Source organism: Cuculus canorus, chromosome 16 (genome assembly GCF_017976375.1).
Source record: "Cuculus canorus isolate bCucCan1 chromosome 16, bCucCan1.pri, whole genome shotgun sequence".
NCBI classification, from domain to species: Eukaryota; Metazoa; Chordata; class Aves; order Cuculiformes; family Cuculidae; genus Cuculus; species Cuculus canorus.
Genome location: NC_071416.1, coordinates 15,632,343 through 15,876,475, shown reverse-complemented (window position 1 = coordinate 15,876,475; position 244,133 = coordinate 15,632,343). Strand labels below are relative to the sequence as shown.

General features: G+C 41.0%; 6 protein-coding genes across 29 annotated transcripts; 2 read left to right on the top strand and 4 right to left on the bottom strand.

Annotated features, from left to right (window-relative positions):
- Positions 1–3,080: 3,080 nt before the first annotated feature.
- On the bottom strand, positions 3,081–56,335 carry RIPOR3 (RIPOR family member 3). Of its 12 annotated transcripts, XM_054081538.1 has the most exons (24): positions 50,829–50,912; positions 48,998–49,130; positions 46,082–46,139; positions 33,732–33,860; positions 29,660–29,806; positions 26,253–26,331; positions 25,532–25,555; positions 25,347–25,400; positions 24,459–24,608; positions 23,875–23,938; positions 23,445–23,488; positions 22,638–22,763; positions 20,547–20,692; positions 13,802–13,931; positions 12,392–12,973; positions 11,124–11,263; positions 10,282–10,414; positions 9,453–9,561; positions 8,122–8,283; positions 7,794–7,952; positions 6,507–6,709; positions 6,174–6,257; positions 5,127–5,217; positions 3,081–4,089 (listed from the first exon to the last, which is right to left on the bottom strand). In XM_054081538.1, the coding sequence occupies exons 4-24, from the start codon at positions 33,830–33,832 to the stop codon at positions 3,992–3,994; spliced, it is 2,826 nt and encodes a 941-aa protein (XP_053937513.1). In that variant the 5' UTR covers positions 33,833–33,860; positions 46,082–46,139; positions 48,998–49,130; positions 50,829–50,912; the 3' UTR covers positions 3,081–3,991. The 12 variants fall into 12 exon arrangements, with proteins under 12 accessions (XP_053937513.1, XP_053937509.1, XP_053937511.1 ...); XM_054081534.1 differs by lacking the exons at positions 46,082–46,139; positions 50,829–50,912 and adding an exon at positions 56,252–56,323; XM_054081536.1 differs by lacking the exons at positions 46,082–46,139; positions 50,829–50,912 and adding an exon at positions 55,595–55,619.
- An 8,210-nt stretch (positions 56,336–64,545) lies between these two features.
- Positions 64,546–128,177, top strand: PARD6B (par-6 family cell polarity regulator beta). 4 transcript variants are annotated; one of them, XR_008452598.1, is made up of 7 exons: positions 64,546–64,781; positions 69,904–70,126; positions 77,294–78,079; positions 86,659–86,744; positions 102,401–102,534; positions 102,716–102,817; positions 127,253–128,177. XR_008452598.1 is itself a non-coding variant. In XM_054081551.1 (5 exons), the coding sequence occupies exons 1-4, from the start codon at positions 64,716–64,718 to the stop codon at positions 86,727–86,729; spliced, it is 1,146 nt and encodes a 381-aa protein (XP_053937526.1). In that variant the 5' UTR covers positions 64,546–64,715; the 3' UTR covers positions 86,730–86,744; positions 91,678–94,356. The 4 variants fall into 4 exon arrangements, 2 of the variants coding, with proteins under 2 accessions (XP_053937526.1, XP_053937527.1); XR_008452597.1 differs by having other exon boundaries at positions 102,401–102,817; XM_054081551.1 differs by lacking the exons at positions 102,401–102,534; positions 102,716–102,817; positions 127,253–128,177 and adding an exon at positions 91,678–94,356.
- A 130-nt stretch (positions 128,178–128,307) lies between these two features.
- On the bottom strand, positions 128,308–162,430 carry ADNP (activity dependent neuroprotector homeobox). Of its 8 annotated transcripts, none has more exons than XM_054081526.1 (9): positions 159,978–160,931; positions 157,629–157,751; positions 155,686–156,048; positions 152,295–154,641; positions 150,976–151,021; positions 149,492–149,798; positions 139,468–139,580; positions 137,905–137,997; positions 128,308–135,919 (listed from the first exon to the last, which is right to left on the bottom strand). In XM_054081526.1, exons 5-9 carry the CDS (start codon positions 151,012–151,014, stop codon positions 132,782–132,784), a joined length of 3,690 nt encoding a protein of 1,229 aa, XP_053937501.1. In that variant the 5' UTR covers positions 151,015–151,021; positions 152,295–154,641; positions 155,686–156,048; positions 157,629–157,751; positions 159,978–160,931; the 3' UTR covers positions 128,308–132,781. The 8 variants fall into 8 exon arrangements, with proteins under 8 accessions (XP_053937501.1, XP_053937508.1, XP_053937507.1 ...); XM_054081533.1 differs by lacking the exon at positions 150,976–151,021 and adding an exon at positions 150,505–150,689 and having other exon boundaries at positions 159,978–160,844; XM_054081532.1 differs by lacking the exon at positions 150,976–151,021 and having other exon boundaries at positions 159,978–160,844.
- Positions 162,431–172,668: 10,238 nt separating this feature from the next.
- DPM1 (dolichyl-phosphate mannosyltransferase subunit 1, catalytic) lies at positions 172,669–182,866 on the bottom strand. 2 transcript variants are annotated; one of them, XM_054081553.1, is made up of 9 exons: positions 182,708–182,866; positions 181,339–181,438; positions 179,701–179,734; positions 178,744–178,820; positions 178,595–178,620; positions 177,549–177,644; positions 176,047–176,115; positions 175,636–175,750; positions 172,669–173,058 (listed from the first exon to the last, which is right to left on the bottom strand). In XM_054081553.1, the coding sequence occupies exons 1-9, from the start codon at positions 182,812–182,814 to the stop codon at positions 172,954–172,956; spliced, it is 729 nt and encodes a 242-aa protein (XP_053937528.1). In that variant the 5' UTR covers positions 182,815–182,866; the 3' UTR covers positions 172,669–172,953. The 2 variants fall into 2 exon arrangements, with proteins under 2 accessions (XP_053937528.1, XP_053937529.1); XM_054081554.1 differs by lacking the exon at positions 176,047–176,115.
- A 68-nt stretch (positions 182,867–182,934) lies between these two features.
- Positions 182,935–185,466, top strand: MOCS3 (molybdenum cofactor synthesis 3). Its single transcript, XM_009558736.2, has one exon. The coding sequence runs from the start codon at positions 182,946–182,948 to the stop codon at positions 184,347–184,349; it is 1,404 nt and encodes a 467-aa protein (XP_009557031.2). The 5' UTR covers positions 182,935–182,945; the 3' UTR covers positions 184,350–185,466.
- An 11,720-nt stretch (positions 185,467–197,186) lies between these two features.
- On the bottom strand, positions 197,187–206,016 carry KCNG1 (potassium voltage-gated channel modifier subfamily G member 1). Of its 2 annotated transcripts, none has more exons than XM_054081890.1 (3): positions 205,797–206,016; positions 199,694–200,497; positions 197,187–199,191 (listed from the first exon to the last, which is right to left on the bottom strand). In XM_054081890.1, exons 2-3 carry the CDS (start codon positions 200,450–200,452, stop codon positions 198,421–198,423), a joined length of 1,530 nt encoding a protein of 509 aa, XP_053937865.1. In that variant the 5' UTR covers positions 200,453–200,497; positions 205,797–206,016; the 3' UTR covers positions 197,187–198,420. The 2 variants fall into 2 exon arrangements, with proteins under 2 accessions (XP_053937865.1, XP_053937866.1); XM_054081891.1 differs by lacking the exon at positions 205,797–206,016 and adding an exon at positions 203,288–205,547.
- Between the last annotated feature and the right edge of the window lie 38,117 nt (positions 206,017–244,133).

Sequence of the window (244,133 nt, the reverse complement as noted above, 5' to 3'; positions counted from 1 at the left end):
GTTTGGCTTGGAGACGCGCTCCTCAGTATCTCCCGGGCGCAGCCGTGCAGCGCCTGCAGCGGGGTTGTTGCTGCCCTGGGCCGGTGAGGTGGGTTGTGGGTTTGTCCCGCGCTGCGCTGGGGCTGCGCCGGGTCGGCTCCGCAGCCCAGAGCCCAAACAACGCCGAGTGCCTGTAAACAAGGATTTGGGTGCACTGGTAGAACTGTGACTGGAAGTCGGCATTGCACGAAACAGTCTCAAATGATACGTCTTCTCTTGTCAGTACCAAATCATTAATAGTTTAAACAGCAATAGCAAAGGTTTCTTTGCTTGTGTCAAGGAGCAGCGGGCAGGAGTAAACACACTACCGAGATTGTAGTGATTGAAACCAAACCATGACAGCTGATTTGCAAGTCTAATCAGTTCTTTTTATTTTCAAAGGCTTTCTAGATTCATAGCACTTAACCACTGCTATGGAGTATCTCACGTAAGGCGGTCTCCACTCCGTATTTATTTTTGCAAAGCTCTCTGTCAGTGTAGCTCTTCCTTCAGTGAAAGAGTTGGTGAATGTGGCAGGGGGTGGGGGTATTATTTCTGTTTTGTGTTTTGTTAAGCTTGCATCAAGGGCTTTTCAAAAGTACAATAATAAATCCTCAGGTAGTACTGGGAATCAATACTTTACCTGTGAGACTGTTGGTTGGACCAGTACTTGAAAAGAGGAATGTTGTAATCAGTCAATATTTAGTTATATTATTGGAAACATGACAAATGAGTATAGACAAATGGTAATATATAATGGCTCATCTGTGTATTTAAGATACAGTATGTGATTGCTTTGTCCCCACTATTCTTTCCCATCAGCTGGTAGAATATTGTTCTAAGGCAACATTTGTACCCCATTTGTATAAAAAAATGCATGTAAAGTCTTCTAGTGTCCTGATAAAATACCATGTGCTTGAGAGGTGAAAGAACTTATATTTCTGCTTACTGATGTGCCCAAATTATATTTGCATGAACTGATCATTAAGTGGCTGTGGTTCCAGGGGTGTTGCTGAAAGAGTGGTCGTTCAGCAACAGACTGATGTGGTGTTTACCAGGTAACATGTACTCGCCTGATCCTTGGCATGACTTCCTATTGAATTTCTGCGTACTCCGTGTAACCCGGGTGTTAGCATGGTTCATTTCAGCTGAGTAAGTATAGTACAGACATTCCAGAGAGTTTATTAGTAAGCTGTATCCACACCTCACCGCTGGTTACTTGGGGCAGGCAGAAGCTCTGTGATTTTGGGGTATAACGTGCCGTGCTGCCTTCCAGCTGCACTGGAGGAGGGAGGGAGCGGAAAGCCTCTTCTGCAAGATCGCAGTAGCTTTGATCTGCAGAAGTGCAGCTCTTGAAGTGGTGACCCATTTAAAAACAAACAAACAAACGCCTCTATACTTTTCCCAAGAGGGAATATTTTAAATTTTAGGCTTGGCAGGAAAGCAAAGCATCCTCTCTTTTAACCCAGAATAGTTCACTTGCACAGCGCTTACTCCAAGAAGAAAGTTGCTGCCGATGATAAAAAAACTTCTGAACACCCCCTTTCTGCCCCTGCATTTTGCCATTTCTTTTATCTGTTCCAAATCCAACCCTTGCACTGTCCCGGGAGCGGTGGTGCAACGGCCCACGAGCGCGGTGAGGTGTGTATAAGGCTTAGAATACTGAACTGTAAACATTTTTGTTTCGGTGTCCTGTATGTGTATGTAGTAGTTTGGGTGTGTATATACAGTAGCGTTTCAAAGTGGGTGTATTGGTTAACCTATTCTTGGAAAATGGAAAAATATCCATGTTAAACTTGTTAGAAAGTTAGTGAGCTGCTCTGCTATATGCCTTAAGCAAATATTTACTCATCAGGTCTTTCTTTTTTACAGATTGCCATAGAATAAACTTTTTTTAAAAAAATACAAAAACAAAAAAGCTAAATGTTTTGGTATAATACATTTTCAGGTATCTTGTCTTTTGTGTAAGCCGCTGCGACGACCTCCCAGGTTATAGTAAAATTGTACAGTTTTTCAATTTCCCATACAAGTTTTCAGTTCTTATTTTAGTTGTAACAATAAAATTCTTTTTTTAAAGAACGGACATGAGAGTCTTATTGCTGCCCATCCTCTCTGGGCAAGAGCCACCGGCTCCTGCGCTGAACCCATTGCAGATCTGGGCTACCGTGATACGTGCTGAGGCTTCTTGTAGAGGCTTCTTTCGATGTTACTGCAAGAACTTGCTTGTAGGTTAGAGCTCTAGTAAAAAAGCGTAGGTAAAATAAGGATCTCTGCTGCCTCTGGTCTTCACTTCAAAATTTACCTGTTTAACCATTATGGCTCAGGAATCAGTGTAATATAAAAAAATGAAGTAACTCTCAAGCACAAATGTTTTCTGCAGGAGTTTCAGTTGTGCCTTAACATGAAACTGCAGTGGTTGGGAGACAGTCATTTATCAGTTCATGTTGCTGCAGCAAATTTCTATGTTGTTTGGATTTAAGTATTTTTCTTTATGTTTTCAAGGAAATCTCCAAATGGAGGTGAAGTGCTTGAAAAGGGAATTTCCAGCACTTCCACGAGGCAGTTTAGGACCAGCAGCAGGGGGTGTTATGCCGTCAGCTGACTGGGCCCCAGCTGTTGCCCGTTCCTCCTTCCCACGAAGGGGACAAGGAGAGGAGAGGGGCCTGGGGAAGTACAGAATCTACCAAAGCAGAACTTCTTCCCTCGCTTTTAAATAAATCCATAAATCATAATCAGAGTTCCAGCACAGAGAAGCAGGCTGTTAATTTTACTTCGCTGTGGAATAGGATGACCTAAAGCCCGTGGTCCTATTCAGGGCTCATCAGTGAAGAGTTCAGCTGTACAAACAAGCTGTGTGTTTCCAAACTAAATACCGACAGCGGAACAGTAGCTGCCTCTGTCTCAGCAGTGCACGCCTGAGCTTTCAACAGACAAAGCAGTGCAGTGCGTGCAGGACGTCCTGCAGATCCAGCCAAGGTGTGTGTGAATTTAGTATCTTAATTCCCTTTGGGGATTTATTGCCTTCTACCTACCCACGATGTTACCAGCACGTCAGCCTGAAATAACTTCCTGCAAGTGTTTCAAATGTTTTATTAGAATTTTAGAAAATAGTATGAAATCCAACAAATAAATATTGAATAGAAAAGCAATGTACATATAAAAAAATATATACACACATAAGCCACCCCCTTTCAAGTGTTTCACCTGAAGTCAGGCCCCTCTTTAGGGCGACCCTTCCACTACGTTACAAAAGTGTGGAGGGAAGAGCTTGGCACTGGGTGTGCAATTCTGAGCAGTGTGGATCTAGGACTAAAGGAACAAATTTAAAAGAAAAAACAGAACTACTCAGAGCCATCCCTACCTTCCTGCTGTAAACGGCCGAGGATACACTCTGCAGAGATCCCCGTCAGTCTTTGCCTGAACCTGTCCTAAGCTGTGATGATTATGAAGAAACTGGCTTTTGAAGCAACTTAATGGAACGAGAAAAGGAAACCACCAAGTAATGCTGCTCAGTTTTTCTACTGCGGATGGCAGTTGTTGATGTCAATGCCCTGCTGTCTGCGAGGTTTTAGGGGGACTTTGGGAAAGCGATCCCTTCTTTTTGAGAAGGCCAAATTATTAAAATGCTTTATGGGAAAACAGAACATATTGACTTTGAGAAGGGGCAGATAATTCCAGTGAGATGGGGATTTTAATTTAAGTGACAGCCTGGTTCCATGTTCTAAGAGTTCCTAATATTTATTTGTCCAGCACTTATTTCATGTGCAGACAAACAAGCAAATGTATTCCAGTCCACTTAGTGCAGACTGCAAACTCTTCCCCACTTTGGAAATAAGCCTGTACTCTGTCAGGATGCAGCAAGCCTAGAGCAGGGCATAAGTATACCAGACACTGATAAACAAAAGAAATAAACTCCTTGGGTACCCATATGTGGTTGTGAGGACAACAGGATTCAGCTCCTCTTATTCCACTATTAAAATACTGTGATTTCAATGTCAGCCTCTTGTATAGTTCCTCTTAACTCACAGCAAATCCTGTCCATTTTCTCAAAGGCTTGCCTTCCCTTTTCACCTATGGAGAAAGAAAATACATCTCAGTTAGAAACACCCTGAGAAAAGCAATACTTGAGAAACACTTCTGTTGTGACCTCGTTCAGAACTAATAAGAACTCTCAGAGATGTGCTTGTGGCTTCTAAAGGAAGAGTGTTCCGTGAACTGCTAGAAGCCACCATGGGAAATCAGGCCTTGCATAAACATTTCCACGTGAGCAATGATTTGGAGCATCACAGTTGGAAAACTTGTTTTGTAATACATGTGAATCTGAGTGTTTCTGTGAAGCAAGCCTGGAGTTCCCAAGAACTAAGCATGAATCTGAGTGGTTTTAGGAAGAACAAAACAGGGAAATTGCTATGTCATAGATAGACTGTAGATCCACTCTAGCAGCTGTGCATTTAGAATATTTAGCCCAGGCAATTCTCTTTGCCCTCAGCAGAAGCACAAATAAGGGACAGTAGCAAATTGGGAACACTGACATTCCATAAGCAGCTCAGCTCCACTGTAGATCTACTTAATTCAGTATAAACTCATGCTGTTTGTACTCTTCACCCCTCCAGTATTCAGAGTGGAACTATTTGAAGAAGAATAGAAGCATCAAAATTAGAAGTAACCAGTCAGTTTGTAGGCTAGAAGAGATTACCGGGTCTGAAGAGTCTGCTGTGGTTTTGGTATATAAAAGATCTCTAAATCAGTTTAGCTAGTGTGAGCCTGCAGGTTCAGGTGTCCTTTTTAAAAAAATTTAAGAAAACTGCTGATGCCAGTCCTACGGCTAAGAAGTGCTCCAGCAGCACTGTCAGCACTTGTCTGCCACCTTTTTAAAAAGTTTAATGGTTCTTAAAGCACTTTATCCTACAGGAATTTCCTTGGTCTGGTTCTACAACCTTTAATGGGAGCCTTCGGTTATTATATGTGGTACAAAGTTTACCTTAACGGTTCATGAAACATTCCCATTGTCCTAGGCATGTTCAGGCTGAATCTCAAACCTCTTCTGACTCTGTATTCTTTTCAATTACTTTTTCAGAATCTCTTTTAAAGCTGTACAAAAGACTTACCAAAGGATAGCGTCGTCTCCCTGGCCGCATTCCTAACTTCCTCTGTTTCCGACTGGCACAGGTGGGCAACCTGCTCAATACTCTCAATGCCCTGTTTAAGCAAAGAAAAATTTGCAACAGTAGCTTTTCAGCAAGCAGTTTGACCAATGTTTTTCACACGGCAAACACCTACACACTAACTCCCATCTCTTCTCACATCTGAATTCTACTGCGACCATTCTTTTCTCCCCCAACATATCAGCTTGCAGTCAGTTTTTCTGCACATGATTTCACCTCTGGGACCTTCCCTCCTGTTATAGTACATGAAAAAGTATAAAAGTTCCAGGGTACAGTTCCCTTCTGCAGTGCCGTTAAATTAGCACGAAGCAATTGGGACTTTGACTGGAAGAGTTAATGCAGGTTGCACAAGGGCAACAGTTGCTTCACAGATATGACTTTGAGAGTAAGACTGATTTGTGGAGTCTCTCCTGTGACGACCTGTCTGTAGAAACTGTACTCACAATAATCTCTTGCATGCAAACGGACCCATTACAGACCTGTGGCTATTAAAAGCTATAAATTTGTTCTCACAGTTTCTTATAATAGCAATGTAAATATTAATTTTATTTCCTGACTGTAGTCAGCTATTATTTAAAAAAAATATGAACTTCTTTAACTTTAAATTTCTATAGTTAAAGCCTTAGAACTGCCTCCATGCAGAGCTGACTGTTGCTCATTTTTCTCTCACGCTAGATATCCCCGCATCAGTCTCTGTTATCCTTCACCACTGACAATATTGTAGAAATTAGAAAACATCCTTTCTGCCATTGTACTGTGCCTGTCAGATCAAACTGGGACACTCTGAGAAGCCTGCAGCTCCCTCTGCCTGCTGCCTTTTGAACAATACCATTAATAGTTCAGAACTTTGGCAGCCAGAGAATTCATTAATTCCAAATAGGTGGAAGCTGAAAAAGTAACCCCACCAACTTAAAAATAAAAGCTAGATACACTTTTGCCTCTAGCAGTTTTGGCCAGACACAGAGCAAAAGTAGAGCTCTAATTACTTACTCTGAGGTTTTTAAGGGCCAAACATGCAGCTTGCTGAAGTCTTGCATCACAGTTAGCTAAAACATCAGTGTAAAAAAAGACAGCCTAAATGAAAGAAAAGAAAAAAATATAAGAAATGTAAGCATAACCATGCAGCTCAAACTCAGACTGACATTAGCACTGACTTAATTTGAATAAAGGATCTCAGCAAATCACTTGAGCACTGATGTAGTTCAGGTTCTAGTTAATAGATCAATGAAGTATGCAGAGGACAACAGTGTTATTCTAGGATAAACTGAGTTCCATGTATTTCAGCATCTATTTTGAAAAGCTAATAAGAACCGCAGTCCTTGCCTTTTCCCTGAAGTTCCTGTTTGCTGCTGCATGGGAGAGGCAGGATGTGGCTGCTTTGCTGACGCGGTGGTTGTCATCTAGCTGTAAAATCCCAAGTAGCCGTAAAGTCTGCGGTAGGGGTTGGAGTTTGTTCAGTCGCTTCCCTTTCAATTTCTTAAGAGTCTTCAGCCGCCCAGGGCACTGTAGCTCCTCAATCAGCATCACTGCAAGTGAAGAGACTCAGCTTTGCTTACTGACAAAGACATTATCAAGACAAGACAAACCTCTCTCTAATTCCATCTCCTTTAGCCACACACAGTTATTCACTAGGCCAATAAGTAGCCAAGTGTGGCAGGAAGCAAATCAGGATGACTGCCCCTTTGACCATCCTGTCTTCTTTCTCTGTCATTGTTTTATTTCCTCCTATGCCAAGACTGCCTGAAGAACGCAGCAAAGATTATTTCACAATATTAGTTCACAGGATGCAGCCAAGCCCTCATTCTTTTAGGACCCGGGTGCATCGAGTACAACATACGGAGCAACAAAACTCCTGCACCTTTGTCCTGAGGACAAGCACACTAATCTTAAAATATGGAAAATGCAATCAAGGAAATACTTTTAAAAGAAGAGAAAAGAGAAAAGCTTTTATCTTTCAAAAAATAAGAAACCAGGCACTGGATTGACAGATTCCATTTGAAGAGTATTCCAGGTCTCTTTCACTGGCTAGCAATGCACAAGTTTAGTCCCCCACCAGATGAGTCGGCTGCATCAAAATAAGACTGAAGATGGAGCCAATATCAGGAGTATTTTTAAAATCGTTCTTGTCTGATACAGACCAAGTTTTCGAGTGTTTTCATACGTTGGCTTCAGCAAGACACCAGCTACTTCGTGCTAAAAATGCACATTAGTAACTTCTGAAATTTTAATACTATTATGTGTGTCTGATTATAGCTGCTGTAGTCACACAAAGCTACAGGCATTTAGTCACTCCTTGAATCTAGCTGTAGAGTCCTGCCAACTTGGTTTCTGCTTTAACTTCTCAACACCACAGAACCCACTTTTTAGGGCACTGACCCATCCTTCACCCCCTTGTTTGGTTTCTACCTGGTTAAATAGAAGAGTCAAGCATGTCTTTTCTGTTCTAATTAAAACTGCATGGCCATAAGGGGAATTAAAATGGAAAGAAATTGTCAGTGCAATGGTTGGTCTGTTTCCTGCTCTGAACGCGTATCTTGAGCAGCAACCTTAGAGCAACAGTCAGGTGCTGGGCTTGTGAGCTCAAGCGAAGGAGTAAAGCACTGCCATTACCTTCTCTAGCAAGCTTTCCAAAGTGTTTCTCCAGGCTGGTAATGTGGTGTTTCTCCAGGTAGCTATAAAATTGGAATAAAGTAACTGGTTCTGTTTGGAGGTGCAGAGAGGGGAGCAACCCGTCACAGGTGATGATCTGCTCCAGCAGCCTCTGCAACACTGAAAGTAACAGAAAAGAACAAATAAGAAAATGAAAGGTTGGTTAGATGGAAACTGCTTAAAACAAGTAGCTAAGTTTTAGTTTATTTTTAAAATCTACAAGGACAATTTTTAGCCATGCAATAAAATGAAACCAGAGTGGCCTTGTGTTCAAGAAACAGACTAGTACCTGCTTCTAATTGACCGGGGTACTTTTCCTTCACTTTGAGCGTCAATGTGTATTTTAGTGCATGACGGAATCTTTCTGCTGAAGCAAACAAGATGCTGCCAGGCTCTGCAAGATCACTCCACATCTTCAGATAGTGCTTCTTCTTCTTAGTCTTCTGAACAACTGGGGAAAAATGTCATCATATTTTAGAAAGTCAGTGAGCTCTAGTGGATTTTGGATTCTACAAGAGAAATTAGGCACCAGATGGCATATCTAGAGATGTGTCAGCATAACTCGTATTTGCCTTATATAGATGGCTTTGTTCAAAGCTGCCAGTATTTTAACATCTGCAAGCATTGATTTCACCAAGCTTGGGCTGAGCTCCTAAACTGTCATTGTGAGACCTGAATGAGATGCCTCGCAGCTCTCCTGCCTCTCATTATTTGTTTTATGCCAGCATCTGAGTCAAGTTTCAGATGAATTTTCTGTGAGTTGAACTGTTTCCACTCCTGCCAACAAGAGATGTGCTGTTCCCAAGCATTTTAGAGATCCTGTCACACGTACTTTCACAAGTGGAGAACTCTGAATCTCAGTGCATGGGCTGAGGCAGGCTTTCTTTCGTTAAACACTTCAGAATAGCACTTTAAGCAATACCCTGTATTTTCTTGTTATCATTTAAACTCTGTCATTTCTCACTCTTACCTACAGCGATGTGCTCTGCATTTGAGACTCTTACATTTTCCTCATCATGTTATTCCAAAGGCCCTTTGGAGCCTTCCTCTAGAGAACAGTTTATTCTCACATCCTTCAGGATAAAATCTGTCAGCACATGCTTCCAACTAAAATTTGCATTCTTGCCGCTACATTTGCCAAGACAAGAACAAAAAGCCTACAAAGTCTCCCACTGTGCCTTTATCATTTTGTCATATCCAACAGTCAGTGGAATAATTCAGCAGCTGGAAGGCCTGAGATGGGAAAAACTGCACACCAAACTTTTCTTGCAAACGTGTACAGAAGTTGGGCTGTTTGCTTACTAAATGAGAGCACAGATATAAAGGAGGTCTTCATTAAGGCTACTCTGCTGCAAACTCCATCTATAAAATCCCTGTTTCTAAGACATACCAGTTAGACTACTATTCCTTTGAGCTAAATTTCTTCAAACCTTCTCCTTCATTGCAGGGGAAAAGAACCCAAACAACAAGCCCTGCTTTTTCTAAGACTCTAGATACAAAAGCTGTTTTAATTATGTGCATGTCTGTAAGGAATTTAGAATGAAACCCTGATGCTTCTGGGCAAGCTTGAGCAGAGTTACCTGTACCTCTCACATGCCTTGGAATAATCTAGGTACTCACTTTCTTCAACAGACATATCCAAGACATCACCCAGCACTCGCGTCTGCTCCGACACTTCTTCCAAAATGCTCTCCTGGACAACCTGGGCTACATTTGGTGACTTCAGTCTCTGAAATGCAACACGCTTATCTTAGTAGCTGAAACAAAGGCAGTATCGTGCTCAAGATGAGTGAGGATTTGTTTTAGAATCAAACTTCTAAAATGTGTGAGAAGACACACCAGCTGGTCTCAAAGGCCTCTTTTCCCATTGCATCATGGACGGGTCACTCCTGAGTGCAAAGCTGCTCAGCAGGACAGGATGAGTAAATTATATCACGCTGGAACAGGTTGTCCAGTATGTGACATATTTCTCTGTCCCTGTCCATTGACAGCTGTGTAGCAGATCAATACTAACTGTTGCACTGTCCCCTGCTGCCCATCCTCATCCAAGGTAATTCTTTGAGGATGATGTGCTTGAGCACTATAATTGAAATTTATTGAGGAGTAAGGTCTCAAGTGGAGAGAAGAGTTCTTTCTTGCCCGACATACTACCAGTTTCTTTCTAGTAGTAGCAGCCTTTTCATTCATTAAAAAATTGATGACCTGTTATCAATAGACAATTCAACCCAAAATCTGTTGTACTGCATCAGCAGCCTTCTTTGGGCACAAAGTTATTAGAGCTTCAACAAAACCCAGAGGTTTGTATGACACATTCTGTGCATACACATGTATACATTACATTTTCGGGACTCAATTTCTGTCTGAGTCTTTCTGCCTTTATAAAAGAACCAGCTATATACTCAGAATCCATTACAACCGGTGCCCTGGAAACCCATAGGTTGCTCCTTACCTGCAAAAGACCTTTGCACAGCTTTAGATGGGTTATCAAAAGTGTGTCTAAGTTGTCATCGCCAGTAGTTACATCTCTTGTTTCTGTTCTCATGTCACAGCTCAGGGACTGAAGTGCGTTGTCATTGTACGTGCTGTTAAAAAACAGGAAAAAGGAGTTAAAACATTACCTCATCACCAAATGAATATGAAGATGTGCAGTCTTAGTAGCATCCTTCATGCAAGTTGCAAAAGTACAAATCAGGTGGCATTTAACAGATAACACCATTTTTACTGCATTTAAAACACTCTCTAAAAACATAAGGACTTTATTTCTAAAACTCATTTCAGGACAGTAATACCAGATCACATGATCTCACAAAATCCCATTTTGGAGAATCAATACCAGGAACAGATGCTTCCAGGTAACAAACTGGCTGATTTGCAGCAGGTGAACCACAAAAGAAGAACCTCTAACAGACAAATTCCTTGATGTTACTCCCATTCAATGATACTGGGAGTGTAGTCTTTCAGGTTTGAGCTCATAGCTCTGTAATGCAAGTTTCAGTGCTACAAAACTTGCTAAATGCAAATTGAATTCAAAAGAAAGAATGGGTAGAACTCTGTAAATTACTCGTAGATCTCCCTCCCTAGTGCAGAACTGTTCAGCACCATCCTGATAAGCTTGTTTCCTGCAGTCTGTTTTCTAGCAGTCCTATACGTTCAGCTTTCCATCATGTCCTGGATGACCTACAGGAGCTCTGCACCGCTGTTACTTAGCCAAGTACAGTGTAATCAGCAAGCGTTCCCGGGATCAGCCCTCCTTACTGCTTTACCCTGCCACGAAGCACTGCAGACACCTACCTGGTACTGGCTGTTCTTATGCTTCCAAACAATGAGACCTCATCAGCACTACAATCAGCATTTAAAAAGTCAAAACTTTCCAGCACTGTCTCCACCATTAAACTTTCCATAGATGAATGTTTGTGGTGAACTGTCTTTAGCTGTTGGTGGAATGGAAGGAAAAATATCATTTGTAGTTATCAAGCCATTTTTCATAGGTTCTTTGTGGTTTTCAAGCCACTGTTAATAACAAATCAATTCGCTTTTCTGATTTTATTCATACGCACCAGGAAAGTTAGCTCTTGGCACAGCACTCCGATCCCAAAATAATGTTGGTAATTAAACTTTTTTAACAATATTAAACAATATGGTTTAATATTTTGAACACTCTATTCTTTGGATTTCTGTGACTGTTAAGTTTGGTATGAGAGCTGATTTTCTCTGCATCGTTGGCCATTACTGCCATTGTTTCAGATCTAGAAGTCTGTTGCATTCCAACATAGTATCCAAGAACTTCAATATTAACAGTGGATTTCCCAGGGCCACTAACTTTCTCCCCCTTGGAAAGGCTGGTTTGAGAGCACCTGGTCTGGTTTTTCTAATCTCTATTTTTAAAGTGGTTGCACTAGAATAGGAAGTCAGTGCAGTTTTGTTAATGTAATTTATTATCCCAGACACTAGATGAAGTCTTACAGCATCTTACTTTCCTAAGTTTGCACACTGGCTCCATGAACTACAATGCTAGCAAATTTGCCATCCAACCCACTGCTTGCAGATGGCTCTTCTCCAGGACCTTTCCGCTAGCAAAATAAATGTTTTCAAGCATCACAGGATTTGTCAGACAGACTGAACTGCCTGCAAAAGCTAGGTGATCCTGGAGAAACATTCGGTTTGATGAACTGATCCAGTCATCTCGAGGTATACTAAATCTGAAAAATATCAAAAAACATCTGAAACAAACCAAAAGGCAGAAGCTTTGACATAAAACTCAGATTCTGCTTAGCCAAGACTGGTTTCCCTTTTGACTGTATGCAGCTTCTTAATTTCTTTTTCCAGATGATGGATCTGCACACAGCATTTGAAGGCTGCTTCTGTGCCTCATAGTGCTCCTAGCGCTCAAGGCTGCCTTTTCTGAGTAGTGCCTGACCTCTGCTGGCCAAACTTACTTTTGGGGAACATGCCAAGGATACATAATTAAATCAAATCTACCACAGGGTCACAGGACCTCTACAGTTTTAGGCATAACAGTGAAAGCTTAACCATCTACCAAGAGTAAAACACTACCATACCTTTAATTTATCCCTCAGAGATGAAACCTGATATTCCAATTTCTCCAGCTGGGCTTGCCCCACATCATGTAATTTCAGCAAATTTAACACTTCTTGGAGAGTCTTATCAATTGACTTTGTATGCCCATCTAGTTTTAGGTCATTTGCAGAATTCAGGCTTTTCTTACTTTCTTCTTGCTCTGTCAGACGGCGATTTTTGGTCTGGTTGAAAGAATCTCTACTAGCTTTGTGACGATTCAGAAAACTAGATGGGTTACTTGGAAATCCATCCACACACGGAGTCTTCTTCAGGATATCTAGAGTTGTGTGATTTGGAAGAGGATGCTGTCGCTCTTCTGCACAAATCTCTTGAATAATCACCGATGGCAACATCCCATGGTCTAGAGCTGGAGTTGTATTTCTGGATTCTGTCCCTTTCTGATCCTCAGAGCTGAACGAGTCGGCCTCACTAGTCTCTGCAGGATTGTGAAGACTGCTCCTTCCATGCATGTCAAAATCACAGGCAGCCAAGTAGCTCAATATGCTGGGAGGCTGAGCTTCATCAATTACATCCCCTTGGCTTTGCCTTTGTTGCAAAACAGACTGCAGCAAACAGATTCATAGTGAGCACATTAAAAAGCGTGAGATACCACCTAAGATAGAGAGCTACATTTTCCTTTTCTTGGAAACGTATGAACCCAAACTGGTCAAAATCACAGCGCTCTTCTGCACAAGGGAGCCAGGCCAACTTAGGCTGGACAAGAGAAACTATTGAAACAAAGCATTAAGACCCTACTGGATGAACTAAGTGGAACAGCAGTAACTGTTCTTTAGATGTCTCAGATGAAAGTTACCAAGACAGCTAAAAAATTATTCTGGAAAAATAAAGTTGCCAAGCAGCTTTTGCGTTACATCATCTCAGGACAGGATGTGAAAACAGTGCTTAGAGGAAACGTTCATTTTTAGGAGTCCAACATAACTCTGGTCAAATAATAAACATTTCTGAAGACCGTATATTCTGCTGCCTTGGTGAAGCAATGCCAAACCTGACTTAGACTTAATGTCAGAGGTACACATACATATATGGTGTTGTCAGTATTTGAGACATGTGGCAGAATTAACAGGATTGTACAAAAAAGCAACCATTAAAACACAGCCATCTTTAATGAACGAGAAAGAGGACAGAGTTTTCTATTCTCCTGGGCTACGCTTGGCAAAAAAATGGGGCTGAGGAAGAGGTTTATTTCACATAGCATCTCTAAGGCATCGTCCTGCTCCACAGCTTTCCAGACACATTGGTTCCTAACTTGATTCCCACCACAGATTATCAGAGCAGATGCCCAGATCATTGCTATTTGTTTTACCTAACAAAGGGTTTTTTTTTTAATTTTATAATCTGAAATGGAATTCAAAATAACTCAATAAACTCACCAGGTAGTATTTTTCTCTGAAGCTGGGAGTATTTGGTGGGGTCCAGTTGTATAATGAGCTCTTCCTGCTACCCACAGAAAATTTGGCAGTGGTTCCAGGTGACAAAAACAAGTTCTCAGTATCAAAGGGGCTGTAGCAGAAGACACAAAGGCCTAAGTATCAGTAAGACCAGAAAGCACAGAAATGTTTAGCAGCAGGAACACCTGTTGGGATTTGAACTGTCCTATTTATTAAACAACACAGGGAGTAAGAGGAAAGAGAGACTGCCTCTCTGACCAATATCTATTATCGCACCAGCAGAGCAAGATGTAGGTGAAAAGGTAGTGACTTCACACAGAATTCTCGATGCACTTTAGACAGAGACCTGTGCCACAGTCTTTTAAAGAGAAGCCCAACCAGCCAAAAGTCTGAAGTGCTCTCCACCCTTTCACAGAGTCCTACCCACAGCCACCAGACAGCTAGTGAGACATACACCATGCTAGACAGGGAAGAAATAGAATACATGTAATAAGGGAAAAGTCATTAATTTCCATCCTGCAGAGCACATACCACATGGAAAAGTCACTAAAGAAGCGTCATTATGACTTCAAATATTGATAAATAACCCCTTTGGCCGGCAGAGGAAGCGTGCACAGTGGAATACAGCAGGTTATGTGGTTCATCCAGTCATGGATAAGTCCAGTTATACCCCAGAGGACACTGGCTATGCTCTACAAGAGTTTTACAAGCCCGGTTCTAAAGAATTCCTAATTACCTAGTACATCACAACCATTAATTTCCCAGCTCCTTTACAAAGCAGTCTAAGGAAACTTGGATGAACGGTCTCTCAAAATGCAACTCAGCTACCCAGAAGAGGAAAAATATTTGAAGTTAAATAAAGCAATTTTGTTTTTTCTGTATGTTACTTTTGTTCCCCACTGATATGCCTTGTGGAACCAGAAGAAAGTTTGTTTTCCCACTTAAGCACTGGCATTTTGTAAAAAAAAAGTGAATTGCTGACAACAAATAAGTAATCTCATAGATAGGAATGGAATGATCAAACAGTAGGATAAAGTCAGTGGCATTTAGCTGTACAATACAGAACCTCTAGAAGTCTGAAAAGATCCAAACAATTATTAGGACTAATCAGGTACTGGTAAATGAACTTCTGCTCTTTAGCAAAAGTTGAAAAGCAGAGGTTCCATTCTCTCTAGCACCTCATGTTGCACAGGGACAATTCCCAACAGCATCCTGCAGTGCAATACACCACTGTCTGTCTCAGTCGGGGGGTAATACTCTGTGAGCTTCCCTAATACAGGTTAATTGGCTAAATTAACCAGTGTCACCCAGCTGGGGTTCATCAAACAGGCCAGTTCCACGAAGTCACATTAACAACCATCTGCGTTGTCTCACTACAGGGAAAATAAATTTAGTTTCTGACAGCAAGAGCCTTTTAGCCCAAGCCTGCTATGTTTACTGATGGAAGCAAAATACTCCCATCCGCGGCATTTCTTAAGAAGAGTCACAGGAAACTGTTCCTCAGATTTTTCATTTTTAGCTTTTAATATAGCAATGCAGCGATGCAGTAATGCAAAGTGACACTTTGGAGAAAAGGGACAGGAATAACAAACTAAATCTGTTTTGCCTCTTTGACGATTATTAAAACCTTCCAGTAAAACACAGCTATTCAGCTGCTCTCCAGAGAAGCACACACTCCCTATTACTGCAAGATAACAAGTTAAGAGAGAGAAATGAAGGGTGAAGAAAAGAATGAAGCCTACTCTAAAGCATCTATTTTCTCTTGATTGTAAGCTGTTTGGCATGGCTCATCATCTCATTCTGCATTTGTACAGTAAACAAAATAACACACTGGGATAGATCAATGAATCCAACTCTCCCAGCACCTTGACATTGACAGAAGCCAGCAGGCGACATTCAGGAGAAAAACATAGGAAATAAGTCAGATATAGCAGGCTTTTCCTAGACACATACTCAAATTTGAGCCAATCCATAGATCTGTAACACAGCAGACTCTACACACTGCCTATAGCCTTTAACTGTCACACGCTTTTCCTTAGTTTGCCTTGTCACTTCTTGAAATCACTGACACAAAATCTCTGTGTAGGACAAAAGTATGCAGAAATCTCATCAGTTAACTTTACATTATGGAACAAGTACTTTGACGTGGGGAAGGTCTCTGCGGCTGCTCTGAGAGAGACAATGCCTAATATTTCCTTTCCAATACAATGCTATTCATCAACAACTCTTCAAGTCTGAAAGATTCTACAGAAACACAGAAGTGGCCTCACTTCTCTGATCATCTTTGTTGTCCCCATTTGATTTCCACATTGCCAAACACACTGGCCTTTGGTTGTGTGTCCTTGTTAAGGCAAACATAAATACAGCACATAACTCTCCACTAGCCTGCCTTAACACCGCTTTGGGACTTCAGGCCCAAAACACACCTGTCCAGCCTAATCCCAGAGCTCCTGTTTCCTAGACTGAATCTCCCATGAGATGTGAAGCTTTGCATCCACATATATTCAGAGGTGCCTCAGCTTTGACAGAACTGAGCACGGATTCCCAGGGAGATGTCATTTTTGTCATAACCAAACATATGGAGGGATGAAATACTCAAGAATTCTACCATTTCCCTCACCTTGCTCCATTTTTTCTGTTTGATGTGTGAGGAGGACACTTCCTGCTTTGTGTTGTACTCAGAGGAATACAAGTAATCAGGCAGGGCATATAAGTCTTCATGAGAGCTGAAGTCAACTCAGTCTTCGCCCAGACGACCTGCATTCCTATCTCCCACTGCCAAGACTATGCCCTAATTACTCACTTCTGTCCAGTCACTCCATGTATTAAATACCACCAGGCCAGAAGGGTTCTTGGAGGATAGCCCTATCTGAATCCCACTACCGAGCCTGTGAATCCAGACTTGCATTAACACAAAAACAATTCTGGTCAACGGGATTGGACTTGCTGTAACTCACAAGATTTCTTTTTTCCTGATAGAACACAGGTGAAAACATAGAGATGTATTGATGGACTATTTTCTAAAGATACCTGCATGAGTAACTACCTAGTCACGTAAGCTTTCAGCTGTAAGAGCAAGACTGTCAGGAGGTACGTACCAAAAAAACCCAGACTTTCCTTTTTTATTCTCCCTGAAGGTTTTTTCTCCTATTCCACAACTCCTTGTGAGCCAAGCCAACAAACACTCAAAGGGGGCAGAATTTACTAGAGTGGTTCTGGCTGGATGGTACGCTTAGATCCCACTACAGGGTGCTAGTGCTAACTGAAGTTCTGAAAATAGAGTACAGGCTTTCTCTTTGTCCTTCATGAGAGTCAGAATTCAGACTGCTGATTAGGTTGGCAAAAAACCTCAAAGTCCTCTGCCAAACCAGCCAACAAAGCTGTTCTGCAACAGGCCCAAGCTCATTCACGCTCCTCATGGCATAATCTATAAAGGAGTTGAAGGAAGTTTTGTTAAAGCCCAGAAGACTAGTAGCCTATTTAAAGAAGATATACATTTTGAAGTGGATGTGTGATCTACATTTGGATTTCTCACAAAGCTTGTCTAGATTGAAAGCTTGCCTCTCAAGGAAGTTTGGACAAATCAGCTCGACTTCTTTAGTTATACTTAAATTAAAGCAAAAAGCAGCTGCCATTTTGACTGGTCTATCTCTGAAAATAACAATACCCTGAGTTATCACCACACAACTTCTCCTTCCTGTAAACAACTTCACAAAACAGGCTGTCAAAGAGGAGGAGCCTGCCAGTTCTGTGCAGAAGTGCTCTGGAGAAACCACTTGGTAGGATACCAACACATTTCACAAAACTTAAACACAGCAGACATACAGCCAGAGTTTTCTCATACGCTGAGAAATTCCAAGTGGGGATTAACACCCGAAGAAAATGCGTCACCACTAACCCTGCTCTCAGCTCAGCTGTCGCCAACTCTAAAAGCTGGGTGATGGTTGTCCAAAATGCCACAGAAGCGCTCATCTCGCCAGTCAAAAGCTGCACTCTGAGCTGTGAGGTACTGCAACAATCAAGTGTCAACACAATTCGAGTCATTTTTCTAAAAAAATTAGTCACAAATAATTTCCTTTGGAGATTTAGGCTATTATTTGAGAAACTATGCCATATCCCAGAACAGGTTTGCCTCATACAGTCCTTTTGGAAGAACAGCTTACTTGAGTAATCATTTATGAAGGTCACTGACAGAGAGGAAAGGCAAGCAAGTAGATCCAGCAAAAGCAAATGTAGTGAATCTGTTAGATGCCATTTGTGTTGTTTAACAAGAAAAGAGCAGAAGCGATCTCTTCCAGACTCCACTATGAATGTGCCGTCTCTCAGTACGGTGCCTGCCAGATTTTATACCCAGTTCAATAAAGAAAGTATGTGCCCTTCACTGCACAAGCAAAGTTTCCGAAGAGGTTGGGCTTGAAGTTAGGGAAAGAGGGACTTCCCTCATAAGAAAAGAATCTCTGCAGGCAGAGGATTCTGCCTCCAGTCCTTTCTGCTCTGAAACTGCATATAGAGCTTTTGATTGTTTCTCATCCAGACGAAAGGCGATGCAAGTTTTGGTGGCGTATTTGTTGCAGGATGAGAGATGGCAAATAAAGGCATCAGACTTTGCAGAGGAGGTATAAGAGCTCATATACCCTTCTATGCCCCTCTTCTTCTTTCCCCCATACTAAGACAAGCAAATGTCAAAACCACACAGTATTTCAATTTGCTTCATTTAAAGGGTCTGTCATTTTAAGAGCTTTAAAAATTATATAATGCAACTTGAACTATCCCCCTCCTCACAGTTTTCAGTAACTCTACCATGAATGTCTCTGCTTTAAGATTCAAATGGGAATACATACGCAGCTATGCACAAGTAAGAGGAAGTTTCATAGGGCACATAACGCAAGATCACAGCATGCTTCTGGTATGAGGCTTTGTTACCCAACTAATTAGTGTCTCACCTTCTCAAATAAGAAACAGAGGCCTCAAGAGTCTCAGAGCAGCTGCAACAACCTCAAAAAAACCTATATTCTGATGCCCATTCTTAGATTTCAGGAAGAAAGTGTCACAAACAAAGGTGAGGGCAGAACTCTGCAGTGCAAGTTTATTTCTCATTGACTTAGAACAATGTGCGCATTTGAACAGAGTTGTCAGATGTTGCCAAGAGTCACGTTTCAGCCCAATTGCATGTACAAGTCAACAGCAAATTTCAAGAACCACAGCGTATACAAAAGACATTTGGAAAACAGCATGTTGATCAATAAAGCTTCCCTTTCTCCAAACCTTGAAATGTAACCTGAAACCAGTTTATCAAAACTTGAGCAGGAACTGCAACAGAAAACTCTTGTCGCATTTCTTCTGTTAGTAGTTTAAAAGACAATGACAAGATTTGAGTCAAATGATGCTTCCAAAGGTAATTAAAAGTAGAAACAGGTTATAAAGAACTGAAAAAATCAAGTCTGATTGTAAAATACATTTGGTTACTTTACCCTAAGGGCAGGGAAACTTTTACTGAAAATCTGTTTGACTCTTGGATGCGTTTGGCAGATCACACATTCAAACTTTATTATTTGGGGGTAATCTTTAATAAAACAAGAAATCAGCATGGCCAGAGAAGAAGAGTTATATAAGGCTGGGTCATAGGCCTGGCCTGCAAGGCACAGCTCCCTGCCCTTCCTAAAACTACACAATGTTCAATTTCTTCTTTTCCTGGAAAGAGCCTAGATCCACAAGTCATCACAAAGTGGCCTTTCAAGAAGGTCCTTATCATGGAGGCATGTTCAAATGCCTCCTCTCCGTGTTTGGTTAGGAAGAACCGAGGACTGCAGTAAGCCATATACAAAAGTACGAGTGTCTGGTGTTTAGTTGGGCACTTCACTAATAGGGCTGGATTTAACCCCTGCACAGTAGTAAATGTAAGCAGATTAAAAAGTTTTGATTTGCTGCAGGCAAGACTCTCAGTATGGACCGAGTCTCATAAAGAAGAAATAAACAGTACTACTCAAAATATACAGTGGCATGCCTAGAGTGAGGAAAAAGTTCCAGTGCAGCATGCACAAAAGTGAGAATTTGCTTTTAATAACATCAGTAATCCACTACAAAAAAATCAGTTTACAAATTTAAATTATAAAACAATTTAAGAAATCACAGGCATCACAAAAATATTCAGCTATTTCAAAAGTGCATCTGTAATCAAGCTTCCCTGTAGTGCACAAAGAGGCCTTATGTCAGTAACTGTAATCATAGTGCAAATATAAATGTGCTAAGTTTTTGGAAAAGCTTAATTTTTAGCAAATTGTTGCCTGGTAATACCGGCTGTCCTAAAATTTCAACTATTAATTTTTTCATTGTGTCTAGAGGCTGCTATTTTCAGTTTGATTTCATCATCTTTAAGATTATTGTTCATGTTTCATAGACGTACATACATTGCTTAGAGCTAGACTTAAATGTTCACTCTGAAGAGTAGTAAGCTAAGTAGAAGTCTACTAGTCAGTTCACATGGCTAGCCACGGCTCTGGTAACATCAACAAAGAACTGAGGCATCATAGAAACAGCTTGTGTCCCTGCTCCTGCCCACAGAGTCAGAGATCAGGCACAGGAGTTGGGATTGCTGTGAGGAAGCATATGGCTGCTATCTATCCTGCACCTGCTCTGCAAATAGGAAAGAGGACAATGTTGTATGCTACTAAGTGACACTATTTCCAATTTTTAGCCCCAGGTTTTTTCCATTCAAAGCTGTACTTACTTCCAGAGAACCTCCAGCTGTAACTTGATGGTGCCCAGCTCAGTTATGTCCACAACGATTGCCTGAGGCTTGGTTGTAAAGAAGTTTATGCTGTCGCATGTCACGACACCAACTAAAATAGTGGCCAGTCCTCGCAGCTCTGTCACCTGTAGGGACAAACATATCCATTTTCATCTTACCAGATGATCCCAAGTCACGTGCATAGAAAGAAGAACAGCCCAGGCTCAGATCTGCTCCAAGGACCACAACAAAGATTCAGTTCTGGGCTCCTAAACTGTCTTGAGCCAATATCCCCACAAAGACTATGCCATAAGTGGTGAGGAAAGGAGTTATGCGAGTTGGGGAGAGAGAGCTATAACAGCACTTCTGACAACAGAACTTGGTAGACTATGATTTTAAGAAAAAATAGTCTTAAATTTGGAAATTCTAGCTCTGGAACACATATAAGTAGTTATCATTTATAGTACAGAGTCTTACGTATTAGAATAAAACTGTCATATATATATTTATGACAGAGAAGTATACTGGCTTGCCTACACCAGGCTATTTCAGCTCTCAATTGCCTAAAGGATCTGGACGCACAACTGCCTGCATCCAGTGTGACCCTTCTAACTGTCCTGAGTTCAGCCATGGACCAAAATCAAAACCTGTGTCAGCTCTACAGGCAGCTCCGAGATTGCAACCAATGCAGTTACAGGCCTGGTTTTTGCCCAGTCTGGCACTTTGTTTCTTCACTTACTTCAAAAAAAAAAAAACAAAACCCAAAACAAACACAACATCATCTAGTCAAACATTTGCTATAAAAACACACTTCCAGCTGAAGACCAAATTGCGCTAGATGTACATAGAGCATCAGACTCAGGGCAGAAATTTAGCAGAAGTACCTAAAATCCATTTCAGGAATTAGTTGTATGTCTACATCTCCTTTAAGAGCTAGTGAGAGAGTTTTGTTGCCAGGCTTCTCCTGGAACGCTCTTTGGCACTGCTCAATTTTATTTTTTTTTTTTTTTTAAAACTTGCTATGTATTTGTACTGGGTGAAGAATATTAAATACAAAGCGGAAAGAGCAGGAGGGTGTGGAGAACAGTCAGTAGACTTTCATAAGCTGAGAAAAAGAGTAAAACTATCACTGTCATACAAAGCAATACAAGTTTTTACAGTTATTGTGGGGAAAGAAGGACATTAATTAGCCTCCCATCTGATCTTCATTGTGAAGTGGCAGCACAAAATCACATTATAAGCACAATTCCAAGGGCTGTGCTGGCAAGATGCACAGAGTCTCTCCTATGTAACCCAGTCCTTGTTGCCAGATAGGAGGGGAACATTGCAATAGCTGCTTTAACACAGCTGCCAGAACTTGAAACCCTGTGCTGGCACGGCATCTGAGTAGAATAGGATCCAGCACTGCTTTCAGTCTCAGCTCTTTTTAGGTTGACAAGAGTCATTCTGCAGAGTCCAGCCCATGAAAGACTCCTGGCTGCAGTGGAAATGCTGTTTAAAGATTAACTCCACCTTCTAGGTAAGTGCCAGAAGCAAAGCCACTACAAGCTTCCCCCAAGGGGCATCCATAAAGTGTCACCTATGCAGAGGCCACTAGCACTGGTCCCTCACTGTTAAAGATATAACCTCTTCGGAGGCTTTTAAGAAAAAAAAAAAAAGTGTCAGAACTCTAAACAAAGATATGAAGTAGAGAGAGCTTGTACCAGCATATAAATGCCATTGGTTCTTCACAAAGATGGAGCATCTCTGGAGTGAAAGATGACAGAAGAATCTGCAGCACACCCAGATAAAGGGACATTTGAACTATGCATTCTAAACATACATACGTACAACAAAATGTTTCTCTTTCTTACCCGACTCTGGAACATGGGAAAGCAGGTGCACTAATACAGTCACAAGTGTTAGAAGCAAAGATAAAGCAGAAGATGATGTCTGTTCAGTAAGCAGAATATTGATTAAAGGCCATTCTTACAAGGCTAGAAAAAGAAAATTACTTAGGCCACCAAGCATTTGTCAAAATTCTTAACAGGTAAGTAGTATGGCAGAAGACCTGCTAACCCACTGATTCAATCCAACCATTATACAACACACCTTAATTTCAAACTTCTCATGGAGAGTGGGTATAAAAATCTTTTCTTCCTCATCCCATGTTTGGCTGTCATCAGTCTCAATCTTGCCTTTCAACCTCCATTTCTGGCGCCCCAGTCGCACAAAAACCTAGAAACCACAAAGTAAAAAGGATGTTGGGTCACCATATCCCAGAACATTCTCTTCAGCCCCTAGGCCCCACACTGTTCCAGTACCAGAGAGGCAAAGCCATTCCTTTAATCACAAAACACTTCGGAACTTGGATAAAGCTAGAAGATTGGAGGCAGGAATTCAGGTTGCAGGTTTTAACACCTTAACTCAGTGCCAAATGAGATGTCGCCCCTATACTAGAAGAACTGCAAAACTACGTTGTACAGCAAGTGCAGTGGTACTGAAATACAAGCACATTAGAATTCACTTGGGATGGTTAGAAGTAGGAGAGCAACCCAGTAAGATACTAAGATGCATTCAAATTGTGCCAAGGGTGATCTTCCAAGAAACGGGCAGCAGTTGTTACTTGATTCCAGGGCAATATTGAAGACAAAGACCAGACCGGTTGGTTTTGATAGACAATCACTGCCATCTTTTGAACACTCCCATAACGCTTGAAACACATCTTTTCCTCTTCAGTCTCAGAGGGCAGATTACTAGCAAATGTACCAAAGCACTGCCTTCACCAGAACAGTACATGATTCTGTCATAGTCTGTTTCCTGCTCCCCTTCCACACGTTGCACCCTTCCTCTCCTGTTCCTCGACTGCAAACTCACAGCAGTAAAATAAAAGACAAAATGAATTGCTGTATACCGCACCTCGTACTGGTCCCCCGGACAGAGACGTGCAAAGCCCACCAACCCTGAAAAGAAAAGCAAAACTCCTAATACTTGTAGAGTGGCACAGTGTTCCCCAAAGCCTCAGCTTGCAATAAATAAAGTGACTATCTGGCTAACACCCCTCTGTGTAGAAGCTATGCCACTAGCCCAAAATAGGCTTAGAAGGATAAGTTTTAATTAAGATGAGGAAAGAAAGCTTGTCAGCTTTCGTACTCAAATATAAAATACCATGGCAGATCTGTTTTACAGGGCTGAAGTAAACAAAAGTTTGCCAAAATTCAGTTCAGGGTCTGATCTGGAAAGCCAGTGGAAGCAACTGATACTGGATAAATGGACTCTCCACAGCTCAGATTGCTACATAGAAAATCCAAAATCAATCAATGAGTCTTGAAGGAAACAAAGAAAGTACCTTTCATCTTCAAGTGAAACTCTCCCAGATGAACCTCCAAGGCTGCTTCTATAAAGCACATGTCCTAGAAGAAAGACTTAACAGTCACTAGGATTCAAAAGCAATGCAAAGTAGCTACATTTCCGTACATACCATTATTTTTATCTTATCTCTAAAGGACTTTGGCTTTTTTTTTTTTTTTGTCAGTCCACAGAAGAGTGGAACTGCTTGAGCAGTTCCTGTCAGTTATCTTCTGCAGCTTGCTTTGTAAATATAGCATAGCTTGTTCATTACTCAGTTTTCATCCCATTACTTCCAGTGGAAGTCAAAATGGACCCCAGTATTAAAGCAGAAATGGACTTTTCACACGTCTTCATGAATGCATGTAGCCAAGTTGAGTAGGGTCAAGAGAAAGGCAGAGAACTCAAGAGCTTTACCCATGAGGTATTTAGCTCACAAGCTTCAGTTCACATTCCATACCTGTGTTTCATTCACATGTTAAGTTTTTAACCCACACCATTAAAAAAGAGCCAGCAGCAAGTCCTGGTACATATTTTTGCTAAGGAACAGTCAGGTCTTGATTACACGTGTGCAGTATTTCCTACCTCTGTGCACTCTTGGAAGTTCTTGTAAAGCTCCACTAGGCTCTCTCTGGAGGCTTTGGTCGAAGGAGACAAGGAAAAGGCATGTTTCATATTAGTGGCCCCATCTCGTAGTCTGCACTGGATACAATAAGCTTCATAGAGTTCTTCTACCTTCAAGATTTGAGGGGTGAGGGAAGAATGAACAAGAATTAGCCTGCTATAGTTTTAATAATTTTTGGTAATGAATATCAGCAGTTTTTCCTGGCAAAAAACCCAACCAAATCCCATTATGATAGCATTGGGGAATGCCACAACTCCTGCATTTTGCAGACTGATTAGAGCACAACAGTCTGTAGATATTCCTGCAAAAAAACCCATGGGATATCGAGAAACAATTCGTTCTGCTGTTATCAAAACAGGAGACAAGGAGTAGAATGACACTTTAGTCAGGGAAAAATTACTTGGGGAGCAGGAAACTGATTCCCTCAATACAGATTAAAACACCTACACCATTGGCTATACCAAAGGAGATGTTTTATTCCTTTGGAAGCAGATGGCAATGGCAGACTGCAGACACGCATTCTACAGAGCTGCCCATCTGTCCTCTTGTAGGAAGTGGAAGAGAATGTTTAAGTCTTCCCTCAGCAGCACTTTCTGAATAAACTGGCAGAGTATTCAAACTGGTTTCACAGGCAAACTCAGGCTGGGCTGCACCCAACATTCAGCCTGAACAGAACCATTCAAGAAAATAAACAAAAATCCCCTCCAGTATAAAAAGTGGTTACAGCTTTCCAAAAGTACCCAGCATTATTCCTCTTCAGATGAATCATAATCAAATTATTTTCTATTCAGATAGTTTGCTTATATAGTAGTGTAAGCCTTACAAATACAAGATACAAAATGCCTTACCTTGCTTATGTGAAACTCCAGTTTTCTGATGTATCTCTCCACAGAGCGGATTTGCTTTGGAAGAGGGGAAAGAGATGGGGAGACTTGAGAAATTAGTTCCTAAAATATGCCTTTAAATAACACAGCAGATACATCATCAGTTTTGTTCCATTTGCAAAATTTCTTCTCATCCGTACAAGTCTTACCTTATCCAGATCATAGTAGAAAGCCTAAAAGAGAAATAACACAGGCTGAACAGGAGAGCATGTATATTCGTACATCTTAACAATACTTCCATATTTACTGCAACTTACACTAAATCAAGATGCATCGTTTCCTGCATTCCAACATTTTTAGAAGTAATTCCATTTTCTGTGCATGGTTGGTTGGTCTGCCTTTGCAGATGTTTGAAATGAGACAGTAAGAGTCTCATCACCAGCTCTAACAAAGACTTGGACATTGGTCATCATATTTCCAATTATTCTTTTTTAAACTAGCTATTATTTTCCAAATGAAGGGCAAAGTGGGATCCGCGAGTTGTCTTTTCTTTGGCACTGTTGCTGAAGGTACTTCTAGGAAGTAGTGAACACGGCAGGTTCTAGGTTACAAGGACATATTCACCATCCATGGAAAAAGAAGCCCAATCTTTATCACTATTTCTGTCCACACTGAGTCATGGATGAGTAGTGATCACTAAACAGACACCATGCCAGTAAAAGAACGCTATCTGAAGAACACTGCTGGATATTGAAAATGAGAAATCCCAATTTTAATTGTCACATCTAGAGCTAACTTGCTTGGTAAATTTCTGATTGTGATACCTTGGCTGTACTTCACCTCAGGGCTCTAACTGGAAAACCCCTGCGTGTTCCAGACGGGAGTTTATTTTTAAAGACATTTAAGTATTTAACATTAAAAGCATCTTACCAATCTGGAGTTCCTCTTTGTGTCTTTGTGGCGACCAGAGAGATAATCCAATTCAGCCTGATGTGCTTCCAGGTATTCACTGGAAAGGAAGAAAACCCAGTGTTACCTTCCTATGGTACATTCATTACACCACCTCCCTAAAGAATTATTCAGCAAAATGTTACAAAGCACCTTCCTTCTCTAGAAGATTTGTTTTACTCTAGAGATGTGAATAGCTATTGTAAGAGGATCACATGTCAACAGATGAGAAAGGGTAGTTTCCATAGACAAATACTTCTTCTAAATGCAAAGTCATTCCTAGAGCAGCATCCGTACATGAGTTACAGAAAATTCTAGTTACTGTTAACTAACACTTAAGATGCTGTACATTAGGAATCCTCCCGAATCTTTTTTGCTCCTCCAAGACAGGGAATGCTAGATTGCAATTCAAGAAGTCCAGCATTGCTGCATAACGCATGTACATGTACACAGAGTGCACTCAGACATTCAATATTTCTTGTTTCCCTTCATCTAAAATGTATAATTCAAGCAAAAGATAGGTTTTATTGTGGGAATGTGAGGTAAAACAAAACAAGACAGTCAAGCTGGAATTGCTACTAAAGACAAAAGCGAAGGAGGGATGTGGGAGGAGAATAGCAAATTCAAACACACACATCTCAGCCTATGGATCTCCTTTTCAGATTTCTCTAATTATTCCTCTTTGGCCTTCTGGAACCTTTTCTGTAAGGCAGAAGATCAATTCATTTGTTGACGAAGTCTATTCTTACAGTTACTGAGGAGTAAGAATTCATCAACTCCATCTTACAAAGTCAAAGAATTGCAGCTTAAACACTAGCGCTACAAAACTAAGCTCACAGAAGTACTCCACACTTGAGGTAGGGCACTTGTCATTCAGTGCTGTAGCAAATAGAGCTGAATATTGCTTTTTAGTATGTTAGGCAGTTTCTTAATGTAACCATTACTTTTTCCAGAATGGGAACTATTTTGCAAGGTGTGAAGCACTTGGGGCCAGTTGGCTTCTAGAGAGTTGCTTGCATGCAAGGGTTGTCCCTTAGGAGTTCCTATAGGGCCTTAAAAATATTTCTGCTGAGGCCATCTTCTTCCAACTTTGCTTTTAATACAGGGTAGACTTAGGTAACTTTTTCCTCTTATGCTTAAAAGAGAACAAGAATCACCTGGTAAATACTACATTATAAGAGACAGTCTCTGAGAAGTCAAATTAACTTTATTTTAGGCAGCTGCATTTCTTCACATTTGCTTTGATGCATTTCATTTTCTTACTGTTACAAAACCTATTCCCCCAAGACACCCAGTGGCTCCAGCATTGAGCTGTCTCCTCTTCCCGCTTGCCTATTAACAGCTCAGTGCAGAAGCAGCCAAGGCTGATGGCAGAAAAGGGTTCACTTTGCTTTTAGAAGAGCTTTGTTGCTTTTAGATTTAAGTATGTTCAAATTGCCAAATTGATAGAATGGTACCCAGATGGTTAACAGAATAGAGGTATTGGAATGGTACCCAAATAGTTAACAGAATAAAGCGTTCTTTGCTACAGCTATAAAGAAACAGGCACATAAAACATGTTCTGTGCTAAAAATTCAAGTCACTCCAGCACCAAGTGGACTTTGTCTGCATTTACTTAAAATTTGGACCTTGCATTGCTATTTGATACAGTTGTAGGTTACTTTAGTCAATTAGTTAGCTACTCGGTTTTGGCAGGAGTCTGATCATATGGCATTCCCTGCAGAACTGGGAACAAATTCTGACCCACTTTATGGTTTCTCCTCCCTAAGCTCTGATAAATTCTAAACTCTGCAAAAACATTTGGTTTCATTATATGTTTTAAATCTAAACCTGCTAATAAGACATTGACTGATATTTTTAGGGCTAAGACTTTATAGCCTTTTATTGGAATAAAAACGTGACACATCTGAGTTTACAATGTATTATTACAGTGTGTTTAATATTCTTCCCTTAAGAAAACAAACTATGATCAGAATTAACTCAGTAGCAAAATCCTGAGGACAGCAGCAACATACTTGAAGGAACTGTTAGCAAGTAGGATGCCAGCAGAAAGAGCTACAGGGTTTACAAATTCAAGGAAAGGTATTTTACCTTCCAATAGTAACTTCAGGGTGTAAGTTAAGTTCCTATGATATTAGACTAGACCCAACAACATCAACTGCAACCATTTAAGATACATCTTTATACAATAAGATTTGAGGACTCATTTAAAGGTTGATCAGTTTCAACCACTGACGCAGGCAAACAGCACTATGATACCCAGAGGGCAACCACATACATGTTTTATTTGCCATTTCAGGTAACTGACAGCTTCCTCAAAGCCAGAATTCCCCAAATTCAGACTTCCAGCTCATCCTTTAATCGCTATTACGTCTGTTGTATATACATTGTATGCCCAGGGAAGCTGTGGCTGTCCCATCCCTGGAGGGGTTCCAGGCCAGGCTGGATGGGGCTTTGGGCAGCCTGAGCCAGTGGGAGGTGTCCCTGTCCATGGCAACGGGTGGAACTGGACGATCTTTAAGGTCCTTTCCAACCCAAACTATTCTGATTCTATGAACATCTGCCAGATGGAGACATTGAGCAAAATGGGTCTTCAGCCTGTACTGATGCAACATTGAATGTAGAGTCAACCATAATTAAGACTCTGAAATAATGCTACCTTTAAAGCAAGATAATGTTATTTACATTGCCATGAGAAGATGGAGTTATATACTACAGCTCTCTTTCATCACCTCAAGTCATTTGAAGTTTTCAAGTGGATCTGCTTAGAGCTTTCCCTTACAACAAGCCACTTAAGAGATTAATTGAACTCCAGAGTTTAGCTCTAAGAAAAGAAACAAACCCAAACCCCACTAGAATATCTAACTAGAGAGAACGGAAACAGTTTATGAACCAGCCTCCCCACCGTGTCCTTGCAGGGCACACCCTTGCTTTCAGACTTGGTTTTAAGTCAGCTTTTTGAGTCAAAGCAAATGCCACACTTTAGAAACTTTCTCCCAGTCAGCCCCAAGGTCTGGCTGTCTCATTCGTATCCAAGTCTTGCCTTGATTCGTAGGCTTCCCGCCTGTCACCCTGCATGCTCTGAAAGCCTCCCTTCCTCAAGAAAGCTTGGTTGCTGCCCAAGAGATGAGGATCTCCCCACAGAGTTGTACCTGTCACTAACTTCTCAGAGAAGCGTAACAAATTAGGAACAAACAAAAACATCACAGCACTTAGTTTACAAGCAGACTATCAGAATGAATGAAACTTGTTTTACAAGGTCCTAAGCTAGTGTCTGAGAGAGTCATTACCCATGTTTAGAGACGCCAGATGAAGACAGAGAACAGCGATACACACACTTAAGCAGCATGACTAGGCAAGGTAAATTACAATACTTAAACAGTCCTTACTTAAGTCCTTTCTTCAAAGCTTCAAAAATTTTCTTCACCTGCAGTGGCTTTGGATCCCAGATGACTGCCCCCTTCTGCAGGGAATTGTAAGCCTTGGGGGATCTCAGTGACATTCTTGATCTCACTGAACTCCGGCTGAGAGACTTTCTGTAGAAAGATAAGAGAAATATTGGATTTTTGCAAACCCCATCACCTGGGAGAAGAGAGCTGCCTAACCCACATAGCTTCCAGGCTACAAGCTATATACGCTCAATCCCGTACACATTAACTCAAAAGAACAAAGCTCTTGAACGCACTGAGAATGCTTTCATAGACAACATTAGAAAGTTAAGGCCCAGCTGTAAACACCCAGTGCAGAGAAGCTGCAAGCTTTTTGTGACTTCAACAATAACTGCAATATCTCCTTCTCCAAGCTTAGCACAGACTCTGAGAACATTAGCAATTCTTTTTTGTCCTCTTTAAGTTAAGAAAAATTACACGGGTCCCTATTTCTTTGGGAAGGTGGGGAAGGCACTGAGCAAGAAAAAGAAAAGTTCACTTTTATAACAGGTTAATAAGAAGGTAATGTTCATCCTGCTGGCAATTGTCTTACAGACACACACAGCAGCTACCTAAGGCCCCATCCCTCTGTGCACATTCACACCAGTTGTTGGGTCAACTACAGACTTAGTGCAGTAAGCCATGCTGTAGGACAAGGACACACCCCTGCTGACTCTCACCTGCAATTCAGGAAAATGAGGCAGCAAACTTTTGATCTGCTCAAGGTCTAACTGATAAAGCTAACATCAAAAGCCTTTAGAAATAGCTATTTCTTTGCCTGTATTCACCATCCATTTAAATGATGGCTTAGAGCCATATCACATGTTTTAAAAAAGCAAGCTACCAAACCCAGATCATGTAGAAGATATAATTATCAAAGTGGTTTTCTCAGTGTCTAACAACTTACTCACTTTTAAAAGCAACTACAAAAATGACAGTAAGTGTTGCTTGCAGCAGAAGTCTGCCACACAGAATTTCTTGTGCTAACCTGAAGAGTTATAACACCCCTAGCCATTTGTTATATATATCTACAACATTTAAACCAGAAAATGAGTTCTCTGCAAATGGCTCTTTCACATTGCCAGATTCCTGCCTAGCTTGCCTCTGTCTAGGTGCTTCTCTAAGTCCTAGTTGGTTTTATGTTGTTTTGTTAATGCTCCCTGTAAGTCAAGCCTCTAAAATAACAGTACCTAAGGAAGTTTCCCATCCCACCAAGCCAAGAGAACTGGTTGCTCTCAGAGAAGCTTTCTGCTATCTCTACAATCTCTGTCCTACATTCAGCTCACCTGGAGAAACGATGAAGTTCAACAAGCTTAACGCTTAGCTACTGGCTGTTTTAAGTTCTAGGGATGTGCCTGAAGGCCTGAGGAGATTATTGAGCTTGGTGATTAAATCCTAGGCTCAGCACACCTGAGAGCTGTCCCCAGTCCTATCAGAGGAACCTTTGATTAATTACTTTAATCAACCTGGAGATAAATTTCCACTTAATTCCACATTTTTAACATATAATCTACAAAAACAAAAATCTGATAAAACTAGGCAAACATTAGGTGTTGCCAAACATCACTGGATATTTAATTTCTTCACTCCAATGAAGATGATGGCTTAGTGAAAAGTATTAATTATCCAAACCTTACCTCAGCTTACCGATAATGAGGAACATATCTGTTAAATTACAAACTTACATTAACATTGCATTTTTTCTTACTATAATGAATCTTTGAGTGTTCCATGCAAACTGAGAGGGTTTCAACAGGAATAACACTGGAAGGGACAGTCTAGCCAATAACAGCAGTTGAAAGAGTCTCCTAGAAGGATCATCACTTAAAATTCTTCCATGCAAAGAAGGAAACAGCACCCGGTGCCATGCTTTAGATAAGTACTCTAATTAGCAAGATACCATATAGAAGATATAAGGTAATTCTATCTTTTGAAATTAAAAAGCTCAACTTACTCCTGGGTTTTGTCTTATTTTTGGAGAGGAAAGGGCTTGGTATTTACCTTCAGAGTTTCAGGCTGCAAATCCTAAATTCAGGAAATCATTTCCATTCCATTAAAGTATAGCATCTAAGCACTGCATACAGACTGGGATTTAAAACTCACCATTTTCCTCAGTTATCTCCTACTGACTGATGTTAAGAATCCCATTTTACACATTCCATCACGGGCCTATAGGGACAGTAGCTAAAAGCTAGATGCTATGTTGCTGTTTTCCCTTGTGAACTTCATAGTTTAAGTATCAGATTTCACACTTTATAGATAACAGTAATAACGTTCACTTCCTGTGGAGACAATTGTGAGGAAAAATGAAATAGTGTGTCTGACTGAGAGACTCAGAAGGAAGTTGCAAAAGTATATGTTGCATCTGCTTAAGAATCTCCATGTGGACCTGATTTGTGTGTCATCCTTTGGACAGACCTTGTGTAGGGCCTCTGTGATCTCCTGCTGTGTTTTGCAACAGTGCCTGAGGGAGAAATAGGTTAGGAAAGGGTGACTAAAAAATTTCTTCACCATGCTGGGGAAGGCTCTCGGGTGTTCACCAGGCTGTGATTAAGTATCTAGTACACACATTTTCTTTATTGCAGTGATTCCTGAACAAGTCTGTCTAAATACTTAAATAATGAAAAATAACGAAAAATAACATCATAAAAAATGCATAAAGAGAAAGCATTTGGTTAGAAAACTTTTGCAGCTAAAAGTAGCAGATTAATCTTTAGGGCTCTATGAACTCTTCTGTTTGGAGCATTCTTACCCTGCTGGAGTGTGCCTTTGTTGGAGAAACAGCTGTTCAACACGCTTCCTGGTAGATCCTTTCCCTGCTAAAACTCCCACTGTGTACTTGAGCTCAAGTCTGTTTATGTAATTTATAGACAGTGGTTTTTGCAAGATTTTGGTGATTTCTGTGATTTTACATGTCTGATCTTTGCTTGATATAATGTTATTTTTCAGCTTCCCCAACAAATTAATTTATTAAAATGTGAAGAGTTCTTGATTACATCACAATCATGCTGGAATTTCATTTTTGCTCATGCTTTACCAAGCTGTGTTTAACTAAAAGGTTAATTCAGTCATTTTGTTCTTTGAAAATAAGTTTTATGACGAGTCAGGTATTTTACTGATACACAATAGAGTTTATTTAGTATGATACTTTTAGAGACATACTTTCCAATAGTTCCACATGATACTGCAAAATGATTCACTTAGTTATTCTAGCATGCACTGGCAGTCAGAGCTGATAATCATTTTCCACTTATATATCACATCTTCTAAAGGCACTCGACAGTGTATACAGGGATCACTAAATTCAGAAAAAGAACAACAGCACTTCTAGTGGAAAAGCTGCACAGTTATCTACATAGAGAAATGCTACACAACAATCTGTCATAAGCAAAAAGGGAAAAAGTGCAGGATGGTTTAGCAGTTATGGAGCTCAACTGAAGACAGGAAGATTGGACTGCAGCCTTGGCTATACGATAGACCTCTTAGGGATAGCAGCAAATTTGCAGTGGCCTGCTGAGCCTGTTTGTATTGTTCCTTTCCTCTCAATTGTGGCACTGCCACAAAGCAGCTCTTACTCTCATGTAATGCTGCTCTGTTTAAATAACTCCAAGAGAACTTGAATTGAGCTCAGCTACACATTTTGCCGGGATTCACCATTAACATCCCTACCATTTTAAAGGTCTTTGAGATTTTAAATTACCATAAGTATTCAGAAGGGTTAATACAGAAAATATCAGTTACTGCGAGGCTGTTAGAGGAAGGGCGGCAGCCATTCATTCTTCTAGAAGGAATGGACTATTAGCAGTCCCATACATAACCTCTGAAATCCAGCCACCTCTGAGGTACAGTGTGTACAGCAGTATGACAGCATGGGGTGAAGTATAGCTGCTTATCCACAACACTCAATTGTTTTAAGATAAAAATTAAGAAACAATTTCTACATATAGATGCCTTAGGTAAAAAAAAATACATTCACAGTACCTAACATTCACAGTCCCTAACAATCAGGTGCTTTTCTCGTTGTGTTACTTACGCTAATTTTCTGCTTTGCACAGTGCTGAATCCAGTGAAGGAACAACTCCTGCTGATACCACTCCCATCACCAGGAGAGACGAACGTCAGTTTGACTGACATGATCGCCAGTCAGTAAGTCTACCACCTTCTGAAATAAACAGAAAAACAGATGAGTCAAAACCTTCTTGGCAGTTCAGGCTTAGACCTGTGCTGCTGCAAGTGCTGAGCTGCATGAAAGTGGAAAGTCAGAAGAACAGACAGTAGATTAAATAGGAAAAAAAAAGACTTGTCTGCTAGACACATTTCCTCTATTGCCATCCATAATGCAATTAATAAGGGACTGAATAGTCTAAAATGAAATCTCTCATGCCCTCTTCAATTTCTGATTGATTTTACAAACTTACTATGTAAAAGCCAGAATAGCCCCAATTCACAGGCTCTCCACGTTTGTGATTTTTTAAAAACCCTGCAATTGTCCCACTGCTTAAGGGGTTCAGGCCAAACAGTGCATTTCCAAATCAGTATGGATTCCAGAGCTATACTTATGCTTCAGACTTAGGTCCAAAAAGCAGTTCCTTGCATCTGTGCAGAACCACACTGAAGTCAATGGTAGACCTGGCTGAGTGTGGTAGTTAAAGACCAAGGCAGAAGTCTGGTTTCAACAGTAAATTTCAGGTTCATGCTCCTCCTCTGGCAGGATATCTCTTGGATTACTCTCTTCTGTTTTCCATCAGTCAAACTCTCTTGCTTTCTGGAGAATTATGTTCTCTGCCATATGTCTATAGCTGTAAGTTACAATATAAGTAACAGACATATCCTTCAAAGCAGCTGTGGAAAATCACCCAGACAGTTAATACACAGAAAAATTCCCCTCCTTCCCCCCTCAAGCTGGTGCAATGTAAACAGCACAACTGAGTAAAACAAAAAGCTGAAATATCTAATTGTAGAGAGAAGTACAAACTCCAATAAAGAGCTACCACATGGAAATGCTCCATGCAAAAGTTTGCCCCGCATTAGAGAACGTGCTCTGAACAACAGTGAGCTCTTAATCTATCACAGTAGATATTGCAAAGAAACATCTGCAGTCAGCCCCTATGCCTGACCTTATCCCACCAGCATGGCTACAATTAGTCAGACTGGAAGCCCTGAAATGTCAGGATAAGACTCTTTTCTTGGCTCTGCCACTAACTTGGAGAGCAATCTAACTCAATGCTTTTCCAGACTGCATATAAAGACTGAAAGGTTGAACTATACTTCCCCAGAGAGGTGAGATTTGAGTGTTTTGCTACCTCTGAGCTAGTCTACAAGTACAGTGAATTACTGTAAGTGACTATGCTTCAGGCATCATTATCTACCAAAGCGGTAACACAAGTTGTTGTGGATTTCCACTAGCAGAGATCCTGCAGTGAGACTCGACTACTTCATTATAAGCTCAGTCAGTTCTCTGGGTTGAGGTCTGACTCCCAACTTCTTTGCCTGTTTTACACACTGTGCAAAGCTTACGAATACATCTGTGAAAAGCAGGTAAAAGATTTTGGAAAAAGATATGAAAATGATAAATTTGAGCCAAGCAGCTACCTACTCTGCAAGCTACCTAGTTTGTCAAAAGAGGTGTCAGGCATGGCTACACATTTTGTATCTCAGGACATCAAGGTCTATAGGACTCCAGAGCTTCAGTAATATCAACAGAAATCTGTTACATGGAAAAATTTAGTGCATCTTAATTATCTTACAATCAAACTGTCCAGCAGTTATGTTCCCCTGTTTTGAAGAGCTGCCTGCTTAACATTCTTAATCAGAGACTGTACTTGCATCACAACATAGCTGAAGTTTCAAAATATTTTCCATTCTTTCCTCTAAGTTTTCAGATGCCTATAAGTTTGTGAACAGTCACCCCATCAAAAGGATCACTAGACTGAAAAAAAACATGCAACTTACTGAAAAATGTGATTGCAAAACAGGAAGAAATAAAAGGAATAGCCTTGTGGTTATTGACCGCATCCCTCATCAACGCTAAGACAGATTCCCAGGATCTATTCTTCAGCCCAACCTGGGAAAGCTGGTTCATTAGTAAAAAGGAGGAATAAAGTGCAGGAAAAACTTGTCTATTTTTATAGGAGTCCTAAAGCCTGCATAACGCAAGGTGTAAAGCCTTTGAAGCACATGGAAATGAAACAAAACCAGGCAGCCTCTTGACAGGCAACAGAAAGTGGAAAATGATGAGAAGACTCCAGAATTACAAACCTCTGGTACTGAACTCGAGTGAAGAATTAAGTTCAAAATCTACAAGCCCCCAAAAGTTGTCTGGTGAGAGACATAAATTGCTTAAATTGCCTAAACTGGATTCTGTTGCCTCTTGTGTTTTTATAAATCAGATCTAATACTGGACTTCAAGAAAATACACTGTGGCAAATCAGTCCAAATGAGAGATGAACTGGACCTGACTCGCACAGAGCCATAAGAATTTAAAAATTCTCATGGGTTGTTTGTTTTCTTTAACTGCACAAAGCCCAGTCCTCAAGGTTACTGACCTTGTCATGGTCTGCTCTAACGCATAGCTACATTCAAAAGCAAATCACAAGCACATTTCACAGTCCCCTCTTATGAGAATAAAGAGAACCTAATTAATGTCAGAAAAGCACCACTAAAGGGGTTATCTTTCTTTCTGTGAAATAATGTCAACAAAGTCAAATACCTCCTGGTACACATCTGCATATATATTTTTCGTAGAAACCCAGAAATCTCACAGCTCATTTCACACTTCTGAGTAGGACACCATAAGCAGGATGTCAAGACAACATTTTATTTGTAAGAATGATTTATAAAGGCAGTTATTTAAACAGAAGGGTTTGCTAGCCAGAGTGTCTGAATAAAAGTGCTGAGCTACGTTATAGCTGCCCCTGAGAAAAAGCATCTGGACGCATCTCAAATTCAGCTCTCCCTTTAGGCTAGAAATAAATCAGACAAGAACCCCTGACAAAGCAGAGTTCAAATCTGTCTTCCAACCTGTAACCTCTGCTGTGTAGGTCAATGTTTCCCACTCCCATAAATACAGGGATTATACCCTGGGGAGCAGAGGCGCTTCCTCACTTTTATCTTCCCCCAAAACACAGAACACAAATACAGTAGCGAGCAAGGGGCTGGCACGTGAAGAACGCAAAAATATCAGGCCAAGCTGGAGGATTCTATTGCCAGGGGCAACAGAAACACCCAACTACTGGAAAACAGTCGGGGTCACGAAGAAATCTTACAATACCTGTTAGTGTTGAACCAACCTCCAAACTGCCACATACTAATCTACTCCAACATTTTAATACCTGCAACTTTGTAAGATTGAGATTTCAGGTCTCTAAAATGTATTTTTAATATAAATCAAAAGAGCTGTGGGTTCTTTTTTCAAACTAAAGGAATGTTCTTGGTTGTCCCTATTTCAGTGATGTGGCAATGATATACCATAACAGACTACTAGCACTCCGCTTTCAGTGTTACCGACTGTCCAGGCATTTAGGGCCAAACATTTGAGCTTTGGTGCAGCAGTGAGTACACTCAAACTGCATGTTCTGCTTCATGTCTGTTAGCATTAGGATATTCCTCAAGCCAAATGACCTTCATTCTCTACAAACAAAAAGCTGGTGTCTGTTTGTGTTTATGGCTAAACTTTTCCAGCCCTAGTCACATATTTAATCGTTTCTGGGCACAATGGTTTCAACAATTTTATGAGGAAAATATGACTCACTGACTTCTTGCAAAATATTTCTGCTTATGTTTTGTATTTTCAACTAGTAGCCATGTTTTTCTTCTAATATCTCAAAGTGGTTTGCTTGAACTTGGTGAACTATTGCTAGAGTAAGATATTCAAGTTTTCTTACTATTTATAGTGTCCCAATTGTGAATGACCAGTTGGTTAAAAGACACACACCTGATTCTAGCTGTGTGTCCGCAAAAACTGTACCTGACCTCTCTGGACACACACATGGAGTTGATAGTCTATAAAACAAGCGACTACGTATGGCACTCAGTATGTCAGTACCTGCCATTGACTGGCTTCAGTAAGTAGAAGCTGCCCAACAAAATCAAAGCCCGTTTGAAATCAAGTAGATTATTAGTCACTTCGTTTCTAGATACATTATGTGATCACGACCATTCATCTCACAACACTTGTAGCTAACTATCTCTTTACATTTTTTAGATAATTATTGTTATTTTTATACATAATTTTATTTTTAAATATTATATTAGCTTTACTTGGAAGGACAATAGAGCCATGCTACCTTCTAGCTGTAGAAACTAAACAGAGCAAATTTCATTTTGTATTATCGCAACATAATCTTTTTCTCAGCATTAGAAGTGTTCAACTTTTTATTGGAGTGACTGCAGCCTTGACCCTAAAATATGTGCTTTATATTTGAGCCTATCAGAGAATCCTTTTAGCAAGTGGATTTTATTGTAAGGTTGTCACTTAGAATCTGTATATTTATAGAGAACGGTTTTATAAAATTCACTTCAGCTCCTTGCCAGCCAAGCAAATTTGCCATTAATATGTATTCGTTCTATACCACCTCTACTGAAACACAGTTTTGACTGTACCTAACTAAAATTGGTATGGATTAAGCAGATGAGCATTTAGAGCCTTTAGAGACATTCTCTGTGATTCCAATGAATCATCTGTGGTTTAAAAAGAAAACTTCAGTCAAAGGTGCTAAGTTACTCATTTCACTTTCCTGAATTTATTAGAAGCACCAGTAGAATAACAGTTTTCCTGCTACATGCTACAACTGCATCTGTATTAGGGTTTTAGATGACAGAAATACATCTTGCAAACACTTAATAGGTAAAAAAATAAGTACATCAGAAAATTTCTAGCATAAGTCAAATTTAAGACAAATTTTGCAAACTGGGCTGCATTTGTTTACCATTACATTGATGTAATCACAATTACTTTTCTTCTTCTCAGTTATTTGAAAATCCAGGAACAATGGAATTAACCAACACTTCTGGATGTCTGTTATGGGTCGTACCCATTTCAAATCACTTGTGGCAGACAATGGCATTTGAGACTTCTATGATAAAGAAAAAAACATCAGATTGCCACAGTGTATCACAATAACGTCAAACTTTTTGAACAAAGTCTTAGGGCTGAACCACTGTAGCTTTTTGTGATTTCAGTGTACCCCAGAACAGGCTGGAAATGTCTAGACCTTGCAATTCACTTTGCAGCATTGGACTTCTAAGGAATCCAGACCATTAAAATTAATGAAACTCCTGAGATGTGATAACATCGTGACTTGGCCCTAATTACTATAAAGGTAGATGTAATAAAGGCTGGCTGAACAAATAATTAAGTGACCATCTCATGTGCAGTGCAGTGTTGAGTCCACTGGGAAAATACACACTATATTTAATCTTTGCTCCTTGGCATTCTTTAGAAAAACTATTGACCTCAGTAGCAATGTCTGCTCTGCTAGATAAACATTCCAAATTTATGATTAAAAACCCTTAACTTTTAAGCATTTTTGTTCTTTTCCTGCTCTCCCATCTCGCCTCTACTCATCTCTTTCTCCCCCCTGGTTCCTATATTGGGACTACAACAATGCAGACAGCTGAATTTGTTTAGCCTTCTTTGCAGAAAAATGCAGGAAACCATCTTCTACCAAAGAGGTACGTTTAATTACAGTGCTGTGAAGTCCCCTGGATAGCTGTATAGAGCCTTGAACAATCATTAGCCTGCTCATACTTATCAGATATTTCTGCTGTTTTAAGACTGAGCAATGTGAGCAATTATACAGCAGTTTTGCTGCAAGTGGAAGATTTTACTTCTCTACAAACCTGCATGCGTTCCACAGAAGTTCTTGGCCTAAACCTGTTTAATTTAGATTAGATAGACCCTTTACTTCGCGCCAAACTTACATTTGTCAGGTTGTATTTCCAAAGTCTCAAATTATTTGGGAATATAAATTCATTTTCAAAAGTAATTTACACTCCTAGGAGTCAGTTCAATTGATTTTTAATAAGAATTACATTCACAGCCCACATCATTTTGAAAGATGGGGATTCAGTCTGTAACCCACTTCAGTACTTTTAAAAATTTTATCTAGGCAGATTCAACCCTTAAATATATATTTAAATACTACATATGTGACATACTTTCCTCCTACTCAAGCCATAAAAAGAAAATCAGATAAGTGGATCTGATACAGGTTGTTGCTTTAGTCATTAGGCCCTTCTAGAGCTTTACGCCAGCTTTCGGAAATGAAGTTTGGAGCCTAGGTTTCCTACACAGCAATACATTAAAATATCATAAGCAGTCTCCTCAGACAGCTTCTCCTGTGCTGGAGGTAGTCTCGCAGATCTAACCATTCCTAGTGTAGTTCTCTGAGCACAGGACTCAACTTTCAGGTCCAAGATGACCTGTTTTTCAAGCCCGCGATTCAAAACGTTACTGTTTTTCTAATTAGTTTTCATCTAGGCATACAGATCCAAGCTCTATTCTGAGTGACACTGGTGCACATCCAGAGGAAATTAATCAGTCATTTATTCCAGATTTCTACTAGAATCCCAGCAGCAAATGTTGGCCCGTACTTAGTTAATGACCTGGAAACTATTTTTCAAGACATAATTTTGTGGTCAATTTTGTACGTCCCTCTAGTGGCAGCAGATATCAAACAAACGGAGCACAAAGGAGCCCTCGTCACCGCTCACACGCTTACCTATTGTGCCTTTTTCTTTAATGGAAATTTGTTACTTAGAATCGAGCTTGGCTGTAAATACCCGTGTAACTTTTTGGCAATGTTGTAGTAAGAAAAGAATCAGTGAATCATAGAAGTAGTAAGAAAAGAATCATGAAAAGAATCATATAAGTAGAGAGGGGCAGATTTAAGACTAGACATAAGGAGGAATTTCTTCCCCGTGAGGGTGGGGAGGCGCTGGCACAGGTTTCCCAGGGAAGCTGTGGCTGCCCCATCCCTGGAGGGGTTCAAGGCCAGGTTGGATGGGCCTTGGGCACCTGATCCAGTGGGAGAGGGTTGGAACTGGATGATCTTTAAGGTCCCTTCCAACCCAAACTATTCTATGAATCTATGATAACCAAAATCCCCGTTGGCTTCCTTTGCCAGCACGTAGCACGCTCCACAGCCACAGGTAGTTTCTCCACAGGTAGTTTTTCCACTCTTGCCTCCATCACAGCTCTTCCAGTCGCTGTCTGTACTTTTGCATTGAATTTTGCTTTCCTCTTCAGGGGAAGGCACAGAACAATTCACCCATTATCAGCTGATTTATGAGCCCAGGGCCTGCTGCTAGCTCCTCTGGTTTCAATTTCAAAGTTGATGACAAACTTGCAGGCCTGGATCAGAGCTTGAGGAATGTGGCAGGCTCCACACGCTACCCTGACTTGCAGCTTTTTCAGCTTTGGCAGAATTTGAGTCTGCAGTTTGCTGCGTTATAATGAATACTCAAAAACAAATTCCTAACAAGAGAAGAAGCAGATGGCGCTGAGGGAGAGCAATTTACAAGCGATAAACAGGCTATTCCATTCTGACAAAGGAAAATTTGCCCAGCAGCAGGCACTGAATCCTACCAGCTCTGTCCCTGAGAGGCTCCTCTTTCTTAATTAGGAACCCTAAGGAACATTCTGCTGTAATAATTATCTCATTCTCCCGGTCTTCCCCCATCTATGCCTGAATGTCTGTTACAGACAAACTTATCAGGTGTGATAAGTCATGTCTTCATCCCTCAGCTAATGCAGGAGCGTCCTAAAACCTTATTTCCAGGTCAATTACGAAATAAAGAAGGTCCTTTGTCACAGCCTTTGGGTTGTGGAAAGTCCCAAGGGTAAGCTTCAATAGAAACCACTGAGAAGGATATATTAACCAAAACAAATTACAAACTTCCAGTAATAGTGAAATTTGAAGTTCACAGTATGCGGGATGTGTTTCGATATCTTCAAAAACTAAAGTCTGTGAATCACAATATATCCGTATGTGTCCGGGCGTGCTTCTGAAGTGGGAGAAACTGCCTGTCATTTAGCTGTCTGATCAAGAAAATTGTTCCTTTATTAAGGATTAAACCATTAAGTCAACTTCCTACGGCAACCATGTTTTATTCCCAAAAATGTTACCAAGGCAATCCTGTGCCACAGATATAATAAAGTTCCTAAGTTAGGATCAGTATGCCAAAGAACACTGAAAAAAAAGAAGTATACAGAATGTCATATAAGAGGGAAATAGGATAAAGAAAAGGTTTATGCTTTAAAGCAAAGTATTTCCTTTAACGCTGAGCAGTCATAGGCTCGGTTTATGTCAAAGTCAGTATTTCCAATACTAATTAGTGAATCTCGGTACCTATCTCAAGACAATTTAAAAGGGTGTATTTTTTAGACAGAGATATCAAAATCAAGATAATTTAGAATGTCTCTCATCGGCCAGCTAGCAGCTGAAGTGTCAAAACATTATTTGGTGTGTTTGAATGTTTTATCTAGGCTGAATTTACTCAGCAACTTCTAACACGGATTTGTCTTCTCTAACAAAGCAGGGTAGCCATCATAGCAATTCTAATAGTCTATTCTGTACTGATGTTCCCTTTCAGTAGTCACTCCACAAGCATGGAAAAAAACAAGACTCTCTCAATGTGTGTGGATATAGCTGTGCTCTTTCCTTCATTTCTTACCATTTCTAATATATGTGCTCTGACATTCATGGTCCGCATTTTTTACACCGTTATTTTCTGCTTTTATTTGGTTTGGGTTTGTTTTTAATGAGGTGAAGTTCGCACAGCCCAAGTCTAGCTCCAATAAAATCTAGGTCTTAAATGGCCAGATTTAGTGATTTTTGTATGGAAAAAAAAAAAGGCCTACATAGTAACCACACAGCTGTACTTGGAAACAGATGTTTTACTCCCTTTAAACTGAACTAATGAGGATGGGAATATTGAACAGATAGGTCAGGCAAACTTCCATCTAGATTTTGAATTTAGAATTATGGAAAGAGTACAGAATAGACTGGTGCTACCACGTGAGGAGAGAAGGATGGTAATTCCACGGATGATGAAAATTTGCACTGTTATGCCAACTTCAAGGCACTTCCACTTCACAGCCCTATTCATCCCAACGTCGATACTATCCACGTAACTCACACAAGTATCCCATAGCGAGCAGGCCAGAGCCTCAGTTGGTATGAACTGCCCCAACTCTGTCCAAATCAATTTATCTACAGAAGTCCAAGATTGGGCTCTACATGTCTTTTGCATTTAGCAGGCGTGAAAGGACTCTAAATCATTTTTTCCAAGACTTCTGTAAAACATAAAGTAGACCAATTATTTAGGATCAGATGCTTTGAAAAACATAACTTCTAATAGAAATCCAACTGAACATGAAAATTTTTAAAACTAACTTCGCCCATCAGTGTGTTCTTAAAATATAAAGTGTCCTCTGCTGCTAGTTCAGAAACAAATGAGGTTTTTAGGACTATTGCTTCTCTGCCCAATCTTGCTCCCATCAAAGTCACTGGGAGTATTGCCATAACTTTAGAGAGAGGACGAACAAGACCTTTGTAGTCATGATTTGGCGCTCACACTGGAAAAATGCATTAGTGATGGCTTTTTATAGAAAAGATGCATCAGGTTTTCCCTCCAGTTCCCAGCTTTAAAAAGTTTTTGTTGATTTTTCTTTATAGGCTCTTCATCAGTACACTCACCTGCAGCACAGAGCAGGCCCCCTGTGCTAAGCCACAGCAGCAAAATAGAAATTTCTGCGGTACAAAGCTTTGTGAGACACAGCCATTACATGCAGAGGAAACTGGGCTTAGTGAGGCCCTAGTTCCCCTTGGGACTACCATAATATAAATTATTAATAATAAAAATAAACATTGGCTAGCTTGAACTTCACTTCTTTCCCTTAGAGCTTATTTCTGTGACAGAATTAGCTAAATAAAGCCCACTTGAAAGAATGTTTAAATGCAAACTATCCAAACAAACCAAAACAGAACTAATTGGTTCTTAAATAATCAGCATTCAAAAGGAGATCGGTTTTGGAAACAGCTGAAGGACTAACGTTACTAGGATACATATGGAGAAGTAAGCAGTTAAGAAAAATGCAGTCTAAACCAGACTACATATACTTTTAAAACAGATATTCAAGTTTTGTCAGTCTGGTTCTGCCTAGAAGACAGCTTTGGATTATTTCAGAGAATTACAGCTTGAAAATTATAGAATCAGAAGAGTCAAACTTGTGCACTGATTTCTGGACATACTTTGCCCAGGAAAGACTACAAAATCAACAACACTCATTATGCCACAAAGTGTCCCTTAAACCTATTTCACCTTAAAAAAGACAGCTTAGCTAAGATTACTGCTTCAAGTCTTTTTTCTAAATCAGCTATTTTCCTGGAAGTTGGATAGAGAGAGCTCCATACGCAGTTCTGACAACACATCTCTAAAGAGAGTTGTGATGCCTTCCATCATAATAACTGATTGCAGCTCTGCCTTGGCCTTTATGAACTTCCTTTCTTCAGCCCTGTGTTTTCGTTACTGCTATTTAATTCAAATATTTCACAGACAGCAAACAGAAAGAATTGGTTTAGGCATGTGAAAACGCCCTTAAAGTATTTGTTAAAGGTTAATACACTTGGACACTTCTTTCTTAAATCAGAAGTATTTCTAGGAAGATTAGAAAATTATATCTTTAGCCTGACTGAAATTTGCAAACAAGAAAAGAAAAATGTCTGCATTAGAAAGGAACAAGAAGTAGGTAAGTTATAACTAAAATCATACAGTAAAAATTACCTTTTAAATCAACTAGTGGTAGAAGCATTCTTCTTTGGAGAACCACTGTGTGCTGTAACAAGAAATCAGACTAGTGGAAAGCCACTGAAAATGCACTGCCTCATCAGCCACATGTTTACTTTCTCACTTATCAATAACTGACACTAACAAGACTTCTGCAAGAGATAAAAAATTCCTGGAATTGTTAGGCTCTTTTACATCACCCAGCCCAAGCACAAGAGAGCTACTCACCAGCAAGAAAAGGCAGACATAACTGGGAGTGCTAAGCAGAAGTTGCTCAGTAGTGGGATCAGTCAAGATCAAACCACTTCAACATTAAGGCTGGAAGCTAATCTAATTTTAAGGTCCCTTGAAATGTTATGGATAACATCAACAAACACGGCAAGAGTCACTCATGAAAACGCATTTCAGTCTTGTGCACAAAAAAAATCAATCAGCTCTCTGTCTCAAACTTCTTTAAAGACTTCGAACCCAGTTGTTTGCTCCCAGAGGACTCAAAGCTTTTACTGCAACTAGGGGTCACATCTGCTTAGTGTTTCATAATTTTCAGCATCACAAGTAGTTTTTCTTAGACCTTGGACTTCGTTAAACAGCATCTATGTGTAAGTACAAAAACAAAACTCCAAGAGAAGAGATAACTGAGGTCTTCTGCCAGTTTTTCTACCTTTCTCCCCAAAAGACACAGGCAATCCTGGCAAAAGAAGTATTCTTATAGGAGTATTTTGCCAGCATAACTAAATCTTCATGGGTTTCAGGTTTTAACATTCTTCCTAGCATGCACATCTATGCCAGAAACTTGTAACACAGATCTATACAGCTACACAAGAAAGCCTTCTTGTTTTAAAACACCTCATTCAGCTTTGAAAGGTATTAGCAGTGATCAGATAATGTAAGAAATTCCTTGCTTGTGAACACCCTCTGCATATCTATGCCACCAGCACCTCACTGCTACCAGAATATTGGTGCTTTTTACTACAAAAGTTCTCCTAGAATGGATGGAGCAGCTTGGCAAGCCTATACTTTCTATCAGCATAGTAAAAACTATCCCTTAGACCTAAACCAATTACTGCTAACACATGCACAAGTTGACTGTGCACTGTAACTGCTTCTACACTTGCATCTTTTGCTAATTCAGCCACATTAATAAAAGAAACCATTTTTCACAGTCCTTACCAAATTTAGCTGAGGGCAAGAATCTGTGATAGAGACAAGGACTTAACACCTGTAGAGGGGGGCTTACTGCTTGTGCTGCTGTACATAGTACAAGGACTTCGCTAGTATGGATGTACTGCTATAAACCATCAGGGAAAAGAATAAATTGTATTAGCATAACACTGCCATATCAATATAGCTGCAGATGCTTTTAATGTCACATGATTATATCATTTAAAAAAACTCAACTGAGACAAAATTATAGCAGTACTGCATTTAAGTGCAGAAAAAAAGCTTAGCATGGCTGTGTGGCAAGTGTAGGACAACTGTAATTCTCAGTTTATAAAAAAAATCTGTAGGTGAGTCCTTCATGCCTCATAAAACAAGAGTTATTTTTGTGATGTAAATTGACTCAGCCTATGGTACCCAGACTCTATTACTTACCTATGATTGAGACCACTCTTGCAGAATAGGATTGTGGCACTTGACAAAACTGGCCACCCTGTAAGAAAGTTGTCTTAGTTCTGTCAACATGGATGGAGTGAATTGTAACGCTAATACACACATTGCCTCAAGAGTGTGAAGAGCTCTCATCCAAGACTAATGAGCAAAAGACTCTAAGTATCAATCAGTCCACTGTACATACTAATCCTTCATTCATCAGCTCCTGTTGTCCTAATAGAACAGGACAAACAACAGTCACCTTCAGAATGTTGTGTGTAGGGAAATTACAGTCAGGTTTGCATGAAGTTGCAGTTATTAGAGCTACAGAAAGATCTAAGACTAAAATAAATGATCAAATGTATAACCCATATGCACACAGCAGTCACTTGATTGATAATTTAGGGAGTCCTCGTGATGAATGAGATCACCGACACTTTAAATTTCATGACAACATGTAGGCAAAACAGTTAACTATGACAGCATTGTGATACCAAAGGCACTGCACTATGTGTGTACTGATCTGCTTTTTTTGGCATCAGACAGGCACGATTTCTGAAAGATATGATCTTTATGCATCTTGCCAGATGAGCCTGAGATGATGGTAGCAGCACCCAGAATGCTGAAAGGTGCTATGAGCACAACAGAGACACGCCTTCCCATTGAAGAGGAACCATGCCTGGCTGGAGAGGCAGTAGATAGAACAGTATGTCCCTGTGATGTTCTACATCCCCTGGCAGTTCTCCCACTCTTGCAATATGACCCTTCAACCATAAGTGCATGGATCGTTGATCTTACGAACTCACATTCGTGATCCTCTACAGAATCATCAAGAGTATAACAGCCCAGAGAACTTCCTGGCAGAAAATCACTCTTGGGTGATCTTCAAAATTCAGAAATGGCCAGTCAGATACAGAATATACATGCTGACAAGTGAGTCCAACAATATACTAATCCAGAGTCAGAATTAAATCCAGATCCTGACACAGTTACAGCAGCAATGGCATACTGCATTTGACGTTATAATAGAAAAATGGTGTTTTGCTCCATATGATTTGGCTTACTTGAGAGATATTTTACAATAAACTACGGTTATACTTTATTGTGAAAGCAATCTGACAATTACAGGTCAAAGGATACTTGCATATTGCTTTAAATGAAATGAAATGCAGTAAATTCATACACATGTGGAGGAAAGATTAATCATGTATTACTACAGCTCTGGAGAAAACAAGCTAGGCTGGGCAGATATAGAAATTGTGCCTGGACTGGAGATCTTACCAGAAGATACAGTATATATGCTTATGCAAAGCCTTCTCCTGAAGAGCACATGCTTCTTAGGATTGTGTTTTTGTTCTTGAAGCATCCAAGCACAAGCAATTTTGAGTTACTTTGAACTGCTGCTTACTTGTTTTGCACTTCTGATGTTTGTTTGCTGGCAGCTCGGATGCCTGCACTGATTTTGTAAAGTTATTTAAATTTTTCCTTATTTGTTAACAAATTATGTTGTTGCACAACACATTGGCATGTGAACACTTCAGAAAAAGGGAGGGACACAACCCAGCCTCAGTGGAATTAGAAGCAAGATTCAATGACCTCAGTAGAGTTACACAAAGGACAGCTCTATTGTCTCCATGGGAGTTGAGGTTAATTAAAGCAATATTTCCCATCAGCTTTCTACATGCAGGACTCTCTTCAAAAGTGCCATTATCTTCAAGATCACTGTGGGGGGGCTTCCATTTGAGACAATGAGTAACAAAAGTCTACTGACAGATTTTCATAAAGTCTGTACTACAAGCATGAAAAAAGGCACACAGTAAAGAGCATTTATATCATCCATACAACAAACATACAGTGATGCTACTGACTGAACTAAAATAATGCATTTTTAGACCCAATCCATCCATTTCAACTGCACTATCTTCCATTGTAAACACCAGGTAACTAACTTGCTATGAATCAGTTATTTTCAGGACCTTAGAGAAGCCTGTGAACTTTCTGTACAGATCAAGTAGTAGCCAAATTAACACACACAGAATCACACAACTGTTTAGGTTGGAAAAGACCTTTAAGATCATTGAGTCCAACTGTAAACCAGCACTGCCAAGTCCACCTCTAAACCATGTCCCAGCATGTACATGCTATTGCAATAATTGCTCAAACAGCTGTGTACGCATTTGGAATATCTCTGTGCGTCAAATCTTCTTGAAAACCCTGGTCCTACTATTTTACCTCTACAGATCTCAAGAAACAAAATCCTTCCTTACACTCCAGAGAAACCCTCTAGGCTCTTTTTGTAATGTTTCAGTTGCATAATGTAAAAAATGCAGAAATTCGGTGCATAGATAAACTGAAGGTTACCTACATTGTATCTTGTCTGTAGAAACATAAACCTACTTATGCTAATACTAAAGCAGCAAACATTAAGATTTTAGAGAACACTGAGGTCTTTGAATTGCCTTCCTGTTTGTTTATCTGTTGAGTCCCAGTACTGCAGAATGATTTTTCCCTCCTCAAGTCTGTGGCAATTTAAATAATAAAGCAGAGGTTATGCAAGCGCAGAGAATTATGGAAAAAATGTAAGTGGAAAGTACATATTTTTTAAATGCACTTGAATAACTCAAATGCAGCTGAACTGACATTATTCAGACTTTCCAGTCTTATTCAATACTGGATTGAAACCAAGCACAAGAAACATGCCCAAAGGACATTTTTAAGTAAATTATAAGTACCTATATTTCTAGTTCACAATGTCTGTCTGGGAAAGCTGTACCACTTAAAGAAAGAATAACCTATCTACTTATGGGGGTCTAACAGAAGGGATGTGAACTAATTAAGGAGACGTTTGGATCGGCTTGCAAATGCAAGAACTGATTCGGCCCCAAAGAGCACCCAAACCAGAAACCTGGATTCAAATACCTGTGGGCTTCCAGTGAAACACAGATACAGATTCAGATCCAAACTTCACACTGCGAGTTCATGTCTAACCTGTGCAGACACAAGCGCGAGGCCGAGCTCTGCATTCCTTCCACACCCAGAACTGGAGTTCTGCCTGCATGAGGAATGCAAGAGAGAAATGAATTTCTTATCTTTACGGTAGATCTTGTTCGGTGATGCACATGCCTGTGACCCTGCCAAAACTTAAATGTGCGACATGGCATGCAGTCCAATTCCAAACCTGACACACTTGAAAAGATTTCTCTTGTAGGACAATTAAAATAAGGTCAAGCTCTTTTCATAAGCCTACACAACTGTTACCAACTCTAATATACCTGGATACGTTCTGATACTTCTGTTACAAATAATTTTCATCAATTGAAAAGCGAAGATTCCAGCTTTGAACAAAAAAATATTAACAAAGGGAATAAACTATATCTTTCCAAACTGAGGGACATTTAAACATATGGCTATATGAAAAAAAGATTTTAGAAAAATAAATTTGGCAGAATTAAAATAATAAAAGAAACCAAACAAATAAAATAAGGCTTCTCGGCATAACATTGTACATCCATTATCCTCCAAAATCACAGGGTGGCATTATTCACGCAGATGCATATGGGAAAATCTTTTCATCACTCCAGAAAGACAGAAACTTCACCCTGGCTTTTGATAAGGTAAATGCAACTGTGTTTCTTTCAGCTACTCAGTCAGCAGTATTTCAAAAATTGCAGAGAGAAAGACCTTCCAAACGCATGAACAACAAAGAACTGTGGAAACAATGCCCTTTATGTGTGGATCTTGGCCTTTTCTAAATTTTCCCAGTTTTTTTTAGTCAAGTTCATACAATAAATGCTCACTAATTTTAGTTATAGGTGCTGTATTTTACGATACGTCTATGATAAAATTGAAATACTAGGGCAAACACAATTCCATCAGCATTTATTTTTCTTTAGTTTAAATTAATATGGTCAAAAATCAGCAATAAATTCTACGAGAAAAATGTCTTTTTGCAAATACTAGCTGTATACACACCCGGAGAGTTTCTGACACAATAATTACATGCACCGACCTATTCTGCTGTAGCTGTGGCCTTTCTGGGTGTTTTTCTCATTACTTGGGGTGTTTTCCTCGCTACCCTACCCCAAACAGTATGCAAAAGCATAGGATAAAGATGCTCTTCTGTGGTCAAAATAGCGGAAAGGGAATATTAAGCTAATTCCTGTTGCATTCATGTTCAGACAAATATTTTCATAACAGTTGAGAAAAGGATATGTTGAACACAGTAACCACCATCGCTATTCTGGGAAGAAGAAATGCTAGCCAAAATAAAGGGCCTCGGTTGTTTAATGCTTCCTAGGCAAGATTAAATCAAAATATTTCCTCTATATATTCCACTTTTCATCAGTATGTCAGCTGTAGTAGAATGAGCTATTAATTCTCAGTGTCAAAGTCTGAGTTAATTTAATACCGTCAAATGTTTCCTTACTTTCAAGAAAACAACTATTACTGGAAATATCTTTCAAAGCATTTTTCGAGTGGGGTTAAGTAAATCAGCTAGCACACTGTACAGGTTTCAAGAAAAAGTTTCTAAGAATGAGTCAGGATTTAATAAAAAATGTCTCTGAGGTATGTAAGTAATGACCATAATAGAGAAATTTTCAATATTCAACACAGTATAAAGAATTTTTAAACACTAACAGATGAATTAAACAAAAACAAAAAGCAAAATTTCCCCTTATTCTCTGCTGTGCCTACATATAATACACATAGAAACCAATGAAGGGCTTTAAAATATGAATGCATCTTTTACATTTTCTCTAGAAAGACAATTTGCTTGCAGTTCCTTCTTGCTTTAAATTGTTTCTGTGGCAACACATCTGGTGCTGTAATCCTGGGCCAGAACATTAACTGTCCTGAAAGAAGAAAGTTATGTTTTTGTTCTGGTCTGCAAGAATGTGAAGCAGAGAGAGATCTGCAAACACATGTAATCAGATAACCCTCTTCGCCTTCACGGGCACGCAGAATATCAGCTACCAATATTTATGCATTGCTTAAAATTAGAAGTTTAAAAATGTTTCTGCGATGAAAAATCATGTGCTGAACACACATTCTATGAGCCAGCCTCCTTAAACAAAATGACGAGTGCTTTGTCACCACTCTCCCTACCACAGAATCATAGAATCATTTGGTTGGAAAAGACCTTTGAGATCAAGTCCAACCAAACTTGTCCACTACTAAACCATCATTGGGCACCTCATCTACCTGTCTTTTAAATCCCTCCAGGGATGGTGACTGCATCACCTCCCTGGGCAGCCTCTGCCAGGGCCCGAGAACCTTTTCCGTGAAGAAATTTTTCCTGATATCCAACCTGAACCTTCCCTGGCACAACCTGAGGCCATTTACTCTTTTCCTACCATATCAAATAAGCGAGAAAAGTATTCAGCTAAGAGGAACAAGGTTCATTCCCTAATCATAAATACAACCCTCCCTACCTAACGAAAAAAGATTGATATTGATTTCTTATCATCTCTCTCGTACCATGTAAACATGACTGTATTATCACCACTCTAGAGGTGAAATATGTCAGCAGCACATAAGGCCAAAACATCTGAAGAGTCTGTTATATTCAGATGCCCCTGTTACCAATCACCCGTACTGAAACCTACAGCCTTCGGTGCTCTGGGCTCTTGAGGACCAATAGATTTTATTGGCCTTACTTAAAAATATAACAGCCTACTGAGGCTTAATATAAGTCTTGGACATCCCAGCTTGAGTATGACAGCATTCTCTGAATTTGTAGTCGGAACAATTTAATTGTAGGGAAAGGAAGGAAAGACAAGAATAAAAGCTTACAGCACCAAATCAGTTGGCAAAGTCAACAACTGAACAGTTTTGTTAATCACTAATGATCCTGACAAGTCAGTCTGAAATCTTGATGTCATACTACATGACTATATAGTTATTACAGGTATTTTACAATGCAACTGAGATTGACACCTCAAGATAGAAACTGTACCATGGATCTTAATTCATAATATAAGGGCCAGATCAATTTGCAAGGGCCAGAACAACACTGCATTCATTTAACTCAGTCTGGAGTAGCAAGAGTTAAAAAAAAGAGAAATTGAAAGGGGAATTTTGCCTCTCCATCAAGCAGATGAAGGATGAATTTATGGAAAGAACATATCTGATGAGTAACAAAATATCACTGACACAGTTACTTTTCCAATAATAATTTCATTTTAAGTTTCCCATGAAACACATTTTATTGTTTAATTTGAAACAGCTAAATTCAAATCTAGATCAGTTACACATAAATTGGTTTGCTAACTACACTTATAGTGTCTTCTATATTAGTGACAAAGAAGACAAGATTGTCTTGGTGCTCTGATCCTCTAAATTGTTAACAATTAAATGCATCGATTGGCTGGAAACCAAGTTGAATTGAATAAAAACTATGGTTTTCAGGCATTCTGTCTTTGAAGATACACTGGTTTAAAGCAGTCTGTGCTCAGGGAGAATAAACTGGCAACAGAAATGGAAAAGTTGGAAAAAGTGGATAAAACCTGGTGTTTCACAAATATGTGCATCCCTTTTGTGCTTCTGTAGGCACCACCTTATGATTAGAATTAAACCCAGGACACTGAGCACCTCTGGTCATTAAAGGCCGGGTGATGCCCTTCGCAAGACTGGCTGTCTGCATAGTTTTGGATTGTCAATTACCTTCCAAAATCCAGTTCTGGCCAATAATAATCTGAATAATTCAACTCTGTTCCCTTTTTCTCAGCCTCTTGGCTAAGATCAAGTCTGAATATCTAACTAATATTAACTTACTTTAAATAAAATATATCCTTCACTTCCAACCTAGCTCTATTTATTTCATCCAAATGGCATAATCAACAAACCTTCTGAGACAGGTCTCATTCCTTTGCTTTATCTTGTATAACTTTCTGTAAACAGAACCTCTGCTTTGTCCTGGTGTGCTGTAACTCCACATTATCACTCCTCAAACCACTGAGAAAGAGACACAGTAAAATCATAACTTTCCCCTCCCCGTAGACTCAGTCTGGTTTCCTTTTCTAGCCATAATGGCTTGATTCCAATTCTCAGGTTCTTTATGAGGATACTGCAATGGAATATTTGTGAAGGAATTAGCTGTGGAAGGCAGTAAAGTTAGACTGGTGGATCTGCTGTTACAGGGTCCCAGCTCCCTGCCTGGATGGCTCCTAAAGAACCCATGGCTAGAGTGAACATCATAGAGCAACTGTACGGCTGGTCTTTGTCCTGACAGCAGGAAATAATCTCATTTTTATACTGTCCCTTAGGGAATACCATTACATAACTCACTGTTTGGCCTATATCTCCATTCTTGGCTCCATGCTGCTAACAAGAAATATCACTGCTTCACTGCAGTAACCAACTGACTCGAGAACCCAGCGCTAGATAGGGACACAGGACCTGTCATGTCAGGGAAGCCGTGTAATTCCTCTAAGGAGTATCCAGACTCTAATCAGAGGACAATTTTACCAAGCTAGTTTTTCACTACCATATCACATCTGTTGTACTTCATACAAGTTGCTCTCTGGAACTGAAGCATAAAGTGGGTTTGGACTGTCGTTCAACAACAGCTCTGTCCCATTTTGGCAGGTTTTGTGCAGCTTTTCCTGCATTGCTACATGCGGTGCTTATGTCATCCACCCTGCAGAACTCAGAGCAGCAGCATGTAAGTGATCAGCTGCATGAGAAATGAACGCAACAAAGTTGTTTCTAATATGCATGTGCCTTCAGACTCCACATCTTTCTCAGATTTCTCTCTCCATTCAACACGAAATGTTCCTTCAGGCACATTTTGCATTGTTTACTGCCCTTACAAATTTTCTTCCTCTGCTTTTAGCTTTTGTTTGGTTTCTTTCTTTTTTTAATTAAGGTCTTTCCAAAACGAATATGCAATGCCCCTCATTAATAGGTGCAGCTCCCATTTTACAGCTGTGAAAACACAAGTAGAGACGGATTAAGCCTTGATCCCAACAAAGGAAATGACTGAATCGGGAGTTCTGAGTACTGGTGCTGTACTCTGACTCTGGTTCAATACTCAAGAAATGGCTCAAGAAGGACGTAACCTTATTTTTCAAATTCTTTCAAGTTTCTTTGCTTGATGAACAACTCCATTTCCATATGGCCCAACTTATTTAAAACACTTTTTAAAAGGGGAAATTAAACTCAGTCTGAAGCAAAATATAACTGGGCTGTGACCCAAAACCTCAATTCGTATTTATGAGCAAATAAAATGTAGTCTCTGCACAGACAAAAAGAGTTAACCAAAACATTACCAGCCTATACAACGATACCTCCAAAACACAAATTCTACAAGACGGCATGAACATTGTCCTGCTTCTCTTACTTTTCCACCTGCTCCAGCCAGGTGTTCACCTCCCAGGGAGTTCCTGGGTGTTTTCTGGCATGACTGTGATAAAAACCTACTGCACCTCCTTGCGCTGGAGCAGCCACTGTAGGAATATCAGCACCCTTCGAAGCTTGTCTATTTACAGATGCCCACAGACTCCTAAGGAGCCTACCCCCCATACGTGACGTGCCCCCCCAGGTGACATATTCACTCCCACAGACCACACACTGCCCCCTCATAGTGACAGGCACTTCCCTATAAATGGCGTGTCCCACTCCATAGGTGACAAGCCTCTCCCATAGGTGCCCTGTTCCTTTCAGAGGTGACATGCACCCCCCTACAGGCGATATGTTACCCCTTCAGGTGCCATGCCCCCTTTCATAGGTGCCAAGCCCTTCACATAGGTGCCCTGTTCCCGTCACAGGTGACATGCACCCCCCATAAACAACATGCACGCCCCACAGGCAACATGGACCCTCCCTAGGTTACATGCACGCCCCATCGATGATATGCACCCCACATACGTGTTCCGTCCACCCTCCCTAGGTGGCATGCCCCTCCATGGGTACCCTGCCCCCCCCATAGGTGACATGCACTGCCCCATAGGTGCTCTGTCCCCTCAATAAGTGACAAGCTCCCCCTAGATGCCCTGTTCCCCCAATAGCTGCCCTTTCCCCCCCAGACGCCCTGTGTCCCCCATAGGTGACATGCCCTTATATGCACCCTGTCCCCCCATAGATGCCCTTTCTCCCCCACAGGTGACAAGCCACCCCCCATATGCCCTGTCCTCCCCCATAGGTGACAAGCCACCCCCCATATGCCCTGTCCCCCCCCAGATGCCCTGTCCCCCCCCAGATGCCCTGTCCCCCATAGATGCCCTGTCTCCCCCCATAGGTGACAAGCGACCCCCCATATGCCCTGTCCCCCCCCATAGGTGACAAACCACCCCCCAGGTGCCCTGTCCCCCATAGATGCCCTGTGTCCCCCCCAGATGCCCTGTCCCCCATAGATGCCCTGTCCCCCCCCCAGACGCCCTGTCCCCCATAGATGCCCTGTCCTCTCCCCTCGGGTGACAAGCCCCCCCGGATGCCCTGTCTCCCCCCAACGGTGACATGCCCCCCCGCCCCCCGGTGCCCCATCTCCCCGCGGCGCCCCGTGTCCCCGCAGCTCACCGGCGCGGCTCCCCCGGGCGCGGGACAGGGCCGGGCGCCGCCGGTGCCTCCTCCCCGCGCAGCTCCGAGCGCGGCTGCCGGGGCGGGAGAGCCGCGATAGCCGCGCTTATCGCCGCTGCCCGTGCGCTCCCTTTCCAAGAAGCGGCGGAGCTGCTCGCTGCCGAGCGCCCCGTCCCCCTCCGGCCCCCCTCATGCCGCCGGGGGCGCCGGGACAGTGGCGGCTGCCGAGCCCGCGGTCACGGCCCGACCCCGCTGCCGCTCGGCCCCCTCGCCGGTCCCGTGCGGGGCGGTGACAGCGGCTCCGGCCGCGGGGACGCGGCCCCTTACACCGGTTTGTCCCTCCGTTCCCCCGACTCTCACCCCTTCACTTCTTCTCGGGCACCTTCTCCGTGCCCGCATTCCCTCCTTTCCCGTCTTCCCCATCCATTGCTCGCTCCTCCTCTCCTCTTAGCCCACTCTCTCTTCACTGTTCCTTCCAAGACTCTCGCCTCTCACAACCCTTAGTCTTTCCCTGATGGTCATTTCTCTTTCTCTTATTGTCTCCTCCCTTTTCCAGTCCTGCCCTCCCGTAGGTTTTCTGCAGCCGTGTAATTGCTGCCTTTGATCCTTCCTCAACCGAAGCCGCCGCGAGCCCTTTCTGCTGCACCCGCTACTGACCTCCGTGCTGCCTCTGCAGGCAGAGCCTGTTCCTGGAAAACCGAGCTCCCTTCTGCCAGCTTCCCGGCCACCTTCCGGACAATCCTGGCCAAAAAAAAAAAAAGAGATGTGAAACAGTTATGTAGAAAGCAGGCTGAAATCCCCCGGTGCCTTAGCGCAGGAACCCAGGCGCTCACACCTCCTTTCTGCCAACAATGCCTCACCAGGCCCTTTGTAAACACCAACACCCCAATGTGTTCCTGCCTTGGGCACAGCACCTCGGATCACGGGGTGTCTCACCTCTCTTCCATTTTCCCCTGTGATGTTTAGCGCTGTTTCCCCATCGGATTAGCACACCGACTGACCCACAGCCCAGGAAGCCAGACACTCCCCAGGAGGAAAATGAGCTGACTGCACGGAATTTGGACACGCTCTTACGATAACTGTTACTAATAGTGTTTGCTTCCCTTTCAACCACATTCAGCAACATCTAGGACGCATAACCAGGTTGTCCCACCCTGTTTCAGGAGGATAAAGCACAAACCAAAGTTCTGAAGGCACTGGGTGACCAGGCATCCCACAGAAGGAGCTGTGAGGGTAGAACTGCTGTTTGCTTTTGCAGTACTTCATGAAGTTGATTAGAATTTGTATTTTTCTGTGCACACAATTAAAGGAAACTCTCGAAAGAGGCAAGGGAAGATCTCTTGCACAGCTGAACTTGTTTTTAAGATGACGCATGAGGGAACTGACACACATGAAAGTGAGAGCAATCAGAGACAAAACCAGATGGGCAAAAAAGGTGGCTGAGCAAACAAGCACTTTAGGCTTTACGTACACGGGAAAGAATGGTGCTCAGATGCAAGCAAAAGAGGGTTTCATGCTGGATCTTGAAACCCAGTGGGGCTTGGAGGGTGGAAAAAAGCAATAGGCCAGTATCAGAGCTGGTGCACCCAGCGAGACAAAGCAAGGAGGTACAAACACATGGACTTGTACAGCTAAAGCACATGGCATACTCTGATAACCATAAGTCTGCTAACTGTTCTCTTGATTTTTCTAGTATTTGGGGGGGGTTATGATCAACCACACTGGCTGCTTGTGGAATCACCCTCTGGCAAGCATAGCGGCAGCAGTTCAAGATGCAGACAGCTCCATGTCCTGCTGCTCTGCTCAGGTTTTCCAGTCTTACAGGACAGTCAGCAAAACTGGATGTGTGCTCCAGCCTCAGACCCACCAGTGTGAACGGTGTCAAGCCAAATCATGAACGCAGGACTACCTGCAAACACAGACTGTGAAACTGCAGCAGTTTAAGTACAGACTCATCTTCGCGTGCCAGACCCACGGCAGGGTGGAGCGCACAGCGGCTATTTTAAATTAACTTAACTGGATTTGCAGGAGGACATCTGTCAGAACACCAAATCTCTGCAAGAGCCCTACGCAACCAGTTGACCAAAAAACCTTTACTGTTACTGTCATTTCCTCTGAACATGAGACTTATAATAAATTTCACAGACCAGACCCTCAGGTAATGTAAATCACCAAGGTTCTATCCCTCCCAGTGCAGATTTCCCTATTTACTTCAGCTGAGGACTGGCCTTACGTGTTCTCATTCCAGTTTGGGGTTTGCAATCTTTGTTTGCTGTGTCTTCATCTGGTGTGTTTATGTGGCTGGTGCTTGGTTTTCATTATTTTTAACTGCACTTCAGATCATTTGCTCTATGGTTTTGTTCATATTTTCCTTTTCCAAGAAATTCTAATAAAACACTTGGCTACAGATTTTCCAAATTGAATACTGATGTTTAGTGCAGCTAATTATGCAGCAGGGTTCAAAGCGAGTTCTATAATGTAACAATTTACATATTCTTGAAAACAATGGACACAAACCTACAAATTATTGTTACAAACTAGTTTCACATTCTTCTGGAATTTCCTTTAAAAATACATATGTTTAGTATTCTCACGCATATGAAAAGCGGTAAACAGTCCACTGCTGGCACCATTATAATATTTACAATGAAAAAATAAAATATATTGTGATGTCCATCAGTCCTAAAGGGACATTAAAAACCGCTAGTACATTTCCTCCAAGGATCTCAAAGCACTTCACAAATGCACCTCACAAATCTATGCCAGTGATATGCAACGATCATTTCTCGATGATATCTATCAGGATGGTTGCAACAGCACATTTAGTGTTTCAGCCTCACCAGTGTTCTGGCATCATCAGATTGACTGTAATTTCATTGTTTACGTACTGAATTAAGTAATTTTTGTTTGTTTTCTAAGCCAACTGAACTACAGACAGCAAAATCAGTGAGCAGATTGGCCTTCTCAGGTAGATTCAGTCTCAAATGACTTTTCGAAAGGCTGCTATAGACCATAACTGTTTGTAACAGCAGTAGCTAATAACTCACAGTTACGCCTATTAATATGATCCTTTATACCAGGCTGAATTGGAAGAAACAATCATTTTTCTTGCTGTTCTTAATGCAAGCAATATGTATGCAAACATTTTTCTGTGTATCCACCATTTTTTATTTCATATTCTTGTAATTTGAGAATGCAACTTAAATATTAATAAATACAAAGTAATCTGCACAGGACTAGATTATCCATCAATCTACCAATATACTGACCAGGTACTTTCATTACTGCAAGATGACAAACTTTAGATGTTGTAACAAACCCATCCCTCCAAAAAGAACATTACTCAGAGTTTCTTGGGATGCATTATAACAAGATTAAACTGTAATTACGCACATTTAGAATTCTAAGCACATGAATAATTCTGCTCCTTTCTGCATCTACCTTCAGTGGAGTTTATAGTTCACAGTATTATAATTCAGGAGGGAAATGAAGAGATGAGCCAACAGAAGCACAGGGTACCTTCTAAAAGTGGGACACAACCAGGACAGTGGCTGAACTCGGATGCAGTATTTGCAAATATGACATACATGGAAAAGCTGCATTGTTTTTCTACTCCCCTTGGCTTGTACTTTCCTATTTTTACTTATTAACACTGCATGATTACTATTTGGTTAATAAACAGAGGTAGTGCCATTACAGAACTGTAGAACAGTTTGGGTGGGAAGGGACTTTAAAGATCACCTAGTTCCAACCCCTCTGCCGTGTTAGCTTAGTGTACAAATGTCTGCCTGCTTAAATCCTGCAGTTTCACAATGGGGTTGACTTGTCCATGTATGCATGTATAAAAATAGTGAATAGAAAAAAAACTCAATTAACTTGAATTGTCTAACTACAATAATTGCTTTATATTTTCTTAAAAAAATATTCCTAATAATTGCTTAACCTTTTCCTAAACTGTTGCTGACTTCAATCGAGAGGTTCAACCATTAAGCAATGAATTATTAAACCATTATTGGATTAATTTTGTATAGAAGTTACAACCAGCGGTGAGGTTATGAGAGCAGCTGTTATACAGAGACATTCGGCACAGACGCGGCCAATATCACCACCAGCAGCGCCCTCTGCCGGGGGAGCCTCCCCCGCCGTCAAAGCCTCGTAGAACAGTTTGGGTTGGAAGGGACCTTAAAGCCCATCCAGTTCCACCCGCTGCCATGGACAGGGATACCTCCCACTGGCTCAGGCTGCCCAAAGCCCCATCCAACCTGGCCTGGAACACCTCCAGGGATGGGGCAGCCACAGCTTCCCTGGGAAACTCCAGTGCCTCACCACTCTCATAGTGAAGAAATTCTTCCTTATACCAAGCCTAAATCTGCCCCTCTCCAGTTTATACCCATTCTCCCTCCTCCTATCACCACAAGCCTTTATGAACAGTCCCTCTCCAGCTTTCTTGTAGCCCCTTTCAGTCGGGCAAGCCACAGAAGCACAGCAGCTCCTGCGAGCGCTTCCCTTCCCCGCAGCACTCCCGTGGCCCATCCCGAGCCGCGAGGCCCGCCTGCAGGACAGGGCTGTCCCCGAAGGAAGGCAGCGATAGAAAAGCACGCAAGCTCAGCAAAACGGGTTAAATGCACGATTTCTGAAGGAGCCTCTGCGACAGCCAGGGCCAGGAGGGACTCGATACAACCAGGCTGCTAAGGGAGGACAAAATAACGGAGAGCAGAGCCATGAGCGTTTGAACATCGCACCCTGCAGGACGAGGGAGCGCAGAGACAGCGCGGTGCCCACCCGGGAAGCGGGGGCTGATGCTGCAGCCCATGGCAGCCGGCTCGCTTCACAGCTCGAACGTTGAGAGCTGGGGGTGTTTAGCCTGGAGAAGAGGAGGCTGAGGGGAGACCTTATTGCTCTCTACAACTACCTAAAAGGAGGTTGTGGAGAGGAGGGAGCTGGGCTCTTCTCCCAAGTGACAGGGGACAGGACAAGGGGGAATGGCCTCAAGCTCCGTCAGGGGAGGTTCAGATTGGATATCAGAAAAAAATTCTTCACGGAGAGAGTCATTGGGCACTGGAACAGCTGCCCAGGGAGGGGGTTGAGTCGCCTTCCCTGGAGGTGTTTAAGGAACGGGTGGATGAAGTGCTGAGGGACATGGTTTAAGGAGTGTTAGGAATGGTTGGACTCGATGATCCAGGGGGTCCTTTCCAACCTGGTGATTCTGTGATGCTGTAATGCTAAGACGGTTTTATCCTTTTTTGACAGGAAATTACTTTTAGCAACTGCCAAAGCCTAATAGTTTGCTTTATACACACACCGTGTGCTGTCACTAATAATTGTGAGATTACCCGCTGCCGTTCTGCACAAAAACGTTCCTTTGTAGTCAAAGGCACAAATGCTCATTACTCAGCAGGTGGCACCTGAAGTATTACTTATTCGAGGTTACATCCGCTAACAGAGGTCATTGCTTTGCTCACCAACAGCAGTTAGGTGCTTTCCAGACAAGCTTAAAAGCCAAGTTTTTATTCCAAAAGGTTCATTAGGTGGAGCTTTTAATCTAATTCTCTAAGAATAAGACAAAGCTAAAATTCTAACCTGTACCAAGTGAAGTTTAAAAGATATTTTGGAGCAATTATGCTTTTCATCTGTCATAATTTCTTGTTTATAAGAAAATAACAGAAAATAAAACCCAAACAAAATCCTCCAATCCCAAATTTAAATCCACCAAATTCTGCAACTGTCACAATTTCAGGATAAGAAATCCATTTTTATTATAAGGGGCTTATTTAAATATTACTATTATTCATAAATTGGCCAAATTGCCATGCAATGAGGTTTACTTGCTGAGCTTCGCTCTTGTGTTTGTGCAGTGCTGTTGGTATGGATTGTATTTCATGGAGATAAAACATAACAAGTAACCCTTCTCAAATTCTTCCTCCCTAGTGCAACATTTGTAAATTCACAGCCCACTCCAGGATCAGGAGCGTTCGCAGAACATTAGGAAACATATTTCCATGTCTTCGTGTGCACCTAAAATAGCGCTCTACAATATTATTTGCATTTGTGAACATCAGATGTCTTTATGACAAAAATGTTTTGTCTGTACCACTCGTTATGGGGAAGGTAAAAGCAGTTTGAGGTCACACTTGCCACTCATATTCTGAAAATGCAGTCATTCAAACATATGCACAGTTCTTGAGAACTCCCTTCTTTGTAGGGAAATATAACTGGTGTGCCAGATTAACGTATCTTAATTGCAAAAAGTATCAAAATGAAAGCCTGCAGGTAGATTTTTTTAAAAGAAAGCAGAAGAATCTGCAGTATGTTCTTATTATAGTTTTTTTAAATAAATCTCTCTTTTCCACTTTCATTTTTCTCTTTCCCTCAAAAAAAAACTATTATCAACTCCAATACAAGACCAGATTGTAACCTGATGAACCCAACAATCACATTACCGAGCTAGCACTGACAGCATAAAAAAAGAACATAATTATAAACTATAACTATAACTAATATAAATATAAACCCAGCATAAGCTCTGAACTATACACCAGTAGCAGTCAGCATACACTGGCAGACGTTTTCTATGCTTTATCTTGGAAATATTCTTTCAACTCCCAGGAGGGCTGTATGGAATACCATTCCATGTGAGAAGTGAGAAGTCTCGAGAGGTGAAAGAAGTGTTACAGTTGAATCTCGCTGCATTCCATGGTGGACTAAGTGATCAAATTTCTACACCAAAACAAACAAAGAAAAAAACAGACCTCCCAAAAAACTTCCCCAACTGACCATAGATTAGGAAACTAAACCTGTCTTTCAACTTTACAGAAGCTGAAACTGAACTGAATGTGCCATGAATAGCTTGATCAAGCCTGATTCACAGGTTTTAGGCTTGTGTCTAAAATAACTCTATAAACTTGTGTTACAACTAGTACAAAAAGCCTGCCTCTCTCTACCTTTATCTGAAATCAAACTGTTTATCACATTCCTTCTTCATACATCAGCTCCTTGTGACGAAAGGAAGCCAGTGATTAATACTTTTTATTAGGTTGGTTCCAGTGGCTTGAAATTTGCCCTGACTCCTTAAGCACGCCACCACACCCACAGCATGGCACTCCAACCACGCCAGGAATGCACAACAGAAAAGAAATTATCTTAGACGATACTTCATAAATCTATAGCAATAAAATGAGCTGCATGACAGCTTAAAGCACAAACTGTCTACAGGATGTTCTTCCTTTCTCAAAAAGAAAAGAGGTGAACCAATAGCTTTAAAAATGTGGGGAAGGCACTGTTTGCTTCTGTCACTTGCACTTGTGCTTTCCTATAGCTCACTAAGCAAAGCCCACTGTAGAAGACAGAAAGCAGTCCACACTCTTTTCAATTTTGTAATTACAAAGTGACAAAATAAGAGGCTTTACCCAAGCTTTGCTCACACAGCTGTAATCTGTCTTCTGTTGCACCAGGATGGCAAATTCGATCTAGGTCTACGGTCTGAATTCCCTATGTATCATTTTGCAGCATAAAACCAAACCACACTAGATAAAGGACGGGCAGACTTGAATTAACCTAGACAGTCTGACAGGAAACTACAAGTAACAATTAACGACATCCTCTGTACTAATTACACCTTGTCTTGGCTTGAGTGGTAGCTGTAATTTCTTTGCCTTTGGCATGACGGGAGTAAGATCTACTGAACAAAAACCAGCACCGACTTCAAAGTGATTCAGCACCAGATCTTCTTTTTTAATTACCGATTATCAACTGGGACCTGAAGATTAGACACGTACCTTCCCTCAGCTGCAAGGAGTTGTTTGAACTTCCTTCAAGCCATCTGCATAACATCAACAAAAGGATGTCTTGCACTGAGTTCTCTTCTATTGGGTTTATAGATTAAGGAGAAAACTAATCTATAGGTCTCTAAGATATACACCTTATAATCTATTACCACAGAGCTAATCTATAGGTCTATCAAAGGTATGTTTACATAACCACATAGATCTGTATGCATCCATCTTGCCAATATATGTAAGATTATCTAAGTGAAAAGTAATTTTTCTTCAGCGTGGAAAGTGTTTACGGTCTCTCCACGAAGGAGTTCTGTCAGCAGCCCCCTCAGGGCAGGCAAGCACTCCTCGATATGAAAACAATCGATCTATCTCATAATTGAACCAATAAACAAGGTTACCTAAGCCTGAGTGGTTATTCCGACACAGTAACAGATCCTGCAGTCTTATTTGTGGTTGAAATGAAAACAAATCCCACAAACAACTTTATGCCCATGACAGGTGGACAGACAAATCTTGAGAGTAAGAGAGCTCAAACCTTCCACCTCAGCCCGATCTGGACTTATTTTATGACTCCTGTCCATACAAAACCAACGCTGTTGGGTCTCACAGGATCCCAGCGCATCCGAGGTGTCGGACACGCACACTCCACACGTGCTACCTGGCAGCGAGGGAAGAAAGGAAGCCAGAACCAGTCCCTTATCACGCAACAGCTCCTCCTCCTCCTCCTCCTCCTCCTCCTCCTCCTCCTCGCCGCCTTGGAGCGCACCGAGCCCGGCGCACGTGCACACCCCCCCCCCCCCCCAGCCCGCGGCCACTGCGCGCCCCAGCCCCACGAGCCGGCCACTGCGCATGCGCGGCCCCGCAGGTGCGCGGCCCCGCCCTTTTCTAGCCGGCACCTCTCCGCCCGCCGGCGATTGCGCATGCGCAACAGCGGCAGGTTCGCCGCCCCGCCAGCCGCCAGCCGCAGGTGCGGCCCTCCCGAGTCAGCCGGCGGCTAACCACGCGCAACCGCGGCAGGTGCGCGGCGCCGCGCCCCGCCAGCCGGACACTGCGCATGCGCGGCAGCGGCAGGTGCGCGGGTCCGCCCCTCTGCGCATGCGTGGTGTCGGCGCAGTCCCCCGCCCGCGGCCGGCGGGGCGCGCGGCAGGTGCCAGGAGCGGCCGTGGCCCCGCCCCTCCCCGGCCGAGGGCGGAGGCGGTGGAGCGGCCGTGGTTGCCGGGGGCGGTTTGGCTTCGAGCCGCGCCGCTTGCTGCTCCCCTTCTGCCTCTCTCTCTCCCCGCAGCGCGCTTGGGGGCACCCGGGAGACAGAGAGAGCAGAGCGGGCGGGACGCCGACCCTGCGGCGGCATGAACCGGCCGCACCGCGGGGCCGTGGGCAGCCGGGGCCTGGGCACCATGGAGGTGAAGAGCAAGGTGCGTGTCGGCCGGGGGCCGGGCCTGCCCCGCAGAGAGGGGCCCCAGCGCTGCTGACTCACCTGCCCAGGGCGGCCCCGGGGGTCCGGGGAGGCTTGGGGGGGGGCGGCTGTGGGGCCGCGGGCTCTGGGGGGCGGGGGGGCCTGCGCTCTGCAATGGTGGGGGGTGCTGGGGCGGCCCTGGGGGTCCCGGAATGCGGGTGGAGAGACCCAGAGTCTGCTGGGCTCTGAGAGGCGGCGGGTCCCGGTGTGGCCGTGGCGGCCCCGGAGGTCCCGAGCTCTGGAATGTTGGGGGGTCCCGGGCTGCGATCGGAGTGGCCGAGGGATTCTGAGAGGTGGGGGGTCCCGGGCTCCGGCTGGGGCTGCCCTGAGGCCGCGGGAGTCCTGCTGCGACTTGGGGGGCGGCTGTGGGGCCGCCGGTTGTGGGAGGTGAGGGGTTCCGGGCACTGGAATGTTGGGGGGGGTCCCGGGGTCTGGGAGGTGGGTGTTCCGGCGTGGCTGGAGCGACCCCAAGGGTCCCGCGCCCCGAGCTCTGGAATGTTGGGGGCTGCTGGGGCCACCCTGGGGGGCCCGGAATGCGGGTGGAGAGACCCTGAGTCCGCTGGGCCCTGGGAGGCGGGGGCTCCCGACCTCCGGCTGCGGCGGCCCCGAGAGTCTCTGTGCGGCTGGGGTGGCCCTGAGGGTGTCGGGCTGCGGGAGGCGGGGGGTCCCGCTGCGGCCGGGGCCGGCTCCCCGCCTCGCCTGACCGCCCCGGCTCCAACCGGCGCCCGCGGGCTCCTCGGGCTACCCGGTTGTTACAGGGCTGGGGCGGCGGAGCTGGGGGCGGTGGCACCGGGAGGTGAAACAACAGCGGTTTCTGAAGTGTTTTAATAAACAGGAGAGCCAGGTGGCCTCTGAGTTACTGCATAGACTAAAAACATGCCGAGAAGTAGGTGTTTGGGGAAAGTTTGGGATATCTGAGGCAAAAGAGGTGTTCAGAGTCATAATTCACAAACTCCATAAACCTATTCTTTGTCCGAATTAGAAAAAAAAAGTACGTTTGCATAACTTAGTAACTGGTTTTGTACTTTTTCTTTTAACTTGCTGATTGTATGTATTTTTATACTTTCTGGTTTTCTGTGGGGTGGAGCATATCCCTACAGTTTGCATTACTTGGTAGAGGTAAACCCTGACAAACTTGCCTTAAAGTAGAGGTTGCCCTCTCTTAGAGGCTGCCAGAGGATTTCACAGTGGCAATTTTTATGAGCGTGTATCTGTATGTTAAGGCTTATAACAACGCTTTCCTGTCAAAGCTTTGTGCAATTCTGTAAATTCTCTCATGGTTGTACCTGCATCCATTTTTATTGTGAATTTTTCCTGTGCTGGTTAGGCAAAGTCTTGCTGATGGAGCTTTGATGTTCTGAAAGAAGTTAGGGTTTTGTTCTGCTTTACATTTGTAATATTTTGCTGACATGTCATCCTGCAGTTAACAGTTGTTGTATGTGCGGTAGTAGGTGGAATGTCAAGCAGTTAGTTAAATGTATGTGATTTGAGTTAAACCCCCTATTTTATTGTGCTTCTGCATGGGGGTGTGTTTTCTCCATTGGCAGAAAAATATCTCTTGTGGGCTTTCTTTAAACTGGTCTACAGTCTGTTGTCTGTGTTCTGTATTCGACCTTCCTTTCCTGCTAATCAAGTGCCAAAGCAGCAGTCTAGGTGAAGCAGTTAGGATTTGTGGTATTATGTGGTTTTTTGAGGATAGTATATAGTGCTGAAAATTCTAGAAAATATATGGTTGGTTTCTATGGCATGAATGTTGATGATTTCTTTGAAGTGTTAACTTTAATGTGGACAAAATGAGAAAGCACAGGAGTAGCTGGTAGCTATAATTTCAAATACTACTTAGGCACAACTCTTCCTGTGTGTGGTTTGTGAAGTTGGTTTTTTTTTTATCTATGCTCTTGTAAGATTGAAAACAATCAGTACTATGTGTTTATAGACAAAATACTTGTTGACTCAACCCAAAACTCTAGCCTTACTTTTCCTCCACTGTGTGTGTGTTCCTTGATGTAAAATAGATGAAGGGATCACCTGTGTGATGTGTTTGTTCGTAGAAGTGTAGAAGTTCTAATGAATAGGGACTGTCTCCTAAGTGCATGTTAGGAAGCAGTTTTCAAGGCATTCCTAGAACTACTTGTCGCTAATGCATTATTTAACAGCATCTTGATTTAATATAGCATAGGAGTCATCATCCTTTTATAGGAATAATAACTTGTAAGGAGGAAGAAGAAAGGCTTGTGTGGGAGGTGGAGGGGGCCATTATGGTGGAGTGATCTCGGCTCGGGAGGTTCATCGGCAATGTATGGCTATTTATTTAGATGCTCCGAACCAGTAATTGAGCCCCAGCTGATAGAGCAGTGCGGACATAGCCCAACTGTAGTTGCAGTTATATGGGCAAAATCCTTCTATTAGTCTAGTTTATTCAGTCTGGCTAACTGGTCTGAACTTGCCTTAGGGAATCCCCATCATCTATTAATTCCAGTCAGCCCTTTCTCTCGTCATGGAAACCTAAGCTTTATACCCCAAACTAGAGTTCCTCTTGATGGTGTGAAAGCCCTGAAATAAACTCCTGATTCTCTAGATATAAAATTCAAGTTTCCCACCCCTGTTTTATGACTTGGAATAATGTTTCTTTGCAGAATTAAATGAATATACTGATAAGGCAGATCCAGTTACTGTAGTTCATGTTCTGTTGTTGCTGGGGACTTGCAGTATAGCAGCAGTGTGCTGTGTTGTGGGGAACTTAAAGATGACTCTCAAGTCTTAAGTGGGTATCCCTAGTAACTTCCTAGTACACTGGCATTGCTTTCACTGTGTTTTGCCAGCTGAGTTACCATGTAACAAACAGCATTTGTAAAGAGCTCAAGTGTAGGAAGTTGTTTCTCCAATTAGTCTCTTCTGATCTTTCATCTCCTCTAAACTTCTTAAAAGTTGTTAGTTCTGCCTGTTTAATGGAATGGAGAGCAATATTTGATATAAAATGAAAATGTTTCAGCGGGTTAAAATAAACAATGAAATTGCATTGTTTTATTTGTCTCTATCTGCTTTATAATAGTATCAAGCATAGAAACCACACTAGGAAACACTAGCCATATTATTAGCCTTTTGGTGTTTGCACTGTCTATAAAATCACATGGAAAACCAAAAATCACGTTTGAGAATCTGGCCCTTTGTTTTTAAACTTCTGTAACTGAAGTACATTTAAACTATGTAGGCTTTTGAAGCCAAACAGTTTAAATTGATGCAATGCATGGCCAATTCCTGTGGCATAAATGCTTCACATAGCTGAAGAAAGATTTGAGAGACACAGGATAAAGCCTTTCATTGACGTCATGATGAAGCATGCTGCTTCTGACGTGATGAGAGTTCCTCCTGCAGGCTTGGCTTTGCTTTTCTTGTGAGTAGGTATGAATCATCCCTTCTGCCTTATTGTTAGTTGATGTTACTATAATTGGAGTATTTCTAGAAGAGGAATGTTCCTAGATTGTTCCTTTATTTGAAACTTATGGAGGAAGGTGGGGTGTTGGAAGGTAGAGCTTGTTTTGCTTTGTTGTTCGAGTTATCATGGTGTTAGTTATCATGGTGTTAATGTGCGAACAATGGCGTCCTTGTCTCCTTATTTTCATTCCTTTGTTTGTATGTGAGAACTTTTATTCTCCAAAAGGCTGTAATCAAATATGAGGTAAAGGTTGGTCTGGAGGCTTGGTAATGTGCACTGTAACATCTGTTCCATGTAAGGTACACCCAAGTATGTGATACTGAGGCTCAAACTTTCAGTCAGTATTTTGTTCCATGTGCGCATCTGTTCTGCTTAAAACTAAAGAAATTATTTAAAATTAAGAAAAGAATTCACAAAAAATGTTGCCAACTGACTTTATTTTCTACTTTTTAATTATTTCATTACCCTTTTAGTTTATATACAAGCTGGTTTGAATTTTGAAACCTGACTGCTGCTATCTTGTAATTCCTTTTTAGCATCTTTAGTTTGTTGTGCCTGTGTTGGGCAGAGCACTATTAAATTCACCAGTTACGTTTGATAAAATTACAGTTTTTCTAGTCTACACCAAACACTTATTTGCACCAGTTTAGTCTTATGCTACCACCACTGAATCATTACTAGCATTGTTTTTGATAAGTGTTTAATATGGGTGGTAAACTAAACTGAAGGTGAAGTGGTCTAGGGAGCTGGGTTTTTTTCTGTTGTTGAATGATCATACTGACTAAACACAAATGCTACCCCTGTACAGTGCCAGTGATTAAATGCTCTCTTTTTCCATATTTTATGAAATCTTGTCTGTTTTATACCCTGGATGCAATCACACTTCAAAAGGCTATGAAATCAAGATTTGAATCTTGATCATGCAGGCAAATCTTGTGAATGCTCTTAAGGCTGGTTGCCTCCTTTATATCCCTCTTTAGGCAAGAGCAGAACTGACTTGAGATCAGCTCGCTAGAGCGTTGCTGGATGTAGCTTGTACTGAAAAGCAGCAGCCATTCTTTGTAGTCCTTAAGTCAAAGTGGCTTATTAATTTCTTGCCCAAACAACTGGGAATCTGAAACCTATTCAGTCTTGCATCGGTTAACCAGAGGTGCAAAACAATCTATACATTCCGTTCTAAAGTGCACTGAAATTTCTTTGAAGAAGGTCCGGTCAGTTGCATACCACAGGAGGTTAATCATCATCTTGGTTTTGAGCCACCACCATCCGTGCTGGGGATGAATTCTGCTTACTGAGAGCATGGTTCTTTCATGTAAGAATCATGTAAGAATCTGCAATTACTCTTACATAGGTTTGTCATTTTAATGCTCAGCTCCTGTGTTAGTGGATGGTATAGTGTAAGTGGAACAATGGAAACAACTTCTGCATATTCAAAAGTACATCTTTTATCAAACCAAAAATAGTTACAACTTCAGGAAAAAAAAGAACAGTTTAAACTGACCTTTTTATGTGACTTCAAAATTGTTGGTTGTAGTTTTTGGTGCACTTCTAATTTCATAACATTTCTGGTATAACATTCAAATAATTCTATTGCTTCAGGATGTTGAATTTCCTTATTAATGATGTAAGATATATTTTGTTGTAGTTTGGAGCAGAATTTCGACGATTTTCTCTGGAGAGGTCTAAACCTGGAAAGTTTGAGGAGTTCTATGGATTACTGCAGCATGTGCACAAGATTCCAAATGTTGATGTTCTAGTGGGATATACAGACATTCATGGAGACCTGCTGCCCATCAATAATGATGACAATTATCATAAAGCAGTTTCTACAGCAAATCCTCTCCTCCGGATTTTCATTCAGAGAAAAGGTAAGTGTGCTTGAAGTCTGTGAATCATCTGTTTATCCAGTTATACCATGTTGCAATGAACAGTGTGACGTATGGAGAAAACCTTTCAGTCCTATTTCATCATGTTGAATTCCATAATTATGGATTAAAGGTATTCACAGCTCATCTCTCTTGCAAGGGCTTCCTCGGGCAACCTATTTGTATTTTCTGTTTTATTGCTTGTGTTTAGTTCAGTTAGATAAGTTAAATATCAAATGCTTCTTTCTGGTTTTATCTAAGCAAATGAAAATAAACTTTAAACCTGTACGGTTTTCTGCTCTGTATGTTGGATGCCTTTCACTTAAAATTCTGATCTTGATCAGACAAGGATAGAGGCCGTTACAGGATGGAAAAGAATCTTGGAAGTCTTATTACTTGAAGTATTAAATGTCAGTATAAATTAAAGAATAACTTTGTAATATGCTACTCTTGCCACACTTTCCTAACAAAACCTTCTGAAGCTTTCAAAATTACAAGCTTATTTCACTTAGCAAACCTCAGATGTGTCAGGGCTGCTTAGTTTATTGCTTTGCCTACAAAAATAGCCTGTCTTCTAGGCACAAAGTTCTGGGTGTCTTTTTCTAGTATCTGCTTTTGTTCATGAAGAAAAGGGGGAGAAGTCTAGTGATGTGACTTGAAATTTCTTTAATCTAGAGAAGTCAAGAAAACCAGATTTCTGTTGTTTTCCTGCTTATGTGCATACAGGTGTGAGTGTGTGTTGTGTGTGTATGTATATGAATATTCCCATCGTAAGGCAGCTGGCTGATCTTTGAATACCAGACTGCTTATTGTTTAGCTACTTTATAAAGTTGTGTGCTGTTTGTGGTTGTTGCTGAGAGGCTTAATTTCCTTAGAAAATACTTGGGCACGGGACAGTTCTATCAACTGTCCCACTCAGTGCGACACAAACACAATATTCAAAATGGGTGTGGCTGCTTGCCAGCTGCTGTGTTGCTGGCAAAATGTTTGCTTTGTTTGTACCAAGGATGATGTAGTCAAAGGCTTCTGTTTTCAGTCCTGAATTGCTAAAGGCATGAACTATTTGCTTTAATAGCACCTGGGGGTAGAAAAGGTCTATGATTCCGTTTAATCTCCTACAGTAGCCATATGACGAGGACAGATAAGCCACTTTGTCAGACTGGGATTATTGAGTTTGTATTTTAACACCATATGTTTTTAGATTGTTTCTAGTGTTACAGGTTAATGCAGACTGTTACTAGTGTTGCGTTTGTAGCACCTTATACCTTCATTGTACCTTTATTTAAATAATGATGGATTACTTCCTATAATTCTGGTGCAAGGAATTGATAATGGAATTGAACTAGAAATAACATTAACCCACTGCAGTTTATCATGCCAAGAATTGATTAGCTGGAAAAGCTACGTAGAAAGTATCAGTTGTCAACACCTTCCCTATGAGACTGGAGTCTTCTGGCTGTAGAGTTTTAAGGAGTAAAGAACCCAGGCTGGCATCTGAGTCCAGCACTTCCAGCATTGTATTTTTTTCTGAATTAGCTATGACCACTTTGATCACTTTTTTTTTTTTATTAAATTGAGGCTCTGGTTCCATCAGCATCTTTGTCATAGAGAACAGCATTGTCTTTTTGGTATTTTATTTGTGATAATTTGCCTGTAACTAAAGCTGAATTGCAGGAGTTAGAGATGTGCCATTATTTGTGCAGCATAATTGGTTTAGGTGCGATTAACTTGTCTGATTGCACAGGTCTTTATTGGCTGTGCCTCTGAAGTTGAAAATCAAATGTCTGAACAAATACCTGCTACTGATGACACAGGGTGAATAGCATTAACTTCTTGGTATATAGCATCCAAGGAGCACCTTAAGGGGTTGAAAATGGTATCAACAGGATGCTTTGACAATGCTTTATTAATGAGAGTGACATCTGTGATAATGTGACTCCAAAAATCTCAGAAATGTTGATGTGCAAGAGTCATCACTCTCTTCTGTTCAGTTTTGACTCCTAATTTATGAAAGCTAGAAAGTTATCTGTCCAAAGCATTTGTGTATTGGTTAATGTGGTAAGAAACCTGGAGATCCTGTAATGAAATGAAATCATATTATTTCCCTTAGATTCTTCTAATTATATTTAACTGCATTTCTTTAAAATATTTTAAGCTTCTCTTTGGTGCAAAATCTAAACTGGAGCTTGATGCTGCACAAGTCAAGAATGGCTATCAGTTAGTGGAAAACAGTTGCTTATTGGAATTTCATTCTGCAGTCTAACAGATTAATGGGTACTGTTGACATCTGGAATTTAAAGGTTAAACTGATGTATTGTGATTAAATCCAGATGTGTGGGAGTCGCTCTGTCTGTGAGAAAAATCTCAGTGAAGATGAGATGGTGGAGGGGATGCAGTCCTCACAGGCCCTGGAGGGCAGTTTGATGTGGGGGGCTTTGCATCGTAAATACAGGAATAATAGAGAAGATAACGAGAGACACATTTCATTATGATGTTCTTAAAACTCACTTGCAGGATATTGAATTACAATATGCAACTCTTGCAAGTTCTACATGTACTTGGCTGTAAATGGTAGAAGGTGGATTCTTTGGTTAACTCGTTTGTGCCTCTTGAGGTAGACTTTCTTGATAAGCTTTATTTTGGGAAAAAGTAAGAGAAGTTGGCTTTTTAAATAACTGTCTATCCTAGCTATTCTGAGTCCTTTTCCTAAAAGCATAGATTAGTTTCCTAAAAGCACATTTTGTTTTAATTTGTGGCTAAAGAAGAGACAAGATTTGTTGAGCCTTATTTAAAAAAAAAAAAAAAAAAAGGTAAATTCATCTATATTCAAATACACTGATGCTTTTGGGGTTTTGAAAGTGTAATTCTTTAAAATGCAACTCTACATTGCTCTCTTAAACAATGTTAAATGGAAAACAGATTTGGCATTTGTGGGCTTTTGTTTTAAATTTCCTGTAGTAAGTATATACAGATCGGTGCCACCTTGAGCTTGAAACTGCTGGGAGTGAAAATCATTCTCGCACTCTGGACGTTCCCCTTAACACTATCTGTAAACACCTTGTCTGTTGGCTTTATGCCAAAATATTTTCCGCTGCAGCTTTAAACTGATTAGCTCGGTGCCAGAACAAAGATGCTTTTGTACTCAAGAATATTGCTTTAGAAAATTTGTTTAGCAGTGGAAGAGAGGTTAAACAGAGTCATGCTGCTTGGCTGAGATTTGGAGAGATGAGTGTTCATCAACCTTTATTTCTTTTCCTTGCAAATTATGTAACTCTAACTGTATATCTTAAGGTTTGTCCTAGTTTTGATTTTTTTAGACTAGTTACAATGCAAAACAACTCCACTCTGGTGCTCTATAGATTCTCAAATATTTTGACATATGGCTTGCAATTTTGGGATGCTTTTACTTGAACAATGTGTCATGTAACTGAAAAAAGTTTCTAAAAGTGAAAGCATCAGCTCAGTGTTAAGTTTACTGATTGTATATTTGTCTTCTGAAAGAGACTTATCCAATAAATATTTTTCTGATCTTAGTTTTTGTTTAAAAAATGCTTTTGAATCTGCTAGTTCACAGATGTATTTACACAATGTTTCTTTCAGAGCCAGTCTTTTTGCAACTGATCTTGGTGTTTCTCTAACTGTTAAATTTTGTTTTGGACAAAGTTTTAAGCCTTATCAACTGGAAGCTGTGCAGAGGCAGGCTGGGGATAGCTTTAGTGAGCTCTCTCCTTTTGGGGGAAGTTGAGAAACACCATATAAATAGTTAAAGATCTAACTTGGATAAGGGTGCAAACAGCCTGTGATCATTTGCAGTACACAGTAAATCTACTCCTTGAATGTAATAGACATATATGTGTTAGTGTCTCTAGTATGTGCCAAACTTACCCTGCCTGAGTGGCAGGAAAGGGATCCTGGTATGTGGCCTGCAATGAAGGTGAAGCTTTACAGTGCACTGTGGCAAGCTAGGAATGTCAAATGTGATGTAAATTTGATATGACAGAAGGTGTAAAATACCAGATACTCTGTCTGATTCTCTGACAAGAATCTGAATGTGTACAATTCGAATTTAAGAGAAAAATCCCCAAACTGAATACCATTTAATGTCGCAATGTATGTGGAAGAGCACTTGTAAGAGCATCAATACTGGCGATGTTTTGATACGCTGTTTTCCTGTGTGCTATTTCTAAACCATGTAGTCAAAGCAGAGAAACCTCCTGCTTCACTGGTACCAATACGTTAGTACCTATATTGTAGAGTTTTCATCAGCAACTTGCACTCTGGCACAAATAAACTGTGCATGTGCAGTTTTCCTTTTTTTTCATTAGATGAGCTTAGTCAAAAAAAAGGCATAATATGGCTTACGGTCTGAACAATACGGAACTACTCAGTCAAAATGCTTCCAACTCACTCATAGGCTCTCTAGAGAACTCCTGAAAGAACAGAGCTCTTGTGGAGCAATGTGGTGTTAAATGCTTAGAAATGTGTCACCACTACGGACTGCAAAGAAATGAAGCTTTTGAAATGAGGCAAAATGACCTTTCTTCTCCATGCATTGTCTCACTCATCCTTGGAATACCTTTCTCTAGTCTTGTCGAATTTGCCATTGATTGTGTAGCCTTAAAAACAGAGTTCTAACATAGCAGATCTACACTACTTAGACATGTGCTGCACAAAAGCATGTTTACATCATTTCTGAGATCAATAAAATACATGCTGGCTGCTAGTGGGGGAGATCATGACCTAAAAAAATAACTTTTGCACTCATTAACATTATTCTGTTCAAGTCACCGTTGTCTATTGTTTGCCAAAAATCGTCACCTATACTATCACTTTCTTGCTGTCATTGTGTCGCTTCATATTCAACAGTAGAAGATATTTAAAGCAAGGCCCTTCTGTCGAGTATCTTATTTCACAATTGCCTCTTCCAAGTTGTTTTGCAAGCGATTGTAGTTCCAAATAAAAAAAAGAGAAGCTATTGGAACTCATTGAATTGCAAAAATCCTCCCGATGTAACAACCAGCTGTCTAACTTAAAACTGGTTGGATAGGTTATCAGTAGAGATACGGGCAAAACTTCTTGCACTTCTTTTTTCTTTGATCCTAAATTTTAAGCAAACATTAAAAGAATTGCTCTCTGTTGTCTGAAAAATCAGTGTGTTCGATTTCAGCAGTGAGGTATTTTTAGTGGCAGATCTGCAGTCAGTTAGAGACCCTAAAATGCATTTTACAGATTAAATGTTGAGTTTGCATTTTTGGAGGTGTCTTACGCTTCAGGCAGTCTACCTGGTACATGCTTTGGTTTGGGAGGCTGAACTGTATTTTAATCAACCCGCTCTTCAAGATGACTGACTTCACACACTTTAGGCATCTAGGCTATTTGTTTTGTTAGTGCTGCCTTTGTTCATTTAGTAACTCTTGGAAAAACACCATTCTGGATGAAAAAACGGCCAAATCTGAGCAACAGTGGAACTACAAATTAGCTGTCCAAGGTGGATATAATAATCTAGAGATGCATCTATGTCCTTCCAAAGTAACTGAAACTGCCACAAAAGTGACTCCAGAGTGTAGTATGGCCATGTAGGCTTAGATGCCTTCAGAAATGATTCCTGATTGTGTCAAACTGTTGAACAACTTCATCTGTAAACTTTAATAGAAAAGGTGTTCTGTCTTTGGCAAACGGCTTTGCCTCCCATAAGATAAAGTAAGGTATGTGAATAAGGCCATCATCAGGACACTTTTTTTAAAACCGCATTGATAAACTGTTTTATTACTAGTGTGTGCACACAAGGTATGAGTTTGTAATAAATCCCCCAATGCACTAACTTATTGTTTCTTTTCCTGTTGTCCTCTTTCCTCTAGCATCCAAGGCTTTCTTAATAGACCATTCCTTGTATTCCTAAACTCTAGTTTGCAGCAGCCATAATGTCTGGGGAAGGAGCGGGTTAGTATCACACGTTGGAATAGTGTTAGACTATTCCTTCTGAAGTACTTTGTGTTCTGTTTTGCGTAAAATGTCTGAAGAGTCCAAATATAACTGATACATCTCTATATACCTTCATCTTAGCATAGAAGAAAAGTCTCCTGACTGTGTGCTTTTTTATCAGCAATTGACAGCCTTCCTGAAATTTCACACTAGGATAGTATTTCCATAGTTATTTCAATTCACGGATTGAAATGTATAGCAATTATTTTACTTTCTTGGCTGTTCCAATAGCATCTTAAGTTTGGATTGCTTTGTATTATCACATTCTCTCAATTACAGGGTTAGTGCAAACCAGTTCTGCTTCATTATTTTTTTATCTGTTGCAGGAAAAAAATGTATGCAACATTGCAAAAATACAAGTGTAAATCCAAGGAAACTCTGATCTGAATGTGTTTTGGTTCAGTGATTTTGGAGAGTTATAGTATGTTAGAAAGAAAAATGGAAGCTTCCTTCTGCAAATTGGCATTTCAGGCGTCAGAATTGCTTCTGCAGAACATACTTCCTTTTCCATTAGAAGTGTTTGTATGACTTGCATATGTTTTCTTTTTTAAAATTCTAGCTATTTGTGTGCTTCTGTATCAAATTGCAGCAGTTACAGCACTGCTTGTATGAACAATTTTGCTTGAAGTATTTTGTGCAAGATCTCTTTGTTTCTGCTCCACAGCCATTTTACCTATGTTGCATGGGGGCAGGGAAAAGAGTGCAGAATGGAATAAGCTTTCTGGAGTTTGAATCCAGGTCACTTGGCTCTCTTCCAGGAACTAGGCAATAATAGGCACACTGGCTGCTTTCCCTTTTTCATTCTTTCTTTTCCAATGATCTGAAACCTGAGGAGAGAAAACTAACAAGTGGAATTACTCTGAATAAGCTTAAAATATTTCTAGGAACATTCTCACTCTTTCCATTCTAACGGTTTCCTCAAGCTGCTAGAATATAGTTCTTTGTGTCTTTGTTTGTTAACTTTAATTTTTTGAGTGCTGTCTTTCCTTTTGGTAGCAGGAAACCAAGAGTATTGCAAACATTGAATGTAACACTAAAGCTTGTTTCATGTGTAGGGAGAAATGTTTCTTCTATGGCAAGCTGGAAACCTGTGTTAGATATTTCATTCTGCTAATCTAAAACAAGATAGCGATGCTATATGGACCACATTATACAGTGATCTAATCACCAATGTGCTATGTCTTACAGAAGACGCAGACTACAGTGCCTTTGGTACGGATACTATGACAAGGAAGAAGAATGTCTTATCGAATGTCCTACGTCCAGATAACCACAAGAAGAAACCGCACATTGTTATTAGCTTGCCACAAGACTTCAGACCAGTGTCTTCGATTATAGATGTAGATATTCTTCCAGAAACCCATCGTCGGGTACGACTTTACAAGTACGGAACTGACAAACCCCTTGGATTTTATATACGAGATGGCTCTAGTGTCAGAGTAACACCACACGGATTAGAGAAAGTTCCAGGGATTTTCATATCCAGGCTTGTCCCGGGAGGCCTGGCTCAAAGCACAGGCTTACTGGCTGTCAATGATGAAGTACTGGAGGTGAATGGAATAGAGGTTTCGGGAAAAAGCCTTGACCAGGTTACAGACATGATGATTGCAAACAGCCGTAACCTGATCATTACGGTGAGACCAGCAAACCAGAGAAATAATGTTGTGAGGAACAGTCGGACTTCTGGCAGCTCTGGTCAGTCAACGGAATCTAGCCTTCCAAGTAGCACACCAAATATTTTAGCAAATTCCTTGCAAGGAGAAGAGGACAGTGATGAAGAGGACATTATTATTGAAGATAACGGTGAGCCACAGCAGATACCGAAAGCTGCACCTACCAGTGAAAGCCTAGAATCGTTGACACAAATTGAACTTCACGAGTCAACACAAAATGGATTCTTTCCTTCCAGTGAGATGAACTTGAATCATTCAGCAGGCAGTGTTAGCATGGACTATGAAGTACAAGATCAAGATCGTAAGTCGTTAGAAGATGGAACTATAATAACACTGTGAAATTACATTGGTGTGCTTTGTATTAAGGATGCCATACATGTTTTAATTTGGCTTAATATATAATACATATTAATACCTCTCCATCTACTGAGCACTGCAGTTAGATTAAAAGGAGGGCAAAATTATGTAAGTTGACTAACTTTGGTTAATTCTGCACTTCAGTGTAAATACTGCACAAAGATGGAAGATATAATAATTGATAAATGACTAGGATTGGATGAGGAAAATTTAAATTGGAAATGAAGGATACCTAAGAAATGTCTGTGAGCTTTCTTTCAAAGGTAGTTTTTTTCTTTTTAAATGCAGAATACTACTGGTTTTATATGAGTAAACTTCCATTGTTGTGTGAGTTTGACTATCTAATGTACTGTGGTTTCATTTTCATCTAAAAAGCTGCTTACGTGTGAGGGAGCTGCTTTAGCCACTTCATTCCTGTTCTGGACTGTTATTTAACTGGTAAAGCTGTTTGTCACTCTGTGTATAAGGAAACTGAAAAATAAGCAGGAGGTGGGGTGGTAAGAGATGTTCTTGATTGGTCTAATTGAGCAACAGGGGTCTGTCACAGTGGTGACAGGATTTGAAAGTGGGGACTTCTGAAGTTGACTGTTCCTTTCTAAGTGAATGTGCAACCACAGACTCATTAGTCATGCACCTTTACTGGTTTTAATGGCCAGGTAAGCTTGCTTTTAATGACTGCTATTTTGAAATTCAAATGTGAAAGTCTTAACACTTAAATATCAAAGCCCTTTTCTCATTTTAGTTTGCAATATTTAAGGATACCATTGGATTTAGTTGCTAATCTCAGAAAATTTCAAAGAAATCAGGTGTAAACTTAATTCTGTGGAAATAACATAACAGCCTGTGTTAGGATCACAGTCTTAGTAAAGCTGTGAAGGTTTCTACTAGCACAGTTTTGTTGTAGTGAGTCTGAACTATGTAAAAAGTTACTTTCTTCAGACCCAAATAAGTTAGAACAGTTTAAATTAAGTTAAATCCCTAGATTAAAAAGAAGTTTTGAATCAGAATGAGACTTTAATATGACCTGCTTGAGCCATGTCACATTAAATTATTCATTATAATGAACTAAACTGTAAATGTGGATCTTTGTGTGCCACTGACTGGGTGTTCTACTTATTACAAAGTTGCTATAAGTAAAACAAAATACTGATGACAAGTCCTGATACTGCAAGTGTGTAAGTATGCGTGTGATCAGCTGAAAACTTACTGAGATAATTGCAGGAAGCAGCTTCTAGCTTGATTTTCCCCCTCTCACCTTTTAAAATCTCCTGCATTACCACTTCGGCACTCAGTTCCCAACCCGACCCTTGTCTGGGAACATAAGTTGTGGCAGGAAAATGAGATGGGGACTAATAGGATTGGGGAGGATGGATGGAGCTTCTCACCAGGGATCCAGTAGTCTATGTCAGCCTTTAAGAAAGAAGTAGGACGCTACCAGTTCTGTACTGTGGTAATGTGCTTACCAGAGTCAGTAGTCTAGGTTCTTGGAAGCAGGTTCTACCCTGTCAGGGAGATAGGATGAGTGGGAAAGGAGGCTAACCCCTTTCATTTTTTCCCCTCGGTCTATCTTGAGGAAACATCTACCTCTGGTAACTTTACTAACAAGAAATTAACTGTACGTGTAATGTTAAGGCATCTGTAAAAGTCTTTATAGGATATTAGTGGGTAAACCTGTATTTCCATTACCATTTTTGTAATGGTATAAACAAAATTGCTTCAGAAATTACTGCTGTTTAGTTTTACTGAATGCAAATTTTAAATTCTTGTCTATGAGCAGGAATAACTTCAAACATTCAATACCATTGGAGTTCATGTCTCGTAGATGTCAAGAAAGGTATTTGTGCCCATTTTTATTTATGGAGAGTTAGCGGAACAGACAATGGTACTCTGCAAATACAGGTTAGAGTTCTGCTTTGTTAGATTTATTTATGGTTTCTTCAGCGTACATATAGAGAGGCCCTGGAATCTTTTCCAACACGAGCAAGAATTTTGAAGTGTTATACTTACTTTGCTAATAATTTTTACAGATGAAGTAACTACATCCACTTAGTGTGAAATGAAGAAAATAAAAGATCATTCTGCAACATGTAGACTTTAAATATACACGTGTTCTGTCAGTGCTGCTCTACATTTCCTTTATTTAAGGAAGATTGTTTACTTTAATGTGTCTTTTCTTTATCAGAAGACTTTCCTTCCTGTATGAAATCGTCAGTGGAGGGCAACTTTCATTTATTATGCTAGTTTGCACTTCAGTGCCTTTTATTTACTTGAATGTATTGTGAATAATCAAAGGAATAAAGGCACTTGGATGAGGAGAGAGATGAGGACCACAGATACAGCAAATGAACTGGTAGTGCACTTGATACAGGTGCAATGTTTTCATACCTTATGGGTCTAATGCGGTACATGAGTATTTGCAGCTTGGTTAACGGCTTCAAGCTATTAACTTACACGAGAGGGCTGAGTCTGGGAATGCTGGTGTTACGAGATGACTTATTACTGAGGTACAAACACCCAAGGCTAGTGGGCCGCCAAACCCTGTGTTACCTAACCTGTACTTATAACAGATGCATGAATATTTTGAGTATATATGCCAGTATTAAGGGCTTGTAGAACTTTAACTAGGGTCCCACTCTAAATTGCATGAGAATTCATCTCGTAGGACCTTTCCTGTGAACTGATAAATCTAAATGTGAGATGATATTCTTTTTAACACACACGTTCTGTTTTACAGAAGTTTGATAACATAGTGAAACTAAGCATTTGGGACTTGATAAAAACGTTTAAGAATAAAACTAAAAATGGGCTAAGTGTATATTTAACAGTTACAATGACAGACTGCACAGCATATAATTGCTTAATGTTGCAGTTACCATAAAGTTTCTAAAGTTCTTCCATATCTTACTAATGCATACACTGTTAATTACAAAATATTTTTAAATTGTTACTTCAGGATGATCAATGGTTGATTGTGAGTGGCTAAACTTAATTTTATATGTAAATGATACTGGGGTTCAGTATAAGGGTTTTTAAAATATGCTATTGTTAGCCTTTCATTCACTACCTCCTAAATTTTTAACATCTTTGCAATTTTCTCCCTGCAAGAAAATACTTAAAGGCTTGACTGTTTTATAGAGATTTTATCTTTAGCTAAAAAAAGTGGAATAAGAATCTAGAAGTGTTAGGGAGGATGCTACTACGCATGATTGACAATATTACGCTGCTATTAATGTAATCTTTGTGTATTATGTGTCCTGTATATGTAAATTGTATTTTCAATCCAGATTTTATAGATTAATTTATAAACATCCAAATTATTTCAAAATGGAATGGAAAATGAAAGTTCCTTTGCCTAGTTTATGTGTTCTGTACATGCATAGTGGGGCATCGAGTCATTCCGTATTTGTGACTGAGAGATTTAAGTGCACCTTAATAGGAAAAAGAACAAATTCTTAATGGAATTAAGATGCATTTACTTTGAAGTTCTGCTATGGTACTGGATAAGTCAAGCCTAACTGTGAATCATTTTTTTTTTTCCACAACTGAATTAAATTTAGGACAATGTTCTCACAAGCTGTCTTTAACGTGTATTTTTGTGAATATTATGTATTTTCTAATTAAATTTTACTTGCAATGTGATTTTTACATGAATGAACTTGTTTAAAATGTCAAATATCAGTATTTTTCTTACAACTTTAATGTATGATGTACATTGGTATCTCACAGAATGAAGATTGATTTTACAAAATCAAGCTAGATGTAGTTGTATATTAGTCTTATATTTTTACAGACTGGAATAATAAATGGATATAGAAATAAGTGTTTTTCTCTATTCCTTTGTCAGATAAGTAAAAAGGAAGAAAAATGCATCCTGTTATTCTCAAGTGTGAAAGTAGATGGGCTTCATTTTCTTTTGGGCAGCTAAGCGGGATCTGTTTTCATAGCAGTCTTAAATGTTTACTCCCTCTGCTCCCATCTCTGGAGCAAATCCCTACCTGTGGAAAGTATACAAGGGTTCAGAGCATTTGTCCTTCGGTCCTGCTGACTAACCCGTGGTGTGCTTATTCCTGCAATAGCTGCAAATAATTAATCTTGCATTGTATCACTTGCCTGAGGACTGCTCATAGTAAAATTTAGGTCATGAGGTCTGGGAGACGGTTCCTCATCCTCCCTCACCTTTGCCAGGTGTTGCTGGTGAGGTGGAGGTTTTCACTGTTACTGTAAGTATTTGGTATAACTCTCTTTATTCAAAGTTTTAACTTGAACCCATTCCACTTAGAGATGCTTTCTCCCATATCTAATGCCGTGGCAGCCCTTGTAAACATTTACCTAGTGACAAAGGACTCGAGTTTTGTTTAGCCCTTCCATGTAGGGCTTTTGTGACTGCTGGTCTCAGGGCCAGTCGCGTGACTCTTTTTCTGTACCTTCAGAACTTAGGGTTCAGTACTTTCCTTACTTGCCTGTGTGGCTATGGAGAGGTGACAAAAAGACCAAGTACAGCATTACATTATCTTAATGTTGATAGGCAGCTGAAAGAACCCGAGCTACTTCACCTGTGCCCTTGAGTCTGTCTTGCAGCTAGAAGAAATTTCTTTACTTTGCACAGAACCTGACAGCTTACCTCATTCCTAAAGGAATGCTGAAATTGGTATTTTACTGAAATGGTGTGAACTTCAGGACTTCGTCTTGCCTGTATTAAAATCCAAATGTAGTATTTTTCTAACTTCGGAACTCCTATCTAAATGCATAAACCTCTGAAACTGGGAGAGATTACCAAGTTACTCAAAGTTTTTTTAAGTGTTGTTCTCAGAGTAAGTAACTTTCTGATAGTGCAGCTGCAATTTTTTTGAGTATTTTATATTTGGAATAAATTACATGTAAAAAAATGAGGATCAAAATCTGAAGGATCACAGACAGGCTGCACAATTAGACAATAAAATGGCAAACAATCCAGTGTAGGTTAAGTGTTCGTGTGTGTGGAAAGATATGTCTTAACTTTGCATATGTAATGATGAATGCCAAGCTGATTTGCCTCTCGGGAACCCATCCTGAGTTGTGATAGTTTAGTGAAAACATCAGCCTCGTACTTGCTAGCATAAAAAAACCCAAACTGTTTTACTAAAGGAATAAAAGACAAAACCAATAACATTGTTATTGTATAAACCCGTGATTCAATTACGTTTTTAATAGAGTGTGTGGGTTTTCTTTGCTTATTTTCTAAAAGGATACCAGACTGAAAAAAAAAGCAATGTCATCTGCTTTGTAGGATGTTTTTAGTGGAACAAATCTGAGGACTGAGCAGCCTGAAAAGGCAAGAAAACTGTGTGTAAACAATTTTGTATGAGGAAAATAAATGCCAACAGATGGATTGAAAAAGTGCAATGGAATACGATTTCTGCTTACCAGCATTGAGTTGATTCAAAATGAGTTTTGTCTCCCTAAGAAGTCACTTAAAGAGGTCAAAAATATGTTGAATCTAGAGGACGCTGTTTTGTATAAGATATGCTTCCACAGAAGTAGTCTGGTGTTGGCCTAAACTCTGCAAATGCATCTCCTGCGGTGTTCCGCGGCTTGGGGTTGACGCTGAGTTGGGGAGGTCCTTCCACTGAGGCAGGACTTGCTCTTCGCAGCAGGAGCACAGATTATTTCACTTGGCCACTGGTATCTGTTGTTTCTGTGCCTTGCAGCAGGCTTCCAAATACAAGAGAATGTGTCCTAAGAGAAATTCACAAAGAATCGAGGTGAGTTATTGCAGGAGCAAAGCCTGAGGAATGTGTCTGCAGGAGTGCTTGTATCTACAAGGATAAAGTAAGCTTGATAGGGCGCTTTGGGTTGGAGAAGGTCTGAAAGAGTAGACTAATGCTAATGTTGACCTGGACTGAACCTGCAGGGGAGGCCGAGGACAGAAGCTAATCTGGGGCACTGTAAGGGAATGAGATGAAAATGCATACTCATGCAAGTCAGCAACACTGTTTCTGCAAATCACTGTAATCCCTACTGGTAGTTTTCCTAAACCAAGAAACTAATTGTGAAGGAAGACTAACTTTTCCTACTGCTGCCTCCTTGAGGAAGGAATGCAACTGTTAAACACCATGCAATAACAGCCGGTCCTTTTAATGCCAACAGTACTTAACTTCTCTCAAGGTCATGAGCTCTTAACAAGATATTATGACTTTGATTATGTTATGAGAACTCGTGTATGGTTGCAGATACAAGACAATCCCAAGTTTCTGGGATTTTCATAAGTAACCTTGTTTGACTTGCATGAATCTCATCAGTTTGATCATCCAATTTGATTTGCCTAATCTCTTCTGATTAAATATGTCCATGCAGTACAAGCATCGATATTCAGATACTGTTAAGTAGTAGTTGCATGCGGTAATGCTAGAGAGGAATAATCAGCTTCAAGGTAGTGTCATTCACAGCTTCCAATAGTAGCAGGAGAAAAAATGTGTTGGACGGTAACAGTATTGTTCTTGGATGCTGCAGAAGTATGTGAGAAATGGTACAGCTGGTTCTTGGAGAGGTGAGATTGTAGCCAAGATTGAGAATTCAGACTCCTCGTCAGCTCTTACAGATCATTTGTGTACTTTCCCTCTCAAATAGGAGATATATTTGTCTCTGAGGACTTAACGTAGTATGCTTGATTCTAAAAGTGCTTTAGAAATCACAGAATCACAGAATCACAGAATCACACAAGGTTGGAAAGGACCCATTGGATCATCGAGTCCAACCGTTCCTAACACTCCCTAAACCATGTCCCTAAGTACTTCATCCACCCGTTCCTTAAACACCTCCAGGGAAGGCGACTCGACCACCTCCCTGGGCAGCCTGTTCCAGTACCCAATGACTCTTACTGTGAAGAATTTTTTTCTGATATCCAACCTGAACCTCCCCTGACGGAGCTTCAGGCCATTCCCTCTAGTCCTGTCCCCTGTCACTTGGGAGAAGAGGCCAGCTCCCTCCTCTCCACAACCTCCTTTCAGGTAGTTGTAGAGAGTAATAAGGTCTCCCCTCAGCCTCCTCTTCTCAAGGCTAAACAACCCCAGCTCTCTCAGCCGCTCCTCATAAGACTTGTTCTCCAGCCCCCTCACCAGCTTTGTTGCTCTTCTCTGGACACGCTCCAGAGCCTCAACATCCTTCTTGTGGTGAGGGGCCCAGAACTGAACACAGTATTCGAGGTGCGGTCTCACCAGTGCCGAGTACAGAGGGAGAATAACCTCCCTGGACCTGCTGGTGACCCCATTTCTGATACAAGCCAAGATGCCATTGGCCTTCTTGGCCCCCTGGGCACACTGCTGGCTCATGTTCAGTCGGCTGTCAACCAGCACCCCCAGGTCCTTCTCTTCTGTGCAGCTCTCCAGCCATTCTTCCCCCAGTCTGTAGCGCTGCATAGGGTTGTTGTGCCCCAAGTGCAGGACCCGGCATTTGGTCTTGTTAAACCTCATCCCATTGGTCTCGGCCCAGCAGTCCAGCCTGTTCAGATCCCTTTGCAGAGCCTCCCTACCCTCCAGCAGGTCGACACTTCCTCCCAGCTTAGTGTCATCTGCAAACTTGCTGAGGGTGCACTCAATGCCTTCATCCAGGTCATTGATAAAGACATTGAACAGAGCTGGACCCAGTACTGAGCCCTGAGGAACTCCACTTGTGACTGGCCTCCAGCTGGAGTTAACTCCATTGACCACCACTCTCTGGGCCCGGCCATCCAACCAGTTTTCAACCCAGGAGAGTGTGCGCCTGTCCAGGCCAGAGGCTGACAGTTTCTGAAGCAGAATGCTGTGAGAAACTGTGTCAAAGGCTTTACTGAAGTCCAAGAAGACTACATCCACAGCCTTTCCCCCATCCAGTAGTTGAGTGATTTTGTCATAGAAGGTGATCAGGTTAGTTTGGCAAGATCTGCCTTTTGTAAACCCATGTTGACTGGGCCTGATCACCCGGTTCTCTTGCATGTGCTTCACGATAGCACTCAGGATTACCTGTTCCATGACTTTCCCTGGCACTGAGGTGAGACTGACAGGCCTGTAGTTCCCCGGATACTCTCTGCAACCCTTCTTGTATATGGGCACAACATCAGCCAGCCTCCAGTCTAGTGGAACTTCCCCAGTCAGCCAGGACCTCTGGAAGATGAAGGACCTCTGGAAGATGAATAATATATGAAGCACAAAGCGATTTGAAGAAGTGCTGTGCTATTTAACCAGCATTTCTTACGGCAGCAATTCAGAAGTGTTGCTCATAAGTTATAATTTCCTGTCTTTCCAATTAACATTCCTTTCTACTTGAACTACCATTTTAGGTACATGATGGTATAAGGAAATGCCTTGCATTTCATCAGTGTGAAAGACTTGTATCAGGCTCTGTGATGTTACATTGAAGAAAGTATGTAAGAGGATATTTATTTCCCCCACATTTCCTTTCCACAGAGGAACATAGTTCTTCTTGCCTGTGGCGCAATGATTTCTTCAGGGTATTTTCTTTTGAGCACCTGGTAATGCCTAGTTACTGATATGGCGTTTTCTTTTGTAGTCACAGATGCGTTGACAATGCTGAGAAACAAGGAACAGAGTTTGTGGGACAGAGAACAGCAGATGATGTGAAAGGAGCTGAAGAAGGTAGGGACGTCATCCAGTGGGGGGGGGGGGGGTCATGCTTGTATAAAAAGCACTTAGTTGGCGTGGTTACAACAGACAAAGCTTGTCTCATAATCTGACGTGTCTAAATAAGTCCTAGAAATGAGATGTAATTATTCACAGCTGCAAGACAGAGCTAAAAGTAAAAAATAGGAAGCAAAGAGGAGATATGGTAACGAAGGAGGTGAGAAGCCAAGGGTATTGCAGAAGGGAATACCTAGTTTTGCAATAGCCAAATGTTTGTCCATTGTATTAAGCCCTATAAGCTGGTCAAATAAAAGATCCTATCTCTACCTGCAAGCCCGACCTCTCTCTTTAGACCCTTGTAGCTGTAATAATAACCTCTAGGCAGGAAAGGGGTGTTTCTGTTGTGAGACACTGGAATTCCTAAAAAGTCTTTCCTTTTTTTCTTTTCCTTTGCTGCTTTGCTATTCTGAATGTTGTGAAGCCAGTGAAAATACATATATAGGCTCTCATCTTTCTGATGGACGATGCAAAGGATTTGGAATACTTAAAATGCTGAGGAGAAAGCATTGACTGTATAAACATAGATTTCTCTGACTTTCTGAATGCTACATAGGGTTACATAAAACGCTTGTACTTTTAATTTAGAAATTTTAAATCCTAATAGCTTAAATCCCCTAATAACCTTGTTAGCAAGTCTGCCCTTCATGCTCTCTATCCTGTGCTTTAAAATGTGAGAAGTAGATGTATTTTGCAAACCGAAGAATAAATGAGCTAAAATGCAAAAAAAAAACCCCACAAAACTACATGCACCAGACAATTTGGGTGTTTTATTAAACATTGTAAAGCTATTAACTGTCTTTCAAAAATACTTCAGGTGGTTAGTAACTGGATCTGTACAATGTAGAAAAACTGCTTGATTTTTGAGTCATCCTGCGAAGTTACCATGTTAAAAAAAGGAAGTGATTTAACACCTGGCTTTCCTTGTATTTTGACCATGCTTTATACTGATAAGCTGTTAAGATAGTGAAGATAGAAGGGTTATCCTAACCTAGCAGCTGAGTTGCAGATGCTATGAAGCCATTTGGTCATAAAACCAGTAATCAAATGCATGATCTGTTCTTTTCAGCACTCTTTCCTCTTGAGCATTTTCTTCTACAGTAAATAATTCAAGCCAGCGCTACAGCTCTATATGAAATAATCAGGAGGAATCTAAGTTGGTGTTATACTTTCAAAGCACCTAAAGTACTCCCGGCTCCTTGTGTTTCTTCTAAACACACCTCTTCATGCTCTTCCTCCTAGGATAGATAACTTAGTTTTGAAACAGCTGATCTGTGATGTACAAGAAGTTAGGAATACTTCATTCTGGTCTGTTAGAGCTTCCCAAATACAGTTTCGAAGTCTCACTGAAGTTTTGTCTGGTGCATCTTTCCCTGACAGAAACATTTCTGTCAGAGATACTGAACGGAAACCCTACAGGGATCACAGTATCAATGGTACTTGGTGGCTGAGCAGAGAACAGGTTTATGTTCTTAACTCTGCAAATACATAGCAAGAAGGCTGCCCGGACCTGGAGAGCTTAAATGGAAATGAGAAATAAAGTGCCCAGAGATGCCGTGTGCTACTCCTCTGTGCAGTGCGGGTCAGTGGACGGTCGGGTTTTGCAAATACCTTACAGTTTCTCAGATAAGAGGTTTTTAGTTGTCACAAGTGCTGCATAAAAGGGTCGGTCTGGTGCTATTGTCGAGATGAGACAGAGCAGGATGCATGGGGCAAACGTCTTGGCAGGGCAGACTGCTTCTGACCTCTGCCAACTGAGAGTAATGCTGCTATTGAGAAGAAACACTGATATTGAGAAGTCCTGGCCTTGTTCTACCTACCAATTAGTTACAAAGTATGTCCTATTTCCTGCTTGGAGGAGGTGGAACAGTGGACAGAACAGATAGCTGGTTTTGTCTCAACTTTAACTGCTGTCTTGATCTCTACAGCCTCACTTTGGTTAAAGAGTGTGTTTTAAAGGAGCTTGATGCAAGGAAGAGCATCTTCTGTAGTGAAGCATCATCCAGAAGGCTTAAGAGGAGCCTCTTCAACTGCAGGCTTCCACAGGGAGTCTCATGGCTCCATCCTTATGGAGAAGGCTGGAATGTTTTTGTGTATCAGCAGTTCTGCTCTGCCTAATGCAAAACTGAATGTTTCTAATCTCAAGTCATTTAAGCACTGACCTTGCAAACAGGACCTGGAGGAATTCTGAGCAGCTTAAAGCTGCATTTTCAGCTGCAGCCTTTACTTTCCAGTAATTAAAAAAAAAAACAGACACCCAGTCTAGTATGTCTGAACGCTGACTGGCTGCAGCACAGGCTCCTTCCAGCACCACGCTATGAGGAAAATGGATTTTTGGAGCTGCAAATGAGATGGTTGGGGAGGGGAAGCTCTGTGCTGGTGGTGCAGGTTTGCTTGGCGCTGCATTTGTTGAATTCCCATTCCCTGGGTGAGGCGTCATGACTTTAAACAAATGTTTTCCGTAGACCTTTGGCCCTTGTCTCTTCTGAGGGAGTACTCCCACCGGGAGAGGGAGAGAGGGGAAAAAGGGAGAGGAGGAGGGGGAGAGGGAGAGAGAGGGAGAGGAAGAAGAAAGAAAGGGGGAGGAAGGGAGAGAGGGATGGAGGGAGGGAGAGGGAGGAATGGAGGGAGAGAGGGAGGAGGGGAGGGAAGGATGGAGGAAGGGAGGAGGTGAGGAAGGGGTGCTGGTGCTCGGCCGCAGCTCTCCGCTAGGTGTCGCGCACGGCGCGCGGCGGGGCCGGACGAGGGGCGGGGCGGGGGCTGCCGAGGGGGATGACCCTGCCGGGATGCCGCTCCTGCCGAGGGGATTGACCCTGCCGGGGTGCCGCTCCTGCCGGGATGCTCCTTCCTGGGTGCCGCTCCTACAGGGATGCTCCTGCCGGGGTGCCGCTCTGCCGGGATGCTGGGCAGGAGTGGGGCGCTCGGGTTGCCCCGGCAGCCCTCGGTCTGTCCCCGCTCCGAGCCGTAAGGGGCTGCGGTGCCGATGGTACGGAGGGGCTGCGCAGAGGGCAGGTTTGCGCTCTTAACTCTGCCTATTACCCAGCGAGAAGGCTGCGCGGCCCCGGAGAGGTCGGATGGAAAGGAGGCGGTCCCCGCCCGGCCCGGGGCCGTTCCTCGCCGCGGGGAGCCGGCTGCCCGGGGGAGGCGGACTCCTGGACGGCTGAGTAAGTATCTCCGTGCTCGTCCCTTCGAGAGGACAGTGGCTGCGGGCGCTGCCGTGCGCGGAAGCCCCGGCGGGGCTCGGGCAGGGGCTGCGGCGAGGTGGTCTTTAGGGTCCCTCCCAGCCCCAGCTGTTCTCTGGTTCGCTGGGATGTGCCCCTGGGATCGCACACAGCGCTGTCCCCATCCCGGGGAGGTTCGGGGGACCTTCAGGTCCCCGACAGCCAAGAGGGAGCGGTGAAAGTTGCGCTTTGTGGTGTGAGAGACGCCGCGCGCGCCCCGACACGAGAGGAAGGGCGCAGCGCACAGGTGCGGAGCGCCCCTGTCCCGAGGGTGCCCCGAGCCCGCCCGCCCCTGCCCGCCCTCCAACGGGGAAAAACTTCTTTGGGGGCAGATAGTGGAAAATTTTTTCTTCTCAAGATAAAAGACACTCCTAAATCAGTCTGTAAAACAGCTTCCATTCACCCCCCTCCTTCATTTTAGCAGTAAAATGTTGATCTGATTTATGTTCATCTCCAAGAGAAAAACGGAATAGGAAACGCTCGTTCAGTTCCAGTATTCAGTATTTTTTTTTTCCTGTGCCTCTCCCTTGATATCATCTCTCTCGTTAATTTTGTCTCCACGTGTGGTTATTTATGATTTGCAATAAGTCAGACCGCTGCAACACATCCAAATCTTGGCATCTTTGTTTAGTTTTGTTTATTTTTTTCCTGTTAAGCATTTTCAAGGAGATGATATAATGCTTAGTCAATGATAACCACGTAATTTTCATGTGGTTAAACCACGGACAGCTTTTGTCTTAGTTCTGGATTAAGATCTACTTTATTAGTCATCTACGCATCTAGAGTGGGCCTGGAGCAAGTATTATTAGTGATGTTAAGTTATAAAAATGAATTTTCAAGCTTGATTAAGATGACATTGCACAGGGAGCTACTTAGGGAGGGAGTTTCATCAAAGTATTAGTTCATATCAGCTGGATTCTATCGGTTTTATAAAGTGCCGCTCATGCTGGGATTAACTAAGAAAAAAGGAGACCTGCCAATTAAAAAAAATAGTTTCCTGCATAGTATTGCATGGCAGACTATGGCTTTTGGTAACTGAGTGCCAAGCCTGTCAGTTCTTACAAGAAATAGAGGAACAACTTGTGTTCTTTCCTACTTGCAAGTCATTCTGTTTCCTTCGGGCATCTTCAGATGAAATTAAACACTTGATTCTTGCACATATTGGTAGCTGGCTCAATGCAGCAATGTGATTTAGGTATTTTCCTGCCTGGGGATTAATCACGGCTTCTGTGGAATGTTCTTCTGTGTCTCTTCCCATGGGCCTTGCCTTGCTAGCACTCTGTCACATATTGCAGTGTTGGGGAAGTAAGAATGAGGGCTTTCAGTTCCTTCTAACAAAAAGCTGCCTTAGTTTTGCATTTTTTAGATTTTGTAATTAGCAACAACAGTTTCCTCCAGCATATAACTCCTAATTTTCATTATAATGTTTAATTTTGTGTAGCAGTTATAGCAAATGAGACTATGACAACAATGAATGCAAAATAAGATATTTGTGTTGTCCACTAGAAGATTTTGCTAACTGAAAGCTTTCCGGCATGTGCTGCATGACATGTTATGCAGGCTGATTTGAACGTACATAGCTACAAAAGACTTTAGTTTTACTATTGAAATACACTTGCCATTCTGCTCTGTTTGTTTCCCCTTACATGCTGATTGTTTTCCCTTTGTAGGTTATTTCTTTCGGTATTCTGATGCCGGCATAGGAGGACACCGTATTGAAGATCCCGTTACTTTTCAGCAATATTGAAATGTTCCTGCTGGAGTCTCTAATTTTAGAGACAGCTGTGTGGTTTTCTGGTTTGGCTATTTTTAAAGTTTTCTATGCCTACCTTTTCATCTTAATGACATGCTAGGAGAGCACTTCGAGTTCCAACAAAGGCAATTTAACTTTTTGAGTGAAAGCAGAAGGCTTTTTTAAAAACTTTGTAGAAGAGATTTAGTATTGAACTTTTTTTTTTATTGTGTTGCTAAATGAAGTGTGATCAGTTGGAACGCTATATTCATACCTCCTGGGCCTGAACAGTTGATGATATAAAATACCTGACCCAAATCTTTTTATCAAAGAGTGAGCTTTGTGTTAGAGAAAAAAAAAAATCATTGGGAAAAGCAGGTAAATTGCTGTAAGGTTGAATGGGAGCATAATACTTGAGGCAAAATGAAAGCAGTATTGGGGGTGTTAGAAAAGCTTATCTTATCTCTGGCTTGGAGTAAAGAGGAAGGAGATCGCTCTTGGGAAATAAAGACATTTTAAGGGAAGAGCTAGAAAGGGAGATAGCTATGGGTACAGTATGCACTCTAAAAGAAAGTCTGAGAGGAAAGCTAACCTCAAAACTAGACTGCATATATTTTCCCTAGGTTACAAAATTCAGTCACGGTTGTAATTTTGTTGTTTACTTTCCATAAATAAACAGGAAAATCAACAGTGGATATACGGGAACATTAAAATGCCATCTGGAATTGGTGCTGTTTTCCCTTGGGCTAAGGTTTCATGATAAGTTAAGGCTGCTATTGAAAGATCTAACATGTCTCTTCCATTTGCTACCTGTTTTCTCGGTCAGTGCTAGCCTTAACAGGCTGTGTAATGAATTGAGTTGAAGAATGATCTGAGATAAAATTATATGGCAAAGAAGTTAATGGTTAATTTTCAACCTAGAACGATTTCCTGATTCATTCCACTGTGAATGTCTGTCCTCTCACGTGTGGCGGGTTGGCTTTGGGGCCATAAGTGAGTGATGGAAAAGGGTAGACTACTTTTATTGCCAATACCAGCTTATATAATTTTCAAGTGATTGTGAAATTACAGTCTTAACTAAGAAACACTTGTCACCTCCTGTCTTCATCATAACTTTGAAATGTGTTCAGTGGGGTTTGTTTCAGATCTTAGCAGATGATAGATACACAGTGAGTTTTATAATCACCTGGAAGGAACTGGTATGGTCTGTTTAGTTAGTACCTCATCACAAGTGATGGTAAATACGTTGTTGATACTGCAATTTGGAGAACGCCCCTCTAAACTGTTTCTGAAAGTGTCTTAACTACATTGAGCCCCCAGAATGTTTTTTTCTTTTGCAATTCATATGGAACTGGTGAGTATTTGTGTTTGAGTCCTCTTTAAAGGTAGTATTCTGGCTTCTTTATGCCCAGTGTGCTTTTAGGGTAGCATGCCTTGAAGAAATAGTGTTAAGTGGTTTGTTTTCATCTATTTTCCATTGTGTTTCACTGTAGTTGTTTTCTGTTACACTTCAGCCTATGTAACACTCTAAAGATTAACTGTGAATCTGTTTTGAATTAACTTCTTCTCAGTGGTGTCAATAAACTTTGCTTCTGTCCTCTAACACATGTTACTCCAACGTTTGAATCTTTATGAACGTTATGAGTGCAAGATGCTCATGATAGCTCTGAGAAGGGCTGGTGATGCCAGGAGGCTCACTGCCTGCAGCATGTCTGCAAGTTCAGTCAGAGCAGGACACAATCCTGTACAGCTAATGCAACTCCCTTAAATGGATGTTTCCTTAATGCACCATCTGTCAAATTAGTGGAATTTACACCTGCTTTTTACGGGTGTGCAGTTAATGATTGCTACCATTACACAGCCTTTTCAAAGCTGTAAGTTTGATCTTAGTTTTCAATGATCTCTTTGAGCCAACTGGGCTCATGCTAAACACGCGGCTGTGCTCGTGGCGTCAGGCCGGTGAGGCTGACTGTGCACGGGCTTGCCAAGAAATGCCAGGAGTTTGATAGAATTGTTCTGTAGGCCATCTGATGCTTGCACCAACCACTGAGATGCTCTGCTGTAAAATACACTTAGCTAAAAACCTAGCAAGTATGTTTCTCTGCCTTATGAAGACTTCAAGAACTCAGAGTCAATGCTTACAAGGTTTTAATGAATTAAATGTATTATAGTAGTGTGAAATCACTGGGAACTCCTTCTTATTTGAAAAGAATGCATTTTCCTGTTGTTTAGCAGCGATCTTTTCAGAGTTAGCCGATGTGCAGCGAGGAGGACGAGTACTTCTTTCTGAGGAAAAATTAGATGTGGAAATTCTGTTCCTTCATTTAAGCATGCAAAGGAGCAGCAGAAGGAAAACAGCTTTTCCACACAGAAATCTTTACCTCAGCTAGACATGGAACAGATTGTTAGGGGATGTAAACTCATGTTAGTACCACTGAAATCCATGCATTGATTTACAGTGTCTATAGATCCTTCCTGATAAACCTGTAGAGTGTAATGTGTCTTGAGGTTTCTTTTGTCCAGATATGTACACAAAAAAAGAGGTGGTAAAACTTCTGTGGATAGGTTTTAAATCCTGTATAAGTGAAATTACAATGTGAAAGTAACGCCATTGTTTATGGCACAATGTTGCTTTTGGTGGGTACCCCTGGGCTCCTGGGTTCAGGCGGACACTCATAGCTGTTGAGTTTTTCTGGAGTTCTGAATATGGGCTCTGGTCCTATATAGGAAAAACATTTCAGTGTCTGCCTGAAACTGCCCTCTGAGCAGCTCTTGGTTTAGTTTTGTGACATTTGCTTTGCTTCAGAATAGTCATAGTTCCGTTTTCTTTTTTTTTTCTCTTAGGTATTTGCTAATGGGTGGGTTTGGGGGGGGTCTATCAGTGAATATCACGGGATGTAGCTTCAAATCGCTTTTATAAATCATGCTTTGCTGTTACATCCAAGCACAAGTGTTAGAATAAATGTTTCTGCTTTGAAACTTGAGTGAGATACTTGGCAAGGAACTCTTGCTGGAACATGTGAGGCTGGAGCACCTCCCATACAAGGAAAGGCTGAGAGACTTGGGGTTGTTCAGCCTGGAGAAGGCTCCAAGAAAACCTCATAGCAGCCGTTGAGTACTTAAAGGGGACTACGGGAAAGAGGGGCTCTTTATCAGGGACCGCAGAGATGGGATGAGGGGGAATGGTTTTAAGCTGAAAGAAGGGAGATTTAGATTAAATATTAGGAAGAAATCTTTTGCTGTGCAGGTGGGGAGGCACTGGCAGAGGTTGCCCAGAGAAGTCATGGCTGTGCCATCCCCGGAGGTGTTCAAGGCCAGGTTGGATGGGGCGTGGAGCCCCAGATCCAGTGGCAGGTGTCACTGCCCATGGCAGGGGAGTTGGAACTGGATGATCTAGAAGGTCAACTGTATCCTGGGCTGCATCAAGAGAAGCATGGCCAGCAGGTAGAGAGGCAGAATCCGCTCCCTCGATTTCTCTCTTGTGAGACCTCATCTGGTGTCCAGTTCTGGAATCCTCAACATAAGAAGCGGATAAAGCTGTTGGAATGGGTCCAGAGGAGGCTACAAGGATAATCGGAGGGCTGGAGCACCTCCCTTGCGAGGACAAGCTGAGAGAGTTGGGGTTGTTCAGCCTGGAGAAGATAAAGCTCCGATGAGACTTTATAGTGACCTTCCAGTACCTGAAGGGGCTACAGGAAAGCTGAGGAGGGGCTGTTTACAAAGGCTCATGGTGGTAGGGTGAGGGGCAATGGGTATAAACTGGAGAGGGGCAGGTTTAGACTGGGCATAAGGAGGAATTTCTTCACCATGAGGGTGGTGAGGCCCTGGCTCAGGTTTCCCAGGGAAGCTGTGGCTGCCCCATCCCTGGAGGTGTTCCAGGCCAGGTTGGATGGGGCTGTGCATCCTGATCCAGTGGGAGGTGTCCCTCCCCATGACAGGGGTGGAACTGGATGGGCTTTGAGCTCCCTTTTGACCCAACCAATTCCATGATTCTGTTGCAGGTTTAGGAGCCCACTGGCAGCAAACTGGCTGATGAACCCCAAACCCCTGTGGCTCAGCAGATGTCAAAGGCGCGGGGCGCGAGGCGCCTGCACGTGCCGGGCTGCCCGGAGCCCGCGACGCCGTGGTTGCCAACACTCTCCCCAGCTCGGCTTGGAATACCCAGCGGGGCAGAGCAGAGGCGAGCTGGGGGCAGCGCTCCCCCCTCGAGTGATGGCGGTAGAGGCGAGGCCGCAGCGCCTGGGGAGCCGCCGCCATCTTGGCAGCGCGGGGGCTGCGGGCACAGCGCGGCGCCGCCAGGGGGCGCCATGGCGAACGGCGCCTCCCCCCGCCCCGCCGGGGCGCCTCCCGGGGGAGGGTGAGCCTGGACACGAGGAGGGAGTTCCTCACCGTGAGGGTGGTGAGGCCTTCGCCCAGGGGAGCTGGGGCTGCCCCATCCCTGGAGGGGTGCAAGGCCAGGTTGGATGGGGCTTGGGTAGCCTGAGCCAGTGGGATGTCCCTGCCCGTGGCAGGAGGGGTGGAAACAGATGATCTTTAAGGTCCCTTCCAACCCAAACTATTGTATGAATTCCATTCTGTGACTCCATGCTCTGCATGACCGTCGCGCCCACATCGTGGGTTCAGGCCGCCCGTGCCGGGCGCTGCACAGACCCAGCAGGCCAGTGGTGTCCTCAGCCACGGTGGAAGACAGGAGGTGGTGCGGGTGGAACAGCTGTGTGCAGAGTGCTAATTAATGACCGGGTTGCAACTGATACGCTGCGCGACGTTCGCAGCGTGCCAATCGTCTTGGCCGCTCTCTGTGCCCGATTGTTTGGGATGAGCTGATCGGAGCAGGAGATGTGTGTACTGTTCAGCTTGTCCCGGGCTTGCTGTGTGAAGTGGTGCCGTCTGAAGGCTCTGAGGATTATGGTGTTTATGTAAAAACGGTGGATGGGATCTTTGCAGCCAACTTTTCCTTCTGTCCTGAGGCTAAATGATTTAAAATTAGGTAGACGAACTGGTGCGGCACTTTAACCCTTCATGAGTGTTTCAGAGACCACTATTTCAAGTAGGATGGACCAAATTTATGTAGAGGGATCCTCTTACAATCACTAACATGCAGAGCCTCTCACATTCTGTTAGAGCTTAGCACAACACTCTTCTTCTATCTTCCAGCACCTTGTACAACACCTGTGTCACTGGCAACTGCAATGGTTGCTAATGGGTATTGAATGTGCTTCTAACAGCAAGGAGTGCCTGGCCAACATCTCCTTGGAGACTTGTTGCCTGTGAGCTATTTTGTTGGTTGACTCTTGGGAATCGCATAAATAAATGGAGAGGGGTAGGGTAAAGTGAAGCAGGTAATAAAATTATGTGGCCAATGTTTCTTGGGCAATTGAGAAGCAATTTTCTAGCTTTATTCTTAACAGCTTTAATACAAATGAAAGACTTTGATGGGCTGGCCTTTCTGCACATTGTCTTCTTTTTACAGAACAAATGCCAATATTTCCTCCAGAGCATCTTTCCACTTTTTTTTGTTCCTATATCCCAGTGTAGTGCTTACTCTCAAGGACAGAGCTCACAAGTCATAGGTGGCACCAAGCAGTCTGGTGTGATCTGCAAGAATGCATTGAAAACTCGAAGTAGCTTACTTGGCACGGTTTATGCAAAATATGACCTGTTCACCAGTGATTATTATCGTTTGATTATGGGACAGATAAATCTTGCACAGTTTTGGATGTGAATTCTGCTCTAGAGAAGTCAGTCAGCAATACAGCCAGTTACTAATCCTTTCTCGACTTCTGTCAGAGGTTTCTCGTTTTGTTTTTAGTATCTCCTGCTTGTGAAGAAGAGGCATCATTGCTTTCAGAAGAAAGTGACATGGAGTGGAAAGAAACAGAAGCTTGGCTCGTCTAGGTCTCACATGGTTAGTAGGGGACTTAAAAGGAGAAATAACTACCTTGTAAGAATGGGTCAGTATTAGTGGCTCATTAAGTAGTTCTTTTTCCATTCAGCTTTTGACAAAAATAGCTGTAAAGCAGCATGTGAACCTCGGAGCACACTGTCTTTTTTTTTCATGCATCTTGGCTTACATTTGTCAGCTTTAGATTTGCCAGTGTGGCACGTTTAGTCTGTGCAAAATGTGGAACAGAAGAGATTGGTTTCTTGGGCCAAAAAAATCCTCAGTTCATTCCTGAAAGGTGATGATTGCTTCAGTGATACGATATTACGTGCTTAAAGCAAGCAGTTTGAATCAATACCTCTTCACTGCTGATTGTATTCTGTCTGATTTACTATTAAGTTCATTCAGTCAATTCTTCTGTTTGAGAGCTTATGCTAAGATTGTATATGTACCTTATGCATTTTCCCATCAATCAAGCAGGCACCTTACATTTCTGGCTCCGCTCTAGGGAAGATGGTTAGCTTGTTCAGATGGATCCAGCGAGCTTTTAAACCTCCCATGAGACTTCTTTTCTTGCCAACCTTTTCTACAAGAAACAGTTACCTAGTTTCAATGTGCTATCTTTGCATTGCCCCTGAAAACATTTTTCCACAACCTGCAGGCTGTGAATAATTCCCTATTATGCAGATTATTGACCGTATCTGGGAACATCAAAGCACTGCAGTCACTATGCCTTTCTATCCGGCACCTACAACTTAAGGTTCCTTTCAGCAGCACATCAAGTAGTATTTGCAAATCTGATAAATATAACATAGAATTTGAACTGATTCCAGCTTCTGTGCCTAGCAATAATTCGATTTTTTGTCTATGCCAACAAAACACATGGGAAATGTTGCTTTTTTTCAACTGGACATTCAGCACAGTATTCACACACAGGGATTTGACTTTTCTCCTCTGAGTGTGCTTCTGCTTTTAACTTGCAAGTACTCTTGATGCATAAATTTGAATACTGCAACGAGCTAAAACCTGACTTCTCAGTGCTAGGAAGACGAAATGCTGTTTCCAGTGTCCTACTGTTGTTCCTGGCTAGGCATAGCATGGCACAACTCTTAAAATGGACACTTGTAAAGGAGGTAAGTTACAGTGATAATGGAAATGCAGTTTGGTGTGCCTTACGCTTGCCGGGGAAGGAGCATCTTGCAATGAAAAGATTGTACTAGAAGAATTTTAGTGCCAGTTATTTAACTTCTTGTGATATCATTCTTGGGGCACTGACTTCAACAAAGCAAATTAATATCTATTAAGTGGTTTCAGAGCCTTTCAAGTATTATTATCAAATTGTGATTTTTAACTGCACTGTGATTTGAACCAGTGATACAGAAGCAAAAAAATTTGTAATAACCATACTCTTGTACATGCTGCTCTTATTGTTTCCAAGGGTCATGGATGGTTACCTTTTTAAATACAGTTCTTTATGCTTCTTTTATATCTTCAAGCATGATATAAAATTATATCTATTCAGAGATGCGCTGCTGGTTTAGCTACATGTGGGAAATCACTACTTCCAATTCTTTGGCTCCTAATCCTTCAAGAGGATGTGTGGATAGATACAAAATCTCTGCTTACATTTGATACTCCTTTTTTTTTAAATATATCTGTTAATCCCCCAGCATACTCACTAGATTATAAAAGCACAGGTGAGTGGTTCTCAAGCCGTCGAACTTCACGTGAATTGGCCCGAGGAAATAATGTGTTTGTAAATCTTGTTTTATTATGCTTCCATAGACCAGGTGCTAACTGCTTATCTTTGTCTCATAGAGTTTCAGGACCTCCTCTCTGAGGCCATAGGTGTGAAACCTGGCTTCATCACTGGCAAAAAGAGGGGAAGAGAGTTTTCTTCAGTTTGCTGTGTTGGGGTTTGCTAATTTCATATGAATGTACTAACCTCATTTTTTTTTCTCTTTTCTCCCCTGAGCTGTTCAGTTTACAGTGGTTACTTTTACTCTTGATCCTTTTATGTCATTCTGTGTTAGCATATGGGATCAAAGACTGAAAAAGAATATAGAGGGATCCTTTAAAAAAAATCTCTGTGACAACTACAATTTGCACTATATCTTTGACTTGTGGCTCCAGCTATTTTTTTTTTCTTTTCCTGAAAATATAATGATTTTTATAAAATACAAAATAAGAAGCATCTGTGCTTGTTTAACTGGTACAGCTTGAACTGCAGCGTATGCAGAGATCAGGTCTCACTGCCCTACATGCAATGTGCCATTCCTCGTTTGTGTTCTAATCCATCATTTGTACTCTGGTTGCGCTGTCTCCTAACTGACTGTGGTGCTGTTGGTTTGCTACTTCCTTGAGCTTGGTCTTGCTGACTGGCATTGTTAGAAGGCAAAGCTGAATCAAACCTTCCCTCCTCCAATTACTGTAGTAAAACCTTGTAAGAGGAATACAGGTTTATCGCATGGACTGCTGTGCCCTGGTGCTTGTGCTGAGCACTCTGCTAAATCTTCATTAAGATAAAGTGAAATACATTGCACAAGGAGAAATAAATCTTGGTTTATAATGTGGGAGTTCAGACCAGTCCTGCTTTCTCTGGCTCATGAGAGGTTGCTGTGCCAAGAGAATAATTTCTCTTTGTCGTGCACTGACTCCTCTTGAACTCTGCTGTCGCTGTGGTTCTGCAGTCTGCTGCAGAATGACTCTTCTTGAATCATATTTGCATATCATTTCCTTTCATCACAGGCTGCTTGCTGGAAAACCAGCTCTCCTGTGTCTTGTATTGGTTGTTTGCTTTTGCTAAGATGGTTTAGGTTTGTTCCATGTCTGCTCTGACCTTGTGTTGATAGTTTCTGTACTGGGTCTGCACAACATCTCCCTCTTTCTGTCTCTGTCCCAAACTGTGTTTTTGTTTACTGTAGTTACCTAGCATTTAGCTGTAGGAGAGGCTTTTCCCTAGGTCTTTCTAAGACTGACATTAGCAAACAAATTAGTTACCTTATCTTCAGAAAGTCAAATTTTAATCTGATGTTGTTTACCCAAATACAAACCTCATCTTGAATAGATAACCAATCTGTTTTTCACAAGTGCTTTATGACAGAGGAGGGTTTTTTTGTCTACCGTTGACCTGAAAGAACACAATAGAGCAAAACTGGAATTCATCTGCTTTGGCTCCTTAGTTATGTGTCCATTCTGTATTTTTATTTAACGTTACTCTGACTCCATTCGCAGGGATCCTGCCCAAGTGTCTGTGCTCACTTCCTGTTGGCTATAAAGTACCTACTGTAGAGATAACAGAGTGTGCCTGTGTGTGCAGCTACACCACAGCTGGGGGAGGTGTCCGTAGACATATTTGGTGGATGTAGTGCTGAGACCAGCAATACAGAACATACTGCTTGTTTGTTTACAATAGAAAGCTACTACTGTTTTGATATGTCTATCTGTCTAATCTCCTACTACAAAACACTTGGAGCACCATAAAAGCACCTGATTGACATGTACTCGTTGTAGTAATAAAAGCGTCATAAAGTCTTACTATGAGCCATTTTATATGTATATAGCTTTGTCTATTCTCAGCTTTTAAAAACACAACTTCTTGAAAAGAAAGCATACAAACATCTAAGTTTGTTAAACATCTAAGTAAAACATCTAAGCACCTGTTAGTGTTTATAAAGCATGGTCCCTGGAATAAATGACTTTGTAGCAAGCATTTATATTTGATTTTAGATTCTGGTTTAAATCTCAGAATGGCCAGAAATACCCCTGCAGTACTAACCCAACGCCAGATTCTCGCCGTTCTAGCTAAAAGATCCTTATCCCTCCCTATGAAGTTGTAGCCTTTGGGGCAAAAGTCTCTTTTGAAGGGTTCCTCATTCTTTATTCTCTAAGTCTGTAATAACTTTAGGCAGAACACCTTTAATACAGTATTGAACCAAGGTTTATACCCCATTGTAGCTGAGAAAGAAAACTTATACTAATGTGGGCTCAACTCCCTCTCTTATTCCTCTTGTCAATGGCTGCTGCTGTGTTTTACACATTAGGATGTCTATTTGAGTGTTTGAGAAGAAGTTTTCTTTGGTTTGCTGTATCTTTCCCTGCAAAGAGCCAGAGTCTTACTGATAGTTTTTGGCTTGTACATTCCATTAGCTATACTGCTGTGCTTGGAAGTGTGTGTTATTGCCAGCTAAGGTAGCAATTGCAGTTGTTTATTTAGGAAATTGTCTAATTTCCTATACAAACACAACACTTAGCAAGATTTCAGATAAGTTTCAGGCTCTCTTATGAACATCAGTAACAAACTTGGTTGCACTGGGTAACAAACCTTTCCTATATTGGGGCACTTACTGTTATGGCACCTGGCAGGGACTAGGGAGCAGAAGCTTTCTCTGAGGTGCCTACATTATAATGATGTGTGAAGATTCATGTTCTCCTGACAACTCTTGTCCTGAGTCCCTGTTGAATGCAAGACACTAGAAATGGTATGCTCGAAGATACAGCCCAGGACAGCCATTTCTTTTTTTTTCTGTGTCAGTACCAGTCTGCGTTGCAAACTGAATCATATTAGTTAGGTGTAAACAGTTCATAGCTAAGAGTGACTGTCCTTTCATCTTGAATTAAGGCTACTTGCCATAGGCTAACACAAATCCCTTTCAAAAATGATTGATTAGTAGTATGAGTTAGCTATTCTCCAATAAAATCAAAGCATGGTGGACGGTACAGAGGCGGTTTTCGTTTTAAATCCATCATCACCCCCCATCTCTGCAATATTTCATAACAGAAAGAAGATGATCTCTTGGGAGGAGTCGTGTGGGAACCTGGGGAGAAGAGCGAAGAATCTGATTACAGTTTTGGTGTGGAAGTCCTGTCATCTACTGGTGGGGTTTTTTGTTGTCTCATGGATTACTTGAGAAAGTAAGTTATTTCCCTGGTCTGTACTTTATACCATACTGCAAAAGGGTCCTTGTGATATCTTTTCTAAACAGGTGTTTTTTGAAATAGTCACATGAAAAAATAGTGAGGGGGGAGAAAAAATAAAAAGTGTAGTGTTTATCCTCAAGATTCATCCTCTCATGACATACCTTTTTTCATGCAGATTAGAAGTGATACATCCGTGATCCTGGACAAGATCGTTCCACTCATTAAAGACAAAGTGATGGAAATGAACCACATCTATGCCAAAGCTGATAAATTAGAGGTTTGTTCATTGCTTTAGAAAATTTACATCCTTCTCTTCATGCGTTTTATAGGTTAACTGTCAAGGTATTTCTATGGAACACTCAGATGTTTATGGCTGTTTATTGCCTTACGTTTGTTTTTGAATTGCTGTGTCTACCTATGATTCAGCACATATAAGTGTTTATGGTTTGGAACATCACTGAGTAATTTATTGCTGTGGATTCTACGATTCCTAATGGTAAATTAAAAGCATCAATTGTGGTTTTGATGTTAATAATAATGCTAGTAATGTTAATTTGTTTTGTGACTTGAAGGAATATCTGTGAAACCATTTATAACTTCAAAAATTCAAGTCTCACTGGAACAGTTCTGGACATACCCATTTTAAGTTGTTGATGATAGTCGTGTAGTAGTAGAGAGATCTCTGAGCTGTGTCTGGTTTGGTCTTTACTGTATCCTGAATGAGGGAAGCCAGTATGACTCACCGAGATGATGCGCTCAGCATAGTTAGGAAGCATTATATTAGAATTTGTGTCAACCGAGGGCAAGTTTGCCTCTGGGAGGAATATAATGAAAAAATGACCAGGTAAATTGTACAACATTTAAAATCATTTTTAACTGACTCAGAGTGAAAGAAACTAAGTGTTGGTGGCATTAAATCCAGATAGGCAGTGCTTAAGGTTAGGTTCTACCCCTGTACAAAGTAATATCCTCTGGTAAGGTTTGTTATGCTGGGGCTTGACTTAATTTTCAGCAAGTTTTCTTTAAATGTAATTTATTTTTTTGTAGCTTGCATTTTTACACCTACATTTGATAACAGACTACTTTATATTTTATGGGTTTACTCAGCATCAGGAGAAAGTGTCAGGCAGGAAATTGAAGCAAGGCATTTTGAAACAAAAGTGGGAGTCAACAGTTAACCTGTTTAGAAAGCCGCTTACTTTTCAGACCTGAGTACCCCACCCAAGAAGTAGCTAGTGAATTCTCGGCATACCTGACAATTTGACCATACTTGAGTATATACTTAAGATAAGACTGTGAAAAATGGCTTAAATTAATCAGATCCCAAAGGAACTATTTCTGTGAGTGTCTCGCCTATTTAGGTCTTTTTGCAAATTCCATGCTTATAGGTGGTTGGGGTTCTTGGGGGAGTATGTAGGGGTGGTTTGCTCTTTGAACAGGAAAATAAAATTAAAACTAAGCAATTACTGTGCCAAAAGTATGGTAAGGCCTCTTTATTGCCTTTTTCTTTCTAATACAGGAAAGGAAAAAAAGAAAGACTTCCTAATCCAATTCCATTAGCATAGCTGTAGGGACATAGTTATTTGGTATATAAAGAAAATGCCAGTTTTGTCTAGGCTACAGATCGTCCTTGAATAATGCAGCAGAATTTTGTTGAGAGGCTTTTTTTTTTTTTGGGGGGGTGGGGGGCGTATCAAGGAAGGATAATACCTTGATTGGCCAGGAATCAGTGCCTCTCCCTACCATTACCAGCTGTAATGGCAGTAATCTGAGAGCACAAGATTAAATTGGCAATTTGGGCAGTAGTTAATGTTTTAATTAGAACTTTTACATTTAAAGCTTAGCATCCATGGGGATTTTCAAGGGAGACATTAACTTTTGCTCCCAAGAGTAGAAAAGGAAGGGACTATTGTATCATCGTTGTACAGGATAAGAATCTACTGGGGTTAGATTTTGATATTGCCACTGGTACATTTTGGGTCAACATGTATGTTTTACACCAGTAGTTACTAATCTTTTTAGCTAAAATCACCTGCCATCTCTTCCTCTGCTGTCTCCTCCCACCTACCACTTTGGCCCCTTTCTCACTCCTACTAGCAGTAGCAGTGTCTTTGTGGGTTCCAAAGAGCTTTTCACCTCACTGCTGAGATGTTGCCAGACCTTTAGACGCCATGCAAGGGCTTACATATTCTGTATGCTGGAAAGGGAGCAAAACTCTGCCTTTTGAGAAGGAGAAAAATTAGCCTTAGGTCATGATCAGTGGTTCACCTCATGGCTGTAAACATCCGTAGTCTACTTATGAGTATGTGCCCCTTGGATATTTATATTAGCAATAATGTACTCTGAAATCATGTTAACGCTTTTTCTTTGACTTCTGATCTCTAGCTAGGATAATACTGAAACCAGCACTGGTGCTTTTCATTTCCGTTAGCTGTTTCTCCTCTCTCCGTAGGCTTTTGTTAAAATGGTTGCACACCATGTTGCCTTCCTAGAAGAGCAAGTGCTTGAAGTGGAGAGGAGCCACAGCAACTTTCTTAACACTGTTTGCAAATTATTTCAATGTGCAACTACCTAGTAATTTAAAAATGTGAGTATTTTTAAAGTTGTTTCCAGCTGATGGGAAAGAGATGTTAAATACCCTTTCTGTATCAAATATGGTTTTACAGCTCATTTAATTATTAATTTTAAGTGATGTGAGCTAGCTACAATTTGCTTCTCTAAAGGGAATTCTGTTACATTTTCTAAAATTTTTAATAGTTTTCCTTTTTTTTTTTTTTTTTTTTTTTTTGCTAAGAGTTGCTGCTTAGGCATTGACTGCTTCAAGCAGTAATTTTTGAAGGTCTCTACGTTTTGTTCCCTAATGAAAGGATTTTCTCTCTGTGTGTATGCAAATAGGAATCTTGTAATACATTATCTTGCAGTGAGACGCTATAGCATGGGTTGTTCTTTCTATTTAGTCTTTGGTTCTGTGTCAGTTATGTTGAAATTACTTTATAGGGTCATCCATGGCTGAGCACTAGAGATAGATGAGAATACTTTCAGTGAGTTTTAGCAATATTTGCTGATAGAAGAAGAATGTTGAGGGTCAGGGATGATGAGAGCTGATGTAGACTCAAGGAAGCTGTGTACTCTTCAGTCTTTCTCTCCATATTATTTTTGAAGAATGTCTGCATACCAATTAGCTTTATGCTCTGTTTACCTTCTCTAAGCTCTCAGGTCATTCTTGAAATCTGTTGTTTCCCAGTAATTGAGTTAAAAAGTTTGAGAATTCCCCTCTCGCTAAGTAGAGTGCGTACATGTATGTATGTTTCAGCTGATTGTTTTTCTTTTCTAATTAAACATGCATGTTATTTTAAATGTAAGAGAAATCTCATTGGTTTGCTATTTTGCTTCGGGGTGCAGCAAAATCCTGTATTGTTTGTCTTCTTTTATCTTCAGCTGTATTTTTTGGGTACTCAGACAGTTGTTTCATGTAGAATTCCAGTGCACAGTAATGCTGGGTAAGGTGTCTAATCTCTGGAAGAAAAGTGAGTAATTAGAATTCACTTTTTGTGTTAGGAATATCTAGAGGTGGTCTGAAAAGAAACGACCTTATACTAAAAATAAATTACAAATATGACTGGGTAAGTCTGACAGGTTATAAGAATGTAACACCTCCTGAGGGAACAGAACTTCCTCTTGTGAAGTTTGTGGCTCTGTGGAAGAAAAGCTTTTCTTCTGTAAAGCCTGAACTTTGTATGGGAGAAATTGTGATTTCAAATCTTTTATCCAGAGATGTTATCTGTGCCTTGGCTGAATGGGGTTCAGCAATCTCAGAGAAAGGACAGGAAATCTATTTTAGAAAATATGTGGAGTTAAAAAAAAAACCACTAATATCTTTTCCAATGGAAAAAAACAAACGTCAGCAACTCTTGGTGGTTTGTCATGCATCTTGTGATATCTGGCATTTTCTTAAAGCCAGAAATTTTCTTTTGATGTCATTGTCTGAGAATCTTGACAAATTTTATTTTTACATTAGTTTTTAATCCTTTTAATAGTTGCAGGAAAAGTCTTATGAAATCATGACCTCCAAAAAGCCTCATGCCAATGGCATGAAGAAAAAGGTGCACTTTTTTTAGTTTTGGGGTTTTTTTGTGTGTGTGTGGAAGCTTTTTATTGTCTTTTTCTTTCTATTAATATTGTAATCTTAAGAACAACCGCTACTTATCTGAGGTGGGGTTTGCTCTCTCGTCTTGGCTAAGGTGCTGACTAATGATATTCCTGACACTTGGGGTAGACACTGACAAATTAATTTGAGAAATTGATAATGGGTTACTAAGCATCCTGTGTTTTACTTTATTAGTTCATCTCAGCTCAATAATGAGCAGTTCTTGGTGAGTTATACTGACTTAATTATCTAGAATGAGACCTGTAGTTAACAGTTCTTTTGAGTACTTAAGTATCTAGAAAGAGACCTGTAGTTAACAGTTCTTTTGAGTGGTTACCAGTGTAAAGCACGAAAGTGGACAAAGTCTTCTGGTTGCAGTCTCTGTATATTGATAGTAGATTCATTCTCTAAGAGATCAAAGCTCAGAAGAACTAAGGAACTAGGTAGAGCTAACGTTTTGCTTAACGTAGAAGACAGCTAGCTGGGTTTGAATTTTCGTAAATAAATCTTAACAAAAAGAAATATTTGGAATAAGAAATCTTTCCTATATTGAGAATTGGTTTAACTTTTGCAGATCATTCTTCAAATGTAGCATGATGTAGGTTTCAGCTTGACTATTTGCTATACATTGCCAATTTCTTTTCTTGAAGGCTCCAAAGAAGCACATATTGGGATTCCCATTACTGTCTTTGCCACTGAAAATGTGTGATCGCGTGTATGTCATGCTATTTCTTTGTGTCCTAATTTACCTCACAAGATAATGTTTAGTGTTTCCAAAATGCTGGGATTTTTCTGACAGCCTCAAAGAAAAATATTTGTTAAATTATTACTGAAACATACCAGATGGGAAAGATGAGAGGAGAGAAAATAGAGCAGCGTATTTCAAAACTGGGGGTGTACTATGTTCATATTTAAAACTCATTAATTTTGAATAGTACCAAACCACTTTTTTAGTACTGGGAAAAATAAAAAAAACCTGATAGGTACTTAAATATTTTATGTTAATATCTTTTGTTTTACCTGCAGCTGTGCTTGAAGTTGATCCAGTTACATTCTGATTTGGACAGAATCAGAGCCCTAGACCCCTAGGGAGCAGTCACACTGGTTCTGTGTTGAGAAAAGTGATGCTTAGATTCAAGTAAGGGTATGCAGTAGGCTCAGAAATCAAGATTTCTACCCATTCTTCACCTGCTCCTTTGACGGAGCCTGCACAACTCTTGAAGTTAAGCAAAAGTTTAGTTTGCTGAGTCTGGTGTACAGTGGAAGAGCTTGAGAGAGGCTGTATGTAGCACTGTGCTTGCGCACTAAGCAGTGCCACTGGTTTAGAGGAGCAGGTGAGGGTGCTCGGGGCTTGAACACTGTATGCGGAAGTAGAAATACACACATGCACACACCTATGTATCAAGAACATCAGGGAAGGCTGGAGGTGGAGCAGGAGCTGGTGGGATCCAGCAGGCACGCGTACAACACTGTAGGCAGTAAGAGGGTGCGGTTTTCAAGTATGCATGAACAGAAGTCAAATACAAAATGCTGCCTCTTCCCACTCCAATGTTGTTTCAACGTACCTAGAGCAGGTGTGAAAAGCCCTTACACTAGAAATATCATTGTTACTGTCCAACACAGGACTGCACAGTGTCATGTCAATATGGATTGGTGCAGTACATGTTCTGAGTTACATGCATACTGATGGGGAGAAGCTGTAGTGCAATTGCTGCTCTGTAGAGAGCAGTTGGTGCAAAGGGTCTCTTGTACTAAACAGGTGCTACTTAAGGGAGGCATCAGCTTTTAATTGAGCCATCATGCTGAAATGGTAGCATAAAAAATTCTCCGCCTTATGTGCAACAAAGAAGTTAAAATAACAATCCAGATTTTTTTTTTCTTTTAATCAGCGCTAAGATCGTCTCCTCACTTCCTGTTCTCAAATGGGAAGAGATTAGGCCCTTTATGTTTTGAAAGAGATCAAGCCAAATCCTGTTGCAAAATTCCAGTACTGAAATCAAATGAATGAATAAAAATGGTAGGAAAAACACGATTTGTCAGAAAGCCACCTTCATTAGTGCTTTCACTTTCTTTCTATCACAGAAATTGTTTTTAAGCTATAATTGCATCTCACTGACAAAAGCTTCTGGCTACGTATGTAAAGATTTGTAAAATACTGCCTTTCTGTAAGCTGGTATAATCTGTGCCAGAAAATAGAAACCCAGCCTCTGCATGTAAAGAGCTCCTCCTCCAAAGTTCAGTTCCAGTGACTCTATTGGTTAGTATTGGTGAGCTGTAAATACATTCTGCAGTATTTGGTTTACTAGGCTTTGGTGCTTGTGCTTGGGAGGCAAGAAAAAAAATCTTTCTTCAGAAATGTTTTACATAACATTGCCCTGTGCAGAGCTGAAGTGAACTAGTTACAGAAAATATTTTAGCTGGTGCCAGGGAAATAAGTGATAAATGTCTCTTCACCCTCCCTTTCTCTTATGTTCCTTTTGCCTGCTCCTGTAAGGAATGCAGAGAGCAGCAAGCAGTGACTATTGCTGGCACTATTGATTTAAGCATTTGCATGTTATACAGCTCTGCAGCTCTGCACTGGCCTGTCTTCTGGGCCAAGACAGCACGTCTTCAGCTGCATCAGATTTTCTGTTTGTACTTGCACTTCTGTCTCTCATATCAGGCTCCTGTGCCAGTGTATCAATTGTTAAACAGGATTGTGATCACAAAACAATCTCTGTAATATGCTTATGTTCACAATCCCAGTGGTTCAGTGTTCCTGTTCGTAAACCTGTACTGTGCTGCCGTTGATTATTAAAAAACCAAAAGCAATAAAATAATAAAAGGTAAAAATTGGTTGCTGTGTCTCTAGCATGAATGCCCTAGGGCCAGCAGAGCAGCACATAGTGAAAGGTGCTGTTGGGTCCCTTTCTTAGTAGAATTACTTATTTGGGTTTTTCTCACAACATCTCAGTTCTTTGTTACAGATGTGCCGTTTATACACCTGGCATTCAGAGAAATTAACCACATTTTCCAAAATATTAGAATTGTCTTAATTAAAAAAGGATGACTGTTTCCCTGTTTCAGGTTTTCATTGGTTATACTGTTTTTCTCAGTTTTGTCCTTGACCAGCTATGTTCTGAAACGTAGCTGAGATGCAGAAACTCAGATTAGATGATAGGGTTAAACATTTCAAATGGATTGTAATACATTGAGAAATTATGTTTTTGCCAACCATAGTTGTGGTGGGATTGTTGGGAACTTTTGTTTTACCATACTTTTGTGGATTATTGTCTCCACAGCCTGGTATGCTTCTCCACTTACTTCTGTAACCATGTAATATATACTTTTGTTATGGTGTCTCATCAGAGGAATGTCTGTAGGAATTGTGGTCTCAGCCTGACAAAAGCAAAAATTTCTGTGTTTATTTTATTCCTATTTTTAATTGTGCACAAAAAAAAAAAAAGTTGACCTTTAAAATGATTTTCTGTTTACAAGCATCTTACTTCAAGAAGAAATCATGATTTATGCTGACGGATAGATGGCTTAACAGAGATTGGGGTGCTAAATCTTGAGGCTCATGACTGACTGTAGCTCTAGGTTCAAAAGGCTCTCAGGGAAACCTCTCAGATACAGGGGCAAAAAGAAACGCATGCACCATCTTACTGAAGGGAATTTGAGGCATACAGAAATAAAATGACTTTATTTTGGTCTTACCATAAATCTACAGCATGGTCTGGCACTACATTGAAGTGTCAACAGACCTCTGAGTGGAAGACTCTCTGCGTTAAACTTAATTATTGGAATGCTTCAGCTTTCTACCTCAAGTCCTTTTTTTTTTTTTTTTAAGAGGATTAAAAAAGGACAGGTGAACAAAGAGTCCAATTTAAAAGTGGATAAACTTGTACAAGACCAAAAAAGATACTGTGAGCTAGTAAAACGTTTAAACAGAAAAATCCTCTCTCCAGATATTCCATGCAGAGTGGTTTCTATGTTAAAATTTGCATGAAGTTTGCATGAGAGAATTTTGGAAAGGAAGTTTTATTCTGATTTGGCTTAAATAACATGGAACACATTGTAGTTTGTGGATTTTCACAGTATCCCAAAGCAATACTCAAACAGGAGCAACTGGTATAAATCACTCTTCTTTTAAATCAGGTTGACATTTTCTAGAAGTACATTTATCAGTCAAGATGAATGAAATACGAAGGCCGGGAAATAAAGATCATGATCCCGTATAAATACTCTCAAATAAAGTAAACCGTAAATGTATGTATAGCTACCAACTCATGTGCCAAGTGATTCACAAAACAGTGTTTGTGAAATCAGCCTGACTCACAGCTTTCGCTGAAGCACTTGAGATAGTTTGTGTATGAGGTGAGAGGTAAAGTTGAAGCTCACACACTGGTGACACTGTTTCTTCTCTCCCTTTTAACAAACGACCCCAGTGCTGCTAAAGGCCACGCTGCTGTTACTAAATTGCCTGTTCTCCTCCAAAACACCCTGGGTAGGCAAGGTCAGTTAGAAGGTGTTATAATTTTTACACTGGCGTACTCTGACAGCTGTGGATTCTACTTTCTTGCTTTGAGTAAAGCGAGTCATATTCTAGCCCTGTGGCGCTGTCTGCTTATGGAGTTTATTACTGCTTTCCTGTCTGCCCTCCCCCAGCTTCACACAGATGTCCAATTACTTCCCCCCCTCCTCTGCTCTTTACTCCGTCTCCTCGTGCTGCTAGATTGATGTTCCTTCTTGGTTCACCCACCACATTTTAGAAGTATTTTGTCGACTCATTTTCAGCGCCTCTGCCTTTTCTGTGTGAGACTGTTCCATATGTAAGTCTCCTGGGGGATTCCACTGGCCTTCTCTGTGCCTCATTCTCCTGATGACTGCTCTTATCTTGGTGGTTGTTCATACTTCCTCCACTTGGATTTTCTTTGGGACCTTGTCTTAAAGAGTTGCATATAGTCTAGGAGAATATGTAACTGTTAAATAAATAAATACCTGTATAGACTAAATACCTGTATTACAGGGCAATGATGAGGGAAAAGGAGTAATTGGAAGTCAAATAGGTGAAGTAGTTGCCTTAGCTCTTATGATGAAGATAACAGTGGCTGGAACTTTGTTGGTGTGTTGAAGTCAAGTGAAACCAAAGTTTCATTTTCTTGCATACGCTGGGCTATGAACTAGGGCAGTGCAGCTTTGCTTCTGCAGTGCGGAGGGGCACTAGAGGAGGGGCAGAGAAGCCAGCTGGGGTTGAAAATCACTGCAGCTTTCTTAGTGTAAGCTGTTCTCTCTCCGAGCATTCAGTTGAATTTATGCAGTCTGCCACACTAATTCGTGAAGGACCTCGTAAATGAGTAGCTATAACAGGAGTAATCTTGATCCAGTGTACCCTTGCAAATAGGAATTTGAGTTATAGCATCATAGAATGGTTTAGGTTGGAAGGGACCTTAAAGATCACCCAGTTCCAACCCTCCTGCCATAGGCAGGGACATGAATGCTGTGACAGGAGAGATGCGCTTTTTTTTTTTCCTCAGCATCAAAACTGTCTCAAGTAAATAAGAAATTTCACAGTAGTCTTCAAAATTATGAAAGACATTAATAAAATCTGTACAACTTTTGTTGTCTTTTTTTTTTTGTAGTACAGAGAAAACTAATTACAAAATGAATTCAAATCTCAGGACAAGGGCAGTAAGGAAGGAACCGAGGACGGTAATACTTAAACATATGGATTTCATTAATGTGAGAATGAGTGAAGTGTTGGAAATGCTATGTGAATTCAAGAAACACCTGGGTTCCTTTGTGAAAAGATCTGGTGAAAGATCTGGGGTGGAAGTAAAAAGGTATGAGATTTAAGTATTCAGGATCTGGGACCAGATGAGGTTTTTTTCCAGTATAAAGAATGCCTTGGGTTCAAATATATGTGGCATGAATACATTCTGCTGGTGTCTTTTTTTTCAGTTCTGTGTGACATAGGCTGACATTTGTTTACTTCGGTTATGACCACAGTATATTTTTCTTCCACTCTTTCAAGTCATCAGGAATAGGACCCCATCAGCTAAAAAAGTTTTGCCAAAATCAGATCATGGTAGGTGACACTGGAAATACATCCAAAGAAAGGCAAAATCCAGAGAAATTACATGTGCTGTAATTTTATGAAGGTAAAATAGTTCTATGGACTAGTTATAGGAAATGAATGAGCTAGATCTTTAACCAGAAGTCACAATTTCAAGTTTCATGCACTGACTTTATCATTACAACTCGCGCATACAATGGAGCCAGTGTTCATCTACTGCTACTGTGCAGTGCCTTCTGTGAAAAGGTTTTGTCCCGATTCCAGTGGACAGGTTCTCACCTCATGCCCCATCACCATATGTGCTTCTCTCCCTGACAGCTTCTGTAAAGGGAACTTCTTTGGAATGTGCCCATTTAGATCAGGACCTATTGCTCAGTGTATCTGGCATTCTAATGACAGATGTCATGCACCAAAGTAGTCTATTGGATGCTTTCTTTATAAGCACCCATTTAAAACATCAAACTTGGTCAAAGGCACAAATGCAGATCTGGGGATTTTTTTCTTGGCAACAGCTAAGCATGTCACATAATTTCAGAAAAGTTTATTCCTTCATGAGCTGGTGCCATAGCCAGTTCCTTTTCACTTGTGTTACTGATATGCTTACGTGTTCTTTAGAATTATTACTAGAAACACACTGAATGTCAAATGAAATACCATTTTGGCCAAAATAAAAACCAAGTTTTCTATCGCATCTTGACATCCTCTAAGTCACAGGCCCAACTTTTGGGGTAAAATGTTAATCACCTTTATTTTTCAATGGGGGTAAAAAGTTAGGACTATTTTTTTTTTAAGCTAATTTTTGAAAAAGGAAATAGCTTAAAAAATTGCATCTTTCACAAAGCGGAGAAACATTCTGTCTGCTGGTATCCATCCCTTCCTGGCTGGGCCATTTTCTGTGGCCAGCAGACAGTTTTGCGCATGATGTAATGGCTGTGTTGCAGGAAAGGTGCTTTGCTGGGTTGGAGCCTCTAGGAGCCGTAGCGCCTAGCATTTTTTCCAGAGCCTCCAACAGAAATGCGCGCACTCATGCCTTGGTTCCTTACCCACTCGGTCTACCAGCACCCTTCCCCCACGTCTTTTACAAAGTGTTTCTCCCTGAGGCAAATTTCTTGCTGTCTGGAGTACCAAACATGCACAGGCACTTGCTTTTTTTCTTTAAAATTTCCTACTGTAGCTCTTACAAAGCAGCAATGGCTAAAAAGGCAATTCCAAAATTTACCAGCCCCCCCCCAAACCTCCAACATTCCCTTCTCCCCCCTGCCCTGATAATTTATGGCTGAGTGAGGCCAGGTTTCTCCTATTTCATTTTTTTGAAGTGTCTTTAGTCAGCAGTCACATTTTTTTTCTTGTGGTAAAAAATGCAGCATGAGCAGATGGCAAGTATTAACACATGAAATGCAGTGCCTGCTTGAAGTCGATTTAACAGTACTCTAGGTTTCTGTCACTGGCTTTCAGTTAGTTAAGTAGTGTTTACAAGTTAATGAATTTGTTCCACTTGAAATATTTGATGGTATGTGCTGAGGTTCATAGGTAAAGTGATCCTCTAGGAGTAATCGAGGAAAGCATGAGGTTTCTAGACACTAAGTGTGTGGGTTTTTTTCTCCTTTGACTGGTTTTAGCATTTTTGCCATTAATATGAAATTGGAAAGAAAGGCAGAAGGAACAATAGTAGATAGCAATACACAGTGTTTTCTCTTATTGTGATAAGGCTTTGAGTGCCACAGTGATACCATACTTTGAACCGTGTACTTTGCAGTTTCATTTCTACTGAATGTACCTTAGACAAGGACTGGAAAAACAAATAAAGTTCTATGTAGCAAATCAGGCAGCATTTTCATACTTCTGTGTGGTGTGCTTCCATGCTTGCTTTGGAAGTATGAGTGCAAACTATTAAATAGGCTGCTATATATAAATTAGACCGCATTTGGCAGCAAAACTCCCTAGAATAGGGTGATCAAATTCAGTATATTTTCAGTTCATGTGTAAGACTCCTTCTTACAACACCACATGCTATCTACCTAATAACATCTGAAACTAAGCCAGCTCCAAGAATTGTATTTATAGTAAGAAACAAATATTGGTTGCTGGCAATTAAGCATCATACACACTGAGAATTTTTACACTGCAAATTTCTCTCTGCGTACAGTGCTCTGTTTGTCAAAACTGCCTAAACCCCTAAACCTGCAAGCCAGTGTTCCTTGTCAGGTAATCCATAAGCATGAGTGCACAGAAAGAGTTAACATAGTTTGGTATTTGAGCAGCTGATGCTAAAATAGTATGTTTTCAAGGCTTAGTTGATATTTCTAGCTTTGGTTTCTGAGTTTTGTAAAACTGTAGATTTTAATTTTGTTAGTGCTTTTGTAAAACGTTATTCACTTTAATAACAGTTTATTCAAACAGGCTGAAGGTCAAGTTCCAATTTGGAAATGGTATCATACTTAGTTCACCTTTGACTTGAAATGTGAGATCACAACTGCTAGATGAGACCAAACTTATTGCTCTCAATATGCATGAGTGCATCTTTAATACCTAAAAACTGACAATCATTTACTGTATCCTTTAGGAAGGCTTCTGTCCCAGTAAACTGTTCTTAGTGAAGTACCATTAAGATCAGTCTGTGAGTACTGGTAGTCGTGCAGCTCACTTGACAGGGAGGCCTGAGGTGGAAGGGTTTTAAATCCATGAGAGGTGGTATGGCTGAACCCTTGCCTGTCCTGGAGAGGTGTGCACTCCTGCTGCACGCACTTCATACACAGAAACGAGACTTGTTAACCCATGCGTTTTATTGGGCTTTATGGATGTGTGACATCATTGGCAGCCAATCAGAAAGTGCTTTAGGGCAGAGTTTAGCTATTTCATAATATATTTATATTCAGTGCAGATATTTTTGGGCTTCAGTAGCGTTCATTTTGTCGCAGAGTCCATGTGTCATTATGGCTTGGGGAAAAAAAAGGTATGACAGTAGTGTGTTTGCTCTTGTTTTTTTTGTGATTCAGCTGGGTGGCAAAATGCTATAGAAAGTGTAGCTGGTATGCTGCAAAACTGCTATTATGGAAACGATTTTCTTCCTCCAGCAGCAGTGGTGCTGCAAGCCAATCTTGGGTGATTGTTGTGTGCTCCCCGCTAGGCTGCTCTCGCTTAAATAGCCAGACCTGCAAATATTTCCCAAGCTGCTCTGGTTTGCCAAGAACAAAAATACAAGACAGTCTGCAGAAAATGTGTGTGTGTGTGTGTGTGCCAGCCAGAGTCACCGCTCGGCTGTGCTCTGCTGGAGTCACCTTGCGACTCAGCTCCTTCATCCCTATTCCCAGCCTTCACACAGCACCTTCACCCAGGGGTGCAAGGCACCTTGTGTTGCCTTTTGCACACAGACTGTTTTATTCTCTGTTAGTCGACACAATTTTGCCTATTGAAGGAGAACCTTTCCATGGTGAGTGTCTCTTCCAGAAAAGTCTGGTTAATCCATTCAACCCCCAACCATTCCTGTTTAACTCTTTCACTTCCAGAGTTCCCCCTACAGCAGGATGATATAGAATTGTAAAACCAAGGTATTAACAATCATTTCCAGACTAAAACAACCATTTTTGGTATCAGTTTTTACTAAGACAAAATAGTATTTCTTTTTATAGAAAAATGAAATGGAGCCTTGTATCAGTTGTGGGACTATTATTACTTCTATTTTTATTTTGGGCTGTTTCTCTTCCCACTTAAGCACTGTGGCTGTGTTTATGGCAGGTTACTACAAGTCACTATTCACATATGTTCCACTATGGGTCTACAAAGCATACAAATGCAGTGCTGACTCCTTCATCATGCTGAAATCCCAATGATTTTTTTGCTCCTAAGCAAAAGACATATTTCAGATGCTGGCTATGTCTCTGGCATGCCGTTCAGTGTTCATAAATGAGTTAGAAATTAGGCATACAATGAGATAAGAAAGTTATGTTAAATTCAATCAGACAAAGAAATCTAGTAAAGTTACCTTTCTATTTCTACGGATGCCTATGCTGCAAATTCCTATAGGTTAGGAGAGTATTCCAGGCAGGAGTGCTGCATACTTGGCCTCTTTTTATACTCTAAGCATCAGCTGTTGGTCTCAGCTGGAGACAAATTACTAAGCTTTGATTTGACGGTGTAGACATGCTGGCTATTCTTGTATTTGTGGACAAATTTCGTCTTGTCCTACTGTAGAATACCATCACAGCCACTGACTAGAGTCACTGACCGCTCATTGATCTTTGTTTCCTGCTGCATTACACTTGGAAACAGAGCACAGTTTTCCATCCCCTATGACTTGTGGGTGGGTCAGTCTCTCTGTTTGTCTGAATGCCTTCCCAATGAGCATTAGAATATCGTATATTTTGCAGGGTTAACCTAACATTTCCAGTTTTGCCACTTTTCTAGTATCTGCTGGATTTTTCAAGGTGCTGTGTGCTTTCAATTCCCATTGCCTTACATGGGAATATAGTAGGAGTAGGAACTGTCTGTTTTAATACTTTTCCTTTATAATACTTTTTCTAGCACTGTTTCTCTATTAGGAATGTTGAGTTTGTTCTAATTGTGAAGTCATCAGGAATTATATGATTATGGTGTGACTTTGGATAAGGGGAGAGCAGTTGATCGCTCGTACTTTGTCTTTAGGAAGTCTTTTGATCCAGACACCTACAGCATCCTTGTATTCAAATTAGGTTATGACCTGGATGTGTGAAAAAACTGATCAGATCATTAGACTCAAAGGATAGTTGTTCATGGTTTGTACTCTACCTGGAGGCCACTTACAGAGGTAATTCATCAGATTTTTTCTTAGTATCTTTAACAATCACCTGGAGGAAGAGGGAGGATGCACCCTCCTCAGGTTTGTGGACTGCAGTGAACTCAGGGGTGTGCTCCAGAACAGGGCTGCCTTTCTGAGGGTAGCACTTTGCGGAGAATGTGCTCATGTGAATCTTAAAATTCAACAAGGACAAGCAGCAAATGCTGCAGCTGGGATGGACTAACACAGTGCTGTGGTACAAGCTGGGGGTTGACAGGAGAGCAACTGCTGAAAAAGACCCGGGGATCTTTTTAGACAATAGGCTAAGTATGAGTTAGCAGCATGCCACTAAGACCAACAGATGATTGGACTGTATCAACAGAAACATGACCAGTAGATTGAGAGAAGTGATTTTTCATTTTACTGGGCATTCCTTAGAATTCATCTGGAATACCACTTCTGGTTTAGGGTGCCTCAGTATAAGAAAGTAGTTGGTAAACTTGATTGAGCTCAGGGGAGGGTAATCAAGATGCTTGGGCTGGAGAATGTGATTAATGAAGAGAGGCTGTGACAGCTGAGTTTGTTCAGCCTGAAGAAGAGAAAGCTTACCAGGACCTAATAGCAGTCTTCTAGTGCTTAAGAAGTCTCCCAGAAGACAAAGATAATTCTTTAGTAAGGTGCATAGCAAGTGAAGAGGAGACAGTGGTCTGCAGTGGGTTGTTGAGACAGCCTAATCCATTCCTTCAGTGCTGCTGGACTTTGTGTAATAAAATTGGTGAGTTTATGTATGACATTTCATTTTACTTCATTCTCCCTGTTTTACCGATAAGCGAACTGAAGTACAGGAAGTGTAAAGGCTCTTGTTTAGAATCACTAAGACTACATCTAAATGCCTTTCTAGTATGAGCTTGAGCTTAGTTGTGTCTTGCATCCATACTGCCTGATTGCTTGTTCGTAGTCTTTGACAAGGAGTTGGAAGGCTGTATTATGATAATATTAAAACAGCGAGCCAGCTTGGGAAGCATGCAGTTTCCTCGACTTGGCCACTACTGTTGACTCAGGGTGAATCATTTACCAAGTTAAGGAAAAGAGTGTGAACTCATGCTTTGTTATGTCTGTTTGGTCAATCTGTTTTTTTGTTAACCTTATCTGGTTCTCATTATAATTACAAACTCCTTCCCAAATATAATGCTGCTGCATGCTTCAGATGGATGGTATTCTTTTTTTGTTTAGTTTTGTCTGTGGTATTATTCCAGAAAGTGAAAGCAGTTTGAGTTGTTCCTTGGGGACCTCAGCTGCAAGAGGTTCCAAATTTTAAAATGTCTTAGATGAGAAAATGTGTTGGTATGAATCGATTTGCAAAAGGACCTGTAATTTGAGGCTATTACTATTCTGGTATTGTATGTGCTTGACTCAGACAATGCATTAATAAAGAAAAAGCTGCTCATAAGTCTAGGACTGACAGTCTTGGAATCTGCTGTTTATGTCTTAACTCATTGTTTCAGAAAGACTGAAAGCCAGGGTAAGATGCGTTACTGAGATTACCTAGGCATTCACTTCAGCACCTTTGTGGAAAAAGCTTCCTGCTTGGAAGGTTTGTGGATGTAACTCTCAGTCCCTTGGGACTGAGACTGTCAGGAAGTGATGCATTAGTGAGTAATTAATAAATTCACATTGAGTGTTGAGTATGAGTAACAGACATAGCAGCAGACTTACACTATGTGCATTTCTCTTGGAGCACCACTGGAGAACCTGAGAGCAGGTCTGCATTTTTTAGATTTATCGTTTTTACTTTCTACTGGTTTTTTTTTTCTATACAGTTAGTAGGGTCGAGCTCTGTTTTGTCTATCGGTAGCTGTGTCTTCGCTCATTAGATAGTTGAAGACATCAACTAAATCACTTTTCTTCTTCAGGCTGAAGAAACCATCTCAGCCTCTCATCATAATGTATGTGCTGTAGTCCCTGAGCACCTTGATTGTCCTCTGCTGGACTTGCTCCAAGTAGGTCAACTCAGTAACTCCCTTATGAACAGCAGAGCTCAAAACCAGATGCAGTACTCCAGGTTCAATCTCATGCCAAAATAGAGGGAATCGATCACATTCCTCAGTCTGATGGTGATATCAGTATGCTGTTAGCTTTGATCACTGCCAGAGTGCTCTGCTGATTCAGGTTCAGCTGCTTGTCTCTGAGGACCACTGGTACTTTTTCTGCAAAACTGCTTTCTAGGCAACTGTTAATTAGCTTGGCTAACCATTGTTTGCCCTCATTAGGTCTATGCTGACTCTTTTCAATCACCTCCTTTTCTTTGAAGTGATGGAAATTGATTCTAAGAGGATTTGCGCCATATTTTCTTTGGGACTGAGGCTAGGCTGAACATTCTGCACATCTATGTATCTTCCTTCTTGGCCCTCTTGAAGATAAGCATGAAATTTAGCTTTTTATCCTGTCACCAAGAACCTCCTCTGATGGCCCTGACCTTTAAGGTGACTGACAACAGCTTCAAAATGATGTGAACCAGCAACTTTGGCATCCTCAAATGCATCCATCTGGTCCCATGGGTTTTGATGTTTAGGTTTATTTTTTCTGGTTGGTTTGTGTGTTTGTTTGGGTTTTGAGTTGTGAGGGTTTTTTTTGTTTTGGTTTGGTTTTTTTGTCAGTTTGCTGTAATAGTCCCTATTTGGATCTGCCTCTGCTTTATGCATTTCCTTAGATTGTGCTCCTACTGATGACCTGGGAATTCTGGGAGCAGACCTTGCAGTGAAAAACACAGCATGGAATTATCTTACTAGTAAAGTGAGAATACTTGTGTTAGAAGGATATTGTGAAGGTCAAATGGCCAGTTTCTCCTCTTTGTGCTCCTGCCGGTAGAAATACTAGGATTATTGTTATTGTTTAGCTTAGTTTGTCTCAGTCTTTCTTTCACTCCTACTCCCTCTTGGCTTTCCTCAAGACTAACAGATGAGGAGCAGCCCCAAATATATTACTGCTTCTTGTTCAGAAATAGATTGAGAGACTGAGAGTGCTGAAGCCAGGGCAGTCCGCCTTATGAAGCCTCCTAGACACAGACTGTCAAACCAATCGCAAATGGCAACAACAAACCAAATCCAGACTTTCCTTTTTAAAGGAGTGCTCCTTCTGGCAACAGTGTATCGGGAAAGTGATTATGTTAGTGAGAAACTACATCCATCACTGCAGAGAAGAAAGTCGGGTGGATAGCATGCCTAAGCACAAAACCTTAGACTACACACGCGGAGAGAATACATTTTGTAGTGAGATTCTTCAAAGCTGTCACATCTCTTTTGCATCCCACACTCTTTTGCCAGAAGAGCTGCTGCATCCTTGTGTTTCTGTCTCCTTACTGAACAGCTAATAAACAGTACTTTCCCATGGCTTCTGCAAGAGTATTGCTTTGTGCAGGGATCGTTATTGCAGCTATTGAATCGATTTTTGCTGATGAGATGAAGGGGGAGATGAAGGGAAGCTGTGTTGATTTTCTGCTGTGCTTTTCCTAAATTTACTTTATGTATCTCATTACTACTTCTGGAATAAAAATAGCTGTTTAGCTGGTTTTATGTGTTTTCATGGTACTGTACTTCAGCAAGGGAAGCTGGATTTATTCTTCCCTTGAAGATATTCTAGTCAGAAGTGAATGGTTGTTGTTAATGACTAATTTCAGCTGAAAATGTATGGATATGTATAGTGCATTCCGGAGCTTATGTGGAATTGGCCTTGCTGTGAAGTGCTTACAAAAAGTGTTTAGAACAGCAGGAAGAAAATACTTATGATTTCTGATGGAGATGATAATATGATCATGCTAAGAAGGATAAGGCACGTGCTTTCTGATTACAAAACAGGTCAGGGAATCTCTGTGAATTTTCTTTCTGTTGTATGTTATTTACTTCATAAGCTGTCTTAAGAGTGAGACCTACACAGTCAGTCTGTGAACTATTTACTGTGCTTTTGAGACCCATAAATAATTCTAGAAAGTGGTATGATTGCCTTATATTTGGAAACAGTACACCCCAGAGTTTATATTGTCTAATAATGATAATGATCATCTTTAGACAAAGTTCTATAAAGAGTGAACTTAGAGAGGTTGTTACTGGCAGCTTTTGTGAGAGCTATGGGGGAGGTCAGATGTCCAGCCCTGCTGGCTCCAGCTCATGATAGGCACAGGTACCAGAGGCAGAAAATACTTCTGTGTTTTCTTAGGAAGGAAATTTTGCAGCTTGTGCTCCTCATCCAGTCGCATTTGGGGCTTACAAAATGATAGACAGATTTCTTTACCCTGCTAAGGTAGTGAAGATGCTGTGCATGCGAATTCAAGAATGGAATGCAGCTCTTCCAATTCATACTGGGCAAAATGTATATACTGTGAGAGATACCAGAAATTGAGCTCTGAAGCCTGTGTTCTGAAAACTGGAGTGCTTTGATATTACTGTTTACCTTAGGACAGAAATGACTACTGACCTGAAGAGGAGAACTCACAACCATACTCTGTTTTTTGCAATTAATAATTTTGTCAACTTAGTATAAACCTACCCTCATCTGTGATTTAAGGTGGAGTGCCAGACTGAAGTAGGATGGCTCTGATGTGGTGAAATATTTTCTTCTGATTGAGAGAAAAATAACCTCTAGTGGAAGAATAGGGAGGACAGATGCAGGCAGAGAAGTTTAAACCAGTGCTGCAGGCTCTGCTAGAATTCCTCTGTCAGTCCTGATGTAAATCTGGGCTCTGCCATGACTTGCTGTCTGTTGGGACATGTCACACAACCTTTCTGCCTTGGTTTCCCGAGATGCAGTAGCATTTGCCTAGTTTGTAAGGCTATTGTTAGGATTAATCTTCCATCTTGAGTCAATTTCAAAGTTGCTAATTAAAAGATGATTCCTTGCTGCTAGTTAAACAACTTTGAGAAGCTTCAAGAAGCTTCTGAGAAGTTATATGAGTTAGCTAAGGATAAGCCTTAACACTGTTTTTACCCTGCTTGTTTCTTCCCATTTGTGTGGATCCTCAGTGGCATGTTTACTCAGCACATGCTATAGAAGAACTGAGTTTCAGCTGTCATGGCATAGTGTGATTGCCAACATCACAAGCGGGAGATAAGAATTACCACGGAAGCAAGCGTAAGCAGAAAAGCTGTCTCTGATGTGGCAGTAGCGGGCACCAGAGCCCTTCTTCTCCTTTAAAAACAAACATCCTTGCTTAATTTCTTTCTTGGTATATTGCAAGTATTTAACAGAGAAGAACACGTGGGTGAGGATTTGTTGTGCTCAGCATCAGAGCTGATGCGTGAAGAATATTTTTGGTTCTTTAATTGATAATTTTCCCCAAAGTGCCTCTTGAATCCACAAGCACTGCGCTGGGTGTGTTGGCAGAAATCAAAAGAAGGCTGGTTAGAAAAGGCCAAGTTGATAGAGTTCTAAGAAGTATTTTTTAATGTTGAATTTTAAATCTATTTAGTAGAAATGAAAACAGTTTAACCATTGTTATAGATAGTAATATTTTAAAAATTAAGGTTCAGAGGAATCAAATTAATATTTTTTTTAATTTGCTGGGGAAAACGTGAAAAAGTTTGCTTTGTTTTGGAGCTGCTGAAGAAACAGGTTTCCAGTTTTGCCCTGTTTTGAATTCTACAGTCTAGGTATTGATTTTAATACCTGTGAGAATGATTAAATCTGATAAATGGTTAGTGCCAAATAGCAAATAATCGCCTTTTATCTTTCATAGCAGAGTTCAAGTTGCTGTTGCAGGTTCCTGTAGAGGAGTGCTCTTTGAGCTTCTTCATTTTCTTTGGATATCTGCGGTGGTGCTGATCCACTCCAAAATGCTTCGCAGACTCACTATAAACTAACAAGAGGAAATACATTACTTGGTGTCCAGGGAAAGGTGTACTAGCACTGTGTCAGGGAGCAGGTGGCAGACACAAAATAAATGGGTTCAGGAGCTCTAGAAACAGGAATAGTACTTGAGACAAAGTCATCACCAGAGTCCAGCAAAATATTTGCTCCTTTCTCTGCTTTGAAGCAGCAGAACTGATCAGGAGCTCAGTTCAGAGGCGTAGCTACCCCAGTACAGTTATTGTAAATACAGCTAGGTTGAACTATCAAGACTCTAAATTTGGTAGCCTTAAAGGAGACTTTTTTTGTTGGTGGGTCTGGGATGATTACCGTCAGGGTAAGAATGAAGGTTCAAGTTACCCGCTGAGTTTCCAGAGGCACGTGTGGAACGTTAACTTCTTTTTTTCTGTGTGAAATAGTATCCCTCCTCCTTTTCTCAGGTAATCTGCTATTTTCTCTGTCTGTGAAAACAGCTCAATGTTTCAGCTGTAATGGTCAGGCACACTGGAAATAGCTTGGATAAACATACTGGGTTTTGGAATAGGGTCAGAAATCCTTATGATGCTGAGCCTTTCTGCTGCATTGTTTGGTGGCTGTACCAGTGTCCCTGCACCACACGAAAACCATACCTACTGCGCTTGCCCAGCTGCTTCTTAGGGTGTATTTATTATATGTGTAAGCAAGCAAAGTGCCACCTGTTCCTGATCTGTCTGGGAAAGAGAATAGCCAGGGAAAGATGGATGGATTGTCTAGCTGGGCTGGGCTCATGGTCCTTGAGGGGTAGATGCCGTGCATCTGCTTGATAAAAGGCAGTACCAAAGTGGATTTCTGGACCATCTTGTAGATACTTGGATAGAAGGGAGACAATTTTCCGTGTCCACATCAGCAATTCTTTGAGCACTCACTCTAAATGTAATGTTGCTGTGCAGGCTGACTTAAGTCTGGCTATGAAAATGAAACTGAGCAAGCAGACACATTCAGCTCAGCATTTATTTTTCTTCCGTAGAAGATAGACCCAAACTGCCTGGGAATTAAGCTGTTTCCTGGATGTGATACAACCTGTAAGTGTTCACCTTTTGACCCAGCTTCACTGTTCAGATGCTGGGCTGCAGTTGTCAGAGTAACCACTGCGCTCTTAAATGGGTCATTTTCTTAGTGCTGTCGTGTATTTAGTTTTATCAGCTGGAGGTTGGCTTTTAGGGGCTTCAAACTGTATCCCTGAAGGGGCGCTTTTAATGCCTTAGATACTATGTCACACAGCTTGTCTCCCTGGATAACCTGGCTGCCTGTTAAAATGCAACTGGCTGAAGTCTAAAGCTGCCACGAGAAGATTTAATCTTTCAGGCATGATTCTACATGCCATTTCTTTTATTTGCCTGCAAGTGCAGAATTGTTGTGCACGTGTGCTTTCTTTGTCAAAAGCTCTCTCAAATCTTTCAGTCCTTTCATTTCTACTCTTTGATCTATCTTCCTCTTCCAAATGCTAAATTACTCTATAATTCCTTGAATATTTATTTCCTTAGTTATTTCACTGATTGATGGATATTTAAGTTAATGAATAGTCTCCAAGTACAGGGGTATAAGGGCATCTCAACAGAGGCCTGGTGTGTCTTTCAGGCAAGGTGTCAATTTGCTACTCTATGCTTGGCTGTCTAGAGCCTGAACTAAGAGAGAAGTTAAGAGGAGAAATAAGGATTTGTGTATTTGCACTGAATAGGTGCTGGCAGAGTCCAGTACAATGACAGAACCTTGCCTGAGGCCTTTGTAGCCTGGACTAGACATAAATACAGCTTAGTTTTCTGGCACTTGGCCTTCGGTGGGCTCCTGTTGTAGTCAGTGCCACCTGTGGCTGGACGTCATGATGTGGACACCATCCTAAGGGGAGCACCTATTGTCTCAGGGCCATAACTTGGCCTTTATTAGATTATTACAAACATGAATCAAATGATCTAGAGGTGAAAAGCCATTTGTTACTCCTTAAACCTTGCTCTTTTGATGACTTGAAATTCCAAGGCCTATTAAAGCCATTTCTTCCCCCTTCCCTCCTCCCCCCCGCTCCTTAGCAGGCAACCATATCGCTTTGCCTTTAAGTTTCACTGTAAAGGAATTATTTCATCTTCAGTCTGTGTGATGTGCACAGCACAGAGATTCCTCATGCCCTTGTCCTTTAACCCTGTGTGACACTCATACTATCGTGAAAGAAAGCTTTTCTCAGACCCCTTCCTTGTAAAATCCTTTCGGTTCATGTTGATCAGTACCTTTGTCTCTCATTCACTATCGATTCAGCAGCTATAGCTTAAGATAATGACAGTTTGGTGTGGGTAGATGTAAACCAGGAGGAGTTCCTTTTTGTAAGTATTTATGGCACAGTTTGAGGAAGTCAGCCAAAAGAGTGACCTGTGTGAAGAGAGTTTGTAGGAAACACAGTACCTGGTTACAAATCAGAGTGGGACAGCGGCTTCGTGACCTGTGGGAAATCTACTTTTAAAGTCAGTTTGAGAGGCTCGTGTCCTAAGTTGCGTTTGGTTACTCTGACCGCGGCTTTCTGCAAACAGATTGTCACTCAGCCCACTAAGTTGAATTACTGTTGTTCATAACGCTATTCCAGCCTTGTTTTCTCCCGCTATGATCACTGGCAATAGTGCCCTAGAAATGAAGGACAGATTATTTTACTTTGAAAATGGGATTGATTTTAACTTTTTTTTCTTTCTACTTTTATTTTATAGAAAATACAGAAAATGTCTGTATTCCACCATGAATTCTTACAGCCAGCTATTTATACAGCTTCTCTGGTTAGGGTTTTTCCCCTTTCCATTTTGCAGAAGTGAACCTTGTCACTAGTGGTTCTTACATGATCAATTCAAATTCTTCATCTTGTTTTACTCAGTGGTTGTGACTGTTGGTTTAAAAAAAAATAATGAAAAAACTTAGTTACATTTTACATGAAAAATTCCAGTATTAATTAAGGAGCCTATCTCCTAACATAAAAATTTCAAACCTGCTTGCATCTGTTGATGATTATCACTAAAAGTATATTTCTCCCCCACAACAATATTTATATATTCTAATAGGTAGCAAGTGCCCTTTCTCTGAGAGCATGGAATCGATCTCCGAGATGTGCAAACCAAGAGTCCGGCGGCAGAGCCCCCATTCATCCTGATGTTCTGATGGCGCCAGCACAGCAGTGCTGCCTTGGTAGCCAGTACCTAGGTCATAGTATTCACTCGTATTCACTTCTTAAATTGTGCCTAGATGTATGTGGAGAGTCAGGATCTGTTCCAGAGTCAGCAGTGGATACCATCAAGAAATGGTTGTAATCAGATGCACAGCTGGAAGCACATGAATGAAAATTAAATACAAATAAATGCGAGGATTAGATCTAAATAGCAAACTGTTCTCTGGAAATATGTTTAGAGCCTGAAGACCATTGGCTTTATGGGAGGGATAGGTTCTTCATTTTCCATTGAGACTTATGATTTTAGCTAGAGGCTTGAATTGTTGCATTACAGAAATATTGTATCTCCTCAATTCAGAATGAATCAATTATTTGAATTTTTAAAAACCCTAGAAGCAAAACTAATTCCCTTTCTATATTTCTTCCGTAGTAAGAAACTTTTTCCAGTGTTACTAATTCATTTGCATTTTCCTGTGCTTTAGAACTAATTTCCCCTGTGTTCTACTCTATTTTTATCTGTTTAATATCGATCCAGCTAAGACGATTGCAAAGTCTGTAGAATCGGGTGTGAAGGTAAACAACTTCACATTTTCAGCATTGTTTACAGAGCACATTACCTCGTGCTGGAAAGCGACTTCAGTTTGGAGAGGCTGATTCCTCTCCCCACCCCCACAGTTGACTCCTTAGAACATCATTTCCTGGACTTAAACAATTAGATTAATTTCTGCCCTGTTCTCGTTTCAGAGACACCCTCTACCTGCAGGACGCTCCTGGGATCTGCCACAACTCTACCAACTGAAGACTTTTTTTTCCCCTGTGAACTATGTAGGTACTAAGAATCAAAATAATTAATTTTTGACTACCAAAAGGTTTTTAGGAAAGGCTGCTTGAGTTTATTTTTACAGTTCGTATTTCATGACATTAGGAAGACGCAACTGTTATGTTTCAGATCTTTGGCTAGCATCTGTAAGGGAAACTAAACATTTCTGATCACATTGTAGCTATATGGTGGCTGGAACTTTAATTCCAAGACGTGATAACGGGAGTTTGCACTTGATATGCTTGTAGATCAGTGGAGAAAATGTACAAAAAGTCACTTTGTTTACCTTCATGTTTTTATACTTAACATGATCAGAATGTTGAAGTGGGCTCTAGTATAGCATGTTACAACTGTCAAGACAATGTGCTAATACTGCCAGCTTCACAAATGTTCAGATTTTACAAGAGAACACGCAGTCAGTGTTAAAATTTTAAAATTCAATGAACTTCACAAGGCTGAAGCTTCCAGCACTCTATTTCCAACTAGGAATAGGATTTGAAAAGCTGTTGTGTAATATAACTTGAACGGTATAAATAAACTCTCTGTTACGGACCTTTGGATGTGCAATTTTGTCATGCAGATGGTTGTTTAGCCAGGGCCAGGAGCAGCGCAGTTCATCTCTGCACCTGTAGCTTTTTTGGTTTCGACAGCAAAATAGGTTTAGGGAAACAAAACCCACTCAGTTCTCTGAGTAAGAAACGCTAGGAAGAGAAGGTTACATACTTTTCAGATGATTGGCTTTGCATACAGCACGATACAGAGAAAGAGAAATAAATGCTCATTTTAACAATACCTGTGGAAAAACTCAAGATGGAGGAAGGACCCAGTGCAAATTCTGTAAAGGGGGGGGGGGGGGGAAAGCCGCTTCTGGTGAAAGTAAAGCTCCGTGGCTTTGAGTAACCATGGAGACCAGTGCTTTTCTGATGCAGAAATAAATGAACTCAACCTTTTCATATTTATTAGTGGGACTGATGATGAAAGATAAAGTTGAATTAAAATATAAAGAAACTGACTAACACACTCAATGTCTCTGCCCCTGCAATGCAGGTTATTGAAATGGATTATTACAAATGAGCTGGTATTAGAGGCAAATTCGTTATGAAAGGAACAAAATACTCTTAGTTATACCAACCTGTTTATCCAAATATCAGCTTCTTTATTAACAGAAATGAAGAGACAGTACACATAACATATTCCTGAAATCTTTTGGTTCCAATAAAAATTGAAATAAACTTCTTTTAGTACCATAGCAGTGTAAGAAATAGATGTACTATAAATGGTATACTGCTTCCTGTCCTGTATCAGTGGTATTTGAATGCAACAAATTTCTTGGCAAGAATGAGAGAATTTTCCTAGAAAAATACTGGGTGAATATTCAGGTTTCTGTCTTGAAAATACGTATCAAAGGGTCAAATACTAATTACAGTTCTTGCTACAGAAGCGTTACTGCTAAACAGAGGATGGCAGGATTAAATGTCACTTGGACTTTCAATAAACGATTTAAGAGCTTGTGAACTGAAACTTCAATGCAGATATATATAAAAATGGTTTTGATTGAGTAGAAATCCCAGTGCAGATAAAGGGTTAAGTCACCACACCCGAAGGAAATGCTGAGGTGTCTGATGCAAAGGATAGAAAAATAGGAGTTCAGCACAGGCTGTCTGTCTGTCCTGCTGGAATGTGACTGCTTAGTTCAGAGGGAAACTGTGCTTCGAGGAGCGAGGGGGGAGAGGGGTGTCCTAAAGGAACAGAAAAGTGGACCTGAACCACTCTACCTCAGGCACAGGACAGTGCAATGAGCAATGCTTCAGTCACTGGTATTACAATCCTAAATGAACACCCATAGCAACGAAGCGTGATATAAAATAACAACCTTGGTCAGCCCTTGTCACTCTCAGGTATTTGGCCCAAGTCTAATCACAGGTCACCCCAGCTTCTGTTGGACACAACCGTTTTGTGTCCGTTAACAATGCGTGTGCCAACACCCACCTCCTCTGGTCTGAGCCTTACAGCCTTTAGATTTCATGTGTGATGGAGAAGGCCGCTTTGCTTCAATTCAAGTAAACTGGCAGCAGTGTTCCTTAGAGAAGAGCGCTAGCGGTCCTTCTGCTCTGTTGTGCTGGCCGTGTCCTGGGCAGACCAGTGTTTTCCGGGTTTGCCACTGAACGCAGCAGAATTGCAGTGTCAGCTTGAGCCCGGCTACCGCGGAAGCACAGCTGGCGTGTTCCACAGTTCTCTTAGTGAACAACTTATGGAGAAGTTCCATAAACTGTTCCACCTCATAAAATTACAATGGTGGGATATGTTAAGATTACACAAACTGGGTTTAAGGTTCCTCCAAGTTTAATAGTACCATTTACCTCTTCTGCTTTTTGGCTTGCTCAAATATGTGTGGTTAGCCTCAAACCAAAAAAGCCACTCTTGCCTAGGCTAAAATCCAGATTTGAAGAGTAACTTGTTTGAAACACTAGAAAGTTTATGCCAAAACTTGAAACAATCACTCCCAATCCTTCTCGATATTCCTGGTAAGACAGACTATTTTTGTGCAAGACCTGTAATTTAATAACTATGCAAAATTGTATTTTCTGTTATGTAATTTTCTAACAAACAAAACATTTCTAGAGGTCAGATTTCATAGTCCTCCTCTTCACTGACTACAAACAGCTCAGAATTTGTAAGTATCACCCTCACTAATATTAAATAAGCCTTGGCAGACACTGAAACGAATACAATGCAGATTCATAACATGATACCCAATGTTTTATTTCCTTGTTTAACAGAGCTCCTTAAACTGTTGCGTTTTTTAAGTTTTGAAAAGATGTATTTGTAAAGCCCCTTCAGGCCTCGATGAAATGACATGACCCAACTTCTGACATCTCTAAAGTTTTCAGACAGGAGCCTCCTGTGTAACAGCACAGCCTACGGAGGGAGAAGAGCAGAGAACCAAATCTTCTTAGCAAGGAATAGTGCCTGGTTTTGTTGGGAAAAGGTTACCACCCCACAGACACCTCTAAGTGGTAGGTAACAAACTCTCACCTGATTTGCTGAAAAGCTATTCTCAAATAAATAGTTCAGAAAGCCTGCTAACACAAGCAGTGGAGACTCAAGTTTTCTTTTAAGGCAGAGAAACACAAGGAGCTCTTTTGCTGATGTAAATGTCAAAACTATTTTTCCTGTAATGTTCTTAAAATGTGTCTTCTACCACCTGAGTGCATCCCTGGGAGCCAGTCCAACTTCCTCTCCTCTCACTTAAAAAGGCAGAATGAAAGTATGTATCCCTGCTGAGAAGGGGGGAAGGAAGAACAAGCAAATCTAAACCATCTTCAGCTAAAGGTTACTGTTTTCAGTTATTGCTTCACACACATAATTAGTTCAACAAAGCCCAGAAATGCTCATTCTGAAGAATGCCAGCAGCACGTTAATTGCAGAACATGAGAGCACACACACAGTCTCATATTTAGCTTATACAGTGTCTTGTTTGTTATACTAACAGGAAGTACAGCTGGTACCTACCCAAGACTGCCACATACCTAAATGTTTTCTCAAGATCTCAGTGAAATGGTTTTGCTGTTTAAAATATCGAAGAGCGCAGAACTGTTCCCTCCTTTACAACATGAATAAAACCACCATGGGTCAATTTAGTTCCTGTAAACTCTCAACAAGCAGGTACTTTGGAACTTGTCAAGACATATGTCTAAATCCACTCACTGCTTTATTTAAGAATAGTTTTGGTCTCATCACAATCAGATTCCCTTCTGTAAATTATCTGATGAGGTTCTGGTTAGCCAGCTGGCTGTTGCGCTGCCCCTCGCCCAAACGCAGGGCAGCTCTGACCAAACCAATCACAAATTTTAACAAGCTGACTTTTTTTTTTTTTTTACTATCCAAATTACTTTTTCTTCAAAGCCAAAACAAGTCTGTAGCTTGCAAGGCATGCTCCTTCACGGTTAAACGGCAAGTATTCAAACACGTTCACTACTGTTTACCCTGAATACGTAGCGCTTCAGAGAGAGACACAGTTCTAGATAACTTTTTAATATGTGAAAGTGATCTCCATTCATGTAAGTACAAAGGGATGACAAATGCCAATAATCCATAGACCTTGTTTCTCCAGGATGCAGAACAAGCAAATCACTACAATCCTATTTATAAATTAGCCTTCTAAAATGCTAAACAGTAAAGAAAAATTCAGCCAAAGTTAGTTCCATAGGATTTCCAATATCCTTGAAGGAGATCAGTCCATTCGGTCAGAAAGGACTGCAGAGAAATGCCTCGGCAGAACTGTGCAGCACGGGGCAGGGGGGTAAAAGGAATGAATGTAGCAAGGTGGGAGTTACCAAACAGGAATGTAGCACTTGCATGTAATAAAGCAAATATTTACATTAAGCACAATACAGCAATTTATTTAGATGCTTAAATGAAGAATACAAAGGGAAATAAAGATCACAAAATTATACATACTACAACAGTGTGTCATATATTAGATGGTATAAATGAATACAACACCTTGTTGGTGTTAACTAAAGATAAAACTAAATATTCAAAACACAGCACTTTGTTTCAGCGTGCTGCTTCAACACAATACACTTTTATACAGATCTAAAAGGTGTCAAAATTAGTAGCTGCAAACTTGTTTCTTGCATGTGATTTTTCTTTTTTAGCTTAAAAGATTTCAGAAAATGGCTCTGAAATACGTTTGTCATCGGTTGTAATGTCAAGGATATTCAGAACAAGAAAATTTTATAATACAATAGAGTCCAGATATATTTTTTTATGTTGCTGGCCTCTGTTTTGAGATTGTACAAGGTTATGTGCAAAAACTAAGTTTGTCAAAATCCATACTATAGCAGTTTCAAGCTTTTGCTAGGTAAACTAGATACAGCATTTATTACACAGCAGGGCAACACTAAAAAAGAGAAACAAATCTATGATGGGTACACAAGAACAATTTCATAAGCGTCACTTGAATAGGTCTAAAAGACTGTACAAATATACATTTCAACTATTCAGAATGATACATGAAAAAAATCAATTCCCCCATAGTCTACTATACACGTTGAACCGGTAGCTTGTATGGTCGGCCCTACACTACCATGTGAAAAAGGGTAATGTTTAAAAAGACATACAACTGAACATGTACAAGAGTGAAACGAATGTTGAAAATGCAGATAAAACAAACCTCTGCTTTTCTCTGTGTGCATTCTGGAGCCTTCGGCTTATCCGTTTTCACATTAAGTTACTCTGCTCATCCCAGCAGGTATTCTCAAGCAAGGTTAGCCAACAGCATCCTTAAATAACCACCGGAGTACGAGTGGCCACAACCACCACACGGCATGACCTAGCACTCGAAAGGCAGTACCAGTCAGAATCTAAGCTTAGCAGTCATATTGAAATGAAAGTGTTTAGACAGTTGTAGATCGGATCATATTACTGCCACCGCTGAATCAAGCATCTTATGCTTGCTGGCTACTCAGCTCCACACCAGTTAAGCTGCTGTGCATTGGTTCTGCTACTCCATCAGTCACACTGTCAAACTGATCTCCGTCCTCACTGTCAATTGTGCTATTCTGCCATTCCATCTGCTGATTTGACAAGCTCTCCTCAATCTCTGATGCATTTTTCCATTGCGACTGGTCCTTAGACCAAAACTCTTCTACTTTTCCATAGGAACGATTCTTCCACTTTGACTGTTCTTCATCACTTTCAGATCCACCTCCTTTTGTCTCCGCAGCTGGTTTACTGCTACCAGCATCTTCACTTTGGGAGGATTCATCTGTCCACACTTCTGGTTTTACTTCCGATGTATTATCTTCAAAATCAGAAATCTGCTGAGAACCAGGCCCGCTTTCAGACTGTGAAGCTCCATCTTTCCATTCAGCGGCATCATCCTGATCATCCTGGTCACCTTCGCTATCTGAAACATCACCTACCAGTTTTGATGGTTCTTCGGCAGAAACAATCTCTTCGTATTTAGAGCTTTCCTCTTCTTTTTGATCAGTCTTCTCTGGAGACTGTAATGCATTTTCTTCAACGATTTCCTTGGATACGCTGTCCTCTGGGTTCTCCACTATGCTCTCAGAAGAGGTTTTCCTACCGGTGTCAGAAATACGCTGACCAAACGGGCTACCGCTTTCATTGTATTCCTCTTCTATATTTTCATAGCTGTCTGAAGAGCTTTCATTGTCTTTTTCTAAGGTTATTTTTTTATCAACAGTCTTGCTAACGTTGACTCTGGAATTCTTTTCATCGTGGTTTTCAAACAGCCATTCAGCATCAAAATCCATTTCGTGTTTAACCTTGTTTAACTCTTTCATGTTGAATCCAAGCAGCACACCAGGTTTGTATTTTTCACAATCTCTAACACATTTCTTCCTTTTGTTACTAAAATGAGACGCGATATCAGATTTCCATAGCCACAAACTGGCAGCCAACTTTTCAATCTCTCTCCTAGTGGGATATGGTTGTTTATTAAAATATTTTGTAAGAAATGTTTTCCTGGCTTCGTAAGAATCATCTTCGTGACCCTTGGGGTCCAATGCTAGAACTACAGGTTCTTCAGGCTTTTCCTCAAAGGCAGAGGGGGAGTCATCATCGTCCATTTTCCTTTTCTTCATTAGCGAGAATTCCATGTGTTCGTAAGTACGTTTTACAGGTGCTACAGCTGGAGACTGACTTAGCCGCGATGAAGTACCTTTGTCTTGGCCGTTCTGAGTCTTCCCAACACCTCTGCAGTGAACAAGGTGCAGTGTTATAGTTGAGGCAGTCATGTTACTTGTATATACACCAAGGCAATGAATGCATTTGTAGGTTAGCTTTTTCTCAACTGGATGAACCGTCTGAATTACTTGATGCCTCTCCCGTAGATGATGTGCAAGTGCATCAGAGATGGGTCCTTTTAGGATTGAAAAGCACAGAGGACAGAGAGTTTTCCCCACATCTTTTTTGTAGGGAACTGCTGCTTGTGGAGAACTTTTTACAGGTACATCGGACTTCTCCTGGATTTTTGGCTGTGGTTTTGGAGGAACTGGGGGAGTATTCTGAGCATGGTAAGCTACAGACTCAGCAGGAGCATCCCTCAGGTTGTAGGTGGTTACAAGAAGATGAATATTTGTGTGACTACCCTGCTGCAATGTCAAATCAAAGGTTAGAGTGGAATCAGTTTTAGGTCCCATTTCTTCATCAACATGAACCATTCGCATATGAGCAGCCATCTTTTCAACATCATTGAAGGTTGAACGGCAATACGGACAAGACAGACCATGTATTAACATATGATTAAGCAATGTATCAGTGGGTAAATAGCGATTACAGTATAGACATTTGCTAGTGAAATTGTGTATTTTCATTATATAGTTAGCAACTGCAGGCACCTTTTCAGCCTTGTGCTCCTTTTCAAAGTGGACACTATACACATTTTCAGGAAACAGCTCATTACAGATTGTACAGATTTTCCACTTCTGCGTGGATGATGTATTGACAGCGGAAGGACCTGTAGCGGCTACAGGAGACTTCGAGCCAGACTGACCTAATACCCTTGAAGCTGCCTGTGACTGAGATAATGACGCCTGTTTCAGCTGAGCTGATGAAAGAGAAGACGAATTGGCAGGCTGAAGAGAGTATCTTGCCGAGGCCTGGGACCTCTGTTCCCCTCCAAGAGTATAAGGCCTTCCATTTCCACTTGCTGAAAACTGTTTCATTGTTTGTGACTGTTGTGAAATAGAAACTGGTGAATTACCACTTAAGTTTAGCCTTCCCCCTGGCTGACCAACATAACTGGGTGGTACTGATTTGACTCCATAATTGTTTTGTTGTAGGTGAACGTTTGACATCATATTCACTCCTGCAGAATTTAATGTAGGCTTTGGTATAGTGAGTCTGTTCATCATCTGTTGCGATGAAAGAGATCGAACACTTCCAGGGGAAAGGGCGCCCATCCTTTGAGGGAGTCCCATAGGCTTTTTATCCTGTGGTTTTGGAGCTATTAGCATCAAAGGTTTAGACCTTGGAACCACTACATTAGTGTGACCTATCATTGCCGTTACCTGATATCCTATACGTTCGTGGTCTTCGATAACATGCTGTACTAAAGCTTCGTATGATTTCGGCATAAAAAGGCATCTTTTGCAGTGAATACTACCCTCCTCTCGCGTACTGGAACTTAACGGAACTGCACCATTGAGTGACTTCTCACCTCCCTTCGCTATGTAAGGAGCAGCAACATGCTGAAAATGTTCCCTGTAAATGTGCTTTCTAACTATTTCATACAGAGGATCTCGGTAAGTGCACTTCTTACAGTAATAAACAGCTTGTTCTACACTGTCAGCCTGCTTAGGTTTAAGGCTATCATGTTTGTTTTTATCTTTAAAAGTGCTGATGCCTCCACTCGGTGTATTGGCATTTGGAGCATGAAATATTTTAATGTGCGTTTCCAAAGTCTTTTTGTCCGCATTGAAAGTACAGTAAGGACAATTAAGGAGAATCCTATTTTCAAAGTCTTCACTATGAACATTCCGGAAGTGGCTTTTGTACGCTGAAAAGAACTTCGAGGAAAATGGACATGCACTGCAGCAAAAGGGCTTTGTCCGATAGTCCTTAAAACAAAGAACAAAGCAGAAACCAAATATTGAAAAGCAGTTCCTAGAAAAACAACAACCATTATCTTCTCTAAATGGTAACGTTTCTAAATAACGGTCTCAAGACCCACTACAACAGTCTCAAACCTGTAGATTAATTTCTTCTCTCTAGTTTTTGGCCTGCAGATCAGGCCCTAGAGAGTTTATCATCTGAACCTACATGAGAAGTGGCAAGTGCCAATTTAAAGGTCCCCGGAGAGTTTAAGATAAACTCAGCATGCAAGGCTAAATCATAAGTATCTTTCCCTATCAGTCAAAATAAAAGCCTCATTCCCTGCAGCTGAGCTGCATGGAAAAATTCACTGCAAGCTCATGTCCGGAGAGGAAAGGCAAGCATGACCATTTGAGTAGAATGAAACTGCATCCAGAAAACAAGTTACTTCCCATCAAAATCTGCCAAACATTCATAGAAGATGGATATAAAAGTTCAGCTATTTCAGTGTCTAAACCCATTACAAATTTAAATATAAAAGATGCTCTTCAAAACTTCTGTTTGGTGAACAAATGGATTTAAGCTTACCGAGTCATTTACTAAGGCCACACAAGCCCTTAAAGGCATTGAGCCTTCTCCTTCTGATCAAAGCCCAAACCTGATTCAAAACAATCTTGAATCAGGGATAAAAAAACCCCACATATATTTGGAAAATGCAAGCCTTGCAGTTTCCCTGCACACTTTCTCTTTGTTCTATTTAATGTGTTGCTGATGTAGTTCTTGTCGACTGTTGTAACAGAAACTCCAGTTACACTGCCCTCAGAGACAGCCACAAGCAACCTGGCCTTTCAGATGGGATGAGACATGAAATTCAGATAGTCACAAACTTTCATCATGAGTGCCAAAACAAGTGTTGTGCATCAAGATACACACAGATCATCTGAAGTAGCTGGAGAGTTGTACTCTCCCTCTGTATAACTAAGGAGCAATATATGCTTCTGTCCACCTTCTGCAGCCTCAGACATGTGGTAGGCTGGAGACAAGATACAAGAAATTAAACAAAAGCTGCCTCCTTTTATATTACAATTTTTATTCTGAAATTAACTAGGGAAAAAGGACATCATCAGTGTGTTTTATGGAACACAGTAATAAAAGGACACGTTTAGATTAACACTACCCTAGAAATCCATCAGAATATAGGTCCCCATTTTCTATAAGAACATGATCTTTCAGATACTAAAAGAGGGCTTATTTTGTAGCAATGTCTCGCCTTCTCACTGTTCTGACAGTGCTGGTGTCACTCTGTATTGTACCAGGCTACTGCAGTGCACGCGACTTGCCTTAAATGTGTTTAATTAGAATCAAGTATTATCTCCTCCCTCCACTTGTAGCTCAATTCAAATTGCCTACACCAGTAGCTCAGAAACATCTAAAAAGTAAGAATTCCGCTGTCCCTTCATTCTGCTGTACAGAACTATATAAGCTTAAACCAAATCTCGGGCATAGTCAGATTATGAGAATCTTCAGAAGTGGCAGACAGCTACCAGAGTGACAACAACAGCAGAGCAGCAGCTAGATGTGTTCGTTTAAACTTTTTCCGAGATGAAAACAGACAATGTAACATTTAAAGAAGGGTAAAAAAACCTAATCGTGAACTGTATAAAACTGTTGACCATTTGACCGGAAGGGATGGTGAAGTTGTGCTAAAGTGGAAAGCAGACAGGCTCCTAATATACATTTGTCAAAGGCTGAGTAAAATTTCTTGACTGATCAGTCCCCAGGTTTTGGCGGCCTGTACCATTGAGAGAAACACTGGGATTATGACTTTGAGAGAAAAAAAACCCAAACAGGTAGCACAGCTTTTTGCTGTCCCTTAAACTACTGACAAATGAAGATCAACAAGTAAAGCTGCAGGAAAAGCTCTTGGCATATTTGTGGAACAAAGTTGTTGGCACGTTTGTTAGTACAAACCATCTTTGGACTCAGACATGTCAAAAAAACTATTACCAACCTGATTTTTCGTAAGCGATGGGTCCCACAATCCTACATCTTCCCATGTAGTGTTTTTCAAATAAAAGTCATTAGGTTCAAACTGCTTAAAATCCTGGAGAAACGGGAAGATGGGAAGAGAGTACAGAGAATCAAAACCAAAGACCAGCTGCTCCCGTAAGCAACTCGTGTAAGCATCCATGCAGCCCTCTCAAGTGCTGCTGGCAAACAGTAGATGCTATTAATTGAAGAAGTGCGGGTATTCAAGATGCAGCTCTCTGGAGGGGAAGACTTGTGAACAGTCTCAATATCAGAAAACACCTGAAGAACTGTTTTCAGTACTCATCCTCTTAATTAACCAAAGACTGTAATTATATACCTGCCCCATTTTCAAAAGCAGTCATGCAGAAAAGCATGCCAGGGCTAGTGCTTCCAGGGCATGTGGACACTCTGCCATAACTCCGATGTTTGGTTGCTTGGTTTTGTGAGTGGCAGTAGGGTGTTTGACTGGGTTTGGGTTTTTTTTTTTATTGCTCTAATTTCAAAAAGCAATTCTGATAAAAGTTTTAAAAGTTTGGTTACATGTATGATTGTTTAAAAAGCCGAATTCTTATTAAAAAATAATAATAATAAAAAAAATCAATCTTACGAAGTACTTTAGCATTTCATATTTGGTGTATAAGTCAGCAGCACATAAGGACTCAAAAATAGTATTTCCACTGAAATGAATACTGAAATTAACGTTGCACCAATTCAGAATTTTACCCATATAAGTTTTACTTGCTCTACATATTTTCTAAGCAGGAAGGACTGGCATTTCTTCCCTTACACATCTCACTAAAATGCTCTTTAAGGAGATACTAACAGAAAAACCAAAGCAAGCAGGTCATAATTTGCCATGTATTCTGAAGAGTTAAAGTGTGTGAACTGACAGTGCAGGAGTTCAGCATTCAGGAGAGAAAGCTGCACTTCCAGACAGTTGCTACGAAGTCTGTCCAGAAGAGTAGCACAAATACCCTTCCCTTCTAGGAACGAACAGAGAATCACAGAAGTGATTCTCTAACTCGATGACCCCTTGTTCAGCACTGACAAGCACTTCATGAAAACCTCAGAACCATCTCCTGTCCCCCAGGAACATCCGTACAGCACCTGGTTCTTGCTTCATCTCTAAATGTTCAGAAATGCTATTTTTAAGAATCTAGCATAAATAAAAGACAACCTGCCTTCAATATGTATCACATCTAGCCTGGAGTGCATCTTGCCTCGACTAAACTTTCTAAGAGTGTTTCCAGGTACATTTATCTTAAGTTATTAAGTACTACTTTGTGAAGAACTTAAAAAGCAATGCAGAGCTAGCAATAACAAAGCTCAAATGGATCCCAGAGACATTCTCAGAAGGTGATGAGAACACGAGGAGTGTGTGTGTGGGAAACAGCGGATTCCTTCAAAATTCACGGAAAGAAATTTACATTTCATGAAACAGGTCTAAAAAAAAATAACATCGTGCACTAAAGACCTCACAGTCCTACTGGCTTTGGTGCATTTTAACTCTCTAACTGCAAGACTTGGGAGGTATCATACTTACTTCTATATGTTCTTTACAGTATTCCAAACCAATGTCACTAAGAATTTTTTTCACAGTTTTCCGGGCCTTTCTTAAACTGCCAAGGTTGTTGACAGGAAGTTGGAACATAGTTTCTATTGAAAAAGAAAGTAAGAGAAAAGGTTTAAGTCAAATGTGCTTTGTCTGATAGAATGTTGCACTTTTAATTACTTGTAATTATCTGTCTCATTTTACCCATGTAAGTCGGTACCAGAGCTGTACCATTAACTAAGAAACTACCACATTTTCTGTCTGATTTGTTCTTAAATGAGGCTGGCCATGAAGCTGGATATTGACAAACTTGAGAGCACTTAAAGCCCCAACAAACGGATGTAGCAACTATTGCAGGGGTAATTAGCAACATCTGGAAATGGGTTCTTTAAAGTGTTTGTATTTACATTCAATTTAGTTCCCTATGCAGAAGTACTTAAACCCTCAAAGTATCTTTGTGCATACATATCCTAACTGATCTGAAAATTGGTAAGTTGAGCCTCAAGGTTTGTGTCAGTCTTGTAACAGATATACTAGTATCTCTTCAGTGGGAAAATGTTTCTTGCAGTCAAGTGCTAGTAGGCTAAGAAATTAATACTGTTTCCCCCATCTACTGTATTTAGAGCTTTAAATGGCTGACAAGCCCTTTAGCATACATTCTTCCTTTATTAATATGGGACCTGAAAGCTTGATTAGAGCCCTTCAGAGATGTAAATCACTGGAAATAGTCCAAGAGATGGTTTAACACCTTGAAGTGCAGCTGGATATTTTCAGCCTCCAAGACAACCCTCCCTTTCAGTTCCCTGCACAGAGATGGCCAATTCCAATTAAACTGCCTGTTAATGACTGCGGCTATCCGGCTAAAAGAAAGTCTAAAATGTTAAGATAGGTGGATTCCCAGATTCAGCCATTACCACTAAAACTTCTTTCAAACGCTATTAATTAGTCTTGTTTTGTGTACATAGGAGTTCTCAGTCTGCGTGTTGTGTCATCACAGTCAGCGCTTGCTCAGCTACAGAATCATCAATAAGCACTCGTCTGCACCTTAAGAAGGCGCAAAATGGCAAAAAACTTTAAGTCCCTGACAAGGCAGAGTTATTTTAGAAGTGAGAAGCAGGGGAGCCAGCAATAACAAGGTAGGCTTTTCTCAAAGAAAAGGGGAGGAAGCTCAAATAGCAAGAAAGTGTCAGTTACCTTGTTCTCTAGGCTTTAGCAGTCCATTGCCTGTTGCACAGACCATCACAGCAGAAGATAAAAGCTGCATTTTTCATCATTAATATTTCCATAAGCCAATTCAGAAATGTTGCTTTGTCTGAACAATAGAAGGCTTGGTTCGTATCAACAATTTAATCCAGTGTGAGGCTGAAGACTACCTACATCAGCTCAAAACGGACTTTTTTTTTTCCTTAGAAGCTTGAAAATATTTTTTACATTTTGAAGCAGAAGTCAAGAATGCAGAATTAACACAAATTTGCAGCCATTAAATACTTTAGTTAGACAAAAATTCTCCCCTTTTATCATGAGATCAAGGGCAATTGCTAAGCTACAAAGAGCTTACTAAGAAATTTTCTCAAAGGATATGGGTTGTGACTACATCTGTCTGTGATCAAAACCAGCCCTTCTATATGCACCATCACGCATACCCCTTAAAGTACTCGTTGTCTGTTACACACTAGCCTTTTTCTTCTCATACTCCTACCATCTTTTCCTAGCTAATGCTTTATGACAGTCTCTAACAATTTCCTATTCCATTATCTCCCCCATAACACTGATTATTTTCAGAGAAGTTCTGAATGTAGCACTGCTAACACAACCCCCTGAAATTGGCTTCCCAATCTACAAGTAGTGCTACTGGACTCCAGTCTCTTCAACTCCAGAGGAAGAGCAGAAAGCTATCATGACATTTAAGGTTCGTATCACAACTGTAAATTAGAAATTCAGTAAAACGAGCCTGAGTTTATATAAAGATCTACAGGAAAGTTTTCACAAGTACCAAAGCAACTCTGACTGTTAAGCATCTTGATACTTGGATCAGGCTGGCCACTGCCACGATGAGCAAATACAGTGTCATCTTAACAGCCCGATATGAAAACTAGGGAACAATCGATCAGACAAGTTTAGGCCTTGTCTATAAATCTCAGGGTTACCAAATTACGCAGTTATAGTATCTGCAATAATGAAGTTACTTAAACACGTCATGCAAAGTGACCAACAGTAGTTTTCTAACATAGGCCAGAAAAAAAAAAAAAAAGTATTTCAGTGTTCTGTAATAATTTCCTCCAAGTAAAACTTGTTAAAAGAAATTAGTATAATCACAAATTTCTTGATTTCTTCATATACAAAACTCTAAATGCAAGTATAATAATTTATGTGAGTGTAGGGGCGTTTCAGCTAGCTCCAGTCTCAGTGAAAAGGATCAGAACTGGAAAAAAAAAATAGAATGAGGTTCACATGGAAAATAGCTACGTTCTATCTTATCTGGCACCTTTCATTTTAGGGGAATTCAAACCCACTTTAGCAATATGAAGCATTAGCATTCTAGTGAAATACTTTATAGGTGGATTCCCTTACAAGTCTCATAAAATGAGCCCTAATCAAGCTATAAAGAGCATTTCTATAGGCATTCTTTGCCATCTCGGAGAAGTTAAGAATGAAACAGATCGTGCCAGTAAACTACTCTCTGTTCTCAGTTATTCCCCTAAAGCCTCTAATGACTTTGTATGGGAAATCATGAACGGCTCTTTTTTTATGCTGTATCCATTCTCATCTGTAATCTTCTATAGCCAAATATTTCACCTGCAATTATTAACAACACCCAGGCCTAAGACCTTCTCCCTCTCTATGCAATGTGACTGTTCAAAAAATTAAGAGCGATTCATGTCATCCTTCTAGAATACTACTCACTCCTGCCCTGCAAATGATTTTTAACCCTCATAAAGGACTAAGGTTTGAAGCTGCGTTTCTAACTAGTTACTTTGAAAACTGACCCAGGAAATCAGTTATTTTATTGAAACCTGCATTCAAGCTTACAGCTCCTTTATCAGATTTTCTGATCAAATTCTGAATTTATCTATTGCCCTTTCCTCTTTCTTATATCAAGAACTACTTCTAAAAATCACACATTGAAGGGAAGTTTAAGAAAATCACTTTCAACATACGTAAGATTTATAACTCTAGTGTGTATCAGGCTTTGATTAAGCAACTACAGAAGGTGCCAAGATCCGTCCTGCTGTTCTACTCGCCCTTGCCCATTTTGCGGTATCAGTTTTACTGCGTAAGCACCTCTGGGCAGAGGCTACATCCTGTTATTTGTACTATTACTTAACGTGCTTTTGGAAGGAGTAAAATAAAAATAACACCATTTATGACAAAGTAGAAGCACATAAACGGTGTAAAAGCTTTTGAACATAGTAATGGAGATTTATCTTGCAAACAGGAATTTGTATTGAGAACCATTCTATTAACACCACAAAGAGTACGTTTATATATTTCAGGGCAATATTATAATTAGCTTAGTTACTTCAAATAGAACTAAAATCTCCTTGAATAAAAATATTATTTTAAGGTTGCAATTTTGTTTCAGTTGTAAAAACAGCACCTCATATAGCTTATAGCTGAGCCAGGTCCATTTTAAAGACATGACTAGTAACTGAAAATGTTTAACAAGGGTGAGGATCAGCAATACCAGTTTTGTGAAGTATTAGTAACAAATTAGTTTAAAAGATGGTAAAGACTAATGAGAAAAAATGCTATTGCCTAAGAATTTCAACTCTTAACTAGCCAGTTAATGCAAAGTAAGGTTGTGTCCTACTTGCAGTTCCAAGTAGTAGCATCTTCTCTGTTTTTGATCTGTAGTTGAAATAGTAAGTGAAGCTTAACATTTCCAGATGGAAAAAGCAACTCCCAGCCTGCAGTTTCTTCTCCTAGGCCAGTCACTACAAAATAGCTTTCCATGCTGAGCCCACTGATGCTTTTTTCATGACTTAACACGGATCTGACTTGTGTGATACTCAAACTGCATTAATAGGAAAACAACAAATACAGTGCAGAGTGGATTTACATCCTTAAACACAGATCACAAATTGGAAAGAAAACATGCTTCCTTAACATTCTATTCCCTCTCTTCTCTAAAGAGAACTGGGAAGCGTGGCTCTGAACACCAAGTTACAATAAATCTAACACAGGTTTGCTTTCAAAACCACAGCATAATCTTGTTTTCTAAAGTCAAGAATATCCATTTATAAAAGCTTCTTGCTGCTGACATTCATAGAGCCAGACTGAAAAATATTAATGTAGCAAAGAAATTAATCATGGCTCCACTAATTCCTTTCCTCTAAAGGCAACTGAATTAGCATTGCTCTCACTGTATTGCACTCATTCAGTAATGCTTTCAGTAGCTTTTTTGTAGCTACCTGTGTGCTCATATTTTTATCAAAACTTACATGAAACAGCACCATCAAATATATTCTGTATTTGAATGAATATTTTCAAGTGAACTTCAAATCCAAGGAGATAATGTTCTAGTCACTTCATTCCAAATTAACCCACATTCTTAATATTAACTGTAGAAACATCAGGGCATGAAAACATTACACTTTAAAGCCTCTAGGAAGCTGTGTTATTTTCTTCCAAACCAACTTCCCACTAAAGAATGGACTCATTTTGCTTGTAAAGAAACCATTTTTCTCATGACAAAGTGAGAGTCAGTACAGAGTTTGTCTCTGGGCAATAATCACTTGTAAACTTTAAAGTCAACTACAAGTCTCAAAATAACGCTTATTAACAAAGAGCTCATTTTAGTACAAAACACCACTAACAACTTCCCTGAAAGAATAACTATACAATGACATATGTAAGCCCAAGTGATAAAAAAAAAAGCAGATTATTCAGGACTGCCTGAAAATAGGATCTCTATTGTATCTTCCTGTCTCCGCCCTTCTGCCTGCCTCACAGCCAAGTCTTAAAGACTAGAAATTATCAAGATCTTCCTATCACTATACATCATAATAGAGGATATAATTATGATCGTCACATCTAAAACTGAGTATCAACCTCAGTTTGCAAATTCTGCTTGACAGCTGAATCCAACTCACCTAACAAAAAACCTCATCCTTAAGCAGTTAGTTTGTTTTATTTAGGAAGTTTCTTGACAGTTTAATCATAATTAATGGGGAGCCTGATCGAATCTGATATTACGGTTTGTGACTGCAGAAAGAGCTTTTAGCATCTTCATTCGTTTCTATTTACAGCAAGTAACTCAAATTGTAATTGCAATGTACATTACACACTGCTGACACACCCTTGAACGTGGACATTAAACCCGTTGGGAATAAGTTTCTCAAATAATCATTTAGATATTAATGCTGTTCTTGAAATAAGCCATCCTTTATCTGACCAAACACTGGTGTTTAAGAGAGGACACCTGGAACTCTTTCTTCTCTATCAGAGCTTCTTACTGCTCTGAAGCTTAGATCCAAGTAATTATTTGAACAGAACGCAATACTAAGAGATGCAGCATCCAGTGCTGACAAAACCCACCAGTGCTTTAATCTGGCACTGAAGCTCTTGCTACCTCCAGCATCCCCCACTGGGAAGGCTACCCTTAATAAAGGGTCACAGATCAACTGATCCTTCTGTAAAATACCACTTTAATGCTGTTTCTCCCATTTTTCTACTGAAATGCCAGAAGTGAACAGTCTTAAATACACTGCGCTTCGGTGGAGACAAATAAAAGGCACAAGAGGCTCAAGCTTTACACAGCTACCAGGTACCAATTCCTGGTGGTTATAGAAGTGCTACTTACATAACGTTAGAGGTTCAGTACAGAACTTCTCTCTGAGATCTCAAAGTAGTTTCCAAAAGAAGCTCAGCAGCAATTTGTTTTAAATAAAGCAGGAATTCTTTTACCCTGAGATGATAGCACTGAGTCAATGACAATTCCAGCCCAGGATTCTAGTTAACGGGACATGCAGTATTTCCATGTATTCTGTTTTATAGTAGCCAAGGCATAACTAATTTTTATTATTTTCCTATATGGTTCTATTCTCTGCTATTCATTCCTGCACGTCCTAGATATTTAACGTATTATAGAACTTGTCTTTGTAAAGGAATGTGCATCTGTAAACACATTCACAGAAAAGTAAGTCAAGACAATCACATATACATTCAGTAAAAATAATTCTACAGAGAAACCTGAGCATATTTTATCCTCAATAAGTTAGCAGGAATAATGAGATCTGCCTCTTGTTATCCATACCCAGTAGAAGAAAATACCAGTGGGGAAAAGTTGTGTAATACCTTGAAATGCTCTCAGGAACACTAGTATGAACAATATTAAGGAAAAAAAGCACAATTCAAGTTAGAGGCAGGGACAACCCCACTGGTAAACAAAAAAATTCTACTTAGTTTTAGGAACTTAGCGCAAATATACCAAGGCACAGGAAACAGAAACTAGTTTTAATCGCGTGACAAAAAAAAGCACAAAGCAAACAAGGTCTAGTCCAAAAATTAACCACTGCATAGTCACAGAGATGTTTCAAACAACACCAACCTGCTATCTTACTAGCACTTCAAATTCCAGACAGAAACAACTGCAGTCAGTATTCTAAAACCATCCAGAATGTGAAGTCTGACACATCCTCCTGTTATGTTACTTCAAGTGATTTTTATACCACTTTAGCTAATAAAAATAAACTATCCTCACTGTACCAGCTTCAAGCACTTTGAGTTAGCATGGCCATGCAGTTCAGCCCTTTAACACATCAGTTACCAAGGGACTGGAACCATCCTGAAAACCGAGTCAAAAGAGGAGTTAAAAAATGATTATCATGCAACCATTTGGAAAAATAGACAATACTGCATACCTATTTTAGAGCTCGATACTGCAACACTGAACACTTTCTTATGTTGCATATTCTCCCCAGTGCAAACAGTCCTCCCAGATGAGGGAAGTACTGATCTCGTACACAATACGCTGCATTCACAACCGGAGAACTATGAACTTACAGGAAGGAATGCACCCAAGAGAGGGAGGACAAGGAACACAAGAGCAGAAAGTGGCAAAACCCATGTCAGTCAAATTATCAGAGGTGACAGAAAAGAAAAAGCTTTCACCTGTTACCAAAACCTGAATTCTACAGGGGGTCTTTTCTATTTTGGATCTAACCAGAAGAGCTGCCACGCAGCCTACTACCTTTGACACCATCAGGTAACAGATGTTAGACTATTTCAGCTCTGGCAACTTTATCTAGAACAATGAAATAAAGGATCTTCTAGTGTGCAGCTTCAAAGCACCCACCAGGTAACAATGCTATTCTGCTTTTGGGAAAGATTCATCAGCTTCAGAAAATGAGTCTTTTAATCTCAACTAAAATCTTCAACAAATATTCCAAACTGCCTCATCATACTATTTGCATTTTTGGATATTATTCAAAGTGCTTGCTATGCTTGTTTTGTGTTTGAGCTTGGTTACATTTCTAACAAGCAGCAAGGAAAATGTGTTTCTGATGTCAGGGTCTTGTTAGTAAAATGCTGGGTTTCATCCAGAAATAGTTTAAAAACTTAAAAAAGAAAAAACCTGGAAGAAAATCTTGCTGTGTAAAGGAACGAAGACAGGACCAGTCTAGGTTTTCTAGAAAAAACTACTCCAGCTTTTCTTCTCCTTAACTTAAAATTACCCCCTTTTCTTACTATCACACTGCCAGTTCGTGCCATTAAGAAAGCCTTCCACGACCCGCAAGCGAAGAACTGTGGGCGACTATAAACATTTCATTGAGGAAGGCATCTTCACTCAACGAGGTTTGCAAAGAGCACCACTGTAAAATGGCAAATAACAAAAAGGGTTATGGAATCCTCAAAAGCTACAAATAAAGAAAACCCTAGTCTCTAGTGCATTTTATACTTATTCAGTCATCTCAAGGCTGTGTAGACTAGGCTTCCTAATGCCATTTACAACGGCCACCGATCCTTCTGAAGTACCTGGCACTGGGGGAACACATGGTTTTTTATTTTTTTAATATACAAGACAAGTAAGATGTCAACATTGCTTATGATATCTGAGGAATAACTGGAAAGTTACTACCTGGCTACTCCATTTATTTCCTTTAGAAATTTTTTACAAACATAGTTCTAAGTTTGACTGACATTCACAGGGCTGAGACCAATTAGAAGAAGCAGTCAATCAAGAAAAGGAAAACTACAAAATTAAACTTTCCCAGTGAGCATTGAGTGAAAATTAGCAATTAATTAAAAATTAAGCAATTAAAAAATTCAAAAAGTTACAGAAATCAAATTGCTTACAGGAGCTTGTTTTTGTTTTTTGAATGCCTTTATCAATTTTCTTGACATACAATTTATTTTACCAGCTGATGATTCCCAGGCCTACCATGAAGACCTCACTGGAACAGAAGAGGTGGAAAGCTAGTAACTTATTTTGAAAGCATTTTCCTCTCACAATTAAGCATTTAAGTTACTCAATCTGCAACATTTATGCCTCACCCTTCTCCTTATATTGTAAGTTTATTTTTTGCCTCAATTGAAAGGATCAGCACTAAAAAGAAAAGCCTTATGCATATTCAAGACAATTTTGGTTCTGTTGAATAATAAAATTATTCAGCCACATTCAGTACAAGGCCACACAGGAGTTAGTGGTGTTATTAATTCCATAATTCAGCTCTTTGTTATTGTGGCCACATCCTTCCAGGCTGCCTCAGTCAAAACAGGGATGCCAAAACACTTATGCAGTAAAAAAAACCCAACAAACAAGCCCCCAAAAGTGTAGAATTTTAATCCTAAACCAAACATCTGTTAAATACAGAAAATCCAAGAGATGCAGACAATTGGCTCAGTTTCTCCAGTTCTTTACTACTGTTTAGAAGAGGCGTCATTTCACCAAACATGAAGTGTAACAGCCGCTTCTCCCCAAAGTTTACTGTGACCACTGCAGGCAAAGCAGCCTGGTCTTCCAAGAAGGGCTGGCAACATCCCCAGCTGTATAGATGGGAGCAAACTACCATTATCTGTGCAAAAGCATCATCTATTTTACTCTAAGGCCTCAAATTTCTGAACTGGTTTGGGCTTCTAACAAATGAGGGAGTACTCCAAAAGACCAGACTCTGATCCAGTACAAATCTACTGCCAGTTCGTAAGCCTACAATGCATGTTTTAGGGCTACTGTGAAAAAAAAAATCCTAAGTCCTCAAAATGCAATAAACATACAACTTTCAAAAGGGTCTTTCCATTGTAATGTAAATATCCGTTTGTCAGTTTTTCAGAACTGATGCCAAGGTGTTGGCTGAATTTGTGAAATCAAATGCGAGGCCAATTGATTTGATGCCAACACCTTGGATCCAATGACAAAAATGTACATCTCTTGAACTGACTGCTTCTTAGAAGCACTCCGGGAAATTTATACCTCCATACAACTGCTGTTAAGTAATTTACCTTGGAATGAAACGATAGGTGCAATTACAACTGTCTTGGGCACATTATTAGCATGAATAACAAGAAAGATCAATTTTACCTTCTTATATGATCACATTTGATTAACCCTTCCCTTCCTAATGCTCTCATTTACTCATATCAGGAAGACTGAGAAAACTTGAACTTTTTGGTGATCTGAAATACAGTATCATCAGCTGCACTGTTGAAGCACGTACTGGGTATGAGCATGAGTGCAAAACAATTTTATAAGCAACGTGTAAACCCACCCTTTTCTAACACATTGTGACTTTTGAGTCTGTATATATCTATACTCCAATCAGCCTTGTGTTATTAAAATAATTAGCTCTGTAAGAACTGTAATTCATGAGTGCACATTTCCTATAAATTTGGAACTAAAGAGACGAATATTTTCCGTTATCTCTGCACATGCTTATAAAATGGAACTTTTCACACACTCTTTCCCCTCTCCCCCTCATCATCCCGCTGCTGCTTCAAAAGGTCCATCCTTTTGTCGCTCTTTCCCCCTCTCCTTCTAATCCTTTCTTAGCTGGTTCTCGGCCTTCTTGGTCCTTACCTCGCTCATTCTCCCTCTTCTCATCTTCCCTGTGCCAATTCATAGCGTCCACATTCTTTCGTCGTTCTCTCTCATCCTGTCTCCACCGCTTCTTGATATCTTTGTCCTTAACTTGCTCATTTTCTCTCCTCTTCTCATCATCCCTGTGCCATTTTATTGTTTCTGCATTTTTCTGCGGCTCCACGCTTCTTTTGAGATAGTCTTGTCGCCTCCTCCTCTTTTTTAACATATCCCTTTCCCTGGCACGAGCCTGCTTTTCTTTCTGGGAAAGAAAAGCTTTACGGGGCATCATGAGCTGCTGCTGTACCTGTAATAATATTGTATCCATGGAATAATATACTATACATGCACTCAGTCAGGCACCAACAACTCTCATATGGAGCTGAATACTTCAAATACTAAGCCAAGATAATTTACTGCTTCCTCTCTTCCCTTCATAGCCCTCCACAAGCTCTGTATTAGATAATGATAGGCAAATTACTACGTTCAGCTCCAGCCACGACACCTCACTGACACCTCTGCAGTTGGTGCACATCCAATATGTAAAGTCAAGCCCCTAAAATCCCAGGCCTGAGCAGTGTTTTCTTTCCCAGCCCTCTTGCAACCCCTCCCACAGAGTTTTTAGCAGCCACTTGGCATTGCTCCATCCAATTGAAGGAACAGCCTGATAGGAGAACTGCGAAGTAAACTTGCAGATGTTCAAACCTTAGTTTCTTCTCTTACTGGAGATCTACATTTAATGAAACTTAAAAGGTGCTTATTTATCTTTTCAGACCTCCATCTCTATCAAATTTCATTGAAAATGGTCAACTTTTTTCTTGGCTGGGAGGTGCGAGGGAGGATTAGGAGACAAGCCACAATCTGAAAAATTGTATAAGCTTTGTTTCCTTGGGAAACCCGGCCAAAACATTTAACTGCAGTTAATGAAGCCAGTCCTGACTCATCTACTCAAACTTCCTCCAAGTATGTTATGTCTTCCTACTCACAAGCACAAAGGAAAAAAGAATGTTTACTTGGAGTTTCTGCCGACAGCATTCCTGACGAGTGGGGCTTTTTGGTTTTGTTGGTTTGGGGGGTTTCTTGTTTGGTTTTGAAGAGGTGTCGATGAAGACTACCTTTTAACAAATTGTATTACTTTCAGGCATTTCTCTGTAGTCATCCAAAACATTCACATCTTTAAATTTACTGGTGTTAATATCTGCAATTTTGAAATCATGGAAAAGAAAACAGACCACAAAGAATTTATACTCTTACTAATGTCCTTTAAACACTCTTCTGTACACACTGAGCAATGCTCAGAAACATCAAACTGCAGTTGTGGCCCAGGTTTGGGATTTTTGGTTTGGTTTTGAATTTTTGTTTAGAAGAGTTTTGCAGAGGTCTAATCAAAATGAAAACTGCAGAAAGGACAAAATTACTAGATTAGAATACTGAAGCAAAACCTAAAACAAAATGAAACAAATGTACTTTTAAAATTTAGCTACCTTATGGAAAGCACTTGTTCCCAGCATGCAATACTCCATCTTTCTCCTACAGAAAAAGCAATGTTTCAAACCCTTATTCTAAAAGCTGTTCCTTTTCCCTACATAATATACCACTTAAGCCCACTACTCTAGTCCATTGCCTTTGTTAGCTATATATCATGATCCCACGGTTTTCATTCCAATAATTCCACCCCAAATTTCTTAATATCCATAATAAAAATAATAGGGAAGGGCTGCAGCAGACTGAAACAACATAATCAAAAAATGCATGCAGTTTGGTAACAAGTTAGTGTGTAAAATTCAGATTCTGCTAAAAATTACTTTACTGAAGAGCATAAGATAGCTCTGTACTAGACAGTCTGGTTTTAAATAGTTAATATTTCTCAATAACAGTTATTATTGTAAGTCAGAAAGCAATAAGAATCCAAGATCAACATTAGTGCAACCCAGACACTGTAAATCTTCAAAGTTTAATTTCTCTACTGTTGCTTAATAGAGCAAATTTAACTTACTAACTTTGTATGTACACGTTATCTCTATAACTTCATCAGTATCCTGATTTTATTCAAATAACAGTAACATGAATAAAACTCAAATCATATTTCATGCAAATTATTCTCCCTCCCCTCCTCCCCACCCAAGGCATGTACTGACATTTAAAATCTGTTGTTTTTAAAAACTCAGAACTAATTGTTATATTTTCTTTCATTTGTTTGTTTTGTTGTTTGTTTATCATTTCATTCAAACTACAGTTTTCCTCCCTCCCCAGCCCACTCTGATAGACCAATTTATAGACAAATGATAGAAAATATAATAAAAATATTTCAGTTGAATTCCAAAATTAAACATTTCAATTGAGATTCAAGTAAGAAATGTCAGATTCCAAGGAATAACTTAAAGGGACATCCAACTTAAAATTACATCTCTTTGAACTTCCATATCACAAGTGACAGGGTTTCCCCAGTTTGTTTGAGCATGAGAGGGTACTACCGGCAGCCTGGTTGTTTCTCTTGTAGTCAAAATCTACAAAATCACGTTTCACTTCTGCCTCTGTTGATTTTAGTAAACCAAAAGAGGGTAGGGAAATTTAAAAGAGGAAACTAAATAATAGCAGCAAAGCTGCCAGACTGTTTGAGCTCAAAGCCCCTTGGCCCCCCAGGATTCTTCTAGAGTTCAAGTTGATGTTCCTTTAAGTTCAAAATGTCCAAATGTCAGAAGTAAAAAGAACTACCCTTTTGACTACTTTTTTTCCCCACGCTTTGCCAAATGAAAATCTTAACTCTTCCCAAACTATTCAGTACATATTATGAGGCATTTACCTCCAAAATTAATGGTGCTTGGGCGTCTCAGACTCATTGGACAAGTTTCATGCAAAAGCCTCCAAAAATAATTCTCCTTCCAGAACGCCCACCTCAGCGATTATATTACACCTACTGTGTGAGGCCAAAGCCCGGACATAGAAGAAGGATCATATCCTGCTGTACAAAACAAAGCGTTAAAGACAAGAGATAAGAAATGTAATAAGGGCAGTCTTACATTTATAACGTACGTTTCATTGTGAAGGACTCCAAAGCTAATTATAAGCCACACTTACAGTACCTTTACTGACATGGTGCTACTGTAGATTGCACTCCAGCAAGTTAACAGTGCCGCAGGATCTTTTGACAGGTCTGAGGCTTAAACAACAGATTCTGCTGGGTGATGCTACCTGATAAATATTGTAGTGCTCAGATGTCAATTAAGTTACCCAATTCAGAAATCCAGCAGGATACAGAGGAATGCTCCTATTCACACTTCATATAACCTTTCGACTGAAGCGCCTAGCAGCTCGGTTTACACCTCATCTCAGCTATTCCTACTAGCAGCACAGCTGCACCCTGTACAGAGGGGGTGTTTACACTTAGTAGAACATGACAGCAGTATTTTATACAGGTAATAGTTCCTAGAAGTTTCCCATATAAAGACAGTCCCACCTTAAATTACAAGACTATGGGGAGATCAAACAGGTGATGTGGCCCTCAGCGACAGCCCTAGGGACATACATCCATTTGCGAAGCATTCAGACTAAAATTCTCAGTTACAATGCTGCTAGTAGGAGCAAACTTTAAAGTAATAGCATGTAAACGATTATGCTTCTGTATGAAGACTGATACCTCTTCAACTCACATCACCCATGGACAGAAAGTCTTGCACAGACTGGAAACACCAGATATAACATTAGTACCATGAAGTCCAGAACAACCAAATCTAAAGTTTATAAAAGCAAAATTTATGGAGTCATTTAAAATTGCTTTTCCAAGGGGTTTTACTGTTTAAAATTGTTAGATTCATCTCCATTGATTATTCAGACCAAACATCCACAGCTTAAAGTAGATTCTTTTTCTTCAGCAACTGTGGTTCCAGCTGAAGGCACTAAAATGTTCCAAGAAATTTAAAAAGACAAAATGTTTAAAATACTTCACATTGAGGCAAAACTGAATACTGCATATGTTTTAACAAGATCACTAGCCATATTTTCAAACAGGTACAGATGATGGGTTATTTTGTTTCATATTGGATTATTTTCTAACTAGAAAGTAGACTTTGTTCCCCTGTATCTCTTAGCAAGCCCAAATTACCTCCCTCCCACTGAATCCTGATTAAAGAAAGCACACTTCTGGATGAGGACCGATCAGCCTTGAGATCAGATCAGTGACAATTACTGTATCAGTCCGAAAATACACACACTGAGTCCAGGGAAGTACTTCATCCCACACTGGGCCTCCCAAAGACTGACTATCATTTCCCTGCATTGTGTTTCTGATGAGAATCAGCAAGCATTTGGCATTTGTCTGATAATAAGTAATCCAAAATTATTTTATTTTGGCCCTTTTTTTTGCTAGTATTTTGAGTTGAATAAGTTCTTCGTTTACATATAACAGTGGAATGAGGTAGCATGTATTAGCGCTGACAGCAGCAGTATGTGCCTGGACAAAATGAAACAAGACTCTGGAGTTTCTTGATACTGTGTTTTTTATCTCCCTATTGCAACTGCATTTAATGTAAGGTCTAGTTTTAACAATATACCCAGATAACTACATTTAATAGCATGCACTAAAGAGCCATGAAACAAATTCGGAAAGGCAGCTGTTAGTGTAACATTTGAGTGAAATCTCTTAAGATCCAAGGAAAATATGCAACAAAATTAACCTATTGTTCCCACAGCAATAGAAAAGCAGCCTCCTTACATATGCAGGTTAAATGCTGCTATATAGTATGATGGCATAATATTCTATTTTCACATGAGGACAGCGATAGCCTGTTCCTGCAGCAAGGTGTGCCTGGGACACTGAGATCCGACAGTTCCAGGACAGCTAAGCAAGGAAGAGTGAGAGTCAGGAATCAAAAAGGTATCTCAGGGAAAAGCGAGAAAATAAAAAATACCAGGAGCAGAAACATCAGAGAGAACAGAAAAGCTGGAAGAACTGAAAACCACCAGAAACTTCCTTGAAAAGGTAAGAGTTGCAATTAAATACCTCCCCTCCCTGCACTGCGTCAATAGTCTACTCCCAACGACTATCACTGGCTTATATTATGCATTTTCTCCTCCTTCTTTTGGACTCTTCTCTTTCCTCCTTATTTAAGGATTTCTGGCCTAGTTTTCAGAGAGCTGTGCACCCACATCTCCTGTGAAGGTAATGAGATTTGCAGTTTAACAGCACATCTGAAATGCTAAGGGCTCATTTTTCAAGTCCGCTATAATCCTAGGATGTAGTCTGTTTCATAACAGCATGCGCTCTATTCTCATGGCAACATTTTAAACAGAGAGCACCTCCTCAGCCTTATCAGCTCCGCCATCTGCAACACCAAGCTTCTGCCCACATGACACGATGGTCTTCAGCTAACTTCTGACAAACACCTCTCAACAACAAGGTAATTCTGTATGCACAGCTGCCATGTTAGACCCAGCACTTAAATTCACCCTTAAGTGGGCACATCAGTGAGCACAAGTCCCCAAGCCCTTTAACTTGTCTGCATTCAAGGTCCTTCCGATTGTGCCTATCTCCAAACAGGACAAGGCACATAAAGGTTGAAAGTAAACTGAAAACCCAAATCAACGCCCCGGGAAAAACCTGACATACTGTTTTAAGAGTACTGGAATTGAAGGAAATCATAGAATAGTTAGGGTTGGAAGGCACCGTAAAGATCATCCAGTTCCACCCCCCTGCCATGGGCAGGGACACCTCTCACTGGCTCAGGCTGCCCAAGGCCCATCCAACCTGGCCTGGAACACCTCCAGGGATGGGGCAGCCACAAATTTCCTTGGCAACCTCTGCCAGCGTCTCACTACTCTTATGGTGAAGAAATTCTTCCTAATGTCTAGTTTAAATCTACCACTCTCTAGTTTATACCCATTCCCCCTCGTTCTATCACCACAAGCCTTTATGAAATCAATAAACGTATTTTGGTATCTGGTCAAAGCACTGCAGAACCTTTTGCAGCACTGTGCCCAAGAGACCACCCCAACTTCCCCTCACAGCCAGAGAGTCTATTTCTTAAAACTCCCTTTATCAAAAAAAACCCCCACCAAACAAAACCAAAAAGAACTGTTTCACGACACTTCTCTGGGCACCCTATACAGATATTCCTTCAGGAGGGGGGGAAGTTCATCTTAAATGTAGTATTTAAAAAAAACACTTAAAATCCTTTGGAGGAAATTCTTAGACTAACCTTAACATGCTGTTTCAGTGGTTTTATGCAATTTTCACCAAGGGCTTATGTAACTCTTATCTCTTCTTTTGGAGCTTCCTCTCTAGCTTCAGCTTGGTGACTCTTGCACTAAGAACTCCCAACTTCCCATCAGAGGAAAAGATTATATAGAACACAGTTCTAGTGAAAGAAATCAGTAAGGCTGATGTGTCTTACTCTCCATCCATTTTTTATTTAAAGGTTAAAAAAAAAAAAAAATCTTCTGCAGTCCAGCAGACAGGGATCTTCTAAGTCATTCACACACTTCACATTCTTGCTCGATTTCTGGAATGTTCCACTGGTGCCAGAAGCTCCATCTGGTGGGTGTGTACACTAACTGCAAAACTGAAAGGGAATTAACTATTTCCTTTATCAACTTATGTTTAGTAGTAAAAGTTCTGTACACTATGTAATTTCTATGCCCCAGTATAAAATACAAAATGTCTACATTTCGATTGCTCTGGGAACCACAACTCCTTATTTCTATTCCTGATGAATAACCTGCTACCTCACACTCTGCTGGGAATTTGTTGGGGTTTCTTATTTTGATGATATAAGCTGAAGTACAACAAATAATGCCGTTAGCTAAATTTGAATGTTTTGTAAAGGAGGATCTTCTGAACACATATGATAAAAATCACATCACTCCTGGCAATCTCTACTGCATTCCAAAAAGTAGATTTAAATGGCATCCATTCTCCTGTGCTATACTTCAGTGCATAGAAAATTTCAAATTAGAGGCACCAGCAGCTCAAGAAGTAGGCTTACACACCTACTGCCATCTCAAATAATATATTTTGTGACTGTTCCAAGATCTCCAAAGATAAGCGTTTATAGGCATCCACATACATGCGTGAAATCAATATGCAATATACATACTGAATATGATAGCCCTGCTTGTTAAGGGCTATTTCTTAAAGATTTCAGTTTGAAATATAATAAAGCCTGCACATCTTGCTGAAATCTGAAATTGAGAGTGGAGATCATTGAAGCACGAAGGATATTATTTGCATACACCATGATATCCACACTTCAGTGATCAGGAAAAAAGGCTGCATGAATATAGCCCACAATTCCAAAATAATCCTCATCCAGACTGTAGCTAAGCAAGAACAATAGCAGAATAAAAATTATTTTGGAACTATAACCACATTTCATGAATTAGCAGTTACCATTTAAATTAAATCAAGAATAATCTTGAAATTTTCAATCCAAAGCTCACAAAAACATTCGTGTAATCAAACAAAGCGGCACAGAAGTCTCTGCAAAATGTGTAAGAACAAAGCATGTAATCAGTTTATGATTGGATTACACCGACTGCAAAACTGCAGTCACATTAAACTGCAAGAGAGAACGGTAGTCCCGTCTTCTGTGTCATGTTTTCCTGACATCACCACTGTGTCAGCAGCCACAGCAGAGACCTGATCCAACTGAAAAGGAGTGTTTTTCAGGCAGAGCAGTTCCGTTGCTCACCCAGACAGAGGCAGGACTGGTGCAGGTAAGGTGGCAGGCTCACACCACCCCTTCTGCTGCACAGACACAGATATATCTAAACCAACAGCAAAACTGCATCCCTTAGTGTGCCCTAACTAGTAAAATGCATTGCTTGCATGCTGCCATAAAGTGGCAGAACAAATCAACGAAACAAAAGAGAGCATACAAATACTTTCACAAGCTCATCCAAACCCTTGCCAACAGATGCTTTCTCAGATAGTAGATATATTAGATATTGAAGGGATGTCACCAACTGGCTAGCATCTGAGTATTTAAAGCGTAAAAACAGTCGGTGAAGTAGGCTGATGCTAAGTGTTTTTCCTTCGCCTTACCCCTTTCACACACACTATGCATAAATTCTGGTATTACACGATTGGGCAAATTCTGTAAAGAAGAGCTTAAAATCAGTCTTACCACTTCAGATTTCTTACCTCTTTCCCTTTCTGTCTAAGCATAGCTCCCAAGTGTTCCAATCCCTGACTACACTCCAGCGTTAATCCACCTCAGCTACTGCTGTCTTCAGTTTGACTCAGGAACCTTCGATATTCAAAAGGCTTCATAGCAGCAGCAGCAGGAATGGGGAAACAAAACAACACAGACAAAAAAAAAAAAATCACAGACTTAAGTTTGACTTTTTAGGGGTAAAAAAGCATTTTAAGACAATTATTTTGCCTACTTAGATTTTGGAAGACATTTTGCCCCCTTACTGTTGCTGCTATGAACCTGCATCACTAACAACTTCTTTGTCCGAGCTGCAGCTCAAGCAAAAAGCTCCCAAATCCAGAGTCACATCAGAAATCAATACAGAGAAGAGGTAAAAAGGGGTGAAAGAAAGAAGGCCAGAAAGCTGAGGCTTTAAAGAAAGAGGAGCTTGAGCTTGGGTTATAGAAGAAACATCAAACAGTGAAGCCAGGCTCAAGAGCACACCCTGACCTACACTTCTTCATGGATCAGCTGTTACTAAAGGAACAGTGGATGGGCAGCATACATAGCTACTTAATTTCTATTTCTCATAAACTGTTTTAGATACTACTTGAGATCTTAAATGAAACATCTCGCCACATGATCTGGACAGTCAAGAACCTGCAGGTGTGGTACGTTCAAAGAGTCAAGAGTTGGTTTAGAATCCAACAGCCAGTATCAGTTTTCACCCAAACAATCTCTTATGCCACCTTAAAAAGAAAAGGTAAGGATTCAAATGGTGGTACCAGAAAGTGACTCAGTGCAAAAGAAAATGGTATTATTCCACTCTTACTCAAAATCATCAACCATCATACACATTCAAAAGCACTAATGTGAAACGAGAGTGAGGCACTAAATTTGAGCCTCATGTTTGCCTTTCAAGATCAGCTTGCTACAGGGAATCTCTGCACAATGAAATTTTCTCCTAGAGGCATAGGGCCCTCAAGTTGATATGTAATAGTTACACCCTCTCTAAGAATGTCTGTCTCAAATCTAGAACACGTATTCAGCTTTTATACCGAATACTTCCTGGAAGCTCAAAAGGCCATCTTGACTAGGAAAGCAAAGACATTCTTCCCAAAATGTGTCAGGTGAGTCAAAACAAACATTCTACATGTACCGAAGGTAGAGGAGTCTTCTTTTAAAAACTTATTTATCACAACCAGCAGTTATTTTTCTTCCAATACATGTGCAGACATTTACATTACACTATCCTTAGATCAGTACCTCTTATTCCAATCTCCATCACTTAAACTATTATTAGGAAACATATATTTGTAGCAACATATTTATTTATATGAGCAGGCATACCTCCACATTAACAATTAAACTGTTGCAATTATGTTAATAAAAACATAAAAACCATTACCAACAGATATTAAAAAATCTAAGCATAGAACAGATCTTAATGTAATATAATAAAAAACAGTGTCATGCTTATCTAGATGCAGGCTAACATAGCAGTTATCTTTTTTAAAGCAAGCATATTACATGCATCTTAAAAAAAAATACCCCAGCAAAGACTGCATTATTAATATACAAACCAGGGTGAACTATTAATGTAAAAAATAACCCTTCTTTGCCCATGCAGATAAAACAGACCAAGTGACAGTTGCAGACCACACTGCTCAGCTGCAGCCCTACAGCTGTGCACTGCCTCTCCTGGCACCTATGTCCTATAGGCTTTAGAGTGTGATCCTCACATCTGGCATTGGTTTGTTCATTCCCGATGCACACGATTTCGTCTCTTTCAAATCAACTCAGAGTAGTGGAGCAAAGATAACTCCTCCTTTCTTAAGAAAAAATAAAAATCCCCACCCCAAAAAGTTTCCTACTGAGGTGCTAAATCTTATTTGGAGCCACCTCAAAAGAAATACATTAATCCATGAACACTATCTTTGCTCCCATAAAATCATTTCTTCCTATTTCTTCCTTTACATCACTCAAATCAGCTGCCATCTTAATAAGCAGTTATAAAATACACATTTGGATACACGTCTTTTGACTACTAATAAGATTCTGATATGGTTGTGTATTCCAGGAATGCCGCTTTAAATCTTTACTATTTACTTTCAATATTTACTAATATTATAGAGTGGTAGAGCTGAGTTGGGGATAATCCTCTATTATTGACTCTGCAGTGTGTCAGAAGCACAACTTACCTTCCACAGAAAATTGGTACATGCATTCATCTAGAATTTAAATGTGAATTCAGCAACTGTAGATTTCAATTTGGTAAGTATCTAACAAATGATTCTTTAAACTATTAAAGCTTAATTAAAATGCTGCTGTAATATACCACCGTAAGTAACACATACCAATTCTGAAAATGCTAATGGGCATCTTCTGACAACTGGTAACTTCTACAAAAAAAAATATTCAGTTATTCATCTCATCCTGAAGAGCACACAGAGTCTTCCTAGATGTTTTGTTTGTGCAGCTGATGCTTAACGCTGTAGGGCACGAACCTCCAAACGGTCAAGAAGTTCCTCTCCTGTGAAGGTTTTTCATTCCTAGGCACTCTGAGCACCAGACACCACTCACCACTGCACCGGACCATCTTACCTACAGGCAAATGCAGCCACCTTTCACCTTCCCCATCCCTTGCATATCCAAACAACATCTCCCTCCAACAACTTAACACAAGTGATCTGACAAACTCTGAATGACTTTAAAGCTCTAGCAGTTGCACACAATACACTTCCAAGCATTAACAGTAGCAATCTAAAGAGATGCTTTCTATAAACTTCTCTAATGGACCACCACTTCAAGATAAAAAAAATTAAATATTTAAATAATGGGGCACTAAAGATATACTGGTTTGCAATGATTTTAGAGTCGTCCCTAAACACTGGAAGCATCTCATTTCTATTAACTCCAAAAAGTAATTTTTAAAAGTTACTTCAGAAACAATATGAATTTTAGTAAAGAGCAGCTTGCTTTTAGAAAAATAGTACATTTAGCTTAGTATTACTTCTGGAGGAGAAAAGTTATTTGTTGTGCGTCAAAAAGGACACGTCTATTTTGACTGAAGTTTAGTTCAGTACTTGCTGTAATAACCTCCAGGAAAGCAAACAACCCTCTTCCGATCCATCGGCCTCAAAGCAATTTTATTAACAATGCTATGTTCTTCTTCTGCTGTCTCTTTTTAATGTTTCAAGATTTCAGCACAAATCACGTTAGATGCTGATCTGCTGATATCAAATTACTGCCCAACATCTGCAAACGCACATCTGGAAAGGAACCAAGCTTTAGTTCGTTCTGTTAGTAAAAGCAAAGAGAAAAAGCTTTTCTGTTTTTTAAATCCATCTTTCTCTCACCTAGAAGGATGGCAACTGGCAATTAGGACAGTTACCAGAGTCCCCAGGTGAGTTTTTCCAAGTGGCTGCGGCCCTGCCCGAGGCAGCAAGGCCGGTGGCCTGCAGCAGGCACGGGCTGCGCCCCAGGGAGCCAGCCAGGGCTGGGCCATGCTGCCCTGACAGGTAGGAACCGTGTCTCCGTTATCTCAAACACACCTCGTACCTCCAAACAGAAATAGAAAATACGAGTAAAAATAAATAGAAACACAGCCAGTAAAAATGACCTTACAAAGGGGGAATTTCTCTAAAAGGGCTGCAAACCTCTTTCGCACCTACCAAACGGCTTAAAGGCGTCCGACAGACAAAGCCCCCCCCGGTCCCCGGGCTCCTGCCCGCGGCCCCAGACAAAGCCCTGGGTGCTTCAGCAGCGCCTCACCCCGAGCCGCCGCAGCCTCGCGACCGGGCAAGTTCATAGCGCCAACGGCACCGCCACCGGTGCCACCGAGCGCCCCGCGCCCGCCGGCACCCTCCGCCTCCCCATCGCTGCCCCCGGGCAGGGCCGGTCCAGGGGCCCGCGGGGGCGGCGGCGGGGCCGCAGCGGTCGCTCCGCAGCCCTGCCCGGTGCCGGGAGGGCGCCCCCTGCCGCCTCCCTCCCGCACGCCGCCGCCCGGGCTGCGGTGCCGCTTGGGTGGGGGCTGGTACCTCCCTGCCACGGCCATAAACCGGGAGGGAACACCGATGGACCGAGGAGGAGGGGGGGGTAAGGGGGCAGCACCGCGTACCTGCCCGGGGAATTGCCCCCCACCCCCACCGAGTCGAGAGGGTGTGTGACAGGAGGGGGACAGCCCCCGGCAGCCGAGCGGGGCTGCGGGGCTCGATTTCCCCCCGCCTTTGTCTGAGAAACGGTAACGATAGCCCCGGGCAGGGAGAGGGGGGACGGGGCAGTCAACGCCGCTCCATCCCGTAGCCGGTGCTCGGCTCGGGGGAGATCCCCGGCAGCCAGCGCTGCTCTCCGACCCGCGCCACGGTGCGGGGATGCCGGTCCCGTTCATCCCGGGGCTCAGCATCCCGGGGCTCGGCCCCCCCGCTCCCCCCGGGGGTCGTCCCCCCTCCCCGCACCGCAGCCGCTCTCGGGACACATCCCCGCACGGTCTCCTCCCTCCCCGCCGCGCCGGGAGCGGGGAAGGAGGCGGCCGGGGCTGCGTCTGCCTCGCAGGGCAGCGGGGAAGGCGGCCGAGTCTCTCCAACGCGCGTACGGCCGGCGGCGCGAGGCCCCCCCCGCCCCGGGGCTCTCGGGGACGGCAGAGGCGGGGGCCGGAGCGCGGTCTCGGCGCGCACCTACCTGACCGGGGCTCCCGTCGGCAGCGAGGGCGGGCGGGCAGGGGGTGGGGGAGCGCGGAGCTGCCTCCCTGGCGCCGCCCGGGTCCCTGGGCGGGCGGGCGGAGCGGAGCCGTCGGCGCGGGGGAGACAAAGGGGGCTGCGGGGGGGGCGGCGGCGGCGGGGGGGGGCGGGCGCGGGGCGGGCGAGGGCCGAGCGGGTCCCGGCGGGGCGGGGGGCGGCGGCCGCAACTGCGCTCGGGTCCCCGCGGCGGGGGGTGCGGGGGAGGGGGGGGGGGGGGGGCTCCCTGCAGACAATACAGCCGGGTCCCTCCTGCCCAGAACCTGCCCTGGCCAAGATGGCGGCCGAGAAAGAGCGGAAGTGACGCGAGATTCTCATTAGCATACGGGACTCATTGTCCGGCGGGAGGGGAGGGGGCCGCGCCCCGGGGTGGGGGGGGACCCGGACCCCGGTGGATTCCCTCTGGGTTCGCCCCCATCGCGTCCCGCCGGCGCCGGGCGGGTCACACAGCCCGGTCGCGGGGAGGGGAGCGGAGTGGGGAGCCTATCGCGAGAGAAAAGGAGCGAGCAGCCGGCGGCGGGATCTACCCCGGCTCCGCTAGGAGGCGCCGCGCCCCGCGGCTGGGTACGGAGAGACAGCTGACACCGCCCGGTTATCCCTCCGCCGCCCCCAGCCGGGACTACATCCTGTCCTGAGGGGCCTCCTCCGCCGCCGGGGCGGGGGCACGCGGCTGGCGGGCGCCGCGCGCACGTGACCGCGCGGCGCGCACGTGACCGCGCGGCCGGGAGCACACGGCCTCGAGCGGCGCCGCCTCAGGGCGCGCGACGGCCCCGGGGAGTGCCCCCCCGCACCGGGACAGAGGGGCCGGGGCCCTCCGGGGCCTCCAGCGGCGGCTGGGACCGCGCCCCGGGCGAGGACGAGGAGCAGGCGTCGAGTGAGGCGATGGCTGCCTCGTTAGGGTCGTAGGCTGCAACATCTTCATCACCTGTTGGAGTTGTTCAGCCTGGAGAAGAGAAGGCTCCGAGGAGACCTTATAGCGACCTTCCAGTACGTGAAGGGGCTACAAGAAAGCTGGGGAAGGGCTGTTCACAAACTCTTGAGGTGATAGGTCAAGGAAGAATGGGTGTAAACTGGAGAGGGACAGATTTAGGCTTGATACAAGAAAGAATTTCTTCACCATGAGGGTGGTGAGGCACTGGCACAGGTTTCCCAGGGAAGCTGCAGCTGCCCCATCCCTGGAGGGGTTCAAGGCCAGGTTGGATGGGCCTTGGGCAGCCTGAGCCAGTGGGATGTCCCTGCCCGTGGCAGGGGTGTGGAACTGGATGATCTATAGGGTCCCTTCCAACCCAAACGATTCTATGATTCTATGAACTGTGACAGCACAGGCAGGAGCTGCAGAGTGGGGGCAGTGGACGTGTCTGATTTAAACATGGCTGCTCTCTGGTATCTCGGTCTGTTCCTTCTGGATCCAAACACGCTCAAGATCTCCTCAACAAACAAGGGACAATTCTATAGCACAGTAAAAATCATTCTACTAGTAGAAGGATGGCTTTTGTTACTTCAAAAATACACAGACACTTCAAAGATGAAGTAAAGTGCAGTTCCTTCCATCCTCAGCACTTAAAACCTCCCTGATTCAGAGCGAGGCGTGCTGTAGTTAAGCCGTACAATGCTAGGAAGAAAAGTCGATGTTTTTGAATTGTTGCCTAAAATATAAAACCATAGAAAAGTTGTCAAATTACTGAGCCTTCATAAATCTCAAGGGTCTCCTACATTTTGAAGTGACTGATATCCTGAAAATGCGTACACTTCTGTTTGTCACAAGTCGCACAAATAGCTTTTATGAAGAATTCAGTGACATTTTATTGTATCTGTTACCTTGCTCTGAGACTTTTTAGTTTGTGAGAACTTAGAAGTGTGCTGCTTGTTTCTGCCTGGAAAAAACACCTTTATTTCACCAGGCCCTTTCACGGTATCTTCACGTTAGTGGTCGTAAGGATCAGTAAGTCATGGAAAGAGTATTTTACGACAGAATGGAATTGCACGTAACTTACCTGCAAAAACAAAGCCTGTGCTTTAGCATCCCAAGGGTTTCTAGAACTGAGGTGCGTAGAAATTCCTCTGCGATGTCCATATGTGAAATGTATCTTGACTAAGGAAAGCAAAGAAAGCTGGTTTGGTTTCTCTATAATACTTTCAGGTCACCTTTCAAGAGCTGAAAGTTTTTCTTTGATGGCGCAATTAACAAAGTATGTTGGAAAACATTTCTGAAATATTGCTAAGTCAGCACCACATTCAGAAGTGCCAACTAACTTCATGGCCACTTAAGCCAGTTCGATTCCTATTGACAAAAATAAACAACCCCAAACAAATCTTAGGACCTTCCTGTTTCAGTAATCTTTTTATTTATGCTTTACACTGATCACTTTTCAGTGAGCAGTTATTAATGGTCCATTATACCACACTTCTACTTACCTCTCTTGCTGGTCAGACTTCTGTTTTCTTCTTAAAATGAATTACAGTTTTAGGAGAAAGGAAGAAATGTTTGCAGCACCTGTAATAGAGTATTGTTACACACTCTCTTTCCTTCTGAAAGAAGAAAATAAACCAAGATCATGAGCAATACTAGAAGGTTTGGAGTCATGAACGATAGCTACTGCAGTTGCCTCGCCTGCTGAGAGATGTGTGTCTGCTGTACAGAAGAATGCTTAACTGAGGAAAGGAGGCGGAGGTTAGCCAGCACTGATTTACATTTGAGGCTGCAAGACATTCTTGGGTCATTTGGTTATTATGCCTGGAGGACGGGCAGGGTTGGACAAGATTGTCCCATTTCACTGCCTGTGTCTGTCACCACCATACCTCTTGGCTCTAGGATGGATTTATTGCACGTAGAAAAGAAACTAAGAAAACACAATAGCAACAGGAAAAATTGTGTCAAAATACAAGAGCACCAGAAAAAACAAATCCCTGACCCACAGACCTTCTAATCTGAGCACTGAATTTGAGAAAACTAGTGAGAAGTGTCAGAAGGAACTGAGTTTAATGGAACATGATAATGCAATTGAAAAGAGAATTTATATTTGATAGATGTTTGAGGGAATGAATGCAACATGAGGGTATGTGAAGAGTATACAACAGCAGAGACAGAAAGAGTTGGAACCCAGGCAGGAGAACTGAACAGGCTTTTGGATGTCTTTCCATGCTCTGAATTCTGAGTGTGAGGTGAGTATCAGAGTAATTTTGCGTTTTGCTGTAGTCTCTTGATACCCATCAAAAGAAGCCTCCAGGCTAGGCTGGCAGCCAGAACTGCTGAAGATAGAAGTCTCCTGTATATCAAGGCATTTCCAGCTGGAAACAACATGTCCAGCTATGATAGTGGTACCAGTCCAGAATTATGGCCAAAAAGAGCAAGGGAAACAGCTTGTGAAGAGTTCAAAAACTGGAATTCAGCATGAGAGGGAATTAAATTAGTTATGCATAGAAAGAAGAGCATCAGAAGCAGAAATACCCCCACAGTGCACAAGATGGGTGATGCAGGCAAAGTTTTTCAAGAGAACGGAGAGATCTACAGGAGGGAGGGATAATGTAGCAGCAGCAGTTGCAGCAAATGTGAGCCATTGCCTGCTTTGGGGTAAAGTCTGCAACGACAGGGCTGAAAAAAATTGGAAGGATGAGATGGTGTATGTAGAAAGGAATCCTCAATGATGAACAAGATCTTGTTCTCACTTAGTTCAGTGAGACTTTATGTGATGGTTTGTACAGTATCACAGTTGTCGACAGGGAGTTAGAAAAGAAAGATGAGAGTACAAAGTTTGTATGAAAAAAGTTACTTTTTAAAGGTAAAATTCAAGCAGGCAAGGAGAAAAAGAGTCTTGAGCCCATTTTTTTTCTCCTGTGTGTACAGAGTGAGGTGAACAAAATGAAACAAAAGCTGTTAATAGTCTTAATATACTTTATATATTGAAGAATTGGGTATTGTTTCTCACAGTAGACTATGGCCACTAGGAAAATCAGTAGACTCGTAGCATTGCAAGAGACTAAACACTTAACGCCAGAGGGGAGACAATTAGCATTCCTGAGTTGAATAGGTATAATTGAACAAGTGTTGTGCTACTGATTCACGTCAAAATTGTGCCCACATTCATAATTGTACTGGTTTAGCAGCAGTTGGTTTGTTTTTTATTCAAATGCAAAATACTAAAGACAATCGCCAATGGCTTTAAGCACCTAGCATAATTAATTATATACTAAATACACCTAAGTTAATGTCACAATGATCTTTAAGGCCTATGAAGCCATCTTGCTCCTGTGCTGTCCAAACACTTCATCATTTCTCATCGTTCTCTAACCTTCTTCCATCAAGGTGACTTTGGGAAAAGTCACCGGGAAGGAACCAAATTTAGTCTGTGTCGAGGTGAAAGTAGGGAAGAACTGTTCCTTGACACAGAGCACTCTCCCTCTTTTCTCCTTGTGATTAGAGCTGCTTGAGATAGGTTTGCTCAGTTGGTTGGGATAACTTGAAAGGAAAGGTAGTGTCATAAGTAACACTTGGAATCTGGTCAGTCCGGTATCGTATTCTTTGGAGGTGATGCTGTACTGCCATGACAAACTACATTCTCTCTGTGGATGTAGGGCTGATGTCTTAGATGTTGTCAGCTTTTCAGAAACACTGCATTCAGATAGGAATTATTTAACTAAAGACTTGATTAAAATGAAAAAACCTCCTAATTTCAATGTTTAATTTACAATTTTCAGGCAGCTTGTCTTTTCTACCTCCCCTGCATTGTGCAATAAGTAATGTAATTATTTTGACAGGATCCACCCATCAAAAGTACTGCCACATGCCTTCTTTGCAAGAGCAAGTGGAATGGAAAAGTGGACAAGATACAAGAGTTCTCCAAACACATTGCAGACAAGAGTTGAAATTCACCATGTTGTAAGTAATCCTGGTTATTTTCTTCCTGGGTATCCCCCAGTAGTTGCACAGTGGTAGGGGATCAGAAGACCCCAAAGCATTCCCAAGCAGTGAATGCAGGAGCTCAGTCAAGAACTTTCCTGTTCTGAAACAAAAGTAGAAGTGTTTAGTGCTCACATCTTCCCCTTCATGAGAGTATAGCATTTTAGGAGCTAGATAACCATCCTCAGCCTCCCAGAAACATCAAGTTCTCATCTGTGGTTTTGTCTGGGTTGACCTCCTAAGGATGTGACATGTTTGCAAAAAGCCAGAACAGGAAAGAAGTTTGTAAGCCAAAAGAGGTTGGTGTTTTTTTTAAAATACCAGTTTCTGTTGAACAGTCAGTGCAACAATCCTGGCAGGAATAACCTTCCATTTTACTATCTTTGCCCACTTTGCTTTGTTGAAATCCCTCTCTCAAGGGATGAGTTTTCTCATCTAATTTTGGATAAAAAGTTGCAAATAGTTTTCTTCCCTCCACTTTACTTCCCTCTGAACAGTAACAATTACCATCTATAAGAAGTTAGAAATGGCCACCCTGTCTGAAGAAATAAGGTAAAATGTGGCAGGAACAGATGCTTAAAAAGCTTCTGTGCTTTACAGAAGTTCTGTGATTACCTTCTTTATTCATGTCTCCTACAGCATGGCACCTTGCACGCAGTACATTGTAAACCAATGATAAAGTTTGATAAGCAGTCCTCTCATCTGCATATGCTCTGTTTGTTCTGATCCCAATGTTAAAATTTGCCTGCGGCTCTGGAATGCTAACTGCTGAAAAGCTGTTGCTGAAGTCATCAATATATTGAACTCAGTAGGCAATCTGTCGTTTAATTCATTTGTGCCAAGATTTCAATCCATGCTTCTGCTTGGAATCTTGATAGACTCTTAAGTAAATATTATTGATTAGTCATCATTATTTTTTACTGTTGATATGCAGAAGGTTGTGCAACCTTGCAGTTGGCTTTCTACACAGTCCACTGGAAAATATGTTTTATTATAGTGCTTATATGGGCAACTAGGTACATCTTTATTGCAGATGCAGATTAAAGACTCAGATTTAAAAAGGAAACCACATCAAAACTGAAGCCGACTCCCTCCAGCCTCAGACCAGACAAATCCTCACCCACAAGACCCAAAACTGATAAGCTAGGGATCTCATTTTGATAGTGGTTCCACATTCAGTTGGATACATTAACCAGGCCTTGGTTGTCTTGGTTTCAGAATCATAATGATCTAGGTCAGAGGGATTAGACCGCTTGACCTTGTGAATTACACACCTAAATCTTCATATGACTTAAGAATGGCATGACATATGACTTCAGGGTGTGAACCTGCAGTGTATGTTCCTGAGGCAGGGCTATTGGGGGCCTTAGGGCCATGAGGAGAACTCACAGTCCAGCTGCCAGGTGGATCAGATGCTAAGTCCTTGGACAAGAGGCGGTATCTATTTTGGTAGCCTTTAGTTATGTGTTTCACCTCACAGTGGGGGCTACAGGTTGTCCAATAAAAAACTTCATGCTACTACAGCGCCGCGTAAGTCACTCAGCAGGGCTCTGACTGGGGATGTGCGTTAAGTACTGTCAAACCAGAATGCGAGCACCAAACTTAGGTCAAGAGTAATTTTAATAATATGGCATGCAAAATCCACAACTCATTCCCCTTTAACTTGAAGGTCTGTTGGGACTGCACGCTTGAAGTTTACATGCTTTGGCTGTTCTAATGGGTTTGAACAACTGAGCACGCTGCGTAAGGGTTTTCATGTATCGCACTGAATCTCCAGCCCACCTTAACAGAACAAGAGATCTGGCCCAAGCCTTGCCTTACAGCCAGTGGAGGTAATCAAATTTGCTGTTCAGAGGAAAGGTAGTGGTGCAAAATGTGGGTTACCTTCTTCCCCCTCTTCATTAAACCAAATATATCCATGATATATCCTGATTGAAGCCAGGAAGGAACTAAAACTCCCATTCTTGCCAAATGATTGAGTGCTTGCAGACACAGATTCCTAAGCATAATAGAAAAAGTACATTAGCAGAGTATTTGTGCCTTCATAGGAAATGAATATGGATGTAATTAAGAAAAGCTGATTTATGTGGAACAGTAAAATGAGGGACATAAAATGAAAAATTCTCTGTAAATGTCAAGTCAGTGTTTTGTGGTGGCCAAAACAAGGCACGTAGAATATTGCAGTGGTATTAAGGAACTGAAAACTAAAATGCCACTGTATAAATCCCTGGTACATGAACATTTAAGACATTGTATAGAGTTCTAAGCACGTGATCTCTAAAGATTATAGTAGCCTGCCACTAACATTTTGAGAATAGTGACATGTGGAGTGAGTTCTGTCTAGGGAAATTAAAAAGACAAGCTTGAGTATGACAAAGGGATAAGCAGGGTCTATAAAATAATAGAAGGCAAAAGAGAAACAAGAAATAGTGAACATAGGACTACTAGAACCATAGAATGGTTTGGGTTGGAAGGGACCTTAAAGATCTTCTGGTTCCAACACCCCTGTCACGCACAGGGACACCTTCCACTGAATCAGATTGCTCAGAGATCATACAAGCAGTGTTTCTTACTTGCTTTCATTCCTCATCCATTGTTGAGCACTGTAAGATATAATACTGCCATTCTTGCAAAACTTCCTTTGTACGTTATAAGCCATTTTTTTCCTACAATACATATTATTTTAAAACATTGGGGTTTAAGTTAAGAATTCACATAGGTGGTCTTCATATACAAAGAAGCTTGATTAAAAAGCTGAGAAGAAATTCAAGTAACTCAAAGAGTTTCTGTTCAAAAAAGTCTTTTTAAGTAGCACTAGGCAATGGCTATTTCATCCCACTGTTTGCTAAAAAGATACCAGCTTTATAAAAGGACCTCTATTTGGGCTCTGAACACTGGTTACAGTATTACGGTGTTTATTTTTCATGAACTCTCACAGCAGTGCATGCAAGAGAAAAGGTCAGTGATAGAATGCGGCCTTAGAGCCTGGCTTTGCCATGTTTTCCTAGGTACAGAACACTGAGGACCAGTGAGGTCCTACAGCACCAAATTTAAGTGCTCAGAGACAAGGAATACAATCAGATGGTTTTAGTCATCTCAGCGGAGAAACTCATTGGAAAGAAAATACTGCAGGCTGAGATTTGGGAAGGGATGAAGGGTGAGGTTATTTAGGCCAATTCTAGGCAAAGAGTGTCTTTTTTTCTAACTCAACATCAACAGCATACTATTTTATGATTCTCCCCTCTACAAGTGCATAGAGGGTCAAACGCAAACCACAGCTACCTCTTCTGAAGTTCAGGCTTTTAAAACTTATTTCACTGAGTTATCTGCAGCACCATCCTGTTTTTTTTTAAGAAATACAGTCTTTTTCATAGGGAAAAACCTACAGATTGTTTTCATGGTATATAGTCTAAAATATACGTGTGTGTGCACGCACACGCGCACTCCAGTAACTCAGGGAAAGCCTGCGTGTTCCTAATTCTGCTTCTTCCCACTGAATCCATGTATTAGCTTGTTTCAGTAGTGTTTTATATGAGTAGCTTGGTGCCAGCTATTGAAATCAGTTTCAGTCTTATGACCTTTTCATGTTTCAAGAAATATCGCAGTGTCAGCTTGTGTTCTGATGCCATGAAGTATTCATTTTTGTTTCTTTATAGCAATTCTTTCTTGATAACTTAAAAACCATTGCCTTTAAGCATAATAAGAAATACTACCTAAAACATAATATAATACAGTCACATCTCAAACTTTCACAATCTCGAGCAGACAATATATGCCATGTATTATGATCCTAATTTATCAGTAAAAGCACCTTTCTCCAAACATCATCTCATAGATAAATTATGGAAGTTTACCAGATTATTTTCATAATTAAAAAGCAGGCATGCACATTCTAAAACATAAACTTTAATTCACAGCAATTAATCATTAATAACTCATATGATGGACTTCAACTAAACTGTAACTATATAGCATTACATAAAAGTCTGAGAAAACTATGATCCTGCCGAGGCTCAATTTGTATTCTAGTGAACGATTTTCAGTAGTATGTAAATTTGAATAAATAACTAAAATCTCACTTCAGTCAGTAAAAACTTTGTACCTATTTTGAACTTAAAATGTCGATTTTAGCCATGGCACCTCCAAGTGAAACATAAATAGATGAAACCTCTTCCCTGGAGATTGCAGTGGCCCTTCAGACCCAAAGATTTATTTCTGTCTATATTATTAGATCTGATTAGTCTGCAACAAATGAAGTTACATATAATTTGCTGGGAAAACACAGGCAAATGTCACAAAAAGTACAGTTAAGTCACCATAATCCAGTTGCAGGTAAATTTAAAACTTGCAGCTACATTCTTTATTATTTTAAAGTAAATTAAATACGAAACATTTGCTCTGAATACTCAGGAGAAAAAATGAACCTGTACAACTTCACTAGAGAACAAAGAAGTATCTTTGAAGTAGTCAAACTAGAAAATTAGCTTTAGGTTTAAAGTTCTATTAATTTATTTTTGAGACTGTGATAACCATCTGAAATATGACTTTATAATTTATCCACAGACTTTCTAATTTTTTCCTACTATTAACAACTGTACCTAGCGTACCAAAGGAAGCAGACAAACAGACATAATTGTTTACGACATTTGTTCATTCTTCTCTCCTGCCAGTATTTTCCAATACAGATATCCACAGAACTACCCTTCCAAATTCCCCCAAACAGTAAGGACATATTTTTTCATACATATAAAGCCATTATCAGAATAATTTCATCCTCCCACTTACTTTTTCCCCCAAGTGCATATTTGATGGCAAGGGCTATGTAATTTGAGTTCTGGCTATATCAAACCAAGACACAAAAAATATTACTCTGTTTGCATTTCACTTATCTGGAACAAATACAGCATTTACATTGCAAACTGTTACTTGACATAAGAAAAATCTCTTCACTGAGATGATTTAGGTCTTCTGTCACCCTACAGTTGGTTGAGATGTCATACTTGTTTTATAGATTCTAAAAATGTTTAGTTTCTAAAGAAAATAGGAAGGGGGAATAATCTGCTTCTGGACAAATACACAGAGCACAAAGTTATTATACATATGATTCTCTTTGTTATCCAATGAATATTCCTCCTTTCCAGTCTAGGAACAATTTACAAAGAAGAAATCGCTGGCTCATCTGTATTTCCTCTTACAAGCTATTATCAGTTCTGTAGAAACTGTTCTATATATCTGCTTTAAGAAACATGTACATATGTGCTGAGGAGAGAAAGAGAACTAATTGGATATATTTAAATTATCTGCAAACCACAGAACAGAGATAAGATAAATTCTTTTTTTACGTCCTTATTTGTCCTTATTTCAAAATTATCTTTAGCTTCTGCTGAATAATGATTCATTTCTAAGTGCAAGAGATCATTTAGCTTTGTGTTCTTTATTAAGACTTCATTAGTTTTACAAAAATAGCATAGAACATAAGTCTTTATTAGTTTCTAGTTATGCATACAGTTTATTTATTTTGAAAGGAGCATTTTAGGATACAATATATTTAGTTTACTATTGGTAGTTTGTTTTAATTGCGAGTTTATAGCAGGTCTTCTGGTCACCACACAACTTATCAAGCTTCTGCTATTGTATATCAAAATCCACACAGACAGCAGAAAATGTTTTTCTAAAAAAAGTTAATTTCCGAATAAACTATCACGTTGTAGCAAACAAAGTCAAGAGTCCCTTTAAGAAGGAAACTATTTCATTGCCTCCCAGTTTAGATTCTCCATAGACACGGTCCACAAATGTAATAGGAACCTGTTGAAACAAGCAAAACTATTTTTAAGGTTCAAAACCTCAATAATCGGATATTTTGTAAACAAAAGAATGGCCTTTGAGTTACAGCATGTTTAGACATGGGAAGAAGGCAAGCACCAGATCAGCTTACTTTGCATCGCTTCTTAGCAGTGAGTTTAATGACGCCTTATGGCTGGGGAGCATGAAATTATATGGTTTATCACCTTTAAAGATGATCCAAAGACATTACTCAGTGGCTGGATGATACACCAGTCAGAACAAACTTAATAGCTTAAATGCACTAAAATCCTGGGGGCTTAAAAAAAACTTTCGCTACTTTCCTTGTAGCTAAATTCAATACCTTTGAGCCAATGCCTCAGGAAGGCAAAAGTCTCCAGCCACCATGAAACAGCATTCTGCTCAACCTCACCACTGGGAAAAGATGACATCTGAATATGGCACTTACTGCTTATTTTACAAGCAATACCTGTCTTTGTCTTTGACCATTTCATAGTTGATTTACAGGATTTAAGGGCATTTAAAAGACTAATTTTGGTTTCCTCACTGAAGTGATCATACTGTCCAGATCAACTCATTACTCATAAAATGAGGAACATACTGCTTGTCAGTAATTTGACAGGTACAAGTGACAGGACATTCTGGCAACACTGTATTAGAATATTCAAGAATTTCCATATATGTTTGTGTGCAAAATTGGAATACTTCAGGGGACAAAATAAAGAATTGCATTTGCAAAAATAATTAAAAAAATGGCTTAGCATTCTGTTGGCAGTTCCAACCAGAAATCATCTGTCAACTGGAACACAAAAATCACACCTTCGCATCTGTGCCAGGACTGAGGATTTTTTCTAGCAGATCAGTCCGTGGTAGAAGAGAGCCCAGGACAAGAAGACAGCAAAGAAGATACCTAAAAAGGCTTGCAGATGGACTCAGCAATGACTCTGATTTTCTTAGCAGAGTACCTTTGATGCTCCCAGGGAGCATCCTGGCAACTACAGACAGAAATCACCAAATATGCAGTCAGTGCAGGATGTCAGAAGTGACATTTCCTGACAAGTGATAAAGAATGGTTAATATCTCATCTAATAAAAGGTATCCAGTCTTTCCCTTCAGTGTAAGAACCATCTCTGTTGTTATTGGTCTTTGCCTTTCTTGCATAAGAACTCCTATCATTAGTCTTAAAGGAAGCACTTTCAATGGTGTATTCCACATACCATGGCACGTTCACATATGGTAACAAAGTACAGCTACATTAAGCAGACTATTCGGTATAGCCTGTATCAGTTCATCTCATAATCCATGTGTTTCTTTTAGACTGGCAGGTCTCAATCTTGATTTTCAACTTTGTTTGAGAAGTAATTTCATCTGCATTTTGCAGTTGCCTATAAAACCCTACTCTGCCTGTAGAGTTGCAGCACCCACAGACATGGAAGTGTCACCTCTTCTGGAATTTTAGTATTACTGTTTGAATAATTATAAAATATATAAGGATCGTAAGTACAGATCAGGAAATTCTGTATCAGTGTGCTCGAACATAATGGAAATTTTCCTTCCCCAGGAGGTTACAACATACAGATGATACACCGAACAGTAAAAATACAAGTCTTATTTATAGGTGTGTGTCAGCAATCTGAACACTGTCAAGTTTGTTAACAGATATCACAACAGAAATCCAAAAGACAAGACTGAAGCAGAATAATAAAGCAACTTTTCAGATGTTAGAGAGAATTCTTCCCATGACACAACTGACCCATGACAAAACAGAGCCCATGTCTCAACACTGACTGGGAGACATTAGGCCTAGTGAAGACTATCCTCAGGCTTTGAATCCGAGACAATCGTTATACAACCAGCAGAGGCACGTGAGTGAGTGAGTGAGTGAGTGAGTGAGCGATGGGATCAAATAAGAGGCAGAGAAAGAACTGGTTCTGACATTTGGATGCAGAAAGGATTCCAGTAAATAATCTTTAAAGACATCAGCAAGAGCAATTCAGTGAAATATAAAAGGCAGTATACTGCTGGAAATGTTGGATCTAACAATTGTTGGAGTACTTTTTCAATGATTGTAGACAGCACATTCAAAGAGTTTAGAAGGGGAAAGTTGTGATAGCTGGTAAGCTGGAAAATAACAAGGCAACAAATGACAAAGGACAGAATAAATATGAAATAGAATCAGGTTGCTGCAGAAAGCAAAGTGATTTGAAAAGACCTAATTAGAGATGTCTGTACAATATGAAAGAGGAAGGAAGAGGCTCAGAGCAGTTTCATGGTGTATTTTGACTTCTTTCCCTCCTCTGAAGAACCTTGCAACATTGTATGCACCTAAAGACCTGGCAACAAGAAGAGGGAAGGATCCAAGAAGCATATCTGAGAAGCCAGGAAAATAAGTAACTGGAATTTCAGATCTGGTGTTCACCTGGAAAGCTTGGAAATATAGAGTTCTATGTATGAAATTTCTTTATATTGACTTGAAAATTTTGCTTCTTCTTGGAAGTGCACAAAATTTCCCATTCTCCCAATAATCTGTACCTACATTCAAATGAAAGCACAATATATTTATAAAAACTTCTACTGTACCTCTCCAATAGTATATCCTAACTGTCTAGCCCGAACAATCATCTCCATCTGGAAGACGTATCCTTTAGAAACACATTTTTCCATTAGTTTCTGTAAGACTTCTTTTCTGTATAACCTGTAAACAATTACAAAGAAAATGAAAACTGAAGTGCACCTTCTGAACTTCAGAAATCACAACAGCGTGCAAGATTCTAAACTGTAATCACTCACTCAGATTATTACTATTGTAAAGAAATCTTTAACCAAGTCATAGGAACAACAGTTCTTGCAATATAGTCTACCAATTCTTACACCCTTTCCAAACAGATTTCGTAGTCCTCGGTAAGTTAGATGTATTCTAACTCCAGTTCCGTGTTCAGCAATTTCTTAATTTCAAATAAAATTTTTAACAGTTGCAAACCAGACCCATACCTGAAACTCCCTGTTAAGTCTGATGCACCTGGTCTCAGCAAAACCTGAGTTATAAAATTGGCACCACGACTGTGAAAGAAAACATGAATGTCAAAATTCCTCAGTACACAATTCCGAAAGATCAAGCAGAATTTCTAGAAAATGAATAAATGTCATCCTACTAGCAAAAAAGAGAACCCTTTTATTACTATAAAACAATTATATTTCTAATATTTTTTCACTGCTAATTTGCCTAATAACTCATAGGATCATAGCATTTGGAACCAAACCCAGATGATCAGTAGATTATTGAACTTCTCTATGAAGGAGAAAACAATGATTTTTAGATACTAGGTTTGCAGTCTGGTTCTTTACGGTAGAACTGTCAGTACAACCACATACTAATACAGCAATAAAGAAATAGACTTGACAACAATCAAAGGAACGTTCTTCTTCTGACTAACATTCACTGTAAGCAGAGAATAAAAACGCTTCCTAGAAAAACCCAAGATTTGGATTTAGAAAATCAAGGTTCAGTTTTGGTTTGTGCTGCTTTCATAGTATAGTAAGGATAAACTCCACTGATAAATGTTGTGAGACTGAAAAGCCAGCCAATACTACCATGCTGAGGGCTACATTACACACTGATGAGATGCACGAGTCCTTCACCCTGTCTAGTATGATGTAAAAGGATTCCTCTGTAATGCCCATTTAGCTGTCCTCCTTTTTGCGGGTATATATTTTATTTAGATTCACAAAGAGATGAGCATGCACTTATTCCAGCCATTAAAAAATAGGAGAAATCCAAATACAGTGCCTGTCATACCACCTCTAGGTAACACAACTGCTTCTGCTTTTTTACAGTAACACACAAACTACCATTGACTTATGCCTATTCTCTTAAATCAAGTGTAAGAGAGAAAGACTATGCAGAAACTTGTGTTACGTCCTCAAAATCTGAGTCCCTGTAAACCTGTAGTGCCGGCCTCTGTGCATCTATATAACCTCAACAGTTTTCCTCTTTGCTTTTGGGCAAAACCTCTCTCTGGTGTTCACTGCAACTGTTCTCCAGTAAGGTATAATGATGATTTATTGACACTGATCGTGCCAGATAATTCTTAACCGATGACAAATCAGAGTGGCAACAGAGTTTACTGTTTAGGGAAAGGACCGTTACAGCTACTAAAGCTGACTAAACGTGTCTTTAAACTTCAGAAAAATGTCATAGTCTCAGCTCATTCGTTGGATGATGAAGCTGCAAGACTGTCCCAAACTGATATCATACAGATTCAGCTGCTATTCCAACACATTTCTCAAGCCTAATCATATCATTACATTCTCTCTTGAGGAGGTCTACACCAAAGAATTTGCAAATCAGTGTGCTTCTATTATTTAATACATTTTTGCAGCACCTATTCCTATTGACTCAAGACTCAGTCCACCTCACACAGATTGAGTTGAGTACTTCCAATTATTACTTCTAAATAACAAAATTATGTGTAAATATCTAGAAAAATACCAACCTGATTAATTTCCTTTTCAAATCCCAGCCATATACTCCTCCATTTCCTTTATATCTTGTTCCAGATACAATGTCAAAATTGCCTTCTTTCTGCTTTCTATAAGCAATTGGTTTTATTAGAAAAACAGGTGGAATATTTGTATGAAGGCAGTATAAATTTCAAAATAAGAACCACCCCTCTTTTTGTACGAAATCTGCATCTTACAAACATTTGAACGAGTAGAGAAAAAAGGAAAGCAATAGTTACAGTGGTTATAAGCATTATGCACTTAAAAACCTGCTAACTGTTCTCTTACAAAGAGCTATTTCAGGGAATGTTAGGATTGTCTTTTACCAACTATATCAGAATTTCATAGATTACTTCATAAATAATTTATTAAGACTAACATGCATTTTTAAAGCCCCTCTCTAGCACAAGACAATGATTTTAAAAATAGATTTAAGTATTTAAATTGCACAAGCATGTAGTAAGGAAAAAAAAAAAGTTCTGGATCTATCCTTAGCCCATGTCATGCCTGACTGCTGCAAAACCTTGAGCCTCCAGTACTGCCTGGCAAGAAAACTGAGAACTAGGCAGACTGCTGCCCTTGGTCTCCAACGTGGTGTGCCTGCTGACCATTTCTTAGACTGAAACATTACAGGGAGAAGTAGGTAGACAAAAGGCAGACAAAAGTATTTCACCAATAATTGAGGACATAGTCCTCCAATCAATATGCCTGCCTGCACACGTAATAAAATGATTAGCAGATGACATCTATATACACACTTTTCAAAGCTGAACAACCATTACAAGGAAGAGAAGTACCTAGCCACACATGCTCTCTGTTACTTTAAACTTGGGGATTTTTGCTCTAGTTAAGAACTAATTATTTTTCTGGATTATTTTGGGACAACTTTAATGAGGTCCAATTACTTTTATTTCAATTCTTGCCTTGCCAATTTTCTTATTACAACTAGCTAGCTATACAAGAACATAAAGCTTTCAAATAACACTACGAAACAATAAATGTTCAGAAGTCGTTCTCTCGTAGTACAATCAGCACATACCTGATAAACTCTGGAATAAATTTTGGCTGAAATGGAAGAAAAACAGATCAGAAAAGAAAAATAGGTGGAGGTAAAAAAAACCAAAACAACAAATAATGAAAATGTAATTATAACAGATTAAAACCACAGTACATAAAATACAGACTTACATGGTGAGAGAGGTCAGCATCCATAATAACAATAAAATTCCCGGTGGCATGCTTCATTCCATGAATATAAGCAGTGCCTGATGGAAACAGTACAGAAATAATTTCTCTCACTGTTTAACATATGCAAGCTTCCAGCTGTGATCTTCACTTGTTTTCTAAAATCTGTAAGTTATACTAGTTAAGGATCAACTAAAACCACCTAAAATTTATTTTAAAATGTATCAGGAGCCAAACATTATTTTTCATTTTCCCTACAATTTCAGTGGTATGAGATTTGCTCCCAAATTAGTGAGATTTCCACAATACCAGTAACTTTGCAATGTACTTCAAAGCTTCCAATTGACGTTAATTAATAGGTGAGATGATACTTAGTTTGATACTGGACATCTGTCAGATTTATTTTTTTTTATGCAATCACAGTCATAATTCACACTGAAATACGTTTAACTGCAAAGAGCTCTGCCCAAACAAATGTCAGACCAACATCTCAGCTTCCTCTAGAGACTGCACAAACTATTGCCCAATTTATGAAGCACCCTGCACATTGATAGATTGCACTGGAAGCACCACTGACCCCTCTGGATCGGGCAGTTCCACACAAACTCAGCAGTTACTCTTGTAAAATGTTACGGTTTCCTCTAGAACTCTAGACCCCTCATTCTGTAACCACTGAATGCAATAGGGGAAAGAGAGAAGCAGGAAAACACAGTTCTACATAACTGCCGTGACCACAGCTTTCAGGTTTGAGGTTGTGGGAAGCTTGTAAATACTCAGTGATTTTTATTGGTGTGTTTTTTCAGCTTGTTGGCTTACAAAAACTTGATGGAGACAAATATTTCTGCTTTTGGGCTTTACTGTGTTTTCTTCTGGAAATTTACACACTAGAATCAAACAAAGAATATAGCAGATTTTTTAAAAAATTCTTTTTAGTACTAACCGGTGTTAATAAGGACTTACCAAGGCCCAACTTTCTTGGTCTGGGTCTTAGAAGCTGCAGGATATATTAAAACACACATATATTACTTGCAGTACAGTTTTTAATTGACTTGAGTGACATTTTAAAATCCACTATTTTCAAGGAATAGGAGTATTTAAAAATAGTTTTCATTTTTAGAAGCCTAAAAATTTACATGTAATTTTTACATGTTACTATCTGTCAAAATACATGAGAAACAAACCATTGTATATAACAGGTATTTGACCAGGCCATATTTAAAACAAAATCCACTTTAAGCTTTACTTAGTAGTTCTGCAGTAAAAAAAAAGAAAACTAAAAGTATCATCTTCGTAGCTAAGGGATTTTTTTCAAATTCTGCTATCTCAGTTTTAAATCTCCGTTAATTTTCATATGTTATCCGAAAGGTCATAAGCAATGTAATTCAGAGGAGGATGTGGATACGGAAGAGTTAGGAACCAGTAGCGCTTCAGCTCATCTGTTAATTTTGGTTTCTCCTTTTTTTTTCCTTAATAGTTAAGTTTGAACATAAACAAACAAAAAAATATCACTTTGATTCCTCATCTACTCCTTGAACATGTCAGCCTCTCATTAAGTCCCCTATGTGCCATGTTCAGTAAGCAGTGTAGCGAGAGGCACCATGGAGTTATTTGGGTACTGGCTCCTGAGCACAAATCAAAGCCATGACTTTGCTCAGGAAGCAAAGAAAATAATTTCAGCTAAGAAAAATAAAATTACCAGAAAAAAATGAAAATTCACTTAGTGAAAACTGACAACTGTATGAGCTAATGGTGGTGCCTCCACGGAATTCCACTCTGTGCTTTGGTCAATACTGCTGCAGCAGCTGATCCATAGATTAAACTCCGAAATTAAACTCCTCACTGCTTAGGACAGGTTGGCTAATTATGCGAGACTCTTCTATTACTAGTATCCAAAAAAGAAAAGACTCAAAAACTTGCTGTATAAATTGATCTTAAACTTTGGATGGTACTTAATTCAGAAACACTTTTTAAAACCCTACATTTAGACAATAATAAATTAGGAAAGTGTTCGCAGCCCAAAACTGTCAAACTGAATGTAGGGTTTTCATACTGTTCTATAACAAAGCTTTTATTACCAAAAAGAAGTGGCTTTAATGACTCACAAAGAGTAAATGACAGTTTCTTGTTATATATAATTGATGGTTATACAGAATTAAGGAGAAAAAAAGTCCTGTTATTGAGGAACACAAGTAGACAGATTAAAAATAAACCACAAGACCAGACTAGCTTTCACCTTTCTAATTTCCCTATTCCTGCAGTCACTCACAATGAAATTAACGTTTATCCAAACCACATCTCTGCCTCAGGCATGCACAAAGTACACCAACAGCCACTGCGCATTCCTCGAGAGCTGTGCACAAAGCACTGAAAACACTGTGCAAGTGTTAATTCATGGTTCTGCATATTAGTTCATAACACCACTGAGCAGCTGCAGGGCTGCAGAAACTTTACATTTGTCTGAAGTGGTGTGTGAAACTTAACTCGTTTGTTTAAGGATGTAAAGAAAGTGCAGAATCCAGAACCTCATTCCAGTTCTCCAAAGACCTCAAGTACTTTCCAATAGAATGAAAATGAAAAACACACAGAATATAAACTCACTATTTTGTCTGATCCATATATTTTTTCCAATTGTTCAGCAATTTCCTGTGTCCCATCTGGACTTCCATCATCTATGATGATAATTTCAAAATTGTTTCCACTGAAATGAGAATTATTTTTAAATGAGCAAATGGAAAACCTAATTTCTCTACTGCAGTCGCTTTAAAGGCATGACACTAGAGAGCAGGACACAGCACAATGTTTAGGCAGCTCGACACAGGCCACTGTCACTCTTACTGTTGGGTCACTGTTGCTGGTTTGGGTTTTGGGCTGTCACTGCAGCATACCAACCTTACTATGATGCAGGTTCGGCTGCAGGACATGGAAACCACAGGCTGCCAGTACCCTTTCCCGGCAGTGCCCTCATCAGGCTCCCTAATTAGAGCCACATTCTCTCCCTAATGAGCCTGTCTGAGGAGCTGCAGGGCTGGCACACCCTCGTGAAAACCATTACGTGCTGCATGGATAACATCAGCGCATCCCTAAGCTGTGCTGTCATTTTGCACACCCTAAGGATGTGTGTTTCCCAGATCTAGATGGCTGCTCTGAACGTCTCGGCTTGATTGAACGCCTCAAGCTGGGAGCATTTAAGCCCACTGAGCTCGTTCCTGACTGGCCCCTGCTTGTACACAGCCTCCGAAAGCTGCCTCATAGAATCATAGAATCACTAGGTTGGAAAAGACCTCTTAGATCATCGAGTCCAACTATTCCTATCTGCCACTAAACCATGTCCTTGAGCATCTCATCTACCCATCTTTTAAATCCCTGCAGGGATGGGGACTCCACCCCCTCCCTGGGCAGCCTCTGCCAGGGCCCCACGACCCTTTCCGTGAAAAATTTTTTCCTGAATGTCCAGCCTGAATCTCCTGTGGTGCAGCTTGAGACCATTTCCCCTTGTCCTGTCCCCTGTCACTTGGGAGACGAGCCCAGCACCCACCTCTCTACAACCTCCTTTCAGCCTCCTCTCCCTCCTTCTCCCCGCAGCCTCCTCTTCTCCAGGCTAAACACCCCCAGGGCCCTCAGCCGCTCCCCTTGTTCTCCAGCCCCTTCCTCGGCCTCGTTGCTCCTCTCTGGACGCTCCAGAGCCTCAACACCCTTCTTGTAGCGAGGGGCCAGAACTGAGCCCGGGATTCGAGGTGCGGCCTCCCCAGTGCCGAGCTCGGGGGCGGACTCCCCTCCCTGGCCCTGCTGGACCCGCCGTGTCTGATCCAAGCCAAGATGCCATTGGCCTTCTGCTGGACCGGGGTCAGCCACTGCCAATCCACACCCCCAGGCCCTTCTCCTCCGGGCAGCTTCCCAGCCGCTCCCCTCGGGGCTGATGCCCCCCAGCTCGGGGCCGCCGCTCCCGCCCTCCCCCCGCGGCCCGTACCTGTCCTGGAAGGTGCGCACCAGAAGCCAGACGACGAGCGGCAGGTTCTCCCGCTCGTTGTAGGTGGGCAGCAGCACCGACACCTTGTGTGCGCCGCCGGCCGCCATCGGGGCGCGCTGACGCAACCGGAAGCGGAGAGCGGGCCCCGCAGCCAATGGGCGCGCGCGGTGAGGCCGGAAGTATTATGGGGCGGCAGGCGGCCGGAAGCGGAAGCTGGTTTCTGCGTGCGCCGTTAATCATGGCGGGTGAGGCGGAGGCGGCGCGGTTGAGCGCCGAGATCGGGCGGCGGGAGCAGGAGCTACGCGGCTTGCGCGAGCGGTTGGCGGCTGTCTTGGCGGAGGGTGCTACCCCCGCCGCCCTGGAGGAGGGCGAGAGCGTCGCCGCCTTCCCCGGCGAGCTGCCCCCCCTGTCCGCCCCGGCCTCCCTGACCCCCGCCGCCATCCTGCGGTACAGCCGGCAGCTGGTGCTGCCCGAGCTGGGCGTGCGGGGGCAGCTGCTCCTGGCCCGCTCCTCCGTGCTGGTGGTGGGCTGCGGCGGGCTCGGCTGCCCCCTGGCCCAGTACCTGGCGGCGGCGGGCGTGGGCCGCCTGGGTCTGGTGGATCACGACGTGGTGGAGACGAGCAACCTGCACCGGCAGGTGCTGCACGGGGAGGCCCGCCGGGGGCTCCCCAAGGCCGTGTCTGCTGCGGCAGCCCTGCGGCTGCTCAACTCCACCGTCCAGTACGTGCCCTACTGTGGGGCCCTGAGCCCTCGCACCGCCCTGGAGCTGGTGCAGCAGTATGATATCGTCGCCGACTGCTCCGACAATGTCCCCACCAGGTACTTGGTGAACGATGCCTGTGTCCTGGCTGGGAAACCCCTGGTGTCTGCCAGTGCCCTCCGCCTGGAGGGGCAGTTGGTTGTGTACAACTACCAGGGAGGGCCCTGCTATAGGTGTCTCTTCCCTAAGCCCCCTCCGCCAGAGACTGTGACAAACTGTGCGGATGGCGGAGTGCTGGGTGTTGTGCCGGGCATCATGGGGTGCATCCAGGCCTTGGAAGTACTGAAAATTGCTTCGGGAATGGGTTCTTCATTCAACCACTTCATGCTGATGTTTGATGCCCATGAAGGGAGATTTCGCAACATCAAGTTAAGACCAAAGAAACCAGACTGTGCTGTTTGTAGTGACAATCCGTCTGTCACGTCTCTTCAGGATTATGAGGCATTTTGTGGTTCTTCTGCAACAGACAAGTGTAGGACATTACATCTGCTGTCCAGTAAGGACAGGATATCTGTAGAGGAATACAAAAAACTGTTGGATGAACAAGTTCCTCATGTATTGTTAGATGTTCGTCCGCAGGTAGAAGTGGATATCTGTCGCCTGGTACATGCTGTCCACGTCCCTTTGAGTAAATTAGAAGAAAAAGATGAAGAATATCTGGACTATCTAGAGAAAAGAATTTGTGAAGAAAAACAGAGAACTAATGGCCAGACATCTTTTCCTGTGTATGTTGTTTGCAAATTAGGAAATGACTCTCAGAAGGCCGTGAGAATTCTGCAGGAGTTACCTGTTAAAGAATTTGGTTCTGTGTTAGCTAAGGATATTAAAGGGGGACTCATGGCCTGGGCCAGTAAAATTGACCCAGCATTTCCTCAGTACTAAAATTTTTCATGGTGAAAAAAATACAAATAGTAAATCCTAAAGTCTTTCTTCTTCTCTGTGTGATGACTGTATCATGGATAAAACAGGAGATGGAAATACCATGTTGCTTTTTTCAAGGATAATTTCTTTTTTTAAAAAAAATAAATGTATTTTTATAGATTGCTGGTTGTTTTTATAAAAATGTGAGAGTGTCTCTGGAAACTGAAATTGTGTTTCTTAGTTATTGCTTGATAGTGAAAACACGGAATAACTACTGAATTGCGCATGTGGTAATTGAGAATGACTCCTGATTAGTCACGATAGCCTGGAGAATCACAAAGAACAGAAGTTGAAGTATTAAAAGTTCTTGCTCATTCTCCTATCTGCCTAATAAATTTAAATTGCATGATTGAAAAAAAATAGCTAATGGTTATTCTCTAGCTGGCCAGTAGCACTATCAAACCTGTCCTGGGGAATTGCCAAAACTATACTGACAAGACTGTTTTGGTCAACTTCTTTTAGTTCTCCCTAGAAGCGCTGTGTATCTAGGAAAGAAAACTGCTCACTGCAAATAACAGAACGCGTCATTGTGCGTGATGTTAAGAGCTTCCAGGGCCATCCATCCTCATTTGTTTGCTGCCAAAAAAGTGTGTTGCTTGACTTGTATAGAGAAACTGAGGTTAAATGTTAATAAACTGTAAGTTGGAGCCCAGAAAAACAGAAAAATGCTTTTGTGAGGGCTTAGAAGTTTTCAGAGCTTGAGAACTAAAGAGGAGATGAAGGAGGAAACAACAGATATGTGGCCTCCCTTCTGCAAGTCCAAAGACATTTCCTAAGTGTTCTCCTGTTTGCTGTGGCAGATCCCCGGGTGTGCTGCACTGTCTTGTTAACTGGTGTGAAGAGCTATATTTATCTGAAATGTTCTCGTAGATGAACTAAATGAAAAGAAAGTAATAAATGGCTTTTCAGTGGAGAGCTGCCTGTGTCCTCATCGCTTAAGCGCAGTGATTTTCTTATTCTATTAATTAAGGTATGGGTTTCCTTTACTTTCTGAGGAGGGAAAAAACAACTGTCATAACTAATCTTTGCACTATACAAGTGCAAAAAAAAAAAAAGAACTGTATCATTAGTAGTAGTAGTCATCCCAAAGGCATATTTTAATAAAATAAATTTGAGAACATCCAGTGCCCACTCTTTTATAACATGGTGTGTGTTCTAGCAAAAATAATCTTAGTCTCTTGTGAAGGAAACAGTTACATGAATTTAGTAATAGAGTAATATCTCTCGCAGTTTTCAGGAGAATGAAGACATTGAAGGCCATATCTTAACATAAGCTTTAGTGTTTTGTGGTGTGTGGGGAGATTGTCGTGAGTCAAGACCTTTTCAGACTGGTTGTGGAGGCATGGTTCAGTCAAAACTCCTGGCTCCTGATGGGTTTCAGCTTTTGAGAGTTGGAAACCAGGGATTTTTTGAATGCCTGGCCTGTTTTATTCCTTTGTGGAACTACATCAGGGAAAAAAATGTTAAGGAGGTTTGCTAGGTGGCACTGCAAGTGAATAAACCAAACCATTCACTCCATTCTGAGATGCAATTCACTGCTAGCAAGAGCTGAGGTTTGCTTGTAAAAATATGTTGCTGTACATTTCTTTTGAAAAAAGACTGGGGAAATAGAATAAAATGGACCAAGGCAATTGAATAGTATATACAATATCCCAAGGAAAAAACTTGTAGCAGAAATTATATTTCTAGGGTTGTCAAAGCATTGTTTTTTTTGGAGACTTAACCTGAGGTTCTTTCATGTGCTATTTCAAAATACTTTTGCAGCCAGGGTGGATAATTGTACAGAAAAGGGCTATTAGAAACACTAGCACAAAGTGAAACACAGGTCTTAAATCTACAAGGAGTCACTGTGAGGGTCACTGCTAGTTTATTTTTAATATTAGTGGAGATTTACTTACCTGGTTAGGGCAGGATTTTTTTGAAAAGTCAAGGACATTTCTTTTTTGTCCTTGTTTTGTAAAACAGAACTTCAGGCATAATAATAACAATAATAGCAATAACGATGATGATGATAAGTCTTGTGAAGCCATGGCACTTGCATCAGCTTGAATGGTTGTTATTTTTGTAGACATCCAGGTGCTGGTCAGAATATAGAAAGGAAAAGACGGTGTGTTTTTACTTGCAGTGGTCTATGGCTGTGTTACCTATGAAATGCCTTAAATCATGTCCTAATTAATGAGGTGAGTTGTTCCTGAAACTGAGTTGTTTTATCACTCAAGATTAAAGACTTGCTTATCACTGTATGCTTTAGAAAAGGTTGAGTCATTACAGTGTGAGCATGAACTTTAGCAATGTCACTTGATTTATGCGTGCCTCTGACTTATTAGCTCAGAATTTGAAACTGGATTGAAGAACCTGAGAGAGAGGAGCAGTGGATACTGCAGTGTCTTGTAAAATTAGGTTCAGGCAGTGGGTGCGCAGACCAGTACAGTGTCTCAGCTGGTGGGCTATGAAATGGGGATGGCCTCCAAGATATCGGAAGATGATCTTTATAGTGACTGGCAAAGAACATGCACATGTCCAAGCATTTGAACAAAATGCAGCAAGATAGTTTAACAGTCTTGAAACAGAAAACAGCCGTGCTGCTGAGATTCCCTCTCACCTCAAAACAACTGATTTCTCCAGAAGATCCTGGGCTTTTCCTTTTGCCTGGATAGAATTGTGTCTGGGGCTTGGTAGTAGTAGGGAAACAAATGTTGAACTCTTCAGGAGAGAAGATTTTTTTTTCATGCTGACAAACATTTATAAGGAGTTTGTTAACGCTTGGATGCAAGATATTGAAAACAATATAGAAAAATAATTATGCACACAGAGCTTTTGCCTTTTATTCCCATGTAATCACCTAATAGTAATAAAAGGTGGCAGCTATTTCTTGTGGGAGAGGCAAATGTATTGACCTACAAGTCACACTTAGCAGGGATCATCTGAGAAGTGCTCTTATCTGGGTGAGAAGAAACTAAAGAGCAATAGTATGGCATTCATTTACAAACTGGTTTTGTGTATTTCAGAAACAACAATTACCTTGTAAAATGTAATGCCTCACAGCTTGTGGCTGTCTTGTAAATACAAGGTCTTAAATTGAATTGCTGGTTAGTAAAACAAACACGCTAAAACACAAAGCTTTAGGAGGAAACTCTTCAACTACACTAGTTTATTTTTGTTGTAGGCAATTAATTGTTTTCTTCAAAGCAGTGATAATGCAAAACCAGTTTAGATTACTGTCCCAGTTTGCAGTGTGCTTGCAGGTTACTGAAATCTGGTGAACATGGAGAGAGTGAACAGATTCTATAGTTAAGATGCATTCCTGCAAACAGGCTAAGTTGTATCAGATAGTTTCTGGTGGGCATGGAGTGGTTGTGCTTTTCCTCCTGCATTAAGACTAGAAGTGTAAAATATTAACATATATTAGGGGAGCAAAATTTGGAGCATGGTTAGCAAACAGTCAATGTAAACCAGGAAAACGCACACAAGTGCACTCATTTGTGATCTTAACTTTCTGTGGTTCATGTTACCATTGGATAAATACACCAGCCCTACTTCTTACCTTACACTGCAGCTTCAAAATCTTTGTGGAGAAAATACCGTGCAGGAAAAAGGAGCAGTACACTAGAGTCAATATTTAGGAAGGAGACATAAAAATTTCCTAGAGCTTTCTCCTTGAATAACTTGGAGTTGTCCAAAAGAATAATGGTTTCAGGAATAAGACAAAAGACAGCAAAACTCCAGAGTGTCTGCTGAGCTTTGGCTGTACTCCGCCTGGGCAAGTCAGCTTTCCCCCAGTCTCTGCTGTGTATGTGTTGTGTTAAAATCTTACTCTAGCAACCAGATCCCAAGGAAGCAGTTTAATAAATATGTTATTCTAGAACAGCTCTAAGAACTAAAGTTCATGGATTTTGTGACTTGGACAAGGCAGTGGGATGTTGCCTCGGCTCTGTTGGAAGCAATGAGAAATGTTTGTTCTTCTCCATATAGTGACAGAAAAGCAACTGGTATGCCCTGGTGTCAACAGCGTGAGAGGAAAATGGCTTCTGTTTGCCTGTTCTCTATTCTTTTATCATTGAATGGGTTGATTTAATCTTGTCTTCACAATATATTTGATGTGATTGATTCAGCTGATTGTCAAAGCTAACTGCAATATGTGATGCTGATGCTCTGACCTCTTTTTATTGTGAAGTTCTTGCAATTCTAGTATTTCTTGCTCATGACAAGAATTGTAGCCAAGAGCAAAAAATAGCTTTCATTCAAAATGATATATCTTATCAGAAATGCAAACTGATATAAATTCAGTCTCGTCCTATTGCAGTACAAGTTTTCGAGCCAGAAAAGAAGCTGTTCCATCAGGGCTACTTAAAATCATAATATCTATTGAAAGCTAGAATCAGGCTAGAGCTATAGCCACAATGAAGACCTGGATAGGAGCGCTTAGGCAGAAGAATTCAGGTAGAAGAACCCACACGATGTGCATGGATTCAGCTATAGTCCCTCCTTCGCTGGAGCCCTGAAGTGTGTGTTGACTGCAGGTTTTGCTGACCCGACCTTTCTCCATTGGTCACCAAGGGAAGAAACTGGCAGCTGGATGTTCTTGTGGCTTCTCCATGCCCATGGCACGAGGCCCTTCTGTGCAAATAAGCTGTAGTTCTGTTCACAAGGTGTTCATGCTGTTGCTAAGAGACCAAATCTCTGCTGCAAGGAAAGGTTATTTCCAAATTTAAAATGGCTCCTTATGTATTTGACTAGGAAATGAAGTCTCATACAAATAAGCATTCGCCTGCTCCTGAATAGTGAAAAGAAGTTCTTATTTTGTGAAATAGATTTCTAACTTCACAATGTAAGGGTCAGTGAATGTAAATCAGTGATTAAACTTGTCTTTGTATGTATATATTTGTATGTACATGTATGTGTGTGCACACCCAGAGCACAGGAGTGTTCCCAAGGCTGTGTGACAGAACCATAAATGTTAGGTAGAATTTAGAGAATTCATTTCCAGGACATAACTGTTGTCCATTTCAAATCTCATTTTGAAGCTCTTTATTACTGTAGTAGTGGAAGATAACAGGTGTGGCAATGGTTAGATCTCATTAAAGCACCCTGTAGGTGCCTTTTCACTTTCAGTTTATTAAAGCTGAATTGGTGGTGTTATGTCTTTCTGTTTTTTCTGCCTTTCGAAGAAGAGCACCAACATGTTCGTTAACACTCAGAGCTCTAGTGCTCATCTTTCAATCACTGATCCAAGGAATAGCTGAATATTAGCACTTCGAAAACAATAACTTAATTTCTTTCCTGTGATTTCTGCCCAGAGTTCTCCTCATCTGCTGCTCTGATTACTGTTAACCTCCCTCTCAATTAAAGCATCTTTAGTGCTGTGTTACAATCTATTCAAAGTACCATTCCTGAGATGAAGGTTCTTGAAATTATTCCTTGGATTCAGTTACCTCAATCACTTTTTCAGTTTTCGTAGTGTCAGGCATAAATTTCACCATCTCATCTTGTTAGCTTTTCAATGCTGATGATTTTGTAGGTACTTACCACGTTTCCTTTTTTATTTCCTTTCCCTTTGTACTGTGATTAAAAACAATGGCAGCATTGATGTACAATTCTTCTAAGAAAAAAGCAGAAGAGCCATTATTCTGTAGCGTGATGTGACAATTGCTAAGAATAACAAAAGTTTTTGCTTTTTGCACAGGTACTCAAAATATAGACATTGATGGTGACTGATTTATGACAGCCTTGGTGCTGTTGAATGTTCTATCTTCCAGCAGTAGCTAAACCTGAATAAAAGGGAGCAGTTTTGTGACTTATCCTAGGACAACAGAAGTTTGTCAGGACTCAAACCCAGCTTCCTTTTAGTGTTCCTTTATTAATTTCAGGTAATGCTAATAACCAGTTGTTCCAAGGAGCTGGCACTCATTGGCGTTCTGGGAACAGTTGAAGGTACAGATCTGTTCCTCCAGCTAATCTCCAACTGGATAAATTGCATTGATGCGTACTGAAGGAACTGGTACTTTCTTCCTGGCTTTTTTTCACAAATATGTTGTAAGCTTGAGAAATACAGATTGATCCTCCAATAATGAAAAAACAGTAATTTCATAGTTTGTGTTAGCAAAGGTGCTCTGTATGATGTTACCTTCTTCTAACTTTAAACTCCTGGAGGCTAAGACCAGATTCCACTGCTTAGCTCAGTGGAATCTGCTGGCTCAGGCTTTCCCTGGCTCCTCAGTGCCCTTTGCCTTGGACTTGTTACACGTATTTGTGTGACTGTAAAGTGAACTGGATCAGGGAATCTTCTGTTCTTACTGATTTTTCTTTTTCCAGCAAGACAGATTTTCTGGTCCCACAGCAGTTGGAGTGCCGGGGGTGGTGGAGCGGGAATGAGGGGTTTGGGTAAGGCCCATCTGAACTCCTTGAACATTGAGCTGTCACACAGCTGCAAGGAATTGAATGTTTTGAAGAAGATCTTCTTTCTTTCCTTTATAAATCCTAACTATTTACTTATCAGACTGCTCTTGTCCAAGCAAGCGAAGTGTCTATGTTTTCCCTACGTGACCTTGATGCTTGTTGATTTTAGCCAGAGAAAGTTTCATTAGCCTTCATTAGTCGCTTACCAGTATCCCAGCCAAAGAAATGCTGCATAAATATTTTTTATTGACATTTATGTACTGTCAATATGTGCTGGACGTGAACTAAGGTAATGATATCTTCATCCTAGTTTCTTTGCAGATCTAACAGCCTGCTCTGGTAAGTGAGAGGCCATGTGTGTGGAAACCAGGCAGTGCAAGGGGTTGAATATCTGCCTCTATATTTAAAAAACAATTCTCAAAGCATTGTATACATCCCTTTTAAAATGGGAGTTGATGCTTAGGACTGGGTTCCGGGACTCAGGCAAGAGCTGCCTGCAGCGGCCCGTAGATGGCAATGTAAGATCCTGAAATCAGGCACATTTTCAGCTCTGCATTGATGAAACCCCATTATTTTTACCCAAGCACTGACACACAGGTTGGATTTGCAGTATTTCTCAGTAACTTCTTCTCTAGCAGCACTGACCGATGCATCCTCTCTGGCTGGCTCTGCATTTTGAGTGCTATACATTTCTTTTTCAGAAATGCCGTCATATTCAGATACAACAAATATTGACAGGTTTTGATTTACACAGAAAACTTTCCCTTTGGCTTCGCGTATCAGTGGTATGCAAAAACATAAATATGCATCATGGTCTTGTGCGGGTGCTTAAAGTACTTTAGCTTTGGGCGAGAGTTCCTGCTGTCAGTGGAAGAGCAAGGAGTCAGTAGGAAAACCCACACATGCAGGTTTACACAAGTCCTACTAGCAGGAATGTTTTATTAACATAGTTTCAAGGCTTATGGAAGCCTCCGTGGTGGGATGAGGATGCCAGTCTTACATCACGCTATTGTTGCTGCCGCTTCTTTCCTGTTCCTATCAAATTGTGTTCATTTTCCTCCTGCAATGCCCATGTGCCCTCTGCTGTCACCTAACTAAAAAGATGACTTCACCCACTTACTGTGCCGTGTGGTGCTTTACAGTCTTAACTTTCCTCACTCAGATTGTCACCAGAAACGTTCCTCTCCAAAATCAAAGACACCTTCAATTCCAACAGCGTTGGATCTGGTATGCTTGAGGATAGTATTTCTTCGATATCCTGAAATGACTGAAACTGAGTCTTCTTTTCCTCATTTGATCTGGAAACTACCACCACTATTAAAGTTATTTGAATTTGTCATTCAGCAATTCTGCATCAAAACTTTACACATAATTAACTGTAGAAACATAAGCTAGTCCCTGAAACTTTGTTCCTGTGGTAGGCACCACTTATATTGTTATTTTTAATAGAAAGATAAGTATTATTTTACTTGTTGACCACTCTACTTTCATGACTGAGAACTGTAAAATTAGCTCTCTAGTTTGGGAAACAAATGGTCTTGTGTTTTAAAAATTCTAGTCTCCAGATGATCAGTCGTTTGAGCCGGCTAATTATTGTAGTGTATAGCCCTATTTTTTTCCTGGACCCACAATGAATGTAGGAATAAAAGTATGGATACAAAACTGATCATTAAAAAGGGTCGATAAAGGCAGAGCTGAAACCTTAGCTTGACGGTGTTACATGCGTTTATGTGCCCCAGCTGACTTCAGTGTAGCACAAGGCTGTTCAACTCATGTCACAAGGGCTACAGGGATAATGAATTAATATTTATAAAGTGTAGCAAATATACTCTAATTACTCTAATTGGCCTGCTGTGTTTCTCGTTATAGCAGAACTTTATTTCTGTTCAAGTGATGCTTCTGGATTATTCGCTGCAAGCAAAGAGAAAGTGAAAGCCCAGTTGGACAGGGCAGAAACATCCCTGATGTTATGATCCTGAAATTTTTTCACAAAGCTTTTGGCAGGGCTTACAGCATTCCTAATCTTTAATGATTTCTAGGGAGTACTTCAGAAGATATGAAGTGCTGGAAAACAAAAAAGAAAAACAACGAACAAAAAGAGAGGAAGGTCTAGTTTTATTGTTAATAATTAATAGGCCAAGCTGAACATTTTCAGTTTGGCAGACAAGCAAAGTTTTCTGTGATTTTTATTTGTGGTGTATGATTTTATACAGTAACTAACAGCTACCAAGAAAGGAATCCTGTCCTAAGGACTTACACTCTGATGTTACAAGGCAAGTCAGAACATGCACAGGGAAGAATTGATTCAGTAAAGTAGACGTTTTGGATCTAAACTGGTCTTCTTCACTTTCCCATGCTTTATACGATCTTTACTTTGTTGGGAACACTCATTAGTGATGCTGAAATGGGATTGTTAAAATGCCACAGAGGATGTGGTAAATGAGTGAGCGGGTAAATCCAGCATTAAGCTTTTTCTGTTTTAGCGATAGAATTTTTTGAAGTGTATTTTTGTTGATGGGGCTGACATTTGTTTGCTGTCAGGAACTCCAGTTTCATGCCTTCAGTTCTGTCTGGTTTCTGTAGGTTGCACTCTTTCTGATTCCACAGTTCCACCATCTCAGCAGGCATTGGTGTCGGGCTTTTTATTTACCCCCCCCCCGCATTTTCAGTACCCATATCATTGTTTGGATACATAGAAACTAAATTCAGTCAAATCTTGCACAAGGTAACCAACAGAACTATTAATTAACACATTGAAAACTGGGCCATGTGCTACTGTAGGAGCTACTGATGGGAAGGAAAAGGATGAAACTCTCTGACACCCAGGCCAGAGTCAACTGGCCAGGTTATGGGTTCATGTCACTGACTAATATGTGACCAGAGACTGATGTCACAGTCTTTACAGTCACATTTGTCACTTTTTGGTTTAACTTCTGATGAAACAAAGTCAATTAAATCTATGTAGATTTAGGATTATCCAGTCTGGAGTTCAGCCTGTTGCAAATCTAAGAGAGGCATGTGAAGTTTTGTAGTTTTGTTATGAAAAGAATTTATTCCTTTCCTCTTGTTTTAACTTAATAGTCTTTTTTCTTATCTAAGAAAGCAAAGCAAAACAAAACAAACCCAGTAATTGTATAGAACAGAACCATTTTACAGTCAGACATGAACTGCCAAGAACTGTTACATTTGCCGCTGTCTTGTTCCAAACTAACCGTGTCCTACAACAAGCTGACCTCTACAGATCTGGATTCTTTTTGCTGCTTCATGTTCCTTGAGCCCCACGCACAGTGGGCAAGATGTGGAAAGGACAAACAGTGTGGAGATAGTGTTGGTAGATATAATTTGTTCCGTGCAGTGGAAGAATAAGACTCTGATTAATCCATCCTAACATTGGCCTTTTAATGTGACACCTGAATTAGGGATCTACGCTCCTACTGTTAAAAACTGAAAAATAGAGAAGACTATGTATGTCCCAGTGGTGAGTCAAACAATGAGGCCACCACTTCAGCACTTTGCTAAGTGCCTAAAATGAATTTTTACTCTGAGTCTCCATCTGTATCCTAAAGGACTGTTTGAGTAGAAAGCTTTTGTTCACAGAGATTCTGAGGAAACTTTGGGTTTAGTTACAGAGGAGAGCTGCAGCAGCAGAAATGAGAATCTTCTACAGCACAAATTTTTGCCTTTGCATCAGCCTGAATACCCAGTTAAACTCTACCCACACAAGTCATGAAAGTATAGAGCATGCCAGCTTTGCTTCCCAGACATGCATCTGATGATGTGTAAATCCATGATTCAGTTCTGCATGATTGTTTTGATTGTTTAATTGGACATTGCTAAAGACTGACTATTCAATGGCACTGCTAAAGCCTCTGATGATGGAAATCTGGAGTACTGAAGTACAGTGGAAGAGAATATAAAGGTAAAAATGGAAACAAGTCCTGTATGTTCCTTAAAGAGAAATTTCCTAAGACCTTGACATGTAATGAACCTGAGTGTCAAACAGATCATACCAACTCACCTTGCAAACCATATTCTTTGATGTACAGTTAGAAAAGCCTTGTGGCTTTGTCTTCATTTATCAGTGTTGCACTCACTGAGTGATTTTTGTTGCTTTTGTTATTGGTTTTGAGGAAGGAGTATGGAAGTATTCCTCCTAATATGAGGAAGGAAATATTTTTAAGGAAGTAATTTAATGTGTTGCTTTACCTGGAAATTCTGTTTTTATCAGGGATTTTTCTCTTTCCCAGTCTCCACAGATCCTTCCTGTTCTTTTCTGAATCTGTTAGATTCTTTGGTTAAATGGTTACAATATTTTAAAGTTATATCCCAATTAACTGTGATTGTGATTCTTGGGACATGTAAGAAAGAGATTTCCCCATGCAAGCTCCTGAACTGGTATTTAGATTTTTCTATACTGAGATCATTTTCTTTCCTAGTAAATGCTTTCTATCACAGCCATCCTACTTCGTCTGGTGATGCTCATAGCGCAAATTCTCCCTCAGCTGCCTCTCACTTCTCACATTGACCTCAGGTTGTCAAGCACGCCTCTAGCACATGTGACAGTCTTTCTATACCATAAGAAGCATGTGTAAATGAAAGGAGAGCCTATCACTTTATTAATCAAAATTAATACAGCTACTGCTGTTTGAATTCATACCGTACATATTACTGCAGTATACAGAGGTTATAAACAGCCCATCTCTATTGGAGACATGCACCACTTTATCAGTGCATTTCAAACAATTCTTTTGGCTTCATAAAAGCACAAAGCGTTTTAATTGGAACTTTCTTGTTGACTACACATGCTGTTAAAATGCAAAAAAATGAGTGATAGCTATCTTGGTAGCTGTCAGCTGTGTCACTGGAAATATCTTTTGAATCAATAGATCATTTTCATGAATTTGACTAAAATTTCAAATAATATACTGTAAAGAGGCATAATCATCTTAAACCTCCAGCCTTCACAGTAAATGCTGTGACACAGCATGTGGGATTTGTACTAACGTCGTGCTCTTAAGAGGTATAGCTGGATTTATTTAGCATAAGGACTACAGTCTGTATTATGTCCTGTAAAACATAAGCGATTTTTTTACAGTGATTCATAGTGAAATATGTTGATATGCTTATAAATAATGTGTTGCCAAGTAGAAAATTACATAGGGGTACATCCTGCATGGCTTATCTCTTCCTGGCTTAGGCAGAACTTGCAACAGGCAAGATGCTTTCACAGCTTTGCTCAACCAACACCCAACTTCAGGGTGATAATTTTTTTGTTGTTGTTCTGGACAAGGACTTCAGAATCAAGCTGTACTTTTTGGATAAGAAGTAAAGCGATACATTAAATAAATGAGCATTAACTTAATGCAAAGGCTTTGAGAAAATGGACAGGCTTTCAGCATTTATTAGCTAGCACATAATGGAAATAAGCTTAGGTCTTATTTGGTAAGTCTTGATTTCTCCTTACATTCACTTGCAGCTTCTTATTTATGGCTCAGCCTGTCAAACACATTCTTAGATAAGCAACTGTTGCTCACAGGACTAATCTAATTACCAGTTCTTTTTATAACAAATGCTGACACAAAGGTAGAAGGATGTATAGCACTTGTGTTGAAGCCAATGCTACAGATGATCAAACAGTTTTGAAATCAAGAGTATTTTGGATGGAAAATGTGTCCCTTTTTTGTCACGATGTTCCTGTTTTTTTGTCCAACTCTAATTAAAGCTGAAGAACAAGAGTGAAAAGCTGGTTACATTTGTAGCTCTGGCACATAATTGATTGCCAAGAATTTAAACTGGAAATTTTAGCACTCTGCAGTAATGCTCCATAGGCATATATACCTACAACAAGCTGAAGAATGCTAGAGCCCTAATTAAATTTTAAGCACATTTTTAAAAGTTTTGGAATTATTCTTTAACCACAAGAATATCAGAACACTTTCCAATAGTATTTCAAAGACATTTGAAAAGAAAACCATGTAACGTGGTCTCGTCCAAACAGCACAGGCTGAGGAACTAATTCTACCATTTTTGAAGGGATGACGTTTGTGTTGTTGGCCTCAATTTAAATCACGAAATCATTGTGCATTCTGGCAATCTGCTCCAGAAATGCCAATAAGCGATAGTATTTCTGAAAATTAGGACAGAGAAGCAAAGGTGAATGTGATGGGAACTCTAAAAGCCTCTACCTCTTAACTGTTAAATAAATAAATTTACTAAAATATGGGGGGGGGGGAGGAGAGGTGAAACTCTTCAGATTAGCTTTTCTTGACTTCTGAACACAGATGAAACCAAACAAGTGGATTTAATTCTTTTTCTAAGAGTTCTGGACTTCTTCTCTTGAGCTATTACGCAAGCCACTCTCATTCCCTCTACAATAAACGGGAGGCCTGTCATTAATCTCCATAGAAACCTGTGCCAAACCTGAGTGTCTCATTGACCCACGTGACCCTACTGTCTTGAGCAGGGGAACCTAAACCAAGACACACATGTGGATGAAGAGCACATAGTTGTGGTTTGGGGCCTTAATTGCTTTTTCATATCCTATTTAAAACCATCTCCGCTACTGTGATGCATGTAATGACGACAAAGGTACAGTTAATAAAGCCTTCAGTCCTCCACATCTGAGGACAGCAAAGGATAAAGCTGTCAGTACCTCTCCACTCCATGAGTCAAATTCCTTTTTTTCACCATTGGCAACTTCCCATGGCCATATATTTTCTGCTCGTTTTGAAGAACCAAAAGCTGAATGTGAATGGGTATCTGCAGCGTTGATTTGCCAAGTAATGGTAGGGTGTCCCCTGGAAACAGGCCTCTTTTAATTCTGTTTCATATCCGAGGTAAAGTGGAAACATGGAAACAGATGGTCGGGTATGAGTGGAATCTCATCATGCATATTTCATTTGATTTGAAGCTAGTAACTTCTTGATTATAATATTAAATATTACAAAACTCAAAGACTTTGGTCCTGGGAATACTGCATTTAATGACAGAGGATCAACACTGTAACCTCAATTAAATTTTGAAGCTGGTGAGCTGTAAGTATTTATACTTGTAGCAAGTTTATGATACCAACAGCTCAATCCTTCTTTTCTGCTGCTTAGGGCTGACTTACAAAGAAATGTGCAGTTGCTGTAGTGAATGACAAAGCTTACTTAATATTTTTTTAAGAGCACAGTGGGACAAACATCTGTGGTTATTTTCATTATGCTCTAAGGTGTTTTACTGGGAGAGAATTCAGCCATTTTATTATATTTACATTATTTACATACAAGAAGAACATGAAAAATGGCAGCCTGTTTAATGATTATATACATTGTGATTCTGTTGGAAAAATGTGTATTGCAAATGGCAAACCAGGCTGTCATGAACATAATTATATGTTATTGGTTATTTTTTTGTCAGAGAACTTTTAATTCCTAAAATCCCACTGTGAAAGATCTGTCCTATACATTACACTTTGGGGTTGGAAATGGCTTAATAACAGATTTCTTAAACCACATCAGTTCCTGGTTAATAGCTCCTTTTCTTCATTTTAATATGAGGGTTACCTTTGTAAAATGCTTCCAAAACAAATTAAAAGATGGAATCGGATACAACAAAACATTACTTGACATCAGGAGAAATAGTAACTTAAATTTCATTCATTGTCCCTAGCCTCAGAAGAGATACTGGGGAATAAAATATCGCTCCCTTGTGACGCGTTGCTTATCTGAGACTTTGTTTTTAATAAGAACTGTGCTCTCCTGTACATTATTCTTTCCTGTTCTTGCTTTAGCTCAATGTAGGAGCGTGAAAAAGTGTGGAAGATGGAGGTGACTGGAAATGCCATGAGGAGGATGCCACTCAGTATGCTGCTCAGTGCCACCACTTGGCCAGGAATGCTTCTGGGAACCATATCTCCGTAGCCTACTGTGGTCATGGTGATGACAGCCCACCAGTAGCATGCAGGGATGCTGGTAAACTCCTGCGAGTCCGCCATCTCGTTCTCAACGACATACAGCAGTGGTGCAAACAGAGCGATGGCCACACAGAGGAAGAGCAGCAAGAGACCAAACTCCCGGGTGCATCTGCGAGCGGTCAGCCCCAGCGTCTGCAGCCCCAGCGAGTGCCTGGCCAGCCGCATGACGTAGAGAATCCTCAAGGCACGGAGAATGCGGAGGACCAGACCTACTTTGTCCAGGTAGATGCTCCCAGAGCTGGGCTTTTTATAGCCCACTGAAGTGGTGTCTACTAGCAAAGTGATGTAGTATGGCAGAATGGCTATTATGTCTATCAGGGTTAACGGTCTCCGCAAAAATGCAAATTTGCTCTTTGCCTGGATGAATCTTAGCAGGAACTCCAGGGAAAACCATGCCACACAGACAGACTCCACAACGAAAATATTGTAGCACATCTGGGAACACTCGCCCTGCAGGAAAGAGGAGGAGTTTGTAATCGGCACTGGATAATAACTATTTTAGTTGGTACGGTGACAGGAAGAGAGGTTTCTGTGTTGTTTTTTTTTTTTTAAACCCAAAATACGAAAGGAATTGAAGCTGTTGCTATGGGGAAACACATTGACAATTTGGAACAAGTTAAATACAAAATGTAGAAAAGAATACTTACTCCGCAGAAGATATTGCTCAGTAATTTCAGGCATTCTAAACAGCAAATACAAAGCTTAACAAGGTGAGGTACAGTGGTACAGAAGAGTGAACGCTAACAAAACTTTCTCTGGACATAAAACTTGATATGACCAATTCTCTTACATGTAATTGAACACAGACAGGTAGGATTTCAAATATTTTTGCGGGGTTTCCCCCTCTCTAAAGACAGCTGCAAGATCCCCATTGAAATCAACACCACCAGACTTTGAACTTGTTCTGCTCTTCCCAGCACATACCACTTTTCATCCTGAAAAGCTAACTTACCTTTTCCTCCTCCTCCCTCAGGTCAGGCATGGTGCTGATGGATAAGTTCACTGCTGTAATAGTTACAAATAAAACAGACAAACAAGCAAACACCTTTCCAGGGAGGCCAGACTGGGGCCTTTCCACCATATCTTGCAACTTTTTCATGCATGAGCCAATTTTTGTCTCCTCTACTGTTTCACCTGTTGTTTCATTTTCTATGAGGTCATCCTCCCGTTCATTAATTTCTGTAAACTCCTCCATTTTTTGCAGATATCTCCTTTTACAACACCATTCCAAGTTGTCTTCCTCAATTCCCCAGTACAGCAGCTCCTCTTGGAAAGACAGTGCACACATCTCACGCAAGAGCCGAAGTTTTCCGACCCGCAAAAAGGTCAGGATTGTCCTGAATGCTCCTGGATTGCGGTCAAAAAAGAATTCATTACACGTCACATCATAATCATCACAGATGTTTAGAATGTCGTCAAAATTGTTACAGAATTTTAGTTGTCCCAAACGTGTCAATGGGAATTCATCAAGCGTGGTCCATGGCAGCAAATATTTAATGCCCCCTACGTTTATAATGATATGATGCTTCCGATCATCAGGGTGAAAGCCTTTCAAGAGATCCTCTTGAGGATGAATTAGCTTGGCTCTTTGGTAAAAGACTCCCTTAAGGGTTTCTGTTTCTGGGAAGAATGTGTGGTTGAAGGAAGTATCTGAAGCACAGCTCAGGGCACTATAGTCATAGTCGGAATTTTCTCCAGGTAGAAGAGTCATCTTGGCAGATAACTTCACATCACTTTGCTATTCTGCAAGTGTCTTCTGGAATAAGAAACAGATATATGAGGTGAGTGAATGAGAGGTTGTTTTCAAGTTTGGAACAAATACAGTGGTTGCAGCTCAAAAACACTTAAGGCTGGTAAAAACAATTGGAAAGAAAACAGCAATGTCTGAGTATATTCAGAAGTACATTCTGCTGAGGCTGGGTTTGTCCAGCTGGGTAGAACTGACTCTGTCAAGGGCTGGTCCCTTGTTCAGGAGCTCTGTCTGGCACATTTGTCACACTGAGGGGCTTCTCCTGTCTCAGATACAGAAGTCTCAGTTCCCAGCAGATATGGAGGAAAACCAGGAATAGTTCCTGCATGTGTCAGGATATTCCTGATTCAGAACGGAAGTACAAAAATTATGACAGTATCACGTAAGAGCACAGAATTCAAGCGTTTTCTGTAGAACAGGAAGCTGTATGTTTTAACTTAACTATTACACATAAATCTTATTTTAGTATCCATGAAGTATATAGAAAGAATCGGAAGTCAATTATGTTGTTATTCAGTAAATACACACTCTAAAAACAGTGAGTACAAGACTAATTTCTATAAGGGCATATAGAAACAATTTTGGGGACACCCCCCCTGCCGTACTGATGATCTCATAAAATGTTTAGAGCTTATTAAATGACATGGCAACTCCCTTTTTATGGCCTCATTTACAAAAGACTGCAAGGAGATACATGATTTCTACACAAACATTGGAATATTATTTCAGTTATAACTGACACTCTATTTGCAGTAATAGGTCTTTGTCCTTACAATAGATTCAGCAGCAGCCGAGAGCCAAGATGATTGCCTTCATCTCTGATTATAGGAGACCAACCAGTTCTTATGCAGACTTTGAAAAATTGTGTTAAAATTCTGCTCACACAACACTAGTGTAAAGCCTGTGCAATGAAGTGACCACAGAGTTCCAATGGGTATAAAAAACAGGCACTGGAAATGTTAAACTTCTTGCCTCCCTAACTCACTGCATTTTAAAAGTCAGACCAAAAGTCTGCGCATATGCAGGAGTTGTACAGTCCTGCTTCTAAATCTCCCATCTGTGCAGCATGATGTGTGGAGTCACCAAGTTTAATTTGATAAGAGTATTTCTTTATTAAGTAGTCTGTACAATAAATATATATTAATTATGCACAAGGATTCTGACTTCCTAGGCTGGGGTTCACAGGGAAGTAGTAAATATTACACTTGATTGGCTTCAGTAGCAGTGCCTAGGTTTGTTCTTCTCCTGGCTGTACGTACCTCCTCTCTGACATGTACCCTGGGGATATATATCCCTGCTAGGATGACTTCCTTAAACACAGACCTGTCATTTGCAGAAGCTGGAGTTTATAAACCATATCAATACTGTTACATACCTATTACAGAAGAAAACCTCATGCATACACAACAGTAAAGTACTCAAAACATGGCACTCTAGTTTAACAGCAACAGGATTTCCTTACTGCAAGGGGACTTGCAATGCTGCTTTCAATAAAATACTATCTCCGTCCTGCTCCTAAACTTCCCAGAGGGATTACTCTGAGCAGAGCACTTCCTTACATACTCTTACAAACAGGTGGTTCTAGGTGAGCTTTGGATGGAGTGATATTTCCTGATTCCTCACCAGTAATCCTCTTTAGTACAAAAGGAAATGATTAATTTACTTACCTTCAGGGAATGTGGTAAAGAAAAATCTACAGGAATATACAAGAATGGACAAGGCATGATTCAGATCTTCCAAGAGCTGTGGTGCTATTTTCTGGCCTGAGATAAGTGAAGAGGTAAGCTTTGTCATCTTGCTCCTAGTCTAAAGTGGGAAATTTATTACCCTTGCTAGTGATGTGAGAACAGCTGTTTGGCAAGTAAGCTCTTCCCCATGCCAAAATCTTAACTGTGTTTACCTTTTAGTGCCTTATCACCACATACTTGCTCATGTTGCTGAGTTGCTCTGTCTTTGCTCCAGAGTTATGACTCCCATAATCCCCACAGCAGGGGATGGGTGAGTCTGAATTCCAGAAGTAACAGTGAGTGCAAACAATGACAAAATCCCACTGGTGTGTGCACTCAAATAAACTTCCAGTCAATTTTGGGTTGTCTCTTGCCTCAAGATAGGCTGACCAAGGCCTGCTGACCCAAACATCTCTATATATTTTTTTCCCCCACCTGGAAAGAGAGTTAACATGAAATGTAATTCTATTAAAAAGTCACTTTCTAGGAAATTCTATCCAATACTGGGATTATCAGTGGAGCCTCATGACAAATGATGGCACTCTGCAGCATTGCCCAGTGGAAAAGCTGCAGGACTCAGATAAACGACGGCATCTGAGGGGAGTGATAGCTGGCTCCGCTGGTGCTGGCTAAAGCACACTGAACAGAGGAAGGGTGAGCAGCTGAACTTGCAACTACTCTGACATACAGTCCTATCACATGAAATACTCCTCATGACCTCAGAGCTGGTCTTCTGTTAAAGCATTCCCAAGATACTATCTGTAGAAATAATGCTACTGGGAGTTCAAGGTATGGGTTTGATGCAGGAAAGCAGCACTACCTGATGTATGCTATGTAGGGTTCTAATTCATAGAGTAACTGTTGTTTCACTTAGAAACAAGTGTTTTCCGCTCTGCCTCAATGATGTCTAAGGTAGGGCTGGACTAAACATAGAAAAGATTATCATTGATAGAAGAATATGGATAAATGGGAGCTATTAACCATTTTCCCTTCTGTAATACCAGATGATGTTGGTTAGCAACGACTCATCTGCTGAATCTCAGCCAGGAAAAATGAGGGGGCAGCTCACCTCTGTCAGTGGTTTGATCTCCCACAGCATCCATTGTTGACACAATGGGAAGAAATGGGGAGAGGGAAATGTAAATGTTCTGCGTGTGTCAGACATGCTGTAACCCTAAGGCATCAACTGAGAAACAACAGAGCAAAGAAAAAAAAATTTATTTCTTCACTTCCAGCTTCTTGACCTGTGCAAAACAATAAATTGGACAAATTAATCCCCCATGTGATACACTGAATGGCTGCATTTATGAAAGCTAACTCCTCCTTTTTCCATAACCAGAACTGGCAAGCCCACAGATCCCACACAGGCAGCTACAGTATTCGATGCTGTCTATGTGTTATTTACATGTTCTTTGCCTAAGATATACATAGCATCGTATCTAACAGAGGAGAATAAGGAGAAAATAAAGGACAACAGAAAAGATGGCCTGGCTTGAAGAACGGTGAAAGAAGTAAACCCATATATTTCTCTGTATGTTTCTTGTTTTCCTTCGGAAGGTGCTTCTACAGAATGATGATTAGCACTGCTTTAAGATGGGAAAGATCTAATTAATGGAAAGAGGTTTTTGCTATTGAGCTTAAAAAATGACCAAACTGTTTTATAGATACATTGCAGACTGATGACATTGGGGATGGCTGTAAGAAATGCATTAAGAACTAAAGACAGCACAGTGGAATATAAGGTCAGAGAAACACATTAGCCTATAGCAACAATTTTCCCAACAGTTAAACAAGGATATGCTGTAACAGTAAAATACTCAAATAAAACTGCTCCATTTAAGTAAGGCCCAGTGGTAAAAATCCCTCCTTGTCTGAGATCGCATTCTGCCCTTTGAATGCCTGGGAGTTAGTGAAGCCCAGATCATCTCTCCAGCTCCCTTGCTGATAATGTGTTCTCATCTTGGGCAAATAACTTCATCTCTAAGCATTGTTTTCTATTTTGTTTATAAGCTTACTGAGGCAAGAACTACCTCTTACTACATTATACAATCCCGATCGCTGTTCTGGCTTCTAGAAACTACAGTAATACAGAATAACTGGCCCACAGCTCGGGCTCTTGGTAACTCTCAATAGTCTGGTGAGCATGCGAAGCAAGATATAACATCTTTTCAAAAATCTCGCCTGCACAAGATGATATTCTTATCCATTATGTCTGGTGAAGGAATCAAATTAGAGATCTGTGCTGCCCCTACCTTCAGCAGCAATTCAGGAAGGGTGCCAGGCTCCTAGACAATGGGGAAAGAATTATTAAAGGTGCCCTTCTGAAGGAAAGAAATAGAAATCTTGAGTAACATGCTGAAATTCTACTGCAAGTGTTGTTTCCCCCACTCAGTGTCCTCTGCAGTATTTTGAATTCTGCAGTGCATCTCTGATGTAATCAGAGCTCCTGCAAGGAGTCCTGATACTGCTCTGTGATGCAGACAATTCAAAGTTGTGCCTTGGCGATAACAAGCATGCAAGGAAGATACATTACTCTCCCATAGAGTCTTCTATCAATCCCAGTGCCTGGAACTTCTCTCTGTTGCTTTTTACCATTTGTAAATATAGTTTAAAAAAAAAAGTTTCAGATTTCAGTGCAAGGTGGATATGAATACAGTGACTTTTTGAAAGAATACCATGGAGAAACTGCTTTGCAGTTTAGTGATATTTCCTTTGTTCCTCCCATAGTTAAAATAAGCAGCATTTTCAAGCAGTGTCAAACTCAGCTGTCTTCTGACACATGATTTCCATACTGTATCAACACTGTCAGGGTACCCTCCTGAAGCTGTACTCATGCAGCTCTCTACATAGTAAGAACCGATCTCAAACTTCAACTCAGCTTGCAAAGTGAACTTCCAGCCAAATCAAAGCCAAACTTACAAAGGTCAATGCATAATATGAAAAAACCTGTCCTGAAAAACCTATAATCTGAAAAAGTAGGCTCATAGCTGTATATTGCTTTCCTTGATCTGGACAGAGTTACGCTTTTTTGGCATCTTATGGCAACCTACAAACTGAACTATGACAAATATGATAGCGTTTGGTTTTATAAAGCTGAACCTTATTCTGCCAGTAATAATCAGAAGCGAAGCAACTTTGCAGGTAACTTACAAGCCCAGGTAAATGTTCTGAAATACATTAAAACTAACAACTGTAATCATTATCCTGCTGTGAAATACATTCATGCCAACGAATTTTAGTGAGTGATATTCAGAACAACCTCTTAAATAGCTTTTAAAAAAGTACAGGGTTTGCCATTTATTGGTATAGATCGATATTATGCCACCGAAATGAAGAGATAGGTAGTCACGGAAGAGTTATTTTACGCCTGTCCCCCCCCCCCGCACCCCCCAAGTCTTTTCCAATGAAAAAAAAATCCTCCAGAAATACATTTCCTATCAAGAACAGTTAACTTCATGCGTTAGTTGCCAGCGAGCAGACCAATATAAAGGATACCTCGGAATTATTTTCAAATTAAAGCTATAAAGGACCTTCGGATTAGGCAAAGAAGAGGCAATGGGAAAGAGAAGGCGCCCTACCGCACTGTGCAGCCCCGGCGCTCGGCAGAGGGAGAGCGGCGAGCCCCAGCATCACCTCCCGAGCGCGGCGATCCGCCCGGGAGAGGGAGCCGGGACCGGGCCGGGCGCTGCCGGCAGCCCCCCAGCCCGGCAGGCGATGTCGGCGCGGGGGGACGCTCCCTCTCTTCCATCCCTGCCGGCGGGAGAAAAACCTGTTGCTGCAACCCCTGCCCGGGCTCGCAAGACCCCCCGCCCCCTCCCTCCCCCCTCCGCCTCCCTCTCTCCCTCCCTTCCTCCGCGCCGCACCGAACCCCTCGGCTCTGCCCGCGGCCCCTCCCGCCGCCCCGACCTGCTCCCGGGGGGAAAAAACTTCCCTGGAAACTTGCCTGCCAGTTGCCCCGCGGCCAGGAGGAGGAGGAGGAGGGGGCGGCGGGGCCCCCGGGCTCCGCATGGTGCGGAGAACCCCGCGGGCGCCGGGCGGGAGGGACCGGGGGAGGAGCGAGCCGCTCCCCGGGGGGGGACGATGCTCAGCACGGGGGGTTCGCCCCGTCACCCCCAAACCCGGCGCTCCGGGAGGCGCTGGTGGCACGAGAAGTCATCCCCGTTGCGGAAAGTGGAATAATTTTAATTGAAGCTTAACTAGAATTACGTTTCTCTAAGTAATTGTATTTTGTTTATTTGGAAGTTAGAATGTCCCTCCGATCGCGTGTTTTCCTTCAAACAGTGTTTTCCCAGGCACTTGGTTCTTTGATAAGGTTTTGTGATCTGTATGATCTGTGCTGAACAGATGAACCGCTCCCATTGCCCCTCTGTTGGCAGTCTTTCCCCTCTCAAACGCACGGTCAGGCAGAGCTGGAGCCAGCTCCAGATCAGCAAGAGTTTTGACTGTTGCAAAGTTCATAATGACATTGGGATTACACCTTCAAAAGTAACAGAACATGCATAAGATTTCTGGGAAAAATCTATACGTGTGCATGTAAGGGGGAAATAGATTCTGTAAGCGGCCATTGCCTCGTTGCACGTGATTGATGTAGCTCGCTCCCTCGCGTTGCCCAGGCCTGAGAAAGGATGCTCGCCTTCTAAAACTCCTAAACAAATCTTAGAGAGTTTATTTGCCGGCATTTCCAGCATCATTGGGAGCAGCCGCCTGCCCACAGGTGGCATCCTGGGGTGCTGTCATTGGCACTAAAACTTCTGTGGCTTTGCCTGTTCCGTGCTAATTTTATTTATTTATTTATTTATTTATTTTTAGTGAAAGAAGTGGCATTAAATGTGTCCATTAAAGCAGAAATCTCAGCATATCTCTCCCCTCCGACCCACAGCGAGGACTCCAGGAGAGCTACAACCGTGCTCTGTTCTTGTGGCACCCTTGCTGAGTACAGTGACAATTAGCACTCCGGTGTTATTGATTGTCAGAGATTTGTAGAACATTCCATATCTCTACTTTTAAATGAAATTTGTTTGACATCTCAGTGGAAGTTGCTCCGTGTGGATTCAATCTCCGTTTGAAAGCAGTGAATTAAATCCTGGTGTCAGGGTTAAGAAGACAGCAGCACTCTGGGCTCCGTCACAGACCAGTGAGTGCAAAATACTCCCATCCTGTGTGCTGTGGTGCCCCGGTGGGTGCAGAGATAACAATTCTTCTGGCCTCCGGTGTTTCTTACCTGCTGGTAAGGCACTGGTCTTAGAGGGAATTTCGTGCGAATGAACTCCAGCACCTGGATGCAGGGTGGGGACAGTCACCTCTAAGTTCAGTGGGACAGGGGCTGTCTCTTAATATGAGCATTATGCACTTCACCCGGAGCAGTTGGGGGGTCTCGTTTCAAGTTAGGTCCTTTGTTGCTATGGTAATACAAATGAAAAACCTCTACTATGGTAATTTTAGCAAAATACCTCTTTTTTTTTTTTTTCTAAACTAAATTGGACTGTGGTTCAGAATCGTGTGGGCATACAGAAATAGTCATGCTGATATTCTTCAACTGTAGTTGTTAAACAGCAGTTGTGTAGAGGGCTGTCAGCGACTGTGGCTGTGGGCAACTTGAATTTCTTTCTCCCTGATATTGCATATGATTGTTGTTTGACTTCTCGAAGGTTTCTTAGCATAGCACTCAGCTTTTATCTGCAGAGGCGTGGTAACTGGTTTTACTGACCACAGTTTTGGCTTTTCTATAATAGTCTGTAATAATCTTGTTAATGAAAGCCTGCATTTTAAAAGCCTTTGTTGATAATTGCTGTTAAAGAGAATGGATACATCAAGTAGGGTCTCCCAGGGAATTATCTGAGAACAGTTCTAGTCAGTGCTTTCTGTAATAACTTGGGTGATGGAATGGACAGCACTTTTATAACATTTGCAGAGATTCCAACCATGGAGTGCAAGCCTGAGATTTAAAATGACCCTGATATACTGCAGACCCAGTCTGAACTCAACACAATAAAATTCTAGGAGAAAAATTATGTGGTGTGTCAGATAGGAAGGAATAGCACATGTCAAGTGAGGTCTATTAGTTAGACAAAAAATACTGCAGAAGAGAATCTTGGGATTATAGTGGATCATAGACTGTGCAGTGCTGCAGAATAGTCCTGTTGCTCTGAGCTCTAGTAACAGGAGGATCGTATGTAAGACATCGGAGGGCGTTATTTCTGTTCTGTTTAGCACTAGTCAGACTTGGCTGAAGCACTCTACCAAGTTTCAAGCATTACACTTGCTCTTGAAAGAAGGATGTAGGCAAACAAGATAGGAGAATAGCTACCAAAACTGTAAGAGGCTCTGGATATGTAAGCTATGAGGAGAGACAGAATTTGAGTATTTGATCTGGAAAAAAACACAGCAACTGTCTTAAAAATGTATAAACACATTTATAAGGATGACTGTAAGCAGTTGTTCTGTGACCACCAATGGTAAAAAAAAAAGCAATTTACTAAAGTGCAATTAGGGAGATTAGAGATCAGGAAAAAAACAAACAAACCAGACAAAACTATTAGTGTGAGTAGCAGGAATCTAAGGAGGCTGTAAATCTGTTCAGTGAAAGTTTAAAGAAAAAGTTAGATAAACAGTTGTCAGGACTGGCTGTAGCACGTGTGACGATGTGTCAGGGCGGGGAAGAGCTTCAGCATCTTCTGAGACATTTACCAGCCCATATTTCTGTGACTGCTGATTGTCCAACAGGCTACCCCTACCCCTATCTTTTCAGGAAGAGGCACAGTAGCGTGGCACAAAAGAACTTGTTACCACCCCGTACGATTGATGCAGCTTTTTAAATATTTACTAAACCACACTGGACTGTGCTATTTGGATCTGTGTCTCGTTATCTATGTGCAGTATCTCATCTGAAGACCAAGAACAGCTCGTGGAGACGCAGCAATCAGAACTATCCATTCCAAGTAACCGTTTTTTAAATACTCTTTTGAGCAATAATGACTGAAAATCACTACTATTCAATGGTCCATGCAAATATAAACATCCTGCAACTCTCTTGGTACTTGCTGTAGACATCACCATCTCATTTGGACACTTGGTTGGCAGATTCAGGTGAAGTCAGGGACTTCATTGACCTTGGTATGAGAAATAAAAAACAGGTGTGAAATCATGGCTGTGACAAATATTACATCAGTTTTGGCAAATGGATGTCTTTACTCTTCAGCCACGTCATGCCTGCATCCTTCATGAGCGCAGCATTAATGTGGAAACCAAAAGTGATGCATGCCTTGAAGATAACAAGTAGTGCACTAGCAGTTTTTCTGCAGTGACAAGTTGACTGCACAATGAACTGGCTGAGGATTCCCAGAGTAAATCTACTACTTTGTGCCCCTTGAGGAATTAGCATTGCTGCAGAGAAAAATTTTAATCCCACTTTCATTACTTTTGCAGCCTGTGGCTGCTTTTCCTTCTGTTCCTTTGATTGTTGACATTGAAATCCTGTTCTGTCGTTTCTCTGGCTTTTGCAGATAATTCCAGCATCATTCTACAGTCAGGAGCGGTGCTGCCAGCAAAACAAGGTATTTCAACTTCACAGCACCTTTCACCTCTCATTTTCCAAACAAAGCAGGGAGCTAGATTCATTTTTCTAAAACAGAACTGGACTATCCACATGACTGACAGGAAGGAGTTTTCCAAGCCAAGACCAAGAATTATTCACAGAACTTTTTCATCAGAAAATTTCAACTAATGAACACATTACCAAAATGCCATCTGTTTGAGAAAAACTCTGTAAACAGAGACTGAAGCAAAACTCTCTGAATAAATAAGGGATGACAAATCATTCACCTGATCTTAGAAAACTTAATGCTTTTGTCTTTTAAGAGTTCTGTATATGTATATATGCAAAATTTTAGGCTTAAAATTTAATATTATATGCAAAAAAGTGGATAGCACAGACTACTGTTGCATAGAGTTTCACAAAGGTCTCCAAAAAAAGTGTGTCAAAACCCATGCCACCGTCTGCCATGTGGCAGTGGTTTTCTCACACTGAACAAGGGAATTCCTTTAAGAAGAAGGAAATTTGTCCTTTTGTTTCTGTTTATATCCAGACCCATTCGTACCTTGATTTCTGCTATGAGGTGAAGCAAATGATACCTATACTTAGGATTTTGATGTTGGATACAGACTGTTAAGGGGAGTGAGAGTGCAACCACTTAGTCATTAGCATCATCCACAGGAAAGGAAGCGGCAAGCATTTGTCAGTCTTCAGCTCTGTCAGACCTTTCAACTGACAGTTCCACTGGGAAAGAAGGGCTTCAGGTGGCTAAAGATTCAGGTAACAGTCATGGCTTGCTCTAAAAATCACAGGCTGTGGGCACTGGTGCGACCTCTTGGTTCATCATATGCCACAGTTCATCTGGTTTCAGAAAACAGCTATTGTCTGCTGGGATGCTGGGCATGGTAGGATTCAGCAGCTCTCCTGAAAAGGACTTGGGAGGGGTCTTGGTAGAACATAAGCTGAACACGAACCAGCAATTTGTCTTGGTAGCAAAGAAGGCCAACAGCGTCCTGGGATGTAGTAACAGCAGCTTAGCCAGCAAATTGGGAGGTGTGATTACTTGCCTTTCCTTGGCACTTGTTAGATGACTTCTGGAATACTGCATCCGATATTGGGTATTCAGGACAGGAAAAACATCCACAGACTGGATTGTGTTCACCAGAGGGCCACCAAGATGGTCAGTTGATGGAACACATGCCCTGCTGGGAGACTGAGGGAATTTGGTTTGTCCAGCTTGGAGAAGGCTTTGGGGAGACCTAATAGCTTCCAGCATCAACAAGGAGGTTATCAGAAAGATAGAGCCAGGTTTTTCATTGTGGTGCATGGCAGGAGATAATGGACATAATTGAAACAAGAAAGTAAGGAAAAACTTTCCCTTGAGGACAGTCAAGCAGTGGAGCATACACCCAGACTTAAGCCCAGAGCAACCAAGTCTGCTCTCATAACTAGTGACCTCCTGAAGTCTCTTCCAGCCTGAATGATTCTGTATCCATAGTAATTGCTATTTGAAATACTACTGCTGTTGTCAGCTTCCTCTGAGGAGTTCAAGGTGACCACTGCGAGGGGACATCTGTCCCCTCAAGGTAAGCAGATTACATGCTGGCTGCAAGTGGACCCAATTCTCTTGTCACTGTACGGTGATACATTTCTTTGCTGATTTATGGCCTATGCAGGCATTTTTGTTGCTTGCTCTTCCTATGTCTCTCCTCATGAATAGCCCTATTTCTCTTTATGCAGTGCTTCTGCAGTGTACCTTCCCGTGGATGAAGCTTCCAAACACATTTCTGGGTTTTATTACAAATAACCTGGTTGTAATAGTAATTTGTCTTTTTCTGGAATTCACAGAGATACTTAGATTCAAAAGTGTTGTTATGTTACAGGGTTGTAGCAGCAGGGACTTAGACTCTGCAGTTCACATTCGTGTATTTCCATGCTCCTCTCACCTTGCACTGACTCCTTTCATTGGAATAATCCTTCAACATACCTTCAAAACGTGATCCACGTGCTTTTTCCATGCCTTGGTTTGGGATGTGTCGCTTCCGGCCACACAGATGCACGCTTGCATTGCAGCATTGCTTTTCTCTACTGCAGTTCCCCAGTGAAGTGAAGGGCTCTGCCAGCCAGAAGAAATTGGCTAAAAGCCTCGGAATTGCTGTTCCAAGCATGTCTCAAAGCTCTCAGCACAGCTGCCCTCGAGCACATGGAGCAGGTAAGCCCCAGTCTCCGCTCTAGTAGAGTGTTGGGTTTTGGTGCCTTTTTCCAAGGAATGCTAAAGGTTTCCTCACCTGCCTTGCTTGAGGTAAATCTGTGAATATAATCACCTTATGCTCCCTTTATTGCCAATTGAGACGCATTTGAGCAGATGCGGTTACCCACTATAAAGTACATGAAGAAACTGTCTGTCTCAATGGGTTACTCAGGGCGTGACACTGTAAAAGGAATCTTAGGTAATTCTGGTATTGATGCCCACATGTGGTCGGAGGGGTCACCTGGAATCACCTGTGTTAGATCGCAGAGGCTCTGCAGCAGAGGGAGGATTAAATTCAGACATCTCACTCTCCTCTTTAATCATTAAACAAATCCCTAGAGATTTGTATTTGGAGAAAAGCTTTCCTTTAGCTTTACTCGTTGTACAGTTTTCTGTGGGTTTGTGCTTGTCCTTGTGCAGAATTCGGCTTTTCTACTGGTCTGCTTCTCTTTATTCTTGCCAAAAATTATTCCGGAGAATTCTTGCATGAGCTTCTGCACATCTATATTGTGTTAGTCGTGGCATTGAAGGAGTGAAGAGTAACACGTACCTCCTCCATCTACAGCTCTGTAGATGTTATGTTTATGTTTGCAAGGTGGCCGATGTGACTAAAACTCATTTACAAACACTTGAAATTTTACTCCAGTCCCTTGTGCTGCCAGACTCCCCCACATCCCCACTGCAGACACTCTGATAAATGTTCGGAATACTCCTCTGGCTGGATAGCGTGTACCGATACCTAGAGCCTGCTGTGCTGAAAAATGGCAAGTTTCTGAGTAGGATATGTCGATGGACATAATGCCAGAATCAGCATAAACTCTTATTCTACAAAGGAATTAAGAAATGAAGAAGATCTGAAATGGAAAAACAGAAAGAAGTCAGGAGCACGGTTGTGCAGAAAAGTGCTTTTAATTTAAACTTTTAATTTAAATAAGTCAAGAGTCATGAGTGTACTTCAACAGCCTCATGAGGGTTTAGTTTGGCCTGTGCAGCATTTGTTCCTAAACTTAATGACGTATCTCAGGTATTTGGCTGTGCAGCCCTGCACTCCAATCCAGGTTGCATCCAACCTTGAAAAATACTGTAATTGCGTGAAGGAGGAGAGTAACCTCTGCATACATATATTTCATGTAACTCCTGCCTAATCCAAATGTGCGGTTAACACGCTAGCAAAGGGTGAACGGGAGAATGTCTGCATGCAGATGGCTCCTGTTACTTTGAATTCCTTTTCAGCTTAGGCATGCAACTGTAACTGTGTGACACATAACGAGGGATCCAGGTTTAAAAACATTTATATTCCAAAATTTTTGGAAAAATGCAGTACTTGAACTGTGTTTAAATAATTAATTTATGTCAGGTACCAACAAGACCATCAAAAGTGTTTACAGGAGAGGAAGGCTCTTTGGCTGAAATGAGTTTCAGGGAACTGCTGTATTGAAACTATCAGGGACAGTGTATTATTTATCATGGCTCTGGCAGGCTTCCAAGAAGTATAACTTTTTTTCAGATCACTGAACTGAGAGAGCCTTTCAAGGATCTGAGAAATGCCTTTCCAAGCATGTGCTTAAGCATCAGTATTGTTCAGCTTTATGAGTAAGAATGGATAATGCTCCTAAATACTTTGTTACTGCATCTGCCTCTGATTAGTCAAAGAAAATCATTCCTCTGCTATGTTCAGGCACTGAAAAAACTGGAGGTATGTTCATATCGTCTACATGTGGGTCTAGGAATGTGTTTTTGAACCTAACAGATGCAAAGATGAATTTTATTAGACAATTCCCACTAGGTATTGCTGGAGCTTTGTAGACCTTGTTGGGGTGGACACAGGATTGGTAATTTAGGTCCCAATTGGCCATATCTGTGCTTTTCTCAGTCTGGGAAGGTGTGCAGAGCTCACTGCAGGGGCTCTCTTTTTTCCCCTCTTGCTGGAAAAGACTCATGGCATCCAGCTTGCTTGGGAACTCTCAGTAGCACACAAGCATGGCTTTCATCACACCACCAGCCTTCATCCCGCCCATCTGACTGCAGTTCACTCCTCGTGGACAAGGCATAGCAGGGAAGATGTGTACCACCTTTGTAACAAATGGAGCAATCTACAGACAACAGAGCACAGTGATTCATACTCCCTGCCTTCATCTAGCCTTCACCCATGAAGCTTTTTGGGCTAAGAGTAGGCTCTGAACAGGGCAGGAGAATGGCCAGGGCAGAAGGTGGTATCTTCCTCAAAAAAAAAAAAAATAGTATCTCTTTTGCTGCCTGTTTTACTCTCCATTGGATAAACTCATTACTTAATATCCATATTCCTACTCTTTATTTCTGTAGGTGAAATTTACTTCATGGTGAGATTCCAGAGTGTCAGACTCTGTCCTCTGCAAGGAAACAAGAAATCTGGGGTCATCCATTCCCTGCTTCTAGTGTGTTTCAATTTGAATGGGAGTCTCTCAAACTGGCAGCCTCTTACTGTCAGCCCTTTTAAGTTTCTGTCTGTCATGGGCAGGAAAAAGAAACAGAGAGGCCTTTTGGCCCTACTTTCAAAACAGAACCTCTGGTATGAAGCACTTCAAAGGCGAAAGAGTCCTTAACGCCAAACTAAATTTACCAGTTGTTCCCTGATGATAGATTCCTCAAACTGTCAAAATGTCACAGGAGGTGACCAGGCACGTGATTTTCAGGTGTTCACTTCTGTTCAAACATATAGTTAAAAAAGATGAGATGAACTTCTACCGCGTTTCTTTTCTGAGCTCAATTTTTAATGCTTCTGATGCATTCAGTGAAACAATTATCTTAGTCATAATACTTCTGATTCATGCAATAATATATTTTGTGTTGCAGTTTTAAAAATGATTTTAGCAATATAAAAGAAAAAAACTATTAGGCGAAACCTGTCATGTGTGACTGTTGTAACTGCTCTTACAAAAAGGTGTGGGTACACAGTACAATTGAAGTGATTTACAATTCAGGATTTCTGCAAATAAACACAATACTTAATAAAGGCCCAATCCTTACGTTTCTCATCCAGAGGAACCTCATCCTTTCAGATTTTACACAGTGATTTGGAGCTTGGGGGATTCGTATTGTTGAGGTGGGCAGGTAGTTGGTACGAATCTTTTTGGCCTGCGCAGGTGACCTTGTTCTGCACAACACAGCAATAGGTATGCACTTCATTTGCTCACCCAGCAGCATTGTCTGCGCGTGCAATTGCACCAGCAGGCGGTGAACAGGACACTGGTAGGTAGGGCAGAGAGACCTGAGTTCTTGTCTGAACTCTGCAACAATGGTGAAATTGCTGTACAGTTTATTTTCCCTCAGCAGTTTTGCTTCTCGTGTCTGCGAAGGAAGAACATTTTCAATAGCAAAAAAATGCACATTTTCACCACTGGAAATCTCCCCTTTAGAAAGGGAGCCATCTGGAGAATAAACTGTAAAGCAGGCTCTGAATGAGCTCCCAGCTCAGTGGGGCTTTTAGATAATTCTGTGTGTAGCAGCATCGTTACTATAATTATAGTCCCAAATGATGGTGAGAGTACCTGCCCGGCCATTTGCATAGTGTTTTGCCATCTGGGCGTGCACAAAGGGTAGCTTTGTGCTCAGAGGAAACGTGCTAGCATGCAAACACTCAGTGTGCTTATTTGTGGCACGCAGTTGTGAAAACAAGGTTCTTGCCATTGGCTTTGTTGGTCACAAAGAAGATCTTGCTGTTCCCTCGTATCTGTGCTCTGCTTGTGAAATACCTCAGTGCATGAATGAATATGTTTGAAGTTGTGCTGTGCACTTTTGATTAGAAGACTTTATGAGTGATTCAAGCCCTGTGGAATAAAAATAAAGATAAATATTAGAGAGTGATAAACAATGAATCTGGGTGGGGAGCTGCAGTAGGACTCTGTGGACGGTACTTTCAACCATCCACCACTGTTCTACTTCCTGTGGCTTCAGTGCAATTCCACATCTCTGATGAAAATTTAAAGCAGTTCTTTAAACTTGGAGCCAGACTGTGATATTTTTGTTCTCTGTGAGCAAAGCCATTTTACCTGAGGAGCCTCACAGGGTGATTTAGCAGCCCTTGGAAAGAATGCCCTCCGGTGTGGGTGGGAATAGGGTGAGCGCTTCCTGCGTGCTGCGCTGCTACCACGAAACCTGCTTGACACAGACGTGTCTGGGTCAGTGTCAGGGAACCCTCAGATGGCACTGCACACACTAATTTTGCTGCTGATTCTTCAGTGGAAGGTTTATTTCCAATATCCTCTATTCTTTCATTGTGGAAGAGGTGCGGCACTGTGAAATTCCCACATAGGTGACCCTGTGATGGATTTAAGCTGAGATTGATGTCCCTTGGTGAGAAGGCAGACATTGAGGACTGGTGCAGGGAACTTCATAACTGATGCAAATTTCACTGATATGCAGTATGTATTTTATAAAGACTGTCAGTTGGCATGAGGGCCTTTGAGTCCTACTAATATGGGTCTTCTTTGAACAGGAAAATCACATGCAGCCATCTGACCCTTCTAGTTGTACTCAAATTATTCTTTTTAAATGTCACTGTTGCTGAAGTTAAAGGCAGAGGCTTGATATTGTGATACAAGTCTAGCTTGCTTAGGATTTTGTTTCCATGAGGGAACTACGACTGTGCTCTCACCAGGATCTTTCAGTGCTTGCATGGGCGCTGCCGGCAAACCGGGAATGAGAAGCTGCAGGTGGAGTTTGGTCCTTGCAGCTTATGGAGATCTGCTGGGACGTATCTTTACAAACCTGTTAGTGAAAATAGCCAGTGGTAAGGGGCACTCGTTAATCACCACAATGCACTTATCCCATCAGAGAAATATCTGTTTCGAGAAGAGTAATTGGCATTCATCTAAAATATTTTAACATTTTTTTAAAAAGTATTTAACCTTGTAGCTAAACCCTCAGCTGCATGTGGTAAATAACCCCTCTCTAGTCCCTTTTTCTGGGATTGATTCCTAATAAAGGAACTGGCTGAATTTCACCTTTAAGTAGCCCTGATATCATACTTTTGCTCCTCCTTCAAAACCTTCCCTGCAGGTCACTGCCTGGTTTTTAAAAATATATATAGCACCATAATACTGTTTTCCTTCTAAATTAATAAATAAATTTCCCATACACTTCTGCTGCTCTGTGGTGAACTTTGGCATCTATTTTGCTAAATTTACATTATCACTTTAATCTCCTTATAATTCAATAGCTGCTGAAATTCCTAACACAAAACCACAAGCAAATACAGTGGAGTCCAGGCAAACTATCTCAAGGAGAGGTTTGGTGTTCCCAGCATGTGAAGATATCAGTGGTAGCAGGTAAGTACATACAAAGCTAAAACAATATGTAAGTCTTATAATTAAGAAATGGAACCTCATGTACAAGAAGCAAGACATGCATAACGTAGTTACTATGCCTAATTATTCTTCAGCTGTATGTCTTGCTTAGAGCAAAATTGCCACAAAATGGAGACCAGCTTTCTGGTTAATAGGATTCTTTTCCTTCTTATTAAGTTTATGAAATGTTGCTCTAAAAATAATTCCTGTAGAAATCATAAGAATAAAACCTGCTTCTTCATTGGTGGTTTACTATGCATTAGTCATTCACATTTACTGAACTTCTGAAACTCATGTTTTTTTTCTAAAAATAAATATTATTTCTTGACATTTCCTGTTTGGTTATAAATGTGCACTGCTCCAGCTTCCTGCTAGGAGCGCTTCTAGGCAGCAGACTTCAGCTGCATTCTTTCTGAGTTAGGTCATGGATAACTGTTTGCTTGTTTTTCTCATTGAAATTCATGTCAAAATTCCCTTAGTTTTGATGAAAACTGGTGTGGGGTCACAAACCAATCTTGAGCAGGATCTCAGACAGACTCTGAGGCTTTTTTGTATCTCTTGCTCTTTAAGTATTTAGCATTCATAGCTCTCACTAACGTCTTTTGGCACAGTGTGGACAGAATGGAAGTTCACAGATTATCATGGTTCTTTCTTATTTGGCATGTATTTTGGCTCAAGTTTTAAGCATCTTGTGGTTTAATTAACGCTCTTAATTCTGTTTGTCCTCATACAGTAAGGATTGGATCCACCGCTGTGGTTCCTAGAGGCTGCCACAATACAAATAAAGAAGAGTAGTTTTCCAGCATGAGGCAAATAAATCTGTTCTTTATGCCATCTCTTTGTTTAATCTGGCAAAGAAGGGGATTTTGGGTGTGTGTGCACTGAACAACTGAGTTCTCTGTTGGTTCTTGGGGCTGTTGGGAATTGAAGAACAATGTTAACATTTGTTATTTCTCTTATAAAATAGTGAAAACAGCACTGTCTTGACAAATCTGTTGAAATAACTCACAAATGGGTAGTTTCTCTGTAGGAACAAATCCAGTTTAAGGTCACTGCTTGCTTGTATCTGCAGGCATTTTAGGACTACAGAAGGTAAGGATTTCTTTTATTTTTTACGAATATAAGAAAAATCTCCACACTTTTCAATCTGTAGACACTCTCTGCAATGCTGTCATAATTCTAATGACGTCTGATCGCATTGCTAATCAAATCTTAGTTTAGCAGTTAGTACATTGATAAAAAGATACTAATGAGTTCTTGGCAGTTACTCTTTTTCTGTCAGACAGCTCGATAAAGCTACAATGGACCAATTTAATTGGAAAATGGGCACTCAAGCATGAACACAGTGTGTGGTGGAGAGATACCATCTACTCTATTTCGGTAAGTGACTTAACTATCCTCTCATGAAAAGTGTTTAATGTCCAGGAGATGTAAAACAGAATGTAATTGCAGCATGGGATTCTCAAAAGTGCTTCGCTGGGGACATTTTGGAGTCACTTGGGTAGTTTTGCAATTTGTAGCATAGAGTATATAAAATCAGTTTAATAATTAATTCAGACAGTTATTTTTATAGGTATACCTATGGGTGTTTTGTACTGAATTGTGGCTGCATTTGTCTTGCAATCTCATTCCTCTTGGTTTATGGTTTACCATCAAAGGTATCTTGGAAAATTTGACTAGTCATGTTAGCGTTGTTCAATCTCTCTTTACACCAATATAGACATAGCTAGGAAAGAAAAGGAATAAATTAGATCAGGCTGTACTGCTATTTCTGTAAGGATTTCACAGGCTAACGTAGTTACAGCAATGCGAGCAGCATGCGAAGAGTCAGTTCCTTCTTTTGAAGTACAGCGGAGCTGAGACCTTGAAGCTGATTATCTCCAGCAAATGGAAGTTTAGGTTTGTTTTCTCTCATCTTTGGCATTTTGTTTAGACTCATCTGCCAAAACAAACACAAGAAAAAAGTTACAGATTGTCCATGGCTTTCTGAGCACCAAAAGCTGATGGACTGGTTGGATCCAATTCTCTTCAAGGGTCCAGTGTAAATCCCATTAGCCATGTTTATATGAAGACGAGCACTTTTAAGGTAATATTAAGGTTATAGTATTTGTGCTGTCGCCCTTTATGGAGTGGAGCTGTACTAAAAGGCCAAAAGAAGCAAGCCATGTTTGCAGCTGTGGAGCTTCAGGATAGCTCAGTGGAGACGGCATCAGGCTAGTGAAGGATTTGTCTCATTAATAAATAATCAGTTTTCAAATGGTGTCTGGTGTGGGATGCCATGACACCCTAAGACTTACCCTTTGTTAAGCAAACAGAAACCCCTCATCTCCTGCAAAATGTGCAGCTGCTCTGGGGACAGAACAGGGTTTTGGCTGCTTGGTTGCCAGCTCAGTGAAGCCTTCACTGACAACTTGTTGAGCAGTTTGGTGGGTAGCACTGTCTCTCCTGGGAGCTCTCTGCACATGATTGTTCTGCTTCTAGGGATCAGATAAGCTTATCTGGATTGAGATGCTGTTACACTGCCCAGGAGATCGGTTTATAGATCAAATTTCAGTTATGTTTGTAGTCTATTAGGGGGAGCTTGAGTATATACTGATTTTATTTTTAATTACAGAAATAACAGTTGACCTTTTCCTTGCTAGCTGCAAGTAATGCTACTTAGTCAGTGACCTGGAGCCACATCCAGTTATCTGCTCTCTGAAAGCTGTCGCATAATGACTTGTTAAAAACTTCCCTAAAAAACCTCCCTGTCTGATGCTGTATTGTGGGCAGGAATGATTATTTGCTGCAGTCAGAGTACGAGTTCATTCTGAATATGCGGGTAGCTTTACCAGCCCCTGGAAAATGCTTGTGTCTCCTGCAGTGAGCAGGAGTTATTCCTTAAAAGCTGATGTGATGGTTTTGTCTGTGTGTAGAGTTGCAGCTGGGAGGGGTTGGGATCTATCCAGTCCTCTCTGTAAAAGAATTCCTTCTGTGTTCATCCCACAGCCTGTGCCCCCCACAGGGCTGCCCCCAGGCTTTCAAATACATCCTACAGTACTGCAGTTTTAGCTTCGCTTCTGCCATGGGTTCTAATTCTTGCTACTTTGGGCAGGACAGACTTTCTAATTCTTTTTCCATGCTGTCTGAATAGTTCCAACTCCTGATGCTATTCTAGAGGAAGATTTGTTGTATTCCCTGTGAGTGCTCACAGGGTAGATTTCTTACTGTTCTCCTGTAGCCTAACATACTGGTGTGCTACCATATGCAGTTTATTGCATTTTTAACCCTTTATTAATACGATCTGAAAATCCTCTCCAGTAAATAATGCTTATTTTGAGAGATTCAATCATATTAGCCCCAGAGTTACCTGCTTCCTTCTGGAATATAGAATTCTCTTATTATTTAAATTATCTACATCATAAAAAAAAGAAATCAAGACTGAGTCTTGAGTCATAGCACATTTTAAGTTTCCAGCGGCAGCAATTTGTTTGTATCTAACGAGTCCTTTTTTAGTGCACTATATGCCTAAAGTTTGGCAGGTATAAATTAAACCTCTAGAATGAATACAGTTGCTCCCTGCCATGACTCAGAACAGTCTGTTCAAAGTTTTTCATCAAACTGAAATTATAATCAGTTATGACAAAGGTGGCAGGATTCCAAAGGCATAATATATTGAGCAAGAAGGAGAAGTGAAACACCACAGAGCATTCGGAGCAGTGCTTAGCAAATTGATGGCTAAGCATCTTGTGGTGGATCTCTGATCCTGCCGTCTAAGGAGAGGAGTGAGCGATGCGGTTTTTGTGATCCTTAGCAGTACACAATTCCATATACTGGGTACTTCCTATGGGCAAAGGTGTTTTTCCTGAAAGAAGATTCTTTAGATCTTGAATCCTTTCTTGAACACTGTGACTCTGGGTTTGATGTGGAACGAACAGAAGTGTCATGTCAATGCCAGTCATTGGCTGTAATCACAATAGCTGCTCTGGAAAATGTGATTTATGGGGGCAGCAAGAACTATAGCTCTGCTATCCAACACCGTAAGGCCCAGATTCTGCAATATGTCATCTCCCAGCTTAGGTATAAGTGAGGTAATAAAGTAAGTAAAACATACTTGGAGGAATGAATGTTGGACCACACGCTATCCGAGTTCAGAGTATATGGGATTAAAATCTGGTTTTACTGGTCCATAAATTTCATTTCTCTTATGCTTGTAATGTGTTCTAATTAAGTACTAATTAATCACTTTCTAATTAAACTAAACCTTCCTTTTAATTAATTCAATATTTTCCCAGTTAAAGCTTTTGTAAGATGAAAGATTCACTTCAGGATGAATTTGGCCCACGTAAGACAGTCAGTGTCTAGGATGATAGTTGCTATCTAAAGAGAAAAATGTAAATTTACCTACAAAAGCAAGGGAAAGAAGGGAAATATTTATCCAGAGTGGTGCTGCTATAGAGACCAGGCACATTTGAAATAGCAATAATAAAAAGATACATCTGCTAAATTATCTCTGCTTGGTTCTATCATTGTTAGTCTTGTTACCATCACTACTTGCTGCACTGGTTCGGAACAACAGCTCCGTCAGAATTTCTTTAGACATTTATACTTACAAAAACTTCTAGGTTGGAGGAGCTGGATGATTTCATTTTACTTTGACAATGACGTTTCAGCCTGTAGAAAATAGCTTTTCAGTCTCTTTTCCAGACTTCAAATTAAAAGAATAATTTATCACGGAAAACTATAAAACTGGTCTTAAGGAGAATGAAAGTAACATTTATTTTTCTCTGCATAAAAGTATATCTCAGAAGATTTAAGTAGATCATGCAAATAAAAAAGACTGCTTTAGATACTACTGCAGATTATACACATTGTGTTCAATCTTTGTTTATTTAGTGGTATATAAAGTAAACTGAAAAAACAAATACGGTTCAGATTTTTAAGTAGGTTTCTGGAAAAGTTTCTGTGAATTCTGGTTTATCCTGTTTATAGCCTCTTCGCACAAGTAGGTCTAAAGCTAGAAACCTACAACGTCCTGTGTTGGATCTCTGTATTTATGCAAAAGATTGTATGAAACAACTGTGCAGGAGCAATGGCACACGTGCCTCATCTCTGAAAGCGCCTCATTCAGTCAATCAGCATCTCAGACCAGAGCAGTGACAGATTTGATGTGTCTCAGTAACAAGGTCCGTTGGCTCTGCTATTATGCTGTTCACCCGGGATCTCCCTGACATCCAGCAGCCTCTGTGGTGTAGATGGGACAGCAACAGGATTGGGAACACTTTTTACATTGCTTGGGCTCCATCCCACCTCCTTCTGCCTGGCAGGTATTGTGAGCCAGAGTTCGGCCACCATAAAATCCTTTGCGCCCTGAGTGCACAGTTGCAAAAAAAAAAAACCATAAATACAGCAATATTGCTCAGTCTTATGCTTCCCAACGTGTGCAGGCTTCCATTTAAATGCACTTAGAGGCAAATAGTTCCCATTGAACTAACGATGGGATGCAGGTGCTTAACTAAAACAGGTGCTTGAATACGTGGAAGATCAAAGTCCTTAATCAGAGGCACGTGGTGCAATTGTAAAGGTACTTAGCAGCGGGCATATACAAATTGCCTTTTAGATAAAGGATCCGTCACAGCTGCATGAATTCTGCTCAGTCACCTGTACAAGAGGTAAAAGTGGTGGCCAATATATGAATGTTTGTGTCTCATTGTGAACATGCAATGGTAAAAAAAATGCTCCTATGGTCCATTTTCCATGTATGTGTACCCATTCCAGTTCAGGCTCATGTTCTGGAGCATCTCATGTGTAGATTTAGTTATGGGGAGAGCCTAATGAGGATTTGGCCACTGGGGCAGTAAACACTGCCATTTGTTCTATTTGTATGACGTGACAAAAATTATTTAGCCTCTTATTTAATCATTACACATTGGTGTTGCTCAGTAAAACACTTCATTTAACAACTCCTATTTGACCATGTTGCTAAATAATACAGCTGGAAGTGGTTTTATGTGCTATATTCACAATTCATCTGAGACGAATAATAGAGAACATGTATTTCTGGTGCCCCTTGTTTAGGTATGACTTCAAAAGGTACAGATAAATGTCGGGAAAAATCCATAGTTTTAAATATTCATGCTGAAGAGGTATCATTTGAAGCAAATTTTTACTCTTCTTTCTTTTCTTTTGGGTTGAGATCGGTTGTATAAAGTTAAAGACCTCAGGTAACTGTGCCACTGAAGTTCTTTATGTATGGGAAATGGATGTTTCCAGAACTATTACTGTATTAAGCTGCTCAGTGCTCTTAGTAGTTACTAAAGCTATATGTAATCAGGGAGCTATTAGCTTGAGAAATGGTCTGGAAAGTATTAATAATGAATGTAAAACTGGAATAATGAAAGGCATAAAGTGTTCCCTAAGGAAAAGAATATGCTTAACATTTTAATTCTATACCATGTGATCTTGGAGGCAGTGGGGTATTTACACATCAGGAATCAGATGTGTCACCCACTGGAGTGGTTTGCATGTCTGATGTACTGATAGAAGTAATCAACATTTTTAAACAGTTTTACGGGTGCTTGTGAATTATTAGTTGGGCTAAAACTATCCTTTCAGCTGAATTATTAATATGGGTTCAAAAGCAGTGTTCTGTGGCTGCATATTCTCACAAGTGATACTTGTTAATCTGAGGGGAAGGTTGAGCGTAGTCTGTCTGGGTTGTGCGTGTACATCTGCAAACTCTGTAATAATCCATTGACCCCCTTTGACCAGCCTGCGCTTCCCAAGTCCTTCAGAGCTCAAACCAGTCTTGCTGGGCTGCAGCAGCCCAGGGGAGACAGGAGAGGCCGGGAGGGGTGTGATGTGCCTGAAAGAAGGCTGGAGCAGACTATAACGCTCCGTGTGAGCAGTGCCTCAAAGGAGTGGATCCAGCAGGATCCAGCAGCCTATTTTATACTCTGTGGTGTCCAGCCTGCTATGATTTGGTCCTCTTTTGAATACTGGCATTTCTCTCATTTCAGGGCTCCCAAATACTGCTGAGAGATTTGGCTGAGGAAGTTTATTCCACACTGAATCATCAATAATCACACTCCTACTAACTGAATTCCCTTTGGAGCTTCTTCCTCTGTGCAGTTCTTACTGAGCCTTTCTATTCATCACTGATGAATAGAAAGGTCTGGTGATTTTCATCGGATTATCATGCTCTTTTTTACATGTATTTTTCCAGCTATTCCTGAAGTGTGCATGTGTTATTGCATTTGCTTTAGAATGACGGTCAAGTCAATATTAAATTAAGTGGAATTATGTGCCATGTTTTTGGCCAGCATCAAAATTAAGAATATTTTATCAACCATTTTCAAAGCAGGATTTGGAGAATAGAACAACAGTAGCTCAAGTTAGCTTTCCCCTTATCATTAGGGCAATTAATTGAATATAATTTTGTATATAATGTAATTGGTAGATACCTTAGAAAGTTCCAGTGGATACCTGCCTGCATCTTCCAGGGCCTAAATACCTTAAAAATACTGACTGTATGTAATGAAGTCACTTTTGAAATGGAATTTATACTTCTGCATTAATTAGGCACATTCAGAAACTTCCCCTCCTGGGTGGCTGGCAGATTCACATTGACAGTGTTAGTGGCTCTGGGCTAATGAAAGTGCGCAGAAGGTTTTTCAGTTCTGAGATCTTTTACTTGAGCAATGCACAAGGTCATACTGGAAAACCCAGATTAAAAAAAAAAAAGCAGGTTGCAAACATACCACAATACTTGATCCATGCTTAAATAACTAAGTAGCAGCTTCCCCACTTGTTTTCAACCTCATTCTTTTAAGCTAGATAAAAAACTCAGCAAAGAAGAGATAAGCCAATTATTCAATTTTATTAAATAAAATCAGGTAATTATATTTTCTTACTATCCTCTTTTTTATTTGTAAAATAAAGGCTTTTGAGCTGTTGAGCCCAGCAAGTGAGCTTGATGTTCTTCTGCTTTTGGGGAATAGTATTGTTTCTGTCATGGATGAGTATATTATATTTATGGTTTACTGTAATAATTTGCTGGTTCATGGTCCTACAGTCCTCACGAGAGTGTAACAAATCCTTATGATCTCCCTGACAGCTACCATGTGGTTTCAAATCTTGACGTTAGCTGAGGGAAGTGTAACACTCGCATGCTGACGCCAGTCAGCTTGCCACTGACTGTTTTCCCAGCAGCAGTCTGAGGTATTTGTTGTTTCAGAGGGAATCAGCAATAAATTAACTGAAGAAGTAGACTGCTTTATTACAACTACAATAGTGATAGCATCTACTCCCCCCTCCTTTTTGGTTTTTTTTTTTTGGAAGGAACACACAGGGGTTGCTCAGCTTTGCTCTGCACGCTGGGATAATCTGCCAGTCCAGAGCACGGGAGGGAAAGGCACTATTGCCCCAGCGCCTGTCGTTCTGGTGGTACTGCTTATCCGCCGCCCACACCCGGGCTGGGACCTGCCTGGAGTGCGTGAATCAAGATGTGTTTTGTCTCCCTTTCAGCGTGGATATGAGGATTGATACCAATGCCCAGGTCTGGCACAGAGAGGCACAGAACAATCCCTGCAGGAACCACATGAGCTAGATGGATGTCTGGGTTTTTAAGCAGATGGATATTTGGATTTCCCACTTAACGCCTTTTCAGCATCCCTTGGGAGTCACAGCTATTCAGGTGACTGTGTCCAGTCCTCTCTGGTCTCTAGAGGTTTTCCCTCCTTGTAGGGCAGATCAGTGGAAAGGCACGTTAGAGGGAACAGATACCATTGCAGGAAAATGAGGACAGGCAGATAAAGCTTTGCTGGAACATGGTAGGTAATTACATCCTGTGAAACAGGACTTGGTGCACCGTTTTTTCCAGGCTGACCAGCTGGCTGCTGTTCACAAAATGTACCTCTCTGCCCTTAGTTTCAACTTCACTCGGCACTGAGGGGCTGCCCCTTTGGCTTTCCAGGGAAAGCTAATGCCAGACACACCCATCTGCTTCCTGCATCTTCTTCCATATATTTGCCTGTTGCCTTTAACACACAGGAAGGTATTCGCATCAAAGGTAGTGTGGAAAATGCCTTTCTCCTTCTGCCTCCTGGCTGGGCCACACGTGGGGGTCTGTCGTTGCAGATCTTTGAACAAGCTGCCCAGGGAGGTGGTGGAGTCACCATCCCTGGAGGTATTTAAGTGTAGAAGTGGTACTCAGAGATATGGCTTAGTGGTGAAGTTGGCAGTGTTAGGTTAAGAGTTGGGCTTGATGATCTTAAAGGTTTTTTCCAACCAGAACAATTCTATCGTATTGTATTATATTGTATCTTGGCTCCAGTGCCAGCTGGGAATGAGAAATTCAGCTCCGAGCACCGCCTTTCAACTTCTTGACAAGGTCTTATGTGAGCCTGATATATTTCCCAAAAAATTAAAAATTAAAGAAAAAGGAAAGGGAAAAAAAAGATGCATAAAATGTGAAATGACTCAGCAGGGTGATGAAAGCAAACATATCAAGATGACATTAAGCCATAACTGATGGTGTGAATTAGTGCAGTTTTGGAAAGCATGGTTAAATAACCTAAAAGAATAAACCAAGCAGTACACAACTAATACAGGTGGAATTATTTTCTTATAATACTTCAGCTTAGGGTTATATAGACCAGAAACCCATTGTAATTTTATGCCGATGGCTATTCTTGTTGCATTTTTGTAGCAATTGCTTGTTTGTCTGAGATTTCCCTTTGATATCTATGGGTAGCATACATTTATCTGACTGTATAACTTGTAGCATGACTTGAAAAATGTGCTTAAAAAAGATTAGCGCAGAGTTCGATCAGAAGTGATATAAATAGAGATGCTTGTAGCTCCTTTGGGCTCAGTGCAAGGTCACTAAATACACCTGTCTTGCCCTGTAATAATAAATAGACTGAAAATATTTTAATATAATTATATTCTCTGTCACCAGCTGCAAGTTGACCTCGGTGGTCAGAATGGGGTTTCCATCCAAGAGGAGATTTACTTTTCCTCCTCATTTTCACGCTACCTCAGGCTCCACTCCTGGGCTCGCAGGGGTTACTGCACCGTGGCTACTGCTCAGTACCAAGCAAGTCAGCTGGATGCTGGTCCCAGGTTGCTCATCAGCTCAGCTCCATCTATAATTCTCTATGCCCATGGGTTTTAGTACTTAGTCCTGCTTTCTATAAATGTTTCTTGTCTTTTGACCTGTAAGAGAGGGAGCAAAGTTAAGTATAGGTTAATTTCTTCCTCCCGTATATGGGCATACATGGAAAATTCTGGATGCTTTATTATCTAGTTATAGCTTGTACTTTCTTTAGTTTACACTTGTTTCTTGGCATGTTTTATAGCAATGTCTGGAAAATCAATGTTTCTTTTCCAAGCTACAAAGCAGTACATGTGTTCTTAAACAAAATCCTGTCATTCTGACCAACATCTTTAGTTTTTCTTCCCTGGCGGTGTTGTGAAATCCACTTCAGGCTCATAAATTTGCTCTTTAATTTCAGTGATCACGGTTTAAGAATGCTGTAAAACCACTAGTCATACAAAAGCACCACACATATATTTAGTGTTATTCCAAAAAGAGTTGTATTTTAATTGTGCTTTCTAAATAGTAAAATTTCACTGGTTTCTGTCTTCTGTCCTCCTTGTTTATTATATGTCTTCTTGGTTTAGAAAGTTAGATAGGTTAGTGATGAACGTTCTGGCTTAGTTAGTCCTCAGATGGGGATTTGTAAGAGAAAAATACTAAAGATGTTATATTCCTGCTTTCATGATTTTCCAGCCATGTCACAGGAGGTCCAGATGTGCAGTCCTCTGTCACCACGGCAGCTGGATGTTGCGCTTTATCTTTGAGATGATCCAGGGAATTGGATCCAGGCAATCCAGCAGTTGTCTCCATTAGGAGTGTATTTCAATATGGATTGATGGCTGGCGGAGCGGGGGATTGGCTCTGGATTGGTTATTATCAGACACTGGCACAGGATGCCCAGAGAAGCTGTGGATGCTCCATCACTGGAAGTGTTCCAGGCCAGATTGGATGGAGCTTTGAGCAACCTGATCCAGTGAGAGGACTCCCTGCCCATGGCAGGGGGCTTGGAACGGAACAATCTTCAATGTTTCTTACAACCCAAACCATTCTGTGATTCTATTGTTGGTGTGATCTGGCATTCCTTTAAAGTCCAAAGTCTCATTGGTCTCGTCAGAGCTGTGGATTCAGAAAGAGAAAAAAAGCTCAGGGTCAGTGAGTCTGGCTGAACGTCTCCTAAGGTTATGACTGTCTGCTTTACGAAAATTGATGGCTCTTTCTAGGCACCAGGGCAGCAGTGACTAATGCTTCTTATACAAGGCTGCTGAAATACTCTTTCTGAAGCTTGTGTTCTTCAATCTAGATAAAGAGACTCGCAAAGGCAGAGTCTGTGGTCTGACGTCCAGCACAAATTGGAGCCCTGCCATGTTCCCTGTGCAAAACCCATAGACACTGCTCGGCACCAAGCCAGTAACCGAGGAGCATGTTTGTGAATACAAGAACATGGACAACAGCAGCAAGCTTTGTCCAGTGCTCATCACCCCCCCCTTTCTGACTCAGGGAAGTCTATTTAACCTCATCCTGGAAGCAGGAACCTTAGGGAGGGGCTGTTGGCAACCAGGAGAGAAAACCTGCATACCCTTATGGGTGAGCTCAGCAGGCAGAAACGACCGGGCTCTCCTATTCTGCAGCAGGAGGTGAGATCCTGGGCTCGTTAATTCCTCTTGTGTATGTAGGACAGTTTGATACCCATTGCTGGGTGGATGATGTCATCTCAGGGTCAATTAATCAGTCCTTGTGTAGGCAGAGCATATGCTTGACTATATCTGGTGGAACAGAACTTAATTACTGGATTGAGATGGTTTTTTAACACCGAAATTAACATCACCATTCTTATTTGAAATCAACTGCTCCGTTTAATTAATTTCTTGTTTATGGTATTTGTGTTGTAAATGAAGTTTTGATCTTTTATGCTGACGAGCTGATATACCACAAAGCCTTGAGGAAGAGGGATAATGAAAGCCACTGTCAAATGGTGATGTTAATGGTTAAGGTTAAATGGAGCTTCTGCTGTACCTGCTAAGGTGCAGAGGTTTTAGGAAAGTTGAGAGCTAAGGTTGGCATTTCAAAGGGCTTCACTGCACTGAGAGACGTGTCCACCTGACAGAGTTTGGCATCAGGAGGGCTTGAGCATAAAGTTCTGTCAATCAATGGTAGTGCTCAAAGGAAAGAAGCCTGGTAGTGGTGGCTGGAAGTGGAAACATGGTCATCACCTTCCAGCTTCTGCCTGTGCTCACCGTGGGGCTGCGCGATAGTGCAGATGTAGAAGTGATATTAGAAGTTACGGACTCTTCTGGTATCCTCTAACAACATTTTGGTAACTCTGTAGTGTTGTTGCTGGTTTATAGAGCAAATAAATATTTTACACCTCACATGTATGCTATCCCAAAAAGGGGATAGCAGATTCTCAACACCTTGATTTGGAGAGGGAAGAGCAGCTGGGGTGGCAGCAGTGTTGCGAGTTGCTGAGAAGAAACAGAACTGTGTGTTCAAGTCCTTGCAGGAAAGTGCTGGGAAGAACTCAGTATAAGAACTGCTTTCATCTGAAGGAAAAGAGTTAAGATAACCCAAAACATATTCAATAAGCAGGATTTTGAAAATGTATGTTTGTAATAGAGGAATCACTTAGATTTTTTTCTTTAAACCTTTAAGGCACTCTTGAAAAAGGAATTCTGGAAGAAGGCAGGGTATTGCTAAATGAACTCCCAGCAGTAGGGGTGTGCTATTTACTGTCTCAACAGTCCTCAGGTGATTTCTGGGGATAATTAAATACATTCTTGTTAAAAAGGACTTAAAAATCAGCATTTTACTCTGCACCTATTGGTAACACCTGTTGACAGATGTATTTAACCCAGAGTTACTGAGCAGCTGAAAGCAATGTTTTGTGGGTGGTGCATGTGCTGCTTCTATTTCTCTGATTTTCTTTCTTGGCTCTCTGCTGTCTTTCTTGCCCCCAAAACTGTAGTGCTACTTTCTTCCATATCGTGTTGATCTCAACTGATTTTTATTTTTTCAGTTTTGGGGTTTTTTTTTTTTTTAAATCCTGCTATTCCAGTCACACTTAAAATTCAGGTCAAACCTCCAAGCTTAGGAGTGCCTGGGAAGGAGCATATTCAACCATCAATTTTCAGTGCCTGATAGAAGATGAGACTGAACAGACCAGACTTAAAACATGAACCCTTTGTTGATACAGAAGTGAGGTTTTGAGCTTCAATTAGAAGGACACAAGCAATTCAGGTAAGGAGTTTTAAAATTCAAGTCTGAACTGCTGCTTTTTCTTGTGCTACAGAACTCTCCTCTTTTGAGTAACCTTGGTCCAAAACATAAGGATATACAAAGACTTTGCAGATTCGTTGCTGATACATAGGAAGGATTTAACTGATAGTTATAAAGTGTATTACCAAACAGATGGAGTACAGATAAGGTGCCTGTGAGTGTGAGTGATAACCACCAGTGGAGGAGAAGGGATACTTTGAGGTCAGTAGTTTTCTTATAATGTTCTGCTGTTTTATTGATCTCTAAACATGTAGTGCAGGTACAACTGCATTTCTCTTGTGGCTGGAACCTGGTTCTAGCGGAGTTAATGTTGCTGTTGACTTCAGTGGAGTCAGGAACTCTCTGTGAATCCCTCTGGTCTAGAAGCCAGACACAGAGAGAACAGACTGGATAAACTGCATTGCAGACAGCCATGTCTGATGATAACGGAGCTTTTAACTCCCCTTGTCTGTGCAGACCTTACTTTTTGCAGATAAGTGTTGTCAGTAAGGGTGAATATTAGTGCATAATACAATTTATAGCTGCTTGTCTCCTCTCTTTTCATAAGAGCCCTTCATCTCGTTACCCAGGCATTCAATACTATTAGAACAGAGCACACAAACCCAGAGGAGCCAATGTTTTCAATCCAAGCTTGTTTGAAATTATACTGATGTGAGCGTTTAGGTGATTTGAGGAGATGTATAGCTCTTGTGATGGCAACCACATACTTCCATCAGGATTTAGGATTCGAAAGCCCTCTAGAGCCTTGGCCTTGATTTTGAGGAATGCCATCACTCAGCTGCAGAGACTTGTAAGGGTGAAACTGGGTGAGGCTGTCCTGTTAAGTTGATAGCAAAACTCCTGATGCACAGTCAACGCTTTGTGTAGCGTAATGTTGGGTGGTCCATTGGAATTTGTGTAAAGGTATCTTCTACTTTCTCGTTGCAAGAATCTTAGAGTAAAATCTTCTTTCATACCTTTGTATCCCCTGTCCCATTGCTTGTAGAAGTGCATTTACTGCGTTGTGTTGTGAAGCCTCTGCTGTGCGCATTCCCCAGTGGTGGAATGGGGCTGTGCTTAGCTGCTGCTTGATGTTGGAGGAGATAAGCTTGCACCTGTAGTGTTTATGTTGACTTTATGCTATAGATATGCAGGTATGCATATCTGCATTTTCCAGCAAGAGCTAAGGAATAGTCATCGTGCTGAGCGAGTATCGCTTGCTTTGGATTGTGTGTGGCACTAAAGATACCTGTTTCATCACCAAGAGTCCAGCCAAGCTCTCCTACCTCTAACTTTCCTTTTCTCTGTGCTGACTTTCTTTTTTTTTTAAGACATTGTTAATAATTACACTTTGGTATTTATATTGATATAAGATACTGCCTTGGAAAGCTGTAGAAGTAGACCTCTATGCCAGGAGATTAAGAGAAATAAGTCTGTCTTAATTATGGTATATTTCCCCCGTGCACTGATGTCTGTTGCCAAGAGAATAAAACAGAGAAGCCTGGTGTCCTCTCTGGATTAAGGAAAAAAAATGAAAAATGCTTTGCTTGTTTGCATCCTGAATATAAAACATCACACAGTGGTTTTGAGGTCATGCGTGTGCTGAAGCAAAATTACCATGGGAAAAGGCAGTAGCAGAGCTCGGAATAAACCGTTCACCTTGAACAAAACCTCTGCAGGGCATAAACATGCTCATGTACCTGAAAGTTTTTAGAGGGTGAATTGATCTAGGTGTCTGAATGGCCTCTGATAACTGAGCTTATCCTGGAACAATGCTGTGATATCTACTGAAACCTAAAATAAAAAAGGAAAAAAAATTTATAGCTCAGTCTGAGACACCTAATTCTGAATGAACCCTTCATGTTTGGATTGAGTCTAGTCATACAGTGAATTCAGTCCAATTTCAGTAATTAAGCTAATTTCGTGAGACAGTAGGATATCTTGCAAGGTGTGCTTTCCAATCAGGTCTTACAAGATCGGACTGAAATATCCTTAAACCTCTTAGTTTCAAGAGATTTGTGTCTAGCCAAATATTTAAGAAGCGATCAGGGTTTAACAAGCATCTAATTTATCCACCGTCTTACCTGGACAGTTTGTTATTGTTTACTAGTTCATTTCTCGGAACTGCAAAAACAGCCAACGTGAAGATTTTAAACAGGAAACATCACCTGCTTTGTTATTTATGACTGTGATTTGATTTCATGGTAGAAGGTCGCATCTTTCTTAAGAGTGTAACTATTTTCCCAGCCTATATACTTTAGTTTTCCTTAAAAAAAATTGCTCACAGGATGTTTTGTTGGTGTATGAGCCTGGGAATATGTCACAGTTTGTCACCTTCTGTTTTTGCCATTTGGAAAAGCTAATTTTGTTTCAGGGTTTGTTTCTAGCAACTTGTAAGTAGCAGCTGCAGTGAGGTACAGCAAAGGGGCCTCTTCTGAAGGACTTCTGTGCATCTTGAGGAGGTGGATTTCTTTCCCTTTTCATTACTGCTTCTCTTTGCATGGGGAAATTACTCGGTAACAAACTCCACACTCTTCCTGTGGGCATCTTCTTTTCTTTTAAATGGGTTTCTAAAAGCTCCTGATCACTCTCTAGTTAAGGCTGGAGAGCTGTAATCATTCCAACTCATTTCCCTGGTTTAATGGGCAGTGCAAGTCATTGACAGCTTCAGATGTTGTGGACTTCTGAAATAGAACTGAACACTAAATCCTCCATCAGCTTGGGATAGCTCGAACTCTGGAATTATTAGTGAGACCTGTGATGTAATGGTGGAGGAGATGACTGAGCAGATAATTAGGTCGGGCTGAGGCTGAACCTGGGGATTTTGTGAGTAGTAAACCAGGAGAGGGTTGGGTATGTCTATAGTGCGAGCTATGAGAACTTGATATTGGTTTTTTTTTTTCTCAGTGGGAGGATAAAAATTTTGTCTCCAGGGCATGTATTTTCCTTCTAACCAAAAGCAGATCATACCGATGGCAGAACAATTTGTATTGCTGATGGCAATCCCCTAGAAGGGATGAGATGTGGATGGAATTTGTTTGGGGTGAGGGATATAAAGAATTTTGAAACACTTGGAATTTTATTTGTGACTTCCTTGAATAAAGTGATCTAAAAATGGGATTGGGCTGTCCTCAAAACAAATACAGAGCTAGGACTTGCCTGTCTAACGCTTTCATCTGCAACGACCAAAATTTAGAATAGATGAAATCTATGAATGAAATGTTGGTGTCTGTTTTGTTGTTGGATCCCAAGGGACTGAAGGCAGATTTTGAATACTGTAACTGAGAACTGGCAAGGTAAATCTAAAGTAACACATGAAGCTATGCAGCCCTCATTAGCATCTTAGTTTAACAGTTAAGCTCTGCTCATTAGTGATTAAGCTTACACAGCCAATATATCTCTGCTGGGAGATGTATCCAAGTTCATTTGAATACTTAACACACTCAAACTTGCACCCACATCTTGAGGCTTGCTTCTATTGATGTTATTCATTAATGTGACCTTGGATGCCAAGATAACAATCCTTGGAAAAGCTAATGCTGCTGTATAATGTGATTAAAATATAAGTGTGTGTTTGGTAATTATTATAATTCTCTCAACTGTATTTTGGGAGCACATTCTTGTCCTATGCTAGGACGTTCAGACCCCTTTTAAGATGGGGCTAGAAAGAAGGTAGTAAATAGTTCACAGCTGCAATTCCAATATATTTTTATTTGTATGGATTAAATTCAGTTGATAAGTGAACGAAGTAATTCTGAACCTGCTGGGAAATGCTAGGTGACAGACTATGGCATTTGAAAAGACTGTTACTCTCAATAACATAGGAGCTTTTTGATCTTATGCTCCATTGCTTCTTGGCTCTTTAGAACAAATACAAGTCCATTGCATGAAATGATCTCATTATAATTCTTGATTTCTGGATGGTTCCTTGATTCATTAAATAATCTAAGATGTCTGAATGACACGTAGGAAATGGTCTGTATCAACAAATGAATAGTGTGCATTTTAAGACTCACTTTTATCACCATTTCAAAAGGAGATACTTAGAACTGTGGGGCAATGTAATGACATAAGAGCTAATTAATTCTAGTAAGACTTATTTTCTGTCTTTATCAGTGAGGGTATTAATCAGTTCATAAGTGCTATAAATTTAGATGGGTTTGGATTGGGCTCATCTCTTCCTGGCTTTCCAGCACGGGTCGTTAGTCATTCTCTTTGAATGCAAGTCTTTGTGAAGAAGCAGAGAACTGTGCTGCATCGGGCTAAGCAAGATGGTGAGACCATTCAGCAAGGCTGCAGGACCTGGCGAGATGAATAACTTTAGAGATCTAGAAGAAGAGGTAGAAAAAAATTTCTGAGAATGCAGTTTAAGCTTACTGTTTAAGTTGCAGTAGAGCTCCCAGGCTTGTATCTGGGACAGCAGATTTTCATTCTCTGCTTGGTGCTGTTTAGATGTAAATGAAGACATGGACCTTGACCTAAAAAGTTCAGAGAAAATGATTTGTCTGCATGTAGTCCAGATTATATTTAGCATTTTCTGGGTGTTTGCAAACCGTAACTCTTGGCTTGAGCAGCTTCCAGCCTAAGGCTTTGCAAGCAAACGGAGGCCAGGATGAGTGAGACCTGTATACACGAATTAGCAAAATTCACTGTTACTCACAGAACCTGTCAGCAAAGGGATTTTAAGGTCACTTTCAAATTGCTGCCCAGACCCATTTAATGCTATTTCAGAATTCCGGTGGTATTCTTCAGGGCTCAGATTTCTATTTCCTTCCTGTCATGCTCTGTACAAGCAGTTCCTTCCAAACTCTAGTGATGAGCTGTCCCACTTAAATTTTATCTCATTTCTTTTAGGCTACATTGTTGTATTGGTGTGTTTTTAATGGAAACAGGGATGTTGTCACTCTGCTCTTGAAAATTATTCCTTAGAAGTGATTGAATTTAGACTATCTTGTTGTAACACCTCAGGATGATGTACCAAGAGCTGTATTCCTGCAACTTCTGTTCATAACAGGTAGGTGGGGGCAGAGGGTGAAATATGGAGGGTGTCATATTCAGTGTTATGCCATTGCACAGTCACAGAGATATTAAATAATTGAAAATACTCTAACCAGTGCTGCTGTAGTCTGGAGGATAAGCTTGAAAAAACATATTTCATTGCCTAACCCTAGCCCAAAATTTTAATTGTAGGTCGCTATAACGAATGCAGCAGAACTGACTCTTCCATTGGGGGCAAACGGATCGATCTGCACTAGACCTTCATAGCACTCTGACACTTATGTTTCCATGTACTGTGTGCGGATGGCACACGCCAGCACCAGGCCCAGCATCACAACATACTGAGCACAGGGGAGAATACAAACTAGTAGTGGAAGTAGCTGTGGAAACAGAAATTGTAGTGCCTGAGCAGTTGCCCTTTGAGCCTGGTCATCCTCCCAGCTGTAAAGCACTAAGAGCCACTGCTGGAATGTAGTCAGCATGGAAATGTTTATTTCATTCTCTTTAAGTCTCAGCATCGTGTGTTTTGTCTATCTCTTTTTTTTCTGAACCAGGTTTTGACTTGGAATCTATACAGAATGATGCTTGAATAAATCACTCCTCTTCCTTCCATATAAATGTTCTTAAGGCTGTTTCACCAAGTTCCATCTGATAATGGTCCTGACAGAGAACAGATTATAAAAGATACTGTAAATGTGTTGATAAATTTGAAGCTGATCGATCTCGGGTATGAACAGAGCATGTTTAGTTAGTTATAGCTTCTTACCCTTCTTGTGGCCCCTCTGAGTAGGGGGTTTTGGTTTTCTGATATTTGAGCCCACAATTAGATGCCAGAGGTTGTTTGAAGGAGCAAAGCTGCTTTCTGAGAGAATGCAAAGCAGAGAGCAGACCTGGAGACTTACACAGGCGGTCGAGCATTTCAGGGTAGGCTCTGCTAAGGAGAGCTGTGTATCACTTCACTGGGGCTGTCCCGCAGGATTTGAGGGACATAGCCGAGTGCTCTGGATCTACACTGCCTGTTTGTATGATCATCCATGCAGTGGAGAATTGAGTGTAAAATGAAGCAGTGGTTGCTTCCTGAATCCATAAAACCTTGGCAGGCAATGACTTGGAGAGAAGCCATCATCAGTCCACCTTAATTGTCCTGGAGTAACTGCTCTCTGTGCTGGAAAGACACTCATGGGTGGACGTTAAGGGGTACCAAGTGCATGCTCTAAAGAGCTGTGTTGCTGGAGGTTACCTTTCCTGGGTTGCCAACAGTTGCTCGTGGCTGTCTCCTGTAGGAGCAGCCTGTGCTGTGACTCTCTGTTGGGGTTTGGCAAATGAGCTGCCTTAACGAAGACCAACATGGCCAAATCCAGAGTGTCTGTCCTAGCTCTTATTTAAGTAGGGAAAACAGGCAAAGTCTGAAAGAGCTGCTTATGTAAATGGAAATTAGAATGTTTTTCTTGGTGGGTGAGGAGTTAAAGGGTGGAGGGAGTTGTGTTGAAAACCGCTTCAGGGAAGAGAAGTGAAAAATGAAAGAGTGAGGAAGAAGGAAAAGCAAAGGTCAGGAGCAGTGATAGTCCTGAAGGTGTACACATGGCTGTTACTGAATGAATGGTAAGGTACTGAACAAATAGTAATTAAAATCCTAGTGACTATGTAAATGCCAGATTATAGCTGTGATCTTTTTGCAGACTTTCCTTTGATGTGAGTGGGAGGCTGTATGCTACCCTTGGGAATGCTTAAGCCTAAATATACGCTCAAAACCATAGCGATTCAGTCTTCTTTCTGGCATGAGTTGATATCCCTTTGACACATAGCATCAACACCCTGAGGTTTCTATGAGGATGAACCTAGATGGGGTTAACTGCTCAGTGTTTCCAGCATGATAATTTTATGTTTTTCCTACAGACAAAGGGGGTCCACTGATACCCTTCTGCATAGCTCCAATTAGTCTGGATTTATAATGTGATCCAGAATTGAGCATCTTGGTTACTCCTGTAATACGTGATCGCAAAACTCTATAGGGGAATTGATGTTTTTCTGTGAACAGGATACGTTTCACACGCTTAAGGAGACTTCCGCTGTTCTCCTAGATAGACACGGTTGGTAGGGTGCTGTGTCCATCCTTAGGTAGACACTGTGCATAGGATGCAGTGGTCTGGGGGAAAAGCTATTGACAACATATTTGCTGAACACATCTCTATAGTTCTGTTTCTATAGCAACCCTAATGTGAAATGTGTTGCTAGAAAAACATTAGTTACTATAGAAACAACTTTCCTGTAAGTGAAAAGTTTACTTTGCAACATATGATACCTAATATTAGGGGATTTTTTTTTTTAAGTTAAACCACCCACATGTGTGTTGAAATCAATAAACAGATCACTGTACTCAAGACTGCATAGCTGGAAACATAGAGCTTGCATGTACCATCTGCTTGACTTCAACCAGCATCAGACTGACTTCTGAGTAGCAATTCAAATAACAGAAATGTTACATTATGCATTATACAAGGGGCCTTTGCTGTTTGAGACCCTTAATTCTGTGGAAAATCAGTCAAATTTGGGGTTTTGTGGATTGGATCTTTTACATCCACAAATACTAACTTGAGTTACTTGCCTGTGTCATTTAAACTTGCACTAATGGCTATTGGGACTTCCAAATAGGGAGAAGGTTTGATTGGCTTTCCTTAAGATCACTTTCTAGAATCACTTTTCTGAGAGTAAAGCTTAAATCTGGTTCTTCATTTTCTGCTCTGCTGTATTATGCAATAATTCTTCTGACCCTGAGGCACGTGCAGTATTGGTTGTGGGTATTGACCAGTGTGATTGAGGAGAGGGGAAAGCACATTGGCAATATTGTTGGGCTCTTTGTGTCTGCTTTGGGATCTCCATGGAGACCTTATAGCAGCCTTCCAGTCCATAAAGGGGAGCTACAAGAAAGCTGGAGAGGGACTTTTACAAGAGCGTGTGGTGACAAGAAAAGGGATAATGGCTTTAAGCAGAAAGATGGTAGATTTAGATTAGATGTAAGGGAGAAATTTTTCTCCTCAAGGATAACGAGGCACTGGAACAGACTGCCCAGAGAAGCTGTGCTGGCTTCATCCCTGGAATTGTTCAAGGCCAAGTTAGAGGAGGCTTTGAGCAACCTTATCCGGTGGAAGGTGTACCTATCCATAGCAGGAGGGTTGGAAACAGGTGATCTTAATCCCTTCCAACCCAAGCCGGTCAATAATTCTATGATCTTTCTCACATGCTTTTGCTGTTCAAGTCTGACCTATGCTTTCTGGTTTGCTAGCACAGGAGTCAGCCTACCCCCATTAGCAGTGTCACTCTAGCACTGAAAATATCAGTGGAGGTGTAGGAACCTTGGCAGACAAATCCTTTTGGTAACACTCAAAGGACCAAAGTTGAATACACACACAAGTTGCTCCCTTGCTAAATAAACTGAGCCTTTCAAAGGAGGGTCTGCTGGTCAAGTGATGGCATCAGACTCGCGTTGCTGTGAAGGGCATCGTTGTTGTGGAAGCTCATTTTGCAAGTAATGCATTGACTTCTCTTGCTAGAAAGTTTATTGTGTTATAAAGTGCCGACAGCAAAGCACAGTGGAGTTTTAAATGTCACCAAGGTAACGATCATCAGTCACCTCATTACAATTTCATATACGTATCTCCTCTCTTTCAAATATGAGACTTCCTTGTTCAAAAATGATGGGTTTAATCCTGCTGTTGAGCTGGAGAATATTCTTCCGTTGTTATTCAGGCTTTGCTGTGAATACTGGGTTACCGCTGGTATGAAATTACTGCAAGTTCACTAGTGCTTGGGGGGGTTAATTCAAAGGATTTCCTGTCTTTTGTGGTTTTAATTGCTAGCTAGTTTTAAGTGCTGTTTTACATAAGCAAATGGAAGACTACAGTAATGAGTTAGCAATTGTAAAAGAACAATTTCCTATTATTTCTACACTTTGAGCACTGTGTAAGTGAATCACTGCCTTAAGAAGCATTGCCACACCTCGCGCTATGAAATAACTACTGCTAAATATTGTCATCATTTTATGGTTGAGTATGTTGAGCTGCAGGTACAGGAAGCTGTTGTAAGAACTATCTACATCTTGTTTGGAGAGTCTGAAGCCTTTGAGAAGGATGTGGATCTTGTGGGCTTTGTAGACATCAAGTAGGAGGTGAGGAAGCCCATCACCTTTTCTCTATAAACTAGCTGAAATACAGAAAAACTTTTATATTTTATTAATTATACTTTTCAATTTATGGTTAAGTCTTCTGGGAAATAACTTTGGTTCAGAAATTTCTCAACATTTGTTCCAGGCTTGTCATCCAATTTCTGGCCTAGAGGTTTTCCCCTGGGGGAAAGATGCTTATAGGCCATATGTTGCTTGGCTGGAGGGGGAAAATGTTCCTGGAACAGCGGTGGATAAACCGGTTAACATGTATTGTTTTATGGAATGTATAAAGATTCAAATGTCACAAGAATGAATAGATGTGCTGTGTGTGCAGAAATGCAAAATGAGGTGCAAAAGGAAACTTTCTGCATGTCCTCTTGTTAACAGCCTGGATGCGCTGACTGCTCTGAAAGCAGGCTGCTCTGTGCCCTTCTTGCGCCATGGAGTTGCAAACGCCTGACTCCTGAAAACACAGGGTCACTGTGCTCCTCTAGGCTTGGGCTAAATTCTGCAGTTAACTACTTTTTCCCTCCAGTCTCAAGGTGAACTTGTAAAACTTGATCCTTGACTGAGCAGAATTCCAGAAGGAAAATGGAGGCATTTAAATGGGCCTCTGGTGTAGGGATGTTTGTTGCCTCTTGGAGCTGGGGAGGGCAGAGGGGAGCAGTGCTGGAAGCCATGGAGGAAAGGATAAAGAAATTGGGAGATATTGCTCCAGAAGTGCTGTTTCTTCAACAAGTGCTTCTTCTGAAGATTGGTACCGTCTCATTGCATGCTGCTGGTGTGTTGTACACAAAGTCTCAGATTGTCACATCTTTGAACAGAGGAAAGAGATTGCATCCCATGTGGAGTTTCAGGATGATTGTTTTCAGGCTCTTTTTCATCAGGTGTTTTATATACATGCTGTGTGGTTTAGGCCATTTTGGACTGTTACATGTAGGGACTTCTAAAAAATTTAGTTTATGTAATTCCTCCGCCCTGGTATTTTTAACTGAAATGCTGCAATTGTGAAACTCGGTACTGCTTTTGGAATTTTAGCTCTTCTACAGTATGTGCCAGTTCTGTTTAATTTCTGTGTTTTATGCTGCCTGGTCATCTGCAAATAGATCTCTTGCAAAGTCCTTTTGACTTTCAGAGTCTGGGGAGACCTGGTGTGAGCCTGGCCTGGAGCACGGCTGAGGGGAACAAGGTTTATGTCTTCCTGTCAACTTGACAAGCAGACCAGGCAGCCTTCTAAGAGATTCAAAGTCAAAAGGATTAGATTGGCCTCCTGTTTTTCTGAAGAAATCTGAAACGTGGAATAGAAATGTGAACACACAAGCTGTTGTTTCTGGACTCCTATAATAGCTTTGTTCTCGGTGCTGCAGGAGTTTTCCTTCTAGCACATTTGTGTGGTGCAACTGTGGCATCAAGTGATTGGCGGGATCCATCTGCCTGCCCTCTGTGTGGGGCCTGGGGGACCGGATAAAAACAAGATTGGTTAATTTGGTACAAGGAAAATATCTTCCTGCTGGTTCTGATGTATTCCTGGCCCAAGTGTTTCACTTCTCTTGCTGTGCTGAGGGAGTGCGTGCTTTGGCTGGCAGGGCTGACCCAGTGCCTACGTGCACTGAAGAGCAGTGACCTCAATTCAGTGCCACAGAAGAGATCCCAGGAGTCTGTGCAAGACTGGTCTGTATTTTGCCGATCTTCCTGTTTGTGCTCAGAAGAAACAAAAAATCCACTACTGGTCTTCAGATTTTTACTGCCACCCTCGATCAACCCAAAGCTGTGAACGCATCCAGAAAGAATGAACGCTTTTATCCAAAAGATACATAAAGAGGGATTGGTAAATAGTGCTTCATTGAGGCAGTGGCCTGTAAGATGAGCAGAGCTGTCAGTAAGGAAGGTTTCCTGCTCTGTTGCTTTTTAACTCGTGGCTTTCGATTTGGGTTTCCAGATAGCCTTGCTATAGATGATGGATCTTCTTCATGCACAACTTGAAATGCGCTTGTATTGGTACATCTCTGTGGCAGTTACTGCTTTTTGATACCTCATGGATGCAAGAGCTCACATAGACAGTGATCTTGGTTGTAGCCAATTTGATCCAGTGGATGGGCAGAAGAGATTTCCAGAGCCAGTATTTCAGATCTCATGTTGTGGTTTGTTTAATGTGTGACCGTTTCTAGGCATTTCACTGAAAATCTGGGAGTAAATTTCAGTATTGCTCCTTAATGAAGGGAAAGGACTCAGACACTGTGCTTCTCTGCACTGGTAACTTAAGGACAGTGTGTTCTAATTTGGGTACCATAAATTATACCCATGAATAAGCGTGTCCTGATTTTTCAGAGGTGCTGAACACTTATAATTCTATTGACTTCAGTGGAAACTGGAATGAGCCCAGTGTATGCTTTGGATAAATCATGTTACATAACAGAAAAATGATGGTAATTTATGTTCAAGAATCTTTCATCACAGCACTGAACTCTTCTCTGCAGTTTGACAGAAGGAAAAGTTTGAAGAGTTGTGCTGAGACTCTTAATTCACCTACACTTGCACCTGCACAGCATTTCTGACGTGGAGCTCCAGAACAGCTGCTCCCATGCTGGCTTTCACATGGCCCAGTGCTGGGCCACCTCCAGAGCATAATGCCACCTTGTGCGGCATCACACCAGCAAAGCCGAATGCCTGTTAGACTCGGGAAGCGTTGGGTGTTTGGTAGCATGCTGCATCAGAGCCTAGAAACCTTATTTTGGCACAAGATCTGTGGTATTTAAACACCCTTTTGACTACTGGAAAGGTGTGTGCAGGTGACTAATGGTCTGTCTTAGTGTTTGCACCTGCGAAGCCCAGATGTGAGCATGTGCATGGACAAAAAAATAAAGGCTGGGAACACAATGCCTTCAACTTTTTATTGTGTAGATAAGATGTGCTCTTCAGGTTGCTTTTGTGCAGTAGCTTCTGCTCAGAGTCCTTCGCTTTTCACTGGGCGGAGTGGCCAATGTATGCAATAATCATTCTCTAGGTTCCCTCCCAGCACTGTTGTTTGCTTAAAGCAAAGGTACAGGGATCACCGAGGCAAGTTAAAAACAGAAATACAAATGAAGTGAGGAAAGCAATCAGAACACCTAAAATCTGGCGCTATTTTTAATCATACGTAGAAAAAATATATCAAGTGTTGTTTGATCACAATCTAAACACAGCCGAAACAACCTCTTGAATTTGTAAATGACATGCAATAGAGGTATTTTTAGCTTGTGTTGCTCAGATCTCAAGGAGGAATTTTTTGTATGTTTTAGCTTATCAAATTTCTTGCATAATAAGCTCTAGTTTTGCACAGCAGTTTAATTTTCTGTGAACCTATTCTGTATGCAAATAACTTTTCTTTTGTGGTCTCCAGTGGCAAGATTATCTTTATTAGGGTTGGATGTAAGGCAAAAAGAACTTTACTGAAGGGCAAGAAAGTAATCCCTTCATTTACCTTGTTTGTCTTCCTGGGGCACATTTTTATTATCGGATTTGCTTATGTTTTTGTCCTTTCTCAGGTTGAAGTTCCGGTGAAAACACAGTGAAAATTCTTCTTACCTCCTTAGAGCGTGCCAAAAAACCACAGCTCTTGTTTACATTTTCTGATGGATTTTTTTTCCCTAGATAGAATGGTGTCCAAAGGAGGCTGCCTTCTGTTTTGCCAAAGAAGGGCTTATTAACACCGAAACCAAATAATTGTTGCAATATTAACGTCTATTGGGCTTTCCTTTATAAGGATGTAGGAAGCATGTTTCTCTTGCTTGTAAGCCTTCCTACTAAGTAGTTTCATGTTTAGAGCCCAGAGTCTTTGAGAATCTGTATCTCTACTTGAATGTTCTGAGTGGGTTCGTATGCTCCGTCACCCTTGTAAAAGCAGAAAATGTTTTTTTTTTAATGAAATAAATAACCTCGGTTTCTAATGCACAATTCCACTGGATGGCTTTTCTCATAATGAAAGAGCAGATGAAAAGATCAGGTTTATCTTCAGAGCGTGCCAAACTGTTTTCTGTTTGTTGGAAATGCATTCAGGACTTTAGAGTGTAGACGTGGGACAGCTGCAGAAGGCAGGTACTCTTTTCACATGATGGAAAGACTGGAAGGAGGCCACAGACAGCTGGTTTTTGGAGGGTTTTCTAAACAAACTGGTGCTTGGATTTAGTTTTACAACAAAAGAGAACTAATTCACTGCTTTAGAGGCCAATAGTCCAGATGCTTTAGTGTTCCAGACCCAGATGGTCTGTGATGGAAGTGCTTGGTCTGTGTGCCGGAGAGGAGGCTTTGCTGTTTGTGGTATTGAGAGGAAGCAGAAT

What these genes read in the sequence shown, in the direction of transcription:
- RIPOR3 (XM_054081541.1), bottom strand. Translation starts at nt 33,832, where the DNA reads ATGTCAGTCAAACTGACGTTCGTCTCTCCTGGTGATGGGAGTGGTATC. An exon ending in GCTTTGAAGAAAGGACTTAA is followed by an intron (nt 26,332 to 29,659) that starts GTAAGGACTGTT and finishes CTTCCTTTCCAG; the next exon opens with TGAATACCTGGAAGCACATC. An exon ending in TGGAAAGCTTGCTAGAGAAG is followed by an intron (nt 6,710 to 7,793) that starts GTAATGGCAGTG and finishes CTTCACTTGCAG; the next exon opens with TGATGCTGATTGAGGAGCTA.
- PARD6B (XM_054081551.1), top strand. Translation starts at nt 64,716, where the DNA reads ATGAACCGGCCGCACCGCGGGGCCGTGGGCAGCCGGGGCCTGGGCACC. An exon ending in CCATGGAGGTGAAGAGCAAG is followed by an intron (nt 64,782 to 69,903) that starts GTGCGTGTCGGC and finishes ATTTTGTTGTAG; the next exon opens with TTTGGAGCAGAATTTCGACG. An exon ending in GATTTTCATTCAGAGAAAAG is followed by an intron (nt 70,127 to 77,293) that starts GTAAGTGTGCTT and finishes TATGTCTTACAG; the next exon opens with AAGACGCAGACTACAGTGCC.
- KCNG1 (XM_054081890.1), bottom strand. Translation starts at nt 200,452, where the DNA reads ATGACTCTTCTACCTGGAGAAAATTCCGACTATGACTATAGTGCCCTG. An exon ending in TGAGGGAGGAGGAGGAAAAG is followed by an intron (nt 199,192 to 199,693) that starts GTAAGTTAGCTT and finishes TCTTTCCTGCAG; the next exon opens with GGCGAGTGTTCCCAGATGTG.
- DPM1 (XM_054081553.1), bottom strand. Translation starts at nt 182,814, where the DNA reads ATGGCGGCCGGCGGCGCACACAAGGTGTCGGTGCTGCTGCCCACCTAC. An exon ending in TATATGGATCAGACAAAATA is followed by an intron (nt 179,735 to 181,338) that starts GTGAGTTTATAT and finishes TATATCCTGCAG; the next exon opens with CTTCTAAGACCCAGACCAAG. An exon ending in ATGCTGACCTCTCTCACCAT is followed by an intron (nt 178,621 to 178,743) that starts GTAAGTCTGTAT and finishes CTTCCATTTCAG; the next exon opens with CCAAAATTTATTCCAGAGTT.
- ADNP (XM_054081530.1), bottom strand. Translation starts at nt 151,014, where the DNA reads ATGGAGTATTGCATGCTGGGAACAAGTGCTTTCCATAAG. An exon ending in GAACAAGTGCTTTCCATAAG is followed by an intron (nt 149,799 to 150,975) that starts GTAGCTAAATTT and finishes ATATTATTACAG; the next exon opens with GTACAGCAGCAGCTCATGAT. An exon ending in ACTGTAAAGAACATATAGAA is followed by an intron (nt 137,998 to 139,467) that starts GTAAGTATGATA and finishes CCGTTTCTCCAG; the next exon opens with GATTTTAAGCAGTTTGAACC.
- MOCS3 (XM_009558736.2), top strand. Translation starts at nt 182,946, where the DNA reads ATGGCGGGTGAGGCGGAGGCGGCGCGGTTGAGCGCCGAGATCGGGCGG.